At 35.5% G+C, this 236,660-nt stretch overlaps 5 protein-coding genes across 5 annotated transcripts; 2 read left to right on the top strand and 3 right to left on the bottom strand.

Moving 5' to 3' along the window:
* Positions 1 to 1,738: 1,738 nt before the first annotated feature.
* nst (phosphoglucomutase 3-like protein nst) lies at positions 1,739 to 19,002 on the bottom strand. The gene is made up of 17 exons (XM_089250159.1): positions 18,744 to 19,002; positions 15,161 to 15,231; positions 13,921 to 14,053; positions 12,361 to 12,456; positions 10,718 to 10,791; positions 10,469 to 10,599; positions 9,110 to 9,253; positions 8,970 to 9,012; positions 8,762 to 8,886; positions 8,009 to 8,122; positions 6,726 to 6,827; positions 6,385 to 6,440; positions 5,463 to 5,523; positions 5,053 to 5,175; positions 4,283 to 4,404; positions 2,954 to 3,005; positions 1,739 to 2,566 (listed from the first exon to the last, which is right to left on the bottom strand). The coding sequence occupies exons 1-17, from the start codon at positions 18,842 to 18,844 to the stop codon at positions 2,510 to 2,512; spliced, it is 1,605 nt and encodes a 534-aa protein (XP_089106285.1). The 5' UTR covers positions 18,845 to 19,002; the 3' UTR covers positions 1,739 to 2,509.
* A 2,024-nt stretch (positions 19,003 to 21,026) lies between these two features.
* Positions 21,027 to 37,044, top strand: LOC149070004 (alpha-N-acetylgalactosaminidase-like). The gene is made up of 8 exons (XM_089249636.1): positions 21,027 to 21,096; positions 21,604 to 21,779; positions 23,352 to 23,526; positions 25,388 to 25,562; positions 27,203 to 27,297; positions 29,935 to 30,096; positions 34,089 to 34,286; positions 34,715 to 37,044. The coding sequence occupies exons 2-8, from the start codon at positions 21,613 to 21,615 to the stop codon at positions 34,997 to 34,999; spliced, it is 1,257 nt and encodes a 418-aa protein (XP_089105762.1). The 5' UTR covers positions 21,027 to 21,096; positions 21,604 to 21,612; the 3' UTR covers positions 35,000 to 37,044.
* Positions 37,045 to 42,101: 5,057 nt separating this feature from the next.
* Positions 42,102 to 127,183, bottom strand: LOC149070003 (uncharacterized). Its single transcript, XM_089250202.1, has 27 exons — positions 127,097 to 127,183; positions 122,556 to 122,805; positions 116,192 to 116,299; positions 115,448 to 115,560; positions 111,637 to 113,692; positions 109,185 to 109,282; positions 107,963 to 108,038; positions 103,079 to 103,367; positions 94,721 to 94,922; positions 86,730 to 86,864; positions 85,059 to 85,203; positions 81,003 to 81,259; positions 80,068 to 80,248; positions 76,640 to 76,777; positions 68,222 to 68,397; positions 66,056 to 66,289; positions 64,374 to 64,480; positions 62,792 to 62,871; positions 60,736 to 60,874; positions 59,507 to 59,740; positions 58,579 to 58,756; positions 58,145 to 58,315; positions 57,812 to 58,001; positions 51,678 to 51,763; positions 51,097 to 51,207; positions 49,703 to 49,807; positions 42,102 to 43,146 (listed from the first exon to the last, which is right to left on the bottom strand). Exons 2-27 carry the CDS (start codon positions 122,725 to 122,727, stop codon positions 42,703 to 42,705), a joined length of 6,225 nt encoding a protein of 2,074 aa, XP_089106328.1. The 5' UTR covers positions 122,728 to 122,805; positions 127,097 to 127,183; the 3' UTR covers positions 42,102 to 42,702.
* A 25,128-nt stretch (positions 127,184 to 152,311) lies between these two features.
* On the bottom strand, positions 152,312 to 152,668 carry LOC149070002 (uncharacterized). The gene has a single exon (XM_089250084.1). The coding sequence runs from the start codon at positions 152,666 to 152,668 to the stop codon at positions 152,312 to 152,314; it is 357 nt and encodes a 118-aa protein (XP_089106210.1).
* Positions 152,669 to 187,294: 34,626 nt separating this feature from the next.
* LOC149070001 (uncharacterized) lies at positions 187,295 to 235,908 on the top strand. The gene is made up of 3 exons (XM_089249719.1): positions 187,295 to 187,550; positions 233,950 to 234,150; positions 234,250 to 235,908. The coding sequence occupies exons 1-3, from the start codon at positions 187,511 to 187,513 to the stop codon at positions 235,356 to 235,358; spliced, it is 1,350 nt and encodes a 449-aa protein (XP_089105845.1). The 5' UTR covers positions 187,295 to 187,510; the 3' UTR covers positions 235,359 to 235,908.
* Positions 235,909 to 236,660: the final 752 nt, after the last annotated feature.

Raw genomic sequence — 236,660 nt, 5'->3', positions numbered from 1 at the left:
GCTTAGGGTATAGGCATTAAATTAAAGGAAAAATTGCTTAAGTAATTTTTATCATTTCAATTGATCGAAAAAGACACAGCAATACTTCCTATAAATCTTAATAAGAAAAAATCAGATAAAAACAGAAAAAGTTTTTTTTCCACTCCGAAAGCTTCTTTTGTTTGGAATTCTTAAGTGAACTTTGTTTACATGGTCTCTCTACAGATTCCAACAGTAATGTATCATCATATGAGTATCCATCTGCCCTGGTATTGATCTTCCATTGCTTTTATGTGCTTGTGAAATCATTCACCTTGTTCTTCGCTAGTATCACTTAAATTTTTGGGAAAACAGTCTAAGTGGCTGAACAAATAACGTACCTTTATGCTCATATTACAACCAAGGTCTCTAAAGTTGTTGAGAATGCTGCTAACTAGTTCAACATAGTTTTCAGTCTTGTGGTTGCCAAGAAATGTCTTGACAACAAGGACAAATGAGATTCACACTGTCTCATTCATGGAATCTAAGAAATGAGGATCATTTATGAGCTGTCTGAGTTGAAGACCATAAAAAATTCCAGCTTTTGTCCTATGTATGCAAAGCAAGGGCTATCCCAAGGGCTATCGAGAGCCTTCATGAACTGTTCCACTAACCCTAGCTTTATACACAACGAAAGCGAGATGATTCTGTGTCATCTGGCTAAGGGTTCACAAATAACATTTCTTTCTCCAACAACCATGTTCTCTCTCATAGGCCACTCTTTTCCTATCCAGTGGTATTTTCAGGCTCTGCTATCCCATAGGCACATGAAGCAATGATATTTTGTGTAGCACCTTCGCTGACCAAGAAGAAAGTTTATCATTTTCAAGTCCACACAAATTACTCGATGTTTGTGAAACTATCTTCTCTACGACCAAAGTGATAGTATTGTATTCCTCTTTCATTTTGGTTGAGTGAGCAATGAATATTGTCTCCATTTAGACCCCTTCTCTTCTCATTAGTCCACTGTCATAGATGTTATGTACAAGTTTTACACACTGTGTGTGGAGTCCAAACTTTATCTTGGTCACCAAGTCTTACGCCAAAATACGCAAGGTAAGCTTTTTTAACAAAATCAGAAAAATGGCTTTACCGTTCTCTTTTAGGGTGTACACATCACGTCTGTAGCAAAATACATAAGGATGATCATTACAACTTCTTCAACTGGATGTCATTCTTTCTTTTATTCAGCCTTCAAAACAAAGAACTTTATAATTTATGTAGTTCGTGATTTGCAGAATAAAAATCCTGGAAAAGATTAAGACTTTATTTAGATCCGGATTGTTCCACAACCATGCGTTACGAAAGCTGGACAACACACATTTAACTTGAACACATGGAGCAGGAAGAAAGAAGCAGAGGAAAATGAATCCACATAAAAAACTTGACTACTCTACTCGATGTTGAAATATTGCATAATTGAGCTATGCTGAATCTCAAAAACTAGAGCTAATAGAGGAAAACTGTTTTCATATTTGAAGTCAGCACACCAAATAGTCAAAATCAGTTTAAAAATTCCAGGCACCAAAAAAAATTTTTTTTTTCCGAAATCAAAATTCAGTCTTAACCACATATTACGCAAAAGGAAGCCAAATAAGCTGAATATGTACCATACCAAATAAATATCATTTGTATCCCCTAAATTTCAATGTTTAGGGGTTAAATTTTATGCATCAAAACTAAGAAATGCAATGGAAGCAGTAAAATGAAAACCGAGAGCTATGTAAAAATAAATTTTTACTCATTCCTGCATAAGTATTAGCATATATATTTTATAAAATTTTCATACATAATATCACACCTTAAATGCATTTGAAGGAAAAGAGAACAAAAAAAAATTATTAAGCATTCAAGAAAATGTTTTTTAGCTTATCAGAAGCTTTTACCTTTCACTGCTAATATATTTTTGATAAAGCGGGTTAGCATTGAGATAACGGCTTTCCTTTATGCTAAGGTGTGTAACCCTATAGTTTCTTTCCTTGAGAAATATTCTTCATCAGCTAGTAAAGCATCATTCTCAGTCCTGATCTCTTATTCTGTTTCTCTAGAACAAAGATTTTTCCAGTTTCCATTGAGCTATTGACTTCATGTGAGCTAGTCTTCATTTACTGAGGAGAAATCGTGCATGCAAAGAAAAACTCACACTCATTGACAATATGTGGCAAACTGCTTCTTACTGCCACTTGAAGCAAACTGATTATTAAGATAAGAGTGGAAACTTCGACATTTTCTTAGTTTTGAGCTGGCAGCAAAATATTTTATGTGCGTGAAAGGAAATTTCACACAGCATGTTTTCCTGGGTTAAGTATCTGAATATTCTCACATTTAACAGTGAAAAGGTTAATCTTGCAGGATTTGCACCATTACCACTTTGATCCCTTGGCTCACTACATGCAACAATAAAGAAGATTATTAGTTGGCAAAGCAGGTAATCTCACCTGCGAGGTTCACAAGTGAAGTGAGCATTAACAGTTCACCAGTAATACTATAATCAGCAGAATTTCTTCACGCACCCAACAATTTCTTGTGCTAATGATTTGGCTCCTTCCTACAAAGAAACAGAAATTCAATTCAGGCATTTTTTACTTTAGAAGAAAAACCAAAATTTGAACGAAAATACATGGCATATCAAAATTGTGATAGAATCTATGACTTAATCTAGATTCTGTCAGTTAAACTTGTAACAGCGATTTCAGTAAGGTGTGAAATACCTGCATGTCTGCTAAAACAAAAGGGAGTATAACAAGGGGTTTCTGTATCCTGTACAATTATTACATACATAAATTGCACGTAAAATTCAATAATAATAATTCCTGTATCCTGTACAATTATTACATACATAAATTGCACGTAAAATGCAATAATAATTCCTCTATACTGTACAATTATTACATACATAAATTACACGTAAAATTCAATAATAATAACAACATACTTGACTAACTGCTTCTGCATACACTCGAACAATGTCTTCTGTTCCAGATGGCCTTAAAAAAGTTAATGAAGTAATGAAACATTCAAAGCACATCAAAAAATACAAAAATCTTGAATTATAGATCAATTTTAAACATAACTGTCACAGCACTGACATTTCATAAAAAGAACTCACTGAAGCTACACTAATATTCAGAATGCACGAACTTTGGTCAATCTACATTTCACACTATTTGAAAATGTTTAGTATAAAATAAACACTGCACACAAGTTTTTCAAGCGAAACGAGCATTCTTGAAAGAAATAAAAATCAGTGAAAAGGTTTTGAATCTGTGAAGACAAGTTAAAATATATGTCAGAAACATACAGGATGTCCACAATTAAATTTGGCATGTTCTGAGTTTTCTACAGTTTTAATTACCTGTCAGGAAACTGTGAAGGTACATTTGTACACGAGTTAACTATAGTCTGAGAAAGTCTTGCTGACACTAGAGTCCATTCTTTCGATTCTAGTAGTTTTATTAGTTATCAAATTTTAACGTGTCTTGATTGGTTGCATTCCTATGGTAGTTAACAAATAACGAGATTACGGCTACTCTTAACTATGTCCCCCCTCCCCTCGGATGCCATGTAATTATACCTTTGTTAATCGCGATGGCAACAGGGACAACAGGGAAATATCCAAAAAAATTGGATCTGTTCTAATGTGGGTGTTGAATTTTAATTGGGTTGCTATATTTTTGAAATATATGACATCCATATTTTTATGGGCACCTTTTTCTCAGCCACCTCGTTGGGCATTTTGCCTGTTGTGGCGTTGTATTTGTATTAATCAAATGATGAGAAAGAAATTAAGAACAAAAAAAAAAAAATCTATTTACAACTCAAGAAATTGTTTTTGATTTTTTAAACCATTAGTTTCTATTTTGACCTTTCCACTATAGAAAATACAACCATGTATAATTTACATTAAGAAATTTAGATGTTTTCAACATATAATCTGCAGATTATGCATACAAAAATATAGTACCTACTCTATTTTTGGTTTTTCAAGAATGATTGTAGCATGTTTGCAAATTAACGCATCTCAAGAGATTATTGATTACATCCATAATTTCAAAGTATACCAATTAAATACAGGGGTATAACTTTGTTGCATTAGAGAAAAAAACTGAAAACTGAAACACTTTTGAATACTATTCATTGAAAATTTTTCTAAAAATATCAAGTCTGTAATATCATTTTAGTCAATAACAATAGATAAAGTATTTTCTGACATAGTTATACAAGTTAAATTTTATTACTATAGCAAATGGAGTGAAAAAATTACCTAACAAATGCTCTAGCCTTCTCATACTTAGCAACAGCTTCATTGATACTGCTTTGAAGGCCTTCAGGCTGGATACAGGTGCATCTTGCATCTAGGAGCTTTATAGAGTTTTTGTCTGCCACCTGAAAAATTTTTTGCTACGTTTAATACATTTTTGGTCATTGAGGTAAATAGTCTTGAACAGAAACTAAATTTAACAATGAGAGACCTAGAGCTCTTGGTACAAGACTTTTTGCTCGATAAAAGAATTCATCTTAATCATTTATCTGGAAGCATAGGGAGATACAGATTAACTTTACTAAAAATTTCTATGATTGGCATATGTGGACAACTTCCCCAGTTCACTAAATATTTTCAGTCACCTACCCCTCTCATTTGAAGAGCCTGTATCTGCTTATGTCTTTTAGTCAGTAGTTCTCAAACATTTTTTTTCCATTTAACTTATCACGTCACGGTTATAAACTTTGTTCATTTGATGATTTTTTTGTTGCATCAGTCATTTTCTGCAAACAAGGGCTAATTAGACAGATTTACGATTTTTTAATCAATTACAAACAGCATTGTTTCACAAGGATTGGTTGACAACAATTATTGCTTCGATAGTTTTCTTGTGCACTATGTTAGTGTACTAATCCTTCAGTGGCTGACGATTTTTTGGGGATAAAAACTTGAAATAAACGTCCATGAATCTGATATGAGGGTATGAAAATTATTCATTTGCTAAATTTTAAACACAACTTGGTTTGTGAAAAAAAGGGAAAAGCTATTACCTGAACTTTTATTTGTTGATATGGTACATCAGTATACAATTTGTCCCAATCTGATATGCTCCAATCAAAATTCTGCAATATTGTCTCCACTAGTAAAAAACATGAAATGGCATCGCCTACTGCCTATTTGAAAAAAAAAATGTCTAGTCATTTTCAAAGAAATTAAGTGAAACAATACACAGTCATTCTATATGTTATCTGCCAAATGTAACATACAATTAATGATTATAAATATAGGCAGTAAAAAACATTAATTATCCAATTCTTATTTAATCATAGGGTATATTTACCATTTATCACTAATGCAAGGAGCATGCTACATAGATTTTTTAGTCTAATTATGATTCAGTATTGATTATAATGACATATTACAGGAAAAAAAACTGAAAGATAATAAAAAAAAAGACAACCTCATTTATGAGATCTATTGTGTTCAAGAATTTCTTTGCAGATCTTTGGCATTTATCATCTCTGAAATTAGATAGTAGAAAAGAAAATGTAATTTACAAAAACATAATTAATGTACAATATCTTTACTTATTTTTAATACCATTTTCTTAAAGAATAAAAAAAAATTATGTGGAAGGTTATCTCAAATTGATATCACAAATAATTATTAAAACTGGATACAAACTGGTAAAAAATATTTTTCCATATTTCTAATGAGCATTGTGCATGCTTTCAAAAAAAATAATCTCTGCAATCATGTTCATTTATATATGAAAACAACAAATTAGTTTTTAGAAAATTTTTGACAGTTATTGAATTTAACTAAATTTAATTCCAAATAGTTTGTAATTCCTATACATATACTGGGATCAATTTATAGAAAACTTTAATCAAATATGGATTTCATTTGTTAGGATTTCAGATATTTTTTGTGTAGTTTTTTTTAATGAAAAATATATTGATCTATGCAATACTTATTTAAAAAAATAGAGTAAATAGTTTTGGATACATTTAGCCAGAGCACTCAGTATACGAGATGTGAATGAACAACTTTTTGAAACAAACCCACACAGATTTAAGAACAAAAAAACACAATACAAGAAGTATCTAGTTACATTTGATATCATATTTTTATGGCCACCTCTTTTCAGCCACCTTGTTAGGCTTTTTGTCTGTAATGGCCTTTGTATTTACATAAAATTTAAGGTCACTGCAGCCAAATTGCCCAAGATAGTGGGAAAAAATGGAATTAAAAAAATTACCCATAATAAATATAGATGTTTAAAAACCTTAAATACAGCTATTTAAAATTAAGATAATTTGAAGAAATAAACTAAATGTACTTAGAGTAATAAAGTCTAATGAGCAATAAAAATGACATACCCTTCATCAGACGCCTTAGCTTTGATTAGAAATTTTGCATGCTCTCCAAACAAAATCTGCAGAATGAGAAAAATTCATTCAATGATGAAATCATACAAAAAAAAAATTAATAACAATCTGTTTTTTCATATCAACAATTCAATTTATAAAGGGGGAGAAAAATCACTGTAAAAAAAAAGTGGATTTGGTGATGAGATATTGAAAATTTTCAATTTGCATGTCCAAAGAACCAGTTGAAGTAACTGTGCATGTGTGACTTGATAAGATAAGTAGTTATTTTTGTGTCTTTTATAATATGTAATAAAATTCATTAAAAATTGAATTCTTATGACAAAACTTACAGTTCCATGGCCATTAGCTTCAAAATATATTCCAATGTCATACTTTGATGCTTCGTGATGCAGGTGTTTTACTCCTGTATCAACACAAATGACAGGGATTCCCTTCAGAAAAATTATCAACATTGAATGAGGTTAGAAAAACAATAAAGATTAATCTAAAAAACAAAAACTTCAGAGAAAAAATAAATAAAAAACTTGATCACATTTTCAATTATTACAAGTTCCACATGTTCATGCAATATTCAATCAATGAAATCTTGCCTATAACAGTAATCATGTGGGTGTTGTGGCGGCTTTATGGAAAAAGCCAAGGTTTGATTCCTTCATGGTCAGATAATGGTGGTCTGCTGAAATCGGTCTGGTTTTAACCTGAATCTGTTGGGCTGAATAGCTTCATAGAGGAAGGGGGTCACATTGGCCTCTATTTTACATTTTATTTCAATAGCATAGAGCTACAGGGGGAAAAAAAAACAATGGCTTTCATCTAAGAACTTAAAAGCTTATAATTCCAGAATAAATGAAAGAAATAATTCCATAATTGATGAAAATTCAGAATTACTGAAAGAAATAATTTTAGAATTAGTGAAGAAAAAAACTTGAGAGAAATAATTTCACATAATTTCTGATAGAATTTATTTCACAATCAATGAAAGAATAATTGCATAATTATTGAAGGAAATGAGTTTAAGAATTATTGAAGGAAATGATTTTAAGAATTATTGAGAAGGGAAATAATTTCAGAATTACCAAAATAAATAATAATCATTTAAAGTGATTTCAGGTTAAAATAAATCTTAGAATTTATTTATTCAGTAATTAAATCAAAAACTTTTTTAGAATTAGGGAAAAAATTATTTAAGAACTAATAAAAATTAATAATTGATAAATGACAATTTCAGAATAAATAAAAGTCTTCAATTACTTTTGTCCCTTGGGAAGTGACATTGACTCCTTCTATTAAGATGGCATTAAATTACATGAGTTGGTGGCCCGTTGGCTTCATGGGAAGTTTCAATTTTGTCAGCCATGTCTGAAAGGTTGAAGACCCCTGTGTGTTTTAAGCTCACATTTGTTATTTATCAATAATTTCTCAGACACTGGTTGAGCATTTGTGGTGCAGCTACCATCCAAGTTAAGTTTCAGAATGCCAAAATCCTAATCCACTTTCATCGCTTAAAATATGTGACTATAAAGTGTTACATACAAGAGAAAAACTAGATTGTAAAATGCTCAGTTTTTACAAACAGTATAGCACTTGATAGCGATTTGCATTTAACACTTACCAATACATTTTCAATGTAATTGCTGGAACTTCCATTCGCATAAGCGGTTTGTATAACTCTCAACTGTAAATCAAGATCACATTCTTTCACCAGGTCTTTCAAGAACTTTGCACACTAAAACAAGAAATATATAATGACGATCTACATAACAACAACAGACTTTACAAAATTTATTTTCAACACATTAATGATGCGTGTAAGCTGTATTAATAATAGCTAATATTAGCTCAGCTCTGCAATTACTGGTTTTTATCTGAATCACTTTTTAGAAGTTACAAAAGTATTTGCTAATAAATCTTCATGATGTCTGAGAAACTCTTGTGACCTGTAGAAATAATTCAGCAGAATTTGATTATACATAGGATTGTTGAGGACAGAAAGTGTGAAACTGACAATGTTACACACAGAAAAAGATTTTTAAGCACTCAACACACGAGACCCGATCCATATGACCGTGTAGAGCAGTGTCAAATCATACAAAAAGTTTTGGAGAATAGGGTCAGTAAGGGTCATAACTCAGAGGGTTCTGACTGGTTTGGTAACCCATTCAAGCCATTTTTTTTGGTTCTAAATAAAGTTACATGATCAGTATGGATTCAGATAAACATGTGTGGCCCACACAAAAGGTTAGGAAACACTTTTCAGCAAGTATTGTTATTTGCAAGAAACCACAGAAGAATGCTTGAAAAGTACATGTGCAGTTATGGTGGTAGCAGAACATTTTCACCTCAAGCATAAACAAAAGTTTCATACCAATGATGCAATCTTGTCACCATCTAACATGTGGAAAATTCCAGAGTCATCCTCATAAAAATATATGAGGCGATCAGCATCTCCATCAACAGATGAATATCTCTCATTTGGGATTATTTCAGCACCTGATCAAAGAACAAATTTTTATAGAATGATTCGGGAGGGAGCGAGTCCATTCAACTCATCCTCTATATAAATTTTTTCTCACCTGTGGGAACTGTCTGATGTATCTTTACGTGATCAGCACCACACTGAAATAAATAACAAAATTCATTCTGGTATTGAAAAGTATAAACTAAAAAAAAGCTAAATAATTGTGTTCCAATTATTTGGCAATACAAATATTACCTTATAATTCAGTTCAGATTCCCCACAGTTGAAAACATTGATTTTTAGCTTGCCATTTAAATAAGGAATCAATTCTTTCAGAGCACTAGCACCAACACCATTAGCACCATCCACATGAACAGCGGGTACATATTTCTTATTAACCTGACAAAAAAAGGTGATACATTATAACTAACTGATGCTTATTAAATTTGATTTGGACACATAGAAATTTAAAGTCTGAAGCAGAGATACTAAAGCTGGGATTTTGCAGTCAACCCAAAAGAAAAAAAATCAGCTTCAAATTTTCTGAATACCATGTGGGTGACCATGTTTCATCTAGAATAATTATGGAAATTGGGATTTTAAATACAGGGGAACATGAGAAATAGAAACAATCTATGTGTAAAGGTTATATGCGACTATAAAACATCGTCAAACACAATCACAACAAACTCTAAATGACAGAAAATTTGGTTTGCTATACCCCCATTCAGTAGTTCCAAGACTTACAACGTAAGTCATAAAAGATATAAGGTAACTGACATTGAGGTAACTATTATGACTCTTGTAGATAAAAAATTCCTATTCTAATTACACAATGTCTGAAGCCTTAAAAGTTTGTCCAAATTGCACTAAAAAACAAAAACAATTTTGAACAGGACAGCATATATATATACATGGGCTGACGTAATTCTGGGTATTAGTATATTTGATCAAATATTTTATGAGACTATATTTGCGCCCCCCCCCCCCCATGCCAGAAGCATGAATGCGCAAATTCTCACTTTTTGGGTTTATGAGCTGGTGTGTGATCCCTTATTTTGCTATCTAAGTTTTGTCAGAAATGTGAATATTTAACACCCCCCCCCCACCCCCGCATTTAAATGTATGTTAAAAAGCCTTTTAGGGAAATGACACTTCAAATGCCATTTCCCCTATTTCGGAATGGAAATTCACACATTCATGCTTCTGGCATGACGGGGGGGGGGGGGGGGATGTGAAAAAATTATTTTTCTTTCATAAACAGATGTTTTGATTAAGCCCATAGTATGGTCAAATGTAGTTATCACTCTTGCAAATAAAAGAAAAATTCTTTCACATAAAAATCAAACACAAAAGCTATATAAACAGAGGCTTACTTCAAGTACATTTATGAAACTAAAAATAAAACCCATACATTAGGTGTGTACATAATTTCAACAATTTTCCTTAGTGCATCTCTTACTCTGAGAAGTATGGTAAGAGGTATTCAAATATTTTTACAAGATGTATTGATGTTAAAATGGGCTTAAGATTTAGAGGTAATTTCTTTTTAAAAACAAAACCCATGTGATGTGGTCCACACATACATAACTATTGTACTTAAATAACACCTACATGACATAATTGAAGCTTTAAGAATGCTGAAGACAACTTTTCATAGTAGCCTTCTCTAGATGGCTTCCCATATGAGCAGTTTGTGTTATGACAGCGAACCATATAATGAAACTGGGGAGTAGTTAATACACCTACAAATCAGGAATATAAAATATTTTTCACAGTTACTAATACATGGTCACATAAGTGTGAAAACAACAGAATGAGTAGAAGAAAAGCAATTGAATCATGTAGGTGTGAGAGACACACCATAGTCATTGAGTTTTGCTTTTAGAACCTCGCAAGCTTCAGAGACAGCAGCTGATAGGGCTGGACCACTTCTCCTGGAAGGTAACAAAAATTTGAGTTGTAAAATAAAATTATAAAATTAATTCATTTACTAAATCAAATTTTTTACTTTAGAGCAGTGGCTCTTAACTGGGGTGGGGATGCAGCAAAGCATTTTTGGGGGATGCAAGATGGAAAAAAAATCATAAAATGTAGACTAATTATTCAGGAAAATTGAAACAATGAAAAAAATTATATTTTTCAGTTCTTTGAAAAATATGAATTATACCAATATTGTTTTGCTTATACTTACAGAGATGTGTCATGTGAAGTTTGCATTGCAAAAGTTTCTTTTTCAGTTAACAATCATACTTGTTTTTCATTCCCAGATTGAGGGAAACTACCATTAATACCCAAACAACTGTGGTTTGTTTGCGTTTGCACTTCACATTATTAGAATGCTAGGGCTTAGATTTGATACTATTGTATGACTCTGGAAAAACAAAAAAAAATCAATCAAGTGAACATATACAGTCGAACCCCGTTATACCACCCCCTGCTGTAGCACCAACCCCGCTTACCGCCACAAATTTTCAGTGAACAAATCTTCCATATAGGGTATAAAACATCCATAATGTAAAAAACCCGATATAGAGCAAACTGCACAAGTTTTTCAAGGTTGCCAAGAGAAGTTTTTCAACAGTGCATATTTTTGCTCACTGGTCATTATATTTTCAGTTCTATTCTCTCCCTTGATTTGCTCCATTCAAATTAATGCCAAAAAGGTGTCGTTCTTTCAATATATGAAAAATGGGAAATTTATGATTATCAAACCAATAAGGGCTAAAAAAGCAATGCCATCACCATTGTTTACCTTTGTGTATTTTGTTTTTGTACTTATAAAATGCATTTCTAAATTTATGCAGAACTAAAATAATTTCAGAGTAAGTTTAAAATATGTATCTAAATATTATATCAAGAAATATTTAGGTAACATTATACAGTTTTTAAAATTTTAAAAATTTTCTCATCTTAAAATTGAATGCATGTAAAACAGATTATTTCATTTATGGAGTAGTGTTAACAAGGCACTGAGATACAATAGTTCATAATAAACATGTGAATTTATGTAATGAAGCCTCTCTGAAACGCTATTCCAACCATGGTCTGACATAATGCCAAACTCGTTAAATTGCCAAAATTTTTTGAGATAGATGGTGGTGTTACAACAGGGTTCGACTGTACATATACTGCATTTTTTAAATTCAAAAACTAAGCTAAAAAAATAATTATTTTTTAGTGAAGTTTTCTAATTAATTTAGAAAAAAGGAAACCCCAAAAGTTATTAATCATAGCTAAAAAAAGAATCAAATAACATTTAAAAGAATTTTTAAAAATTAGTTATAATGGATAATTAAACCACAAGAAATTGAGTTTTTTAACAAATAGAAAGCACATTATCCTAGGTGGTGCAGACAGGTTAGTCATATTGCACTGGGGAGGTGTGAGAGTGAAAAAAGGTTAAAACCACTGCTTTAGAGCATAAAAATATGAATGATTAAAAAGGAAAACTTTCTGAAAGTCGTGTATGAAATAAAAATAAAATTTAATGTGAAGATAAGTACCTAGTATCCATAGCAAGAAATACTGAAGGCACAACATTTCCATCAATATTATACTTTGTGCATATTTTCTGCAAGCAATCTAGAACTTCTGGCCCTCTGTGAAAGATAGAATAATATTTATGGCAGTATTGTAAAAAGTGATTTTTTAGATGTGAGATATTATTACTGTACAGGGTTTAAGCTATGGTCGCATTTTTCGCAAAATGCAAAAGAAGAAGTAGCCACTTTCGCAAAAATACTTACAGGAGGTACGAAATGAGTAAGACATCCAACCATCAAACATAGCATTGTAGCATTTTGCTAAAGCTTTTCCCCCAATTTTCGCTTTTTTGCGAAATTTTTATTGCAAATTTTTTATCCAGCTTAAACCCTGTTACTGTAGTTATTATTATGGCCATTTTGTAGGTCAAAGCCAAACTTTAGTGAGACTAGTCATAAAAACTTGTGTAATACTATGATGCTATGGTCTATGTTTTCTTTTTATCATTGTGTCAGGTTGCCTGTGATGATCTTTGTTGTTTATTGTAAAGTTTCACCTAGGCATTTCAAGTATTAGCCATTATTTGGGGGGGGGGGGGGCCTTGACAAAATGAAAAAAATTTAGGCACCAGCCAAATTTTTTTGCAGTTACTCTTATTTTTTTTACATAAAAATGTTCAGAAATAATGGACTTTTCAAGAAGTTGGTAGATACACTGATATGAATTCCAAAAAACATTCTACAAACAGAAATGAAAAATTTTGGTGCCAATACAGATTTTTTAGTTGCTATAGTAAAAGGCATATGCAGATGTGATGGGGGGGGGGGGGGGAGTGCATCAGATTTGAACCCTTTTATACTGTTATTTAACCTTCCATATACTGTTTTAACCTAGCTAATTTTAATTGCTATTTGAAGGCTCCAAATTCACAATTTTTCTGGAAGAAATACTCCCTTTCAAACTTTTAAACCATCAGTGTGCACTTCCCCCAAAAAGTGGGTCATGCATATGCTCCTGGTGAAGTTTTAATGTATAAAAAGAGTTTATTCAGATCTAGACACGCATGCAGGACGGGGCACAGAGGGCACATGCCTTCCAGAAGCAGACCAAAAATCAGAAAAAAAAGTTGATGTTTTGGTTTAAAAAAAAAAAAGATATATCAAAAGAAAATAATTTTTAAGTGCTACTTTTACGGATTTCTGTCAATTGAAATGCCTTTTCAAGGGTGGTAACTCGAAATTTATCTGAAAGAAAATTTTTATGCCCCCTCCAAATGTTAATCTTGTATACGTCCCTGTTTAGATCAAATAAAAATAATGAAATAAATTTTTACACAAATTGAGGCTGCCACAAGAAACATCCTAAATCACTTCAATGACCTGCAGGTGGATAATGCTATACTTCATATGAAATTTTAGAGTTGGCTTTAAGAGTTACGGACAGCGTTCATAGTTACAAGTGGCTGTAGTTAGTACATAAAAAGTAAAAAAAAAAGAAGCAGGAAAGGTAAATGTCACAGAAACTCTTATATTAAACAACAATATATATTGTTTGGGGGAAATGAAAATAAAAAGACCCACTTGGCATTAGCTAGATCAGTTGCTAAAATTTCCCACTCAGGACTCAACGTTTCACCCATTGGATCACAGAGCTTCACACCATTGTCTTCTGCAGGGTTATGAGAAGCTGTAATCATCACACCGATTGCAGCACCTGAAAACCAATATTTTAAAGTTAATCGAAAGTTAATGTTTTGATAATTATACAGGAGTAATATACAGTAAAACCTCTCTCTTTTGAGGACACAGATGGGGTAAAAAAAAATTGTCCATAACAGAGAGGGTGACCATTAATCGGGGTATGAAAAGTATACTTTTATTATACATTAATTGGAAATTATTATTTTGCTGTAAAAGAGGATTGATCGCATCTCGGGGAAGGGAGGGGGGGAGAGGTGTCTATTAAGAAAAATCTACTGTATTTTAACAGTAGATATAAAGTGAGGCAAAATTTGTAATTTAAAGGTTGAAAAAACTGATAATGGGTAAGTGAACTAATAAAAATGAATAAAACAATAAAAAAAGTAAGTGAAATAAAGAAAATTTATTGTTGTTATGGAACCAATCCACCAAGGCTAAACTAGCATTTCTCAAAGTGTGTGACACAGATCCTAGGAGCATCGCGACAAGATGAAGATATTAATTTGTATGCCTATTTATGTTTTAAAGTTGTTCTCTAAAAAGTGAAAATATCTACTAAACAGGGAGCCGGAGGTGAACCATGTATTGGACAAAAGAGTCGTGGGTGACAAAAGTTTGAAAACTCCTAACCTAGGCCTTTGTAATTTCCGGCCTACAAGCCTAATCTATGAATTATACATGGGGGGAAAAAATTCATTTCTTACTGTGATTTTTACATTTCTTACTTTCATTTACTCAATCATAGACCACTGCATATTATGCACACAAATACATTTATTTCATCAACATAATTTGTGTTAATTGACCTAACATTTTTTTTACTTACAGTGGGGCTTGACAAATTTTGGATGCTACGGTGACTAAAAAATTAACTGAATGACATAAAAATTAGAATCTTAAAGTTCCTATACGATAGCTAAATTTATGGGAATTTATGTCAGCCTCAGAGCATCTATTAACATGGAGAAGGGAATCATTACGTTTCAAAAAAAAAAAAATTTAAAGAACATGCTTGGCTTTTAAGAAATTTGGCAAATGCCTAATTTTTTTTCCTGATTTGTAAAATAGTGAATTACAATAACAGAAAGAGAAAAGCTATGAAAAAAATTTCTCAACTAACCATTCAACACTTTTGATCTCAGAGCAGCCAAAAATCCCATCCGATGCATAACATGGGGCAGAACTTCAGCTCTGGAAAAAATATATATATATATATTCATACAAAAAATATATGTGTGTGGGCATATATACTGTAATTTCCTAATCCAAATAAAAAATAAATATACAGTTGATATAGTCAAGCAGTTATAATTAGGGCTCAGATTTTTATGACCTAAAGATAAAATGTTGTAGCTGATCAATTAAAACACCTGAAATTCAGTATTTTTTAACCTATCAGCAATAACGTTTCAAATTTAGATCCTACAAATCTGAGCCCTAGTTATGAATAATTGAAAGGGGAAAATTTGGTTCACTATACTTGTATCCAATCTAATACAAAATATTGTTTGACACATTATAATGAATAATGAATCAAATTCATTATAGCAGGGTTTGACTTAACTTTCAAAAGCAAATTTTTGCAGCTGCAGCTAATTCGAAGCGACAGCCTATTCTATAACTTTTTGTCTCTCTGTCTTCACTCATGTTTTTTTTTTCATTCTGAGTGAAGACAGTGGAATTCATGAGCTTTTATAAAAAAGCAAGAAGGTCAAGGAAAGAGAATTTTATCAATCAACAGATATTGCTTGATCAAAATAGAAGACTCATACATAGGCGATAGGCGTAAACTTTTGTCGGGCCTGGAATCCCCTTTTAACATTTTCCAGCATCTCTATGATGCTTAACACATAGGTCTTCAACCTTTTACAGTCGAAAGCGCTGCCTAAACTCATAATCAAAAGATCACCACCCTTATGGCAAGTTTAGCATACGAATGCATGAAATGATGATATTTCAATCCTTCAATTTCCCCTGAGGTGTTTTAATTGGAACATTGATCAAGTGCTGGTGAACAATAAATTAGACATGAGCATCAAGCACTATGTGTATTTCAAGAAGCACCATGATGCTCGCAAGCAACGGGTTGCAGATGCCTGGTTTAGGGTATGGAAATATCCCCCCACAAAATATTTGAGAACTTTTCCCCTATAGGTCCAGAGCAAGGATTCACTCAAGGCTGTTTTTTTCAGGGGAGTGGGGGCAAACATGATTCTATCACCCACTCTTTTCACCGTTAAAGTCTATAATTTTATAACCATGGGTGCCCCTTCAATTTGCCACTCTCATAGCTCTGGTGGATCTAGATTTACTATTGATAATTTTGGGATTGTATATCATATCACGACACTTTGTATCTGTGGCAGATTTGAATACCTCAGTGGATGGATGAGAGAGAATTTATATCCCTATTGTACGTTGGGCAGCAGTGTTTTTTGATGTTGTAGGTTTTCAGCTTTTATATTCACATCAACCTGATGTTTGGCTGTTGCTGGAATAGTGACTGTCCTAAGATAAAAGGATGAGAAAAAAGCCCTACACAGCCGGTTATTATAACTTCTAATTCATTAGCAAACTTTAAAGAAAACTGTTAGAAGATTTCGTTTGTGTGTTAAGAACATGCACACACATACACAGATCAGCTACAATATATACAGTTGGGCCCACATATAATGAACTTGGATATTACGAATTTTCATATATAATAAAGTTTTTCCCAAGTCACATGAATTTCGTATTTTACCTCTATGTTATTTTTATTTGAAATATGAATAAGCTGGTTTTGAAATACAAATTTCTTTGTTAGCTTATCTAAATCTTATCTGTGAATTTACCTTTTCAGACAATGAGCTTCTTTCCTTGGGAGAAAATGAGTGTTTTGAATATTATAAAAGTGGCAAAAAAAAATCCTCTTTGCTTCACTTTTTTTACACTTTTCTGTTAAATCCTTAGAGAAGGTATAGAGCCTCCTATAAAGTTGAATCCTATTTTGCTTGCAGAAAAACTTTTATGAAGAAAGGATTAAGGCAGTTTTTTTCTCAAGAATCCAACCTTCAAAACTCCTTTTGTGCACATTTGCTCACTTTTAGCTTAATTCGAAAGCTGGTTGTAGTTGAGTTTGAGAATGTCCAAGTGCAAAAAACTAACCCATTGCTTTGAAAATTGAAGATATATAGCTGGTTGATTGAAAAAAAAAAAAGGGGTGGTTCAAGAAAAGATTCAGAAAAAGAGCTCATATTAATGTGAAAGCACTTCTTTTTGAATGATTCAAAAAAGTCAGGCGAAAATATGCAACGGTAAAATACATGGTCCCCAGATCCTAGAGCAGGGCACCTACGGTGAGATCTTTCACGGGCTCTTTCATGATGAATTTATAACGTGAACAAACAAAAATTATGAGAATCAACCCAAGACTGGAGCCTGTCAGCTTGTGGGGGCTATGGCGAAACAGCCCTTGCAAAAAAAACATCATCACATTTGAATGATTATTAGACAAAAATTATTTTAGTGCAAAATAGTTATCTTACACAATCATATAAATTGAAGAAAAAAAAACGATTGACATTTTCATTGAATTATATAACATTTAAATGTTCCATTTAAATTAAATTTTAACCTTTTTTTTTCTTAAATATATTAGTTTAATCTTTATTTTAAGAACGCTTAAAATATTGAAAAATGCTTATCATGTAAGTAAATTATTGCTTAGTTCATTTTGCTTGAACGATCATTTTCAAAACTGGTATGGATAAAACAAATTAACGAATAGTTACACTGTTTTTTCTGACTTTGTTATAAGTGGGTGTGACTGTATAAGTAAAAGTATTCAAAGGGGCGTCAAAATGCGTGCTTGCCCCGGGTGACCAAGCATCTAGTTGCGGCCCTGGGCTTGAATGACCAAAACTATGAGCTGATTATAAGATAGAGTTTAACAAAAAATTTTCCTCAACATTCTTATGGGCGCGGCTCATGCATGCCTCTCCCCCTCCAGCAGATAGAAGCCCCCAGATTTTATTTGCAGAGAACTTTCAGGGGCCTCTCTCCTATAGTAGATATCAGGGCCGCAACTAGATGTTTGGTCACCCTGGGCAAGTACGCATTTTAGCGCCCCCTAGTAATGTTAAAGGAGAGGTGTGAGAATAAAATTTGCGCCCCCTCGGGTCCAGCGCCCGGGGCACAAGACACGCCTGCTCCCTCCTAGCTGTGGCCCTGGTAGATATATAATGTTTTAAAACCAAACATTGATTCATGAGGGCCACCAAGAAGGGTCACAATTAGGGTCTACTAAGCACCCACTCTGGCCATATCGCTATATTGCAATTTACTGCCATTAATGAAAAAAGGGGTGGAAATGAAGGCTCTGTCTATTGGTGGTTACCTCAAGTTCGTTAGGGAAAATATCTTATCTATATTGCACAATTAGGGTCTGGTGCTCAAGGCGCCGGACAAGAGGGAGCGCAAATTTAACCCTTCAACGTCCCCTTCAATATTTCGGGGGGGAGAACAAAATGCGTGCTTGCCCGTGTTGACCACGCATCTATAGTGGCGGTCCTGCCTCCTATTAGAGCTGGAGCCCGCGGGTCCCTTTCCTCCCTCCAGTGGGGGGGGGGCATGGGCTCAGGCATACTAGCGGCTAATTTAACAGACACTACGGGACGTCTCTCTCAATTTTGTAATAAAATAAAAAATGGAATGGGACTCACTTATCTCTGAATCCAGCAGTGCCATAATTTAGAATTTTTCCCAATGTATTTGGGTATTTACTTTCTCCCGATACAACAGCTGCTTTCAAAATGTCTTCCATGATCAATCGGAGAGTGTTTCGCAATTAAATGTCGCGTATGAGAAATATATGTCTACCGCTTTATTTGCTTAAGGCCTGATAATAATAAGGCCACGGCCCAGTGACGTTTGATTATTTTTACACGTGGAAATCCTGTTGTCAATTCGAATTCCTTTGGTATACAGTTACAGTTACAGTTGAATTAAGCAGGGCTATATTCCTTTGGTATACGCGACTCTATTGGTCTTTCTACCACGTACACATCACATCCTTTTAAAAAATAATATTTTTTTATATTTTCAGTTGATAAATCATGGTTTTCTTAATTTATAGATTTTTGGACTGTTCAGATCAAATCTCAACTAAATGGATGTGGTGATGATGACCGGGAGCTTGCGATTGAGAATAACTAAGGTTTGGATTTTTATGATCTCAAGATGATACGTCGTTGCCGATCGGTTGAAAAACTCGCAATTCAGGCTTTTTAATATATCAGCAACAACGTTTTATCTTCAGGTCATAAAAATCCGAGCCCTAATGATAACAGTGTTTGATGTTATTGCTGGTGCTGTTGTCTATTATTACACTAACAGATGACTCTTGCGGTGATTTCAGGTTCGGATCTAATTGAGCCGGGCTTAAAGCCGGGTTTTCCTAGGAATAGGTTTGTTGCGCAGCGTGAACCGAATTAGACTATTTCGCGCCGACAGAAACGTGTTACATAATCACGCTACGCATTTGTGTTTTCCTAGCGAGGCGCATCAGATCAGGGCGGCTGTATAGGCTGGCCATATTTCCTCGAGAGAAATACGGGACATTGCGTTTCCAAATACGGGACATCGCCAATTTTCGCCAAAAGCAACGCCGAAACCAAACAAAGTTGCCAAATATTGTTGAAATTATGGAAAAATCACAATGGCCGGAAATGATGCAAATTGCAGTGAATTACAATGTATTCCACGAAAGACAAACTTTCAAGGCAAATGTGGGAGATTAATATTCTCATATATAGTTGTAATTGTCGTAAAATAATTTATGAGTTGAAAAATAATGTCAATCTTTGACTTCAATAAAGAATAAAAATCCAAATTGGCTTCGTGTAAAATACGGGAAAAACCGGGACACTTTTGCGAAAAAGTCGGGACGGCCAAAAAAACAGAAAATACCGGGACTGTCCCGGGAAATACGGGACGTATGGTCACCCTATGGCTGTATAAAGTATATGGCTTTGGCATCAGCTACTCTGTCGTCTGCATGCTCCGGTTTGAAGGGAAGGAAAAGAAAACACACAAGAGTGAAGAGAATATCGGCAAAACCGCGGCGCACGGCGCATTTGGCTCCTCCAGAAGCAGTTAGCCAATCACACCCGACGTAAAGCGCTGTCGTCAGGCGTATTGGCGGAAACCTGCTCCTAGGAAAACCCGGCTTTTCCTAGGAGCTTCTTGTGCCGCGCGCAACGTGATTCGCCCAGCGCGACACGCCGTCCACTCCACCAGTAAGAAAAATAGCATGACTGTTTTCCTACAGAGCGCAATACGCTTGACGACAGCGCTTTACGTCGGGCGTGATTGGCCAACTGCTTCTGGAGGAGTCAAATGCGTCGTGCGCCGCGGTTTTGCCGATATTCTCTTCACTCTTGTGTGTTTTCTTTTCCTTCCATTCAAACCGGAGCATGCAGACGACAGAGTAGCTGATGCCAAAGCCATATACTTTATACAGCCGCCCTGATCTGATGCGCCTCGCTAGGAAAACACAAACGAGTAGCGTGATTATGTAACACGTTTCTGTCGGCGCGAAATAGTTTAATTCGGTTCACGCTGCGCAACAAACCTATTCCTAGGAAAACCCGGCTTAAAAGAAGCAGACGACAAGTTCAAAAATAAATTTTAGATTGATAATAAGTGTTTAATGTGACTGTTGGTGCTGTCATCTATTACCACACTTACAGATGACTCATGCGATGATTTTAGCTTCAAATAAAAAAAAAAAAGCTGAAATTTTCATTCACCTTTAGTTGCAGTTTATTTTATAATTTTTGTCAAATATTATTGAACAAATTTATAATCTCTGATGTAACTAGACTTATTTGAAATAAAAGAAAAAGTTTTATGCCCAATAAAAATTACATGTATGGTCAAAAAATTAAAATTATCAGGTCTAACATGATACGCACAAAGGGCATCTCGTATTGAGTAAGTCAGTTGAATAAGTTTTGTTAGTGTTGTGTAAACAGAAACCATGTGAAAAACAAGTTGGAAACAATACGTTATGACGTGAGTATTAGCAATTTTTAAATTGTTATTGAATTTTTTTTTTGCATTTCATAGTGGTTATAAAATTAATAAAAAAGATAAATTGTATTGACAAAATTGTTATGAATGTAATTTATGGCATCTTTTCTTACTGGTATTTTATATGCTTTTCTCAAATATGTGTGAAACTTGATGCTAAAGCCGGGTTTTCCTAGGAGTAAAATTTCTGCGCCGTGTGCAGCGTGAAAACGCTGATTGGTTAAAAAGCTGAAATTCAAGTTTTCTGACCAATCAGCGTTTTCGCGTTGCTCACGGCGCAGAAACTCTACTCCTAGGTAAACCAAGCAAAAGTCATGGCAATTTTTTTAAACCTTTCTCGTTGTGAATTCATTGAAACAATTTCCGTTTCGAAATAATGATAAGTTATTTCGATCTCCGATCGTTATTATAATCTCTGCAAGAGTTTCTCTAATTGATAATTACAGTTTCATAATTATTCAATTGTTTGTGGCATTTATTGTTTTTCAGAAAAGAAAAATGTTTTCAAAATTGTTCTTGGCTCTGCTATATTTTGTCACTGCAACAATAATTCTTGTTGTTGGCATGAATAATGGTCTTGCTCGTACTCCGCCAATGGGCTGGCTGGCCTGGGAGAGATTCAAGTGTCAGATTGACTGCGCCAAGTTTGAAGATGACTGCATTAGGTAAATGTTCCCAAGATATTTGTTATTGAACATGGTGACCATGATAGACCATATATTTACTCACATACAGGACCTTATTTTGTTTATTCACAGGTAATAAAATGCACATATTAAAGCAAACAACTGGATTTCTCGATGCTATAATTTTTCGTCTTCTAGGACCCTCTCTCTGAGGCTATGTTACAACTTTTCTCTTTTTCACTCTCAGTCCATGAAGAATATAGTCCGCCGATTGCATTTAACCCTTTGCAGTGCAGACAATTTTCCAAAAGCCATAGAAAACAATGCAAACAGGTGGTCTCACTATGTGGACACTGCGCCAGAAAGCGTTAAAATACCGCACTTCCTGAATGACTTTGATATCAACTCTGTATTATTCCACATTAATACTACTACTGAGCCACACATGCTCCTCATCCATATTCCTCTGTGGAACTTCTAATGAATTGGTGCACGTTGGAATGTGCGTGTATGTGTTGTGAACCTAACGTGAAGTTTGCTCTTGTGTAATGCTTGTTATAATGTTGCCATACTTTTTTTGAACTATGAGTGGAATGCAATGATTGAAGATTTGCACTGCCTGTTGCTGTCCCATGCAACGAACACCCAGGTAGCAAGCCATGAGACTTTAGCCTGTTTGATGTGGATGGTCAGGGTCACTTCACAATCTTGGCAGTAAGTCAGTCCACTGCACAATTCCTTGCAAGATCTTTAAATGGTTTGGTGATGCATACCAAGAGCTGTAATTGTGATGTTGATTATACTACCTGGAATGATCTTGTTTTCTCATAGAAGGGTGAATTCTTCATGTCATCTGTAAGATGTCCCTTGAATGCATTCATCACTAAAATCAATGCGTTAGCAATTCGCCCAGACAAAGTAGCCATGATGTTTCTAACCATTCTTTCAACCAGCCTTTCTCCTGACACCAAGTAACAAAATGTCTTGGGAAATATTCATTCTTGAGATCGGTTTCCGCTTCAATAAGGTAGCAACCTATGACTATCATCTGTGCATGCCAGCATCACTATGATTAGTTGATTTTCATTGCTTCCTGACTGTATCAATATTTGTGCTATAAGAGAGTAAATACGATATTTAACAATCATGAAGAGGATTTTTTAATCAGTATTCACCAGAGAAACTTTAGGTTAAATATTGCAGAAGGATGGGGGAGGGAAGCTTGTGGCCATAGACCTTCCTTTCAAAAGCTACTGATGTACACTTGCAAGCTGAGACAATCGTAACTCGAGACCTGACTGTACTGAGGGCCGTAACTAGATACGGTGTCAGCCGGGGCAAGCACTCATTTTGGTGCCCAGGTGTAATGTAGAAGAAATTGTTAAAGGGTGAATTTGACGGCACCCTTTAGTCACGCACCCAGGGCATTAGATACTTGCTCTTCTTTAGTTGTGACCCTGACTATACTTGTAAAAATTTCTCAAGTTCAATTTTGTAATCCCAATTCTTTAGAATATACATGCTGGTGATATATTCACAAAATGTTATGGGTTTTTTTTTAATGACCTATAATATTTATCACCATAAGTAATTTATTATTTTCTTTTGTAGCGAGAAGTTGTTTATGCAGATGGCTGATCGCCTCGTAGAAGATGGTTTTAGAGATGCTGGTTATGTGCACATTAACATAGATGATTGTTGGATGGCACCCGAACGTAATGAGACTGGATATCTCATGGCAGATCCAGTAAGGTTTAGCCATGGAATTAAATACCTAGCAGATTATGTGAGTATTATTAGTGTACATATATGTGTATTTTTATTACTACCTTTGAAGCTTGGTAATTTGTATTTATACGAATGAAAATTCAAATCAAACTTGAAATAAGTTTGACGTTGAAAGTTTTCTTGATTGCTTAAGTTTGTCATACAGTAAACCCTTGTTCTATCATGCATCTAAGAGGGATCCAAAACAAGTGATATAAAACAAGTAAATGACTTGGCAACGAAAGTGATATGCACCAATCTAGCATAATGCTAATCTTGGAGAGAAAATTCTACTCTGTTTCCCCAAAAAAGAATTATATTCTCTTTCATAAGAGGCGTTGTTGAGTCCAATCTGATTATTGGAGAACCGAGATCCGTATCTTATGAAGTACAAATGATTGTACCAAGAAGAGATAAATTCTGGAAACAAAAATACATGCCTCTGCCCTTGGAGCCTATGTGTATGCTGAACGGGACAGTTATGGATAGCCTTCTTCAGCTAATAGTTCATAACGGCAATAGTGCCCAGTTGGCGACATAGGTGCCCGAGTGGCATGGTGGTAAGATGCTCGTCTACCACCGTGAAGGTTGTTGTCAGGGTCCTGGGTTCGAACCCAAGGGAGGATATAGATAAGATATTTTCCCTAAAGAACTCGAGGCGCCCACCGATAGACAGCGCCTTCACTTCCAACCCATCTCACTAATGGCAGTAAATTGTAATATAGCGATATGGCCAGAGTTGGTGTTTGGTGAAGTAGTAGTTGGCTACATACAGACACATAGACAAAAACATTGTTGCTATTTGGTTTTTATACAAAGTAGAAATGACTGAATTTTTGGAAGAAAATTCACATGCTAAGAATCGAACCATCATTTTTCCTTCTCAGTCCGGGCGAAGATTAGCTGACTGACATGTCTGTCCCCTATGGTGTAATGATTTGCTCAGAGTGTGAGGAGAACAGCGGTTCATTTCCCCGCAGAGGCATGTGAATTTTCTTTCTGAAATTGATCTCCGCTTGGTATTCAGTCATTTGTTCTTTGTCTGAACACCGAGAGTGACAATGTTTCTATGAATGTTGTATTATTTGAAATCTTGGGGGAATGATTATTAGTTATTACAGTATTTGTGCAAGCGGTTCTGAACCTTTTATGTGCGAGCAGGGTTTAAGCTAGGTAAAAAAATCCCTTTCGCAAAAAAGAGGAGAAAAGTTTTAACATAATGCTATAAGGCTAACAATTGATGGTTGGATGTCTACTTGTTTCGTACCTCCTGTATGCACTTTTGCAAAAGTGGCTACTACTTCTTTTGAATTTTGCAAAAAATGCGACCGTAGCTTAAACCCTGGTGCCGAATAGCACATGTTTAATCTTTGTGGGTGGGGCTAGTCTTAATGCATGGGCCCACCTGGGGAGTAAAAAAACAGAAGTAGTTGAATTTTTTGGGAATTTGCGAGGTAGGGCCTTGGGGAAAAATCACTTGGAGGGGGGGGGAGGGTCCATGATGCTCTTTAGACAACCCCAGGTGGGGCATAATAAGTAATACAGATACTTGTCAGATGTTCCTGTGTGCAATATTCATCATAGGGTTGGAAATCGCTGGTTTACAACTTGTGGATAGCCTTTGGCCTGCTGTGATTTGTTATTCAGGTTTTGAAGTTAATGAAGCCATTTTCAATCAGCTGGGCTGTTTGTTAGCATCAAAAGTGTCAAAGGCTACCTAACGTTCGTTAATTTAAAATTTGTTAGCATGATACCGACATGGTGCAGTAACAATCATTCATTATAATGAACAAAATCAATATGATGGCAGATATACAATATTAAGAAATGACAGAAAATATGTAACAAAAAATCGGATCGATTGTATTTGTTTCATGTAGATGCATGCAAGAGGATTGAAGTTGGGAATTTATCAAGATTTCGGTTTGTACACGTGCATGGGATTCCCGGGCATCGTAGGACACATGAAGCAAGACGCTGAAACATTTGCATCCTGGGACATTGATATGTTGAAACTCGATGGTTGCCATTCAAAAGCTGAAGACATGGATGAAGGTTTGTAATTCAGCTTCAATATCTTCACATAAAAATTTCTCTCGGTACACACATAAATATTAAACAAATTTTTTGACGAGAATCTCTTAATTATTGATCGGATAATAACCCCTTGTAATATTTTCAAACCTTTCACACATTTATTATGAAAATCATTGAGCGATTCTCAACTTCATATTAAAACTACTACTACACACACACCTCATGAATATTCTCTGAGAAATTTCTAACGAATTGGTACGTATATGCATGGCCCTGACATATTCATGTTGTCAGGGTTGTCCTTGTTTTGTGTTATGCTAGTGCTGCCACCTGTCTTTCATATTTTCAAGTGTTAAGGACAAGTGCCTGAATTTTGTGTGAGTGTTGTGAACCTAACGTGAAGTTTGTTTACGTGTAATTAGGGTTACCAGATTCGAAAACTGAGAAAGGACGACGACTGCATATGCACCCTCAGTGATGTCACTTATTAAAATTTTCACAAATAGATGGTGCCACTATTCTGACCAATAAACTCGTCCACAACAATAATTTTTCCCATAATTAGGGTTACCAGATTCGAGAACTGAGAAAGGCGTACGCCTGTGTGCTCACCCTTAGTGATGTCACTTATTCCAATTTTTGCAATAGATGGCACCACTATTCGGACCAATAATCTGGCCATAACAATAATTTTTCCCATCTCTAAAACAGGAATTGCTAAAAAAAAAAAAAGGCAGAGACAGAAAAATTCTAGGAATATCAACGGCTATTGGTGAATGAGTGGGGGGGGGGACAAAACCACTCTCATGTCAATGAAGAAATATGTGTTTTAAAATAGGGAAAAAATTTCCCCAGAAAAAAAAAATTAAGAAACCTCAAAAGGAGGACAAAAAATTTCCACAATATAGTAAAATGCTTGAAAGGACATCAGAAAGGAGGACGGTTGATAACCCTATGCGTAATGCTTGCTATAATGCTGCCATCTAGCATGTGTTTTTTTTAACTCAATGATATTTGTATCGTTGTAGGCTAGTTGCTCTTTCTGGCGTGACTTCATACTGTGGAATAAATATTCGTAATATGATTATATTACAGATTTGTAAATATTGTAATTCAGTTTTTATTCAAATTTTATACAAATGATGTCCACACAAAGAATAAATGAATTTTGATTTCCATCTGAACTTTGTTTCTGGGGCAGTTTGGATGGTCTACACCCAATTTCATGCACAACAAATGTTTTTTTTTACTTTGTTACAAGATGTACCGTTTACAGTACAGTAGAACCTCCTATAACAGACATTTCCCACTAACGGACACTTTTTAAAATTATGTCAGTGGGTCTCAATGTTTTTTACTATTCATTAATGGACACAATTTTCTGTTCCATGAGTATCCGTTGTGGAGAGGTTCCACTGTGTTTTGATTTCACTCTTACACAATGTGATGACAAATGTATTAGACCAGGCATGCACAAGCTTTTTCAGTCTGTGGTTTAGATGTGCGAGATGGCTTGCACAAATATATTGCTCGTGGGCCATAAATTGGTGTGGCAACTGCATCGTGTGGATTAGTACTTTTATTTAGGCCATCTTAATTTAGGATTGGCTTCGATATTGAGTCTTTATGTTCATGACCATGTTTTTTCCCCCCCACAGGGTATCAGATGATGGGAAAATATCTCAACAAAACTGGTAGACCTATGATTTATTCGTGCAGTTGGCCATATTATCAGATTCAAGTAGATATGCAGGTAATATTAGTCTCCTATTTTTGGATTACAATATCATGAAATACAGTAGAACCCAGGGCCACAGGCGTGGGAGGGGACATGATATATTAATACTTACGAAAAAGGCATAATACACTAATTAAATAAAATTTAAAAATTTATCTGAAAACTGAAAATATTTTATGCTAAAGATTATTAATAATTTTCAGGCCTAAATGCTGACTCAAACGTGATGCTTTTAGAGTTTAAAAAATTGTTCTTGTGCAAAGAGAGCATGCTTTTATAAGAACATGCATTATGAGAACACCCCTCCCCCTACAAGGTTCAAGATATTTTATCAGTGATCCTTGAACCAGGGCTGTAGTGTGCCTTCTCGGGCAGGATTTTCCTTGGGGGCATCCCCTCTTGAAAGGCTTATTATTAGGTAAAACAAATGTAAACTTTTGTGGAAGCCCTGTTCGGCTCAGGCCCAGATTGTCGCAGCCTAGTTATGGCCCTGCCTTGAACACTGTTTAAATTTGAGGTCACTAAATTATGGGGCTCTGCACCAATTATTTTCGTTACGTTCTTGAACATCAATTTAACTTCTAAACATTGAGATTTTCCGTGCCATCTATCCACATACTGGGAAACATTGTCGAAAAATTAAATCAATTATGAAACAGCTGCTGCCATCTAACATTTATAAAAATAAATAAATAAAATTCGCATCTAGAGTACCATACTTAAAACCAGATGACAGTGTTATCTATTCACACTATAAAATTTTAAGTCAAAGCTGTATCTCGCTTCCTAAAGTACAGTAAGTCAAGACTGACCATATTTACTTTAGTAATGTGTATACTTAAGTACAATTATCAGAACAACCAGTAGCGCTTTTTGGAGAAGAGTTTGTTGCATCGATGGTAGTTTGTATATATCAGCAATATAGTCAAATTCTGGGTGTCTCCAACAATATCGTGAGGACATTGTATGAGGCTGGTTGCCCACTGGAAACTACTACGAGTGATAGATAAAAAGTCACGTGATGCTGAACATGAATTCTGAACACCCCTTTGCGTATGCCTGTGGACACAATGATGTCAGCTTATACATATATATATATGCAACCACATGCATAGGTCACCAGTACCTTTGTTGGTGGGGAGGGGGGCGAATTTCCCCATCAGTAGAAATTTCATCCATTGATAATGTACATTTTATTTCAATAGTTTTCGGGGGGAAAAAAGCATTAGAATTTTCAGTTCATGTTTTCATTTAGAATAACTGAATGAATGAACACCAATATTTTCCAGCGGGCATTTTGAAAGAAGAAAGGGGCTTAAAAAATGAGATCTCAAAATCTTTGAGAATTTGCCAGGTAGGGCCTCAGAAAAGTCAGCTGGCCTGGGGGCCTCTTGAGATGGCCCTGGATTTAATTCCGTTGTTTAGATCTGTTTCAGCCCAGTTTGGTGGCAGAGTCTGGAACAAGCTTCTAATAACTTAACATAATTTATTTCAAATAACTAATTTTTCAAATAGCTCAGCAGCGTTTCTGTATAGTTTTTTGCCCACCTATTGAAACATTTGAATATTCATAAATAATTATGAATTATTACTAACCAGAAAATCAGTTGTTTCTTTACTGGAACATGTGTGTGCCAGACATTTTCATTAGCTGATGATTAGAATATGAAACCTATCTTCGAGGCGCAAACGCGAGCCGATCTCCCCGTTAAAAAGTCTCGCCACAGAGAGCAACAGTCCTACAAACAGTACAAATATTCAGTCACTACACATCACTCACTTCCCTTCTGAGATATAGATGGTAGCACTGAAAAACCATACACAACACTAGATATGCACTCAGACTGTTAGGTACACTGACTTACACTTCCGGCACAACTCACTAGGTAGTAAATTGCCTATGGCAATAGACCTGAGTTGTGCTCGGTTTCAAAAAAAAAAAAAAAAAAAAAGTATCAGTCAAACCAAGCAATAAATGGTTAACTGTTTAATTTCCACCCATTTATTTCCCATTAGTCGTGTGTATGATTGGGCCTTCCACTCATGAAAAGAAATTAGCTGGGCTGTGGCCTTCCTAAGGTTCAGAACTACAGGCCTTATATAGCCTGAGGTGAGAGTGTACAAGCTCTGCCCATGAATTTTAAAGTTGCCTGTCAATTATGGAAAGTAAATGTGGATAATGTCAGCTCCTTTTCATGAAGGCCAAGCAGCCTGAAAATTCTTCATTTGATGACGCTATCGTTGACCACGAAAGCCTGCATCACAAAGCAGGATTAATAATGAGATTCGAGATTTAAACTTGTTATTTAATAATTTGATCATTTTTATCTCACCACGGTCATTTTCTGCACACGAGGGCTGATTAGACCAGTACCTACAATTTATTGCCAATTCCGAATGGCAGCCTGTTTTATACTCACCTAGAGGCTGGTGCACAAACCCCCTCAATGTGGGACTCCCTGCAGTAGCAATCTTTTTCTGTGGTCACGTCGTATAAGGATGAATTGGATATAGAACTTGCGATACCTCTAAATATCCTTTGGTACTTTAGGCAAGTATCTTATCGACCTGGGCTACCACGCCCAAAAATGGTTTCATCTGAATGATTTTTTTAAAAATTTGACCACAAGTCTTATTCATATTGTGTTTCAGCCCAACTTCAAGCTCATATCTGAAAAATGCAATTTATGGAGAGTGTACCACGATATTAAAGATTCTTGGGCCAGTATCGAGTACATCATAGATTTTTTTGGCGATAACCAAGAACTTTTGCTGAAGCATGTTGGACCTGGTGCTTGGAGTGACCCGGACATGGTACTTGAAAAACATTTCTTTGTATTTATTATTCTATGCATGCTGATCTAGATCTCTGGGGGGAGGAGAGCGAAGAATAAGCTCCCACCATTTAATGAGATTTATGCTTATATTACAGTCCAACCTGAAGTAGCCAGCCAATTGGCCTGCAAACTAGACTTCTGACGCTACACACTTTGTGAAGATGCTAGGCATGGATTATAACACCCTGAACTCATGTACCCCTCGATTCATCCCAAACATTATTTTTTCTTACGCCGGCATTACACTATACAAGTTTGATTAAAAAAAAGAACTTTTATAAAACTTGAAAAATGCAACCAATAATAAGCATATTGGTCACATTCGAGCAAATGGGGGGAATATAGAATTATTAGTTGTTTTTCAAGTTTTGTAAAAGATCTTTTATCACACTTTTATAGTATAATCCCGGCTTTGATTGGACATGTTGATAAATCTTAAAAACTTTTTGACGTAACATTCTTACAAGAAAAAAAATGTTTCCTTCACAAGAGTGACATCGGAAATATGAAAAGAAAGAATAAAGAAAATTAGCACACTCGCATCTCTTCTCCTGAGTGAAGGACATTTATCAGCAGAAAAATTTACCTCTGGTTACGTCGTTAGTCTTAGAAAAAAATATACATTAGTCTGGCATCATAGCATGAGGCAGATGCGGCCCACAGCTAGGTAAAATTACTGTGTATTAACACTTAACTGGTGTGGTCATTTTGACCCCCACGAATTCATCATCTTGCCACCCCCTTGAGAAAGAAATGCATCTGGACCATCTTATTTTCAGTACCTTTCAAGCTAGTTGTTTACACGTGTTTCACAAATTTATGAAGTTTTTCTACTTTCCCTTCCCTCTATATCGTTGATCGAAGTTTCCGTGGTGTCAAAATGACCCCACCACATGATAAGTTTCAAATTGGTCGTGAAGCATTGGATATCCGAGGTGAGCATGAGGATAGTGTTAGTGAATTGTACGCAAGATGTGTTTGATCAACATGTCATGATGGAGTTTACAAGTACTGTGTTTCCAACTGTGTTAGAATACGACTAATTAGTGCTTGTGAAAATATAGTAAATATTATTTTAATTTATAAATTGTATTTTCTGGGTATATTTCAATCATATCTATTCATTTTTTAATCATGAAAGTCGCATTAAAAAAATTTAATATATAATTTAAAAAATTTTTTCAAAAGTCACGCATTACTCCATTTCTTTTGAATGCGTGTCTTGATAAAAGAAAATTTTTGAGAAAATAATTAAAGAAGTTTGAAAATTTATTTAGTGAATTAATTTGACAGATGAATGATCTACGATCACATGGGGGGGGGGGGAAAGATGGCATAAAGGGGTTCGCGCATGCCCTCCTCCCCATGATCAAAAATTTATTTTTTTAATGCAAAAAAATATTTTTTAATTGAAATTTCGGAAGGAAATACTTTTATATGCTATTATTAAAGCCTGGATTATATGCACTTAAAAAGTGGCGAAATATATGCTCTAAAAATATGCACTTAAAAATGCCAAAACATGCATTAAAACGCAAAATATACGCTAAAAAATCATGAAAAAGTTGAAAATATGCATTTAAGAAAACACCATACAAAAAAACAGATATGCTTTTAAAATGAATATTTTCTATTTCTTAGTGCATATTTATTTTGCAAAAAAGTATCCCCACATATGGCAAAAGACTGCTACATATTTTTTATTAATGCATTTTTAATTTCTAGTTTGTTGTAGCTGTGCTCAGTAATGAAATACCAGTAACAAAATCATTTTGATATATCTCTAGAAATAGCTTTAATAATAGAACACTTGATATTTGGAAAATATGATCATGTCTATTAGTTCACTAAATTCTACCTGCGGCAGAAAAACCGTTGTTCTAAAAATACAGTGAAACCCCCTCTTAACAGACACCCTTCAGATGCGGTCACCCTTTTTTTGCAACCAAATAATATTTTCCCCTTATATAATAGAAGTATGCATTTCAAATCCCTGAAATAACGGTCACCCACCTCTCTTTTCGAACCGCAAAAGAGAGGTTTTACTGTATTATTTGCAATGATTATTTGAAAGATTATAAAAAAGTTATTATGCTTAAATGCTAAAAAAGGAAAAAATATGCAAATGCATATGCACTTGCATATAATCCGGGCTCTAGTTATTATAATCAATTTCTACGACATGAATGTCGCTCTCCACTTGTTAATACAAGATATATAGAAGACTGGATGTTGTGAAGATATTTATTATTTGAGATGTTAATTTTTTTAAGGAAGTTAAAAACTCATCTCTGCCTCTCCCGGTAGAGGCAGAGATGAGTTTTTTCCCCCCGCTGATTTAGGGCTTCAATTTAAACAAAATATCTTTATTGATAAACCAGCTACATTTTTTCAGTTGAGAAGGCTCTCTAATATCTATTTTGCCGTCTAGGGACCTCGCAAGTGAAAATTTGGCCATATGAAATTACTTCATATTTGTACCATGAACTACTGGTAAAAAATTCAAATCACTGAAATTAAATGTGTCATGCACATATAAAACTAATGTGCATTAAACTGTGTTGTAGAGAAATGCTAACTATTTCAACATTTGCTCTGATTAGTGTAAATAAAAAGAAAATATTGGTATAAATCGCAAATTTACCAGTGTATTTAACGGTATTATACAGTGAGTTGGATACTAAATGCTTAAGAAGTTCAAAAATTTGTTTTATGTCTTTCATTATCTATAAATTTTATTAATATTGTAGTTCTAATTCATATTTTGATAAATGGTGTATTATTTTAAATTTATAAACATTGAAACTGAAGACACTCTGTTTAAGTCGTCACTCCGCTTAAACAGTCATAATTTCTGGATAACTTGAGTGATGACTTATCAAGGTTTTACTGTATATGACATCCATATTTGTTATGGGTATCTTTTTATCAGCCACCTCATTGGGCATTTTGCCTGTTGTGGCATTGTTTTTTTGTATTTGAAGTAATGTGAAAAACCCAAGCAAAAATGTGTCACATTCAATTGTCGGGTTCATATTGTACCTCTCACAGGAGTTCCATACCTGGAAACAATGATTATTTGTGTTGAAACAGAGAAGCATTTTATCTCTAAATTTCAACATGGCAAGTTGGTGATATTTTACATTGAAGCAGACTGACACTTTCTAAAATTAAAACACCAATATTCTGGTTAAATAAGTATAATAAATGATAATTAAAATTTGTGTAATAAGAACACACTGAAAACCCCAATATTAAAACTCCTCTCAAAGTCTACCAGTGTGTAAATGTATTCCGTGAACTTTTATTCGACCCAGATGTGGATAACAATTGTTTTGAAATCTATTGCTGGCAATTCAAGACACTGATAATTGTTACAAACAGGGGCTGATCTATGGCAAAATGTGATAATTTATGACATTTTTGGAACTTTTATATGATAATATTGCAAGAAAACTTCGACTGAAAAACGAGTAAAACCGGGACATTTTACAAAAAAGTTGGGATGGAGGAAACAAAAATGGGACTGCCATGAAAAATATGGGGGCATATGGTCACCCAATGCTGAAACTAAGCTTTTAGCGATTTGTAAAATCCCCCCCTTAACAAGGAGCTCTAGATCTGCCCTTGGTTACATAGTAATTCGGGACAGGTGTTCAGTGACCTTCTTAATGAATATGAGAGTCTGAGGCTGAAAATTTTTTGCAGCCCCCCAGATTTTTTATACTTTGGGGGGGGGGGCGGGGGGGACACAACCCTAACTTTTAAACTTTTGGCCTCTGAGCCCAAATCAGTTTGTTTGTACAGGTTCCAACCTGATGGTCCAAACTGCTTGAAATTTTTCTCAAAAAAATTGCAAAATATTTGAAGCGTGTAACAAATGCTCTGGTATTTATGCTTTGTGAAACTTTTGACTTCGAATTATGAGTACCATGAATATATTTCAAGTTTTCGTAATTTATATTGCAGTTGACTATCGGTAACTTTGGACTGGACTACAATCAGTCTCGAATACATATGGCAGTTTGGGCTATGATACCAGCTCCTTTACTGATGTCTAACGATCTTAGAAAATTGGACCAGGGAACAAGAGACATTTTATTGAACAAAGACGTCATCGCGATAGATCAGGATCCTCTTGGCTTACCAGGAAAACGTGTCTACCAGGTTATTCTATTTTTTTATCATTTTTTCTCATGATTATTTGATATTCTTACCACTATACTATTTACTACTGAAATGTGCATGCACCTCATACACATTCCTTGTGGAATTTGTAACAAATTGGTACATGCTGGAATGTCTGTTCTGAGTGTATGTGTGGTTCTTAACATATTTATGTTGTCAGAGTTGTGCTTGTTTTGTGTTCTTGCTGCCATCTGTCTTCCATATTTTAAACTACACCACTATACTGGCATTAAACTGCTCACACAATTCTTTGAGAAATCTCAAATGAATTAGTGTATGATCTTAAGTAATTAAAGTTTCCCCTGTTCTGAACTGTAAAAAACCATATCGGCAAGCTCTGAAATTTTTGAATGAACCTATAATGGTTATTTATTTGTCAAATTAAAAATATTGTTTTTGTTCTTCAGAAAGATGGCATCGAAGTGTGGAAGCGTGTAGTTCTGCCTGCAATAGGTTCAAGACGATCAGCAGCTCTCTTATTTCTCAGCCGCCGTGCCAGAGGTCAACCAGTCGAAGTCACATTCAAGTTGGACCAGTTCAAACTGAGCAACACGTACGGTTATCATGTGAAGGAACTATTCTTTGGCAAGGATTATGACACAATATACCCACACAGATCTGTAACAATCGATCTTAATGGAATAGATTGTGCAATGCTGAAAGCAACAGTCTTGACTAGATCGTGGCTGTAAAAAAACCAAATGATCGAAATTAGTCCCACCTATTTTAATGATTCTGATCGTCATGACACATCCCACAAAATTTTTTATGAGATTTTAAATTAATGAACATGCCAAATTAAAAACCCTATTAATTAGCATTTTACGTTTCTCACCCATTTTTACATGAAAGCCGGAGTTTCAATTTACTTCACTAGGTTAACTCTAAACTCTCTTGCACACAGGGTACTTCTCAATTAAAAATGCATTACAATTTCCTGTGCATAGTCTGCCGGAGGGGAAAATACCCACCGAAATAAAAAAAGAAATTATAAATAGAGCTTGCATTTATGGGTTTTATTATTTCTTCCGCAGGGAGGTGAAGGTAGGCAGGTGAATATCTAATCAAATAAATTTAGTAACACCCAGACTTGCATCACATTGTCTCGTCCTGAAAACGGTTTATTTCAATTAGATACACTTTGAGCAATAACTACTCAAGTGATGCCGCGGATCAGTTAAGTAATCTGGGAATGGGCTGCAGGTGACTTGAGTGATGTAGAACCTCAGTGGGGGTCGTTAAGTGCTCTAAAACTTTGCCACGTGTCACTCAAGGGATCTGTAAATGTGCAGCGATTCACTTAAGTGATCTGTGAATGTGCTGCAGGCCTACCTGAGTGATCTGAAAATGTGCCAAGGGCTACTTAAATACTCTGGAATTGTGCCACAGGTCACTTAAGCAATCTGTAAATGTGGCACTTAGGTCATTTTTACAAAATTAGGTACTTTCAGGGGGCAAGCCACATCAGATAACCCCTCCCCGGGCTTACCACATATGGCTTAAAAGATGGGTCACAATGAATTTCTTGGAAAGAAATTTTGAGTTCTTCATATAGCATTGAAATGAACAGAAACTGATTATAATAACATATAAAGGTATTTTCTTCCAAAATTTTAATTTAAAAAAAAATATTTTTTGCCTTAAAAAAATAATTTTTTGATCATTGGGGGAGCCTCCCCAGCACGTCTCTGATCCCCCCCAATGTGCATTAGGAAATAAGGGGCAGAGCTGATGCCGAAATTTTGATGACGAGGGGGGTCGAAAATGGATAAAAATTTGCTGATGTAATACTTGAATGCTCCCCCAACTTAGCTCTGTTTAGTCTGTTATAATGAGATTCTACTGTACTGATGTAAGTTGGGGTCATTGCTGTGTCTACCTTCCTTCCAAATCTGTTCCTAGGGTAAGGACCAGTTAAAAATATACGCATTTTTGTGCTGAAGTTTTAAAGTTGAAATGCTCACATTGTTAGATTAACACCGTAGAGCTTAAAAAATATATCTTCCATGGTTAGCCCAACACCATCTATAGCAAAAGGCCTCCGCGTGAAGCTCGTGATGTCACTGAAGGTCATCTCACCTATAGCAAGTGACGCATGCGCCATCTTTACCCCTTTTTTGTAGTATAGCCAATGACTATAGGTGAGATGACCTTCAATAATGTCATGAGCTTCGTGCGGAGGCCTTCTGCTATAGATTATAGATGGTGTTGGTGTGTTGGTTAGCCCCCCCAAAGGTTATATACAGGAAATTATGGTACTCCATAAAATTCTATTCTTTAGGTATTGATTTTTGTTATTTCTGTTGCTCCACGTTTTTCTCGTTTCTGATTTAGCATTTCTGTGATATGGTCAACATTGCAATAAAGAGCTAGCGTGATCGTTGAATAGCAGCTCAATCCCTGAATAAAAAGCCGAGTGAATAAATTAATTTTACTGTTATTAACATTTATGAAGATGACACTTGATCAAAAGCAAATTATTCTGGAGCTGTAACTTCTTTTTTTTAATATTTGGTGTGTAACAATGTATTAACTCACTCGAAGAATACCTGAAGTATTTATCCGAATAAAACATTCCAGTATTATACGAGGCGATATATATATATATATATATATATATACACAAATGAGTCTATTGAATGTTTAGAGTTATATAGAATGTTAAATGCTATTCTAAATAATAAATTGTGAATAATATATATTGATTCGAATAAAAAAATTACCTTTCGTTTCCTATAATTTTTCAGCCCATACTAACCTCACAAATTCGTCCTATTTTCTCGATCACCTGCAACTTCAGTCTGCTGCCAATAAAGCCGTTCACTGCAATAATCTCCAAAGAGAGGCCAGTGGTGTTAGAATATTTTGTTGGAGAAAACTAATAGAAGGTGTTGCCATCTCTCTTAATCGGCAACAAGTGAATGAACTTACTGTGCAGTGAGAATTCTTTTTTTAAAGATGAGGACTTACATTCATGCTTTGAAGTTTTCAAAATCACATAAAGTAAACTTCAATTGATCTTATTGAGCAGTCATGGGGATCAAATCCTAACATATGTTCCCATGTTAGCCTTTTCGCCATAGTCCCTGCCTTATACATGGGGGGCAGAATGATATTACCCATTATGAGAAACACTTAGCTAAAGAAGGACAATTTTTTGCTCTGGGTCGAAAATATCAAGGGAAACAAAAAACACTTATCAATTAAAGTGCAGAGGGTGAGCTGTTGTGCAAGTATCATGGACTCTCATTGCAAGAACCTAGCTTCAATTTCTACTGGGGCGGCTAGTTAAAGTGGATATTCAGCTTCGAGGCAAAAATGCAAGCCAGTCTCCCCTTTGAAAGAAAATCTTGCCACTGAGTAAAGATCTTATAACACTAAAAAAAATTCATTCATTAATTCTCATTGCCAGTTTCATCTTTAGAAGATAGATAACAGCATATGTGCACGAAACTTACATAAATACACAGTTAGGTTCCACCATAATTAATATTACTATGAAACCGCTCTTCAAAGATGAAATGGTAATATATTGTCTCTATGGTGATAGACCAAGGGTTTAAATTAAAAAAAAAAATAGTAGGGAGGCAAAATTTGTCTTTCCCTGACAAAAAAAATGACTTGGTAGCATAATACGGTGAGTCACAATTTTGCACCAATTTATTCACTGAACAAATGTAGAATTGCAGAACCATCAAAACAATTGAACAGTATTAAAGAATTTTGTGCATGTCCGATCCAGAGAAATTTAGATGCCAAATCCCAAGGCACCACTGAATATTTATTTGTTTATTTTTTAAAATACACTGAAGAGCCAAAAAAACTGGTAAAACCTGCCGAATATCGTGTAGGGCCCCCGCGAGCCAGCAGAAGTGCCGCAACACGACGTGGCATGGACTCTGCTAATGTCTGAAGTAGGGCTGGAGGTAATTGACACCATGAATCTTGCAGGGCTGTCCATAAATCCGTAGGAGTAAGAGGGAGTGGAGATCTCTTCTGCACAGCACGTTGCAAGGCATCCCAGATATGTTCAATAATGTTCATGTCTGGGGATTTTGGGGGCCAGCGGAAGTGTTTAAAGTCAGAAGAGTGTTCCTGGAGCAACTTTGTAGCAATTCTGGACGCGTGGGGTGTCGCATTGTCCTGCTGAAATTGTCCAAGTATGTTGGAATGCACAATGGACATGAATGGGTGCAGGTGATCAGACAGGATGCTTACGTACCTGTCACCTGTCAGAGTCGTATCAGGGGTCCCATATCACGCCAACTGCACACGCCCCATAACATCACAGAGCCTCCACCAGCTTGAACAGTCCCCTGTTGACATGTAGGGTCCATGGATTCATGAGGTTGTCTCCATACCCGTACACGTCCATCAGTTCGAAACAATTGGAACCGAGACTCGTCAGACCAGGCAACGTGTTTGCAGTCCTCAACAGTCCAATGTCGGTGTTGTTGGGCCCAGGCAAGGCGTAAAGCTTTGTGTCGTGCAGTCATCAAGGGTACACGAGTGGGCCTTCGGCTCCGAAAGCCCATATCTATGATGTTTCGTTGAATGGTTCGCACGCTGACACTTGTTGATGGCCCAGCATTGAAATCTGCAGCAATTTGCGGAAGGGTTGCACGCCTGTCACGTTTAATGATTCTCGTCAGTCCTGTTCTTGCATGATCTTTTCCCGGCCGCAGCGATGTCGTAGATTTAATTTTTTACCGGATTCCCGATATTCACGGTAAACTCATGAAATGGTTGTACGTGAAAATCCAAATTTCATCGCTACCTCGGAGATGCTATGTCCCATCTCTCGTGCGCCGACTATAACACCACGTTCAAACTCACTTAAATCTCGATAACCTGCCATTGTAGCAGCAGTAACCGATCTAACAACTATGCCAGACACTTGTGTTATATAAGCGTTGCCGACCGCAGCGCCATACTCTGATTGGTTCCATATCTCTTTATTTGCATACGCATGCCTGTACCAGTTTTTTTGGCTCTTCAGTTTATATATATTACATTTGAAGATTGTTGCCATTTATTTTTTGCAAACTAGGGATGAATGAATTACTGTGGGGAAAAAAGTTTTGCCAACAACAAAAAAATAAATATGTGGTCAGAGGTGGCGCCGCCAAAAAAAGGTCTCATGTGAGGGTAGAGATTTTTTTCTCAGGCCACCCGTAACCCCTGCTAAAACTATATGAGTACCACAAAGGGACTATATGGCTCCCATTTTATAATTGCTCATCTAGTGCCTTTACATTTAATTTGTAACGATACAAAACATGCATGAATGAAACATGCGTGAATTTTGACAACCTGCATGTGTTTACCAAACATATTACTTGAACGGTACTAAATTACAATGCGACATAATATGCATTTATTTAAGTTATCACAATTTTTATACATTCACTTAATCACATGAAAAATTACAAATTTACTTAAAAAAAAGAAATTTACATTGATGTATATTATAGTATTTACACATTCCAATAGCGATACACACACAATAAAACAAAGATCCCACTAAGTAATAACCCCCACCCCCCTGCTTACTTCCTAACACAAAATGGTTTACGGCAAAAGCTCCAGTTCGCGAATAACACAGAAATAACTATTGCTTCCAATACACCAGGGCTTGACAAATCGGGAAAAAAACGTTTGTACGCCAGCAAAATCTTTCAAGAGCCAGGCATATATTCCTACTCACCCAGAAAAACGGCCAAAAATAAAAGTTTTCTTAGCTTTTTAGAGACTTCGCAAGGAAAAGTCCCTGGTGTGCTGCATACTTGGAATTTCGGAAATGGATGAATAAAAATCTACTGGATGTATTTATGCAAACACCCAACCTCTCCCCCCCCCCCCAATATAGAAACAAATTTTTGAACAAAAAAAATGTGACTTATACACAAGTATATATGATTATACACATTTTCACTCACAGCAAGGGCCCTAGGTTTTTTGAACAGGGTGACTCTCAAGTCGTTGACCCCTATAATAGCACGGGGTGCCACTCTGGGAAGGACAACAAATCTAAGATGAAAAGGAGAAAAAATTTTAATCACAAAAAGAAATTGGGGGAAAATTTCCCTGGAAAAAATTCCTGTCCACCCCAGGAGGAAAACAAATTCAATATTACAGCGCAAAAAAAATTATTGAACAAAAACAATTAGGGAAAATGATTTCTGTCCTCTAAGAGGGGCGTCAAATGAGGTGAAAAGGCAAAAAAAAAAAAAAAATCGTTGGGATGGGGACAAATTGTGATATGGATGCAGAAGGCACAATAAGTCCCACATGGGTAGAGATTTTGTCTTGAGCTGCCCTGGTTCCAAGGGCTACACAGAGTTAGAATAGAATGACTTAATGAACTTAATTACTTTTACCCCATCGCCAGACACACCAACATAAATCTGAAAAAAAAACACCCTATAATGCCGTCAGTCTACAATTTAATAATCACAGGCAAAACATTTTTTAGGTATAAAATTTGTTTTTGTTTTTTTCAGTTCCTATACGGCGAACTGGAATTCGTCAAGCCCTGCAATGCAACCTAATGTTCAACACCTTTCTACAAACAATCAACAATCATTTCAATCCCCCCGATAATAAACTAGAATAAAATAATGATAATATCGATATATTAAAAAGTTCTGTTACAAACTGTAACCGATGAAATTTATCCCAATATTTACAAATTCTGAAGCTTCCTCTTTCCAAACACTGAAGGATATTTCCCCATAACATATAATACACTTGCCCCCTACATAATATTATGCATATATACATTTCAAATTAAAACCTGAGAGGATGGAAGTCTTTTGCAGGTAGATTATTGTACAATCAGTACCGATGCTGTAAAGCATGATCTGAAACTTTTCTATGATATTTGGTGCAAATAGTTTATCTGACCAAATTTTTATGATAGAAAAAACTGTGAGCTCATCCTATAAACACTATTTTATATATACCATTTGGGGGACAAAAAAGCAGGTCACAGACTTTTTTTCAGGCAAATTCTTCAAAAACAGTTTTCTCCCTCCCAAAGTTTTTTCAATTGTGATCAAAATTCTGCAGATACAATTGAATCCCATTATAACAAACTCCAAAACACTAGAGAAATCACTGTTATAATGAAAGTTCGTTATGAAGGAATTCAAGGTTTTTCTATTGTTCCTATGTAAACTTATCTGGGGATTAGAAAAGTGTTAATTAAAACTATATTTTTTTTTCCGCTATAACGGTATTCGACCATATACAATTTTTTTTTTTGGGAGTCCGAAGGACTGAGTAAAAAACAGAGCGTCTCTGACAAATCTGTTAGACTTAGCAGCTGTAAAATGGTGGCATTTAATCGGATCTCAACTGTATATTCTTTACAGAAGTAAATATTTGGTTTCTAATGATTTTCTGCGCAGGTCAGGAATACTAAAGCACATTCCAGCCGAAACTGCACTTAATTTGAATTCTTAAAAAAAACCATCTATCTCCAACATTCAATACTACAAGTAAAACATGCAGCATTCCTAGCTGAATGATGAAAAACACCTGTTAGTCAATAATTCATTTAGGACAGGGTAAAAAAAAAAATTTCCTTTAAACCTGTAATTTAAGCTGAATCTGAAAAATGATAAGTAATCATCCTGTAACACAATGAAAAACAAATTTAGAAACTATCACATACGGTGTGAATATAAATACATTTAAAGCAAGAAAATGTATCTGTCAATCACAATATAATATAAATGGAAAGTGAAATCTGGAGATAAATTAAAAAGAAATTTTTGTAAAATAGGTATATTTAAAGAAATAAAGATTTTAATTTGCTTCAACCCTCCACACTGATATGATAAGACAAAAACATCATTTGCTTGAGTTGCAGCAAAGTTGAAACACTTCATAAGAAACTTAGTTTCTTTTTGTACTATATGAGAAACTGATAGTACTTCTGGTCAATACATAAAAACCACCTGCCTACGTAAGGCGTTAGAAAATATACACCTCTGCTTATTTCAGTTCAATTCACTCAACTACAATGTAACTAAAACAAGCACGATACCAAACACAACAGTTTTTATTCTCCTTCTATATAGACATGACTCGCACGTCTGAAGAAGAGTAAGAACACAAAATTTTTTCTTGGATGGTATGTAATGAAAACATTTATATACTTGATGGGAGATACGACTGTCACATTAACCTGATCACAACGGTAAAGAATGAACTCAGTTTAGTTCCACCCAACAAATCTTTGGGATTTAAAATACAAATTCCTAATAAAACAATTCTAGAAAGTCAAAGTTTCATAAAGTTTCCAATTATAAATATTCCCCCCTCACACAGAACAAGTTAAAAATAAATAATAAAGTTTTGAAAACACATTCAGCAGTTTTTTTTTGGTTTAAGATATTTCTGTTATCTTAACACTCGAAGATGATGATGACGACGACGATTGTGGTGGTGCAGTTGCAGACGAACTTGCTGGTTCCTCTTTTGCTTCGTCAGCATTTTCTTCTGCTTCCACAACAATAGGAACAGAGTTGCTAGACACAGTTTCTTTTTCATCTGTCACATCCACTATGACAGTCGATTGCATGGGTTTTGGTACATTTGGACGAGGAACGAAATTGATATTTTGGGGATTCCCAGGGGCGAAAAAATACCTCAGCCCTGACCCAAACGCTTGATGATAATTAGTATATGCGGTAGAGTAATTTCTCGGCGTGGGAAATCTTTGGAACATCTGTTGACGAGGATTCATATGGATGAAAAATTGTTGTTGCTGGTTTGTGCTGGTCCCGCCTGATGGTCCCATATTCTTTGTCCTTTGTTCTCTTTCGATATCCTGGGGTGAAAAAAAATGATTTATCAAGAGATATTTTGAAGGATATTTGGAATTGCTCTTTTCTTCAAACTGAAGATTGAATAGTCCCTATATAACACAAACGTTCATTCCATGCACTTTTTTTTTTTACAAAAACGCTCACATATTTTTGAAACAAAAAAGGCTTTCGTGGCCATCGTGTAAATTAGAATAAAATGTAAAAGTTTTCGGGTTTTTTTTGGCCTACATGAAGTACAGTTTTTGTCCTTCAATGTTTCGTTTGCACGATTGGTGAACATTTTCAAGAAAACCCAAAAACTTTAAATTCAATTCACATATTTTTGTTAACTTACTCTAAAACAAATATTTTACATAACACAATTTTTTCAAAGGAAGAAAGTGATTAGGTAAAACAAAGAGCCCATTGAATTGCAATAGTAAATGATCAATGTGAATTAAAAAACCTTTCAAAGAGCAGCAGTTTTTGACCTTCTTACTATGCTACATATATACAGCCCCTTTTCTCTCCCACACTTCAATTTCAATTCTCGCAATTCCCCAGTGGGCTTAAATCATTTTCTCTTTGAATAATAATTATATATGGTATCATAAAAAACTTTCCATCTCCCACCACTTCTAGTTAAGTACTGTCCAAGGGACTGCACCTTATAGTTCAAAAACGATGGTATCTGTGCCAAGATTTTACTGATTTTTTGCAGGAAGCCCTCCCACCCCAGAAGAAAAAAAAATGATGACGCCCTTTTCCCTGAGAATATATATATATATATATATAAATAAAACAATGCATGTTCTGACTGATTCATCATTGCTGAGCCGAAATCACTCTGAAGCTATATTTATAAAATTTGGTCTGCAGTGTTATTTCGTAAGGGGCTGTTCAAGTATTACGTAAGCAAATTTTTAGTCATTTTTAACCCCCCCTTGTCAGCAAAATTTCGTCATCAGTTCTGCCCCTCTAAATCCTAACACATATTTTCATAAAGGGTGGTTGATGACGTAAGCATTATCCAACCCCCCCTTGTCATCAAGTCAGCAAATCGGACCCCCCCCCCATCGTAATACTTGAATGACCCCTAATGTAAGAATTCATTAAGGAATTTTTTGAAATCAGCCTATTGGGGGGGGGGGGGTTTAAATGTTACATAGAGAAATCCCATCAAGCCGAAACGGCTAAAGCTATAATTATGAAATCTGGTGGTTTTATTTCATGAGTAAAAACTAAACTAAGAAGGGATTTTTTGAAATTCGACCCCCCCCCCAAAAGACTGTCTTAACGGGGGGGGGGGGGGGGTGTAAAAGGTTACATAGAGAAATCATGCTCAGCCAAAACTGCTGAAGCTATAAATATGAAATTTGGTCAGTATTACATTTTACCAAGATGTTATTAGTCAGTATATTACATTTTATTTTTACCCACTTAGAGGCTGAAAATTCAGCCCTCAAGAAGGGTCATGAAACCTTCAAATATGGTAAAGGGGGAATCATAGCGAGTAATTCTCAGATTACCAAATCCACATGAGCGGAGCCACAGGTAACAGCTAGTGCATTATAAACTTGTTTCTAATGACTTTTGACTTCAGAATTATGATTTTCAGTGGAAACAGAAATTTTAATAAAGTGAACATAGTTTAATGCATAGTTTCCCAAACTTTTTGTTCCATAGCCTCCCTTCTTCAAAGACCTTTTTTTCACATCACCCCCCAACTCAATCCAACCCATAGGATCCTACATTAAACCTGTAGCTCCTATCACTGCCCTCCCTGCACTATTCCATATTACCCACATCGGGAAACCACTGGTTTAATGCAATCATATTGGGCTTCAGGATTTTTCATAACAATAACTGATCGATATCTATCTGAAACAAACCCAGATGTAAATATGCTGGCCATACATCCTGTAATTTATGAAAAATGAGACAGCTCTAGTTTACCCCCCCCCCCCCACAACTAGTTCCAAACTGTCCAATCACGCTATTGCATTCAACTGACTCTTTTTCGGCAAATTTTTATAGATTTTTCCAATTTTAGCTAACTTTTTTTTTTTTTTTTTTAAATTCAGCCATTGCGAGGATTTAAAATAGAACTTTTAGAAACTGAAGGAGACTTGTTTTTAATTTCCACTGTACAAAGTGCATTGCAAATGTAGTGCCGTGTATATGGGGGGAAAATCATAGAGGCTACTACAGCCTGATGAGGGCAACATGAATGGATAGCAGAATTATTTGTCAACAAGGGAGAAAGGTATCATTCCATATAATCTGCAACAGGCAGATAGTGACAAATTAAAGGGGGGGGGAAATGTCAAACTAAAACAAAGCTTGAAAATGCTCAAAATAAAAAGTTTGGGAAGGTAAAAAATATATATATACCATATATACTCATGTATAAGCAGAGTTTTTTTGTAGAAAAATTTGTTCCTCAAGTGGGGGGGCCTATACTCGGGCCAGTTTTTGATGAGATAATATCGACCCCCGCAATCAGTAGTAATTTTTGTAGCAGTGTTCGAGAAACCGATATTATTGGTATGGGATACGTTCAAACCCCCACAGAACCGATAATGCCAAAGCCGAGTCAAAGAAATCTAAAACATCATTGGCTTTGATACCATGTGGGCTAACGTCGATTATACAGCCTGAAGATGTGAGCATCAATAAGCCTCTCAAAGACTATTTGAGGGATTTGTGGATCGAATGGATGAGTTTAGATGATAAAGTGGTGCTTTGAAGAAAACTGACATTGGCCTGGTGTGCCAATGGGTACATGAGGCGTGGAATTCCTGTTTCCGCCAAAATTATCATTCGATCCTTCAAAAAATGTTGCATCAGCAATGCGATGGAAGGAACTGAAGATGATATCTATCCTGTTTGAAAGTGACAATGGCGATGAGACAGCCCAGATGAGGATAAAAACGAAGATGCCGCACCTTATGATGATCTGATGGATTATGATGAGCTTGGAGACTCAGAAGAAATGGTTTAAAAAGTTCTAATTATTTTCTATTGTAAATTTCCACAAGCTATTCATTTTGCATGAAAATATACAAATTTTTTTCTCTGAAATGAATGAATTTTTTTGGGGGTCGGCTTATACATGGGTTTTCAATTTATTGCAGTTTTGGTGGTCCTGAAGTGGGGGGGGGGGGGTCGGCTTATATACGAGTATATACGGTACATAAACCAAAATCCAGATAAACCCTTAACAAAGTTTTTTCTTTGTTATGATACAGGGTTCAGCACGAATCATGGCCTAGGTGAAAAAACAGTATAAGCACCCTTCTTGGCCATGGCGCCAAGCAGTGCCAAGTCTAATGTAACCCCGAGAAAGGGAAACAAAAAAGGTTTTTTTTTTTACCGCTCACCTGTTTTTTTCCCCATCCTGAACGGCACAGCAATAATCCATTAGAAATAATCCTTGATGCACATGCACACGTGAAATTATTCTTAGGACACAAACACGCAAATAATCCAAAATGCACTGTTCTTGAAGTTAGTAAGCCTCGCCCCAACAGAAGCCATTTAACACCGTTAAGAATTAAAAAAATCGGTGCTGAAACGTGACTGCGAGCAGAACATCCTGCAACAACACGCGATGGAAGTGAAACGACACGTAGTTCAGCAATGCATTAGCGCAGAAAACGTTTCGTCCAATCGCTAACAAGTGCATGCGAATATGCAAATCAGTGGCTGCACCTGTAGGCCGAACTTTGTTGGGCCCTCGCCCCCGGCCTGTAATTATCAACTCTGTTTGCACCACAACCAGAAACATGGCAATATTATTTCATTAAGCAGGATACATGGCAAAACTATTTCACTAAGTAGGAATAAAGCCCTAGCAGACCGAGAAGACAGTATAATCCAGTTGAGGCTGAAGGTAAACAAACGTTTCCGAGGTGCCACAGTTGGCGACTATCTGAAGGGGTCTAAACTGCATCCCACCCTAAACCAGTTTTGAAATTGTTTGGGTTTTTGAGAGAAAAATTTGTATAAATATATATTTTTCTTTTTTTTACACACAACATACACCCCTGCAAAAAAAACCACATTTACTCCTTTACCCAGAAGCAGTATAATTTTGGCCCCTCCCCCCGTAATTTTTAACAGAAAAAGAGACTCTGCGGCCTTCCCCGGTAAATTTCTCATGAATCTTATAAGCACCAACGTGGAGATTTTTTTTTTGCGCCAAAGAATCACCGTTTTGTGGTGGTCAATTCAAGATGGCTGACAAAAGGCACATTAAATTACAAAAAATATATATAATTTATAATATGAATCAGCCTAATATGCAGCAATATGCGGAAATCGATAGAAATATGTATATCGGGAAATATGGAAAATTAGGATAAAATGAACACAAAAATCGATTCAATGACATACAGGGTTTATAAATGAGGTTGATACAGAGTTTATGGATGCTGTTGTCAGGGCTACCTATTTCAGCGTGAAAAAAAGTAGCCACATTAGCGCCGACTCCTCTTGTATTTTTCAATGAACAAAAACAGTGAATTCGCCCCCACCTGGGGCACCCAATTTACCATGGCCGTAACACGATATTTTTTCTGGAGGGGAAACATAATTTTACTGCCCCTTGTCACTGTAAAATTTGATAATTTTGCAAAGGAATTTATTGCCTTTTCCTAAATATATCATTCCATCAAAAATGTCGTCTGAGGCATTGCCCCCCCCCCCCGTTTTGGATCTGATCACGGTATGTAGCAACCCGGGCCGCAAGTACGAACAAAAATTTACTATCGTCCGGGGCCGGTATCCATTTTTTTAACGGAAAAAGAGTAAACTCTGTACCCTTCCTCGTTCAACACCAGTGGAACCAGATCCCCGCCCACTCCTATTGCGGTCATAACAGCGACTCGAGACAAAACGTTTTAATAACTTCTGAGGTCTAAAAAGGGGATTTTTTTTAGAAGAAAGGAATTTGGCCCTTAGGACTAAAACTTTTTAAAACAAATAAATAAAGGATCAATTTTAAAATAAGATGAAAATGAAAGAACGAGTAAGCACGTGGGGAAATCAGAAAGAATGGTAGTAGAGGAGGGGGAAAAATTCTTTATTGTAAGTACGCCTTTTATGCTAATTTTTTTTTGACGGCTTTTCCATAAAATGACGACTCTAACCAAGGAGCTTTCTTTCCAAGCACCTTGAAATCAAGTTATGCTGACGTCACACAGTATGCTCCCGGGAAGATAAGATGCCTTCATATATAGAGGTTCTACTGGAAGGGAGCTAACAATCGCAGTTCAATGAAGGGAGGGTGAAAATTAGCGACCTTAAACCGGTAAAGTTCCTCCTTAAAGAAAAGAAAAACACTGACAGCAGAAAAGCGCGCGAGACCGAGGTTTTTTTGCTAAAAAAAGTGGAAAAAGTACCCTGGGCCTGCAAATATATAATAAAAGTGACTAGTTTCTAAAAAAGTGACTTAGTGGAAAAAGTGAAACGTGCAGAGCTCTATACTTATCTCGTCTGTATTTGCAGAAGTGATAAAAATACCAAAAGGATAACATTACACAGGGTGTTGCCTTGAAGTGTTGACAAACTCAGAGGGGTGATATTAGGAATCAAGAGGAACAAAAATTGCTATAAAATGGTGTAGCAAACCATGTTTAGTCGATGATTTCAAAAATACTTATGAAGGGTGTGACGCTGAGTGGGACAAAAAGGCCAATAATAAATAGAAAAAACATTTATTTGACAGCATGATTACAACACAGCCTGTGGTGTAAAATAAAGTATAATGATAAGTACAAAAAAGTAAAATAAATAAGTACAAAAAAAGTAAAATAAATAAGTACAAAAAACCATTTGCTTGACAGCATGACTAAAATACAGCCTGTGCAACACAGTTCAATGTCAGAAAGCAGTCAGAGAAATGATTACAGGAGTTGTGCAAAATTGCAGTCCCATTGGTCATTGCACAGCACAAACCGTGATGGAGTAACAACGATTGTTGGAGATGCGCTCAAAGATATTATGATGTGAATGGCCAACCCGCCATTCACAAATATAAATAAATAAATATTAAGTGTACTGGCAAGGTCTACCACAGCGACGATGATTCATGCTACGAGATCCTTCAGTGTCTCCACAGGCATCTGATACATGAGTGATTTAAGGTGTCCCCAAAAGAAGACGTTCAAGGGATTTAGTCCAGGGAGCGTAGAGGCCAAGCAACATGTCTGGCGCATCCAATCCACTTCCAGGGATATGTAGCATGAGATGGTTACGTATCACAATGGAAAAATGTGCTGGTGCACCATCATGCATGAACCACATGTTCTGCCGCACTTTCGCCAGTACACCCTGCAGCAAATCCTTTTTGTCCCACTCGATGTCACACCCTACATAAGTATTTCTACGATTTTCACTGACTAAACATGGTTTGCAATATCTTGTTTTATGACAATTTTTGTTCCTCTCTCTTGATGCTTAATATCACCCCTCTGAGTCTGTGGCCACTTCAAAGCAACAGCCTGTATGCGATTTCAATAAGCAGCATCTTTTGTACTGGAAATAAAAGAAAGGAAAAAAAAAACAAAAACAAACCTTTTGAAACTGATCACAGTATCTACTAATTCTCTCCAAAGCTCGCTCAAGATTGTTAAGTAAGTTCTGCATTGGAATTGGAAATGGTAGAGATTTTGACACAAACTGAAAAATTCAAAATATAAGTTTTACTGATTTCAGTAACATTTTATTACGATGCTGGTAAAAATTCATTTAAAAAATAATGGGCATTTTCCACATCAATGCAAAAAATGTGTTTGCAATAGAAATTTTTATGTAAACAGTCAAACATGCATAATTTTGTAATGAAATACACAATAAAGAAATTTCATTGTATTTTGTAAAACCAGATAAGTGGATAAACTGTGCAAGTGAATATTTTACAGTCCCAACAGTAAGGTAATAGCAAGACTTGTACGATTTCAACCTTGGCATGACAAGTTGCTACCTAGTGTCTGAGACCATTGGGCATGGTCCCGCAAATGTACCCGTGCAACCGAAAATATCATCAAGAGACGTTCAGCTAATTGTTTGTGTTGAAATAATATGGCGTTGTGGTTGCTGTGTATTAGTATGATGTTAGTAGACATCCATGTCTGAACCAAGATTTGAACCCATCAGGATCTATGAGCTCTGGGGTAGCTCTCACCAACAACTTCAACTTTCTGGAACTATTCAAGGCTGGTCCAAAGAAGAAAATGAGCTGTCAACACAGGAACTGATGAGCTGACAGCGACTGCCAGAACCATACATTGTGATGAACTTATCTCAGCGGATTGCAAATAAGAACGATCAAACTATATGGGAATGAGGTGACTTATGGTGAAAATTAATTGTAATTCTAGATTTGTAAATTTTAAAGGTAAAAAATAACTTAATTGTTTTTGTGTAAATTAAAGAAATGGTTTTCAGTTTTTATTTCAAATATGTCATTTTGGGTTGTATTGTGATGCTCACTCAAACCAGGATGTGATGACCCATTCATCATAAGTGAAAAATGTTGAAGATGGAAAACTTTGCTGTTATTTTCAAAATTGAAATCCCAGGGCTTGCATGGCATCTGCTGTTTTTTACAGACTGGTTACTCTCATACCTTCAAATCCAATGTTACTGCCAGTCTTAAAAAATATGATATTTGTTTAAGACTGGATTTATTCTGCAGCTGTCTACACACTGCAGGTGAAAGCTACATTTTTGCCTCAAATGAAAAAAAAAAACCAGTTCATTTTGGAATTCACAGATATACTTTAAATCATAGGAAGGCTTTTTCCTGCTCCAAATAGCAAAATATATATCACTGCAGATTAGCCGGAAAATTTCAAAACGATACAATACAAGAAATTGTTTTAGGGTTTTAAATGTATTTCATTACAGTTATATTTTTCACAACACATACATGCAACATTAAAACACAAATATAGAAGAAAACAAACCTCCTGCTTCTGCCGAAGCGCTGTTAGATGACGACTCTGCAAATTCTTTTTCAGTTGACCGAGTTGTGTCAAAACGCTTCTTGAAAGATCAATCATGGATATATGAGGACTCTATTGAAACAAACAGAAGAAAAAAACAATTAAATGCAAATAAAATTTCCAATAGTGCAATTGCAATATTTATCTGTACATATGATGCTATGAATGAAGGATTAGTGTAAATGAGAGAGGGGTATAAACAAGCAATTAATAAACTTTATTAGAAATTTTTACACGTCACATGAGACTCGCTAGGTTATCTGGTCAAACGGATGTTAAATTCTGATACTTTGTTTATGTATGGGTATATCAATACTGCTGTATCTACCATAAATAAAATTGTCATTAATATTCAACAAGAATACCTAAAATTTTTTTCAAAAAGCTTTATGTATGTATGAGGAAATATAGTCAGAGACACGTGAGCCTACTTTAACACATCATGCATTAAAATTACAGGGAGGAGCGGGATGTATGTGACAATAACCAATTACATAATAAATTAAGGGACATGGTTGATTTTCAAAGATGATGATACATACCACTTTTCTCACATTTCTAACGAGCAATTTTACTGCCTCATCAATGTCTGGAACAAAGAAAAGAGCGCTTGGACCCATATTATCCCCTGTAATGAGAGAAAATACGTTGCTTTGTTAGAGCAAATATCTGAATATTATAAAAAGGGCACAGTATACTTGATATAACACTAAATCTCTCCACAACAAGATTTTTTTCAAATATAGTTTGAATTGAATTTTGCTCCATATAGTGATATCCTTTACTATGATATAAATCCCTCTATAATAATATTTTGGTGAAGAATTTTTGAAACCACTTCAACAATATTTTCTCATATCTTGGTTCAAAATTATCTTCAATGTACTTTCAAATGCGTCATTAGTTTTTGTTCTTTCCAGGGTGTCCAAATGACATCTCTATTTTGCACCATCTGATCTGTTTTTTTTACTGTTGATTATATTTTTTTACAATTACTATTTACTATATATATACATTAATGGATCAATTAATTGCCATTAATGAGACGGGTTGGAAATGAAGGCGCTGTCTATTGGTGGTCTCCTCAAGTTTGTTAGGGAAAATATCTTGTCTATATCTTCCCTCGGGTTCGAACCCAGGACCATGACAGCAACACTTCAGTATACAGCATTATCTGTTGGTGAGCAAACAATTGTGTTCTCAAAATGGATGTTGAATTTTGTTTTTCCACAGCTGTTTTTCATATTACCCTGGAGCAAGCTGGGCCGTGGTTAAAATAACATTTGCCCTGTTTGGAGGCAACTTGGGTTTTTGGCGGGGTTACAGAGTTATTCAAAATGATATACACAGTATTTTAAAAGACCAATAAATTCATTTTGAAACAGATATGTACCAGAACAGGTTTAAAAGGGAGGACGACTCAAATATTTTTATTTTATGACATTATAAGCGATTCGATATGACTTCGAGTCACATGGACAACATCTAGATGACAATCCATTTCTTCGCACACTCGTTTCAGCATATCTGGTGTTACTAAGTTCAGAGTATTACATATGTGTGTTTGTAGATCCTCCAAGTTGTGTGGCAGTGGTGGCATGTACACTTTGTCTTTCACAAAGCCCCACAAGAAAAAGTCACATGGGGTAATGCCTGGTGACCTGGTCCAAGGAAACATCATTTTGCCTTTCTTTCCAGCACAGCCAATCCAACGATTAGGAATCACATCGTTGAGAAATTCATGCGCTTCCAGTGTGGAGGCGCACTATCCTGTTGAAAGACAAAATAATTCAAGTCTTCCTACCATTGTGGGAATGTGTTGCCATTCACTATATTTTAAATGAAAAAGAACGGCCCATACAATTTGGTCTCTGAAATTGCACAAAACACATTCACTTTAGCCAAATCTTGTTCATGCTTCACGATACAGTAAGGTTTTTCTGTCCCCCTAGATTCGCACATTGTGCGGTTAACTTTCCCGCTAATATGGAACGTTGCCTCGTCACTGAATATGAGGCGGGAAAAAAGCAATTCTCATTTTCACATTTGTTCTGCATGTTCATGCAAAACTCCATTCGTTGGCCCTTGTCTCTAGGAAATAAAGCTTGAGTCATCTGCAATCTGTAAAAGGTTTCATTTGTAATCATATTCTCAAAACGCAACACACTGTTGTTTGTGGAAGTCAAAGTTCATAACTCGCTTCATTAGTTGATTTCTTTGGGCTGCGTAGAAACACCACTCTTATCTTTTCCACATTCTCGCTACTAACACATGGCCTTCCTGTGATTTTGCCTTTACAAAGACAGCATATTTTTTCAAATTGGTGATACCACTTTCGAATGCTTTTTTCAGTCGGACTAGCTTTTCCAAATCGTCAATGAAACGCACATTGGACCGAGATCACAGATTCCGATTGTAATTCCTTGCATACTGCAAGACGCAAAATGTATTCTCTTCCTGAGATGCCATTTTTCGTTCTAGCGATCGCAACGCCACCACACATTCCGTACTCAATACAGGTTGCAGGGAAAAAATATTTGAGTTGTCCTTCCTTTTAAACCCATTCTGGTACATAACTGTTTAAAAATGAATTTATTACAGTGTTTTAAAATACTGTACATCATTTTGAATAATCCTGTATTCTGGGAATTCTGATGGCAATCGGTCCAATTGTAAGTGGAGAAAAACAACAGATGCTTGGGATGATTGAGATTGGATATGTTTGGGAGTGAAAAAAAATTTTTCCTCAGGAAAAAAAGAAAAATAATTTCAAAAAACTGAAAAGGATGTCTGGTAGCCCTACATCAGCATAAATTTGATGGTGCATGATGACAAAATATGCTGGCTCTCAATATAATGATAATCTCACTGCTACTACCTAACTGAACATGCATTCTTCTGTGGAATTTCTGACAAATCAGTACATGCAGGAATGTGTGGCCTCTAATGTATTTATGCTGTGTTTGCTTTGTTTTTGCTGATGCTGCCATCTGTGAACATGAGTAAATGTTTGAATTTTTCATGTTAATGTAAGTATCATGTTGAAGGATTGCCTTCTCCCAGATGAGAGACCAAATGGAAGACCAGCTTACATTCGTGCCTTAAAATGGGAAAACCAACTTCAGTCGATCACCACTGTGCCATCAACTATTATTACTACTATTTAACCGTACATGAGCCTCACATACATTCCTCTGCAGAATGAATCGGCGCATGCCGGAATGCCAGTATTCAGTATTGCGTGCCTTCTGAGTGTACGTGTGGGCCTTAACATAATTTATGTAGGGTTACAATATTCAAAAACTGAGAAAGGAGGACGCCTGCACACTTAGTGATGTCACTTATTCCAATTTTCACACTAGATGGCACCACTATTATGAACAATAAAACCAGTCACAACAATAGTCTCACCCAATTCTAAAACAACTGCTAAAGAAAAGACGAAACAGAAAAAATTCTGGGTATTTCTACGGCTGTTGGTGAATGCGTGTAGGGAGAGAAAAAACCCCGCAAAAATATTCGTGCCAATGAAGAAATATGTTTCAAAGTTTGAAAAAAATTTCCCCAGACAAAGAACTAAAATAATTCCAAAAACCTGAAAAAGAAGGACAAAAGGGCAAATTTTCCAAAATGTAGGACACTTCAAATGACATCAAAAAGGAGGACATGTCCTCCTAAAGGAGAACGGTTGGTAGACATTACTTATGTTGTCAGAGTTGTGCTTATTTTGTGTTTTTGTTAGTGCTGCCATCCGGCTTCCATTTTTTAAAGAGTAAAACGGTAAATGTTAAAATTTTTATGTTATGTGAAATGAGTGAAGATTGCTTTTGATATACTGCGCCATCAACAGAGTTTAAATCTGAATCCCCATGATGAAAGTGCAGCACGATGACCACACAATGGCAATATTATCGCACAACAGCAATATTTTTTTTCTTGGTCCATAAATAACAATCAATGTATTAGGATTTTGCCGTAGAGTATTCTGTATCAAGATGAACAGGTAGATCTTTGTCAGATGGGTACAGGGTTCATATTCATAACAAAATTTCCCTGACTTTTCCATGTTTTACAGTCAAATTTCCAAAAAATTCCAGGTTCTTTTTAAATCAAAAAATTGATGTAAATTAATAAAAATTTACAAAAAATTAATTATATTATAAAATTATTTATATTAACTATAAAATTATTTATATTAATTATAAAATTAATCATTTTAATTACAATATCATAATGCATCATAATCGTAGATTTGTTTTACACGCATTTATGCTTTTCAAATATGCCTGATGGAGAAGAAAAATGGAACACAATTAAGAAATGAGATTTCCCATTTATGCAATTTCAATGCCCACAAGATTTAAGCCTTTACAGTTGTTTCCTTTGTGACATAATTAATCAAAGATGTCGTTGGTTTCACTGCATCAAAATTCTTTACAGTTGGCTTGCACTAGCACCTCCTAGAGATAGATCTATCTTGCGTTAGAACCGAGAAGTTTAGCAATCGGGGGTTCTTCACTGAACTCCTCTGATTTCACATGCTTGGCATGGTTCTGGATAACTTATCTACCGATGTTGCGAGTTTTGCCACAAAGCTGCCACCATGCTTTATACGGGTCATTTTTGACTGCTTCGATCCAATTAGCCTACTGACGATCCGCCCACACAAGTTTTCTTACAACACAATATTGTTTTCATATATAAATACCCACGTGGAAAATCAAAATATACACGTGTCATCTGCTATTATTAACTAAAGTCAACCTGCGAAATTATCGCAACTGAGCTTTGTACCCATGGCTTTCTACGATGCGTAGTTATGATGTTTCTGGAAACACTAGAAAGAGTTACAATAAAGTCGTAGCAATATGCTTTTCCTAGTGAACTTACGAAATCCTCGTTCCCCCTCGGCAGTATCTAACATTATTTGCGATCAATATTCACGATGTTATCGGAATTCCCTTTTTTATCCCGACGAAATTTTTTCCCTCTTGATCATTATTATTTTTGATAGATCTTTTTTCCCGATCAGACGACAATCATGACGATTTTCCAGGTCGTTGTCTGAAATTTCCAGGTTTTAAAACAAAAATGGGCCATTTTCCGATTTCCGACTTTTTTTACTAAAAAAAATTTTCCCTGACTTTTCCAGGTTTTCCCTGACTCACACGGACCCTGTGGGTAGGATGCAGGGAATTTTGATATTTTCTGATTTAAAATAATCTTTGTCTGGATGCATTATTTCCAACATCCTCCACACACATCTTTGTTTCATCTAACCTCAAAATCTAATAAGGATATACAGGTAAGACATTTGAAAATTCTTCTACGATAATCTAGTTTTCTTCAGATTTTCTAGCATGGACTGAGAGCATTTCAAGTTAGGAACTGGATTAAGTTCTTATAACCTGGTTTGATCTTCATGTAAGTCTGTGGTTTTAACCAGGGGTCCAGACTCCTGGAGAAGAAAAAAGTTACCTCTAATTACTTTTATATTCTTACTGGCTATAATACCCGGCGCTTGTCAGGGTTCTCTTCAATTACTGGGAGGATTGAAAAAGTGACAAACCATTATAAAGGAATGAACTATCATACATAATACTGGCAGTATTAAAGAAGTGCAAACCATTCTAAAGTTATATATATGTATGAAACGCATTGTTAGGGAACCACGGTAACCAAAGTAAACATTCTAAAAGTCATTGTTGAGGCTCAGAAACCATTGTTGCCTGACAGATTTTTTGTGCTGACAGATTTTTTGTGCATTTCGGGTATTTGCCCAGCTTCGATGAACTTCGAAGTAGCCTATCGTTCAAGTTGGGTCCTGTTAGATACACATGCAAAATTTTGCGATGATCGGTCAAATATTGTAGATTTGTATAGAGAACATACACACAAAATATCAATTTTATATACATAAATGTTATTATTATTCTGCAAAAAGGTCTGTGGCCTTCATCTTATGGGCATGGGGGTACCCAGCTTTTGACTTACTTGCACATAGGGTCCGTAGAATACAGAAGGTTAAGAACCCCTTGATTTAAGTGAATGTGTGGAAATCTATTGATGTATTAAAGGAACAAGCCAAAGTGGTTCATAAAAAGCTGGGATTGCAATATAAGTGTGAATATTCAGAGGGTAGGCTGTATTCTTTCAAGTTGTGATGTGGCTAAGAGTTTCATGTGGTGTATGTGGGAAAACACGACCAGCAAAGAGGCAAGTAGTACAGTAGTGGATTATTTTGCAAAATTCGTTATTGATGAACATTCATGTCCTGAACTGACAATCTTTTAGAAGTTACAGTACACAACTACACAATAATGATGAAACTTCTGTCGAAATTTTTTTATTTAGTTGCCATTGCGACCATTGACATCTAATTTGCTTTTAACCGTTTCATTTTTTTAAAGGACTCTACACACGCAGGTAGTTATTTTCTGTTAAATATAGGCATATATGTAACCATTGAAAATCTAGCACTTCATCAGGTCTGGGGATTGCCAGATTTTTGAATGTAAACATGTATTTTTATTTGATATTTGAGGGTGAGTTTGTGCGCCCCGTTAGCTCAGATAATAGAGGCCTTGCTCCCGGCTGTCAGCACCTTTCCAGTCCACTTAATCATCAACTAGTTTGACTTAAGAGAAAATTGACACAGAAATCAACAGGATCTCACCACCAACAAAGTTAGTCTGGGGCATATTATTGAAGATTCCTTCTTTCTCATTCTCGTATTCTGTCCATGCAGCTTGACGCTCTTCTTCTGTCAAATCAACTTCAGTAGAAGACTGCAACAGCGAATCATGCTCATGATATGTTACAATCCAATCATTGTGTTTTATTAGCAAGTCTGCCAATAAGCGATCCTAGAAACGGGAGAAAAAACATCAGGCTGTAAGTATATTTCTATTTCAAATATTCAAGAGAGAGAGAGAGAAAATCCATCTTTTCTTCTCAAGATCACTCTGAGTGATTCCCCAGTAATAGAAACAAAAGTTTCTTCACATACTTTTGGAACCATAGGAGTCGGTCTTTCTGTCTGCGAATCTGGTTCAAAGGTATACAGTTCTGCAAGCTGGGCTGCAGAAAAATGCCTGTCAATCTGTTGTTCATCCACAACTCTACACGACAAAGAAAGCTTTGTCACTTGGCGGTTGTATATCTTTTCTTCCATGGTTCCCTATAGAGAAAGCAATCATTATTCATTTTAAGTACTAAAAGAAAAGTCTTATTCGTGAGTTACTAAGGGGAAGTAAAGAAAACCATTTATTGCCTTGAATAAGTTTGATTCATTAGAACTTGGGTGTTGCCAACATGAAATTATTTAATTTTTTTTTTCTCTTTGAAAGCACTTTCTTTAAGAAGTGAAAAATTTAAGAAGTGTTCAAATGCGAAACAATAGTAACCAAAATAACTGATTGAATAAAGTATAATATAACATACCTGTGCAAGCAACCTATATATATACACAGGTTTCACCTGCCCAAAACGAAACACTCTGAATATAGCTTGTACATCATGAGATGGGTTCCAAGATGCATCAAGCATGATTACTCTATTTGCACCGACCAGATTTGTACCAAGAGATCCAGCTCGAGTTGATATCAGAAATAATCTGGCCCTTTAAAGATAAAATTCGCAAATCAATAAAAGACTGTGTAAGTCACAAAAAAAAAAATAATCTATCTTTTTTTCAAATACAGTTACAGCTAACTGTTTTAATTACTCTTGCTATACCGGCACATCTTAAACCAGGGTGTGCCAGATTATCAACATTGCTGGATCACTGGCAGTTACTTGAAAAAGCACATTTAAATAATATAAATTTCTGTATACAGAATGCAGTAACATGTTTTCCTCTTCCGTGTCCAAAGAAAACTGCCTATAAACGCTGGATTATTGGAAGGGTCAGACTAGTGCAAAAATTATTGAGCCTACTGTATTATTAGAGGATTATTGATATTACTACCCGGATTATTGAATCTACTGTAATATTACAACTGAAAGAAACATTGAGAGCATTTCATTGATATTCATAAGGGCACCAGATTTTGTATTAATGATTCTAAAATCATGTTATTGCAATTCTCGAATAGGTATTACTGAAACACTTAGATCAAAATAATAATTTTAAAAAAGTGACAAAAATGTCAAAAGAATACCTAATGTATTAAAGACGTGAATACTAAATGCTTCACTAGCAGCACGCAACAACAGAAACATAGGGTACGAAACTGACTACTTTTTCCCATTCTGATTATCAGAATGAAAAAAAAAAAAACCATCAAGAAAAAAATACACAAGAGAGATTTTTCCCACATTTGTAATCTATCTTCTTACGACCATAGAATAGCTTGTGACCAAAACAGACCTGGGGTTTTCCAAGTCATTAAACAGCTCAATCCAGTGCTTGCGAGTTTCCACGTTAGTGGAGCCATCCATTCTAAAATAATCTATGCCTTCAATCCAGGTGCCATAAACGCAATCTTGAGATTCATTTACTTCCTGCTCTCCTGACTCTTTTTCTTTCTGCTGCAGTTCTTCTTGATTACGGAGCAACATTTGTAATACGTCAAGGGCTTGAAGAGACTGAGAAAAAATCAACCTAAATGAAAATAATAATAATGATTTAAATTAATAATGAACATAATATTGAATAAAGTATTTGGAGTTAATAAATAGAGGAATTATATATACAAATCAACTTTCACTGAAAAACTATATATGTGAAAAAAATGATAGCTGACATTCGAAAAACAAATGGAAAAAAAAGCCCCTTAAGATGAATACAGTACCCATAGCTAATAGGATTACCGATTAATAAAATCAGTCATTTCATAAAACTACTGTTTCATAAAACCAACACTGCTGTTTGAAAAATCAAAACATTTTTAAATGAATTTCATCTATTAAGAAATTATACCTTGTCATTTGATCATTTTTGTCGTGCCACAGTCATTTTATGCATTCTTAAGGGCTAATTAAACTGGGACCTACAATTTATTGCAGATTCTAAATGACAGCGTTCAACATTCATTTATTTTTCTCATATATGTTGCAAAGAAAGTTGTATACTAACCTGTGGGGTGGTTGGGGGCATGGCTTCCTATGATACTATGTGTGTTCTGTGGTCATCTTATTATGATTTCTGTTGTATGTGATAAGGATAAATCATGTGTCGAACTCACAACACCTTTGGATCTTATTCCTTAAGACATTTAGATTTTCATCATTTTCAGTTACGCCACCATATCTGATCGCTTATGTTCTTTCATCTCATTGATAATATTATGAAGGTCATTGTTACTAATGCTAGAGATTGTCATTGAAGATACCATTGCGTAACTATAACAGTTTTCAAAGAAGATTTTTCATTGAAATTTTATCTATCAGTATTTTATTTCAACATTTTTTGGTAACCTTCCAATGAAGGACAGTATGTTGTGGATGGTCCTTATTAATATGTTTCACTGCATTTAATTTACACGAGGAAGAACCATCAGCGTAAGAATCTTAAATGCTTCTTCACGAACGGAGTTTTCCCACTAACTTTCTGGGACAAAAAAAAGTTTATAAAAGTAAATTTTGACAGCAACTTACACCTTGTCCCCAATTAATTCACATTCTTTCAAAATCTCGAGCACAAGAACCATTTTCCCACTGAATTCTACTTTGAACTTATCTTCTTCTGTAATTATATCTTCCCACCATTGTTTCTCTTTCACAGGCTCTGGTTCCTCTGTAAAAACAAATGAATAAATATCAAAACATATTTTCCACATTATTCTTTATTTCAACATTATACCCTTGGTGAGATTCAACAGCTTAGTCCCCATAAATGTGTAATCAATTGACTACCAGAAAGTATTAAGTAATTTTGTTAAACTTCATCTGATAAAACAATACTGTTCATAACAGCTACATAGTATTTGTAGATAGTAAATCTTTCTAAAAATTGTCTTATTAGATTGGATGAAAAAAATGACAGCATTAAAGCTGCCTAGTGTAACACATTCTTATCATGAAGGAAAGTCAGTGAACATGTTTGTTCTATGATGCAGTGCTCACCACTTACTAAAACCACTTTTATCCTCGTGATTTTGATTTTATTAAATGGTTGATTTTTATAACACACAATCAAAAACTGAAATCTCAAAAATATATATTAATTTCTAAAGAAAAATTATATTAAGTAAAAATATGTGTTCTCTACACTGATGAAGTTAGACGTGCCAATTTTTACAATAAGTCCTTTATTACTAATTAATTAATTAAACAAGTACACACACACTACAGCGTATAAATAGTTCTTACACAGATGTTCTCGATGAAAGCATGCTTTCATTTTCTTGAAGTCTAGGTTTGTTTGGCAGAGTTGGTTATTATTTTCACAAAATCATTTAAAAAGTTTCCTTCACAGTAGGAAATCAGTCATAATGGTGATTAGACCGGGATTGTGCTCAATTTAGAAGTAGGAAACCCTCACTTTTCCAAATTTCTAGTTTCTTTTGTCACTTCTTCCATTACTTAGATTGTGTTTTCAAAAACAAAACTTAATGTAGTTGTCTCATCACTATAAGCTCCTAAAGCCTAAAAAACTATATACATTTATAAAATTGTGAAAGCCACAGTGGATAGAACAAGAAATATGGTAAATAAATTTTGAAATTTTTTACATAATAATTTCATTTATGTGAATATTCTAATTGCAAACAATGTCCAGATGTTAAAAAAAGAAGAGAAAATTCACAAAGTTAAATTTCCTTTTAAGCAATACACAGTTTGGTTGTACATAAAATTCATTTTAAAAGTTTTTTGATCTTTAAACATGGCAGTGTTGATTTTATAAAAGGGAAATTTTATAATGTGAATGGTATCGATTTGATTTATTAAAGTGACAATTTTATTAACCACTGGTTTTATTAGTGGTGAGTACTGTAATTCCCCACAGGGGAATTTTACTATTATTGAACTGTGTAGATGTATCAAGGTGTAAAAAATACACTTGAATTAGGTTATACAGTCAAACAATTGATAGATTTAACTTCATGATCTTTAAAAACTACTACATATTAAAAAAAAGCCTTTCACTTAGGGCATCAATTTGATGTAATTTTTTATGTTTTTCTCAGAGAATTTTCTCTAAAACCACACGCTATGTGAAATTCTTATCAGGCAATGTAATAGGTGAATTTCAGACTTGTGCGATAATTTCTTTATGGCTAATGGAATAGACATCGGTTAACAGAGAATTCCATATAATCAAAGTTTTGCTGTATATGTGACGAAAGGATGTTTTCGATTTTTGTAACTTGTATGTCTTTTGTGACAAAAACTAACTGGAATTTGTGTCCAAGTTTACAAAACCAAAATGAAAATAATCTTAATTATCCCAAGGAAATAACTTAATACAAGTAATTCAAGTAGTCACAGTTTCTGGGGGAAAAACTTTTCAGCATGCAAAGCCACAATGTTACAATTGCACCACATCAGCAAATCAACACAATATGTTCAAGGAATAACAGTTCTTTTCCTTCCATTCAGATTATATATATTTGTCAGGTATTAAATTTGATTTAAAATAAAAACCCTTTCACAATAAACCATGTTGTATACTGTTGTATATGTATATTGTATAAATATACATATTTCATACCTTCAATTGTATCCACTTCACCATTACGTCTTCTTGATGTGCGTTTCTGAATAATTTCATCCTCACTTGATTCATCCTTCCTAAGATTGAATTTTGATAAGTAAAACATCCATTAAGATGCCCAATGTAGTAGTAGCAATTAGACATTTGAGTAGACAGAGTAAATTTATACTTATTAAATTTATTTTCTCTGTGTGCGTATGTTCTTATACAAATCTACAATTTTAGACTGATCTTCACCAAATTTTTCATATACAGTGAAACTTCACTACAACAATACTCAATATAACGCTAAATCCGTTTACAATGATAATTTTTCAAATCTTATTAGGAAATGTCTATATGCTAATGTGAAACTGCTGCTCCCTTGATATAATGATAATCTCTTTAAATCAGTTTCCTAACCTTTTTGTCCCATCGCCACGAATGTTAAACAATTATTCTCATAATAAAACAAAGTTAATAAAAAACAAGAGATGAATATTTATTCATCTGACTTATTTATAAGACTAAATGTTTATTTCATGAATCACATTTCAATCCATTACAATTTGCATTAAAGCTTGCAGTTCACACCATTAGCGATTTTTCTATGCTTTCAATGATAAATGGCAACTTTGCTTACCTTTGGAAAAGTTTTTAAAAGTAACATGTTCCTCCCCTTAGGAACCCCCTATTCCCCCATATTTCTCTCTAGTCAGCTTAGGAATATATCATGTTGCATATATTGATACATTTTTCCTGGCACAGTTTTCATGGGCCGGAGGTTGTGCATCCCTGCTCTATAGGAAATGTATAATCAAGGGTTCCACTATATCATGAAATTCTGTTGGAATGAACTTGTTTTCCTATAGAAGAGAGGGTTAAATAACAGTGCATATATACTCCATGACTTTTTTGCATGGACACTTTTAACAAATTTTTGTATCATATGTGCATAGCCACCTGAAGGATTGTTCCTTGGTAATTATGAGAATTAAATGCATCAACTGCAGAATTGTTAGCAAATTCATTGGACTGGTCCTATAAGAATCACCCTGTAGAACAGGCATCTTCAACCCATTGCTTGCAAGTACCATGGTGCTCCCTGAAGTACCCAGAGTGATTGATAGGCATGTCTTATTTCGTGCTCGCGAGCACTTGATCAACCATTCCAAATAAACACCTTGTACAAATTGCATGCAAGGATTGAAATCATCCTGATTTCATGCATTCGTATGTCAAACTTGCTGTAAGGGTGCTCTTTCCTTTATGGTGGTACAGGTAGTGCTCGTGAGTGAAAAAAGGTAGAAGACCTCTGCTGTAGAACTATGATTGTAAGTATTATTGGTTTCACTGGTGTCTAAAATGACTATGGTGAAACAAACTATTAACATTTACAATTTAGGTTCATGATTATTTCGCATAACATACACATATAATAACACAAAAGTTTACCATAATTTTTTTTGTTAGCAGAGCATACACATACATAACATATAATTTTTTTTAAGTTTATCAGTTTTTTTTGTTATTTACTTGAAAATAACCTGATAATAATCTTTTCTAATTTAGGACAGAAAAATTAAAAAAAATTATTCACTTTTTGCTTGGTCCAGCTTCATCATCATCTGAAGCATCATTAATGAAGGAATCATCAGTGTCGTATTCATTGCTATCATCAATAAAATCCTCTTCACTATCATATTTCTACAATAAAACAGGAAAAAATACTATATTCAGTATTGATAAATATGTATATTTCATTAAGTAATTAAATTTAAAAAAAACTTCAAGCAATCTGATGGTAATGCATTTGACAATGTTAAACAAAACCAGTTTTCCCAGAAAGATTAAATATCATATAGGTGAAAGTAATATCGGCAGATAGCATAACAAGATTTCTAGACATCAATAAAAGTCAAAACTGATTATGATATCACAAGATCATGTTATAACCGAACAACTACACTAATACTGAAATAAAAGATTTGCAGTATATGTTTTGAATATATGACAATTTGCTGTTTATACATTATACTGACCTTTTTTGTTCACTGTGCAAAAAATTATGGGAAAGAAGGCATGAACTCCCTCCCACCACTAGAAAAAAAAGTAAACTCCTTTTTGCCTTCTTTTTATCCTCACATGGAAATAAGAGAAAAGAAGAAATTCATGACCCCTATACAATATTTTATTTTCTGATTTTATCTCATAAACATTTGCCTAAAACAGGGTTGCCAACCCATGACACACCATAGTATGAGGTATGCAAAGGTTTTTTTGTTTTTTTTTTCTCAAAAATTAAAGAAATTCCATTTTATTTTTTAATCAAACAAATTCTCTCCAGTAATTTGGAACAATCCTTTTCTTATGAATGATAACCTTGTAGACCTCAAAATAGAATATTTTGCATTGTTCTGCAATGAGCCCTTGACTGACTGGAAATGTTCTGCAGTAGCATTGATTGTTCTGCGACGTACATCACAGACTTTGCCATATTCTGCTTTGGGGCTTGTAGGCTACCAAACTTATATTTAGTATGGTAGGTATTTTTAATTAATTATAGTAATTACTTTTTATTCAATGCGTTTTTTGTTTGGATTTTTATCTTTGAAGCCATAGTTGCTGAATGTCTCATACATACGCGATGTCTCCATTGAGGGCATACATTGCATTGTACATCCATGAATTTCTGGTGGTGGGGTCAGCCCTATTGTAAACTTTAGTGGGGGGAAGTAGCCTGAGCCCTTAGGTTCCGGTGCCCTTGCCCAAAATGGTGCAAGAAAGATGAACTTCTATCAATACACAATCAACAATCTGCACTGCGGTAATCGAATTTGTGACTCAAAAATGAAAACAGCCTTGAATTCAGAATGACAAGATGAACATTTTGAAAATAAGGATATAGTCAAACAATATTTTTGGGGTTAAGGGAAATGCTCATGTCCCATAAAACCGGACGCATGGTCTGCTTGATAAAAATCTGTATAGTGGCATGTGCATCAAAAATAATCTTAATTGTGGCATGGCTTGGAAATAGGTTGACTATCCCTGCCATAAAATGCAGTTCCTTTTCCCTTTCCTTGTTTTCCCCTTTACACTGTAGTTCTGTATTGACGTTTTTTACAGTGCTGTGGAGGTTCTTTTATGTTTTACTTTGCATCCATGAACCTGTATATTTCTTTCAATCTATTCTGCAATTTTTTTTCTATATTCTGATGTAAAAAGCAATACAACGTGAAAAGAAAATCTGGTTTAAAAAAATAAATAAATAAAAGTTACCCTTTTTTGTTCGGCACGCTCATGGGCCATGAATAGCATGTGTGGAAATGTCCATATGTTTTTCAGGGAGTTATAATCTACAAATAGTCTACCACCAGCACCTGTTGGCCCACCTTGTAAGTAAAGATCTAAGTACTTGCGATATAACTTAATTTGCACTTCAGAAAGTTTCACGCTAATAACGAACTCAAGTTTCAAAGGCAGAAACTTTGTTAAAGCAGAATAATCACAACGCTGGAAGAAAAGAAAAGAAAACACAACATGTGAAGAAAATTTGTAATACATAGGGCCTAATCAAATACATTTCAGAATGTATTACAGAAAGTTTTATAGTCACCAATTATACATTATTAGCAAAATGTTCATACATTAACGTTAAAATATGTATTCCTTGGAAAATGTAAATCTATGTAATTTTGAATCACATTACATTGTTTTTTTTTCACTAGTCAATGCAGGTAAGGAGTTAGAAATTCTTTTGCTTGCTTTTCAAAGCCAAAAAATTGTTTTCAAATAGATTTTTGATAATGTATACTACAAAAAAATAAGTGTTTCGTTATTTAACATATCTATCAGGTTAAAAAAAACTATTTGACAGCATTGACAATAAGTTTTTGACTAACTCTGATGCCATATCATGCATATTTTGAATAAGCAGCTCTATTAAGCTGCCTGGCAGTCGAGTGGTTAGGGAACTAGCTTCTCACTGTGCAGGTCTGGGTTCGAATCCCGGTTCGGGCATGGATGTTTACTAACACTAACAAATTCCCTGGACGGATCATGCTGATCCCTTGGGAATACGTGAGGATCACGTTATTATTATTATTATTCCGTTTAGCAAATTGAATATAGGTAATGAGTAGCTTAGATAAATTAACCATAAAATTATATTTCATATGTTCTAGACCCATATGTTGAAAAATTCAAAATTGCAAATTATAATTAATATTTCGTTTTAATTATTGTAATAAATGGATATTTAAAATAAAAACTTTAATTTGCAAAAAGTATGTTTTTCATATAATATATACCTATTGCGTTCAAAAACATTATTGAAAAGCATTCGTTTAGGTTTTTGACAGTTTAAACTACTTTTTTAGGCCGATTCTTTTAGCATATAAGAGGAAAAAATTTCATTTTGTCTTTCTGCAGAAGTTTATAACATTTAAATGGGCTTTTTCACCTAATTTCCAGTAACCTATCACACCAGTGTATAAAAAAAAACCATTTTTTTTAGTTTATCATCAGTTAATTTTAATCAAAAAGTCTGAAATAAAAAATTACTATTTTTTTAAAATTATAATTTTTTGATTAAAATTAACTGACTGCTTATTAATTAAAACAAACCTTGTTAATCATTGAGAATGCATATTTTCATATCGCCTACCTATTTTTTATCACTGAATCTCTCAAATTTAGTTCCACATTAATGAATAAACTACAAATAAACAATAAACAAATGAACTACAAGCAAAATATATGTACAAAAAATTAAGGGCATATGGAATTCAAGGTTTTATACAAAAACTAATTTATCTGTTTTTTTATCAGTGAAACCCTAGTGCCCTATTGTAATGTACTAAAATAAATAGTGCAGCTATATCTAACTTTAGCGCTCCCTATATTTTTCTGAATTTTTTTCCATGCACAAAATCTCTAAAGATTATAGGTTCATGTCTAGATCATATTTTACCAAATAGATATTCACAAGATCTTCTATATTTCTTTCAATCAACAACTTTACAGCTTTTCAATAACATGTCCCATACAAGGTTACTTTTACTTCAATATCATTGAAATTAATTAACACATAGGAAAAATGAAATTTAAATTTTTTGGATTTTAATCATCGATTTTAAAAAAAATTGAGTGATTTTAATTGTGACTTTAATCATTATTTAAATCAAGCTGATTTAAATTGCATACCCTGCACCACACCAATTTACTATGTGCCGGATAAGGGCGAGTCTACTGTGCATATGCACAGCTCCAACATATTCATTATGTCAGAGTTATGCTTACTTTGTGTTTGAAATGTGCTGCCATAAGTCTTTCTCATTGAAATGAAAATGGCAGGTGCTTGAAAGACTAAATAACATATGCAATTATAAAAGATGCATGCACAATTACACAATTAAGGTTTAAAGAACCATGATATTATCATACCTGAACACAACCCTCAAGGAGCTTATGTAAGATGTGAACTCTTTTTTTCATGACTTGGACATCAAGCTTACTTGAATTATCATACTGTCCATTGATGATGGGATTTACGAATCTGTTTTGAAATTCTTTGCTTGTGCCTAATAAATTAGGCTTGACAAATTGCATCATACAATGATCTACAAGGGAGAAAATGAAACAATCACATTTCAGAGTTTAGAAACAAGAAATATGAATACAGTTGAGGATATAATGGTGAGTGGGAACTAAAAAAAAAACGAAAATAAAATAATTGTCTCATATGATATTCATTAAATCATATTGAATATTACATGAAGGAGATGGTTATGGAATGGAATGTTTGAGTTCATTACTCATAGGGAAGTTTGCTTTGTTATATAAATGCTTTGGATTATCAGCAAGCACATTTACAGAATAAATTATTCTTGCAAACCAAGTTATTACTGTATATCACAAATGTCCTTTTAACTGAAATTTTCCTTGAAGAGCACATGCATCAGTAGAGAATTTAACAACAGCTAAACCACACATGCAACTGGTAAACAATTCTCTAAGGAACTTCTAATGCAGTGTTTCCCAAACTTTTTGAAGAGCAACCTCCCTTTTAACAAATTCGATTTCGGAAGCGATTCCTATATAGGGTGACCATATGCCCCATTTTCTGGGGAAGGCTTGATTTTTTTTAGTTAATATGCTCACATTTCTGTAATCAGTGATAAATGAAATAAAATTATTTTTTGATATTTAAATAGCAAAACTGTTTTACAAAACAACCCAGGTTTTTTAATAAAAATACAACGCCACAACAGGCAAAATGCCCAACGAGGTGGCTGAGAAAAAGATGCCCATAAAAATATGGATGTCATATATTTAAAAAATATAGCAACCCAATTAAAAATGCAATTAACAAAAATTATAATCAATATATACACATGATAAAATATTATACAATGCCCATAAAGAATACTTATGGTTGTCTTATTCTAAGTATGAATAGCTTCTCGATTAACCCCAACATGTTTTTAGCTGTGAATCCTGCAAACGGTGGCATCAACAGAGCCGCAAGTTAGGAATGCCTATATTGTGCATAGTAATGGTGCAGATTGGATAACCAAACTCAGTGTCACCATTACCAAATAAATGTAGGGCCCAGTGTGAGAATATTTTCGGGTTCCTTTAGTAAGAAGAATATTATTCAAATAATATAATATTTGAATATTATAATGTTTGAATATTTATAACATTTTCATGGTTGGAAAACACACACACTTACTTTATTATACAAAATTATTTTTCAACTACAGGAGTGTTTTCTATTTATAGCGAGTACCCCTGGTGTACTTCCCATATTAATTTTTACCCTCGCCCTCCTTCTTCCCAATATTTTTAATGACTTTACTTCTTCATCAACAGAGCTTCATAAATGACACACTAGCATTATTAATAGTTCATAATATAAAACGTAGAGACATTTCCCCCTATACATTCACATTCTTCTGTGTTTTAAATTTTTTAAAATATTTCAAAATTGGTTGATTCTTTCTGAATCCCCCTCATAAAAATATTATGTTTTATGATACACGTTTCATTTTCATTGTACTTTTGCCAGGTTTGTGACCATTGTTTCTTTGTCGATAATCAATTTCTTTGCCCACGTGCTCGTATAGAAGGGAACACCTGTATCTTTGTTTCCCCGCCTCTCTGATATAATTCCTCCCAGACCACACTTAGACCGGAATGAGTGTTAGTTATTGTTAATAATAACATTACTGACGGTGATTTACCCACCTCTGACTTGGATGGCTTCTCAATTGACACTAAATCACAGGGCAAATTAAAATGAGTGCTAATAAATGCCAGGAGCTTGGGTAAAAAGAAAGATCTTTTAGAAACTATGATAGCTGTGGAGCGCCTGGATCTTATAGCCATTACAGAATCTTGGGCAAATGACGGAGATGAATCTTTCTTACACATCTCAGGATACGATACTTTTTTGAGAAATAGATCAGACAGGAAAGGGGATGGAGTGTTGATATAAGTGAAATCATGTTTAAAGGCTAGAGAGTATAACTTGCAGAGAAGTGATATTGAAACTAAATGGGTTGAGCTTGAAAACAAAAGACGTCATAAACTTATTGTAGGGGTTTGTTACAATCCCAGGGGTGCAAGTGCCCCTCATCCATTTTGGAGCAGAAATTTCTAAAATGAGCAGAGCTAAAAACTAACTATACCTGCAATATAAGATGTAATTTTTCTGTGAAATGCCAAAAGTTTTGCCAAAAATGGTTGGAACAAATAATTCTAAATAAATTTCCTTCACAAATCAAAGTCTATTTAAATGTTTTCTGAAGTATCTTATCTGTCACTACTAAAACATGCATTACTGAAATGATGAATAAAAATTATTACTCTTTTCAAATTAAGCACCATGCATACTGAAAATCTAGGCAGCAAGAATTTCTGCTGCTTGAACATCAAAATCTTATTCATCCTGATATGTGCAAAAAAAAAGTGTGCAGAATATAATAAGGATTTCCATGAAAAAAAGTTAGTTTCTCACAGAATTTAAAGAAATGATTAAATATTTAAAAGCAAAAGGCAAAAAAACAAGAAAAATATAAATACCTTTTTTTCCTTAACAATTTTTCAACATAATAGCATGTTAATAGATTAAAATGTTTTTTTTTTCTATTGTTTTCTCAGCCTGAAGCCTGTTACAATATTTTCTATACGAATCACGAGTCGCTTTCAGAAGTTCAGCATCTCAATGACAATTTTTTTTTCAAATTTTCATGCCCTTGAACTTAAGACCTTGTGTGTCTTATTCCATTAAAGTATTGGATGGACAGATTTTTCACTGTTCAAACAGACTTTTGTTAACACTGAACTCTCTTTCACTATTGCCTAAGTTACTATGTGCTAAAATAAAAAAGCCTTAAACAAAACTGGAATTTTGGGCTGCTGCTTTCAAGGTTACAAAGTTTGAATATGTCTGCCCAATATCAAACTATCTATCCTCTGAACTGATTTCACTTCTTGTAATTCTTTGCATTGTAGTGCAACCCATTCATCACACATAATTGATAGTTCGGTTGGTGATGCAATGTTAAGCAACATCCCAGCAATATGTTGGGGAGTAATGTACCATCCCAGCAATGTACGAGAGGGAGCACAAAAAACAAGAGAAGGTGCAAACATTTCATTCTCTCCAACATGTGTTTTGGAAAAACAGGACACTTATATATAACTAGCTATAATACCCGGCGTTGTCCGGGTTTTCTTCAATGAGGCTTTTTTGGATCACATGATATCTCCCTCCTTTGCAAGTTTTATCATTATCATTTCATTTTCTTTATCATTATCAGATGCTATCATCATCATATGATAATTATTGGTTAGCATGGAATACATAGAAAATTTGGATTAAACATGTCCAAATTTTAAAACCTTCCATTTTTATGTATGACTAGCTATAATACCTGGCGTTGCCCGGAGTTTTCTTCAATGAAGCTTTTTGGATCACGTGCTATCTCTTTCTTTCTTTGAGGGGCATGCAAACCGTGTCTAAGTTCACCAATATGGCGACTTCCTGCGCGACTCATGGAAAAAACAAATCTAGATTTAAAGAAACGTAAAAATACATATACATTTTTTCTTTTTTTAAAGGGTGCTAGGTATTTCGATCCCCCCCCCCCCCCTGAACTTCAAGTTACCCATCTCTGCCTGCTTTTGCTTCAAAAAATGCTTAATTAAAGCTGTGGATTCCTTTCGATGCACAATCTAAACTATATGAATTTATGCAGTTGAATATTAAAAGAGAATACGGAGACATTAATTTTCATGCTGGAGAAGATATAAATAAAAAGTTTAAATCAATGTTATTACATGAATATCCAACTCAAAAAAGTAGGTCCGGCTAATTACTTCATATCTAATTTTCTGGGCTTCGTATACCTCTAAGCGAACTCAATATTTCAAAAATTGAGTATTTAATACAATTTTTAAAATTATTGATGTGACAGAAAACCCCATCAAATTTCCGCATTTCTACATTAAAATCGGCAATTTTAACACTGATTTCTATGAGGATCACCCTTTTCTTGACCTTCAAAGCGATGCTGATGATGATTATGACGTCATTCAAAAACCTCATTACTGGAAGTATTAAAAATGTGGCAAACCATTATAAAGGCATAAATATTATACATATACTGACAGCGTTGAAGAAATGACAAACCATTGTAAAGACATATACACGTCTTAACCGCATTGCTAGGGAACCCCGGTAACCAAAGTAAACCTTCGGAAAGTGATTGATGAGGCCCAAAAACCATTGTTGTCCTATGGTTTTTTGCCCATTTGGGGCATTTGTCCTGCTCTGACGAAATTTTAAAGTAGCCTATCATTTAAGTTGGGTCTCGTTCGGTATATATGCAAAATTTGGCGACAATTGACCTAAAATTATAGATTTGTATAGAGAACACACACACAGAGAAAATCAATTTTATATATATAGATAGGTATCTCACAGAAAAGTTATGCATATATAAAATGAACAGGCTCCTAGTACAAACTCCTTCCTTTGACTATTGTTAACAGCATACCACTCCCCTACCAACGCTGCTCTAGGAGGGGTGCCAAATGAAGTTGAAAGAGCGAAAAAAAGCTTTGTTGATCAAAAAATCGTGGTCAGTAGCGCCAAAAATATGTTCTGCACAGGTAGAGATTTTTTTTCCTCGAACTGGCTCTGTTCACCAAATCCGGAATTTTGCGAAGTGAAATTGTCACAATCTGCAACCGCCGACGATAATCACCATACCACACAGTGGCTAGACGACAAAACTACGGATATTTTAGCTGGATTTTTACAGATCCTGTTTTTTCCCAACGACCTTCGAAAAATTTCATTGATTTAAACGAGTTAAGCAATCCCCTTTGTGATTCTTCGCAAAAGCGCATGTGCAATCTTGTGAAAAATAAAGCGAATTTACGGCGTAGATATGCTGTCTTTGAACGCAGGTTGTTAGCCGCAGAATTTACGTTTATTTTCAGATAGAGTATATAACCCGCAGGAGAAAAAATGCTTTCAAAAATCGGAAAATTCGGTATACTCATTCAGGGACTTTGATTGCCCGCGGGTTATACCAATAACAGCAGGGCCACAACTAGATGCTTGGTCACCCAGGGCAAGTGCACATTTTTGGCACCCCCCCCCTATAATGTTGAAGGAGAGGTTTGAGAATAAAATTTGCACCCCTCTGGTCCAGCGCATGGGACTCGCCTGCGCCCCCTAGTTGCGGCCCTTAATAACAGTACAGGATTTTGTACTTCAAAGTAGGAGAACTACTTTCCAAGGTCACAAGACAACGTGATTGTGGTAGATGGTGGGAAGTGAAAAAATTGAAGTTCTCCCCCTCCCCACCGTATTTTTTCCCCTTGCCTTGGAATGAACGCGTCTTGTGAACAAAATTTTTAAGTTTCTTTTTCCTAAATTCCGGGTATTACACACTACAGTGCATTAGCGGTAACTCCTCGAACCACAAACAAGAATTGGCGCTAATGCGCAGGGATTCCGCGCCTTGGTGCACCATGTAGCAAGAGAACTGTTTTGGCGCAGCTCTTGCACCCTTGCAATCCGCCGAATAGGGATCCAAACTACACTGTCAAACTTCATAATAAAATTTTCTATATGTGCAAGCATAAGAGGTTTGTCATATTAGGAGATTTCAATTACCCAGGTATCAATTAGGAGAACTTTTTAGCTAGAGATCAATATGAATGAGACTTTCTTAAGTTGGTGCTCGATAATTTTTTGTACCAGCATTTATCAGAAGCCACGAGGGGTACTGCTATTTTGGCTTTAGTTCTTACTAGTTCCGAAGATCTTGTTGAACATGTTTCAGTGGGGGAACGGGTTTTCTTCTAGTGATCATTGTTAGTTTTTTTTGTAACTTTTCTGCCGGTAAGGTTGATAACAAAAGACCTTGTTTTCAGAGAACTAACTTTGATGTTTTGAGAGAGAGGTTAGCGGAAGTTTTCAAAGACTGGTTGGAATCAGTCAGGGTGATAAGTCAGTGGGAAGAATTTAGTGCGAAGCTGTCCTCTGTTTTGCACATCCTACCCTTTGTTCAATAAAAAGCATGTTTGTACATCACACTCCCTATGGTTTACAGATAGCGTACACAACCCTTTATCTTGAAAAGAAAATAGCATTCAGAGAGTATAAAAGTGGACGAGGTGACATGTCATTGTTTACTGATAGAAGAAAATGATAAGGGATAGTAAAGTTGAATCTAGGTTAGCAGATAACATTGGCTCTGACCCAAAATCATTTTTTAGGTACGTCAATAATAGATGCAAGAGGACATTTGGCTCCCCTCACAATAGAAGGGTCTAGGGTAGAGAACAATGTAGGCATGTGTAGTGCTTTCAATGACTTTTTCTCATGTCGGTTTTTAATATAGGAAGTGCTATTCAATGTACGGGTGTTGCGTTGGATGATAAAATCTTCAACAATATTCAAGTGGAAGACACGGAGGTCCTAAATCTTCTAAGAAATGTATGTGCAAGCAAAGCACCAGGACTAGATGATATCTATCCTAGAGTCCTCAGAAAATGTGCTAATGAATTGTTGGAGCCAGTTGCACAGATTTACAGTTGCGTTGCTAAGGGTATCGTCCCAAGAGATTGGAAGCTTGCTAATATTGTTCTGATATTTAAAAAGGGCAGTAGAGAGGCTGTGTCCAATTATTGTTGGGTGAGTTTGACGAGCTCCCTCTCGAAAATTTTGGAAATTATTATCAAAAGGCAATTGATGAAGTGGATAGATGAGAATAATGTATTGTTGAATAATCAGCATGGGTTCAGGAAGGGGAAGTCATGTGTAACTAACCTCCTTTGCTTCTATGATCACGTGATTAAAGCTTTGGGTAAGGGCAAAAATATAGATGTTGTTTACCTTGATTTCCAGAAGGCATTCAATCGGGTCCAACATGGCAAACTCTTGAGACATTTACATGAGACTAGGGCAACATGCTGAATCAAATCATGGTTAAGAGATAGGTCGCAACGAGTTATGGTGAACAGGGAATTCTCTAATTTGACAGGCATTACAAGTGGACTCCCTCAAGGAAGTGTCCTTGGCCCCCATACTTTTTCATGTTTTATTGATAAACTCAATCAGGGTATTGATGGGATTGTTAGCAAATTTCCAGATGGCGTGAAGCTAACGGGGGTAGTCGGAATCAAAGTGATAGGGAGTTGCTCCAGAACTACTTGAAAGGATTGGAACATGGGCAAATGAGTGGAGCATGAAGTTTAGCGTTGACAAGTGTATGGTCGCTCATTCTGGTTTGAACAACCTATGTTTCTCTTATAAATTGAATGGTATCTTTTGCTTTATTTTTCACTATCCCGGATGCTACCAGGGTGACAGATTTGGGAATTCTCATTGACCATCGGCTCAGGTTTTCTGAACATTGTTAAGCAGTGGTTAAAAAAACGAATAGAATGCCTGACTTTATTTTCAAAAGGTATCTTCGCGTTCTCCTAAAGTCATTCTTCTAGGCTATGGTGTGTTCGCAGGGAATTTTTTTCCAATAGGGTTGTTAATAAATGGAATAGCTTACCCCAGGAAGTAGTAAATTCTAACACAACTGACACGTTTAAAAAGAAATAGGATAAGCATGATGGGGTAAATTGATGAACTATCCATAATTAGAATAAAATACAACAATAAATATTCTTTATGGGCATTGTATAATATTTCATCCTGTATATATGTTTCTAGTTTTTGTAATTGTTTTTTATTAATTAGGGTTGCTGTAATTTTGAAATATATGACATCCATATTTGTTATGGACAAATTTTTCTCAGCCACCTCATTGGGCATTTTGTCTGTTGTGGTGTTGTATTTGTATTTGATAAGGGGCTGCTAAGCTGAGCCATTTCTTAGTTTTATCATATTTTTATTTGCATTTCAATAATAAATTTATTTTATTCAGATATTTTCATTTTTGAAATATCTCACAACCTCCTTAGTTCATGAACCCACACTTTTTGAGAATAAATGCTCTAATGAACTGATGCATGTTTGGAATGTGCTGTGTAGCTATCGTAAAGTTTGTTTCTGAAGAATGCCTATTATCTGTTCAAGAAGTAATACTAATCTATCAGTATTTAGAAGCAAACAACTCAGCAGTTTATTTTGCCTGTTTGTATTATGAGGGAATTTTAAATGTTGAAGGCCTGATTGTTCTCTGTGGAGAGACTTTTTTAAATAGGAGATAGGCTAGTATTCACTCTTTTAAGATGCAAACTAATGGGAAATCTAGAAAAAATCTAAATATTAAAGTGATTATTGAGACCATTTCCCCATTAATAATTTTGTGATATACTCACATTCTTTCAAGTTATTTTGCAAAGGTGTTCCTGTTAACACGACACGTCGTCTTGTTTTCAACTTGCTTGCAGCTTTAGATAGTGCAGAAGCTTCATTTTTCAGCATGTGACCTTCATCACATACCACAATGTCTGGCCCTTAATTTAAAGATATAAGAATTATTAAAAAATGTAATTGCCCTAAATCATTTATTTATTTGAAAAAGTTTAAGAAAATTTACTTTTGATGACAGCATAGCTGTCAAGTTTGGAGAATGGGATTTTTGTACAAATCCAAATTCCATACAAAAATTGAACACAGACAAATATAGGCAGGATTTTTTGGAAGCAAAATGGGAATTTTTAATTAATAAAAGTAAAATTATATGTATTTTTTCCCTTTGGAAAAATTAAACATTTTGCTAGCTAACAACACCAGAACAGTAGGTTAAATTATGTTATTACAACAATTACGTCAAAATTGCAGCAAAAAATAAATAAAAAATGCCATGGAGAGAAAAAATGAGACAGACTAAAAAGACCAAACATAGAGTGCAGGGCTGGACAAATGGCAAAAAAAATCTAGGCAAGAGAACAATTTTTTACACTTTAAAAAATTTTTACTTGAAGAAAAAGGTCCAAAATAATGACTCTTGACTTTTTAGAGCATAATGATTCTCTTTCATATGTTGGCATGTTGGCAGATATGCTGCCATGAATTCTAAACATTTTGTGCTGCTCTCACGCTGCAATTTAGTAACTAGACAAAGAAAATTTTAAGCGGAAATACCAATTTTTTAGTCGCCATGACAACCTGGCACTTGTCCAGCCCTGCTATAGTGTTATATAGAGGTTTTTATACAGAGCCAGTATATTTATTATTATAGCCCCCACAGGACAGAGCCAGGGCTATGTCAGGTTTTACAGTATATTTGCTGACTATAACCAAACATGTTTTACCCTAGTGGAAGAAAAAAAATTGCCCCCCCAAAAAAAAAAACACTAACCCACCCCTAATTCCTGCTTTGCCCAAGACATTCTCATGTCAAAGTTGGGTCCTGCATCCAGGACACTAGTGAACTTGCTGATTTGACTGCTACTGACACTGGCTGTAAGGAAAACTTGGAAAACTTTTTCTTTTCTCCACCAAACTTTAGCATTTCTTTGTGCAAGGGCAGCAATGCACTTTCAGCATGTGAATCCATTTTTGGAAAAAAACAAAACATGGCAACAGCCTTTTTATGGGTAACATCTTTAGGAATAATCCTCCCAAAAAAAATACAGTAGGGATTTTTTGCCAGTCAAATTTTGAGAACCTCCTAGAAAATTCAAGAGACTTGGCAGCTATGGGATAGATGTTCAAATGCAAAAATATTTAAATACACAGATGTTTAAATAAGTTTCACATTTAAATACTATCATTAGAATTGAAGAATAAGAAAATGAAGTATGATGTGTGATGAATGAAGTATGAAAAATGCTGTTCTGATATGAATATAGCACAATTTTCTGCCTATTAAATCTGTGGCAGTGTATAATCTCCATATACACTCATGTCCATAAATTGAGGATAATGCCAGCTCCGGCAAATAAAGGTTCAGAAACAAAACAAATGTTATTTATTCATAAAGCCCATTTATTAAACAAAAGATAAAGAACAAAAACGATGGTGTATGTATGATACCATTCATAGAAACTACGATTTTTGCTCCCTGGAGCAATTGTAAAAAATATCTCCTTTACAAAAACTTACTATTACATGGTTGGTATGATGGTTAATACATTGTATGTCTCCCATGCGATGAAATACAGTCCATACAACGCCTAGGCATGCTGAGTATCAAATTATCGATCTGATCTTGGGGAAGATCACTCCACTCAGCAAGCAATGCTCTCCGAAGTTCCGGTACACTTGTAGGAGGTGGTTGATGGGATGCAACTCGTTGGCCAAGCACGTCCCACACATGCTCTATCGGATTTAAGTCAGGTGAGAATGCTGGCCATTCCATACGGGTTATATCCTCAGATTCAAGGCATTTGTTTACGATGTTTGCTCGGTGAGGACGGGCGTTGTCATCCATAAACACAAATTCTGCGCCCATGGCACCCCTAAACAAACGTACATGTTGTTCCAGAATGATGTCCCAATAAATTTGGGCTTTCATGGTTCCGGTTTGAACATGCAGATCTGTTCTAGAACCCAGTATAATTCCACCCCAAACGAGCAATGCTGCACCACCGTAACGATGTCGTTCAATGATGTTGTCTTGGTGATAACGGGTACCTGGCATTCCCCCATATGAAAGTCTGACGTGAATCAGACTGCAAGCTAAACCTGGACTCGTCGGAAAACATCACACAAGCCCACTGTGACGATGTCCACATTGCATGTTCTCTACTCCAGGCTAATCGCTGCCAACAGTGAGTTGCCGTGAGCGGAACACATCTGACAGGCCTGCGAGCATATAGACCAATATCTCCCAAACGTCTGTACACTGTTTGCCTTGAAACTGTGGTACCCGTGGCTGCAGATAGCTGATGAGACAGGTTGGATGCTGTGCTCCGTCTGCTTCTTTTGGCAGTTACTGCCAAATACCGGTCTTTATTCGGCGTTGTAACTCGGGGGCGACCTGTACTGTAACGTCTACTGACATTTCCGTTATCTTGGAATCATTGCCAAAGCGTAGAGATGACACTTTGGGCAATTCCAAGTTTCTCGGATACTTCCATCTGAGTACGCCCACATTCCAAGTGGCCGATAATTCTACCATGTAAAAATTCATCCACATGCGTCCTCTGTGTCATAACTATTCGCTTATGGCACTGAGCGCCTTACAGAACTCTTGTGAACAATTTCACTTCTTTGCCACCATTTCTTATATACCCCCCTCTTACACTCTCGTCATTGTGACGTACTATCGGCATCATCTGGTGGCTTCCTGAAATTTGCATATCATTCTTGCAGATGTGTGTGGTAATTCTAAAGGTGAAATTTTTACTTTAGATTTCGATTTCCGTGTGATTCTGAATTATCCTTAATTTATGGACATGAGTGTACAAATTTCCCACACCAGTAATGAAATGTTAAGGAATGGAAGAGGTTGCTGTTCAAGTTATTTTTAGAAAGATGCTAGACACGTGACTACACAGAGCAGAGATAAGAACATTTTGTTTTTCTGAAAAGAAATTTGACTTCAAGAAACTGAGGCCAACTCAATGGATCTGAAAATAAGTATGTTTTCTAAATCTAGAAGTAAATATTCTGTTGTGTTCTAAAATTTTAATTTGCTGCAAAAATTGGAGGAACCATATAGTGAACATATCTGTATTCTATCACTTCATATTTTAATACAAATTTAGTCATACATTTCTTCCTTCACTGAAATAAATATGAACTTCATTCAAGTACATCTTATTAAAAAAACACTTGAAAAATGAACATGTATCACCTGGATCTGTAATCAATTCTATTACACGTCGCTTAAGCTTTGATGATGCTTTATTCAATTTTCCCTCAGCTAAACGACTGAACATATTGTATCCAAGAACAAGGACCCCTCCACATTCTTGCCATTCTGCAAGGTAGTCCATCCGGCTGCGATTTGTCTTCACAGGAGTGATGTCATAGAGCTGTTTGAAGGTCAGTGATTAAGAATAAATTATTGCTTCTTTCATACAAATAACAAACTTGAAACAATATGAAAAATGTAACAGCATTCCTTTATTACTATTTTCACAATTTTGTGAATCCTATTTTTCAAAATAAGTTTAATTCTTTTTTTTAATTATTAAAATGAGACGAGAAATGAAGTGAAGACTAATAGAATACATTACTGTTAGAATAGCTTAGATGGGACCATGAGATTGTTTGGTAAAAACATATTTGAAAATGGAGGTTTTTAAAAATTCTAGTTTGACCATGATTCAATTTTATTTCTTTAAAGCAAGCTTTTGCTACACTGTTGAAAGGGATGTAAAGGCAACATAAGAAATAAAGAAATGTAATAGGATGAGGCCTGTCCAGACTTTTTTTTGTGGGGATCCTGTTTTTGTGAAAATTTTTCTTATTTTTGTGAAATGGTCATTAATTTTGTGGGAAGCAAAATAATCTAGTTAATTTATCACTGGGAAATGCTAAATTTATGGTTTCATTAATATGTATTTTGTGAGATTGTTTTTCAGATCCAGCCCAGGAGAATAGACCCAAATTTTGGCTGGACAGACCCCTGAAGGAGAAAGAACAAAAAAAGAAAACTTTGAACAGTACAGGAGAAAAGATATTATGTGGATATTATCAAAAAGTTCATTTATGGAAATGAAAAATCACTAGATTTATTTTAAAAAAGCGATAGATTTATCAAAGAAAAAAATTACCCAGACTTACATTTAGAGAATGTTCACAGTCAGCAAGCCATATGTTGAATTCATTGATCCAGTTCAAAACAGTGTTATAAGGGCATATGATCATTGCTGTGCGTATTTTTTTGTTGATTCGCCGATTGCAGAACAATGTGTACAAAAATGCGATGACTTGTAATGTTTTTCCGAGACCCATGCAATGGGCTAAGATACACCCAGAACCTGGTCCAGATTCAAGTCTCTTTATAGATTCAATTGTACTTTCCCACATGAATTTTACACCTGCAAAGATTCAATTGTTAAACTATTAAAATAATATACATGTTACCGCTAAAGCTTGAAAGCCATTAATGTGCACATTACCTAGCTAATCTGCAGATTAACTGATTTGCTCCGTTAACGTGCAGAATCAAGAGTTTTCCGCATTTTACCTAGGTAATGTGCACATTAACGCCTTCTGTATCATTAAAGTTCAAAAGTTTGTTTCCCTCATTTCCTTTCCCTACTTCTCCCCCCACTTTCACACTCGTTGCCATGACAACGAAAGCATCTTATCCAATATATTGATGCATGGCCTCAGTAAGGTATGGCTGATTTTCGCCAATCTCGCTGAGAAAAATATTTTTTTACGTATAACGCAATGCTTGTAGAAAAAATTGCACAGTCAGTCAGTAACAATTAGCTCAGAGATGCCACTGGACTCTAATTTACCTGGGTCCCGGGACCCAGGTTATTTGAAAAATCTGGGTCCTTTTGAGTGAAAGTGGGTCGCTCTCAAAAAAAAATTTATCTTGAAAAAAATTATGCCCCCCCCCCCATAATTCACTGGTATCTTATGAATTTTCTGCTTATATTTCTTTGTTGAGACTGAGCGGTTGGTCATGTTCCGGGTAAGAGAAGAAGGTATCTGTGAATCAAGTACATTTCTAAAAACATGTTCTATCCAAAGGTTCATTTACTTTCATTGTCTACTAGTAGGAAAAATTTGCAAAAAGAAGATCATTAGCACTGAAAATTTAATGTATGGAATTCCACACATGTAATAAATCTAAAAAAAATATACAGTTGAACCCGCTTATAATATTTCTCCCATTTAGGATGTATGAACTTATTTTCGTGGTCCTAACAATAAATAATTCTCATTGAGATTTCCCGTTTAAAGTGTTTTCCTATTTATAATGTTTTTTATGACGGTTTTTGAAGAACGTTATAAGCAGGATCCACTTTAATTAACAGTTGAAGGCACACACTTATATATTGTTACTATTAATCAATGTATAAATTCCCTTCTGATTGATTTTACATTTCGTTAAAAATATCTTGGTATTTTCAATATCTTCTGACCAAATTTAAAGCAAATTAGATTCTCTCTCAGACACTTATCTTCTGATTCCCTATTTATACTTTGGTTTTCCTGGCAAAATGATTTTATTTTCCTTCCCTGATGGTTCATCATTCTGATCTGTCGCCATTTAACTGTCACATATTTTAACACCTGAATATGGAAACTATGTCAGATTTGGGTTGGAGAAACTTAACAGTGTGCTTATGTGTGTGCCCCCAGCATTTGGCATGTTTTGTGTTCAGTAGATGGTGCCATCTATCTAGCGCCGCAACTAGATACTTTCACAAACGGGACAAGTACACATTTTGGCACACCCATGTAATGTAGAAGCAGTTATAAAGGGGTAATTTGGTGCCCCCTATAGTCCAGAGCGCAGGACACTAGACCAGCCTGCCCCTCCCAGTTGCAGCCCTGCTCTATTCTCCAAACTGGTAATGTGTGCATTTGAAGTTCAATGTATGCATACTTGTATTGTAGGTCTGTGCGATCCCCGTGGCAACCAGAAGTTTTTTTTCAAAGGAATAGCAATAGCAAACTCAAAATTTGAAATCTTTAGAAAAACACATTTTTAGCCGATTACCATTGCGCAATCGCAAGTTCAAAACACAGATTTTTACCAAAAGCAAAATTTGGGGGAGGTTATAAGGGGCCTCTTCCCCCCCCCCCCCCAGATCAAAAATTTAAAATATTTTTGTAGAGAATTAAAATATTGGAATAATTTATTTTATACTATCTGTGAAGAATTTGATTCTGGTGCCCCTCCAAAAGCCGATTCTGCGTACATACCCGTGATTTTCGCGATGCGAAACGGTGACTACCGCATAGCAGCTAGATGACAAAACTGGATATTCAAGTTTGAGTTTTTACATATTCGGTGCCCCCCCAAAAGCCGATTCTGCGTACACACCCGTGATTTTCGCGATGCGAAATGGTGACTACCGGCATAGCAGCTAGATGACAAAACTGGATATTCAAGGTTGAGTTTTTACAGATTCGGTTTTTTTCCACGATATCGGGAAGGTTTTACAATTTGAACGGGCATTCCAATACTTTACGATTTAAAAAAAAACGAGCATTCGCAATATTGTAGGAACAAGACGAATTTACGCCATAGAGACACAGTCTTTGAATGCCGGCCGATAGTCGCGAAAGTACCGTAATATCCTGTATATAACCAGAAGGGATAAAATCTGCAGAGTAATAAAAATCTGAAATTTGAAACTTCTGTACACGGCCCCTCATTCAGGGAAGCAACTAGATATCCCTCATCTTAAGCCGGATTTTCCTAGGAATAAGTTTTTTGCACAGCATGAACCAAATTAGACGATTTCGAAACAGTTTCGGTAGAAACGTGTTACATAATTATGCTACGCGTTTGTGTTTTCCTAGCGTGGCGCATAAGATCAGGGCGGCTATATTATAGTACATGGCCATGGCATCAGCTACTCTGTCATCTGCATGCTCCGGTTTGAAGGGAAGCGAAAGAAAACACGAGAGAGAGAGAGAGAGAGAGAGAGAGAGAGAGAGAGAGAGTGAAGAGAACATCGGCATAATGCGCAGCGCACGACGCATTTGACTCCTCCAGAAGCAGTGGGCCAATCACGCCCGACCTAAAGCGCTGTCGTGAGGCATATTGCGCTGTATAGGAAAATGGTCATGCTGCTTTTCTTATCGGTGAGTGGATTCCGTGTCGCGCTAGGCGAATTACATTATGCGCAGCACAGGAAACCTGCTCCTAGGGAAACCCAGCTTTATTCTTCAACAACCCGCGTGTATATCAATACAGTACAGTGTACAAAGTAGTAAAACCAGTTTTTCAAGGTCGTGACACATAGTAAAAAGAAGAAAAAAGTTGGGGAGGTTTTTCTCTCTACTTTTTTCTTCTTAGAACCAGGAAAAAAACAAAATTTTTACGTGTCCTGTTCCGAAATTCCAGGTATTTGACGCATTACAATGCGTCAAGGGCATCTCTGTTAGCTAATGTAAAAAAAAAACATTGTTGATACTTTCAGAAATTAAAGTGAAGTTTTTGAAATCATTCTGCGTATAGAAACATTGCTGTTATTCCAGAAAAGATCTTATTTTCACTTTAATGAGTGCCTAGTAGATAATGTGCAGATTATCTAGGTAATTTGAAAAATGAAACAATTTTCTGCACATCAACAGATCACCCTAGTCAATCTGCACAATACCTAGATAATCTGTAGAATAACTGATTTCTGCACTTTAGCAGTAACATATATATAAACAAGAAGTTGTCTATAATCAAAGTTTCCCTCTGATATGAGCCCTCTGTAGCTGTAACTATTCATCAGAAAGTTACGAAACTTTAGAAATAGCTTGAAACATTGGGTAAGAAAGTGGGAGTGACAAAATCAGTGGGAGTGACAGTGTTAGCTTCAGAACTTAGAGGGCAAACCTTAGGCAAATGCCTAAGCACATACATTAATTTTTACAGTCCTGTGATCCATCTATTCGTGAAGCTTCATGGCAAGGCACCACATCTTCAGCAGAACTGTTTCTATTATTGTTTCTTCACCAATGAATATGACATTGGGTTTACAATAACATGCTTGGTCAAACTCTTTGTCTTTGAAGGGTCTTTTAAAGTCCTGCTTCCCCCCCCCCCAGGTGTTGCAAAAGTTTCATAGCATTCTGATGAATAGTTATCAATGGAGACACCCCACAGATTGAACAACCTAAAACATTAAAAAATAGATTTAAAAAAATACTTACCATTTACTTGATGAGGTTTCAATTTTTCAATAATATCTGGATGTATTTCCACTATTTCTTCTTTAGATTCAGGATCAATTTCCAAAACAAACTTCTTTGTTATTTTGTTATTTTCATCTTCCGTATTTTCAATTATTTGGTTGTACTGAAAAATTAAAATAAAATTAATTAAATTAATTAAAATTTTTGATGAGATTATTGAAACATATTTTTTACACCAAGTCAATTACAATAATTAGGCTATTAAATTTAAGGATTTTAATGAAAAAACATTTTTTTATTCACAAATATAATATAGACAGCCAAACTCGTGATTCTTATCATGATACTTCAGCTATAGCACTGTTAGTACCGGTCCTGGCCATGAAGAATGATTCTTAAGAGACCTTTGAAGAAACTCCATGACTTTGGATATAAAGAGACAGTTTTCAGCCCTTCTGAGATGATTTTAAAATAAATTCTCAGAATTTGATCTTAACAAATTAATAAAATGCTTGTCTGTCTTTTCTATTGATAGCTATGACAATTAAAACAGATATTTTTGCATGATTGTAGATCATTATTCAGTTTTAATTCCGAGTACAAAACAAAATTGGTGCTCTTAAGTTCTCAGAAAAACCATGCGTCCCATTATTTTTCTGTTTTTAGTATATCTATAGCAAACTACAAGTACCCATCCTGGGAATCAGGATCTTCCTTTTCCATTCAATCCATGCATTCATTATCAGAACTGTTTATCATTTGAAAGGATTTTTGTAATTTATCTCAGAGCAAGTTCAATAAGTTAGGGTCAAAACTCTTGTAATTTTTTTCATTAATTCAGATTTCAAAGGTATCTTTTGCTTCTCTGTCTCCACAGATTTATCAGGGAAAAACAAGAATTTCCATCTCCTGAGAGAGAGATAGATAGCAGTTTGAGTCAAGGTGCAACAGGGGTTTTGTCTATTCATACAAAATCATTGAATAAAATTTTGAGATTCGAGCATTTTTTGGTGATGGTTGAAAAATCAAATTTAATCAATACAATCCCTTTGTTTTTAAAACAAATTAGAATTTAAAAAAAAAATACACATATATGTAGTATATACTCAGTCAACTAATTTTAAGTTTTTATATATTGTTACAAAGGGTAGAAATTTGAAAAGGCTTGTTAACACATGTAAGGCACGTGTGGCATGTGATTGTTTGAATAGAAGAGCAAGATTCTTTGGACTCAGATGGAAGAATTCAAAGGAGGAATACATATGTACGAATGGTTTCTGTAGTTTAGCATGAATTCCAGTTGGTGTAAATAAAACCGCTTCTTCAGTCTCAAATCCTCCTTTTTGTGATTTTTTACGCATCTCAAGTTTATGGCAAAGAAGTACGAGAGGTAAGGGCGGAATAATATGCTCTTGCTATGAGATATAGATTTTAAAAGAAAATACTACTTTGATATAACAAAGATGAAAATGCGTTGATTTAGTATGTAAAACACAAGGATTTCTTTTTGCTTGAAGATAAAGAGCATTATAATAGAGAAGTTCTACTGTATTTCATATGTTATACTTATAACAACTTGAAGCCTAAACCTAGGTTATGGGAATGCAATTTCATTTTCCTTGAATATCATTACTTACCAAGAGTTTGAATATACTATATGACTGACCGACATGCTAAAAAGATAGTTACCATCTTTTGTTTCTCTGCAATTCGTTTTCTTCTTTCTTTTTCTTCATCTTGAGCAGCTTTAGTCTCTTCTGCAAGCTTTCTGTGTGAAATGACCTTTCTAATATTCTTCCTGCCCTTGCCAGGAGTATCTTGTTTCTGACAAAAAAATGTTTAGAAAACAAGTTATAAATAGATTCATACATTTAAGGTTTTTTTTTTTTTTTAACCGAGCACAACTCAGGTCTATCGCCATAGGCAATTTTCTACCTAGTGAGTTGTGCCGGAAGTGTAATTGTGTGTACCTAACAGTCTGAGTGCGTATCTAGTGCTGTGTATGATTTTTCAGTGCTGCCATCTATATCTCAGAAGTGAAGTGAGTGATGTGTAGTGACTGAATATTTGTACTGTTTGTAGGTCTGTTGCTCTCTGTGGCGAGACTTTTTAACGGGGAGATCGGCTCGCATTTGCGCCTCGAAGTTGGGAACCACAGAAAACCAACTTCAGCCGACCACCACTGTGGGGCTCGAACCCGGGTCCCAGCGATGCGAGTCCGTCACTATGACCTATGACCACTCGACCACCACAGCGGCCATACATTTAAGATTTTTTTTTTTTTTTTCAAACCGAGCACAACTCAGGTCTATTGCCATAGGCAATTCACTACCTAGTGAGTTGTGCCGGAAGTGTAAGTGCGTGTACCTAACAGTCTGAGTGCGTATCTAGTGTTGTGTATGATTTTTCAGTGCTGCCATCTATATCTCAGAAGTGAAGTGAGTGATGTGTAGTGACTGAATATTTGAACTGTTTGTAGGACTGTTGCTACATTTAAGATTATGCAGAATTAGTACGCTATGGCTACAATATTAAAAATATGTATACCAATTCTTTGCATAGCTTTCTATGGTCATCCACAGAATGGCTCAAATTTTTTTTTTCTTTTTGCCATTGGATGGAAGTATATGAATATTCAAAGTTATGTTGTGAATTAGTTGAAAATTACTCACAATTTCATTCCAAATAATAATAAATGAATAATTTAATGAATCACTGAATACAAGAATGAAAAATCATCACATATGCATGTAACACAAAATAGATACACATTGCACACAATCTGGAAACATAAGCTTCAAGACTATTTTGAATGTTTTAGTGACATGGCAAGCGTCTTTCCATTGCTAGGTTTTGGTGCAAAAGCAGGGGATGCTTTGAATCATTGACAAGGATTGGCACTGAAGCGTTTCACTAGACAGAGGTACAAAAAGGCTTTTTCATCTTACGACAAAGCCGAAGAGAGATACTGTGAGGAACATCATTGCAAATTTAACAAGAAAAATCATACCAATGAGTCCATATACAGTTCAATGTTTTGCCAAAAAAAAAAAACCCACCACCAACTGATGGGTGAAAGAACCTCCTTTTTTGTTTAAATGATTTTGAAATACTGAATTTCTTTACATTGGTGAAGATACTGCTAATTGGTATACTTTGAATATTTCACTTGTCATAAATCTAAGTAACATTTTCTTTGATAAACAGGTGCTGCTCAAATTTCAAAAATATAAATTTTCAGCCCTTGGAGTCTAATGGGACAAGCATAGAGATTAGTGTCTCACAAAGCGTTTTCTGTCAAGTAAGAAGAAGCACTTGAATATGCAGTAGTGGTATCAAAATTACCATGGCTTAACAAAAATTGAAACTAGGAAGCTTTCATTTAAATACACATAGAAAATTCCTGAGAAAACTATGTTAAAATAATATTTTTATTAGGAAAGACCAACGTATGTGTTGACCCAAAATTGCAAAACTTTGCTACTGATGAAGGAACTTCATATAGTTCCGAAATGTGTTTCACCATGGTTCCTTTTTGCAATTTTGAGTCGACAATACCATGGAGAGACCAACGTATATCTAACCCAAAAGGTAATTCATTTCTAATATTTCATAGTATTTATCCAGTTTTTTGTGGATTTATTTATTGTCCCATTAGTTCATCAGGGATCCCACTCAAAAAATTAGAAGTAGGAAAAAGTACAATGGGAGAGGGTACCTCACCCCCTAAAAGTTTTATTTTTATTTTTTAAATTTCAAAATTAAACTTTTATTTTTTCATAGCATTATTTCCATACCCTGCAAGATTGACTTGAGCCAAAGCAAAATGACAGAAATGACTTGGTTACAAAAACAATTATTGGCCAAAATAGGGTACTAGCAACCACATATAATTCTTTTCTGTCTCTCTTCACAATATAAACTACATTACTTTTTGGAGTCTTCCACGGTCCAGTCTGTCAACTCTCTTCAACAATACAAATCAAATTATGAAGACATGTAGTTTTTAAGAAAGATGATGCTCTTTCGAGATCACTTCTAAAAGCACAGTGTAAATTACACAGTCCGATGTAAATAAGTCAAGACGAACTAGTTGGTTTTACTGCATTGTCCATCCCCTTTTTAAAGGGATTTGTTTAAATTTTACTGTTCAATGACAGTATAATTGTTTTTGACAAATGAAGCACTTTCATTTCAAGCTCTTTGCTGAACATTGTACATATTGCTTACGCTTGTGCATGCCCTAAAAATACAGAAGACAATTGAATGCTACAAACCTACAATGAGCCTATATGTATCCAACTGCTTTGTAATGCAAACTGTTATTTCGTCTATACACAAAATGTGAACCATAATTTCAAATGTTAGTTACTGTCCAAGACTATGAAGTAGTAAATAAAAAACTATTTTTTTTAATGAAAAGTTTTTAATGACTACCGTAATTTCACACAACTATGGTCCAAACACCCCTATTAACTAAAACATTGATAATCGTAATGCTAACAACATCTAGAGGACTATTTAAATCAGGGTTATGTAAAAAATCTGGGGTTTTTTTTAAAAATACAAACCCAGCCCGGTGCGTTTTTTGGGCAAAATGGGGGGGGGGGAATTTAATTTCTTTTTTCCACAACCTCAAAATATCTAATTTAACCATGTATGTACATTCTTTATGCGTACATCTCATATATTATGTCTATATATACATTTTTGGTGCATGTTAAACTATGCATTTGATCAATAAAACTGCCATACAATAAGGGAATAATTGTTCACACAAACACACCCACTTCTGCATAATTGTATCTGAGCCTTGAGTTGTATACAGAACTGTAGCAAGAAGATCGTTTGTGGTAAAATAAATGATAGAGAAATCAGGATGGTGCCTGAATTTTTTTTTCTCCAAATTTTTCAAACCCTGCAGAAAATGTATTAAAAATTGTCCTGATCTGTCAGTGGCTTTAATAAAACCGATCTCAAGACTGGCAGCAAAAGAATTGACGACATCATTGGAACTGTTGAACATTTACCTATACCTAACGTACAAGCCGAAATTATTGACTCAGACCCTGCTAAAAACGTTAAAGCCACTTATATGGCATACTCCCGATGGTTCCTACTCCCTGATATGATATCGCCTATATTCTCTATTACTGACATTGACTCTAAAAAAACTAAATACGAAATTCAAACTTATATGCATGTATCTTTCAATGTTGAATTTTATACTAAATGGCTTGTATCTGAATACTCTTATAAACTACTGCTTTTGTGAAGAAAATAAAGATGAATATTTTAAAAGTGCAATGAACTCTGTCTTCACTCACTTAATTACAATGTAATTAACACTGTTTTCTCTTTCAGCTGAAGAAGACATAGAGACGGCTGCCCAGCAATACACCAGTGCTCTTTGGGAAGACGCCTGGCTACCGCAGGGTGAGTGAAAACTTTCCTGCATTACTCTGGGGTGTGCCCCTTAAAGTTGGCTCAAGCGTAAAGCTTCGCCCCTGAAAGTTGGCTTTAATAAGTGGCTTTAGCTATGTAACCAAAACCATAAAGCTTTTTTTTTTAATAGAACCCAAACTTTCAGGAGCTAAAGTCACATGCTTCTCTTTTTTTTTGAATTCCTCATTGTTGAAGAATATCCCTGCTTCATTAAATAAATTCTGAAATATTTTTAAAAGAGCAGTAATAATTAAAAAATGATCTGGTTAATCAGGAGATAGCAGTCATTCTGATAGTGTTTTCCACTTGTCTAAATTAGCCATTTTTGGAAACTTAAAACTACAGAATAACTTGAATTATCATTAAATACAAATGACAATAACATGGTATATTAATATCACTTTACACAAGACAACCAGTCATATATATCAACAGACCTACAGAATGCCTTCATCTGGCTGGCGATTTTAACAGGTCATTTTCGGGGTCAGGCTTATATTATGAGCAAAAATCAAGCTAAGGATTATTTTCTGGTTTGGTCTTAGTTTCGGAGAAAACCTGCACTTTTTGTTCACTTGAAGATATTGGTTACCAATGTTCAAATCAAGGATCCCACAAAGTTTTCTTTTCTTTATGAGAGAATGAACAACCTGAAAGCAACACATTTTCTTTGAAAACAAATAATTTTCCCCAAAAAAACCCAGCACGGGGAGCAAATTCAACAACCCTGATTTAAATACTAAAACAAAGAGCATAGATTATGCAATTAAAATGTAATATGTAGATGTGGTTAGAACGCTGTCTGTCCTATATTTTCCCACGAATCAGCTGTTAGTTGGGGTTATGTTTTTCACATTGCAAACTTGTCAGCTACAAACTTTCTTGGCTACAAGTTACTACAACAAGCTGTTCTGCGCTATTGATGTTCTGTATTACAGGTAATTTAGTATTTACATGTTTAATAAAAAATTTTACTGTTGTATGTGTATAGAAATAATTATAGGAAAAATAATAAAAAATTGTACTGTGCTCTCAACTACGGTCCAACCATTTTTGTGCACCACAAACTGTTACCCGCAGCTTTGCTCATGTGGATTTGGTAATCTGAAAATTACTCTCGATGATTCCCCCATGTAACATTTGAACCCCTCGTGATCCCCTTGGGGATGAACTTTCAGAAATCCTGTCTTAGTGGGCATCCTTTGATCATTTTTGTCGCACCATGGCCATTTTCTGCACACGAGGGCTAATTAGACAGGACCTACAATTTATTGCTGATTCTGAACCGCAGGCTTGTTTTTATACTCATCGAGAGGTTGATGCGTTAACCCCTAGATGGGGGGACTCCCTGTGGTAGCAATTTTTTTCTGTGGTCATGTCGCTGTTTCTGTTGTACCCCTGCATCAAGAAAGTTTTCTGACAAGGATGAACCGGGTAACGAACTCATGACACCTCTAAACCTCCTTTGGTACTTTAGGTGAGTATGTTATCTACCTGGGATACCGCGCCCAATGTTTTAGTGGGTATCTACATTATAAAATATAATATTGACTAAATTACATGTTTAGGGGCCGTTCAAGTATTACGTCAGCAAATTTTTAGCCATTTTGACCCACCCCCTCAAGCAAAATTTCATCAGCACTACCCCCACCTCCTAATGCATAATGGTGGGATCAGAGATGTATGCAGGTGGGGGGGGGGGGGGCTTGTGCGCACCCCCCAGACAGAAATTTATTTTTTTAATGTACAAACTTTTTCTTTAATTACAATTTAGAGATAAAACACCTTTATGTGTATAATCATAATCTTATATCAATTTCTGTTAATTTCAATGCTATTTGAAGGCTAAGAACTCAAAATTTTTCTTTAAGAAATTCATAGTGACCCATCCTTTAAGACATATATGGTAAACCCTTCGGTCCGCGGACCAAATGTGGTCCTGAAGGTTATCTGATGTGGCCTGTCACCTCAAACCTAATTTTGTGAAAACAAACCAAGTGACACATTTACAGACAGCTTAAATGACCCATGGCACAATTCCTGAAACATTTAAGCGGCCTGTGGCACATTTTCAGATCACTGCAGTAGGTCGGTAGCACATTCACAGATCACTGAAGTAACCCGCGATACAGTTCCAGAACACTTAAGCCATCCATGGAACATTTAGAGATCCCTTGAGCGACCTGTGACATAGTTTTAGAGCAGTTAAGCATCCCCAAGTGTAGTCCTACATCACTGAAGTTACCCCCACAGCACATTATCTAATTACTTAAGGAATTAAGTGATCCACGGCATAATTATGGATCACTTGAGTGATGTGTGGCACAGTTCCAGAGCACTTGAAGGATCTGCCAAACATTAAGAGATCACTAAAGTAGATCTGTAGGGGACTTATTATTAGGGAGAATATTAGTTCAGTTCGTTTTTGGCGCACAGAGTAAGATGCTATTAAGAATATTTCATATTTTTATAAAGATTGTTTGATGACGTAAGCATCATCTAACCCCCCTCCCCATCAAAAGTTAGCAAATCGGAAACACCCTCTCCCTATTTATGCTGACGTAATACTTGAATGACCCCTTATGGCTTCCGCGATTTCGGTTCAGTGATGATCGTTCCAAATAGCCATTGAATTTTGAAAAATCCCTTCTCAGTGAACCTCTACATTACAATACAAAAATACAGACCAAATTTCTTATTTATAGCTTCAGTGGTTTTGGCTGAGCATGATTCTCCATTCAACAGGCACCTCTCCTCATCGAACCCCCTTAGCAATCGATTTTTGAAAAACTCCTCATTAGTCAGTTTTTACGTTATGAAACAAAACTTCTGACCAAATTTTATTGTGATAGCGTCAGCGGTTTTGACTCGGCGTGATTTCTCTATGCATCCTCCTTTTTGACCCCCTTAGGGATTGAATTTAGAAAAACCCTTTCTTCATCTTCTTCTAACAAAGATAAAGATGGGTACATGATATAGTTGTAGTATATTCTCTTAACTATGGTTTGTTAGCAATTTATAATAAAATATTTGATGGATTACAATTGGAACTTCATAACACAACTGTGGTCCAAAATTTAAGTTTTAAAAAATCCATATTTGAACAACAAAAGGTATAAAAAAAAGTGTTCAATATTAATGCTTGATCTTTCTACAGGCAATATAAAAAAAAACTGAATAGCTTTCATACAGAAGTTATGATGATAAATCTAGAAAATGGTGTTATGTTGGACCATAGTTGTGTGAAATTACGGTACTCTACTTTTGTTAAACCCTCAAAACTAACCAAATTAAAAATTAATAAATCAAATGGTCCACATACACTCCCCCCCCCCCCAAATAACCTTAAAAACTATATAATTTCTGCTTTTGCAGAACCATTAATTGCAATACACAGCATTTCTATATTTGGCAATATATCTATGATTCTCTTCTCAATTAAATAGATTACACAAACTTTGTTAATAGGATTTGGTAGAAAAGTAGAACATTTTACCAAAAAATAGGAAAAACAAGACCCTGGTTCATGTATAAAATTGATCACTGAAAAAGCAACTGAAATTATTTGTTTAAAATATTTTTTATCGAAAACATAAAATGTGTAGCTTATCAATAAAACAGTTTAAATTTGTTATTCCACTTTGAAAACAACGAAAACTAAAATTTGTTCCATTAGCCCCCTTTCTTTTTTTGATTACTCAAAAATGAAGTTCCTGAATTTGTTACCTTCTTCAAACTGCAGATTCAATTTACTATGATAGATTCAACTACTATCATAGTAGTTGAATTGATCAGATGATTTAATTAAGTAGGCAATTTAATTTTATGCAGCAGTTAATGTGAGAAAAAATTGTTATTAAAAAAAAAATTAATTTTGGGAACCAGGTCATACCTTGCAAACATTCCCAGAATAAACACTAACAAATAATGGTAGATGCCAGCAACAGAAAGTTTCAAGTCAGAAGTATGTACACAGGTATCTCTCCCTTTATATGATCTCACTTTAGTGCTAATATTTTTAATTCATGAAAATAAAGGAGCACTGAGCCAAAATTGATAGAATTTTGTGTGGAGGAAGTCAAGTTTTTCGATTAGAAAAAATGCAGATGTGGTAAATAAAATTGAATAGATTGCTTTACCTCAAGATGTGTTGTTCAGAAAGAAATAATTCTAATATACAAAATATTAATTATTCATCTCATATTAACATTAATCTATCAATATGAACTTCTTACATCTTTCTCTTTTTCTTCTTTATTTCCACTTGGCTCTTCAGATGAATCAGAAATCTTAGCTCGCTTACGGCTTTTTTTAGTTCTTTTCTTCCGCTTTTCTCGTTCTGAGCTTGAATCACTTTCTGTAGTACAAGTACTATTACCACTCTTTCGACCCTCTGGATCATCGTCAGAATAAATTACTTTCCTTTTCACCGATTTCCTTGAGAAAATTTTGTGAGCTCACATTAATTGGTTTTTAAAAAATACTTTCTTAGAGACGCCTTCAAAGATATATGTAAAAAATTAACTTGAAACATTGTATATAAACTAACAGAAATATCATGTAAGAAAAGTACAACTGCTCAATATAAAAATTGAATTTTCACTTGCGCATAAGAAAATTTTAGAATGTATTAATTACAAAAAATGTCAAATTCTTAACACTATCAAGGGTCTGTCCAGCCAAAATTTGGGTCTGTAATCAGCGAATCAACAAAAATATGTACAGCAATGATCATATAACACTGTTTTAAATTGGATCAATGAATTCCACACATGGCTTGTCGACTGTGAACATTCACTGAATGTAAGTCTGGGTAATTTTTTTTCTTTGATAAATCTATCATTTTTTAAAAATAAATCTGTAATGATTTTTCCTCTCCAAGAATAAATTTTTTGATAACATTCACGTAATGTCTTTTCTCCTGCACTGCTGCAACATTTATCGTTGCATAATAGGATCCTATGTTAAATCAGTAGCTTCTATTAACCCACTGGGCCATTCCATTGCCCACTTTGGGAAAAACTGCGCTAGTATGTCGTTCATGAAGCTCTTTTGATGCAGAAATAAAGTCATCTAAAATATTGGGAGTGCTTAAAAACATTTGAAAGGAGGGTGGGGGTAAAAATTATTCTGGGGAGTACACCGGTTACTCGCTATAATAGAAAATACTCTTGTACTAGAAAAATAATTTTGTATAATAAATTGTGTTTTATAACCATGTTATGAAAATATTCAAATAATATAGCAAGTCAACTAAAACTATTCATCCTATAAAAGGAGCCAGAAAATATTCTCACACTGAGCCCTGCTAATGGTGACTCTAACTTTGGTTACCCACTCTGAACTATTACAAAGTGCAAGATAAGCATTCCGTCATAACTTGCGGCTCTGTTGATGACAACATCTGCATGATGCAAAGCAGGTGGGAAGTTTGAAATCTCTCATACCAAAACAGTTCTGCTAACTAAATATCTAAAAATAATTTGATTTCATTCATCACTAATTACGGAAATAAAAAAAAAACACATTCATTAACAAAAAATAATTTTTCGGAAAACGGGATGCATGGTCACCCTATTGGGGGGGGGGGGGGAAAGGAAAGTCAGCGATTAAAATTCTCGTCAAAAGGTCACACTTCAAAAAGTTTGGGAACCACTGCTCTAGATCAGTGCTTCTGAACCGCCTGGCCGATATCATTCATACTGGGCTGCGAGTGATTAGTTCTTCCCCTTTTCCTATTAATTTTCCTGTTAGTCGCGTGTTTGACCTAGCCTTCCACTCACACAAATAAATGAAACCAGACGGCTGGCTTCTAAAGGTTGAAAACCACTGCTCTAGAGAGGATATACACAATATATATACACTGCTCAAAACCATTAGGGGAGCACATGGTTTTAACAAAATTACGCAAAAATGTATACCGATAAGTAACATAAAATGAATCATCCATAATTTAAAGCCTAGCAGGAAACGGAAGAAGAAAACAGGGGTCAGCACGGATCATGGCCTCAAAATTAGTGAAAATAGTGACCAAAATGTTTGAAATAGTGACCAAATAGTGACCGAAATGTTTAAAAGTGACCGAAATATTTTTAGAGAGAGAGACCAAATGGACAATGAATTTTTATTACCAAATTGAATGAATTGAAATTGAATTTAGTTTTAATTTTGCATTTCAATAGAACTCATTGAAATTGCTTTTTTAACATAATAGCATGAAATAATTAAATCAAACTCAAACGCATTCTGCTAACCAGAAAAGTTTTGAACAACTTATCAAATTTATCAACAACTATGTGTGAGAGAATAACTACATTACATCCTTTTAAAGTAACAGCAGCAATGCCTTCCCCCATGTTGCTTTCCACAACCCATCTTAAAATCAATTTAAGCAGGAAAAACTTCAAAGCGGGAAAAATTTTTCCCTTTCAAAGAAGGGAAAAAAATGAAATAACACAAAATTTGATGAGAGAATTTGTCCCATCTACATTCCAGTGGATTTTTCATTCATATTATGCTATGAATGACAGTATACAAAATGTACTCAAACGTTTTTTAACTAGTACAAATTTGATTTACATACCTAGGTTTGTATAATATGTTCCAACAAATTTTAAGAAATTTACTTAATGATAACCATAAAATAATAAAATAAAACCATAATAAAATAACCATAATAAAAACCATAAAATTAAATTTTTAACATTTTAAATTATTAAATTAAAAAATTACTTAAATTACTGATTTTATAAATTATTTAAATTATTAAATTGAATAAAATATTCAAATTATTAAATTGAATAAAGTATTCAAATTATTAAATTAACTAAATTATTTTAATTATTATATGTTGAGGGAGGGGCAATCCACCCTCCCCCCAGCATCAATGGCAGAGCCTACTGATGTATACATAGACGCAACGTAAGATCTTTGGATCTCCACCCCCCCCTGAAAGGGGGAGGTCCAGGGCATCTCCGGCAAAACCAATATTTATTGATACGTCAAAGATATATATGATGTATATCAATTGTCATCGTGCCACACCCCTAAGACCTTAAAGTATCTCCACCTATGGCTGGACTGAGAAAAGTGGGCGAGTACTATTTTACAGGCGGGCACCAAAATAATACTGTCCTTGGGTGAGGGAGAAAATAAACCAGTTTTGAAATTGTTTGCTTTTCGAGAGAAAAATTTGTAAAAATATATATTTTTCCCTTTTTTTACACACAACATACACCCGTGCAAAAAAAAACACATTTACTCCTTTACCCAGGAACACAGGGGTGGGAAGTGACAAAGTCCATTTCGGAGCAGCTTTGAAGCAGCAAAATTCAGGATTCGGAGCAGCAAATTCAGGATTTGGAACAGCAAAATATAGGATTCGGATCAGTTTTGGAGCAGCAAAATATAGGATTTGGAGCAGATATTTATTGGAGCAGGGAAATTAACAAGAATATTTTCGTTAACCCTCATCCCTTTTCAAAATAAAACTGCACTGTCTTTTGTTATCAAAAATCTTTTCATCAGCTTGTTTTTTGTTTTTGGTGTTTCAGGCTTTTGACACCTTGTTTGAAAGAGAGGCTGTCATAAAATTTTTCACACCAGTCTATTTAAGATAATTTTTGCTTACTGAGGGCATTATTTGCTGTCTTGAACAGCAGCACTTCAAATGAGCAAAAAATTTTCTATAAGTTTTTTATACTCGGAAATTGTTGCAAAAGGGGGGAGAATTTCGGAAGAATCAACACGACGTTTGGCGATTAAGTACGCATTATTTGGAGAGATTAGCGATCTGACACTCGTTATTCGGCAAAGTTTCTAAATTAACATTCGTAATTCGGCGAAAACACACTTTTTACTTCCGGAATGGAAATTTTTTTCACGAAACATCTGGATTTGACGCAATGACGATCGACTACAGTAATTTCTGCTGCTTCCAGTGGCGACTTTTTTTAAACGGCAACTGACTCGCATTTGCACTTTAAAGCTGAAAGACCACTGCAAACTATCTTCAGTTGCACAATCGGGGTTTCACGATGGAAAGGCCAACAATTTAAATAAGGCGTACAGTGGAATATATATATAAAACACGCTCTTAGAAAGAATCGTTTCACGGTAAGCAGGAGCAAAAAATTTTTGGCGTCCTTTAAGAAATTCTGGACATACGAAGCAAAATTAGCTATTTGGCGCAGAAAAATACGAAAACACTATTGGAGCAGGATGGCGCAAGATGTTAATTTTGGCGCAGTGTTCCTACCCCTGGAAACAGTATAATTTTGGCCTCCCCCCGTAATTTTTAACAGAAAAAGAGACTCAGCGGCCTTCCCCGGTAAATTTCCCATGAACCTTGTAAGCACCAACGTGGCGACTTTTTTTCGCGCCAAGGAATGGCCGTTTTGCGGTAGTCAATTCAAGATGGCTGACAAAGGGCACATAAAAAATTACAAAAAAATATATAATTTATAATATGAATTAACCTAATATGCGGCAATATGCGAAAATCGATAGAAATATATCGGGAAATACGGAAAATTAGGATGAAATGAACAGAAAAATCGAATCAACAACATACGGGGTTTATGGATGCTGCTGTCAGGGCTACCTATTTTAGCGCGAAAACAAGTCGCCACGTTAGCGCTGACTCCTCCCGTAACTTTCAACGAACAAAACTAGTGAATTCGTCCCCATCCAGGACACCCGATTTACCATGGCCGTAATACAATTGTTTTTTCTGGAGGGGAAACGTAATTTTACTGCCCCTTGACTGTGAAATTCGATAATTTTGCAAAGGAATTTTTATTGCCTTTTCTTAAATATACCATTCCATCAAAAACGCCGTCCAAGGCATTGCCCCCCACCCCCCGCTTTTGGATCTGATCATGGTATGTAGCAATCCGGGTCGCAAGTACGAACGAAAATTTACTATCGCTCGGGGCCGGTATCCACTCTTTTTTAACAGAAAATGAGTAAACTCGGCACCTTTCCTCGTTCAACACCCGTGGAACCAGACCCCCGCCCTCTCCTATTGCGGTCATAACAGACTCGAGACAAAAGTTTTAATAACTTCCGAGGTCTAAAAATAAGATTTTTTTACACATCAAGAATGGCGCGCAAGATGTCGATATTTCTTGGGGGGCAGAGCGTACCGACTGAGCTGAAGAAAAACAATGATCAGAAGTTCATTTTGAACTCTTTTTCCATAAAAGTTGCAAAAACAAAAAACAAGATCATTTTCGTTCATCAAAAATACGGCCGGCAATCAAAAGAGAGAAACAAAACGAATCCCGACATACATCCATGCGGAAAAAACCGATATCTCACCTATAGAGAAAAAACCAGTCTATATATCCGTGCTCCCGTGAGGGTACGCCGCCGCCGATTTGCATACAGCGTCGGAACAACCGGTTCCCGCACGTGCATGGAGAGAAAAAAAAAGGAAAACAATCCAACAATATTAAGTCAACAATCAGTATCGTGAAGATGCTCTAAATTAAGTTACGGCCCGGGCATAAAAAAAATTAATATTAGGCCCTTTAAATTAGGAAAAAAATGTGAAGTAGGGGCCAAAGGCGCGCTCGGTGTGCCCATCGTTAAATCCGCCTTCAGTTACGGCTCGCATGCACGTTAACTGAGTTTTTATCAGCCTGATGACAAATTTTCATCTGATTTGGAAACCCTTGTGTTAAACTAAATGTTGAATTGCAGGATTCTGTGATCTTTTCATAAATAGTTCTCCTTTCGATCAAATTTGGGGGTACGGTTTCGTGCTGAGATTTAAATCCAGTTAGAAAAATAGTACGAATTTTATTTTTCGATAGATCGCGATTTTCAATCGGATGATTTTTTTTTTATTGTAAGTAAATTCAAAATACATGCGAGCTTCTTTAACCTTGGCCAGCTACAAGAGTATTCTCCAAAGCGTATTAATAATACGCTTAATACGTATTAATAATACGCGTCTTTAATACGCGCTTTGGTATTCTCCCGCTGCGCAAGTAGTTTCTGCACGGGCTCTCTAATCGTCATTTCAAATAACATTTAAAAAAATTAACAAAAGTAGCGATAGAACAAACAACAAATGTAACTTGCTCGATGCTCAGAGAAAGGAATTTGGCCCTTAGGACTAAAACTTTTTAAAACAAATAAAATAAAGGATGAATTTTAAAATAAGATGAAAATGAAAGAACGAGTGAGCACGTGGGGAAATAAGAAAGAATGGTAGTATAGGGGGAAAAAAATTCTTTGTTGTAAGTACGCCTTTTATGCTAGTTTTTTTTCCGACCGGCTTTTCCATAAAATGACGATTCTTTAACCAAGGAGCTTACTTTTTCCAAGCGCCTTGAAATCAAGTTATGCTGACGCAACACGGTATGCTCCCGGGAAGATAACATGCCTTCGATCGTAGTTCAATGAAGGGAGGGAGAAAATTAGCGATATTGAACAGGTAAAGTTCCTCCTTGAAGAAAAGAAAAACACTGACAGCAGAAAAGCGCGCGAGACCGAGGTTTTTTTGCTAAAAAAGTGGAAAAAGTGACCTGGGCCTGAAAATACGTAATAAAAGTGACCAGTTTCTAAAAAAGTGACTTTTAGTGAAAAAAGTGACCCGTGCCGAGCCCTGAAGAAAACTTCATATGCAAATCAAAGTTCATGACGTCAAAAACCAGAAAAAGGAGATAAGGGCAGAAATCAGGATGTTGCAGAAACGTCTGTTTTACTGCCGTAACTGTGAAATTCGATTGCGCAGTATTTTTTTTTTGAGGCAAGATGACTTGAGGATGTCTCAACAACGTGATTTACCGGAATCCATGGCATGGCGTGTTATAGGCAGACTGGAATCCGGGCAAACACAACGTAGTGTCGCGGACGCTGTTGGAGTCGCCAGAAGTGTTGTTGCAAGGCTGTGGAATCGATTCCAAGAAACAGGAAATGTTAGACGTCGACCAGGGCAAGGTCGGCCACGCGCCACTACAGCAACTGATGACCGGTATGTACGGTTAACAGCCCGTCGAAACAGAACAGAGAATGCTACGCAACTGCAAAGACGGTTGCTCTTGGCAAAAGGACGAAGGGTGTCCAGCCAAACAGTACGCAATCGGCTTCATGAGGGAGGGCTCTATGCACGTAGGCCAATGGTCTGCATTCCGTTGACCCCACGCCACCGTGCGGCCCGAAGAAGATGGGCTGCTGAACATCAAGATTGGGAGCAACATGATTGGAGCCAAGTGCTGTTTACAGACGAGTCCCGATTCAGTCTGGAGTGTGACACCCTAAGTGTTCTGGTATGGAGGGACAGGGGCACTCGAAATAACCCCGCATTCGTTCGTGAAAGGTCACAATACAGACGAGCTGGTTGGATGGTATGGGGTGGAATCAGCATAGGCGGATGTACAGACCTGCATATCATTCGGAATGGCACTTTGACGGCCCGAAGGTACGCAGACGAGATACTGCGACCTCATGTCATCCCTTACGCTGGAGCCATTGGAGATTCCTTTGTTTTCCAGGATGATAATGCCCGACCGCATAGAGCTCGTCTGGTGGAGAACATGCTTGAAGCTGAAACAATACAGCGTATGGAATGGCCAGCGTGCTCTCCTGACCTGAATCCTGACCTTGGACGACGCATTGCTGCGCGACCAAGGCCGCCTGTTACTGTCCGAGACTTGCAGATTGCACTTCTTGAGGAGTGGAACAGTATTCCCCCAAAGTCTGATCGATAACCTCATCGCATCCATGGCAAACAGGTGTGCAGCAGTCTTAGCTGTTCGAGGAGACTACACGCCCTATTAAAACTCATGCATCATGTCTAAACAGTACTTTTTTTTATCGTTTACATTCAACCAAATTGTTGCCCTAAATCATCTTTTCATGGTGTTTCCATATTTTCAAAGAATTAAAGCTTAATTCCAAATTTTTTTACGTCTTTTTTCTGTATTGCGCATTGATACGCTTGTACTATCCATTGTATGCCAATACGTGGCTGTCTCGCACGGTTTTCTTCACTTTTTTGCTTGTTCCCCTAATTGTTTTGAGCAGTGTATATACACACTATCCCTGATGCAACTAGGGTCACCGATTTGGGAATTCTCATTGACGAGCGGCTTAGGTTTTCTGAACATTGTTCAGAGATGGTCAAGAAATCGAATAGAATGCTTGGTCTCATTTTCAAAAAGGTCTCTTCGCGTTCTCCTAAAGTCATTCTTCCGCTTTTTCGAGGCTTAGTTCGTCCTGGACTGGAGTATGCTGTAAGGTTTTGGAGACCATACCTACAGGTTAAGTTCCACTATACATTATATTATGAATCTGATTAGAAATCATTCGAAGAATTACAGTTTCAAGTTTTTTACTATACAGAAAATGTCTCATTTTTTTGGATAAATAATGTACTAGGGCTGGACAAATGTATTGCCCAACACATGTATTTTTTTTATCACGTGCGGACGATAGCATACAAAATATAAAATATTGATTTAGGCATGCCAATTTTCGTGGATTTGTCCAGCCCTGCAATGTAGTATTTCTTTACTTTATTTTACACACAATTTTGCCATTTAACAATTAATGATCATCTGAAAAAAAATTTCCATACACACCTTTTTTTTTCGTCATTTTTACTTCTCATTCCATCAATGGAATCACTTTTGAAATCCTCATCGCTTAGTTTGAGTGAAGCTTTCAAGAGCTTCTCTGTTTTCTTCTTCTTCTTTTTTATAAACTCTATTCCAGAGGAATCATCATGATCTTCTGTCACAGTTTCTTCTTCTTTCGTGAAGGCACTTTCTGAACTGCTTTCTTTCTTAGGGGCAGTTTTGGTAGTTACCTTTTTCTTCTTAATGGTTTCGGATGGTTCCGGTTCATCTTCAGAACTTGTATCCATGGAAGCTGAAAATAGAACGCACAGATGAATTTTTTTCCCTTCATATTTCAATATTATCAGTATTTTCCATAACTGAGCAGATTAAACTTTCTGGATAACAATTTACGATGGTCAATCATGCACTGAATGCAGAGGCCTATACCGGATGGACCTTAGGTGGGAAAGCAGTACAAAGATTTTCTTCCATAGAACTTTTGAGTTTCTAAAATATCATTTAAATTAACAGAAATTGATAAAAATAGAATTTTAAGGTATTTTCTTTCAATATTTAATTTGTTTTAAAAAATGTTTAAAACTTTTTCATCATGAAAATCATTTCAAAAAAGGACCTTGAACTAGTTTCCTCTTTGAAGGTTATGTTGATCACATCACCACTTTTACCAATATAGACAGAAAAGTGTGCTTCAAATGTGCAACCAATTACTTTTTAATTCAGTAGTTACTGAATAGCAGAAATGATAATATTATGACTGGTTATTTTTGAACTTGTGAGACCCCTATTAGTTGAGACAAGATTTTTTTTTTTATATTTTTCAAACAAGAAGCCTACTTGTATTTCTCCCACAACAATGAAAACCACAGAAAATTAACCTCACAAAAAGCCTCACCTGACCAGTGTTTATTTTGGTAGGTTTCATTAGAAGAAGAAAAAAAAAATGACAAGGCAGTTAATGAACCTACATTTGACTCAATGGTCTAGATCTTAGCTGCTTGGTTGTTTGTTCGAAAATCTGAGCAAAGATATTGAAACAGTATATGGCTGACCAAGTGAAGCCATTACTTTATCTTTCTGAAATCAGTTTTGTTATGGGGGATGGGTTCAAAAACTCTTTTTGTCCCACATTATTATTTTTTATCACTTCTGTAGTCACATGATTTATCAGCTAGAACAAATGTCTTAACTGATTATTTTTGAAAAGTGATTCTTTAAATTGTTTGTCATGAGATTTAACTTTCATGCAAAGTTTTTATTATGTGACCGAGAAGTGATTGGAAGATTTCATTGCCATGAACACCAGCCCTGTAGCCAGAAATTTTGTTTCGGAGGAGGGGGGGGGGAAAGAACCAAAATGATAGAACAATGGATTTGGCCATCTATTTCGGAGCAGCAAATTTCATTTTTGGAGCAGAACTAAAAACAAACTATATCTGCAATATAAGGAGTAATTTTTCTGTGAAATGCCAAAAGATTTTCCAAAAAATGGTTGAAACAAATAATTCTAAATAAATTTCCTTCACAAATTAAAATCCATTTAAATTTTTTCTGATTTATCTTATCTGTCACTACTAAAACATGCATTACTGAAATGACTAATAAAAATTATTACTCTTTTCAAATCAAGCAACATGCAAAAAAGTGCGTGCAGAATATAATAAGGGTTTCCGTGAAAAAAAAAAAAAAAAAGCTCACAGAATTTAAAGGAATTATTAAATTTAAAAGCAAAATGTAAAAAACGCGAAAAATATAAATACCTTATTTACTTAAACAATTTCTCAACCTAATAGCATGTTAATAGATTACGAATCACGAGTCACTTTCAGAAGTTTAGCATCTTAATGACAATTTTTTTCAAATTTTTCATGCCCTTGAACATAAGATTTTGTACGTGTTATTCCATTACAGCATTGGATGGACAGATTTTTCAATGTTTGAACAAACTTTTATTTATTTGTTAACAATGAACTCTTTCACTGTCTGCGTTACCATATGCTAAAGATAAAAAAAGCCTTCACCAAAACTGGAAAAATTTTGAACTTTGGGCTGCTTTCAAGGTTACAAAGTTTGAATATGTCTGCCCAATATCTATCTATTCTCTGAACTGATTTTACTTCTTGTGATTCTTTGCATTGTAGTGCAACCCATTCATCACACATAATTAATAGTTCTGTTGGTAATACAATGTTAAGCAACATCCCAGCAATACGTTGGGGAGTAATGTACCATCCCAGCAATGCACGAGAGGGAGTGCGAAAAACAAGAAAGGGTGCAAACATTTCATTCTGTCCAACAACATGTTTTGGAAAGGTAGGACATTAATATAAAAAAGGTATCTCACAGAAGTTATGTAAAATGAGCATGCTCCTAGTACAAACTCCTTCCTTTGACTATTGTTAAGAGCATGCCCCTCCCCCACCAATGCAGTGGCGGTCCGTGCGGCCATATTGGGCACCGCTCTAGGAGGGGTGCCAAATGGAGTTGAAAGAGTGAAAAAAGCTTTGTTGACCAAAAAAAAAAGTCGTCAGTAGCGCCAAAAACAGATTCTGCATAGGTAGAAATTTTTTTCCTCGAGCCGCTCCAGTTCACCAAATACGAATTTTTGCAATGTGAAATTGTCACGATCGGCAACTGCCGACGATAACCACACGACCGCATAGTGGCTAGACTACAAAACTATGAATATTTTACCTGGAGTTTTTACATATCCCCTTTTTTTCCAATGATCTCCAAAAAATGTCGGTAATTTAAACGAGTAAACCAATCCCCTTTTCGATGTATGCCGTCTTCCAACGCAGGTTGACAGACGCAAAATTACCGTTATTTTCAGTATATAACCCGCAGGAGAAAAAACGGCCTCCGAAATCGGAAAATTCGGTATTCATTCAGGGACTTTAATAGCCCGCCGGTTAACCAATAACAGTATAGGATTTTATACTAGGTAGTAGAACTACTTTCCAAGGTCACGAGATAACGCTATTGCATAGCTGCCAACTTTTGAAAATGAAAATTCGGGAGATTTTCACGCAAACCCGTATTTTATGCTAAAACCACTCCCTAATAAATACAATAGGGATTTTTTCAAATAAAATAGGGATTTTCCAAACATAAAAGTTAAAACGTAGGGCATAAAATCCTTACTCAAAAACTGAAGTCAAATTAAAATAGGGAGTTTACACACATGGAAGTTAAATCCCTTGGGAATAAAATTCCTACGCGAAAAACAACTGAAATTGGAGGTCAAAACTTCAATGATGTAAAAATAAATATTGTGAACAAACATCCTGCGCGAATGACCCCAAAATCATCGGAAGATGAAGGAAAAACCGTCAATTTTTGAAGAACACGTGACTTTTTGTGACACTTGCTTGATTTTTTTTTTTCACTTCACGACTGATGATGGCAGTCTTTCCATGACCGATGTTTATGTCCGTAACACAACTTGTACAAAAAGGAAAAGTCGGCCCCTCTTCTGGAACGTTTGATGAAAGTAAATTCATCATAATAAGTATCTTTAAAATTGATTAAATATGTTTTTACTGATCAGTATTCATGTTTTGTTATATCGCACGTATGTAACTTCAACAAAAGAAATTTTCACCATATGCGCGTCGCTATAATCTTGAATTATTATCCAGGACTATCGGCTGCTAAGCCATTTCCCTGCACGAAAAGACAAACAACTTTCTTGTTACCATCAGAGGGTTTGTAAAACTTCCTTAAAAAGGGAATTTCCCCATTTACGACGTGTGACGTCATTTCGAAAGGGGGAAAAACGAGGCTTCATGCCCCACAAGAAATTCCTTAGGGATTGTTTTCATAAGCGGGGATTTTTTTTTAATGAAGTAGGAATTTTTTAGGGACAATTAGGGATTTTTTGTAATTTTCGTAAAAATTCGGGAGATTTAAGAACTTTTCGGGAGGTCGAGCGATGAAGCTAAAATTCGGGAGATTCCCGAAAAATTCGGGAGACTTGGCAGCTATGCTATTGTGGTAGATGGTGGGAAGTAAAAAAAAATTGAAGTTTCCCCCTCCGTATCTTTTTCTGTGTCTCGGAAAGAACGCGTCCCGTGAAAAACATTTTCATGCTTCTTATTCCTAAATTCCGGATATTTGACGCAATACAGTGCATTAGCGGTACCTCCGCGAACAACAAACAAGAATTGGCGCAAATGCGCAGGGATTCGGCGCACCATGTAGCAAGAGAACCGTTTCGGCGCAGCTTTTGCACCCCCTGCATCTTTTTCCGGTCATTTTCTCACATTTTGTGGGGGGCACACCCCCCTCCCCCACTATGGCCTTGCATGACACTGACAACAAAATCTTCCAATCACCAGTTTTATAATATTTATTTAAATAATAAATTTTAAAATAAAAATTTAATATCAATCATTTGAAATTACCCCATTATTTTATTTTCACTTCAAAACAAATTTTATTTATAACTAGCTACAATACCCGGCACTGCCCGGGTATTCTTCAATGAGGCTTTTTGGATCATGCGATATCTCCCTCTTTCTTTGAGGGACATGCAAAATGCTGTAAACAAAACCAAAATACAAATGAAATTTTTACTGTTTTACTCACTTTTATTATGCAGTGAAAATCCTTTATAATGATACTAACGGAGAGGTGAGGGGGGGGGGGGAAGATTAAATTGGATTGTTATACAATGGATTTATTGTTTTTAATGCAAAAAAAAAAAAATAATAAATACTATAGGAATTGTGTTGGGAGTAGAGAGCAATATCATTATAGAGGTTTCACTGTATTTCACTTTCACTTGATTCGTTTATTTGATTGAAATGGAATAAAAATTGTGTTAAATATTAAACCAAAAATTAGCCTACGAAGAAATTGGAAAAAAAACGTTGATATGCTTACTTGTATCATCAAAGTTATTCAGGAGTTTATTCTTAGAATTAACATTCATTGCCTTGTCAGGTGATATAACTTTTCTCTACAAGGAATAACATTGCAACACATAAATACATAAAAGTCAAGTTAAATTTAAAAAATAGCAAGCTGAAAAAATACCACATTTCTATTTTTACATCAGCTTTTTTTATAGCCAATGAGTTTGGATATCAAACAAAGCATCTGAGGCCATAACTAAGCTTTTAGATACAGTAGGAGTGATATACTCCGTTCAAACGATCAATCTTCTAAAATGTTAGGAACCTCTTTGAAATGAAAATTGTCAAGGAATTTTCCTTCATTCAGAAAAATCTTTCATTGATATAATCCACCTGGCATTATTGCATTTAATCTCAAGGATACATTTTGATCAGCGGTAGGTAACACTAAGAGCATGGTAACCATAAATTTCACTCCTAATGTTAGTGAAAAACCTTGATACTATGATATTTGGTAAAAAAAATAAATCCCTCTAAAACAATATTTTTTCAAGTCTTGTTTGGAAATGTCTGTACTCTAATGTTAAACTGCTGCCTCTCGATATAACAATAATCCCTCTACAAAGATATTTTTTCCTTGGTCTGCATAATATTGTTGTATCGAGGTTTCACTGCAAGTAGATTCTACTAATTGCTCTAGTGATCACTTTATTAGTACTAAAATGTGATAGGGAATAGCTAATGAATATGCTGCGCAGCAGCGGTTGCACTTTTTCTAATCTGTTGCAAAGTTGTAGCTGCATTGAGACCTTTCACCGTTTTCATCATTAAAATTTATAGTTCAAAACTAATTTCTGCCAGGCCGTGTCTAATTGCAGTGCTGTTCTGACTTTAATCCTAAACAATTCTCCAGGTTTTCCCTATACCTTATATAATACAATAGCAAGTCCCTTTTCAAACTCCATCATAAGGTTTAAAATGAAAATAGCTGATGCTACTTCAGAAGGCTTTAAAATTTTAAATCTTTGTAACAAAATATGACCTGGTTCCGAAAAATAAATTTTCAACGTTGTAACATGAACAATCAAACATCAAGTATGGATTCCAACAAACTCTGAAATCATTTTGAAAAGTTTTTTTAAACATAAATAAAACATGTTTATGAAAGCAAACCTTAAAATATATTCTGTGATTTAAAGATAACAATTTTCTCACATTAATTGCTGCATAAAACTAAATCGCCTACTTACCAAAGGAGCAATTATTTTTTCAAATTTTTCATCATCTGAGGATGACAAAGAAACCATATCTGAGCTGGATGTTTTGCTAGCTGGTTTTTTTTTCTCAGCTAAAAAATATGAAACAAATTATCAGTTAATGAATACACATAAAAATTTTACTAATGAAATATTTCATTTATACGACTTATTTTTGGAAGAAATTTTAATACATGAAAACTTGTATAAACTACTCTTGAACATAAATTATGATGCCACTTTTTACATGTCGTTCCATAAAAGTTTTTTTTGTGCATTCTTATTTTAAATTTTGACATTCATTACCAATATAATTTTTAAAGCTGGAATTTGAGGAAATTAACTATTCAGATTAATATGTAATAATCCTGAATCTTTTCTTTGTCCATCTCCTTAATGACAATATTTTGTTATCAGTGAAAAAATTCAGATCTAGTTATATGCCAAGTTTTAAATCTAGTTATATGCCAAGTTTTAAACCATAGTTTCGTAACCTTTCTCTTGTCCCATCGCCCCCTTCTTCAAAAATGTTTTCTCCTATCGCCCCCTCAATGCAATCTAACCCATAGGATCCTATGTTATACCCATGGATTCTACTGCCCCCCTGGAACATTCCATCACCCACCAGGGGGCACTAATGCCCACATTGGGAATCACTGTTTTAAACTGAAGGTGTGTAAATGAGCACAGGAAGTTGAAAACAGAACTCTGGATGTTTTAAAATGCAAATAAAATGAATTTTTTGTTGAAGTATGTGTTGCTTATATGAAGCTGCCGGTGTTTCTATGTAAACCTTCACCCCCTCCCCCTGGTGTGGCTTGTACATCCCAGCAGCTTATTTATTGAAATTTATGGTAAAAAGTTCCAGAAACTGAGCTGAGCCCCCCATCCCAATAAATTTTGTAAGTGGGCTGAGCTGCCCATCTAATAATACATTTCACATGCCCCTCCCTATTTTGTAGAAAAACCCTTGCATCTCTCACATACAACAATCCCGGAACCAGCTCCCAATGCTTTCTTCATATCAGCACTTCTGTTAAACCGTTACAATAATAAATTTTTTATGGGGAGCACAGACATTTCTCATACTAATTGGGTGTAGAGAAGTGATACACGGTTTCTCTCCCTTCACCAAGTTACTTTTTATTTCTATATGATGTAAAATATTTAAAATACAGTATCTTTGAGATTGAGGGGGTTAGATCTTTAGCAAGCACAGGCAGGTTTAACATTTTAATGAACAATTAACACAAGGCAAACATTCAACTAAACCATTCACACAGGATAAAGGATACACATATACTACTAGCTATAATACCTGGCGCTGCCCGGGTTTTTATCAATGAGGCTTTTGGATCACGTGATATCTCTCTCTTTCTTTGAGAGACATACAAACTGTATCCTTGTTAACTTTTATGGCGACTCATGAACTAAACAAATCTAAATTTAAAGAAACGTTGAAATGAATTTTTTTTCCCTTTTTCAAGGGGCGCATGCTAGGTATTTCGATTCCCCCCCCCTGAACTTCAAGTTATCCATCTTCCATCTGCCTGTTTCAACTTCCAAAAATGCTTAGTTAAAGCTATGGAATTTCTTCGATGTACTTTATGGGCCCATAATTAATTTTAAAACAACCTAAACTATATGAATATTAAAAGACAATATACACACATTTTCATTTTAGAGCTTGAGAAGATGTAAATAAAGTTGAAATCAATGTTATTGCCTAGGTATCCAACTCAAAAGTCGGGGTGGGGGCTAATTACTTCATATTTAATTTTTTGGGCTTTGTATCTCTAAACGAACTCAATATTTCAAAAATCTATAATTCAATACAATTTTTTAAATTATTGATGTGGTGGAAAACCCCACTAAATTTCCGCATTTCTAAAATAATATTCAGTAAAATCTGCAATTTTAACACTGATTTCTATGGGGATCCTTTGCCTGTTCCTCAAAGTGATGCTGATGATAATTCTGACATCTATTCAAAATGCTCCCATTACTGGGAGGATTGAAAAAGTGGCAAACCATTATACAGGCATAAACTGTTATACATACACTGGTAGCATTAAGGAAGTGACAAACCATTATACAGGCATAAACTATTATACATACACTGGTAGCATTAAGGAAGTGACAAACCATTGTAAAGGCATATACACATCTGAAATGCATTACTAGGGAACCCCAGTAACCAAAGTAAACGTTCCAAAAGTGATTGTTGAGGCCCAAAAACCATTGTTGCCCGACAGTTTTTTGCCCATTTGGGACATTTTCCTTGCTCTGACGAAATTTTAAAGTAGCCCATTGTTCAAGTTGGGTCCCATTGGGTATATATGTAAAATTTGGCAACGATCGATCTAAAATTGTAGATTTGTATAGAGAAAACACACACAGACAGAAAATTAATTTTATATATATAGATATATATAAAACCATTCACCTTTTTTTTTCAATGATGACGGCTTTTCGTGAGAACTATCTTTATCACTGACTTTTCTTGGTTTTGGTTTTTCATTTTTCTGTTTCAACAAACGTTCAGCTTCCTTTTCTAGATAGTCTAATTCACTCATTTCATCCTCTTCATCTTTTGTTTCACTAGTATCATTTGAAACTTCAGGATAAAGTTCGAGAGCTTCTTTTAAGATTTGTGGATCAATGTCAAGACGCTGCATTGGCACAGTGCAAGGTGCCCAAAGTTTCCAGTCATGAAGAAACAATTCTTTATTAGAGAGGTAATTGGAGCTTCGTTTTTTAGAACCTTTCTTCTTCTTTTTCTCAGACATTTTTGACTTTGGCCTGGATGTGTTTTTCTTTGAAAATGATTTATCTGAGTCGAAAGAACTGGTTTCCAAGTCGCTCCAGTCAGAAACATCTGAGCTCTTTATTTTTGTCGGACTATTTTCACCTTTATGTCTAGGTGCAACTGGCCTGTCTTTCTTTGGGGTCCGTTTCATTTTTTTCTTTTTCTTTCTTGGTTGTAAATCCTTTTCAGTTTCAGAATCATTTGGTAAGGTGGAAACGTCGCTTAAAGCATCCATGTCTTCAACATCTCCTGATTTTGTATTAATACTGTTATCTGAATGAATGATTTCATGTTTTTTGAGTGTTACAGGCGGAAACTTCGATGCGTTGGTAGAATTTTCTTCCCCATGAGATTCAGGTTTGGCATTAGTAAGTTCATCCTTCTGCATTTTGATGGTTCTATTCTGATTTTCTGATACAAATGGTGTTTTCAAGGTTTCAGAGGGAGGTTCCCCAATTTTTGTTATGTTAATTTGCTTCTCTTTCGGCAAAGATGCAGTTTTTAAGGTTACTGGAGGAAACCGTTCAACTTCTGCAACTGAATTCTGACTTTCATTTGAAGATGACACAGCTTTCAAAGTTGCAGGTGGAAAATTTTCACTTTCTGTTGTTATGGTTTCACTTTTGATCACAGATTTAGCTTCAAATAAAAGAGGGGATTTCCGTTTTGAATCTGAATTTTCATCTGCAACAGAGCTTTTATTCTTTGTCAAAGTCTTTGTCTCAGATTTAACTATTACACAATGATCGCTCTCAGTGACTTTTGACGTTTCTGTTGATTTTTTTACAATTTTTATTTCATTCAAATGGTCAGTTTTAGTCACTTCACATAAATCTGGTTTCGTCCCGTATTTTCCAGTGTTTGAATCATATTTCAATACAACTTTCTTAACAGGTTCATGACCATTAACTAGCTCATCAATGTCTGTACTGACATTCTTACTTTCCTCTTCCATCATTACAGTATTTACAGTCTCATCAAGTTTATCACTGCAGCATTCAGCTGACAGAGGTGAAGGTGCAGCTTCAGATTTTTCCTCACATTTTATAGGTTTTGCCACAGACGGACTATTTAGTAAAGGATCGACCATAACAGGCTTTTTATTTTGCACAATTTCACATATCACAATATCATTCTGATCAGCTTGGGGAATGTTATTCAAGTTTTGCACAGTCATGGAATATTTCTTGTAGTTTTCTCTTATATTTCCCATAAGCCACTTCATTTCATGACGATGCTCTGCCATTACACACTCCAATCTCTTCAATATTTGCTTTCGACTTGAAACAGTACACCTTGTTTTCAATTTGTCTACCTTTTTTTTAAATCTGTCTGCGAGAGCAATTGAGCTATCTAAAATAGTTGACATCTCTTCATCCAAATCTTCTACATTTCTAGGCGTTTCTTTTTTCTTGACCTTCATTCTGATCCTATTACTGTAATCAATCACCATTTCACAATATGCAATTTTCTCCTTCAGTTGTGATGGATCACACACATAACATTTCCATTCAGAATCTCTGACCCTGCGAACTTCACCTCGACCAAAATTTCGTCTGATACATTCGCAACAGAACACGTTGCGGCAATGGTCACAGCCAAGAACAGTGCCACCTTGGGCACACCATCTGCAGTACTTGTCACCTTCTTCATCCTCTGAGAAGTTCCCATTGCCATAAAAGTTATTACATTCCTAAAAGAATTAAATCAAAAATAAACTGCATACATGATCACAAAGTATTACACTATAGCCTAGTGAACTATTTAAGATGGTAGAATCATCTCACCACTCAGTAATTTCATTGTCTTAAAAAATGACAGTGAATAAATACACTGCCTCTAAATTATATGCTAAAAAAAAGGGAAATTGTTAATTGAATAAAGATTTTATCACCTACATCAAGCATTATTTTTTTCCTTCTGGAAGATTTGACAAAAAGAGACAATAAAAAACTCACAATTTACATGGTCAAACATTCTATTTTCATTGCTTTTCTGGATTCTTGGGCCAATGACTTGAGTAGCATAAATTTGGTTCTTTCATGTGTACCATTTGTTTCTTTTACCCACCGTTTTTCAACCTGGGATTGGTGGGATCATTTTCATTCACTTACATAGTATAACAGCAAGAGTTGTTTCTCTGAGAGATGTCTGAAGTTGGTTTTCTTTAGTTTCCCAATTTTATGACATAAATGCAAGCCTTTTAATAGATACTTGCTGCCCAGACCAACACATATTTAGTAATTTCATAAACTTCACCTTCACAAAAAAAAACTTGCATTTGGAAAACTTTGCAGAAAATACAAAATACACATCATTTCTTTAAGCACCTGAGCTGAAAATATTTAGTAATGGATGAGAGAGAAATCTCTATAAAGGAAATAAGTAGGCTTTTTTTACACATTTGTACACATAGAACTCTGCACGTGAATAAGATGGGGACTACTTGATAAAATACGTTTTACAAAACTTGAAAAAAAAAACAAAACAATAAGAGCACTGGTTACATTTGCTCCAATGTAACCAATGCACTTATTGGCTGCATTTTTCAAATTTTATAAAATAACTTTCCTAAAGCGTTTGTAGTGTAATGCCGGCTTAATAGCTTATGTCAGATGGTAAAGGATAGGGCCGGGACACTATAAACATTTTGTAAAACTTGAAAATGCAACAAATAAGCGTATCAGAGTGAATGTAATCAACAGGCTTATTGGCTGTTTTTTCAAGTTTTGTAAAAGATATTTTATCACTTTTAAAGTGTAATCCCAGCCTTTTAGAAACAATTATAATTTGAGCATGCATAAAAAGAATATATTTAACTTTTATTTATTATATCATTTTGACACAAATTTATTTATTTCAAAAAAAAAAAAAATATATATATATATATACATACATAAAAGTCAAGATTTATTATTCAACCCATTCCAAGAAATTATTTACACCCATTCTTTCTTGCCAGAACTTGTACTCAACTATTAGGAATGTCACAGTATGGCATTCATCAGTATATGTAAGTCAAGTACTATCAATATCTCTCACAAAAAGTGGCTACCATAAAGTCTCTACACATAATAAACTTCTAGGAAACAAATTATCTTACATGAAGCAATGTTTTAACTAAAATGACCACATTGAAAATCGTGATGGATCTTCATGTTTCTGAAACCTTTTTTTTTTTGGAAAAACAAAACTTCATTCTATGGAGAATCAACAATAATAAAAAATTCAGCAAACTCAACAGATTTTAAAAATACATCTAGTCTTTTTCATACAGTAACAGATGGATAGATAATATATTATTATAATATATCATTAGAATTTTTTTTTTCAGTAATGTAAGCAATATATCTTGAGCTTCCCCTTCCCCAAAGTTCTACAAACATAGATTCTTAAACAAAAATAGCAGAAGACTTGATGTGAGTCCCATAAGTACAAAGCAACTTACCTTACACATTATCACATGTAGATAAGGATGGACTTTTATACTTCGTTTATCATGATGATTTATCTGATGACCACAAGAAGTGCATTTCACAATCAAAACCCTGATGTCCTCATCTATAAATACAGTAAACAAAAGTAAAATTTCAACAAATTCAATAAAAAAAAATCAATAACCTACGGCATACTTTTTGAAGAATAAATTGGTCTCTCTACAAACTGTTTACAAATGCTTACATTGTAATTTTTGATTTGTGTATATAAAATAACCCAAAAGATCTTTTAATAGAATCAGATTAGAGCTATATTTCTCATGTGCTGCAGAACTGATCAAAAGGCGAAACAACCCTGTTCTTGTTTCTGGATTTACTTTAGAATGTTTATAAATAACGAAATTGCTATAAACTTTGAAATTCTAATTACAAATTATCAAAATAAGGTAAAAAACATTTTTCACAAGAATCTTTTTGAATACTTCATTTTAGTCTTAAAATTCAGTCACAAATCAATCTCTCTCACAGTATATTTTCATTCATTAAGAGAACACAATATTTGCCAGTAAAAGCCACTGGCAAAATAACATGTCAATTCATCCAGGGTGAATTCTTGACTGCTCAGTACACTGAGAATCAACATAAGAACAGCTGAAAAAAATTAACTTTTATGTCTAAAAAACGGAAAATGTTCTGGAAATTTACCATTCGTATAAAAAGAAAAGTGTTAATACAATGAAATAAGTTATACTAACCCGTTATAAGTGACCTTCTCACAATTCGAGACTGTGCCAACTCTATCATAACATCATCATCATTCTTATTCTGGACAACCTTTCTCTTTGTGGATTTGCTAACAAAATCTGGAAATGAAAAAATTAGCCTGATAAGAATTTTAATAGAAAGCACTGAAAACTTAAGTTCTTTGCGTGTAAGCATCTACTTTAAAGTAATTTTAAATTCTTGCAATATATCCAGCCCATTTCCATTTCAAACATTTAATTCTTTCCATGATATCATATACCTTTGTGTGGTTCCTTATCCAAGTGATTCATTTTCTGTTTCTCCTTGTGATGCATCTTTCCATGCTCCTTTGTGTTGTCTGTAGCCTTTGTATTATCTTGCTTGTGAGTGTCCGTGTTTCAGCTCCATAAGTCAGTGCTGGTAACACACTATTTAAACACTTTTTGAAAGCCTGCTTGTTTTTTTGCTTGGGCTTTGTTCAATATGGATTCAAGCCTATACGTCAGAACTTTGGTGAAGATTTTATAAATTACTGATCGGTCGATATTTCTTGAGATCCTCTTTTTCATTCTTTTTGTAAAGAAGAGCCATCACTGCATTATTCCAATCTTCAGGCACATCCGATTTTGTGAGACAATTTGTGAACAAAGCAGCTATCATACTGGCAAATTCTTCTCCTGCTTCTTTAATAATGTCTATTGAAATCCCATCTTCACCTGGGCATTTCCCTTTTTCATACATCTCATAGCTTTGTGTAGACTTCTTTCAGCACAGGTGCTACTCGTACGAATTCTGCTCCATTTTCTTTTTTTCTTGCTTTCTTTCCTCTGTTCTGATCCTGTTCTTCATGTTCGTATAGAGTATTATAAAATTAACAATACTAATAATTTCATTTCCATCTTTTGTGAATGTTCCATCTTTCTTTCATAGTACAAAAATTTCTTTTCTCCTAACACACAGTTTTCGTTTTGCTGATTTTAAGCTCCTATTACCTTCCAGTGCTTTCTTTACAATATTGCAATTTGACATCATCTTTAATTTGCTTTCGTACTGTATTACAAAGTTCTGCATATTCCATTTTTGATTTAGGGTCATTCATATTAATCTGAAATTCTCTACGGTCTCACGTTTCTTTGTTTCTTCTGTTATTTTCTTCATCGGTTTGATTTTGCTCCAGCGACATCTTTTAGGATAGTGGTTACAGTTATGTTCATTGCGGCGACATCTTGTCCATCAATAATGATGTTATATAGCAAATCAAAACATTTCTTGAGCTATAACTGGAATTTATATCGATGCTTTTGAAGCATTACCATATCGATGACAGTTTTTCTATTTTTGATAAGTTTCGCTCTTTCCATTCTAGTGTTAAGCAATTATTCTACATCTCAACAGTCGATGATTGCTTCCTGTATTGAATTTGTTGAGAACACTGCAGTCTTGGATCATATGTTTCTTATTAGATAGGATGTAGTCAATCTCGTTTATTGTTCCAGTTGGGCTTCTCCAGGTCTTTCTTTGAGGTTTTTTTTTGAAAAACAAATTCATGATGCATAACTGTCTGTTCCCTGCAAATTCAACGAGTCTATTTCCTCTCATCTCATACACCATAACCATGACTTCCAATCGAGCTTTCACCATTTCTTCTCTCTCCAATTCTAGCATTAAAGTTACTCATTACTATTTTGATATAGTTTCCTTTACTATGCATCTCATCTAATTCTTCATAAAAGTCTTCCACTTCTTTCTCAGAGTAGCTTGTTGTTGGTGCATAATCTGCATCCGATATCTGCTTGATATTTGCATAACCAACTTAGCAACTCTATCAGATGTACTATCTGACTCAACGGTGTGATTTTTCCACTTTTTATAAATGAGAAATCCTACTCCACTAGTTCTTCCATTATCTGTTCCCCTGTAGTAAAATACATGTCCACTGGAAGTTCAACTTTCCCCTCTCGTTTTCTACTTACTTCACAGATGCATAAGATGTCCCAATTTATTCTTTCTAGTTCTTCCAACTCCTGCAAATGATTTTCTTAGCACCCTCTATATTCATGTCTTGCTGGTCGCTGCCGTAATCAGGGACACTCAGACTGCTGGGGACTAAGGACCCGAGTTTATAGAGAGAGTTCATATTTCTTTTTAGAGTGTTTTTGGCCAGTGTGGGTTGGAGGAAGCCCATCCCACCTACACAAATACAGATGAAACATAAAAAAAATAACCAAGGAGCTAAGTTGCTCTTGCTAGCTATCACAACTTCAAATGAAAAGAAAAAAAAATTACAAGCAAGAGGAAAGTAAGAACAAAAAAAATTTACATCACTATTTATAAGTCAATAAAAGTATTAATGTATAATATTAGACAGTAAATCATGGTGGGAGGTAGGCCTATGTAATGAAAAAATTCCAATACTTTATGTATGTTAATGTGCAAAAGTGCCGCTGTGGTGGTCGAGTGGTTATAGTGACGGACTCGCGATGCAAGGATCCGGGTTCGAACCCCACAGTGGTGGTCGGCTGAAGTTGGTTTTCTGTGGTTCCCAACTTCAAGGCGCAAATGCGAGCCGATCTCGTTAAAAAGTCTTGCCACAGAGAGCAACAGTCCTACAACGATAAATCATTCAATCATAACACTTCACTCATAGTTAGAAAAACTAGTGGCAGATGGCAGCACTACACATAACAAGCATCACAGAGAAACAACAAAACTTCACGTCAGGTTTCACTACACGTACACACACATTCCCGCATGTACCGATTCGTTGGGGGGTTCCACGGGTGGGAGTGTGTGGGCGGGGTGCATGTGTGGTGTAGTAGTAGTAGTAGGTAGGGCCTCCAAAATATGGCTCGGGGATCCATGATGTTCTTAAGTCAGCCACCTCGTTGGGCAATTTGCCTGTTGTGGCGTTGTATTTGTATAAAAGGAGAAAGGGGGAGGCAAAGGTGTAGAAGGAAGTTATGCAAGAAATAAAAAAAAAACTTCTATGTTACTGATTGAAAACTGATATAATTTTAATTTTTTTTTAACGTTAGAAATGAAGTGATGTTGTTAAGGAGTTAAATTGGAAGAGATTTAATAGAACTTAGGTGCAAGATAGGAAAAGGAAAAGAGGGGATTAAGCAAAATTAGGAACATTTATCAATTATTGAAATTTTATATATCAATTGCAACACTGTTTCCTAAATTTCAATTTATAGTTATAATATATATAATTGATTTCAGCTACATTAATTCACTGTTCTGGAATCAGCATCACTGAAAAATTTCTTCACCACACTTAAAGCCTGATTTACAGAAATGGTTCACAATCATTGGTTATAAAACTTGTTTCCCAAATTTTCCTTATCGTTTTTATGCTATTAAAGAAATACTTTCATTAATGTGTTACAATCGGAACTTTCTGATACTTTCCATACTCTTAATGATGACAAAAAGATCCTGAATTTTGAATGCTACACCATGATGTATAAAGGTTGAAAAACATAATCAGTATCAAGTGGCACACAGTGCAGGGGTGGAAAATGGGAATTTGATTTTTATAGCAGGAAAAATGTTTTTGAAGCAGCATTTATCAGTTTTGTAGCACTTTAAAATTTTGGCATTAAATAAAATAGTTTTTATATACAGGGTGATTATAAAAAAACTATCCCGACATATGGGCCCCTAACTATCATACTATTCACAGAAACTGAATGAAATTTTGGCATAAGGTATTTTGAGAACACTGAAAAACACTAAATAGCGTTGGAATGGCACCTGTTGCATGAAAATTCCCGAAACTAGGCAACGAAAAAGTAAAAAGGACTTTGCCGTGCACCAGAGCATTAATGTTCGTTTCATTCGTCACACCGTTTCTTCGGCTGAGATCCCAGCCCGATTAGTCCTCCACAAGGTCATGTGGAAAATTTGTGAAACACAATAAAATGCTTTATTTTATGCTGCTTCTCTGTCCTTATTGGTTGTCCTCACTTTTAGCCTATCTACCGCCGGTGATTTTCATGCTACAGTTGCCGTTCGAACGCTATTTAGGGTTTTTCACAATGGAGATCACATTCCAATACAAAAAACTTGGTGTTGCCATTTGATATTTTCGAAATTTTCTCACTGTAACCATAACTGTTAGAGTGACACTGTTGTTTTCCATATCATTCTTGAGCGCATACATCAAAATACCTTATGCCAAAATTTCATTCAGTTTCTGAGAATGGTATGATAGTTAGGGGCCCATATGTCGGGATAGTTTTTTTATAATCACCCTGTACATATATGCAATATGCAGTAGCGTACACAGGATTACTTTTTATATTTTTTAAAAAACAATGTTATCTCAGTTCAGAAGGGGGTGCCCCCACCCAAGGCACAAAATTATACATAGAGGTTTCCTCTAGAAGAATTTTTTTTTATTTTTTAAATCAAAAAATTTTTGAGACTTTTTGATATTTATATTTTTACATTCTCTACAATATCAACAAATGAGAGGCTTTTGACAGACCCATTTTAACATATGGTATTTCAGATTTTAAAACTAATCTGAAAATAAGTGTTTTTAGATTTAGCTCGTAGACTTGATAATCACTAATTTAAAAAAAAAAAGAAAATCACTACAGTAGCAACTTGAATCAAGCACTTCATATTTAAAATGATAAGTGTTAATTTTTGAGTTCGTTCTTGATCATTACCTCAGTTAGATTCCACATACTTCGAGATAACTTCTTTTGCTAGGTCATTCTTAGAATATTTATTAGAAATTCTAAGAAATTTAATAGAGAGTGAGCAAAAACTAGACTTAAATTATTTTTAACTTAAACTGTATAAATAAAAACTATAGACTAATGATTAAACTATTAGAAATTTAATAGAATGATTCTATTTTCATAAAAAATTCAATCTGAGTACATCTGTTTTCACTCCCTATTTTTTTACTTATTTTGTGATCCTTTTCTAATTTCATTACTTTTCCAGGATTTTGTCACTTTTCCATGATTGTAGACACCCTGAATTTACCGACAGCTTTTGCATTGCAACTCCTGATAGCGAAGACAAATTCGTCATTGATATTTTCCCAGTGCAATAGCATGTTCTTTCATGAACTTTTCCATTCTGTTAAAGGATACATGAATGTTTCGTTAAATACAGCCAGTCAGGGAAAATTGAAGCAATTTAAAAATAATTAACATAAGGAACGCATAAATCAAAGAAGTCAAACTTTTTTTTAAATAAAAAAATAGCTAGAAAGAACGACTGAAGGTCGTTCCATTGTTCTGTGGATGAGCCAGAATTAGCATAGTTTGACCCTATTTAACACGTCTGAAGCATGAATGCCGAATCCTGGGGAGGGGGACCTCAAGCTAATTCTATGTGTGGCTCCAAGAAATCAAATTGCAGGTAGGACAAATGATATCGAAAAGTCAGCTTCTATTGTGACGCAACTTCAAAGTTACTTAAGGGAAAATTTTGTTTTTGGCACAAGATGATGCAGAATTGAAGAATTCCGGCATATTTGTAACAAAATGTAACAAACAGCCAGAAATTGTAGTAAAAATGTAGCAAACTGCATTAAATTGTACGAAAATGTAGCAAACTGCATTAAATTGTACGAAAATGTAGCACACGATCAGAAATCGTAGAAGCTTGTAGCAAATTTTCCACCCCTGTATACAGTCTCAATGCACTCCAGCTGAACAATGTTAAAATTATTTCATTAAATTATCAAAAATAAAAAAAAAAGTAGAGAAGAACTGAATTTTCAAACTTTCATGCCAAAAATTTGTTGTTAACAAATTGATCGAGAAAAGCGAAGTCTGACTCCTTGTAGAATTTTCCCAAACTACATTTGTTCATACAAGAATCATGATTTTTTCCCTCAAACTTGGAATTATCCAAAAAATGCAGAAAAAGTTCGAACCAAACAAGTCATTTCAGTATTAAATAGAAAACTCAAGAGAAGTTCATAAAAGTTTGAATACGCCAAAATTTTTGAATTTTCAAGTTCTACTGTATTTATGAACTCAAATATCATATTTAGATCTCACGGGGGAAAAAAAATTGATCATTTTTGTCGCACCACAGTCATTTTCTGCACACGAGGGTTAATTAGACCGGGACCTACGGCAGGCTTGTTTTTTATACTTGTGGAAATGTTGGTGCGCTAGCCCCTGAATGGGGGACTCCCTGCGGTAGCAATTTTTTTCTATAGTCATGTCTCCGTTTCTGTTGTACCCGTGTCAGGAAAGTTTTCTGACTGGGACGAACCGGGTATCAAACTCGCGACACCTCTAAACATCCTTTGGTACTTTAGGCGAGTATCTTATCAACCTGGACTACTGCGCCCTGGAAAAAAAAATACAGGTACAGAAGAACAAAATGCCTTACCGTCAAGGCTATTATTATCGGAGTCTTGCTTTAGGATATTCACTTTTTCATCTACTTCCATTGGTTTCTTATCATCTTTTATTTTTGTTTCCTTCAGTTTTGTGGAAGCTTTTTCATTTTTATCAACGGGAGGAGTTGGTGGAATTTCTTCTACATCCATAGAGCTGTCCATATTTGGATGACCTTCTCTACAGTTTTCTCCCGCTAATTTTTTCTTTATTCTGGAAACTATTCACATGTTTAAAAACACCTGGAAATAAAAAATTATACTTTATTTATACAGTCAATACTCGTTATAACAACTCCCGTTCAGTCAAAAACAGATGTTATACAGGATGACAGTTATATTGAAAGAAAACCGTATAGCATGTATTCATTATGTATCCTCTCTGTTCCAGGTTAACAGGTTTAAATGACTTCTAATGCTTCTTTTTTTCAAGTTAGGACCTGAGGTTACAAATACATATGGGACATACTTCACCAGACGTCGGAATGGTCTCTATATTATAGGAATAAAACAACTGTACTAATACGAATAAACGACTGTATAACTACAATTACAGTCAATAAACCAATCTCATGTAACTTTTGAAACAAGTATAATTCACTACTATAAAAAATTTCAAACACATTGCCAGGCTTGACAAATCTTGTGACAAGATGCTGGGTCGCCACAGTGACTAAAAAACCAGTATTGACACCTAATTTTTTCCATTTGTGTCGCAGGGCAACTTTTTTGTTATTGGCACATTTTTGGAATTTATATCTGTGTCTCAACTCTGGAAGAGGTCACCATCAATAGGTCCTGGAAAAGTTGAAAAATAGGATTATTTTAAAGATTTTTTTTTAATGAAAAAATTCTTTGCTCTTAAGAGATTCAGTTGGTGCAGAGTAATTTTCTTGATTCGTCAAGCCCTAATGCATTACCATCATGTCAGTGACATTTAAACACATGGGACCCGATCGGGGGGGGGGGGGGGAGCCTCGAGACCTCATGAAAGTTAAATCTAGTTTATAGTGTTTGAGAGAAAGAATGCTAAGTAGTAGAAGCAGGGGGTCTGAACATACTTTTTTTTTTTTGGTAGGGTCCCGTTTTTGTGAAAAGAGATCATTAATTTTCTAAAAAAATTAGTAATTTTGAAGGAAGCAAAATAATCTAGCTAATCCATCAAAAAAAAAAAGAAAGAAATGCTGTATTCATTTCTATGGTTTCATTAATTTTTATTTTGTGAAGAGTCTGTTTTAGCTTGTTACATAATAGATAAGTAGGATAGAGGGAGAAATAAGATGTCACTCTCTGCTGTTCATACACATACAATACACAAAAGCCTGGATACCAAGCAGAGTTGGATAAAGTTCTGAAAGAAAATTCATATGCCTCTGTGAGGAAATGAACCATCAACTTCTCACAGTTCGGACAAGTACTTTACCATCAAGCTACAGAGGACCAACAATTTCTTTTCTCAGAGCGTACATGTGCATTGAATGGGACTGCGCATGGACAGCCTCCTGACTCAGCTAGTTGCTCTTAACAGCAATATAGCCCCAGGTGAAGAGAGAAACAATGTAACTTTCCAACTATTCATACAAAGTACAAAAGACTGGATACCAAGTGGATATGGATGAAATCTGGAGAGAAAATTCATGAGCATTGTGAAAAATTGAAATGAAACACTGTGGTTCGTTTCCCCAAAACGGCGTGTGAATTTCTTTGAAAATTTCACCAATATCTTCTTATCCAGTCTTTCATACATTGTTTAGGGATGCAGAAACTAGCAAATAGCAGAGGGTGCTCGTTATAATATGCTTTTGTATTACCACGTTGTTTGAATGATTTGAAACTCTGCTGAAGCTTTTTTCATACCTTCTCTCGTAGGGTATATACCTTTACATTTTCCACAATTGAGTATGCGACCTTCGGTTTTCAGTATCATTCACTTTGGATATCATTGTCTTTCACATTGTACCTTTAATATTTCCCACAGACACATTTACGTCCAGATCGTTTTATTATTTAAAAGAGTCCAGGTTTTTGTTTTTAATACAAAGAATATATTTGTACAAGGGAAAGGGCTGTTTATTTAACCTTTTATATACAATATTGTGAAAAGTAGAAGAGAAAATTATAATAAATTTAAAAAATGTATAAATGCAATGATAATGAACAGTTATCATAAATTATTTGGTAGATAATTTTAGTTCTAATTAAAGGGGGGGGGGAAACATTTTTGAAACAATTAGTCAGTTTAAAACAAATTATCTTTCTTTCCTTAAAACCAAGCACAACTCAGGTCTATCACCACCTGTGTGTGCGTACCTAACAATCCGAATGCATATGTTATGTTTGATTTTTCAGTTCTGCCATCTACATTTCAGAAGTGAAGTGAGTGACGTGTTATGATTGAATTACATTTGTATTGTTTGTAGGTCTGTTGCTTTCTGTGGCGAGACCTTTTTTAAAGGGGAGATCGGCTCACATTCATGCTTTGAAGTTGGGACACAGAAAACCAACTTCAACAGACCACCACTGTGGGCGACAGTGGGGTCCGAACCTGGGACCTCACGACACGTCACTAAGACCACTCCACCACCAAAGCGGCAAAACAAATTACCTAACCCAGTACTTTAAAGTGCCTTCAGGATATAAAGGATTAAAAGAGTCTGTATTTTTATTTTTTTTATTACAAAGAATATTTATTTTCCATCATTCCGAAATCATGTTATTGTTGGTCATTTTATGCGTTTCTTCATTTCCAATCTGGATCTGGTATCTAGTCTAAAATGTTTTATTTTAAATCTCAATACCTTTTAATGTTGTTTTGTTTTTATCATCATTTTTTTTTTCAACTACAGTAGTATAATCGCCTTTTGACGATGTGTTGGCAATTTTTTTTTTTTTTTTGGCAAGAAGACATCCACAAGTATGACTTTGTTTCACTCTCGGCAACTTTTCATCATGCTTTTAGACGTTTTTCTTGCCAAAGAAAAAAAATCGCCAACTAGGGACTACACTATAGCTATAAATGTTCACTGGATAATTTTTATGCAATTTTAAACTAAATCACTCACAAAGTAAACTATGTAAACGGCCCTTATTGTCTGCATACAATTTAAAATTCAGTTAACTACTAAATCATTTAAGGTGTGTAAACAGGCTTTTTCAGTTAACAATATGCATTTACGTAAATATGTTTTAAAGCAGTGTTTTCCCAGGAGCAGGTTTTCTGCGCTGCGTGCAGCATGAATACCCAGCGTATTTGCCGCCTGGCAGTCGAGTGGTTAGGGAACTAGCTTCTCACTGTGGTCTGGGTTCGAATCCTGGTTCGGGCATGGATGTCTACTAACACTAACAAATTCCCTGGACGGATCATGCTGATCCCTTGGGAATACGTGAAGATCACGTTAACATGCTATACACTCACCAATAGGAAGAGCGGTACGATGGCTTCCCTACCGAGCACAACACGCTTCACACCAGCGCTTTACATCGGGCATGATTGCCAGACTGCTCCTGGAGTCAAATGTGCACTGCACGGTTCCTTTCTCACTTTTGTTGTATTTCCTTACCCTACCTTTCTGTAATCACCCAGCGCAACACAATGTCCACTCACCAATAGGAAATGTGGTTGTTTTTCCACACAACACTTTATGTAGAGCGTAATCGGCCACCTGTTTCTGGGGGAGTAAAAAAAAAGCGCATTTCCCTGATATTCTCTTAATTTTTGCGTTTTTCTTTCTCTCCAGACTGGTGCATGCAGATGACGAACCATACTAAGGAAACGCAATCGACTGTCATGATCAGGGCCACAACTAGATGCTTGGTGTGCGAGGGCGAGCACACATTTTGCCTCCACCTTCTAATGTTGAAGGAGAGGTTAGAAGGTGAAATTTCTGCCTCCCCCTCGTCTCGGATACCAGATCCATCTACTCCCCCCCCCCCCCCAACACCTGACCGTGATAAAGTTACACGTTTCTGCAAACACGAAATAGTCCAAGTGATCCATTGCTGAAATCAGTATTAATCTGTTTTTTAACTCTCTACAAAGCAGACGACTAAACAGATTATTAGCGTGAGTATCTTCTGCACCCCTAACGGCGGTATTCACCGACATGGTTTAAGCCATAGTCACAATTTTTTGATGAGATCGACTCGGATTGGTTAAATTCAAGGTTTTAACCAATCTATGTTGATCTCTTATCCAAAAATTGTAACTACAGGTTTAAACCATGTCGGTGAATACGGCCCTCAATTACTCATTTTATATGGAAATGTTTGAAACGAATTACAATATTGACATACTACGATTTTTGTTAAAAAAAAGAAACCGGGCTTTGAACATATGACCAAAGAATGAATCATATTTAGGATTACAATTCTATGTAGTAATAAAAAGAAACAAGTCGAATGTTGATTCCACGATTGACGTGCGAAATGGTGTTTCACGTTTCAATAACATTCGGTGAATCAAAAAATCGCACAAAAAGTACACATCATATAAATGACATTAGCTTTAATCATACATTAGGAATTACCTACATACCCGCGAAAAACAGAGACCAACGACATTATTTGCACTTCCATTGTTTAGGTAGGTTTTGTTATTTTACTTCTTTTACACCTCTTTCATGATTACACATAGCTTTGTGTTGCAAGGCCGGATACCTGGTTCTTATTGTACTTCGTGGAATCATCCAGAAAAAAAAAAGGAAATGCTTCTCCTTTTTTTGAAACAAAACCAGTATATTGTGTGTCTAAAAAGCAAATTTTTCTGAACAGTTCGGGTTTTTGTTATTGGGGTTAATAAAAATTCGATTTGTGACAAATGCTAGCACGGGTCACACAGCTCAAAAGACTACCCAGTTTGCACTGTATTAAACTGACCATATTTCCTCGAGGAAAATACGGAACATCGGGATTCCAAATACGGGAAAATACGCTACATTGCGAATTATTGCCAAAAACTACGCCAAAACCAAACAAAGTTGCCAAATATTGTTGAAATTACGGAAAATCACAATGGCGGGAAATGATGCATTAGTAGGGTGACCATACGTCCCGTATTTCCCGGGACAGTCCCGGTATTTTCTGTTTTTTTGGCTGTCCCGACTTTTTAGCAAAAGTGTCCCGGTTTTTCCCGTATTTTGCACGAAGCCTACTTGAATTTTTATTCCTTATTGAAGTCAAAGATTGAAATTATTTTCAACTTATAAATTATATTATGATAACTGCAACTATAAATGAGTATATGAATCTCCCACATTTGTCTCAGTGAAAATTTTTTTTCGTGGAATTCATTTTAATCCACTGCAATTAGCAGTAATGCTGCATTTCCCGTCATTGTGATTTCTCCGTTATTTCAACAATATTTGGCGACTTTTTTCGGTTTTAGCGTCATTTTTGGCGATAATTGGCAATGTTCCGTATTTTCCCGTATTTGGAATCCCAATGTCCCGTATTTCTCTCGAGGAAATATGGCCAGCCTATGCATTACTGAAAAGTGCAGTGGATTAAAATGTATTCTACGAAAAAAAACCGTTTACCAAGGCAAATGCGGGAGATTAATATCCCATATATAGTTGCAACTATCATAAAATAATTTGAGTTGAAAAATAATTTGAATCTTCGACTTCAATAAAGAATAAAAATTCAAGTAGGCTTCGTGTGAAATACGGGGAAAACCGGGACACTTTTGCCAAAAAGTCGGGACGGCCAAAAAAAGAGAAAAACCGGGACTGCCCTGGGAAATACGGGACGTATGGTCACCCTACACTGTATTGAATCTCAAGTCCTAAAATGAGAATTATTTCTTAATGAAGGTAAATATAAGAAAAACTGAACGACATTTATTATTTTAATGCCAATTGAGTGAGCCATTTTTGTCTCAGTTAAATATGGTCCGAGGAATGTCAAAATACTTCGTACACAGTACTGCCATCTATTGATTGTAAATCGAAACCAAAACGTGAAGTGAGAAAAAATTTTATATGGACAGGTGACGGACATTTTTATACTGACCCCAAGCACACAGCAGCTATATGGAACGACGTAGAGATTTCGATACCGTTCGACGCCGTTACCGATATCGTCCGACGTAGAATGGCATACATTTGCCGACGTAGTTCGACATAGAGAAAGTTGGATTATTTCAAAAGAAACTAATTATCACATACAAGATATTTTCTCCTTCGAAACGAAATGCTGTAAAAATGAGAGTAAAAATATTTTAGAGAAAAAAGAAGATATTTTGCCGTTTATTGAGTGAATACATTTTTACTATATCGTTTGATATCGGACACGTAAAAATTTCCGAACTCTCTCCAACGTTCCGACGTCGGACTGGTATGGGTACGATTTTCGTTGTGCTACTGGGAGATGCTGTAATTTCAACTTTTTTTACAGAATAAAAACACCAGATTACTGCATTTTTTATGAAAATATAACTTTTGATTTTTCGTTTCTTTCTTTAATGCATAATGGACCGTCTTCTCGGATAACTGGAAGAAATAGAAAACGCAGGAAATTCACTACGAACTTAGGCTGTTTAAATGAAAATTACTTTCGAACTTAAATTTCTCGCATTTGTGGGAGAAATTCAACTAAACACATTCTTAGGGAATAGGAAGCAAAAATGTAGAGGTGCTGAGGAGAAACTTCAAAAAATTTCAGGAGCACAGATTTTCCGGAATCTTGATCTTTGGAAAGACGAATTATCGAGACTATTATTATTGATAAAAAGTTTAGGTAGCGGCAGCGCTACGGTTTTTTTAAAAAAATATTTTCTCGAAAGTTGTAGAAGAGGCTTGCTATCTGGGTATTTTCTAGTCCAAACAAAGCTACCTTGTTTTATTAAATTTATTCAATTTAGATTACGTCTACAACTTTTAAGAAACATGTTCTTTCATACTTTGTTCATATAGGGCATAGTTTCCCAAACTTTTTGTTCCATCGCCCCCCCCCCCCCACCTCCAGATTTTTTTTTCCTCTCATCGCCCCGCGACTCAAGTGAGCCCATAGGATTCTATGTTATACTCACAGCTTCGCGAGTTGTTAATGGTTGCTCCCTGGGGTAAGATGCAAAGTTGATTATGCTGATTTTTTTTTGTGGAGAATATAAATGCTCCCTTCGGGGAACCCCGTATGGTGAACTATGTTTGCCGGGCCGGGGGTTAGTATCTCTTACACTCACAGCTTCTACCGACTCTTGGGCCATTCCATCGCCCACCAAGAGGCAATATTGTCCACTATGGGAAACACTGATATAGGGTATGACTGTGTGTGATATTCTCGAAATGTTTTGGTCTGGGATCCCCACATCACGGAGTCGGGCATCTAAGCCTCTAAGCCGGAATCTTTGATGCAACCCCCCCCCCCCCGGACTGTATTTTTTTAAGGTACTATCTATATTAATTCTCATTAAAAAAAAATTAACAAGATAGGCTCCTGTGCTTCTAGAATCCGATCAGCTTTCCCCATGGTGAAGGAGAAGGAATGGCCATGGTCAACCATATCTTTCAGCAGGGATTTCCCCCTTGATAGGATCTTTGGTGAGTTCCCGGATCAGAATTTTCAAGGGCTCTTCTTAGTGAAGTTATAGCGTGAAAAAAATCAGAATCATCTTGGGCCCCTCGGGAGCCCTGTCAGCCCTATCCTTGGGGGGGGGGGGGCTGGGCATGGTCATGGGTTTGATGTTTGGTATTTAAAGATTTTTCCACTCAGAAAAAATGATTTCACGATTATTGTCACGATTTATTGCCACGATTTCACTACATCCAAATAAAGCTTCTGTGTAATAAATTAAAGGTTCTTAGTCACTTTACACACGTTCTTAGACTTGAACAAAATTTTCTTTTCAATTGATCAATGTAATGGTAACTAACTTTACCCTGACATATTCGAATGTCATTCATCGTCTGGACTAGCAATCGCAGGTTCACTTCCAGTAACAGAAGGCGATAAAATCGTGAGTCCAGTCCACATCGCGTGCCATTTGAGATTGATTACAAGCAAATGAATACAAACAGTGTCTGACGCATAAATCATGATATTTATTAATAACGGAGGAAGTCAACACACACACATACAAACATCCCGAAATAAATACTCTAGAAGCAATAAGGTTTCTTCAGGACCTTGTAAGGAATCAACAAGACCTTGTAAGGGATCTGCAAAATTAACAGCCTAGAGACAAAACTGTTCCGTAAACAACTTCTGTCTCCAATGAGAGTTCGTAAATAGATTTGTGTGATTACTATGCAATCAAATCAAGCTGCCCAATGATTCCATTTTTCCTGAACTGATTTTTTCATCACGAAGAAAACATTGTGGGGGAGAGGAGCTAGGGTTAGCAGTTGTCCCGTATATTCGGGACATGCGTGTTTTTTATTTATTTAATTTAACGGATTTAAGAGCGTAGAGAGATACGGGGTGAATTGCATAATCGTGAATAATTGGATACCTCAGGCAATGATCAGCCCCTTTTTTTGCCCCCACATGTTTACAGCTCATTTGCTGATGATCAAGTGCCCATATGTTCTGCCAAGAATAACCAATTATCATTTCATGTTCTGCTTTTTGAAATGAGTGAGCATTTCACTTGACTTTTGAATAAATTTACTCAACGATTCGGCTTCGTTTGGAAAAAAAAAAATTCCAACTCGTCTCAATCATATTTCATTCAGAGATATTTAATGAGAGAACGCCTGTTTTTTCCTCGGAGAGAAGAGAACTTTTGAGCAACTCTTGAACACATATATTCTACGTCTACATCTGGAGTATAATGTATGCATATGTGCCATGGGGCAGAAATCTAATTCAAACTAATTTCAATAACTAGCTCATTAATTTAATTAAAAAATTTTTATTCATTGGACACCCCCAATTTTTATACATTATATATTAAAGGTATACACATTTCCAAAGTGGAACTAATGTATAATTGTATTATACCAACACCGAGTAAGTACATTAGAATAAACTTTCGAAGGCTTTTAAAATGAAAAACGCGTACATTTTCTTATTTGTCTCTATTTATGTACTTTTGATCGTGAGAAGATTCTAGAGCTGAATGATTTTGTTTTCCGAGTATGAACTTAATTATGTGGGCAAAAATGTGGAAGACAGCGGATAAAAATCTAATCCCCATCATCTTGTCTCTTTCTTTTCCCCCATCATCATGTGTTTTTAGCGCTGAAGGTCACGGTCAAGTGTATATATATATATATACATGTACATATAGTTTATGGCGTAACGCCTTTATAACATGTCTCATGTCTGGTTTTCGAGATCTCACAACGTTTTTTATTGCGACTGATGCCATATTTTTCCTACCCTGAGGCAGCAGCAGCAGAACTGGAAAATTTCCCATCTTCCATTCTGTCAGGAGATAAAAATATATAAATGTAATTTTTTTTAAGGGTAACAACTTCTTTAGTCTAAATACTCTTTTTTTTATTCGACTGGTAGAAAAAGGTTTATGTCGCCCCTAAAGTTATGAATGGAAAAAGATGAGAAATAATATATTGCACCAAGCGACCACGTGTAGCACCCACGTATAGCCGTCATTCACACTTTAAAAAAAAATTCAAAATCCTTAAAGACACAGAAAATAAAGCAAATAAAAATAAAGGAAAGACACAAAAAAAAACAAAAAAAACTTGTAGGTTGAAGCCAGTGTTAGCAACATTACGGTAGTGGCGCCATCTTTGGGCGCCGAGGAACTTGATTGCGTACATACCTCACGAACTGCCAAGTTGTTGCGCCATTGCGGGGGTATCATGAGCGCCGGATCGTCGCTGGCTTTTAAGTGATTTTTGTGTTCAAATGGTTTTTTTCCCGTCTCTGTGGTTGTTTTTCTGTTGTTTTTTTTTAAATCCGTCTTAGAGGGAGCATGTGCTTTGAAGCTGACGGTGTGACAGCTGTTAGATGCCGCTCCGTCGATTAAATTTTAAATGTCTGTGACAGTTGCATTTTCTTTATCATCGTATCTAGAGTGTATTTGAAATGGTATTACATTAAGAAAAGGGGTAGGGGGGAAACAACACTCCCAAAAGGGGGAAAAATCTATACAGAAATTGGAGAATTTCAATATTTTAAACACAGTATTTAATTGTCTACAATTTTATATTATATTTACGAACACCTGCTATATGCACGAATTTCCACATATAACTATAAAAAAATACTTGACTATTCCATTGCACCGCAATTTCCGGTAAATCTTTCATATTTTGAAGTAAAGATGGTAAATGCTTGAATTTTCATATTCTTGAAAATTTAAGCTATTCACACGCTGCAACTTTGTATATTTCCATTCAATTTTTGTTCATAAACTAACACTAAGAATGAAATAAAATTAAATGTTGTAAGACAACTTGATCTTCCAAGGTTTTCTTTGAGGATTTTATATCAATGAATTGAACACAGAGTTAGAAATTATTCTCTGGGATATAAACTTATTTTCAGATCAACTGGATTAACCTTCTCACCGGTAGTGACGCGATATCTCGCCTTCTTAAAAGCCTTTTATTTCAGCAATGATGTTTTTGCCATTTCGATATTTTTGACGTTTTGACCATTTGCAATATAATAATAATTGATTGATCACGTACAGTATTTTATATTTTGTTAAGCTGATTTCTCAATGGAACACATTTTCTTATCTCCCTTACTTTGCACCTGCTGAAAATTGGAAGAAAGTTCACTTCATAAAAAACGATTTGACATTTTACAGGAGGGTTAGTGATTTCTGCTCTGCCGATTGAAGCGTTAAAAAGAAATAAACCAAGGAAATTTTGAGAAAAAATCAATAGAATTCCTTGGAGTTAGAAAAAAATCATTGAATTTGACGTGTGGTTCTGAATCAGCCGCATGGGCTAAAAATTAATCAAAGCTATGTGAGAGCCACAGCTTTATTACGAGAAATTGCGGTAAAAAAATTGATAATTTATAGCATTATGATATAACATCAAATTTACACCGATTATCCCAAATGTTAAGAGCACTAATGACGTAAAATTTCATTGAGAAATTTAATGGCAAATCGGTACATTTTTATACACCGCATTTCAGTAATTATCGATTTAAATTTATCATAAATTTCTGACTTATTTTATTCTTACCAAATTAACATATTGTACACATTTCTCTGCTTCAGACGAATGAATTACGTAAGAGCAAAATTTCTGTCATACTTGAGTGAAATTAAGTTACACGAGAAGAAGGTTTGGTGCTTACGTTGCAGCCGAAAATCTTATTGACAACAAAGTATTAACCAATCTATGATTCACTATGGTTTCGCACGGTAGTGGATTACTCAAGAAAACAATGAAATCTGGAGTAATTGGTGGTTTTGTGGTTATTTTTTCGTTGGTTGATCACCAAAAACAGAGTTTTGGTAGAATTTTCGATGTTACCAAAGACCAAGCTAACTTTTTCTAAGCTCAAAGGCGCATCTTCCTAGAAAATTTCAAGTCCGAATGTATTTGGTGCCAACTTAATGCCATTGGATTGCATCAAATGAATTTGATAAAGCAAAAAAGAGATCTTGAAGTTATTATTATACTCTATTTCTAGTTATTATACTCCTTCTGGGAGCTCGTGAAAATGTGCCCACGGATATTGATGCTGTCCTCTATCTTTCAAATTAAAATATTAAATTGAGAGCAGAGTGTAAATTTTAGAAATTTGCAATAAACTGGGTTTTCTCAGAACCCTAGGTGCTCCTTGGAGAGGTTACAAGGGGTGAGGGCAGGGTTGCTCGAATGAGAAAACAACTTATTATTTCTACATCATCAAGTGCTGAATATTATTCTTTACAGATGTTCGTGGCGCTTTCATCTTATTGACAAGGTGGTGCCTGGTCTTCGTCCTATTGACACAAAGGGTCGGTGGAACACAAAAGATTAAGATTCTTGCGATAAACTATAGGTGGTAATAGCCACGAAAGTCTGGAAGGGGGGGGCGCATGATGATAATAATTTCAATTCACATATACGCATATACATTAGATCAGTCTTTCCCTTTGACGCGGGGGGAGAGGCCCCCCCGTGCTTTCCTCCCGTATCTCTGCCCCTGCAATGAACGATTGCCGATGGCAACTGCTGAACCTAAACAATGATTTTAAACTTTGGAAGATATCAGTTACGCTCACTACACAAATTATTTGCGTTGACGTTCCGTTGATAGAGCATTATTATTTTCGCAGAGATGTACAGATAATGAAAAAAAAAATTGATTATCAAAAATAGTAGACTGTATCATAATAAAATGCAAAACAATTTCAGCACCCCCCCCCCCCCGAATTTTCGGTGACGAGCTGTCACTGACGAAGATAACGATTTGTACAAGAAATTGGCATATTCAACTCCAGATGATGCGTAGTATTCAAAAGGTTAATGAATATTTAACTGTCGTAAAAATGAATGACTGGCGTAGGCATCTTGAGCCATCGTGATGGATAAAATTATCGACTATCTCAATTGTTTACTACGTCGTTATTTAGTTTCGATTTCGTATTGAAGTAAACTTTGTTCTTTTAATATAACTTTAGTAATAAGTGATCAGTATTAAATCAAGTTGAGAGTCACATCGCACTGAAAAGCCGCTTCTTGATCATGTGCTACCGAGACATATGATGATGACTTTGACACGTGTCATAAACCGTTGCGACATAGACCACATACAGACGCGGATAGTGAAGGGGTTAAAAACACAACAAATCATACGCATAACTGTGACAAAAAAAACAAAACTTTCCAAGTGAAGAAAGAAGAGATTATGGTATTCAAAGCCATAAAAGGTTAAGACATACATATATTAAAAAAAAGAAAAGAAAAGAAGATACCAACAAAACAAGAGCATATTTATTAATACCAAAGAAGCTTCTTTTAAAAGTTTGAGAAACCAGATAAACAAACAAACAAAAAACAAACGGAATCAAGATGAAAAACATACAAATATATGTTGAAATTCTTGTCCTACTGACCTTGAATTATTTTTATTTCCTTTTTGTTCTTTTTCTTTCTGCAAATATCTCAGGCGACAAAATGGTTCACTCTACGACAAAACAGAAACCGGGATTTTTAATTGGATCCAGATGATGTCCAGCACAAATCGAGACGCGGATCTGCGATTATTATTCGCGCCCACTTGCTGTTGAAATTCTTCTTTGCTGACGTCTTCTCGTTATGTTATAGCCTATCTGTTCATGCAGGACCAGAGCTTGTGGGGGTCGGGGTAAGCTGGGCAGTTGCCCAGGGAGGCAATTTTGAGGGGAGGAGGGGGCAACAAACTTCAAGGTTAATGAAAAATGCCGTTATAAAATGATTGGCTTTTGGAGTTTTTGAGTGGGGGGGAGGAGTTGGTAAAATTACGCCCCCCCACGCCGCGACAAAAATGAGCTTGAGTGCGTATGGGTGCTCTATGGGCGGTATTCACCGACATAATTTAAACCAGCGGTTCTCAATCGGTGCTCCCTAAGGGCTCCGTGTGCAACTCCCAGGGGCCGCGGCGACTCGAGAACAATAAAATGAATCAGTAAATTTGATAGATAAGTAAATAAGAGAGGCCTACAAGGTTCTGCCATAAAAATTATGTACAAAAAAATGGCTCCTCGAGTCAAACAGGGCTCCGCCATAGAAATTATATACTGAAAAGGGCCCCGCGAGTCAAGAAAGGTTGAGAACCGCTGGTTTAAACTATAGTTACAATTTTTTGATAAGAGATCGTCGACACGGATTGGTTAAATTCAGGTTTTTAACCAATCTGTGTTGATCTCTTATCGAAAAATTGTGACTACACCATGTCGGTGAATACGGCCCTAAATTATCTGGTTCTAGTAAAAGAAGATCGTCTACCGCCCTTGCAGGGGCAACACCAGCTATAACAGATGTGTGTTGCTATATCTGGTGTTGGCAGTGGAGACTTAGTCGAGTAACTGAGTTGTTTACAGGATCTGACGGGATCGTGAGTTGTTTCTGTAAGGACCAAAGATGGGACATTCAAGAGAAGTGTACAAAAACACTGGAGTGTACCAGTTGACAGCTAGTTGGACTCTGCTCCAATCTTATACACCATTAGGAGAGAGTCGGAAGGAATGAGACACTTTTCGCAAAATTATTTTTTTTAATTTTTTCTGTGAGATGTAAAACGTTGTAATTAATAAATCGAAAATCTTATCACTTTTGAGGTAAGAAAAAATATGACACAGGTACAGTATATTGTAAGTTTTTGAACGAATTTTAATCGCTTTCTCTCTCATTTATTATTTTTAGGAATCTGATCTCGTCTTACCTAGAGACAAACTCCTAAAGTACGACGTTATGACTCTTTTTAAAGTCATGAGTCGAATTGCACAAACTGATAGATATTGATATCAATATTTACTTCAAAACAACACTAGACATTTTGTATCATAGGCAATCTGCACTATGCATTCTATGAAGTAGTCCACCAGGCCGTAACTAGGGAAGGAAGGGTGTCTGAGAGTTCGGTCATGGGAGAAAATTACTGACGAATATGAAATCTCATATTAAATTTACTGTAATTATCACACAATTAAATTTAAAATTACCGTATCATCAATTACCCCCCCCCCCCCACTATTCCAGTAAGAGAAATAACCTTCTGGCTACGGCCTTGTGGTTCAGAACTTTATTATACTCAGAAATGATGGGCTTTGCTGTTCGACATAGCATCCCAGATGAGCGTGGTAGAATATTGAGATCGGGATATTGACAGTCACAGCAAGAAACGGATCCTCAACACAAATATGCTTTCACTGCGTACGCACTCGCTGCATACATTGCGTTACAGAAATGGTTTGTAAAACACACGAATTGTAATAGATCGTAAGAAATGGAAAAGAAATTCGGGTTGCGACGTTTCTAAGCTAAATGAATAATTATTCATAATCATCAGTTATTATGTATATTCACCAATCGTCTTGGCAAGTTTGCAAAATTTTACATCATGTATCACTTTCACCGGAAATTATGCCCTAATAAATTTTGTGTCTAATAAATTAAGAAAAATCATGAGGAAATATCACTTTAATTCAATCACTTACCATGTTTTCTGGAACTTAATAAGTTCAGTAAAGTTTTTGCCATAAAAATCAAATGAAATCAAAGAAAGGATAGAAACATAAAAGTTACTAGTAGCCTTGTAATGTTGGCTTTCTCTACATTTATCAAAATATGCAAAAATAACCAACTTTACAGATCGAATTCACCATCCTAGATTGAAATTTTAGCATAATGTCTGGTAATTTGAGTATTTTTCAGCATGGCCCAAGTCTTTGACCACCTGCTTGATATCTTCGTTTAAACTGAGTGACAGCTCATATTCCGGTTAGGAAAAGGAGGTAGGTAATTAAGTAGTTTATTCATCATATTTGCCAATACGAGCTGGGGATTATACATAATAACCGGTAGATGTAATAAATTCGCAATGCATCAAAAAGTATCGTATAATCACCTGACTTATCACATTTATCATAACAGTTATATACGATAAAATTCACTTAATAGAAATTCGTATGAGACTTTGCCATAATTACCAGATATAAGACATTATACCATACAATCTGAATTCTAAATGTTCAATTCTAATAATTTTTAGCTTCCAGATTATTAGTTGTAATTTAAAATTGATTCATCATGTAGTTTTAGATGGGTTTTTCAACGATTAAAATTTCATTTACCACGTAAACAATTGAAAATCAAATTAAAATGCTCTCAACTAATCAGTGTTACAGGAATATCATATGAAAGAAAGTAATTTTCCTGCTCCGATAGAGGGCATAGATGCTGTCTCTGTATAAGGACACATTTTCTTTGTCCTTGGAAATGGTCTAATGTTAATCTGCTGTTTTTTTTTTTTTTTTTGCTTTGTCTATGAGAGAAATGTTGGAGCTGTTTCCGCAATACTGTATTCACCATTCATTATGTTTGACGGTCTTCCTTTTAGTTTTTCCACCAATTATATCCAAATAAAGCTTTCAAAAGCCACAAGGGAGGAGAAGAAAGGAAACGATTTAATTTCAGTAAGTTTCTAAATCTCTCAAGAATTTTCTCGAACAACGTAATTGTTTCTGCCGCTCCCACATCGACCAGCATGATAATATAGTATCAACGATATCTATTAGTGATTTTTTTCTCTGCTGTTTTAGGCAGATATTATATCTTAATGATCTGGGTGGGAAATAAGACATGATTACTGCCAATGGTGTTACGAAAGGATAATAATAATGGTAACCATTACCACCACGTGTATTTTTTTTTTCTATATGGGTACATATAGTGGAAACATCTCGAAATTTAGTTGTTTTTCTTTTGCGAAACAGCCTTGAAGGATTTGCCCACTAGAAGTTTTGAAATGGATTTACAAGTCAATAATATGTATGACCTATTGTATGATCAGCATTGATGGTCTTGTGCATCGGTTCTAATTTATTTTCCTCGTCCGCTAATTTGTTGTAATGCACTCATCTTGATAGTTGAGTTCCTCATTACCTTCTATTATGGATGGATTTCAACTTACTAGGGTTGTACGTATAGAATTTCAATGAATAAATGTTGGGCAAGTTCAGTTTAATGATAGAAAAATACAAGTGAAGAGATAGACGTGTATAAGGTAAATTTTGTATACAATAGTGTTACACTTACTGTGTACTGAATTAGAATTAGATTCGAATTCATTAATGATCTTTTTCATTTTCAACTTTCCATAACGCCATTTTTTCCCCACTTGAAAGATTTGCATGCAGTTAAAAGGTAGATCACGCTTTTCAAGTGAGCTCTGGTGTGTTCCGCATTGATGTCAGATTTTCAGACCTACAAGAACAAAGTAATGAATATTTATCCCAAGATTGATTTAAACGTGCATTTATACGCTGAATGCACGTGACGTTGCGTTTATACAATGCTTCGCTAAAAAAATTCAAATTATTGCCATACAAATTTTTGTAAGAAATGATCATTTTTGGAAATTAAAAAGTCCGATGAGAGAGAGAAATAGAGAATGTCGTAGTATTTCTTGAAATTTTAACGCAAAAAAAATTAATTTTCGAAAATTAAATTTTTAAGAATTTTATCCTGATTTTCGATAGACATTTTGTCCTGACCATAAAAAGAAATAATTTTTAAAAAAACAGCCTTTTCCTTTTTTTTTTGTCGCATGATACATGAAATTTCTTTTAATTATAATTACTAATTATTTTAATTCAACAAAGTCAATTAATTTTCGTTAAATGAAAAGTTGCATCAATTAAAGAGAAAAACAATAAATTAACGGATTCTTTTAAAAAATCCTCAAATAGGCTATTCAAGTAGTCAATAATCCTATATTCTGTGCGATTTAGTCGACAATTGAAAGAGTGATCAAAAATGGGTTTTGAACCCACGAAATTTGCCTTATAATAAAAATTTTCTTTTCTTGAATGCAATTGCAACAAAGCTCCTCTTGGGGATATATAATAGGAAAAAAAAAAAAACATTAGGCAGTGGTCCATGCGAAATTTTTCGTTATTCTCTATAATTACAACATTCGTCGTACGAGCATTTATATGCATGTATTTGAATGCATAACGTCTCGAAAGTATCATTCGTGGACGGAATTATTAGATACGTAGAAAAGGAAAAGAGAGACGCGCGTGGTCGATGACTACCGTCAACTCTTAAATTACATCAATTTGTATGAGAGCTCACTCCGTAGGGAAGGAATGTTAAACGACAACCATGGTCATTACACAAATTATTCACTTTAAATGGGCAACTAGACATACACGTGCAACGATTTGCGCTCGACTAATCAGAAAGCGTGGCACTTGCATCTATTATTTTTCGTACGCAACGGAAAGGAAATATTATTACTATTATTCTTTTCACTTTGCTTTTCCCCTGTTTTTTAATTGCACAAAGGCAAATGCCGACAGAAGAGAGAAAAAGAAGTTTTTATTCGTGAAAATCATCATAATCCTAAAAAAAAAAAGCCCAAAGTTTTGCTTATAAAAGGTAAGTTAAAGCGGTGGTCAGTGTTGAAAGACCTTGTCGATGGACATAACTTATGGCCAAGGTCCTGTTTGGGAAGATACGATAACACGAATGTTGCGGGAAACAGGTTGGAAAACAGAGAAGATAATTTTTGATTGTGTCATGATTGTGTCATTATGAAGTGGCTGTGACGCATTATGACCATTCCATTCACACTGATACGACCACGTGTTGGGTAATGTGTTGTGACGCCTGTGTGGGTTGCGGTGACAAAGACTTGATGTCGATCGTGAAACGAGAATAAAAAAAAAAAGAAAGGTCAGTATGTTGACTAACAAGTGAAGAACGTTGAGAAATTTTCGTCTTCATTCTTGTGGCCTAATTATATGAATGGGAAAAATGAGTTATCAAATTGGTCCCATGGAATTTCTTTGAATAGTCAGTCTTCTATCTCTGTCTCAACATATCTTTATCTCAACATTTTTAATCATATACAGTATTATAATACCAGATATCATATAGCATCAAAGAAATCCTCGCATGAAACAAGAGATATAAGTAATGAACTTGCAGAGTATTATACAGGATGATTCATAAAGAAGTACTGTCAGAGCCGCAACTCGAAGATTGGTCATCCGGGGCCAGCACGCATTTTTGGTGTCTCCTTGCAATGCTGAAGGTGAGGTAAAAGTGTGAAATCTGCATTGGAGAAAGCATTTTGTGTTCTGTAGTCTTTTTGCAAGAGAATGTTGGCGAGGTGCATGTGTGGTTTAGTAGTGGTGGTGGTAGTCTTTCTTCAAGAGAAGTGTAATTAGCCAGGGAAGATTAGTTCTGTACATTTGAACCTTTTCTCGCCCAGTAATTCCAATTGGAATCACTAACGTTTTTGACTTTCACAGTCTTCATTGAATTCGAAAATTATATGAATCGGATATTTGTTTCCGAAATGTCAATTGTTACCAATTGAAATAGTTTCGGAATTTCACAACACAAAATGTGGTTTTTAGAAAAATGTTTGATCTTCCTTTTTTGTTGGACCTAAAGATGAACGAAATTGGTAGAAATTTTTTTTTCTCTCAATTGTTTTCAAAAAATTCACTTCAGAAAGGATTACGTCTTTGGTTGATGCCACAGTTACAATACCACAGTGGCAATTTAATTCTTCAGTTGGATTGAAAATGTTGTTGCGCAACAGTTACGGATTCCGTTTTGCTCAATTCAAAAACGTGAACTGTTTTTCAACTGCAAACGCTGCCATTTTGACTGACTAATCACGTGATACACACGCTATTGCCTATTCCTTCCCTCAGTAGCGGAACACTAACTTTATGAATACATCTTCCTAACTATATAACCGCAATTACGGTCCGTGTCTTCAACTGTTACAGTTTTCCAGCATCTGGAAACTATACTTCTTTATGAATCACCCTGCTGCAAAACAACTTTTCCCGCTAAAATTCTAAATTTCACTAACGAATCATCTATCCCAGCTATAAAGACGGTCTTGGTCTCATTTTGAAGTCCATGAATTTCACTTTCATGTAAAATATAACACAATTTAGTTTTTGTTAATTAAAGTTGTAATGAATTGTTTCCTGTTTGCGGGAGAAGAAAATTTCAATGATATTCATGGCTTTTTCATCAGTGGTTTGAATTGAGAATCTTAATGTTCCATCAATAATTTCTTTCCCAGATATTTCTTTCCTTTTGTTTATTTCAAATCGTTCTGTTTATCACCGTAATCGGGGAAGAATCTTGATGTCAAAGAAAACGTGACATCCCCCCTCTCGTCTTTAAACAACGCTCTACCTTAAAAACATTGGAGCCTTTAAAATCACGAATGATGTTTATTGACACAATGTCTCTGGACTCATTCACACATTAACAGACAAAGCGACTCGAAATCTTAAGTACCATCATTGCCAATATTTAGGTTATCTAAGATTTCCAAATGAGATAACAACACGTTGATACATATCGGGTAACCGTCTAGACAGAAAATAGTCAAATAATAGGATCCTTGATGAGGATATCTATGTATATCGGCGACTTAAACTGCCCCAGTTTCGAAGTCCATGAAGAATTATTGCCATCGAATGACTTCTGTGTGTGTGTTTTCATATAATTTATTTCTCCCCCACTTTTTCCTTGAAACATCTTTCCAAGGATTTCAAAAGATGGAAGAAGAGAAGGAAATAATCGAAGTCACACATATTAAGACTTTTTATTTTTATTAGCAATTTTGATAACATTTAACAAGTAGGCCTACAAGGGAAATATAAAGAAGACGTCAGATTGTGGCGGATGGCACGTGACTTGACACATTGGTCCATAGTGTGAGTGTGTGTGTGTTTATGATGTAAATACAGAGCATTGTAACAGGGCCATAAAAATGATGGAGGACGACGAAACCGGAACACACGAGTTCCAAGATGCGGTTGGTGTATTGGATATCTGGAATGGCTATTAAGGCCAAAAAAGCATATCGTATTTACTTCATGTGTACAATATATTATGTGGGACTGGCTAACTCGTCCATTAACAGAGTGTTCGACGGTCCACATCAGGCGGAAGTCGCACTGCAAAATGGCATCAGCCGAATTTTTTATTTTTTTTTGTCCATCTGGTCTTTTGTTTCGTTTATCGCAGTTTTTTTCCTTTTTCCATTAAATGTTTTATATTTCAGGGCAATGACCGCTTTAATGCAAACAGGCACAAGTTCCATCGCACCCGTTTGATAATAACTGGTTTTTTAGTCGTTGCATGCATGGAAGTGGATGGTTGAATGTGTCGATGATAAATTTTTAGAGTACGTTGATTATTTAACACGCTTAAATATCTGGGTTATTTATATTTATTCTTGTCCGTATAAAGAAGTTAAAAAATTGCCCCGTAAATATTGTTCAATAAATGGTATGACAACTAGAAATTGAGTAGAAACAAAACTTTTTGGATCTTTCAGCCAATTGTTTCCGAAAAGATATCTTGCAAGATCCTGCAATTTATTGCCATTCATCGTTACAAATTTGCATTGAGCTATATCATACAGACATTTATGGAATATTTTATGAAATTTTACAGACACACACACTCAGAAGCGGGCTTAAGTATTTTGCGGCCCGGTGCAAAAACAGGCTTTGTGGCACTCTATAACGGGGGTTTCCCCCCATCCTCCAGTAACCATGAATACCCTGGTGCACGCCATGTTTACATTGGCACCCGAGAATGAATATCAAACTACTATTTCATGATCATAAAAAAAACCATTCGACAATAAATTTGGACGATAGTGTCCGCTGCCCACAGACAAAAATTGCAAGCGTGCCCCAAGGCACTTAAAAGTTGGGGAGGAGCTGTCGGGGGCTAGAGAAGCGATTACCTACTCAGGGCCGACACTCAGACCTCTTTCAGCCGGTCAAGCATGCATTATGCCTTCCTCGTGTAATTTTGAATAATTTTATAAGAATTTAGCGCCACCCCTCTGGTCCAGCGTCAGGGGCACTAGATCCCCCTGCATCCTTATCTTGGCTGAGGGTTGGGGGAGGGCGGATGCTGTTAAAACCCTAGGATAGACTGAATAGATTTCAATGCCTGAATTTTGGAGGTCTTGGACAAAATTTAAAGCTATTTGCTTTGTTAAGAGAGTTAAATTCAAAATGTAATCAAAGTAGTTTTATCCCATTTTGCGGCCCCTAGAATTGAGCGGCCGATGCGACCGTGCCTACCCAAGTCCGGCCCTGCACACAATCAACAGCAATAATAAGTCTAGCAGCTATGCAAGATGTTCCACGGAGGAATATGAACGAGGTGCATGTCTGTTTTAGTAGTAGTAGTGGTAGCAATGCAAGATGGCATACATTTATGCTAGTACGTTGGGAACTATGCAAATACAAATACAACGCCACAACAGGCAAATTGCCCAACGAGGTGGCGGACTTAAGAACATCATGGATCCCCGAGCCATTTTTTGGAGGCCCTACCTACTACTGCTACACCACACATGCACCCCCTCCCCCCGCGGAACCCCCCAACGAATCGGTACATGCGGGAATGTGCATGTACGTGTAGTGAAACCCGACGTGAAGTTTTTTTTTGTTTCTCTGTAATGCTTTTTATGTGTAGTGCTGCCATCTGCCACCAGTTTTTCTAACTATGAGTGAAGTGTTATGATTGAATGATTTATCGTTGTAGGACTGTTGCTCCCTGTGGCGAGACTTTTTAACGGGGAGATCGGCTCGCATTTGCGCCTTGAAGTTGGGAACCACAGAAAACCAACTTCAGACGACCTCGGCCAACCAACTCAGCCGAACTTTATGCAGGCCTTATTAAATATATGCTGGCTATATATTTAATAAGTAGGTCGGTCACTCTAATACAAAACTCTGACGTTTCAGTGAGTGACGCTAGCATCGCAATCGTCTATTTGGTGATAGATGGTGGTGATCATCTACTACGAATCAATCATTAACTTGCTCTGATTACGAACCATCGACAGGAATCATCTGCACTGTCAGAAGGGAGATTGAAATTCATATCGCGGACATACAAATATCATACGAAGCAATTCTGGATAAAGGGATCATCAGAGCAAAAATACATTCAATGAACAATAACATACTGTGCTACTACTCAACCGTTTATGAACCTTGTAAATATTGTTCTGGCGAATTTTTGACAAATTGGGACATACAGGAATTTTATGTGTGAGTGTGTGTGGTGTGTATACGTGGCCCTATCGTATTTGTGTGGTCAAAGTTATGCGCGTTTCGTGTTATATTGTTGCTGCCATCTCTCTGCCATATTGAAAAGAGAAAATGTCTGAATTTTCATGTTTTGTAATTATCGTGTTGAATGCTGTCTATGGAGAAACTTTTTTCAAATGGGAGACATATTGTACTACAAAGTTTTAAGTTAGAGGAAAACAACTAACACACAAACGCGCATTACCAGGTTTCATAAACAAATACGTGTTGCAAATCGCCCTATCGAGATCAAGATAGTTGTAAATTGTCTCAGTTGAAATAGATCGGAGTTGTGAGCAGAGCCGTCTTAAAACGCACAGGCTCAAAAGGTCAAGACCCGAACCCCTCGAGTGTAAAGAGAGCCTCGTGATGATGAGATTAGATGCAATGATTTCTAGAGTGAGTATCCGAGTTTGTTGGCAGGTACTTCTAGCTAGATGGAGCCCCAGAACACCACTTCACTCGGAGAGGGAACCATGGTGCTGCCAGCCCTTGTCGTGAGCGAGACGCATTCTCACCAGTAGTTTTCGTCAAAGTATGTATACAGGAAAATTATAGGTCATTCTTTAAACTACATTAAAAAAACAAAAAGTCTGATAGACCGACAGAGGCCTAATTATCACGCACAACCTTATTACTCCGATGGCCTACATATTCATACGAATGAAAATGGCGTTTGTATTCAGCGAATTCCTACGATGCCATCTTCTTCTTGTTCCCTAAAACATCTGTTCTCACCTCGTGATAAACATCCCGTTTATTAAAAATGCTCATCCTTATTACTGTTTATCTTGGCTGTTCAATCAAAACGCGAAACACGAGACGAAAACGACACTCCCAAAGCAGTCACTCACTCAGTGTTGTCTCTTGACCACGTCCATCAACGGGTCGAGAAAACGTTTTTCCACGTGATGGCTTCTTGTTGATTCATCGGAGATTCCTTTCTTAGCTGAATAGGGGCCGTTCAAGTATTACGTAAGCAAATTTTTAGTCATTTTTGATCCCCCCCCCTTCAGCAAAAGTCAGCAAAACTCCTACCCCCTCCCCCCCCCCTTGTCAGCAAAATTTCGTCAGCACTGCTCCTACCTCCTAACGCATGTTGGTGGGATCAGAAACGTACGCGGGAGGGGGAGGGGCATAGGGGGGCTCGTGCGCTTCCCTCCCCAGACGAAAAAAAAAATTTTTTTTAATGCAAATTTTTTTTAATTAAAATTTCGAAAGAAAATACCTTTATATGCCATTATAATCGATTTCTGTTAATTTCAGTGCTATTTGAAGGGTAAGAGCTCAAAAATTATCTTTAAGAAATTCATTGCGACACCCTTTAAGCCATATGTAAACCCTTGACCCACAGGCCAAGTGTGACCCTGAAGGTTATCTGATGTGGCTTGCCCCCCCCCACACCTAATTTTGTAAAAATGAACTAAGCGACACATTTACAAATCCCTTGAATGACCCATGGCACAATTGCAGAGCATTTAAGTGGCCCGTGGCACATTTTCAGATCACTGAAGTAGGCCTCAAAGATCAGTTTCACAATCAAAGATCACTTAAGTAACCCGCGACACAGTTCCAGAACACTTAAACGATCCGTGGCACATTTAGATATCCTTTGAGTGACTTGTGGTACAGTTTTAGAGCACTTAAGCGGCCCCCAGTGCGGTTCTACAGCCCTCAAGTTACCCGCGGAACATTTCCAGATCACTTAATTGATTTGTGGCATAATTACGGATCACTTGAGTGATGCGCGGCACAATTCCAGAGCACTTAAGCGGCCCAAACAGATTTCCAGAGTACTTAAGCGGCCCAAACAGATTTCCAGAGCACTTGAAGGATCCGTGAAACATTTAGAGATCACTATAGTGGCTCTGTATGGGACTTATCAATAGGGAGAATGTTAGTTCAGATGCCAAATAACTATCGAAAGGTTTTTTCCGATTTTGGCGCACCGAATAAGATGCCATTAAGAATATTTCATATTTCCATGAGGCGGTTGATGACGTAAGCATCATCCAACCCCCCTCCCTTGTCACCAAAAGTCAGCAAATCGGAAACCACCCCCCCCCCCCCATCGATGCTGACGTAATACTTGAAGGACCCCCATAGCCAAATAACAATATTAATAATAAAAGGAAAAACATATAAAAATTGTAATTTTACGATAGTTTGATGGAGATTCGGGGAAAAAGTCTGAATATATGTGCATTACATTAATCATCTCATCGTGACCATACGTACTCTATAAAAATCGTATGAGTACGATAATTTATTTATTTATACAGTATTAGTCTTCTAGCGTCTTCTATCGTATTTTGACAATCGATAGTTTGCATTTTTTCAGTGACTTCACAAGGCGGCTACACACGTAACTACTTCACCACACACCAACTCCGGCCACATCACTATGCAATTTACGAGTTGGGTTGGAAATAAAGGAGTTATTTATCTGCTGTCGTCCCAAGCTTGTTAGGGAAAATATCTTATCTATATTCTTCTCTCGGTTCGTACCTGGGACTTGACGGCAACTCTTACGGTGGTAGAGACGAGCATCTTGCCACCGAGCTACATACGTAACTGCAAGCTTGACAAGCATGCATGTTCAATCTTTTGTACAAGCATGCTTGAGCGTCTGTAGGAGAGTTTTGCGCAAGCATTTCGATTATACAAGCGGCTTGAAGATTAAATGAATTTCTTGTACGCATGATTGTACGAGCCACGCTTGCGCAAGCGAAACTGAAGGTGTGTACAATGCAGATAACTTGTACAAGCCTGTACCAGGCTTCACGCTTCAATGAGCTCTGCTTGGCGTTGGTATTTAAAAAAAAATATAAACTGGTTGTTTGGCAAGCGTATTTGTATCGTGTGGTGTCGAAAGAGACATTGTCCATGCTTGTACAAAAACACTGAATATACATGCTTGTCATGTTTGCAGTTGTGTGTATAGCCACCTTCATGCAAGATTATTTATGCTTTCCTTTATCTGTTACCTTTACCTTTTACCTTACTTTTACGCAATCCATCAAAAGCCAGCATATCCAAAGCCAGCAAAATCATCACTGATATTCCGCATCCTCTGCCAATCTTGGTTTTTTTTTTTTTTTTTGTGAAATGCTTTTGTAGTGATTAACGATGATAAAATCTATTCAATTTATTTATTAAACTAAAACAAATCACAAAAATCACTACATACGCATGGAACGGACATACACATACGCGACAACATGTGACACCTCAATCAAAACACCGAGTGTCATCTCCAGACGGCTTTGACTTCTCTTCCAACCACAAGGAAAAATATATATCATATCCGGACGGCTTTAACCGATTCCCCACAGGTAGTCCCCCACCAGCGATAGCGAGAGAACTACCTGCAAGGCAACCTGAATCTGACCCGTCTACCTGAGCGGGTGGTCATGAAAGTTTGGTCCTCGTCACTGGAAGTCTGTTGATCTTTTGAAGTTATTGTTGCTTGCTGATGCTTTGAACTTGTGGTTGCTTGCTGTGAAGTTGTTGTTGCTTGCCGTGAAGTTGTTGCTTGCCGTGAAGTTGTTGCTTGCCGTGAAGTTGTTGCTTGCTGTGAAGTTGTTGTTGCTTGCTGATCGTTGGAAGGCTTGTGGGCATTGAAAGGCAGGTCATCACCGCAGATGTAAGCCGGTTTGACTCTGTCTATGCTTACAGATACTGGTCGACCTTTTATTAGTATTTGGAACACCTTTTCTGATCTTGACAGTACTTGGTAAGGTCCCTCGTACGGAGGTTCTAGGCCTTTCTTCACTCTGTCCGTGCGGAGGAAAACATATGAGCAAGACAGCAGGTCCTTGCTGACAAAAACAGAATGTTTTCCGTGGCGAACAGTCTGTCTTGGGCTTAAATTTTCCATGGTGGTCTTCAACTGATCAACGAAGCTTGATGGATCTGGGTGATGACGACTAGGTACGAAAAACTCTCCTGGCAGCCGAATAGGTGCACCATACACCATTTCCGCAGTTGTAGCTTGCAAGTCCTCCTTCCAGGCGGCTCGAAAACCCAACAGAATCGTAGGAAGTACTGTTACCCAGCGGTTAGTTGCGTGAGCCTTGATAGCAGACTTAAGGTCTCGATGGAAGCGTTCTACTTGACCATTTGCTTGTGGATGGTATGATGTGGTCCTCTGGCGATTGGTTCCCAAGAACTTGGTTAGAGCCTTGAACAAAAAGGACTCAAACTGGACACCTTGATCTGAGGTGATTCTGTTAGGTGAACCGAACCGAGCAACCCATCCAGAATAGAAAACCTTGGCCACGGTGTCAGCAGAGCTATCCGGCATAGGGAAGGCTTCAGGCCATTTAGAGAAGCGATCCACACAGGTGAGGCAATATGTGTAGCCTTCTGATGGAGGCAAAGGGCCTACAATATCAATGTGGACATGTTCAAACCTGGCATCAGGTGGTGAAAATTCCCCATGTGGGCTCTTCGTATGCCGACTCACTTTAGACTTCTGACAGTTAATGCATGTACGTGACCAAGTGGTCACGTCAGCCTTCAGTGCGGGCCACACGAAACGCTCTTGAACTAGTTTCACAGAGGCCTTCACTCCAGGATGTGACAGTCCATGCAAGGCAGTGAAGATGTCCCTACGCATCGAGGATGGAACCAGTGGTCGAATGCGTCCTGTAGAGACGTCACAGTACAGCTGAAGCTTCGATTCATCAACCGGAAGAGAGTGGATTTTCAAGGAAGTAGATAAAGGATTGGTGAGTAGTTGCTGAATAGCCTCATCTTTGAGTTGTTCCTCTGCCATTCGTTTGAAGTCGGTGGGAGATGGTGTGTCTATGGAAGATATGGATATCCGAGACAATGCATCTGCCACAACATTTTCTGCACCCTTGATGTGTCGGATGTCTGTGGTAAACTGGCCAATGAAATCCAAGTGTCGAAGCTGACGAGGTGAGCATTTGTCAGTAGTCTGTCTGAAGGCATATGTGAGAGGCTTCTGATCCGTGTACAGGACGAATGAATGGCCTTCAACCATGTGCCTGAAATATTTGATAGCAGAGTAAGCTGCCAACAACTCTCGATCATAGGCACTGTAATTCTTTTGTGCAGGAGATAACTTCTTGGAGTAGAACCCAAGTGGCTGCCAAGATCCTGACACACGTTGTTGCAAAGTTGCGCCCATGGCAATATCGGAAGCATCTACCACAATAGCCAAAGATGCTGCTGCCACTGGAAATGCCAAAGCTGTTGCATCTGCCAGATCCCGCTTAGACTTCAGGAATGCTTCATCGGCTTCTTTGGTCCAAACGATCTTCCTCTTATCGTTTCGCTTGGAACCCGCTAGAAATTTATACAGGAGCGCCTGCGTCTCTGCTGCTTTTGGAACGAAGCGACGATAAAAATTGAGGAGGGCCAAAAATCGTCGGAGCTCTTTGACTGTGTCTGGCTTTGGGTATTGAGCGATGACCGACACTTTCTCAGGAAGAGGTGCAACGCCAGTTGCAGAGATCAAATGACCCAAAAATCGAACTGATGGTTGCCCCAGAACACATTTAGCAGCATTGAGGCGAACTCCGAATTCGGCAAAACGTTTGAATACTTGTCGCAAATGTTCCGTGTGCTCTTCAGCGTTTGTAGATGCCACGAGAACATCGTCGAAATACGGTACACAAAAGGTGAAACCCTGCAACACCATATGTATGAACCTCTGGAATGTTGCAGCTGCATTCGATAGTCCGAAAGGCATGAAGAGAAATTCGAACAGCCCGAATGGTGTTGTTACGGCTGTTTTCGGAATATCCTCTTGTCTCACAGGGATTTGATGAAAAGCTTTTGCGAGATCTAGGGTGGAGAATATTTGTTTCCCCTCTAGCACCTGGAGACAGTCCTGGATGTGCGGAACGGGATATCTGTCAGGGATAGTTGCAGCATTTAGTCTCCTGTAGTCGCCGCATGGTCTCCAATCGCCGTTGCACTTGGGTACCATGTGCAGTGGGCTTGCCCAGCAACTTTGAGATGGTCGGCAAACTCCTTGGGCAACTAGATGATCGAATTCCCACTTGGCTGCACGCAGCTTGTCCGGTGGTAGCCTGCGAGGTTTTGATGCAACTGGCGGGCCTTTGGTCTCAATGCAGTGTTGGACGTCATGCTTAACAGCATTAAACGTTGCTACAGTCTCTGTCAGTCCAGGGAACTCGGTGAGAATTCGATGAAATTCACTATTGTCCCGGATGCATTTCACTGCTGGGGATGGTACGTCCGCACCAGCAATCTTGCAATGTGAACGAAGCTGAGTGAGTGGATCGATTAATTGACCGCGCCGAACATCTATAAGCAGTCCAAAATGCCGCAGAAAGTCAGATCCGATGATTGGACGTGAAACGGCAGCAACGATGAATGACCAATGAAATGCACGACGAAGTCCTAAGTCTAGTTTTAACAGTCGTTGACCGAAGGTGTGTATGGCAGTTCCGTTTGCAGCAAACAACTGAAGCTTGTCTGGCTGACGTCGGGAATCTTCTTTGCGTAGTGGAAGTACAGATACATCAGCGCCAGTGTCTATGAGGAACTGCACGGAAGATGACTGGTCAGACAGATATAGCCGGAAGCAGTCGAGTTTGCCGTCACTCTGAGTATCGAGTGACGGCCCAACTAGTTTCCCTGCTGGTTGAAACTGCAAGGCTGGACACATTTGGTTGCTTTTTCTTTGAAACGCCAGTGGTACCAGCAGTGCTGGTAATTTCTGTCACGACTGCTGGAACGCTGACGAGATCCTCGGCGATTTCTTGATTGGGATCGAGCACGCGTTTCGAGACGCTGCAAACGGGAAGAAATGTCCATTAGAATGGTCTGCATTTGCGAAGCTTCAGCTGAAACCGCATGAATTGCAGTGGAGCTTTCCGCGGCGGCAAGTATGGCATCAGCCATTTCTGCCAATTTATCCAGGCTATCATTGGATATCGCTAGTATTTGCTGAACATTTGTAGGCAGCCGCTGGAGGAAAAGAGACTTCAAAATATCATCACTCACCCGTTGCCCAGCTTTACTTCACATTTCCAGGAGAAGGCGTGATGGTTTCCGATCACCCAGTTGCAATCCAGAAATTAGGTCGCGCAACCGCTGTTCCTCCGAGTCCGCATACTGCGTGCACAAACGGTGTTTTAGCGTAGCGTAAGATGTTGCGGTGGGTGGGCTGGTGATAATGTCCCCGACAACAGACAGCTCCTCTGGTTGCAAGGCAGATACGATGTGATGATACTTGGTCACCTCGGCTGTCACTCCTGCCAGAAGAAACTGACTTTCCATCTGCCTAAACCAGATCTCCGGATTTGCTCGCCAAAACGGTGGAGCTTTTACGGAAACATGGGCGATCTCTGCCGAACCAGTTGCGTTTTCATCTGCCATTTTGTTTTGCTTAAATCCTTTGGTTGCCTGTCCTCTTCACAATATAGGTCACCAGTTGTAGTGATTAACGATGATAAAATCTATTCAATTTATTTATTAAACTAAAACAAATCACAAAAATCACTACATACGCATGGAACGGACATACACATACGCGACAACATGTGACACCTCAATCAAAACACCGAGTGTCATCTCCAGACGGCTTTGACTTCTCTTCCAACCACAAGGAAAAATATATATCATATCCGGACGGCTTTAACCGATTCCCCACACTTTCCTCATTTCGGTGGAGATCCCATCAGTAGTATACACATTCATCAAGACCATCTGGGTCTATTCTTTTCCTCAGTTACTGAGTACTACATGGCCCCATGTAGTTCCAAGTACAGTATTAAACAACATTAGGACCTCAGGCTAAACAACATATTATTTTCAATATATATAAAAGAGAAAATCCCATGCTAGATACTATTTTGAAAATTTATGAGAAAAAATCTCTAGCCGCGTATCTGTTGCCTGGATTTTCTATATTTTCCTATGAATTCTTTTTCTCATCCCCTCAAAACTTGGAAAACTTACCATTAAAATTGTGTGCAACGGGACGTGAAGATTTATCGACGGGAAAAGATTATTTTTTCATTCTTATTTTTTTTTCCTCCTCCAAGAAGATATATTTTAAACTTCAAGAATAAATTAGAAAAATCTGGAACAGGGAAGAGGGGTGTTTAACCTTGTTAAGGTTTTGCGCAAGCACTTCTAGAAGCCTCACCATCTCTTATCCAATTTTTTTTTTCTATTTCCCCTTTGCTAGAGATAGATCTACTGTACGAATCCAGATATAGAACACCAACGAGGAGTTTTCGTTAACCTTTCGAAAAAAAGAAGGTTCTTATCCAGTTTTAGACGGTTAAACGAACAAATTTAAAATTTCTACGAAATATGGAACAAGATTCGATGCTTTCGAAAATTTTTTAGAACTGAAATAGGTTTAGAAATCGTGATTTTTTGGTTCAAAACATTACATCCTAAAGGGATTCTAAAAGGTAACGTTCAAAATCACGATGCTGGACGTATCTGATATTATTTTGGTTCATAGAATACAACTACTAAACCACACATGTACCACGTCCATATTCCTCTGCGGAACTTCTAATGAATTGGTGCATGTTGGAATGTGCGTGTCGGTGTTGTGAACCTAACGGGAAGCTTGTTTCTGTGTAATGCTTGTTATAGTGCTGCATTCTACCACATATTTTTCGAACTATGAGTTAAGTGTAATGTTTGAAGATTTTACCGTTGTAGGCCTAATGCTCTCTGCGGCGGTTCATACGATACAGCAGGGTATATTAAAATACAATTTCTACTCTGGATGTTTGTGTTTGTATATATATATACCCGCTTCTGTAACTTACAAAAAGGTTTCTTTTCACGCATCATCCGTAAGTCGAAATCTCGTCAAGGGAAAAGTTGCTGATTTCAGATCAAACGGGGGCAGTTCCATTCAAATCGGAACACACTGTACTTAGGCAATCTAAAAAAAAAGTGTGAAGGGTATATACGACTTTTTTTTTTTTTTTTTGTCAGGCAGTGTACATTGTATGTATGCCCCCTCCCCCTTAAAGCCGGTGTTCTAAATTCAGCTGAAATGAAAGCCACAGCAAGAAATCATTTCAATAGATAAAAAGGGGCTTTTTATTGGATGTGGTTGCCACAGAAAACAAACGAAAGTAAAACCACATTGGAGGCCCCGCAAGATTATTCTTTACCCATATTGCTGATTTTGCAAATAACATACAAATATATGCTGAAAATCAATACATAATTTTTATTTTTGTTTTAGCAAATATTTAAATAAAAGAGAATTTTTTAAGAAAAAGTGTAGATTGAATATGTAAATAGTTTTTTTTATGATCAGTTGTGACATAATGAATAGTGAAAGTATAGTGTAAGAAGTTCAGAGTTTTTTGTCAAACTAGTATAATTTATTTATAGAAGTAAGATATTATTTTCCGTTTCTTGTGAAATTAGTACCAGTGATTATAATTTAATTTTTATTGCTGGCATAGAAATAATAAATGCGCAGGAAATCAAATGTTTGATATTAGTAAACTCCGATGGTTGTCTGCACACAAGGGGAAAAAATTCATTATTAGCATATTAGCAAGTATTGAATAAAATTCTCTTTGAGAAGAGAATGGGGGCGGGGGGAAGGAAAGACGAATATAATTTTTTTTACGATGGATGGAAACACTGGATTAATGGAATTATAAAAATCGCGGAATAAACACAAAGTTATTTTCACGACTAAACAAGGGAGGCAAGATGGACAGATGGGAAACAATAAAGGCATGATGGTGGCACTAGAGGCAAGGATAGCATACAAGCAGTTCTGGACATTGTCCGATGTCATCCCTAAGAGCACAAAAAAAAAAAAAATACGCAAAAAATTTCCCGTTAAGAGGAGTCTAAATATAAATATAAAATATTTATAATTTTTTTTTCTTCTAAAAATTTTCTCCTACATGCTCTTTTAATAATAAAAATAGCATGGGTCAAATGAGTCAATGCCTACTTGTTAAGATCTTTCTGATCCCAATGATGAAACTAATGTGCCCGACGTACTGATAAAACCGTTGACGGTGACCCAGATTGCAGCTGGCATTGTAATTGTTAAATTTCTAATTGTTATACGTTTAAATTTCACATGATGCCTACATCTACTTACATAAAGACCTGGCGTTCCCAGAGACCTTATAAGTAGTTACTCTTGCTTTTTAGATTTATATTTTGATACAGTGAATGTGATCCGCGTCTGATATAGGTTATATCTAGGTTGACAGGTATTTTTTTGCGGTGCATTTGAGTTTGTGCATACCATTCATAGCATAGGATCTGGATCAAACGAAGTGATTGAACAGTGTGCATGAAAAGTATTCAGAAAGAAAGTAGGCACTAAAAAAATCCTTAAAAGAGATTTTAAAGTCCACTGTCAGTTAAATCGGTGAATTCTATCCAAATTACAACATTTGGATAGAAATGTTGATTTCTATCAACATTTTAACTTACGCATGTTGTGACTTACAGATGATGCTCGGAAGGAAGCTATTCGTAAGTCGGGGACTGGCTGTATAAGTCAACGTACGTATACGGATTCGTATGGAGAGCACACAAATAATTCGACAACAAACTTAGACTAAAAGACCGGAGAAGTACCTTAATTACCCCATAAGAAAAACCACTAAAAATCCGTTTATTTGGATTTTCTGTTTCAGAGATGGAAACGAATACGTAATTTATCATTTAACGAGCTCTTGATGCGATGCCAGCGGGAAACTTTCAAAGTCGCGTACTCATTAAAATAGAAAAGAGAGATAGAAGTTAAAGAAGAAGGGGTATATGGCATTGGAGCATCGTATGCACCGATTTCTCATTTTTATCTGCCGACGTTTTAAAAAGACGTCCCCCCACCCCCTTTAGTCGTATGAAATGTACATAGAAGTGTGTATGAAATGCTCTCGTAGCAGCAATTTGTCATTTACCCGGTTGTGTATTTTCGAAAAGTTTTTACGAGGGCAACTGTGTACATGACCGTTTCTTCTTTGAGAAAAGCGAACGATGACACTCGCGTGTCAAAAGTTTTCAAGGCTCACCTTCACTTATCTTGATGAAGATCACGGGGAACAGACAATATGTCACCCTCTTGTTTAAATTAATGGATATCATCTCATTTCCCTCCAACCCCCAAAACAGTTTTGCCGAACATTAATTGGCAACAAGGGCATGGTCATGAGCTCATGACGCTCTCGGCAGAAATAGTTATGAGCTTTTTTCCAGAAAAAAAAAAAATCGTAAAACAGAATTAAAATTTATCAATTATGTCATATGACATTGAAAGGATGAAACTTCCATAACTGGAGCGCCTAAAACAATAGAGTAAGAATTAAGGTACTATTCTGTGTCCATACCTAAAACCCTCTCAACATTTGGGCCCAGCGGGGTCCGGCTCGGGGTGGGGTCTCATGTAATGAGATCTGGTTCCAATTTTCGAGATTAAGTGTGTAAATTGTGGTAGTCAGGTATTCCTAGCCAGGTAACAGAGACACAAAAGTCACCGTGGGGTGTGTGTGTGTGCTATGATCCTCTTAACCTTTTTAACGGTTGTTCCAAATCCCAATTTGGTTTTATTCATTAGAAAAAAATATTTTTCTTATATCACAGCACTTGATTTTTTTTCCCGAACATGTGAGATTCCATACTTAATTTACAAAACCAACGTTTCATTCATTTCCGCATTTATGCCATGGATTTAAATTTTTTTTAATCATCTATTTTCAAGGAAGAAAAAATGTAATTTTTTGTTTTCAATTTTTTAATGTTGTTCCTATGGACAGCAACACACAGGAAAATTTTTCTTCGTGGATTTTATGGTTGATATGTCTGAACTAAAAGATCAGAAGGTGGGGGGGGGGATAACATGAATGAATGAACGCCAGAACTTTGCCACTGGACTTATCCCGTTGTCGCGATCTCTTCCAGCCTAGCTTCGTGTAAGGGTCTGGAATACTTTATTTTGTGTCAAAAAAGAAAAAAAAAACATACAAAATTGTTAGGGGGGGGGGGGCGGGGCGGATAACAGTAAAATATAACGAAAATCAATTCAAATCTTATTTCGGCCGGTAAAATCCCATCACCGCACCCTCTTGTATAGTCCTTGGTCAAACAATATTGTATAAATAAATAAAAAATTAAGATGGCCCTATCTCTCTCTCTTACGTTATGCACCGACAGAAAATAGTTAATACGACACATTCAGGTGTGTTCTCTTGCAGAGTTGTCGGCCTTATTAGTATTCCGACTATCAATATTTTGCCTATGTTTTCAGGTTGTTTTCAAATGCACCCAGATGAGATTTTCTCAAAAATTTGGTCTATATCAGGGATTCCCAAGTTGTAATATGTGCGACGAACTATTGAGGTGTAAGCAGAAAAGTTTTCATTAATACATAAAGTACATAATAAAAGGTAAACAGGTTGATTTTTCATGCATGGGAACATCAGGACCCTCGAATAACAAGATTCCTCTCAAATTATTAAAGAATTCCATTCATCAAAAATTTTCAATACTTTTTTTGTTGTGAATTTTATAGTTGAATATTTGACACCAGACCATTTTATAAGAAATTTTTACTGGTTGAATAATATGAGAACTGAAAGTGCCCTTAAAATGTTTGGGTGCAGGTCCCCTGAATTCGTTAAAATTCTTTGGGACGTTCCTGTGAGGGCCGTCCCAATAAATCAATAAACACGTAATTGAATGATTAGGAACCACTGAGATCTGATTTACATCAATGGTAGGCATTCTCAGTAGAAACGAAGGGAGGCCTCAGATCCAGTCCTTGAGCAATCGAAGAGTTCACTTCGTCGCTACTAAAAATGTGTTCCGTAGATGTAGACCAGAGACCAGAGTAATAGTCCAGATAAAGTACTATATACCATTTTTTTTCCAACTTGTAATCCACGGACACCCGGAGGTCCGAGAAATAATTTTCATTTACGACTTTTACGACCATTATATAAGTGACACATTTAGTGCTGTGAAAAATTGCAATTCATTACTTCAATTTTTTATAATATGTAAATTACGAAGCAACTTATTATATTAAAAATACATTTTGGATTTTATGGAAGGAAAGGGGTGGCTCGAAATGGAATTCGTTACGGGGGTTCGCGGAGCACTGGCATTCACTACGGGGGGGGGGGGGGGGTTCACGACATCAAAAAAAGGTTGAGAGAGAGAGAGAGAAAAATGCTGTTATACATCATCCTATTTGGTTTCTCAGGAATGGGGCGATGAGAAAATTTTTCTTCCGTGAATGACGGGTTCGGTAAAAGAGAAAAATTTAGGAAATCATTATGCAGACCAGTAGTTCTGTAGTTCTCAACCGGATCATATGGCCTCTGGGATATTTGGGGGAGGGGGTGGCATGGGTGATTAAGGGAGCCACAGTCATATTAAATAGATGTGAAACATTCAAAAGTGCCTCCACGTTTAGGCTCTAGTGGATTAGGTATCCCAGGAAGCCAGGATCCCTTAAGAGCCCCCAAAAGCGGGAAGCTGACGGTTATCTTGCCCGCAGTCAGAACATACTTTTTTTCCCATGAAAAATTAGGACACTAAATTTTCTCAGGAAATAAATTGAATAAGTAGAAAGGGTCTTTCTCTCCTAGGAGGTCCTGGTAAGTATGAGGAGCCACAAGAAAAAAGTGCGGTTTAACGGAGTTCATGGACGAATTTAAAAAAAGGTTAGAAAAAAACACTGATGCGGATGAAAAAATTTCCTTTAGACCACGACTTCTATAGTCCGGAAGCTTTTACTGATGATACCTTCCGTGAATGCCTAAAAATTCCTTCGAAATAGATTCAGTTTCTCATATACAATATTTAGGACCGAGTGATTTCCACCAAACTTTTTTAGAAGCTCTCGGGTACCTCAAAAATGAAACATTGAAAATCCGAACAACTCTCCATGAAATTGATATACATCCACCTTTCACTTCTCCAAGGAGGGGGAAAAAAATCCTGAAAAGAAGCCGGAATGCCTTAAAAGCAAATATGTAGGCTACACCGGCGAACCTAACACAAAAAAAAACTTTAAAACAAAAATAAAAACAGTTTCCTGAGAAGGAACTGTATAAGAATGACAGTCTCTTGGAGCACAAGCAATATCCTTTTGTACCGCCTTTTCTAATAATCCGAAACATCTTAAGAAAATAAAGAAAAATACGCATAAAATAAGAAAGAGTATAAAAAAAATTACCTTCAAGGCAATGTGCGTATAAGACATATCACATGACTTATATGCGTGTAACCAAGTCCGTCCCAAAAGCCTCTTCCATCAATATCGCCTTTTCTTTGAAAAATTTCTTTTCATGTTTATAGAGACACCGGATAATAAAAATAAATAAATAAATAAGTATAATATACAATATTTTATGCCGAAATATTTCCATTGGGCAGTCACCATTTATTTTACTCTGAGATTTTTTTTAATATGAAATCCCTTAATGCTTATTTTTAAGAAAAAAATGTATGTACTGTATATTTCTCATTGCTCTTTGACATCAAAAGAATTTACTTCTGGCCAATATATTCAAAATTAGGTTTGTTTTTTTTTTTCTTTTCTCGTTCCGTTTAATATTCTACGATTTAAGTCATTAGATGTATAATATGAGTTGGGGAATATGTTTAGGGAGAGGGAATGGGAAACACTCCTTGAGGCAATATTGTTATTGTCTTTCTCTCACTGGAATATGTTGGAGATCCTCTTTCTTTCTCTGGAGTGTTATTTGACATATTTGCATTTATTGCAAGTCTTTTCTTCCCACATTGCCTTTTTTTTTTTTGGAAATTTCAAATGAAAAGGAAGGAAAAGGCCGGAAAAAACGGGAATGTCTTTTATTGGAGAAATAAATTTAAATCTTGACTGGAGTATACATATAAAATTTTTGTTTCTCTTTTTTTGGGATGAAAGTAGAGGAATGTTATGTAAATAAATGAAATGAGAAGAACAACGTACTATTTATATAAAAACTAGAATGGTGGTTGTGTTATAGATGAGATAATGTTGGGGTAAATCGAGAAGCTATCCATACTTAGAATAAAACAACCATAAGTATTCTTTATGCGCATTGTATAATATTTTATCATTATATATTGATTATAATTTTTGTTAATTGCATTTTTAATTGGGTTGCTGTATTTTTGAAATATATGACATCCATATTTTTATGGGCATCTTTTTTTTCAGCCACCTCGTTGGGCATTTTACCTGTTGTGGCGTTGTATTTGTATAAGTACAATGTAATGATACGCGATGATATGATGCCAGCAATGAATTCCAACTTATAATCGTTATTTTAAGAACATTTTAATTGCTAAAATATTTACTACGAATATCATAGGGTATTTATGAGGGGTAAACTGCTTAGTGCACTTTTATACTCATACATCAGAAGCAGATGAGAAAACAAATTCATTCCATAAACTCATTTCTTTTCCTCTTTACGATTCAGTGCTGAACGGCGAACAACAGCAAAACTATTACGAAAACCAAATGCCCACATCCTGCTAATTTTACCATATTTTTTTTAGCTCAATGCCAGTCAGTGGTGGTGTAATTTTGTTAGTGGTGTTAGAGCATGTCGTAGAATGAGGACGAGATCCGTAGAATTATTCAAAAATCGGAATCCCCCACAGAAAATCCAAGCTGACAACTTCTGTTTTTTTTTTCCCGAAATATCCATATTTCTCTTACAGCACTAAATCTATTTTGGTCTCAAATTTCAGACGTGTGTATTCAGGCATCCTAAAGATACAACAAAAATAAATTATTACCTCTCTAAAACTTACGTAAAATATACAGGCATCCCTCAATTTACGCGAGTTCGCTATAACGCGATTTTGAAAAGTTAATTTCAGAAATCGCTATCTGTGAAATTCGGCCTGGAGTTTGATGTTAATTTGAAAATGGGCTTGCAAATTAGAGGTATGACATAATTGAAATGACAAAATCCGTTAGATTGGTTGACGTAGATGAGACAAATATGGAAGAAGCGCTCAAATCCATCTCACTGGATCTCACTAATGAGCATCTTTTGGTAGCACATCGACAATGCAATCAGAACTTTAATCGACAAAATCGATCCTAGTGAATCTAGAACTGTCAGCTGAATCTCGAATGCTTTCGTTAATAAAGTTATCAGATGTCATCCTACCAGGCTCTGCAGGAAAGGAAAACATCCACACTCACACTAGCATCAAAATGAAGTATGGAAGACCGAGAAGTTAAAAGTATTATTTAAATTTATTCAATGGCCTAAATTGACGAAATTTATTTATAAGTTTTAATATAATACTGTTCAAAAAAATTTCATAAAGTCTTTGTAAATGCATTCAAATGAAGTTATTTACATTTCTATGACCATAAGGGAAGGGACAGAATAATACCATATCGCTATATAATTAGCTCCAGTATTTAAAATATGGGATGTGGGATAATGAAATTAATGAAATAAACAATTTTTATAGTTACCAGGTGAAATTTGCAAAAACCTTCCGCACATTTATTGGGAATTTTTTATGAAAAACTATCATTATATAAATAGACCAAAGTACATTTATTGCAATTTTAAGTTGGGCGCCTTCTTTTGGCCTGCAAAGTTTGTATTGTATCTCTGGAGCGTCTCTCTTGATTGTCAAGCAATAGTCTCCTATCATTTCCGGGCTCCATTTCCCATCATACCTTTTCTCGATGGATCACCACAAATATGCCACTAGAAGTTTGTATAATTTTTAGCATTCAGTAAAAATTTCATGTTGTCATATGATTCTTTCAAGAGAGCAGTATGCCCAATGGAGATAGAAAGAAGTTTGTTGCCCTTGTGGAGGAGAACAGCTCTCAAACTATGCTTCAAAGAATCTATGAAAAGTCTCCACTCATCAGGATCGTGATTAAAGAGGAGAGCCTCCATCACACCATTTATGATCCTTAGTTGCTGGCACAAGTGTTGCAAACAATATACGGTGCCCATAATTTATCTTGGTCTTCGATTCGACAGCCGAATTAATGGTGATATGGCGTTTCAATCAGTGGCGTGATCGCTTGTATATGGCTAGAAAGGTATTTACTTCACCATACATGTAGCAAAAGAGTTGTCCTCAGGACAGTAAACACAAGCCCGAGGCATTTTAAAACAAGAAACGAAATCACCAAGCTATAAACGAACAATAAAACAGAATTAAAATGTAAATAAAGTTAAAATATTCACTTATAGCAACGAAACAAACAAAACCTGTGTGTGTATATATATATAACCTCTTCTCTATAATACCTTTCTTCACTTATATTATTTATCTATTAGGGGTCATTCAAGTATTACGTCAGCATCGAGGGAGGAGGGGGTTTCGGATTTGCTGACTTTTGATGACGGGGGGGGGGGGGTTGAAGGTTGCTTACGTCATTAACCACCCCTTTTTGAAGATATGAAATATTCTAAGCTGCTGACGAAATTTTGCTGACGGGGGGGGGGGGAGAGGGGGGGGTCAATGTTTTGCTGACTTTTGCTGACAGTGGGGAGGGGGTCAAAATGACTGAAAATCTACTTACGTAATACTTGAATGGCCCCTTATAAGCTATTACTGGATATGAGTGCTATTGCATTACACATCAACACTTGTAAAATAAAAGCTAGAGCTAATTATTAATTTTGTCTGTCATTTCCGTTTTTAGCAGCATCGAATCTATATGAATCGGCTACTTTTGTTCAATTTGCAATTCTGTTGTCGGACAGTGTAATTAATTCATTCAAAAATTTGGTTGTTGGGTATTCTGGAAGTTGAGTATAATTTTTTTTAATCCTTCCGGAGAAAATCCCTATCTCACCATGTTAAATTTAATTCACTTACTCGTTTATTTATTCTTTTTGTGGAACCAATTAAAATTGCGTAAAGCGAGAGACACCTGTAACGGATAATCAGCTAAAAAAAGCAGACAGTTCTAATAAATGATTCAGTATGTCTCTCTCGTCTATATTTTATTATTTTTCTGTTTTATAATGGATTACCTACCAACACAAGATTTCATAACTATCTTTAAAAAAAAAGAGAGAAGAATATATTCTCCAAAAAAAGTAATCTTAAATATTTTACATACACCTCGTTTTCCAAAAAGAAAGTTTCAAGAAAAATAAATCGCCATCGAAACATCAAACAACGAATTTCTTTAGACAGCTTCATAAGAATCCCGTCAACGTAAAATTCAAAATTAATTTTTGCCGAGGCATTTCAAGACAATTCCTCTTTTTATCCGTGAATAAATAAAGAAAAGCTTTCAAGAATTTCATTACGCATCTAAAGTAAGTGACAACTACATGAAGTAAAAGCGCTTTTTCCCCCGTAATGATTATACAGGAGATGACATCATTATCGGATATTCACGGAAGTGAAGAGCTTCAATTACTATTTACGTGTCAACTCCTACAAAAAAAAAATGTTCCTTCCTTACGTTAACAATTCCAAGCTAATAATATTGTACAAAATTTCATGGTATAGAAAACTAATTTACTTTTTTCTTTACTTTTTACTTAGTCACTAACATTTTATCGGTATGAGGCATGTATTGTGTACATAAATTCTGTGGGATTTTTCTTACATTAAACAACTGTTTCAAAATTTTAATTAGACGTTTCCAGCTCTAATTTTTTCTTCTTTTTTTTTTTTTGCAAATTTACGTTTGTTTTATTTATTTATTTACTTTCAATAGACTCGATCTATGTAGCTGTCAAGGTTGCGTCCATGAGTTTGTGTAATGCGTATTATAAGGAGTTACCAGATAGAACATGAGTTTGTGTAATGCGTATTATAAGGAGTTACCAGATAGAACATGAGTTTGTGTAATGCGTATTATAAGGAGTTACCAGGTAGAACATGAGTTTGTGTAATGCGTATTATAAGGAGTTACCAGATAGTCCATGAGTTTGTGTAATGCGTATTATAAGGAGTTACCAGATAGAACATGAGTTTGTGTAATGCGTATTATAAGGAGTTACCAGGTAGAACATGAGTTTGTGTAATGCGTATTATAAGGAGTTACCAGATAGTCCATGAGTTTGTGTAATGCGTATTATAAGGAGTTACCAGATAGTCCATGAGTTTGTGTAATGCGTATTATAAGGAGTTACCAGATAGAACATGAGTTTGTGTAATGCGTATTATAAGGAGTTACCAGATAGTCCATGAGTTTGTGTAATGCGTATTATAAGGGGTTACATAGATTCCGAAACTTAAAATGAGGACGCATGCGCAAGCAATTCTGGGAACATCACTCATATACGCTTGCAACAGATGGTGCCATTATAACTACAAAGTACAACAACTGTATTCCAATCAAAACAGAGCCGCCTCTAATGAAGTGCTTTTCAATGAAGGGTATTTATCAGGTAATAAGGCATTTTTTGAATGTTGTTTCGCCTATTTTATTCATTTCTAAATAGAAGAGGTAACTGTTTCAACGCATAAATCCACCCGGGAACGATCGGAAGCATGTTAATAGGTTGTTATTTCCAGGTTATCTATTTACAGTCAAATCTCGTTAATCAGTCACTCTTGGGAGCGCAAAAATACGACTTAGCAAGCGGAGTGACTCGTTAAGCGGAGTAATACATAGCTGTGCCAATTCCTGCCTGAGGATAATTGGAACTTCCAAAAAATGACCTGGTAAGCGGAGTGACGTGTTAACCAGGTGACGCACTAACGAGGTTTGACTGTACATGGGGCTTCTGGTTAAAGTAATATTATTAATCTTGAGCCCCACGATGCTGTTGAGACAACCCTGGGTCCCTGGGTAACCCTTCCCCCGTCTCAGTGCACGGCATTAGCTGTTGTTAAGCGAACAGTGGTATTCTCAAGATGGAGATGTCGTTGGTTTTCTTCTTCCAGAACTGTTTTCGTGATTCTACAGCAATAGCGCGTAGCCAGGGGTCCTTGAAGGCATTTTAGGAACTTTTATAAGAAAAAAAATTAATACAAATATTTACATTGCGGTGAGCTGAAAATTATTTTGTAAAGGAGTTCTTGCTCTTCATTTTATTTGTGTAAACGGTCCGTTAAATACAGAGGGTAAAGAGCCCCCCTTTAGCCTGTACTATAGTATGATGAAGCACGCGAGGTCGTGGCTAGAATAGCAACTATCTTACTGGGAAGCAACTTAGTTTCCCCGTTTTCTGTGAATTTCGATGGCGGCGATTGATCAAAGCTTTGTGAACATGTTGTAGGAAAAAAAATCCAAATAAATACACACTGATGAGCATATTTTTATTTCAGAGTGCAATTTTTTTTTAACCTAAAAAGAAAATATTTCTGTGAACCTGAAAATGAAAACAAAAGAGAGAAAAATTTCAAAAACGTAAAATTACGCTCAAAACAAGGACGTCTGGTAACTATAGTGCAGTGTTTGTCAACCTTTGGAAGCTCACGGCCCGGTTGATTTCGTTTTTGTGATTGGAAGGCCCGGTCATACACATTACTAATGTGAAATACAGTAAAGCTTCTCTTTTGTAGACACCGGTGGGTCGAAAAAATTCGTAAAAGAGGGGTAACTGTTTAGGGGGGGGGGGGTTTACTATAAATAGGTAAAAATGAAGCGTTGAACACTCACGACTGGTTTGACTGATGAGAGGGGCCTGGTGGTTGAGCGTATTATTAACCTATATTTAATACAAAAAATATCAGAATTTCATTCTTTCCCAAAAAAAGAGTTGAAAAAGATTTCAATGCCCATACATTGAGGGATTATATTATTTATTTAACCTGTATCTATACTGTGAACACCAAGTCGTTTTCCACCCTAAAAGAAGTGGATTGTGAAATTGTGAGGGACATTTTCCGTGGGGAAAGACGCCAAAGTTTTTTGAGAGATGTGCGAGAACAACAAAATTCTCGGAACTAATCAATGACAAGCTTTGTTTCATTGCTTTCTCGACAAAAATAGTGAACAACAAACAGAAACAAGTGCACATTTCGGAATAGGTGCATGAGAACTTAATAAAATAATCTTAGAATATCGTATGAGTTTTACCGTCGCGACGGTGGATTACTCTCCGATACCGTCCAACTCTTTGGTAAAGAGCGCAAACCATCCCAATATGGTCTCTGGGCAATCAGCGGTCATGTCTGGCTGTCGGTGGATTAGCACGTTCAAAAACTTGAAAAGAAAAAATAGCTTTCATATTAGTTATTTTATTTTATCACAGAAAAAAAAAAAAGAAAGGCAGAGCACGTGGCAAAAACTTGGCATCTACTAATTGAAAGTATTAAAGAAAAAGTCACGCATAACATTAGCTTAATTACACCTCCGAGGGGGTGAAGATAACGCCATTATATACACACGTATAAATATAGCATAATGTCTCTGTCTCGCTGAATAATAATTATCCGGAAGTGTAGCTGATTCAAGAAAACTTGCAGCTCTGACACCTCCGGCAGGTTTTGTCGGGTTGATGGCACACAAGAAAACAACCCCGGATGCATACCATGAATAAATGCTCATCAAAAATCCCTAACACGATATCAAAGAGAAAAAAAAATGAGAATATGAATCACACCATAGAATGGGAATTAAAATGCCTTGAAGTTCAAGATGGCAGCTGATTTTTTTTTCGATAATAATCGTAGCTTGTTTTATTTATAAAAATTATAGACACGTAATGATCGTTCTAAATAAATCGACTATAACGAAATGTTTTTAATAATGCTTCCACGCTGAATTTTCACATGGGTTTTTTTTTCTTCTGAATATGAATTAGTGTCACTGAGCACGGTAAGGGAGATTGTATTTTTAGTCAGATGTGTGTGTTCTGTCTCGAAAATTTGTCACTTTAGTGATGATACCTTAGGGAGAATGGGTCGTAGCCAAATGGTTTGTAGCTGCGTTGTAAGCTAGAAGCTAATTAAAATAGACTTTTTTTTTTCTTCAAAATTTCCATCAGTTCAATAACCTTTTGGCAAATGACTTCATCGGCAGTTTCTCGAAAAGACGTAAATTCCAAAAAAAAAAAAAATTGTTTACTCCAACGGTAAAGATAAAATAACAATTTTATTGCTGTAGCTCTAAATGGAAACAATCTCAGAAGTTTTCAGATACTGTATGTTATCATCAGATGAGAAATGTTTTGGCTTTTCTTGCTCTTTCTCCTCTGAAAATTTTTCTATTTTAGAAAGCAGAAATATCATACTTGGGGGGGGGGGGGAAGAAAAACGGAAAAATATTGAATGAGGTATTCCTCTAAACCAGTGATTCCTAACGTGGGCGTTAACGCTCCCTGGGGGCGGTGGAATCTACGAGTATAACATAGGATTCTATGGGTTAGATTGCGTTGGGGCACCACCACCTATATACAGTATATACGAGGTAGTGGTTGGGGGCGATGGGACAAAAAAGGTTGAGAAACCATGCTCTAAACCAGTGATTCCCAACATGGGCGGTAACGGCCCCTTGGGAGCGATGGAATGTTCCATGGGGGCGGTAGAAGCTACGGGTATAACATAGGATCCTATGGGTTAGATAGCGTTAGAGGGCGATGGGGAGAAAAAAAATTCTGAATTCTGTGGCGGAGCCCTGTTTGACTCGTGGAGCCCTTTTTTGTACATGATTTTTATGGCAGAGCCTTGTAGTCCTCTCTTATTTACTCATCTCTATCAAATCTACTGATTAATTTTATTTTCCTCGAGTCGCCGCGGAGCACCGGTTGTGAAACGCTGCTCTAAACCATTGTTTCTCAAACCTTTTGTTCGATCACTCCTTTCTTCAGAAGTTTTTCTCTCTCATCGTCCCCTAACTCAAGCGAACCAATAGGATCCTATGTTATGCTCGTAGCTTCCATCGCCCCCTAGACCATTCCATCGCCCACCAGGGGGCGATATTGCCCACTTTGAGAAACACTGCTCTAAACAAATGTCTCAGTATGAAAAGAACATTGAATTATACTTGTACGATTAACGTAAAAACCACGTCAGCGTATGAGCTATTTAGACAAAAATTGTAAATATTCCACGTAATGTTTTTTTTTCTTAAACTTCTACTAATAAATGTTTTAGTAGAAGAACACAAGTTCAAAATCGAATTTAAATATTTGAAATAAATAATATAAAATAATAATATTCGTAAACATTTTTGGCTTCTTTTTTCTCCAGTTTGTTTGAAATTGAGATTTTTTTAGAACAAATATAATTCAGAGAAGCCGGTAATTTTTTTCCAGAAAAAAATGTGAAGAGTGATCCTACTGAAAAAAAAATGGGTGCCTGAAACTTCTAAATTTTTTTTTCTAAAAAAAAAACGTAAAGTATCATAAACCTTTAAATTAGATTTTAAAAACCATGTAAATGCCATAAGAACCTCAAAAAGTTTAGTTTTTTGAAAACATTAACTCTATTGCAAGTTTCTAAAATTATTTTTAGCCTTCTCTTTTATTATGAAAAGGCATTGAGAAAAAAAAATAGATATCAATTTATCGCTACTACTACATGCTAACAACGTATTATTGCATTACTAACCGTCCATGCAACTCGTAGACATTCTTGTATACATTGTATGTTAATTATTATAGGGTGCCCTGTAAATCCTAATGCTCCCTTTATCTCATCAACCGTTCGTCGTAAAGGCATGGCTTCATTTAAAAAATGCTCAAAATGTGTTCAGAAATCACCTGTACCAGTTTTGAGAGTGAAAATACAGTGAATCACAAAATAAGAAATCGAAATTTTTATATTAGGTTATATATCTTATTTTTATATTTTTATATTGGGTTTTTTAGACACCCTGTTCTAAAAAACACTATTAGAAAGTTTTTGCTCTGACCCTCCCAAGGCCACCATAAAAAAAATTCCACTTTTCCAAGTGTGAAATATTCGCTGAAATATTTTAATTCAAAAATCGGATGAAAGTTATGAAAGAACAGCATAAAAACTAACGCTCATTTCCCTCATTTATGCTGCTCTTTCCCAATTTTTTTCCGGTATTTAAGAATTTAAATATCTCACCGAATATACTACTTAGAAATGTAAAAATGTTTTGTTGGCCTCGGGAGAAATAGGGCAACAACTTTTCAATTAGAAGTTAAAAGACGGGGAACCATATGAAAATTTAAATTTTTATGTTGTAACACACTGTAGTTTCAGTCTTACAACTGGTACACACTTTGAGAATTTTCTAAATTGGAAACATTCCTTTACGACGAATGCTTGATGAGATAAAGGCCGCATTAGGACACCCTGTATAACAACCGAATGAATGAACGCCACAACTCAGCCGCCGGTTGTATCCCGTTGCTGAGATCAGCGTCATCGTGGCATAGTCTGGAACAATTATATATAACAACTACCATAACAGGAAAGTACTTTTAATATAACTACATAATCCAAATTATTTCAATCGGATTCATTCTCTGATCATCTCATTTTCAATGTAAATTGCTATATTTATCACAGAATAATATTCAAAACACCGTAAAGTTGTTTTAGGGAGTAAAGTAACGATAGGCGAATATGCATCAAAAATAAAATCTAAGTTTGCTTTTGGGGAATGGGATGCAAGTCTGTTGCTGATTTTTGCCGTAAAAACATCGCGTTGTTATCTTCTAGCGTTTTTGTTTGCATTTATTTTCAGGTTTTAATATTCTGCCATTTTTATTCTTGATCAGACGCATTTCAAGGTTTTTTTTTTCCCGACTGCACTCTTCGCAATTTGGCTTGTTATAAAAGTCGGCCTATAATATATTTTTTCCTGAATTAGGCTGATGTTTTTTTGTAAAATTTTTGTTTTATGGCGATGCTTTCTATATTCGTTGCACGTGCGCGAATATAAACTTCTTTTTTTTTTTAAATACAAAAAGCTCATGTGTAATGCAGTTTCTTACCTTTCCCTCTTTCTTATTCATGTCATAATCAAAATAACATTCCCCCCCCCCCCAGTGTTTTTTGCTTCAAAACTCATTATAAATTCTTTCAAATTTGGTTTCACTACCTCAGCTCTGATTTCAAAAAAATATAGCCACATTTACTGCAGTTTTTTTCCCCGTTAAACCCTTTAATTGGCAAGGGTTGGAATATTCAGAGGAGAAAACTTTTGAGGTGGTTATATATATTAAGCAGGTGAGATACCCCGAATGCTTTCGGGAAATAAATTTATTGGGGATATTTAAAAAAATATGGGATGTTGCCATTTCAGGGAACACACTGTATTTATATGATTCACATAGATTTGAATAGTATATAGTATAAACAATGTCATTTATTGTTTGCCAACTTACTTTTTCATCATTGTTGAAGAATGCGCATCAATATGTCTCTCGCTCACGTAGTATTTACCTCCGAAATGCAAGGGCCAAAAATCGTTCTTGCGTGGCTTGCTAAGAAATAGGAGATATGTACTTTTGTGTCAGGGCTGGAACTGCGGGGGGGGGGGGATGCAAATGCCCCGGGCTGCAGTTTTAGCTTGGAAAAGATTGGAAAGCTTGGAAAGATACACCGTTACAAAATTATCGAATTTTAAAGTTGTGGGGGCGGCAAAATAATGCTTGCCCCGCAGAAATCCTAGTTACGGCCATGCTTTGAGATGTTCTGTTAGTAATTATAGAAACTTTATGAACAGCTCACAATTAAAAATCTGGTGTTTAGAAATTGTGCTTAGAATCATCAATGCCGAAATGAGCTTAAAATATAAAATGCCTTTATTCGAGAAATATAAGAAACTCATGTTGTGCGCTTGAAACCAACACTGCCAAATAAAGGGTTAAAATTTTGCTAAGTACAAAATATTTCTTTTAATTAGTCATTGAAGTGCCACATCACACACACCAGTTGGAAAACATTTTCCTAAATACTAATTTAAATACTGTAATTTTATCCCCAGAATATCTCGTGGCACGGGGTTTGGGAATCGCTTCAGATATTTGCATTAACATAATATGGACATTCTTCTAAGACAGTGTTTCTCAACCTATGGTCCGTGGACCAGAGCTGGTCCGCAAGCAGACTTGGTAAAATTTATTCTAATTAAACTTAATTTCAATTAAATGAAAAAACATTCATCCTTAGTGATTGATTTTAGTAATATCCATATATGGGCTAAAATAAAAATTATACCTTCATACTTGGGTTCAACATACATCATCGTGTTAGGAATTGCGATCCTTCTGGATGCGATAAATACGGTTTGTCGCTAAATTTAGTCACAAAATGCAATTTATAGCTTTAAATGCAACTTGCTAATTACTGTTAAAATTGCAGCATGGCGTGGAAATAAAGAGGTGGCTAGAAATCGCAGTAAAAAAAAGTATTACACGAAAAAAAAGATTCAAATGATCGGATGACCATATTCCATAAAGAAAAATACGTTAAATTGGGATCTTAAATAGGGCAAAATACGGGACATCGCCAATTGTCATCAAAAATGTTGGCAGAAGTTGTCACAATCACAAATTATTAAAATTTCGGAAAAATTTCGAAAAAAAAATGATGAACCTGAAAAATATGAGATGAATATTTATTGTCATTATTATCATCATAATATAATTTATATACTATGGAAACACTGTGTATTCATGACCTATACAAATTCAATATTTATTGCATAAAACCATCTAAACAACCAAAACTGAAAGAATGTCCCGTAATACGGGACACAAGTGGTCCGTCAAATTTTGTTCAGATAATTCCATTGTCCCTTGGGTCCAGATAGGTTGAGAAACGCTGTTCCAAGATAATTTGAGTACAAATTCAAAGGGCTACGACAGCAAAACGCTCAAAGTGATGGCTGAGAGGGAAAAAAATTTTTCATAAAATATGGATACCAAAATACAGCAAAATACCCAAAAAAAAGAAATTTCGAGGAAAATAACTAAAAAATATATTAGAAAATAATAATACACTTCTCATAAAAATTACTTTTGCCTTTATCTAAGTAGGAATTTCTTCAAAAATATTTACACAGTCGAATCCCGTTATAACGAATTCCAAGAGACCGGAGAAATTACTTCGTTATAACGAAATTTCGCTATAAAGGAATTCCAGGTTTCTGCATTGTTCCTATGTAAACTTATCTGGGGGATTAAAAGAGTGTCCGTTGAGATTTCCGCTATAACGGTATTCGTTACAACGGGATTCCACTGTACATATATATATAGCAATTTATTAAAAATACTAATAGTATTTTTTTTAAATGTTAATAACATTTTTGAAATATTGATAATTTTTTTAAATATTAAGAGCAATTTCTTTTTTAATTTGATAGATAAATTCCTTTTTACACTTAAGAACATTAAAAAGAACGACTGCGAATACGTAAAAGTGTATTATATTCTTCTGAAGTGTTTATTTTCATGCGTATAAACAATTTAAACCGCCATCAATTTCGTCGACATTAACATTCCAAAAATTCAAAAAAAAAAAAAAAAAAACGCGAAACATCATAACTCAATTATGTACGTCATAAAATTTCAAATTTATGAAAATAAATTCTCAGAAAGAAGTATCGAGTTTCCATTCATTTATCAAAATAAATAGATTTAGTGCCGGAGGGAATCTACAAACTGAATAATAGATTAGGTAGTTTTGAAAAATTATTTGGGTAATCTATTTATATATATATATGGGCAATATAATTCTCTATTCATTTATATATGTATAAGGATTTAGCGGATGAAAGGATAATATTATATCGAAATAGGAGAAAATGGATTCCTCTTTCCTCTTTGGACGTATTTTTCCGTCCGCTCTTGAGAAATTGATGTTTTAGCGATCGAGCTTTTTCTTACCTCCCCCTCCCCCGCTTTCACTTATTATATAGGAAACGTCTTAGAAGAACAAACACACAATGGCAGTAATTTGAAGTGAAATATCGTGGACGTTTAACAGGCAGCGAACAGATGTTACGATCATTTATTAACCTCATTTTTTGAAGAGCATTCCGTATAGACGGCATAAAAAAAAAAAAAAGAAGACCGAACAAAGAATAGTCCTATCTCGTGTGTGTGTGAAAGAATGCAACCTCATATGGTAGAGTTTTATATTACTGACTGATATATAAATGGTAGTACGGGGTGTCCTGTAAGTCCTAATTCGGTCTTTATCTCCGCAATCGTTCGTCTTAAGAGTGGTTCCTATTTAAAAAATGCTCAAAATGTGTTCTCAGAACTCGCCATGGGCTATTTTTGAGAAGGAAAATACAGTGTGTCACAAAATAAAAATTCTAAATTTTTATACGGTCCTCTGTCCTCTAATTTCTAATGAAAAAGTTGTTGCCCTGTCTCTCCTGAGACCGAAAAAAAGCACGTTTGTAAATGCAATATTCACTGAGATATGTGAATTCTAAACGGGAGAAAAGTTGGGGAAGAACAGCATAAACTAACGCGGACAACGCACCTTTCCCTTCATTTTTAAGAGAGCTCTCCTTTACCAAATTTTCTCCGTTTTTTTGAATTCAAATATCCCAAGGAATATTTCAATTAAAAACATGAGATTTTTCTTTTGTAGCGTTCACACACAGAAGAGACAGTGCAACAACTTTCTAATTGGAAATCAGAGAGCGGGAGGGACCGTATAAAAATTTAGATTTTTTATTTTGTGACACAATGTATTTTCACTCTCGAAACTTGCACAAGATGATTTGTAAACACATTTTGAGCATTTTTCAAATTGAAGTTATACCTCTACGACGGATGATTGATGAGATAAAGATCGAGTTAGAACTTTCAGGACACCCTGTATAGACAGAGTGGATGATAATTCAGTGAGACCTCACTGTTACGATATTCGATATAAGGAAGAAGCTCTTTACAACGATGCTTTTTCAGATGTTGTTTGGAATTTCTTTTAGTCTAATGTTAACTTTCCCTCGGTACAACGGTGTCGTTTTATACAATATTAGTCTCTCTATAACAAAATTATTTTAAGAGATTTTGAAACCATTTTAGTAAAAGAACTCATTTTTCAAAAAGTTACCAAATTTAATTTTTTATACGGTACCCTCTAATCCTGTAAGTTATACTTAGACGATGTCAAACAACCGCGTCATTTCAGCGAAATTTTTAAGGGACCACATGAAAATTTGCAGTGTATCTATAACTAATATAATTTTTGGGAAATTTCATGCTCTTGATGACTAAATTATAAATTGATTAAAATTGTTTGTCTCTGATATGATTTTTTGTGTGTGATCCTTAATATTTCTCAGCAAAAATGATTCTTCAACTTTATTTAGCTCTTAAATTTTGGTGTTGGAAAAATGGATTATTTTCGTTTAACACTTCAATGCATGAAACAAGTTTTTTTTAACAGATATCAATACTTAGACCAGAGGTATCTCCAACTCCTGGCCCGTGGGTGACATGCGACCCGTGAGGTGATTTTGTGCGGCGCGCGACTAGATAAACCTACTGTGCATTAAATTGATTTTCTTATCAGTTAAGCCATCATTTCCAACAGCGGACCTCATTAACATACTATTTACATTCATTATTTCTAGTAACGATAGTAGTTAGCTATGTTCTCATCACACACACACACACTGCCATTTCGTACACACGTATTGCTTTTAAATTTTGTTATGGTTATTTTTACCCCATTCGACAAGTTGCCTTTTCGTGGCGTCTGTATTTGTAGCTGAATGCTTATTTGGTGGTCTGCTCACAGTGACGAAACTTTTTCGAAGTAGTCGAAATTACAACCAATTATAGATAGATAGATTTATTTGCACAACACAGATGAATACAAAAAAACCAGGGATTAATACCCAGCATTCATTTTATATATATATATTATATGTGTGTGTGTGTATATATATATATGGGTTTTTCTTTTTGTATTGAAAACAGAAGCACACAGTTATCTCTAAATTTCGACATAGCAAGTTGGCGGCAATCAACGTTGAAGCAGGCTAATACTTCCTCAAACCAAAATACCGATATTCGGTTCCAACAAAGTAACTCAAGTAATAATAATGAATACATGTATGGCAAATCGGTTTCCGTGTCATCTCGTGACCATACAGGAGTGCCAGATAATGGTGCGTGTGTACATCCTTTCACATTCACTGGTAGTATGCCTGGTCTATGCGAAGCTTGTCCATTTTATCTTGGTCCCATCACGGCTTTACTCATTCCGGATAGTCAATACTCCTACGCGACTGGCTTTTGGGACGTTTTCCATCCCAATTATAAAAGTCCTCTAGAAGTCTACCGGTGCGTGAATCAATTCCTTAAGCGTCTGCTCTACCCGCAAGACCCCACTGGTTGCCAAATCAGAAGTGAGGGATAAAAATAATTGTAGAAAAATGTAGAAAAAGTATTTTGTCTGTAAATTTATACTATATGGATGTAATTGAATGGACTAATTCGCAAAAGAAACACGAATTTTTGATGCAATGCATCTACTAGCTGGGAACCAGGAAAAAACAATGGATATGTATCAGCTTATGAAAAAGCAGATCCCAGGGTAAAATTTTAATGACTAAATCGCCCGTTTTCCTCCACATTACTTATGGCGGACACAAATCTGCGGTAATTTTACTGGTGCGACTTATGTACAAGAGTGTTGTCCATGGTGCGGATCGCGACGCTGCAGCCAGCTGATCTTTCTAACTTGGGATGCGGTATATAGGCTCTATGACATGCATATTTTTCTTAGGGAATTTTTTCAGTTATTTCTTTGTGTGTGTAATTTTTTTTCCTTCTATTTCTGACCAATTCCCTTGTTCTCTAGGAAACCCAATAAAACTGATGCTATCTTCTAGTCAGCAAGTAATCAAACCCATTAATGTGTTAAGCGAGACGACTCGCTCTGATAGGTATTTAATATTTGGGGCCGTTCAAGTATTACGTCATCATCGATGGGGGGGGGGGGGGGTTTGGATAATGCTTACGTCAGCAACCCCCCCTTTATGAAAATATGAGTTAGGATTCAGAGGGGCAGAGCTGATGACGAAATTTTGCTGACAAGGGGGAGGTGGTCAGCGTTTTGCTGACTTTTGCTGACAAAGGGGGGGGGGAAGGGGGTCAAAAATGGCTAAAAATTTGCTTACGTAATACTTGAACGGCCCCTTTCACAATAAGATTCTAGTTTCGTTTGTTTTTTTGTAATCTGTGTATATAATATGACAAGTGTAAGATAGCAGATGAGATGGCATGGGGCCCCCTCCAATTGCTTTTAAAATATACCTCCATCCTAATATGTGTACATATTAGGGGTTCCGTCATAACGAAACCCAGAAACTTTTCTCCAACTCCCAACCCTATCTCGTCTGTAATCACCACAAAATCTGTTAATCGCGACAGTACCCAGTTGTCCGGGGAAAATATGCTGTAAAAATCTTGTATGTTATGTTTTTTTCTTTTTCTTTTTTGACACAAAATAAAGTGTTCCGGACTCTGCCACGAAGCTGGGCTGGAAGAGATCTCGGCAACGGGATAAGTCCAGCAGCAAAGTTCTGGCTTCCATTTATGTTCTCTAGGCAAAGATGGATTTATGGTTTTACCGTCTGTGGGCTGTACAAATTTTACCACCTTTTTCCCATTCTACTAATTTTTTGCCCATTCAGTCCTAGAGTTTTTCGCCCATTCGAAATGGCTGCCCTGAGCTATAGCCCGTGCAGACCCCATGTTTATACGTCTCTGGCGTATAATCTTACCCAAGTTTTAGTTTAGGGGGGAAAAAAGGTGACACGTAGAAACATTACAATGAACGCAGTTTTGAGCTATTTTATCTAAGAATAAGTTCCATCAACTTGTTTTTCACTGTAGCACCAAAGAGGGTCCAGTACTTATGTCTTATTCCATCATTTAATTCAACCAACTCATTTAAGCTTCATTCGAAGGTTAGCATTGTGCTGTCTGAGTTTAAGCGTACGTTATAATATCTTCTGATACTGGAAATGAACGGTGTTAGTGATTCGTAAAAGATTAAGAATCTCTCATTCATAAGAAGGTACGTAATAGAATCGGAGAAGGGCGTCAACGGCACGCGGGCCACATTTGTCCCTCGGAATTTTTTTTTTCTTGGCTCACCGATCATTTTTATAAAATGACTGAAAACATTGAAAAAAATAAATAATACTAATTAGTTCTAGAAGTAATGAAAGAAATAATTTTCTAGAAGTAATGAAAGAAATAATTTTCTAGAATTAATGAAAGAAATAATTTTCTAGAATTAATGAAAGAAATAATTTTCTAGAATTAATGAAAGAAATAATTTTCTAGAATTAATGAAAGAAATAATTTCAGAATTGATGGAAATAATGACTGAAAGAAACAATTTTAGAATTTCTCAAACAAATAATTTTAGAATTAGTGAAAAAAAATCGTATAAATCAGTAAGAGAAATAATTTCACAATCAATAAGAGAACAATTGGATAACTATTGAAAGAAGTTTCTTTTCAAAATCATTTAAAGTGATTTCAGATCAAAATCTATCTGAAAACTAATTAATTTAATAAGTAATTATTCAAAAGTTTTTTCAGAATTAGTGAGAAAAATTATTTCCGAATTAATCAGAATTGATAATTCGGATTTATTTTATAAAAGTCTTCAATTGTTTTTGTCCCTGTTTATCTCGGGGGGGCCCCATTGGCCCTTCTATTAAGATACCACTAAATTACATGAGTTGGTGACCCGCGAATTTCGTGGGAATATTCATTTAGTTTTTTTTTCCAACTGACGGCATCAAAAGTGAACCACGATCATCTAAATTTTCGATCAATCTCCATCAGAAATTTCCAAATGCTTCAATAACATTGCTCCAATTTTCCACTTTTAAAAATTCCATTATTTATCAGCAAATCATTCACCATTAATAATTCATAGGCAAATATCGCGTAAAAGAATTTTTTTTTCAGATCTTCCATCTTGATGTCACTCTAATTACTTCTCACAAATAAACTAACAAACAAATGTGGACGAATTTCGCAATTGAGCTCTTTTATCCGCTGATGCGTAAGACGTGAAGTTTTTTGCGTGGGAGAAGACAACATACAGTAGTACTGGAAAACGATGGTGCAAGAGAAAAAGAATCTTCAAGTAGGAAAGCATTAAAAAAGAAAGTGAATATATAGTTACCATAATGACTTTCCTAATGATCAAAAAGCAATATTAAAAAGCTGTCGAACATAATGATGATGTCACAACCATTCTCGAGCCTCCTATTAAACGTGGCGTCTTCATCTAATTTTGATTTTTTTTTTTTTTTATTCAGCGTGGACGCATGTCTCTGGTTACTCATTTGAATATTGTGTAATTTTTTTGTGACAATATTCGCGAATCATCATTTGATTTTTGTATTTCTCGTTTCTTTTCCGACTTAGAACAAACTTAATTAACGTATCCTGTTGATGAGATATAAACAGGAATTATTCGTAGTCAACTTCCATTTTAATGTTAAAAATTATTTATTCCGTCCCTCGGATTCGGAATTGTTTCAGTATTGGTTTTTTTTAATCATTATTTATGGACGATAATTACATTTCGATCTGGCGAAACTGGCTCTTTTTTCTCTCATTTCTATGTCTAGAATTTTATAATTCATTTAATGTCAAACAGCGAAATATTACCTCATCCCGAATGTTGTGAGCGTTTTTTTGGAGCCGCATGTTTCAGCTTCCGGTATGTCTTGCTATCACGGTTGAATAGAGTCTACGGAGAGGTACAGTCTAGTTAGAACTACACGGTGACTGATAAGTGATGAATGATAGATTACACAGAGTGTGTGTGTGTGAAACCCCGATGTAAGGAATTGCATAGATCAAAAATTTAGTTCACTACATCCGATCTAATAAAAGAACATACAATTATTGAATCATTCTTGTTACAGGTATCCGGATATAACGAACGAAATTTTACGCCCCATCTCATATATCATTAACAGCGTTTGCGGGTAAATTGTTTTACCCTCTATTTCCCGCCGTTGGTGATTTTTCAGTAATTTTAGCGATGGATGGCAACTTTACTTACCTTTCATAATTTTCTTTTGCTGTAATTGGCACCTTTACTTGCTTTGACAATTTTTTCCTGGTAATTGACAACTTTAAATTGCCTTTCATAATTTTTTCGGCTGTGATTGGCAACATTATTTGCCTTTGACACTTTTTTGGCTGTAATTAGCAACTTTACTTGATTTGACAATTTTTAGCGATATTTGGTAATATCCCGTATAGATACCGATTTCTCGTATTTTTTATGAAGAAAATATGGTCAGCCTAGTCATTTACCTTGTCGTGTCCGACCTCCTATGTATAATCTTATATAGGAGTTTATATAGGAGGTCTCTCCCTCTCTCTCTCTCTCTCTCTCGTGTGCATACTGATACTTTTCTACTGGGGCAACTTTTGCTAGTCGGATGGGAACCCCTTGGCGGACCGCATTTGGCCCCACGGGCCGGAGGTTGCGCATCCCTCCTACACTTTGCCCATCGTCTTCGAAACGTTCTGTACAATATGTATGATCTCAACCAGAACCAGAATAGAAATTTTTCGGGGTCGAATTCCGTTATAACGAACACCAAGAGATCGGATGAATCACTTCGTTGAAACGAAATTTCGTTATAAAGAAATTCCAGATTGCATAGCCTTTTTTGGGGTATTAGAAAAGTGTTCTTTAAAACTAGATTTTCGCTATAATGGTATTCGTTAAAACGGGATTCGACTGTATACAGTATTTTTTCTAAACTACACCTAAATTCACGTGGGAAAAAAAAAGGAGAAATCTTCCCCCAAAAACATTGTTGTTATAAAATTAATTAAGAACTTGAAGAAAAAAAATTTAATTAATGATACTTAGTTCTTCTTTCTTCTGAATTTCAAACAAATTTTCTTGTTGCTACTGTAGTATACAAAGAGAAGAAGTCTTATCCTTTTGGTGAGATTAATTAATTAATTAATGTTTTTTGATGTCATGTACATACCCAATTATTTTTTCTTTCAAATATAAATCGATTTTCGCAACTTATAAATTAAACAATTTTTGTTTCGGCTCGTTCGACCCTGTTGTTTACTCGTTCGTTTGTTTAAATTTTTTTTTCCAATGTATTTTACTTGACTTGTTGTCAGTTTAACTTGTTAGTGTTCAATGAATAATTAATTATCTACACGATGATACATTATTATTACAATAAGCGTGTTCCTTTATTCTTTGATATAGTTTCAACCAAAGAATTAATATTAGTTTCTTTCTTGATATATTGAATTTGTTATTTTACTTAAATAAGAATCAATGAAAAAAAGAAACCTCTTGCAAATTTAATTTAAATTTCTATTATAAAAATTTTGCACAGAATAAAACATCAAATAGAATTTTCTTTGATTAATAATGATGTTTTGATGATTTATCGATCGTCATCTGGTAATATTATCCGAGTTTACCAAAGTATTAATGGCCGAATTATTTCGAAAGTCTCATCGTTGGAGAACTCGTTAAATCAATCATAGTTTGTTAAATCTTCAGGTTTCAGTAATTTCTCTCGGGAAATCCTCAGGAAATGATGGTGATGATCGTTATCGTGTTTCGATATTGACCGAATCATTATATGAGTAGATACAGTAAAACCCCCTCTTAATCGTCACTCATCAGATGCGTTCGCCCCTGTTCTACGGGCAAACATAAATATCCCAGCTAAAAGCCTATTTAAATAATGTATTTCGAACCCCTGTTTAACGGTCACCCACAGATACTGTTACGGATACCATATTCATCATTTGTTCCACATCCCGTACGGACACCAATAGTTGCAATTTTGGTTCGAATTATGCTCACTAGACGGCAGTAAAAGCGATAAACTTTTTTATATATGTTACTTTTGAATGGAATTTTTGCTCGAAGTTTGTTAATGTTGGGCACCTCTTATGTCCGTTTGAATCTAAAACCATGTATTGTTTGATTGTGTTCTTATATCATTCCCCGTTGTTAAATATGTTGAGCTCTAATATAATCGCCACTCTCTATCACTAAGGGAGAAAATTTATGTCTCAAATACAGTGAAAAACGTGAAACTGGTGTTCATGCTCTTGCAAATGAATTCAATGTATTGATTAAATGCATTTTCCTACGTACGCAATGACGGAAAATCGTTGGGATTTAGTTTTTTAGCTTAAAATACATTTTGAAGGAGTTGAAATACTCAGCAAAACCCACCGCATTGCAACTGATCAGTTTTTCCAAAAGATGTTAATTCATTAGTATGTAAACTTTGTGCAATATTTCTTTTGTAATTTTAATTTCATATCTATGCAATAATTATGTATTTTCATGACTTTAAACGCATCTCACATTGTCAGAATTTCATTCGTATTCAAATAAAGAATCATTTCAGTTGCTGTTAATACTATGTAATGCAATTAATAAAGGACTCCCCCCCCCCCCCCCTGATACGGCCACCACCTATGTTACGGACAATTTTCTTTTCGTCAAGCGAGTGTTCGCAAAAGAGTTTTACTGTACATCCGAAAAAGTTGTGAAACATTTTTATACAGGAGGGAGTTGAAGTCAAAGTGGAGTAAGTCCCATTTTTAATTCTGATTCATGTTGTTTTTCTTTTCCACAAAATTAGGATTATTAGACTTACACCACTCTGAGTTTAGCTTCCCCCCCCCCCCTTCATGTATGGGTTAGATCAGTGTTTCTCAACGTGGGAAGTTGCGGGGGGCGAGGGGTCATGGGTAAAAATCAAGTTGAATGGGAGTGTAACAGGCTGCTGGGAGCACTCACAAAGCGCTGTAAAAAAATCATTAATAAATAAATGGAGCTTCCATTGAAATATGTAGAGGAAAAAGTGTGACCGCATTCAGAATGAAGCAGAGCTGCCCAAAGAGCCGTAGCGTCTTAACACATGCGCCTATTCGGACATACATAAAATGGAGCCCTGAGTGCGTAGGAGGGCCCTACGATAATGCGATTTGATACTAGTTTTTTTTTGTGTTTTTTTTTCCCGACTAAGTATATCAATGTAAAGGATTTGCGAAGGTAAATAAATACATGAGCTGTTGCTTACAGCTAAAGTGAGGAACTCCAGAACATCTTTTTGTCCAAAAGCCCATGTTGTTGAGATAGAACTGCACAAAGACCCCACCCCTAACGAAGACTCATCACTTAATCGGTGTTTTGACATCACTCAAGCAATTTTTCTTTACTGTCAATTCGCTCAAAAAATCAATTCAACAACTCGCTCCTTGATGGGGGAAGGGGATGCTGTATAAAATGTACGTAAAACGAATAACAAACACTGGGCTAGATAGTGTTATGTGTATACAGGGTGCACAAGAAAGTCTATCCAGCCTGAATTAACTTTCCAGCGGCGCGAGATACAGCCATGACGCTCAGATAACGTACGTAAATGGACTCTACTCGATCAGACGTAATAAAAAATTAACGCGTGAAAAAAATAGGGAAACTATAAAAATGAAATTTTGTACGTGCCCCCCCCCTCCCCCCACATCTAAAAACATGAATTACTTTTTATACCGAAAGAAATTTACCCCGTAAATCTGGATGGAATTTGGCTGGGACATCAGTGATTGAAATTCTTGATTTTCGTAACTTTTCATACAAATATCTCAATACACCCTTTGAATACATGTTTTTCCTCTCATTCAAAAAGTAGCTGAAATGAAGAATTCAAACCATCGATGAAATACATCGTTGAATTTTCACAACAATGGTACACACAGGATACATATCTTTCTTTACAATAAAAAAAAGCAAATTTTGTTTATAAAATTTTTTACATCATTAAATTTTTTACATTTTTTTTACATCATTAAATTTTTCACATTTTTTACATAATTAAATTTTTCACATTTTTTACATAAAAATTCTAATCTTTATATTTTCCCTGATTATCATATTAAAACGCGCCGCTTTTTTTTTTTATATTATTGCATTAGATCAGAGGTAGTGACTATAACCGTTATCCTAGTTTTATATAGCTCTGTAGCTCTCTCGGTTAGCAAGTAATTTAAAGAATTTCCTGTGTATGATATACAAGATACACAGGTGGCATCAATGTAATTTAACTCGATCTCTGACGAATCGGTGATAAATGCGATACAAGTTTTGATAAACATGTTCTAACGTAATGCAATGTTATATAAAGGAGGGGGGGGGGTAAAAGTAGAAAAGTAAAGACCCCCCCCTCACTTACACTTTCTTTCCCCTCTTATGTATATGTATGTATATAGTAGAACCTATTTAACTTTAGAATAGAAGCTTTTTACCTCCTCATCACGGAGAAGAAAAGAACTATTTTTTTTATAGGGTTGCAACAAAGTTTCGGTGATGGGTGAGGAGGAGAGATAGAGGAAAGAAAACGGATACACTTGTTTGAGTTTATTCCACTGGCGTTTGGACGCAATATTACGGCCTTGATCGTAAAGTGGTTAATAGAAATTGATTCAAAATAAAGGAAACTGTTCAGTTCACAAACGATTTAAGATCCATTCATAAATACTTGGATTATAATAAAAAATAACATACTTTTTTTAAATGTAGAAATTCACAATTCAGTTTTAAATAATATTGAATCAATGAAATCTCAATCTTCTTCATCATTTCATAAACTTAACAGTTTTTGTTATTCAATCAATTTTTATTCAATTATATTGTTATACTATTTTATGTTAAAAATGTTTTTTTTTTTGTTTCTTTTTTTTAAATTTGCAAAAAATTAATTGTTGCAGATACGTAAAATTTTGTGTACCAAATTTTAAATTCATCAATGGTAAAATAATATTTTTGATGATATTTCCACTAGAGCACAGTTTTTCACATGTTAAAAGACCCCTTAGTAAATATTCACTTCAGTTGTGGAACCTCAAGATGGAGCAATATTTTGGGTTTAAATTCAGATAAAATTTAATCTAGCCAAATTGAAACCGTATAATGACCAGGGCAACATGAATTTCAAGAAAAGGTTTTTTTTTTTTCGCTCCACCCCTATATTTTTCAAGTATTTAAAGCAGGGGTTGTTAACCTTTTGTGTTTCATGGACCCTTGCTGCCAATAAGATCTAGTCCCCGGACCCCACTGTTTATATACAACGAATGCCATGCACCCCCTTTACAAAATTATGTTCAATATATAGCAAAGCCAAAACAATGAATCAATTTTTTTCTCATCCAAGCTCACGGAACACCTGAAATCTCTCCAAGGAACCTCCAAGGGATCTCCGGACACCTGGTTAAGAACCCCTGATTTAAAAAATGCCAGAATTGTGTCAGTTCTGTGCTTGAGATGCTGTCATCTACCTACTAAATTGGTATGAAAAACGGTAGTTATATGAATAAAAGCGTTTGTAATAATTTTTGTATTTGTGGGGCTTCCTATATTCTCTAAAGAGGCTTTCATACCAGCTCGAATTTACCTCTCGAAGTTAGAAAACTTCAGAAAACCAACTTCAGACCAGCGACGGAGATTCTGGAAACTGGCAAATACCCAAAGACTAAATCTGCGTTCATAACTTTGTATGTACGCTGGCAAGAATGCTTAGCGGCATAATGTAACTACTTCAAATGCATTGTTGAATATACCATGTACAGGGTGTTTCACAAAGATTTTCCGAAAGGAATTAAAATTCTACTAATACAAATACAATGAATGCCACAACAGGCAAATTGCCCAACGAGGTGGCTGACTTAAGAACATCATGAATCCCCGAGCCATTTTTTGGAGGCCCTACCTAGTACTACTACACCACACATGCACCCCCGCCCACATCCCCCCCCCCGGCGGAACCCCCCCCCCCCCCAACGAATCGGTACATGAGGGAATGTGCGTGTATGTGTAGTGAAACATGACGTGAAGTTTTGTTGTTTCTCTGTAATGCTTGTTATGTGTAGTGCTGCCAGATGTCACAAGTTTTTCTAACTATGAGTGAAGTGTTAGGATTGAATGATTTATCGTTGTAGGACTGTTGCTACCTGTGGCGAGACTTTTTAACGGGGAGATCGGCTCGCATTTGCGCCTTGAAGTTGGGAACCACAGAAAACCAACTTCAGCCGACCACCACTGTGGGGTTCGAATCCGGATCCTCGCATCGCGAGTCCGTCACTATAATCACTCGACCACCACAGCGGCTATACCACCACTGTTAGCACTGAAATTAAAAATTAAGAATGATCGGTAAAAAATGGAATATTCAGCTGAGATAGTGGTGCCTATACATTGAAAAATAATTAGGGGAATATAAATTATTTAAATCTTTCACACGGTCCCCCCCCCCAAAAAAATGGTATTCATTTACCCTTATAGCGGCGATCTCGAGGTATCTCGTCAAACGTGATCTGCTTTATTTCGGTCACCCGAAAATATTTCGGGTTCTTAGTATGTTTCTATTTCCAATATGGCAGTTATAATGCGGATCAAAAAAATTTTAAAAACCACTTAAAGGATTAAAATTTGATAATCTCATACCAACAGAAATTTACCCCGTCAGAAATTTGAATGAAAATTCGCTTAGATATCAGAGAACAGAATTCTTTATTTTCGGTATTTTTGGTCTCTTATTGAAATTTTTTCTGAGTAATATATCTTTTTCTCAAGCTCAATAAATTGTTAGGTTCCCCGGAGGCACTCGAGGGCCCAAGGACAATGTGCTTACATCACCGAGTGTGACAGAGCCTGGGTGTCTCTCGGTTCCTATCACTATCGCTGTCATGAGTAAAAATGCAAAATGAGCAAACACACATGAAAAATGAGCAAACACACATGAAAAATGACAAAAATCAAGAACTTTAATCGCTCAATCAAATTTTATCCAAAAGTCTCTAAAACTCTTTAGAGGCGCAAAATTCATTAACGATAATTTTGTTTTGGGTGGCTTATAGAAACTTTAATTTTTAAATTCCTGTGTTTCCTCGCACATGATGATAACTTATTATTACTTACATTAATTAATTTGATTATTTGATTGTTTATTTGATCTTTACTGGTCATTTGATATTTTGTCTGATAAAACGTACATCGTCATCATCTCATTTTTATGCGAATTAACTTTGCGAGAAGTGATGCGATGAGATTGTAACTGTTTCATTCGATGTCGAACACCTTTGCTGTTAAAATAATAAGTACAATAAGTAATAAAACATGGTGTCCCAATAAATTCGTAAATAGTTCAAAAATTTATAAAAATTTTTGCATTTGAATGCGGTTTGCGAAAAAGTTATTCTTACGAAGGAGTATTTCGTACAAAAAAAATTATTTCAGATTTTTGTCTTTAGAGGGTCTGCACGAAAAAGGCAATCACTGGAAATATGCTTATCAGAGTCCTATAAAATGCAGGGTGTTCGATTAACAGTACGTTTACGAACTTTTTCCATAATATTTTCACTCTGATTTGCATATTTCTAGTGATTTGCTTTCGTGCAGCAAAAATGTGAACTAATTTTTTCGTGAGAATAACTTTTAGCAAACTGCATTCGAATATACTAATTCCTTCAGTTTTTATGAACCTTTAAACTATTTACGAATTTATGGGACACCTTGTATTAAAAAAAATTAGCATCTGAGATGATCACTACTGATTGATAATAAATTTGATGAAGAAAAGTTTTTTTAGGGAAAAGATAAAAGATTTCTGTACTCGGAAATTCAAAGTTAAACCTAGCTGCAACGATAAATCCCTCTTTAACGATATTTTTTCTAGTTTTGTTTGGAAATGCCTACAGTCTAATCTGTAACGTAAAGCTGCTGCCTGTTGATATAACGACAATCTCTCTACAACGATATTTTTTCTCAGTCCATGGAGTGTCGCTATATCGAGATTTCCCTGTATTCTTCAGCATCGTCATGAACTCGCACAAGTTTCACTTGGCAAAATCATCTTGGTGATCCGTTGGAGATACAAGAAAGAAGTCATAATAATAATCCTTTTTCGTAAGTCTTTCCCCAGAAATCGCCAACAGATAGAGTCATTGAAATGATAATACAGAAACGTTAATAATAAAAAAAAATCGCCAAACATCTTTCGTCGCCAAATTTTACTCAAAAGGTGCCTAAATGATGAGAGAACTCATAAAAACGAACTCGAGAAGAATTTGAGATCAGAATAATCTCCAGCTGACTCTTGAAAGGATCGTGGGAAAGTTTTCCGTTTCAAGTGAAAGACCATGTTGTCAAAAAGAAAAATTCAAGACTAATTTACTTATTTAACACCGATAAAAAAAATTACACTTAAATAACATCACCGAAATTTTTTCACATGTGAAAAATTGAATTATCCATTGTGCATTGACTTTTGTTTCCCGAAAAGATACAATGACGGAAATAACGTTCTTCATTCTTCTGGTCATGACAGGTATGTTTAAAAACTTTACATTAATCACATTACTTTAATTTAAATAATATTAGTTTTCCCACGGCAATTCACAATAAATAATAATTTTTTGAAAAATTATAACTCATTTTTAGTACTGTAAAAATTATTAAATACAATTAATTATGGATGTTTTAACGGATATCGGGAAGTTTAGAGGAAATAATTTAGATATTTCATTTTTCTTTCAGCAGCAATTCACAATGCATATTAAAAATATTTTTAATACTTCGAAATTCATTAAATGCCATCAATTCCGCCCTCGGAATTTTTTGAAGTCTGGATATCGGTGAATCAAAAGGAATGGAAAGCTATTAAATAATGATATTTACTGCTACATATATGGTTTGTGATATGGAATTATGATAATTTAATTTTTATTAAAAAATGTTTTCCCCGTTAAATTCTTTGAAATTTAAAAATAAGTTAAAGTTTGAAATTTAGTGACTTGAATTTTTGATAGTGTTTTGGGAATTATTCCACGAAATATTTGATGCCTCAAAGACGCATAATATAACTGATATGGTCTCATTTTAGAATTTATTTAAACCAAACCAGTAGTTTCGTTGCTAGATTTGGACATTGACAATAACTTAATGATGTTTTTGATCTTATATGATTATAGTATATGATATTATATGCATTGAAAAAAAAACTGTCATCAAAATAAATTTTGCATTTCTGTCATTATAATGAGATCAATTCCTTGTTTTTTTGTAAAGTATAAGAGAAACTTTTTATTTCTGAAAACAATCTTTTCTCTTAATGGACGAAAATTTTTTTAGAGAAATTAGAAGAAAATTTTTAGGCATTTAAAAAAGAAGATATATTATTACATATCTTAAACTAAAAAAATGTTCGGTGCTGCTGAAGGTTACGTTGATGCAAATGCAATTATATATGGACCATGCAAATAGAAATATAAACAAATTTGCTTTGTAGATTTCATTTATTATTACGTTGTTGAATTTTTGCATTTTTTAAAAAAAAAATCTAACAAAAAATTTTAATTTTCTGTCAAAAGTGACAAAAATAGTAATAAAATAATTAAAAAAGTTTTCTGTTCTTCATAATAAATATTTAAAACTACTTGAAAAATATTGAAAAATTACTGGAAAAATATTGAAAAATTACTGGAAAAATATTGAAAAATTACTGGAAAAATATTGAAAAATTACTTGAAAAATATTGAAAAATTACTTGAAAAATATTGAAAAATTACTTGAAAATTTTTTTTTTTTAAATTAAGAAAGCTAAATATTGTAATAATGGTCATTTTTATTATGCTATTGACTTTAATAATTACACAGTATTATTCATTAAAGATTTTTTCAATTTGGGATATAAAATAAAAATTAATTTCTTTTTCAAGATATGCGTATTACGTATGATAAAAAGCATATTTCCATGCGTATTACTCATATTATTTCATACGAAAGTATATTCTGGGTATGACCCGCATATTGTACGTTAAAAAATATCTGATTTTCGAAATACGACGATATACTACTGCGTATCACCAGCAGCTTTTCCTTTTTCCTCAGAAGGCGGATTATAAATAAACATTTTGAAAAATTAATACACGCAAAATATTTCTTTTAAATTAATGCATGGCGTAGATAGATGCGAGTAGAGAAGTCGACATTTTTTTTTTCTCTCTAAAAAAATGTGGTCAACAACCCTTTCCATTCTTGGAGATTTCATCATTTCATACAATTCGCACATGTAAATTTCTGGTAGTGATCTATCTGTATCGTCAAGTATGAAATTTTAACGTATTGAAGGATTTCTGGTCATGCTTTATTGGGAAAAATTGTCTATATCATCTTTTCAAAAGAATAATCTTCACAACTTTCTCTCAGAAAAAAATTCAGATAATACGCTGCTGTCCACTGAGAAATTCAGATATTTTTTTAACGTATAGTCCTTTCATACTATGCATGCAATGCACAAATGTGAGAGATTCTTTTCTCACAGTAGAAATTTCTTTTTTAACCTCAAGGAGTTGAGTCCTGACATAAAGGATGCCATAAAGGTTTTCAGTTAGAAATGTGGTGAATATGAACTTTGGGGGGGGGGGGGGCTTTCATCAGAAGGGAGCTTGAAGTGAAACTTTCAAGGGGTTTCAAAATGGCTTCTAGAAGAAAGTGCCTCCGGGAAAAGTGATTTATTACATAAAATTTAGCAATAAAATTCTGTAACAAACTGTATGTGAAGGATGAATATATCGTGCATCATCATGGCTGAAAAAATCTGAAAGATGTGAAATATTTCTTCACAAAAAAAAAAAAAAAAAATGAAAATTTGGAAAAAAAAAAATTTACTGACATTTATGTTTTTCATGCATTTTTGAGTATCAAAAATGCAAAATCATTTTGAAAATTCCAAAAAAAATGAATACTCGGGTCTGAAAGGGGTAATCCGCGGATTATAGGCAGGAAATTATGCTGTACGCCATATATTTATAAATATACTGCAAAAAGGAATGATAAAAATGACATTTTTTTTTCTCCTCCTCTTCGAACGCTTGAAAGATATGAAGCATCCTTTAGGAATTTCTATCCTCCATCATAATGGCGACAGCTTCCTTAAGAGTGTTAAGAGAAGCGGTCGCGTCTCTCTTTTTCTTCTCCATAAAACAAGAAAACGTACAATATTTTCTTTTATCAATTATACTGTTATTTCAAAATAATTTACAGCTATTTTTCCTTTTGAATAGAATCTTAAAGATGATTAATTCACTTCCACCTGTCATTAATAATTAATCATTTTCTTTTCTTATGTTTATAACTTTTACGCACTTCAGACACGCTTTTTTTCATATCTCGCAGTATAAGAAGGTCAAGGCTTTTTTTTCTAATTTTTTTACACAGGTAATGCCATTGTCGTGATCGTGCCTCAGGGCGTAGTTGTAATACATATATTTAGTGCTATTTTGTATATTACGAGGGTTTTTACGCTACCACACGCGGTCAGCACGTTTTTCCTCCTTTCTTTGCTTTAATATTGTTATTAATTGATGTTGACCCGTGAACTCTCTTGAAATACACGAATCAACGCGTGTATAGTATATCTATCAACGTAAGACGCTTTGATATCCATTATATAATTGGCTCATGATCACGAAATTTCGAGGGAATTAAGTGATTTCCGTATTAAGAAATAACATACAACAACAAAAAATAATAATAATAAATAATAACAGTGGGAAATCCCGTTGTAACTGTTTGTATTGTGACGTATGATGACATTCATCTATGAATAAATATATAGTCAAAATTCTGTAATAACGAACGTTATTGAAGATATTTATTTTCTCGTCCGCGTCAGAGGGATGTGCTCCAATTTAGAGCATTGGTTCCTTACCGTTGGCCAACGCAAATAGTGTTATTTTGCTGAAAAAAACGTTAACCCTCCCAGGAGAAAAAGAAATTTGAAACCCTCCAAATAATTTATGCTAAAATCATCTCTTTCATTTCTTCTAGAATCTCTTTCATTAATTTTAGAATTATCTTTCTTTGATTCTGTAATTATCTTTTATTTATTATGGGTTTATTTCTTTCATTTATTATGGAATTATTTCTTTTATTAATTCTGTAACTCTCTCTTATTAATTCTGTAACTATCTTTTATTAATTCTGTAACTATCTTTTATTAATTCTGTAACTATCTTTTATTAATTCTGTAACTATCTTTTATTAATTCTGGAGTTATCAGTTATCTCTTTCATTAATTCTGGAGTTATCAGTTATCTCTTTCATTAATTCTGGAGTTATCAGTTATCTCTTTCATTAATTCTGGAGTTATCAGTTATCTCTTTCATTAATTCTGGAGTTATCAGTTATCTCTTTCATTAATTCTGGAGTTATCAGTTATCTCTTTCATTAATTTTGAAATTATCTAATCGATGCTGAAATTACTTCTTTCATTTATTGTTTTAAATACATCTAAACTCATAAGGAAAACGGAGATTGCACTGACATTAAACACGTCACGTGGTCTTCCAATGAATGATGTTTAGGACACCATTCTCGGCAATGCCGAGGCGGAAACCGCTGACGTCATACTCCCTCTAATAATATAATCTGGGGTGACCCGATGTAAGGCGACTGTATAAGAATATGTGCTATGTATATATATATTTCAATTTTCTTTAAGATAATACTTTCTTCTGTGGTATATTCTAGAGGCTATAACCCGGATGAACAGAGTAGGACATAGTCTCGCTATTCTTTCTTCCCATTGATGAACTCATGCACATAAAAGAAAGTATTCGTTATAAACATGTTCAACCTCGGAAATTTATTGAGAAAAAGATAATTATATTAATTTATATCAATCTATATCTCAATTTCTTCTTCCATCTCGTGAGATTTCCCAAAAAGTCCAAGATTTGTTGTTTTCACTGCAGTAGATTTTTGTATAGATTTTAATGCAAGAAAAAGATTACTACTCCAGGAATAACAATGAAATGACCATTAATATTTATTGGAAGAAATGAAAATTAAATTTATTAGACCAGTAATGGTTAATTGAAATTAAAGGTAACCTTTATGAAAGTTTATTAAAAGAAGCAAAAATTATTTAAAAAATGGTTTGCGGCTTAATTTTTTCAAACATTTGGAATTAATACGCTGTCGTATTCATTTCTTAATGAAGCATTATAGGCTTTCACTTTGATACCCCCTTTCATAGGCTGCAAAATATACCACAACACTGTCGATAAACGATGAAAATGATGCAACAATATCATTTTTATGACCTTCACGCGAATGCCTGATTCACAATTTTCGAAAAACAAAAATTATAGAATCTTCAAAATTTCGCACAAATTGAAAGAAAATAATACCAAAGAATTTTTCTTTGACATTGAAAAATTTCACACCAAAACAAGTGAAAATCTCATTTCGAGGTCGAATAGATCATACTGTCTAGGTCGTTTCAACGCCTGGGCCGAACCAGATATGGCCTGGAAACATCAAGTGCGTGAGTTTCTCGTACAAATGAAACCAAAACTAAAAAAACGAATGTGTTCAATTTTAACAACAACAATTAAAATTCTAAGTTATCGGTGACGGGAATTCTAGTAGGGAGAGATGCACGAACATAAAAATTGGAAGTTTGTGCCAGAAGGTTCATTGAGAACCATCTAAACCCGTGCACGTTGTGCGACGACCAAGAAGTAAGGGAGTGCATAATAGAGATTAGCGACGAAAACAATTGCGTTGTTTTGTTCTACATCGCATATACTCGAGAAGCGAGACAAAGAAGAGGGAGAGGCGCCTCAATGAACGGGAAGTTGAAAAAAAATATTAGTTTTCACCTCGATCTGCTGATTGGTCCGTTTCCCCTTTTTTTTCTTTTCCTCTTCTGCGGTGGGATTATAATCATCACGCCCTTACATTTCAGAAACCCTCCTGATCATTTTCCTCCTATCTATCCTCCTCTTTTATTATGTGCGGATATCTCTTCTTCCACCCCTATGCAATTTGTTTTTGCTAGTCGAAATTTTTGTAACTCGTACCTCTTCACTCCACTGTGAGCGCACCCTTACCCAGGTAACCCACTAACAAAATTTGACTGTATTTCTCATGTATCACAGCGTAGTTTCGATTTCAGACGGGTTATATTAGTTTAGTTATGAATCCGAGTGAATCGTCTAATTGCGACACACATAAGATTGCTCTGTTACTTATCCCGCCATTAATTCGATCATGAATGGATTCATCGATAAAATTCAAGATGAATTCAATAATCCGATAATTACCGATGAATTCGAATACACGAATAATTGCATTCAACAATATCAATTTTTCTAATAAATATTCCAAACAAAACCAAGTTTTCCAGAAAAAAGATAAAATACCGATTCTAACTTTTTCTATTCAAAATGATCAAATTTAGAGAGTAATATTATACGTACTGACGTAGATGCACACGTAGGATGTGTGATGCAGAGGGTATATATTGAATGTTTATCATCAATGGGGTAAGATTTCCCTGATGAAAGGGGAGGAAATAAATACTCTCTTCGTGACCAAAAATCTCAAAATCCATCTTGAAATGCAAATACATGTTATTCAATAAATAATAACGGAAAAGCATTAAAAACGAATGGAAAAAAATCCTTATAAAATGGCAGATTTTTCTTTCACTCCCATCCTCAAGTTTATACATATTATTTTCATTGTTTCGTGACCTATGATAACGTGCTTCTCGGAGAAATAATTCCAACAGCCAATATTTTTTTAAAGTGCAAAAATTTTTCCAAAATTCTGTATTTTTTACTGTTTTTTTTTCGCGGAAGCATGTAGTTGATTCTAGATTCTTTTCCGGTGAACGCACAGTATCGTATGAGAGCGAAGCAGTCTTGCGAAATTCTCGGATTTTTCCTTGGATTTGTTTTTTTTTTTATCCCTTGAAAAATCCCTCTTCCGTTCCTAGCCTTGTAATTGCCTTTCGTAACGAGTTTTCTTTTGTTTTTCTTTCGAAAAAAAATAAAATGGAATTCATGCTATAGCATACCAAGTTTTGCTCTTTCAATTTCAATATGCTTAAAATCCTTCGAACGGGGGAAACAAAAAAAGAATTCCAGTATCATAAGACTGTCAAAACATTTCGGATTTGCACGGAACGAAATTTATTGTTTTTGATGATAATAATAATAAAAACAATAAAATTTAAATTCCCCCCTTTTTTGAGAATAAGATTCCGAAATTTCTATTCCGATGTTTCTTTGAATTTTTTCTTACATTCTGAGAGCATGTTCCGTTTTCTGTTTACACTTTAGAAGGAGAAGAGAAAAACAGAATCTGTCAGAATCAGAAGTTTGTTGAGTGAAACCTGGAAGTGAAAGTTTTTTGTTTTTTTTGAGGTGAAAAACCCTCGTCGCAGAATAAAGCATTTTCTGGCACTTCCCACTAACAATTTATACGTATTTCTCTTGGATAGAGAAATTTTTTTTTTCAGATTTACCAGAGTTTTTCTGGTTATCTATTTTCTCTTATTTTATTCCTTTCAGTATGCGATTCAGATTTGGAGAAAATATTGAGAAAGAGGAATTTTATACTATTGTATTAGTTATTTTCTTCATATATTATAATGAATAATTATCATGGAATTTTGATTTCTAGTAATCAAAGTAAGTAAGCTTCTATGTCGAATAGGTAACGATCAAGTTTCGATTTCAAAAGGTCTCTCTCTCTCTCTCTCTCTCTGTCCAAGATAATTTCGAATTATTTGATTCGAAATTATCTAGGCTTGGTTTCGATTCCCCGTGCACAAATATCTAGAGCCTGTTCCTCACAGGTTTAGGCTCTCGGCAAACAAGAATTCATGGGCTCCTATCTAAAGTTCTTTGAAGCATAGCTACAGAGCATTATTATGCAACAACTATGCATCAAAATAAATTCTATAGTATGCGATGGCCTTCGCGTCTTCCTTAATTCAAATATGCAACAAGATAACAAGAAGGTGACAATGTTCTCCAAAGAACAAAAAAAGACAAGTTTTAAAGACCGAATTCTGGATACCCCTGACACCCCTGGGAGTTTGTGGGCTTTGGGCACATGCCCCGTTCGCTTTTGCTAAAAAAAGGCGAATCCGGCTATCCTGCGAATATCACAACATACTGTTATACTTCATGCGTATGAATTAGTAGTTTCGATTTCGTATGGGTCGTAAGTTAGCTATGATTTCAATGACGAACAAACCGTTCAGTTTTTTCGTTACCGTTATTTGAGATTCTATGCCGAATATGAATAACTTTATTCAGCAATCATCCTGCCGCCAATAAACCATCATACACTAGGTTTCTAGAGGGACAGTATCCAGGTAGAGAGACTAGTCTTCATCTACGGTAGGCATCCGCAGTTGTGATGGATAGTCTTTCCATAGAGAGTAGGCAGACCTTTAACACGATACTTACATAACATGAAAATTCAGACATTTGCCATTTTCGCTTTAAAAATATGGAAGACAGATGGCAGCACCATAAAAACATGAAACATGCATAACTCTGACAACATAAATATGTTTGGATCAAGCACGCACACGCCAGTGCGTTCTTGCATTTAACCAACTCGGAAATTCTTCAGAGGAATGTTCACAAGATGTATGTACGGGTGAGTAGTAGTAGTCTTATAATTCAGCAATTATTCGGCAGGCTTAACCTTTTAAGCGGCATTGGAGAGATATCTCGCCTCCTTAGAAGTCTCTTATTGCAGCATTCACAAGCAGCTCAGATATGTTGTAAAGTCTATTTCTTATAGCGGAACACTTTTTCCCTTTTCTTAATTCAACAATCTCAATTTTAAGAAAATAAATGTTTTGCACACACAATTCTATACAGCACACAGCAATCTTCATATCGCCGAGAAGCTGAGTTTCTTCATCATGAAGTGAGTTTTCTAAAAGAAACGTAAATCAAACTTGCAGGGAAAAAAATGGTAACTTTATGCATAGTTTATGAATATATTACATATATTATGTAATATATTATGTAATATATATATATTATGTATATATATTACATGCATAAAGTTACCATTTTTTTCCCTGCAAGTTTGATTTACGTTTCTTTTAGAAAACTCACTTCATGATGAAGAAACTCAGCTTATGTTATTATGCTTATATTATCAGCTTATCAGCTTATATTATATTATGTAACTTATTCTTTTCTGAATTGGAAAATAGAAGTCTTGAATTTGACCACTTAAGGCAGTAAACCCCTGCATAACTAAAATTTCCTGTAGTTCACGACGTTTTCTCGATGTGTGTTGTCACAAAATTTTCAAACATAACATAAAAATGAAATATTAAAATCATGCCACCGCTACCCTCTCTCCTCCCTTACAGTCCGGATCATGCGATTTTTGGCCGTCTCTGGCATTGAAGGAGAAGCGCTCCGTGGGATAATTATAAATTATTCCAGCTGCGTAGGGTTCACTGAGACAGCTTCCAGAAAAAGTCTTCTCTACTTGCTTTGAAAAGTGAATAGTGGAACGATAGAACCATTGTGTATACAGTCGAATCACGTTAAAGCGAACTCCAAGATACCGGAGAAATCACTTCTTTAAAATGAAATTTCGTTATAAAGGAATTCTAGTTATTGGCATTGTTCCTACGTAAACTTATCTGGGGGATTAGAAAAGTGTTCGTTGAAACGAGATTTTCGGTATAACGGTATTCGTTAAAACGGGATTCAACTGTATATCATCTGATGGAAGATAAAATGAAACCTCGATACAACGATACTATGCGGGCCAAAAAAAAATATCGTCGTAGAGAAATTATCGCTATATCGAGAGGTAGTGTTATCATCAGGTGCCGCCACATTTATGCTATTGTTGGCATCTCTTCTGAATTAACGTTGTTAGTACCACCATAAAATGATTTTGTGTATTTGTTCGCAGCAAAAAATTGTAATGGTTGGAATAAAAGTCAGTTATAGTTGTTTAAGCCTATAAAGTAGTTTTCCGCAGAACACGTTGTTGCACTACACTCAAAGTATCTTCACGGCAACTTTATTAACACTTTCAAAGGTTAGATGGATGCAAAATAAGGATCTACGAGACACCTTCGAGAGAACAAAGACTAGTGAGGAATTTAAAAATATATTGAAAATGATTTTGAGGAAAATATGAAAAGTATGGTTTTAGCAATTTCCAAACCTCCTCTAAAAATATGGTTATAGAGATATTTATCGTAGTAAAGGATATCGTTATATCGAGAGTTTAACATTAGACTATAAGTAATTTCAAACAAGATTTTAAAAAATATCGTTGTGGCGAGGTTTTTCACTTTACTTTGAAAAATAATAAATTATTTCTTGTTGTACCTATACAGTCGAATCCTGTTATAACGAACTTCAAGAGACATGAGAAATCACTTCGTTGTAAAGGTATTCCGGATTTTTATAAATTGCTCTTACGTAAATGTATTTGGGGGATTAGAAAAGTTTTCATTAAAACAAGATTTTCATTATAACGGTATTCATTAAAACGAGAGACGACTGTATTTCTTGATATTTTTTTTTATGATTTCACTCCGAGTTCTTATGGAATGCACCTTGTACAATACAAAATTACAGACGTTAACATGTGCAACATTCAGACATGAATGTAAGCTTTTTTCCCTCGTGTATATAAACATAAAAAGCCAAAGTTAGAAGTATAGTTTATGTTCTCCATCACAGAACAAACAATCCAGAAAAGTTAATAAACAAACAAACTTAGAAAACAAGTTCAGGGTTGATTGTAATTTTTCTTTTCCTTCTCAGTGTTGTTGTTTATTACGCCACTGCTGACACTTGACCCTTACACAAAGGAAACGCGTAGGGTAAAATGTCAACTATGGAGATTGTGTGTCCATTAAAAATGGTAAGAAAAAGAAAAATTCGATCATAACGAATGGGTATCGTTCAATGACATCAGGTTCAAAAAAACTATTAAGTTTCTTCTTCTTTTTCTATATGTCAATGTTCGTTTGACGCTTTGAAAGTTTCCGGATACTTTTATTCTTACTTTCCGATTTCTTTATCGGAAACTGAGTTAGTACTTTTTTGTGTTGTGTGTGTGTGCTTTCCTTTTTTTTTTCTATTTTTTTGAGGGTATTTTCTCCCTAAACAGAATGTAAAGATAGAAAAAAGAAGAGAATTCCTGGAATTTTTGCTCCTTCGAAGAGCGATTTTCTGTCCTTTTCTCCAAATTGTTTGAATACTTTGCGTGTTCGGGAGAGATTTTGTTTGCGTTTGCAATAAGAAAAACGTTACTGAAGAAAATTTGTGTGTTTTAAGTGAAAAAAAATCATTTTTCGCTTAAACTGTTTTTTTGGTTTTCTATCCGAGAAGAAAGATTTCTATTCCCCGTTTTACCTCCCGCTCCCCGGGATTTTTTTACAGTACTGGGCAAATACGGGGTATTTCAAAAATAATCGCAAGATTTGAAATGCGTATATTACGGAAAATATTGAACATAGACACTTAAGATTAAATTTATATTACATGTGGTTAATCATAAAGTTTTTACAAGCCAAATTAAAGGTGCTCAATATGTTCACCTTGGGATGCACGGCATATGTCTATACGGTAGTCAAATTCATCCCAAACTTTTGCGAGCATGTTTGCATCCACTTCGAGTGTATTTCTGTGGACTACGTGCGAAACTCTGTCGGATGCACTCCACATTTTCGTCTGATATGCGGGGACGGCCAGGGGATTTCCCTTTACACAGACAACCCGTGTCTCGGAATTGTTTTTACCATCGCGTAATGCTCTGAGCGGTAGGAAGCTCAACACCAGGGTATTGCCGACGAAAAGCACGATGAACAGTTGTTACGGACTCACACTAGACGAAGCTTAGAACACAAAACGGTATCTGTTGTACAGTCGCTATGTTGGCAAACACTGAAGTTGCGGCCGAAGGAAGAGCGTTATAGCGCTATCTGTCAGCAACTGCTTGAAACTCGAGATTCCCCTCTTTCTACCTATACATTATTCGATTCGATCAAAACGGATTAAAAGCTGAATAGTTATATTTTTTTTAAATCGGATGATTCTTTTTGAAACACCCTACAGCAAGCGGTTCTCAACCTTTTCTGACTCGCGGAGCCCTTTCCAGTGTATAATTTCTATGGCGGAGCCCTGTTTAACTCGAGGAGCCCTTTTTAGGATATTATTCATATGGCGGTACACACCCTTTAGGCCACTTTTTTTTGTTTCTTTATCAAATTTATTGATTTATTTTTTTATCCTCGAATGGTCGCGGAGCCCCTGGGAAGTGCACAGGAAGCGCTAAGGGCTCCGCGGAGCACCGGTTGAGAACCGCTGCCATATAGTATAAAATCATCTCTGTGGAACAGATAGGATTGTGCATTAAAAATTGTTGTTCAGTATTTAAAAATGAGTAAACGTCATAAACTTCATTAAATCATCATAAACTTCTTTAATGATGATAATAGTTTTGTGGGAAGTTGGTACCTACTTCAGATTGTCACTTTGATTCAGATTCTGATGGACAGTTTTTTTCACTCTACGTTTCCAGATAGATGCTTTAGTTTTTATTCCGATCATATTTATATTTATTATTATAATTTTATTATATTTCATTTTATTGATCTTTTTTTTTCTTATTCAGGCATTGGATTTTCCGTTTCCAAACAGACAAGTTAGTTTCCATTAATATTAAAACCATGGAAATTGTCCTTGTATCATTTGTTAATTTTTTTAAAGCAAAAATGGAAAGTTCTTTTTGAGGAGTCTCATACATTTTAACATGGTCAAAAAGCCTCAAACTATGCTGTAGTAGAAATTATCAACCATTGATTTATTTTAAATTTGGTACACATATTTTTGATTATACATGCTATTTTTTGTTGTGAATTTTTAACCATAGAGAGAGAAAAATGTACTATCAACACCTTTCTCGCATGATAACATGGCATGACATCAATGTAATTTAACATAGGCATCTTTTTCTCAGCCACCTCGTTGAGCATTTTGCCTGTTGTGGCTTTGTATTTGTAATGAAATATTAATTCAAAATAAAGGAAACTGCTCAGTTTATAAAACGACAAAATATTTGAGTATTCATAAATACTCCATTTAAAAAAACAATCATTTAACTTTGTTAATTTTTAATTTCAAATTAGATTGAGTCAATGAAATCTCAATATTTGTCCTCATTTTATGTTATGCTATTTTATCACGCGTGGAAGATGTTAACCACACTTTTTTTTTCATAATGTTTGAAAATTCTCAAAAAACTACGTGTCGGAGATATACAACGTTGCATTGGCATAGCATATACAATAAAAAATATATGTAAAAATTTGATATAAATTAATGGTTATTGATCATTTTAAACCATACACAGCAATATTTCTGATGGTATTTCTATTAGAACATAGTTTTTCGGGCTTTTCATCATGCTAAAAGGAATAAAACTCCTTAATATTTTCAGAAGATGTTAACACTGAATAATCACTCTTGTGCTATCAATAAGTAAATAAATGAAAGTACACGTCTTTATACACATCACTATGCAAAATTTATTCGTACCAAGTTGGAATCGGAGCATTAAATATGGCTAAAAAATGCCTACCAAGGGGGGAAAAACATTTTTTATTTAAAATGAGTGCTTCTTGAACGTGTGTATATACAGTTATACTTTCGAAAAGTAAATGCCGCTTTTAAGTATGAACTGTTGGAGAGTGAAAAATGATTCCGAGAAACTCTCTCCGGTGGGGAAAGTTTCGTGCATTTATGAATATTTTGAACTGGATCCATTTATTCACGTCATCGGTCATAGCTTATTCGCATATATATTTCTCTTCTTCATGTATAGTTTCTTAAAATGCAAAAAGAAAAATATTCAAATACTTCTAAAAAGTTTTGATAGAATATACGAATGCCAGAAAACCATTTAGAGTATATTCTTGCGAACGCAAGGTAATCCCCCCATACCTTATTTCTTGTGTTTTATGTGGCTGTTAAACTCGCCAAAATGAAGCGTTTGAAAAAGTTTAATGTTATAAGATTATATATATATATATATATATTTCGTGCAGTAAATATTGCAAACATTATTCCTCTTAGTATATACCTATAGGTAGCTTTTATTCCAATTTTATATCGGATGAGCAGTTTCAATGGATAATTTTGTTGAATGAATCGTAAAGTGCCGGGGTCTTCAACGCATGCCCCTTGAAGCTCTTTGCAGTGGCCCGCCGGTGAAAAGTCTTATATAGTTATAGAACTTGATAGTAATACATACTGGAAAAAAACACCTCAGGGAAAAGAAGTATTCCAAAATTGGTGAAAAAAGTAACTTCGAAATTACTTTCAGAAAACATTTCAGAACTGATGAGAAATAATTTCAGAATTATTGAAAGAAATAATTTTAGAATCAATGAAAGAAATGACTTCATAATTGGTGAAAAAAATTATTTCGCAATTCATGAAAATTTATGATCAATGAAAAATATCTCCAGAATTATTAAAAGATATATTTTCAAAATTGTTGAAAGAAATATTTAAATAATCATTAGAGGAAATATTTAAATAATCATTAGAGGAAATATTTAAATAATCATTAGAGGAAATATTTAAATAATCATTAGAGGAAATATTTAAATAATCATTAGAGGAAATATTTAAATAATCATTAGAGGAAATATTTAAATAATCATTAGAGGAAATATTATCAGAATTGTTGAAAGAAATATTTTCAGAATTTTTGAAAGAAATATTTCTAGAATTACTGAAAGAATATTTCCAGAATTATTGAAAGATATATTTCCAGAATTATTGAAAGATATATTTCCAGAATTATTCAAAAATATATTTCCAGAATTATTGAAAGATATATTTCCAGAATTATTGGAAGATATATTTCCAGAATTATTGGAAGATATATTTCCAGAGTTATTGGAAGATATATTTCCAGAATTATTGAAAGATATATTTCCAGAATTATTCAAAAATATATTTCCAGAATTATTGAAAGATATATTTCCAGAATTATTGAAAGATATATTTCCAGAATTATTGGAAGATATATTTCCAGAATTATTGGAAGATATATTTCCAGAGTTATTGGAAGATATATTTCCAGAATTATTGAAAGATATATTTCCAGAATTATTGGAAGATATATTTCCGGAATTATTGAAAAATATATTTCCAGAATTATTGAAAGATATATTTCCAGAATTATTGGAAGATATATTTCCAGAATTATTGAAAGATATATTTCCAGAATTATTGGAAGATATATTTCCAGAATTATTGAAAGATATATTTCCAGAATTATTGGAAGATATATTTCCAGAATTATTGAAAGATATATTTCCAGAATTATTGAAAGATATATTTCCAGAATTATTGGAAGATATATTTCCAGAATTATTGAAAGATATATTTCCAGAATTATTGAAAGATATATTTCTCGAATTAATGAACTTTCATATTCAATAGAAAAAAATAATTTCTCAATTAATGAAAATCCAAAAATAATGGGAAAAATTCTCAGAATTAATGAAAATCCAAAAATAATGGGAAAAATTCTCAGAATTAATGAAAATTCATATTCAATAGAAAAAATAATTTCAGAATTGTTGAAAGTTTTCATGTTCATAATTTTTCATATAATAGAACAACAATATCAGAACAAATAAACTTCTCCAAAAATATAGAGGACACCCCCTTGTTCGACTCGTAGCCCTGAACTCCGTTAAGACCCAAATATGTGAATCAAGATAACACATCTTGATTGAAAATGACGTAATGGCCCCCGGGCTCCATTGGAATTCTTTTTTTTATTTCATTTGAAATACACAATGAATTTAATTATCGAATAGAATTATTACCCAAAGAATTAAACAACGCGAATATTATTACATTCTGTAGTCATTTCAGTCTTTCCCCGAAAATATAATCCAAATAATATAATAATAAATCACAAGTTTCAGTTATGAGTCAAGTTCGTTATTGTATTAAATGATTAATTATAATCTTGGTCGTAGAATCGCAAAGATAAGCGAAAGTCTCGTCATAATTAGAATAAAATACTTTCGAGAGTATCGTCCTTATTAAGTTACTTGAACTCCATTTAGATGAGGCAGGATGCGCCGTAAACGACAAACGATTATAACTGAAAAATGATCGTCTATCGTAAACGCGCGCGAATACTGATAATTTACTCAATTAAACTAATTTTAGTACGTCTAGAATTACACTTTTATCCAATTACAAGAGATTTCGTTTGATCCCCATGAACGACGAAACATAAAGCTTTATAGCAACGAATGGAAGTTTCATCGGAAAGAATTTAATTACTTTCTTTTTCTAGTTGATCCTGGTAACTAGTCTTCTCGGAATAGATCGGATTAAAAGAGGTTTCGTTGTATTTAAAAATACACAAATGTGTGGAAATTATTCCGTTAATTATGAGCTCATTGCCCCCTCTTATAACGTAATTCTCGAATAATGCGTTTATGGTCCTTTTCTCTCTCTCTCTTCATAGCGTTAATCTCTCTCTCTCACGGAAATACTAAAAAACGTTGACGTTGTCCCAAAATGGTGTAACACATCCATTAGGTCACTCATGATACAAATAACGCACTTCACTAAATGACTCTACTCTTCCCAAGTTTTACTTCCTGTATTACGATCAACCAATGCCTTCTTATTCTATATATTTTTTTTTCATTATTTGGTTTATGTCCTCTCATCCCAATGACGCTCTTGAGATTTAACCCTTTTTTTTTTGTTGTTTTTTTGAAAACGTTATCCTCATCACCTCCGACTCGGAAGTGAGTAAATGGCTACTGACCTCATCACATCAAACAAAACAAAAGAAAGCTATTTTCGACAAAGACACATCATCGTTAAAAGATTTTTCTTTCCCGTTTAATACCCATAATTAAAAAAGAGAAGATATAAATTATTTTTTTTTTACATGAACTACGGGGAAAAAAAATGGAGGAGGAAAACTAGCTTAAGAATGTTTTTTTTTTGTCGAAAAAGACTCTCCTGAGAAGTGTTTTTCCTCAGAAATGCTAGATTATTTTCCCTCTTTTAAGAGAGAGAGTGAGTGAGTGAGCTTGTCTTAATAGCTTTTTTGTCGCCACGTTTATGTCAAGGAGTTTTGAGCCGCGCGAAAAGAAATTAATTTACTTGCGGTGTGTGTGTGTGTAAAGTGATCTCCTTAAACATGGCGGATCATTGAGTGGTTAACAAGGAGGCGTCAACGCGTTGTCTACATCGAGAATATTAGAAATCCCATTGAGAAAAAAGACGCGTAAATTGCCTTACATGAATTAAAATGTTGAGATTATTTTTTCGAAATAAATCTATTGTGTGTTACCGTTGTGGAATTCGGATATTCACGTCATGGAATAATCAAGATTCAGGCGGAAGTCATGATAGCTTTTTTTTATTTCAAAAACACAAAATACAAATATATAACAAATACAAACATAAATTACACAAAGACATAGCTACATGCATTACATGCACTATGTAACCCAAAGGGACTGTAAGGTCTTTCCAGCAGACCTATATGATTTTTATTATTGAATTTTTTTCCTTCTCTTTTTTATTTATTTAATTAATTTTACTATATATATGCAGTCGAATCCCGTTTTAACGAATACCGTTATAGCGAAAATCTCGTTTTAACGAACGCTTTTCTAATTCCCTAGAGAAGTTTACGTAGGGGCATTTTTAAATAACCTGGAATTCCTTTATAACGAAATTTCATTGTAACGAAGTGATTTCTACGGTCTCTTGGAGTTCGTTATAACGGGATTCGACTGTATATACATATATTATACTTATTATGTATTGCGCAATAATTTATTTTAAATCACTGTTTCAATAGTTGTATTTTTGATCACATAAAAGATATTGTAATCTGTATTTCTATTGAAATATTCTGCATTTCTATTTGTGTGATTATTAGAGTACATGAAGTTCATTATTTTTCGGGTGATGTAACAAAAAAATTTTTGAAATAATTTTTTGTTACTTTTTAGGCACTTGATATAAATATTTCTATATCTATTCAATGTAGAAATATTTTATTTTCAGTTTTTTTTTTAGACGTACATAATCTGTGTAAGAGACTCATTAGAATATAGTGAAACCTCGCTACAACGGCAATAGATTTTTATAATAAATTCCTCTACAACTGCACTATATATACGTTTTTCAAATCTTGTTTGGAATTGCCTATAGTCTAATGCAGTGTTCTTCAACCTCTGGTCCGTGGACCAGTGCCGGTCCGCGAAACATTTCAACCAGATCATATGGTCATTACATAATTGGATTTATTGGATGTAATACCATTTCTCTCTATCTATTGGTTTTTATTTCTGTTTTGGCAGGCCTGAGAATTATATTCATTTACTTTTTGCTGATCCGCAATTTATTTCTCTCATTTATTTATTATTTCACCCATTTACTTATTTTTTCCGGTCCTCAAATTATTTCCCCAATTTATTTATTTTTTTGCCTTTCTCAAATTATTATTATATATATTTTTTTACTATTTATTTATTTCTGGCCAGTCCACAAATTATTACCCCAAGGTGTTAATGAAGTTGCCGCGAAACTACTTTTTGAGTAGTACACAAAAGTGGGATGCTGTAAACCTTTTTACAGGGCCAAAACACGTTGCTGAATTAAAAAACTTAACTGACTAATTATATTTGTTTTGCTGCTAGTAAATACAGAAAAGTTCATTTTCTGGGGATATTATCAATGCCGACTTAGTGTTATATCGAGGTTTCACTGTATATAGTAAGAATGAATTTTTTGAAATAAGAGGAAAGTCATAACTAATTATTAAAAAATATTACTGCATCAAACATTATGAGAATTTGTTATTATTTTTTGATCATTTTATGTTTCCTTTTAATTTGTTTTATATAGTTTTAACCTTTGTAGTTTGAGAGCAAATTGAAATAGTTTAATAGACGAAAACGAAACAAACTTTTCTCTGGTATCCACGCCATATTCAGATATAGAAATTTTGATGATTAAGAACCAAACACATAAGACAAGCTCATAAATTGTAATTAAACTGCCGTCTAGATTGAGTTACTCGCAAATCATTTACTTGTATCAAAATAAAAAATCGATATGTAACAAAAAAACTCATTTCTAATCAAAAACTATATTTTGTTAAATATAAAATAATTGAAAGTTAAGTTTCAAAAAAATAAAATTTTGCTTCTAAAGAAAATTACATATTCGGACGGAATGAAAAATTTTATTTACTCATCTCGTTTTAGTGCAAGCAGTAGCAATGAAAATAATAATAAAACTAAATTAATTTAAGACTCAAGTACAATAGGTTAAACAGAGTTGAGGATTGGCTGACCATATTTATACAATAGAAATATGGGAAATTAGGATAAATATAGGTCAAAGTGTCACTTTCGTTCCTCTATCAAAAAATGAGCAGACAGAGCTAAGTTCGGACGATGTAAATGGCACAAGAATATTTTCTTGTCGTTATATTGGGTTGAAAATAACATAGTTTGAATTGGAGAACATTTTGGACTCATTAGCCGTTATAATAGGGACGCTCATGTAATGCACAGTTGTTATAACAAGCGTCGACTATACTATATTAATAACATAGAACTTCCATCTCAAGTACCAACCAAAACTGCTAACTCGAAATCTAAACTTTTCTTAAAACGTGTGAAGGTCGAGACGTATATTTTCGTGAATGAACTCTTGTTACACATAAGTAATAAGCTGAATTACTAAAAAAAAAGCAAGGAAAAAAAACAGTTCTTTTAAAAGACGTCATTTCACGCCTAAATATAGAGTCTAAATATCAGAGCACTTTATCTTTTGCGAGCGGAGGTGTATACGTACGCACATTCACAACACGATAAACGGTAGCACCGTTACTTATTTATTTTATTTACAGAACGTAAAAATAAAAATAGAGAACTTTTTTAAAGTTTCGACTATACATTAAAGCAATCCATTTGTCATCAAGATCCCGGATGAAGAGGAAAGTATATGGGAAAGTCTTACTATACTCCGGCAGGATGTCAAAAGGGAAAAGAAGATTATGAGAAGATCTTTATTACTTACAGTTGATCCTTGGCAGAAAAGCGGGATTCGAGCCAAAAGGGATGATCATCATCATCAACTGTGAATTCATGAATTCCCTCCATAAGTGAAATTATCAAGAAGCAAGAACTCGTTATAATTATCATGTCACATCTTCAGAATTTAATTTTCTCTAATAATTTAGTTGAAGTTCTTCAAGAAAAATTTCCGACGCATCTGAAAAGCATTCGAGTGTGTAATTGGATACGATTCAAAACTCTCGATGACTAGAAAAAGAATTAAATCTTAATTAAATTTTCCAACTATATTATGTTAATTGAATATGATTGAATACTTAAATAAACTTATAATTTAATATATTTGGAAACTTGTTTTATCAAATCATAATGACCAACGCTCTTCTCCATTTTTATAATTGCGGATCGGTGAAAATAGTTAAAAAATTTCGCGAATAAATAAATAAATAGCAGAAGTAATTTGACAACTTGTAAGAAAAAACATAAATAAGAGAAATAAATTGGAGATCTTGTGAACGTAAGACAAAAAATAATTTGGGAACCGCGTGGTAAGAAATACATAACCAGGAGAAATGTGATTTTCAGACCGGCAATAAATAAACAGGAATTATAATTCGTGGACCAGCAATAATAAATAAGTAAATAGGAAGAATAATTAATGGGCCCCGGCAATAAACAAATAAATAGAAGAAAAATACTAGCAATAAATTTTCGGTCAGACAAGAAAAACATAACAGAAGTAATGGTGGAAAGGCCAAAAATACATAAATAGAGCAATAATTTGCGACAGGCGAAAAAAATTCATAAAAAATAGAAATAAATTTCAGACCGGAAAAAAATACATAAACAGGAAAAATGATTACCTGACTAAAAATAAATACATACATGTAAACAAGAGGAATAATTTGCGGACAATAACTTCTGGTCAGGCAAAAAATAGATTATTATAGGAGAAATAAATTGGGGACCGGCAAAAATGTACATGGACAGCAGAAATAATTCGAAGACCGAACAGCAGGAATGGTTAACGGACCAGCAATAAATAAACGAACAGAAATTATAATTTTGCGGACCATCAATAATAAATAAATGGGAAGAATAATTAGCGGATAGCAATAATAAATAAATGGGAAGAATAATTAGCGGATAGCAATAATAAATAAATGGGAAGAATAATTAGCGGATAGCAATAATAAATAAATGGAAAGAATAATTAGCGGATAGCAATAATAAATAAATGGGAAGAATAATTAGCGGATAGCAATAATAAATAAATGGGAGGAATAATTAGCGGATAGCAATAATAAATAAATGGAAAGAATAATTAGCGGATAGCAATAAGTAAATAAATATACGCAAAATTTCGTAACAGGGAAAAAAATCAAACAGAGGATGTTATTTACGGACAGGCAAAAAATACATGAACAGTGGAAATAATTTGAGATCTGAAAAAAAAAATTCATAAATATATGAAATAATTTGTGGAGCAGAAAAAGCATAAAAAGCAGAAATAATTTACGGACCGGCAAAAACTACATTACATGAACAGAAAAAGTGATTTATGGACCTGTAATAAGTAAATAATTTGCGCATCGGCAGTAAAGGAATAAATAGAAACAATTGTTTTCAATCTGACGAGAAAAATACGTTAATTGTTGACCGGAAAAAAATACATGAACAAGAGAAGTAAATTGAACACCGCAAAAAGTACGTTAATTGGAGAAATAATTCCAATACTGTCAATAATACTTAAATGAGAGAAATAATTTGCGGAACACATAAACAGTACAAAAAAACTATTTTATTTATTAATAAATAATTTTTTAAAGAAATAACATAATAAATAACTATTTTTAATATAAAAACGTATTATTATCATTATTATCCTCAGAGTGATAAAATAAATGCTCGAAATTCGTAAGATACTTCTCCGGTTTTACCAGAGAATGTGTATTGTTTATCCCTTTTATATCTCAAGTCCTTGTGTTATGGTTAGCCGCTGTGGTGGTCGAGTGGTTATAGTGCCGGACTCGTGATGCGAGGATCCGGGTTCGAACCCCACAGTGGTGGTCGGCTGAAGTTGGTTTTCTGTGGTTCCCAACTTCAAGGCGCAAATGCGAGCCGATCTCCCCGTTAAAAAGTCTCGCCACAGAGAGCAACAGTCCTACAACGGTAAATCATTCAACCATAACACTTCACTCATAGTTAGTAAAACTGGGGGCAGATGGCAGCACTACACATAACAAGCATTACACAGAAACAAACTTTACGTCAGGTTGCACTACACGTACAAGCACATTACCGCATGTACCGATTCGTCGGTAAGGGGGGGGGGGTTCCGCGGGGGGAGGGTGCATGTGTGGTGTAGCAGTAGTAGGTAGGGGCTCGGGGATCCATGATGTTCTTAAGTCAGCCACCTCGTTGGGCAATTTGCCTGTTGTGGCGTTGTATTTGTATTTGTATTCCTTCTTCAAAGACTTATTCTAAAATAAACTAACTGTTTCTTTCTTTGTCTGGTTTCGATTTCGAACTCGCTGTAGTATTTAAAATTTCCCTTTGGAGAAAGTGGTAATAAAAAACAGAAAAGAAGTCTTCGACTTTTATATTGATTAACATAATAAAATATTTTCCCCCCTTTCTAAAGCAATATCTTAAGACGTGCTCCTCGGAAACAAAGGGAGCTCTATTTCTTGTTTTGTGGATGAATCAAATTGTTTCGATTATGCACAAGAAAATGGAGATTTTTATCACGGTCGGGTTTCGGTGCCTTCTCTTTTCTGGGAATACGTGATTCAATGCTCGATATTCTATACAATAAAAATATGTTAATATTTAATTAGTTACTAGGATCAGATTTTTTTTTTCAAAATGCTTTTATGCAATTAGTTATAATGTTTCAAATTGCCTTTTTCATATTATTTTTTATAAATGAAAGAATCTCCTGATGACACCAATCATTGGCATTGAAGAAATGCAGAAAGAGATAAATTCAAACGGCGATAGACCCTATATTACACGAAAAAAAAGGAAACAACAAGAATTTTAGACCAATATTCTTCAACTTTTTACAATGACGGATCGTTGAAAGAAACTGAACAATTATAGTAGATCGGTGGAGTGAGAGAAATAATTTGAAGACCGACTATATAAAACAAATAAAATTAAGAGGTAATTCTATGAAGCGGCAAAAAATAAACAAATGCCAAATTTATTTTAATAAGTAAATGAGAGAAGTATTCAATAAATGAAGAGCAAAAATAATTGAAGAACCGCAAAAAATAAATACCGCAAATAGGAGAAATAATTGTTCATTATTATTTTATTAATTATTCAATCATTTAATAATTATTTGTTACTATTTATTAAAATTATAATTTGCGGACTAGCAAAAAATAAATAAGTAGGAGAAATAATTTCAAAATAAATGTATAAAAATAAATCGGAGAAATATTTTAATATTTTAATAAATAAATAGGAGAAATATTTTATTAAATAAATAGGAAAAAAATTTAAATAAATGGCAATAAACAAATAAATAAAAGAAATAATTTGAAGAAAAATTTAAATAATTCGCAGAGCCACTGACGACTAAGACACAGATAAAAAATCAGTATGAAGAGGGTACAATATTTAATTGTATCCAAAAATACCTAGTGACTATATGAATTGATCAACATTTTTCACGGACCAGCGCTTTAACGGACAAACGACATCTACAAAATCTAATCATCTTATAGAAAGATTCTGAAGCGATATAGATATTCTAAAAAAATTACTTTTATTTCAACTACGCATTGATTTGAATCCCCTCTAAACAATAAATTTGTCGATTTCAAATTTTATTTCGTTTTCTATATATTTTATACAAATATTTCTAAGCTGGTTTAGTTACTCTACATTAGAGGACCAATTATCTATGTAAATAGCAACCGAATCCTATAATTAACAAAAACTATTCTAAAGATTGCATCAGAAAAGTGTTAACAAAATGTAACTGAAGTCAACAGAAAATGCTCACAATTTATTTTCTAGTGATTTTTTTTAACCAAATTTAATTTAAATTTTTGAAAGTATTGCTCCAAAGTATTGCTTATTAGTATATTTCCCACAAGCACACTCGAGTAATTATGCTATTATTATTCGGGTATCGTCTTTTTGACTGAGCAAACAAACGCAACTCTTTCAATTTCGAATCCCTCCCTCCAAACACTTATTTATCAGTTTCCATTTAAAGTTAAACGAAAAATTCGGGAGATTATTATTTTTTCTTTTTCCCAGAATTAATCCAATTTTTTTTTCTTTTTTTGGAAATTCTTCTCAATCAATTTCACATAAGCTCTCGGTATCCAAGTATCTTTCTTTGGGTAAATTAAAATTACAAAGTACACGTGGTTATGTACTAATATCGGAAAACTATAGAGGATTCGGAATCAGCGAAACTGTGAGGAAAGAAAAAAGAAAAGCATCAGAGAGAATAAAAATTTTAATTAAATTATTTTCGGATTTAAAGGAAAGAATTTCTATTAAATTTAGCTTTTCAACGGTTTATTTCTTTACTTTCTTACTCCGAATCGAAAACTTATATTAAAAAAAAGCCTTATAACTGAAATCGATTTTTCCTCTAAAAAATAAAAAACGATAGGTTTTTTTCCCCCATTTTTCAGAAAAAATTGAAGTTTTCAAAACTTTTTTTTTGTCTTATACAACGTGAGTTTGATCAGTATTTTCGAATCGAAATCGTATTTTCTTTTGTTCCACGAAGTAAGAAAATATCTTTAAATTTTCTTTTTTTCTCTTTCCAAATCCAGAAAATTTTCTTCCCTTTTCTATAATTTAAATGAAAGGAAGATTCTCCTGTTATTTTTTTATCCAAAGTTTCTGTTTCTTAAAAAATTCAAAGTCTGAAAATTTCACAATGAAGGACTTTTACAATATTATTCATTTCTTTAAATAAAATACTTGAGATTTTTCTATAGTATAGGATCAAGAATGAAAAAGGATGATTTTGACATCTGGACTAGACTGGAAGGGTTTTAATTTCTTTTAATGCATTAAAATTTGGTTTTAACTGGTTTTTCAATGCTTCATATACTCATATGCGAGCTTTCCTATACCAGGGGATTCAAATTGTTTATCCACAGGACTATCTTTTCAACTGTTGACTGAAGAAGTATACTTTCAAATGACACGGGTTTCTTAAAATATCGTGATTTTCTATAATGAAAAGAAAGTTATAATAATAACTTTCCATACAGTCAAATATCTTATTGGTAAAATGTAGAATCTGCTCCGAAAAATAATCTGCAAAAAATTTCATAGTTTTAAATGGGATATTTATCGAGACATTAAAGATGAAAAATTATAGTTTGGCGATATATCTCTGAGATGCCAAACTTCTTAGCCAGTTTCTATTGCCTTAAAAATTTTCATTTTTAGGGACTGCAAGAATGGAATGATCTCAACTGTGTTTGTTATTTTATTTAGATTATTATGTTTTTAAAAAGGTAAATGCTTTTCATCCCTTTGTGACAAAATTATAAAAAAGTAATTATTGAACCTTTCAGGACTACAAAATGGAATTGAGAAAAAAAAACCATAACTACTTATACAAAATGGTACTTCAACAAATAGAATCAAATGCAAGAAACACATTTGTGGTTCTAATTTAAACTAATGGTTGCATGAGAAACGCAAATGGTGGTTCCGTTGTGAAACATTTTGACTGAAAAGGCTATTATATTAAAATGTGAAACTATTTTATTGTTTTTTAGTCACAGTGAAACAATTAAATTTTTTACAGAATTTTTACACCTTGAATTTAATTTACGCTTTCGCAATTCGTGAACAATACCCTCAACCATTGGCAACAGATAGTGAAAACATCAAAGCCGAGTATCTCTGTAAATATTGCATTCGAAATTATGGAATTTTTGGCAAATGATTCTTCGAGAAGTAGGTTCTACATTTCACTGATGGGAAGTGTTAGCATACGGGAACTGTATAAAAACTTATTTTTTTTGTATACGACCCCTAAAAACATACGACGTTAAAAGAAACTGCATGTCATATAAACGAATTTTATGACTGAAAAGTATGTTGCGTATGAAAGTCAACGGTTGCGAAGATATTCAGTGTGCAAACAATTTGAATCAGCCTGTGCAACTGTGGGGCTTTACCATTACCATCATTTAAAGCTCGTTAAGCTAGCGAGATTCTATCTTCCCATTAACTCAATAAAATGGACATATTTTCAACTTCTGCTATTAAACTGGTAATGGTTCTTCTGATATTACACATAATGTCAGGAGAACCATTGCAACATTATCTCAACCATGTGGGTGAAGTCTTCCCCCCCCCCCCCCTGTATTTTTTTCCAGCTAACGTCATGGCGATTACATAAGAGACAACTATTCAAATTTCATGAAAAAAAAATGAAGTTGGGTGATTAATTTTGATGTAACGTATAGCCTTGGGATATTTCCTCACCCTAGGACATAGGTCCTCAAATTTTTGTCGCCCATGGCTCCCTTGCTCAATTCAGTATAAATAAGCACAAAAATCAATATCATCCCCCTCTCCCACCGTGACGCACACTTTGAGAAAACCTGCCCTAGGATGTGCTGAGTTGACCTCGAGCTTCATTTAATTTTGGAAGAAACCCTAACAAATCAAAGTCGAGAGCCAAAGGGTTTCTTAAAAAGGAAATAGTAGTGTTAAAATTGAATTTGTTTTTCCTAATCTCTCTATGGGTTTTTCTTCATTTTTACTTCGAGAAGCTTCGCTTTTTTTTTCTCTTATTATTATTATTATCCTCAGACGGATATTAAGTGCTTTCCGTAAATCGTAAAAAAAATAATCCGCCAAGATGAAACGCAAAACCATACTGTCCATTTGAAATCATATTATTTTTTTGACCTGGGAATCAAAATCCGAAATCAATCTCCTGTTCATACAAACCGGCTTATCCCAAAGGATAACGAAACGAAAACAAACTACCCAATCACTAGCTATTTACCCAGTATCCAAACTATCCATTCGGATTTGTTTCCTCTATCATCTAGAATTGGATTCTATCTAAACTCTTCGGCACTTGAAAACCGTGTTATTCAACGTGCAGCTCCATTATTTGCAGGGAAGTGGAATAGCGGGATTCTAAGGCTGTTTATCATTTTTGAGGTTTCAAGATTGGTACAGAAGCTGAATTTTCTTATTTCCCTAAAGCCAAAAGAATAATAATAAAAAAAAAATCCCCACAATTGAATGGATGTTGGAAAAAAAAAATGGCGACTCCGAGAGGAAAGACGTATATATACATATAACGTGTGTGAAATGTAGTATAAGGAAAGTTATAACCAGTGGCGGAAGCGTTGGCATCTTAACCCTGAAATGATAGATTATTTGCCTCCAGAAATAAGTTTTTCCTTTATTCTTCTTCTTCATGGCGATCATCTTTATATGTGACATCGATTCGTCTTCATCATCTCCGCACTTCACTCTTATTCTTTCAGAACTTTTTCTTCTCTGTAGAATCCATGGGTATAAGGTGTAAAAGAAAATAAATAGATGAATTTCCGTCTTCACCTCATCTTTCAATATGTCTAGAAAAAGGAAAGGGGGGGGGGGGGGTGGAGAATAAAAATATGTCTTTTTCCGTGGGAATTCCACAAAAGAATTTACTTCGTTTCTGTGAATTACACACGCATGTAAGTAGTGTATGGCAAAGGGTGAACAGATTTCAATGTAACGAAACGGGGAATCCAATTGGCTATGGATTGGCAAAAATATATCAGGTTCACCCAGGACAAATCAAAAACGGCCACGACATTGAGACAGGTTTTTCAAACCGAGATAGCTGGTCACCTTTGTAATTTCACTTGCTCTTTTTGCAACCTAGGGCCAATAGGCCCCTTTGCAGTCCTAAGATTTTCAGAGGGGGGGGGGGGCCACGGGTGAAAATTAAACGATAAGAAAGTGCATGACACGTGACTAAGATGATCACGGAGAGTCGTGAAAAATATTCCATTATGAAGAGTTTCTAAATGAAGTATTGTGGGAGAAAGTACCAGTATTTTTGGAATCCAGCAGAGCCCAGTGGGCCCACCCGGGCCTCAAAAGAAGAGGGGCTTCACAAAGATGAGATCCGGTTGAAATTTTCAAGAATTCGCCTAGTAGGGCCTCAGAAAAATCACTTGGCCCGGGGACACACACAATGCTCTTAAGATGACCCTGGCAAAACCGTTTATAAAACTAAGGCTTTAACGCATGCACCCACCCTACTACTACTTAACCTTACATGCACTTCGTACACATTCCTCTGCGGAACTTCTAACAAATCGGTACATGCCGGAATGTGTGTTCTGAGTTTAAGCTTGTTTCGTGTTATTGATGGTGAAGGACATCTATCTTCCATATTTTTAAGTGAGGATGATAAATACTTGAATTTTCATGTATCATGTTGAAAGTCTGCCTGTGGTGTGGCCTGTGGTGAAAGTCTCTGTGGAGTGACGTTTTCAAATGAGAGACCGGCTCGCGCGCATTCGCACCTAAAAGTTCGAAAAGCACCCCTCAAAAACTAAAGCACGCCAAATAAATGCCAATAAGACACCATTATGAAATCCTTTTCAGCTAAAAGTATCCTTGAGAAAATAATGTTTTCATATACAGTATACATTATTCTTCTTTATTATCTGATTTGGATCCCTGACACGACGAACCAAAACTTGCAAAGACGGCAGTAATTCTATTAAAAGTAAAGCATATCACTTCGAAGCCATCTCCAACGCGAAAATATATGTATAGAATGATTTCAACACCTGCTGCATTGTCGCCAAAATTTTCACGGCCCTTATAATAATCATAAAATTATTGTATAATTTTTTTATGGCATTTGATGGATTCATTCCAAAATTTATCCACGCATCAGAAACAAAAAAAAGTCGTTAAAAGTCCTTGACTTGAAGAAAAAGATATAAAAATGGAAACAGAGCAAAAGAAAGAAACCCGCAGTAATTTGTTCGTCAAAGTCGTTATCCAATGTCAATGTTACGTCGAAATCCAATGTAAGTATTATAATAATTTCAAATCCTTGAATATAAGGTTCGGAATATATTTGAACTATTGTTTCCATAATACGTATCATGCGTTTTTCAGTGACTTTTCGAAATCGATGTCGTAATCCAGTTTCCTCGAGAGAAAAAAAGAACAATGTCGTAGTTTATCTCGAAGGTCCAAGGATCCCACAAATCATTCCATTCCGTCTCATTTGGCCACCATGAGCGGTTACAGCAGTTTCTATATATTGCCATCTAACTTCCCTTCCACTCCCCTTCTCTACAATCCATTACGCGGCATATCTTCACTTCCTTCAACGGAACCATCAATTTTATGGTGGTGTGTTTGTTCATTTATTCTTCTTCTTCATAAATGAAGATCTTTTTGTTCTTTTGTTGGGTCGAATTCTTCTGTCGTTATATCTGTTTGAACACCCACGAGAAATAGAAACGATGAGACAAATCTTTGCTTTGGTTCTTGAAAACGTAATGATAACAATGTCCTTCTTTCTGGAAAACACTTTCTCTTTTCGATGATGGTACAAGATTTGCTTGATACGTTCCTAAAGTGGCCGCGCTCTAGAAAAATGAATAAAACGTCGACGAATGATACTACATGCATGTGACTTCGTAATTAACTGGCTAACAAAAAGAACCTGTTGTATAGAGTGCATAGGAAAGTCCCTTTCTCCTGGAATAACTTGCGAGCCGTTGATCCTAGAAGCATACTTCCACATAGAATAACTATCCAAATAACGTGCAGACCTCAGAGACGTCACTCATATTCGATTAGATATTTGAATTCGAAAATCGTTGAAAACAAAGGAAAGAACTACATGAACTGATGGACAAGTTTATTTTATGCTTCGTATGCTGCTTATTTTCATGCTGCACGCCGGTTAAAAACCACCAACCGGACCGGCAGGAAATTCCCTAGGATCGGCATTGGTCCACGGACCAGTGGTTGAAGAACACTGGTTTAGCGCAGTCTTCCGGAATGCGTGGGGATGACAAATCGGTTTCCCGCAGAGGCTTGTGAATATTCTTTCAAAGAAAAAAAAACATTCATCACCTCATTGCATCCAGTCTTCTACACTCATTTGTATCAAATAGCAGAGAGTGACGTAATTTATTTCTTTCTCTGTACTTGAACATCTCTCCTTGGATAGTTTTGAATGAAACGGGCCATACTCCCATAACACAGCATGTATACAAAAATATTGTACTTCTATATCTTGGACAACTCTATAAATTGGACAGATTCTGATGGAGCCATAAGTATCCAACTTAGACTGGTTTTACTTTACCGGTATTAGTTGGGGGGGGGGACGGTTTTGTGGATGAAGGACACCTCGCACATGGAATTCCAGAGAAAAATGGATTTAACTGCATTTAGGAAAATGTTAATGAGAATTTAATAGCACTGGCTGTTGTATAAACACATTCGGATGGATGCGGGAGATTGAATTTTTTCCATTAACAACACTGGTTACACCAGCGTTTATCAACCGCTGGGTACCTGAGAGGTTCACCGTTTCATTTTTACCCATTTATTTGCTGTTAGTCGTGTATATATGTCTTCCACTCACAAAAAAAGAAATCAACCCAACCACTGGACTACACCACCGTTTCTTCTCAACAGACCCTTTATGCTAATAGGATTAAGTCCGCCTATGCCAATAAAATAAAGGCTAAAGACTCCTTTACAAAATTGTATTCAGTATATGCATAACAATGTAAAAATAATGTGAGTTGATGGTTTTCTCATCCAATCTCACGGAGAATGTCTTAAAGATGATCACCCAAGGGTTTTTTTGCCCCCTAGTTAAGAACCTCTGAGCTGCAACGATGACTTCACATGATCCAGGAAAAAAAAAACATGAATCGGCAAAATTAAAATTAATTTTTTGGGAACTGCATTCAAATTTTAAATTTTTACGAACTTTAAAAATGTTTATGAATGCATAGGACATCAAAAAGTGTCGGAAGTATTTTTGACCTAAGCTTGAGCTTTACGAAGATTTTGGTATCTAAAAAAATTTTTTAAGGATGCTCTGGTTTGTGATACAAAATACTAGCACACCCCCACAACACTTGCGGCTTTTTTGATCAACGTGAATTCGAGTCACTTGAAACATCAAATATACTGCGTTTTAAGTGTACCAAAACAGGTTTAAGAAAGACCGCTTGTTTAGACATTCAAAGAGCGATAAAACATCGAATCAAAGCTCCAACACGAATGCTTTCACTTTACCAGTCCGAGATACAAACGGTATTGTCACACGGTTTCGCTTCCTGGTTCCCTCATAAACACACACCTGTATCAATACTGCCCCGCTATATGGATAGTTTCTCGAGATCGGAATTTTTACGATCACAATAAGAACCTTCGGTCACGATGCCATTCGAGTAATAAAACGGCTCTGAAACATTCCTCAGTTGTTGTTGTCATCATTGAGCGGCTCTCAAGAGATGTCACTACAGCATTCGGTTAAGAAGACACGACACATGCAATCGAAGCATAAAAGGTTCCGCTCTTTTTCTTCGATCTTGACCTTGATATCTATTTATTTTCGAAATTGTAATCGATGATATCATCGTTATTGATCATGGTAATTCGATACTCAAAAAAGCCACGCCAAGGTGAATGAGTGTCCAACAAACTTCGGTGTTGGATTACCCGTGAGAGAGATTGAATAATCAATACTTGATAAGAGAAAGGGTAGATTCATTAGTGTATCATAGGTTTGGAAAATAATGAGGTGGATCTACTGCGAAAGAGAGAGGTTTTGCAGACCCTTTTTCCCCCATAAGAAATCGTGGAAGTTTATCAAACAGAACTTTCCCGAGATCAAAAATGGAGGGTTTCACCCTAACAATGACGATTGTTTTTGTTTGATGATTTGTTTTCCCCCTACCACAATGACGTTTGATTAGTTCGCGCTCCTGCTGCCATCTATTGTCGTAGTATTACAATTTTAGTTATTTAAGTTCGTCGATAGATGGCAATAATATTATCGCATTAGGGTTATCACATTCGGGACCTGGACGCACGCTTGTGTCTTCCACTGAGCTATAAGTATAAGTTTACTTATAGCTCAGTGGTGTCTTCTCAGTAACCACTCACTTATCTCTGTTCACAACAGATGGCGTCACGCTTTGAAAACACAGAAACCTTCCACTTTTTCTTTTTCTTTTTTGATTCCGAAACTTGGAAATCAGGACATGTGCTGTACACTCTTGCAACGTCACTCGAATTTTTTCGAAACAGATGACACTTCTTGCCCAACAAAGAGCAACAAATGTTTTCCAACAAAAACACACGAAGAAAGCTTTTGATATATATACCTATTTTTCCTCTTTTTGGGGGGCGGGGCAGTACTTTTTAATGGAGGATAGACACCTTGGGTTTCCTCAAAGAGTGTGAATATGTGTGGAAATCAAATGAAAACACGCTGATGAGTAAATGTTTAATCCTCAATGTAATTGCAATTTTTTTGTGGGAAGAAAAAAATCTGGAACCCCCCTGAGAATGTGTGGTGTCCAAAGGAAAAATTTTTTAAGACGTATGAGGACGTTTAAAACATTATTAAAAATTAGGAGGTGTGGACACACTGCGTACCAACCAAGATTGAGTTTATCAGAGAGACTTTATAGGGTCAGTGTAAGCTTGAATGAGAAACAATATACTTTATTCATAGAAAGATAGTTTCTACATTTTAAAGAGGAACTTTTTTGGTCCTATATCAAGGTGGAATCGACATCAGGAAAAAACGGTACCTAATTGTTATAACAACCCTTTACGATCACAAGAAGGACCCTGTGAATTTGGCTTCTTCGCGGAACTCATACAAGCTATTCTACTCATCAGCTGCAAAAAAAACGCAACATCATCCATGTAGGGGTCTTCCTCATTGTATGAACTGTTCCAACTAAGTACCGAAAAACCTTTGAACAGTGAAGGATTAATGCTGAGGTGAACTATTGAAAGAAAAGTTTGTTGTCTCAACCTGGAATCGAACCCTGGTTCTCTTGCAATTAGGGCACAAGCGTACTAACCAATATACATACCAGAGACACAACTGTTTCTTTCCACAGTACAGCCGATGTTCGTTATAACGGCCCCACGTTATAACGACTATCCCATTCCAACGACTGGTAGCATAATAGTCCCATATGTTTCATGGAACGGCTATCATATATGTTTTCACTTCCGATATAACGACCCTCCCAATATAACGTCCGTTCTCGACGGGACGGAGGAGGTCGTTATATCGAGCGTCAACTGTATGACACGCACAGTAGCCTCAGAGGAGGAATAAACACCTTCTCTGAAGCCATGTTTACTTAGGAACAAGTTTTTTATACCGCTGGAACCGAATAGGATCATTTGGTGTCGACAGAAACGTGTAAATTTACTACGGTAACGTATGTGTTTTCTTAGCGTGGTTCATCAGCTGTTCTGTAATCTGCATACGTCCATTCAAGCGTTCGATAACTGTGAAAACACAACAAAAACGCAGAGAAGATCGGCATACTACGCCTTAGGGTACGAACATAGTGCAGGCTTGTTTCCGATTCTGCAAGTCGGTGCCGTTACGGATTAGTTAAAAATACGAAATTTCAGGTTTTTCAACCGATCCGTAACGGGACCGACTTGCAGAATCGGAAATCAGCGTGCACTATATGCGCGCACTTAGACTCCTTCAGTACCAATCGGCCAATCACGCCCTATGTAAAGCGCAGGCGTGAGGAGTCTTACACTGTAGGAAAACAGTCATGCTGCTGTTTCTATTGACGAGTGAATCGTGTGTCGCGCTAGGTGATTCACGTTGTACGCGGCATGCAAAAAAAAAAAAAAAAAAAAAAAAAGGGCTTAAGACAGTTGCGAGATGCGCTGGGTAGAAACATAGTAGCCTCCCTAAACTCAGTGATAGGCCCGTAGGTGGTGACAGTAAAGAGAGATGTTATTTTCTCATCCAACAATGAATTCGAGAAAGGGATTTTCTGGTTATTAGATGCGAGGTGGAATTAGGAAAGAAAAGTTTATTGTCTTCACCGGGAATCAAACCCTGGTCCTTTTGCAATAAATGTATTTTTTCTTCACTTTCTTTTTGCTGAATATTGTTCTGTTAAGGGATCCGTGAAACACAAAAAGCTAAGAACCCCCTATTCCAGGAGAACCATGCAAGACAAAAACGGCTCTTCATACACATACAACTCTCATACCAACAATGATTTTTCAAGAAAGGAAATCTGCACCTCAATTCCTTTGTCCCAATCAATGCTCCTTGTTAAATCACGTCAGACAATGCATCCGGTGATATCACAGGCGGAAGATAGCAATAATTCGTCTACCATACGTCATATGATACGTCTATGTGCTTTTCTCTCTGGATGGGGGAATCATACACATACTTTGTGTAGTAATTTGACTCCTGAAACCAGCCATCATTCCAATGGTAATAACTATCATCTTAACCTGAACGAAAATTCCAAGTCTACGAGAAACCTCGAGATGCTAACCCACACGTGTCAAGCCCCTTCAGTTTCGAAAAACTTTTCTAATTTTGTGCAATCAAAGACCCATGAAAGAACGAGTCGAAACGTATCCTCGTTGGCAAATGAGAGACGGAGTTCTTCTCCGTACCTACCAAAGAGGAATGTATCGTTGCCAACAAAGTTTATGTAATAACTGTCAAATAAATTGCCAAGCACGACAAAGCGGCTCTTCATTTTTGTGGGCCCCTCAAGTTCAGACAAGGTACTATTCCGAGATCAGCGTATGACGTCGTTCAAGTCACTACAAAAAAGTTACTTCTTTTTTTGTTCACAAAAGAAACTTTAGATGAACATCGCCATCATTCCCCCCCCCCCTCCACCCTGGGTACCTGTCTTGCGCTAAAACGCATCGATCATGTTAACAATGTGCAATTCACGTTGACAATCGCTAGTGTTGTTCATTTATTATTACACTCACATTTGGCAAATTCGTACTTTCTAAGAACGGAGGACAAAGTCAGTCACCTTAGAATCATATATCAATTAAAAACATACTTACTATCACCTACTACAGGACTATCTTAACTGGTAAGACGTGCCCCCCCCCCCCCCACCTAGGTGGAAACTCGGTCGATTGCTCTCAAAATGGAAGGGGTCTGAATTTTCAGATTTATGGAAAATTCACCGACAACAATTCACCGCCACGTAATTCACCGATAAGAAAATTCACCTCTAGCGAAACTCGCCGACGGAAAAAATTACCACTATTAAAATTCGTCGACAACAGTGAGTAATTGAGCAAGGGAGTGAATGTGTGAACGAGAGAGTGACTGAATGAGTTGGTGAATGAACTAGCAAATAAGGTAGTGAGTGACCGTATGATAAACTGAGTGAATATCTTTATGAGTGAGTCACCGTATGATAAACTGAACATTTTACAAAATGAACATTTTACTCCTTATATGAATATCGTTCAACACTTTGGCCAGTGATTCGAATAGGGCATACAGAGCGTGGTTACCTTGACCACAAATAACCCTTATCAACGGGGAGTGCTAGTGTTCCATCTTAATTAACATTTACCACATGAAAACAAGTAAAAAAAGAACCAAATCACTACAAGGTCACACATACACATAGATAATAGTTATGATAATTAAATTTTAATTACTTTTCTTCCCTAAAGATATTTTAACAATACAGCAGCATCATTTAAAATACTTCGAAATTGACATTGAGCAAATTCAAAAGTCTCTCATTGCAGAAAAAAAAAAATACTTTTCCAACGACAACATTTAACAAACCTCCACTTTAAACAGCGAAACAAACATATCAAAAATAAACACAAAATTGTGCATTGTCATAGCGATCATTAGAATTAAGACACATTAAAGAAATTCCTACTTAACTGAAAATTCAATGGGGGGAAGTTTGATCTAACCTCAAAGAAATCATGATATTAACAAAAACTTTATAAATTTCCGGATCACCGCCATGAACTCAATGAAATGGTGAATGAGAGAGAGAAACAAAGAGGAAATACCTCACATACTCACAAATTCCGAGTGACTCGATGTTCTGCCACCCAGGGGTCAGTGTTCCTGCCACAGTTCCTGGATCTCGAATCAAGTTCAAGGGGCATCGGGAAACAGGCGGCCTATCCATAGGACAAAACTCTCCGGATCCTTATCCGCTCTGCTCTGGACATGGTGACAGGCTTCAGGATTGCCTCGGCAAAAAAAATGGAGATACTACTGCGGTAGCGAAAGCAACATCTCGCGAGAATGATTTCACATTACTAACATCAAATTAACCGCGTTTTTCTCGACGAGAGAAAACACGGAAGACTGCACCAAAACTGACCAACGACTAACCAAAACTGACCAACCCACCGACGTTTCGAGGGTATAAGTAAATTGAAAAGTGGGCGTGGCTTCGAAAATGCGCACACTTTGATTCGTGGCGTAAATGTTTACGACATCAATTTTGACCAATTAAGGTGAAAGGGCAAGTCTAAAATCTGGACAAAATAACGCCCTGAACGAAACTTTCTTCCTACGGGGAGACTCTTCTGATCCCAAGGACAATGCACTAAATGTTATACAAAAAGGAAAACGCTTAATTACGTACACACATCATTAAAAAAATACAAATCAAATTTTACCATTAGATGGGAAATTAATTCCGCGTTCCAATGATAGGTCACATGACATACTTCGACGCATAATTAATGATACAGGAAGAATTTCGTCATATGACAAAGAAAATTAAAAAAATTAATTAACACATGATTTTAAATTCAAGATAACACATAGAATACACTTTCTTGAATTATCTAAATATTTTCCAATCAGAATCATTATTCAAATTCAACATTAACAAATATCAACGGCACGTGTGTAAGTTTCCATTTAAAAAAAAAGAAATTATTAATGAATTACTTAATTAACGACTCCACAAAATAGATCAGCATGTACGTCTCATCCTCCAGAAAAATTCTGATGACGTTGCAAAAAGTTTCAAACACGAAAAGCGGTAATTTTGTGTGTTTCCATCAGCAAAAATAAACAAACAAACAGAAAAAATATTCTCTCCACGTCACCTTCGCGATCCGAAACGAAAGTTCGAAAAATGGCCATCTCTTGCTTCACTATCCTGGAACAAATTTAAATTTTTACAAACTCTTAATTTTTCCAACGAAGATGCCTCAAAATCGGATCACTGTTGACATCAAGGAGCAAAATTTCCAGGGGATTAGTTTAGAAAAATCGGTTAAAATCTACGACATCGGGATCGTGTGGAAAATCAAAAATTTCGAAAACACATACCGTGTGTACAAAAAAAATATGTGTGTAACCTACTCGTTTTCCCAACTGACAACAAACTAATTTTCTTACTACACAAAACACATGACACATATCTACTATTTGACACAAAAATATGACACATAAATATGATATGAATAACTCTCGATTTCAAAAACTCTATGTCATATGTCAAAAGGGGGGAAAGTGTGACATGACTTTTCCACCTTGACATATTACCGACGGATCTGGAAAAAAATTTTTCACGCAGGGAAAATTTTTAAAGACTGAACATTCACAAAGAAAAACAGGTGTCAGGGTAAAGAGCTGAGGATATGTCACTGTTTATGCCAAAAAGAAAAATGAATGAAAGAGTGACTGAGTGAGATGTCTGGCAATACCAAGTGTGGTTTTAGTAGAAAAGAACAAGTGCAAACGCTATACCATTCCATAACTAACTTCTGAGACGAGGAAAAAGAATATTGTCCACGCAGACGAATAAAATCAAAGTGTGTCACCTGAGCAAGTCCATCAAAGTACCTCATGTTGATTCTCCTTCACAAAAAAATACAAAAATACTACTTCCAATTCACCAATGTCTTCCTGGCTAGGACTCTGCACACAAACTATGAGAACGTAGAAGAAATGAACGTACAAATACTTGAATCATCAATACGCAACAGTGATCTGGTGTTTCACAGATACGACAAATAAGATCTGGTGTTTCACAGATACCACAAATAAGATCTGGTGTTTCACAGATACGACAAATAAGATCTGGTGTTTCACAGATACCACAAATAAGATCTGGTGTTTCACAGATACCACAAATAAGATCTGGTGTTTCACAGATACAACAAATAAGATCTGGTGTTTCACAGATACAACAAATAAGATCTGGTGTTTCACAGATACAACAAATAAACAAATTTCAAATCTACAAACCGACTTCTTCTGATTGTCCACAATCATCTACATCATTACATCCATGGTTAACACTGATTTGCTATCAGAATTTTTTTCTCTTCTCGCTTTTGTTTTCCTCCTTTTTTTTTTCTGGAATACTCAAGTAACAACACATGATTAGTATTCAAAAAGTGACATTTTTCTGCACATATGGACATTTGTTATGCATAAGAAAATATATATTCTTTAGAACATGTTACATAAATGAAAAATACATCCAAGCATGTGAGATTTCCCGTCTCTCTCTCATTCTGGCGGTCTGGTAAAGGTAAACAATGCAACTTGTTACAGAGACATATGAAATAGTGAATGAAAAAAAAAAATTTTAATGTGGTCTCGAGAGGGGGGTGCTGTGACGTGGCAAAGATGTAGAAATCGATTATGGATTGAAAACCAGGATTTCGATGAGTTGCAATAGCCCGACCTCTGGCTCCCAATCCTCGCTCCACAGTCAAAGACCCTACCTTCAACTGTAGAACTAAGCGGATTAATGCCGGACAAAAACGAACAAGCCGAATTTGCCCAAGCAAACTGGCCCGAACCGGATCGCCAGGGGTTTACCTCGGGTGGTTTCCGGTAATCACAACCCTAGGGTCTAAAGAAACTTGCGAAGTTAAAAGTGAGAAAACAGGGTATAAGGGATTCCTGTTCACCATGGTCACAACACCAGCCTACGTCATAAGACAAATCTTTCAAAAAAAAATGGCGACAAACATTTTCATGACATATATACTGAATACTTGAGACATGTATCATCTTACAATATTTCTTTGTCTAGAGACACCAATTCTCATGATCTACACATGTTCAATGAACGTCTGATTTTTCCGAAAGTTTGCACTGGAGAGTGAGAAATTTGGGCTAGTTTGACAAATCCTTTCTCTTTTTGTGTATCCCTATGTAGGATTTGAATTTGCACAAACTGTGTGTGTGTGTGGTTACAGCCTAATTTTTGAAAGAAAAAAAAAATATTTGGCAGCTCAATCACCTTTCCTAAAGAAGACACAGCAGTTACATATCATCAATGTATGAAAGAAAATAAAACTTGAATATGTATGTTCACATATTTCTCCTGAGCACATTCACAATTAGTTTTGATTGTAAACACAGAAAACAAAAAAATAATGAGTAATTCTTACATCACACATTTTATAGCATGAACGTGAACAGTTCTACAAAACACCAAGCCTTTTATATGTCAAATAATTATTACACAATATACTTTTAGAAACAACAAGTATTCAAAGAAAATTATAACGTTAAAACAAATATATATACGTATACAGCTGAAATATAATAATGTAACTAGTCCCGAAACCTTGCAGGTCGAACAATACTGGGACGAAGGTTATGAAATTGGTTATGTCTTCGAACAATAGGCACATTACGTCTGGAAACAACAGGCACATTACATGACTTGAACAAAGGAATGTCACTAAATGACAACAAAGAAGGAGTATTACTCATGTACTGTGTCTCTTCGTTCGACTCTGGCTTTTGGGAATTACTGGACTGATTTTGATCTACGTTAGAGTCCAAAGAAATAGGTGGAGATTTTGTATGTGGTCTTGACAATCTGTCCACATGTACAACCTGGGTATCCTGCTTATTATCGACTTTCTGGATACGAAAACTCACTGGTGACAGCTTATCTACTACTTTGTACGGTCCTGTATTTTTCTTGAAAAATTTCTTCGAAAGGTGAGGTGGCACTTTAGGAGTGAAAAGGTATACATGGTCTCCAACCTGTATGTTTTTGTCAACTGCTTTCACTGAACGATTCGACTCCTGGATTTCTGCTGCAACACGAAGATTCTTTTTAACCACTTCAAAGGATTTTGAAAAACTTGATACATGAAATACTTGGACAAGTGGACGTTTTCTGTCAACTACCAAAAGATTAGACGACACACGAGGTTTGACAACAATGGGAATGAATATCTCTGAGTGTGGAGGAATTTTGACTTGTTTGGTTGACCTACCATATGCTATTCTGTGTGTAGTTGACCATTCTTGTTTAGAGTCTGGGAATGTCAGTATCATACCATTTGAAGAAAACGTGAAGTGAGCCTTGTGCTTAGTCAAGAAGTCAACTCCTAAGAGAGCTTCATACAACTGTGACGAACTAGCAGGAATAACAAAAAATGTCTGCTCTACTGTTTTGTCCAAAATTTGGAAAGAGAGAGTGATAGTGTCTTGAATTTTAAGTGTTTCTCCGGATACACCTTTAATGACAACAGGCGTTATATGTGTGTACTTATGAGTCAATTGATTGTTTCGACACCAAACATGAGAAATCAGAGTGAGCGAAGCACCTGAATCAACGAGACAAGGGAGTTTACGACCATCCACTGTGACATCAACAACTGGTAGTGATTTGTCCGACTCAGAACAGTCTACAGTCTCTTCATTTGTCTGCACATTGTCTTGAAAAGTGACCCTTCTTGGAGAAGAGGAGCGTGCATTGTTTCCATTTGTGGTTTTTGGTGATGTAGACCTAGTTTCATGTTGTTGTAACTGTGTATTCTCATTACGTGTGGAGTGTGAGCTTCTGACAGGACGACTCTGGTTAGGACGTGAAAACTGTGGACGATGAAATGACTGGTTACGAGAAGAGTGTCCACGTGAGTAAGTGTTAGACTGACGAGAAGACTGGTCTCTCAACCTTTTGCGGCATTCTCTAACAACATGGCCAGGATATCCACAATAAAAGCATGTAACTGGATGCTTACGAATGTCACTGTAGGGTACATTTTGTGACTGGAAGTTTTGTGGTTGAGCACTTTGAGTAGACGAATGAAAATTTGGTGAACGAGAACGAGTAGTTGGTACACTAGCCTGAGTTGAAAGTGACAATTCTTTCAATGACTTTTCAAGTGACTGTACCTTATCCATAAGTGACACTAGCATGTCTGAATCAACACTGTGTGACACTGAGGGAGTCACGTGCGACTGCACTTGTGGAAGAGATTGTTGAGGTGTAGTTTGTGAAGCTACGGCAGCCCAAGCTGTGAGATCAGTCATATTAGTCACCGACTCAATTCGGTGAGCGATCTGCACTGCAGCTTGAAATGTGGTGGGACCTTGTGTCGCCATCAACTGTCTAAGTGTGGGTTTGACACCATGAGTAAATCTAGAAAGGAGGAGTGAATTCCTCAAGGTCGTGACAGATTCATCCTCACCTTCAGTGACTGGCACTGCTTTACGAGAAAGAGCTTCCAATCTGTCTGCAAAGTCTTTCACTTTTTCATCATCCTGTTGGACTGAACTGGTGAGCTGTGCTAATGTGTGTTCAGGAGTGACATGAGCATCGAAACGCTCAATTAAGTATTCTCTCAATTGATCGTAGGTAAGCTGAGATACTCTGTACTCATTTTCTCGCAAGTGTGAGGCCACCTTGCCTGCACACTTCTGCAGTACAAGTTGTTTTTTCTGTGGGGCATTCCATCCTGCCAATGCAGCAGCACTGTCAATGCAACGAAACAGTTCACGAGCTGAGGGTTCAGCTGTGCCAGAAAATATGGGCAAATTATTATAAGCACCCATGAGAATAGGCCACAGAGCTTGTGTATCTTGTGCTTGTGCCATGGTCAATGTTGTGTGTCACTCAAAAGAAATCAATGAGATGTAGAAGAGAAAAAAAAAAGTGAAAGAGGTCACTCCTAAATGATTCTATCAACAATACCTTGTATCATGTATTTCAACTGTTACAACAAAATGACAAATGCTCCAACTCAAAAAAAAATATATGTACACATATATATTATATACTTTCAAATGAATTTTTTTTTTTGTGTGTGACTTGCCTGACACATTGACAAACTTGATGCATTTCAACAAACAAACAAAAGAGAAACCTTGTTAGCTTACAGTGTGTTGCACTGAGCACTCCAATTCGAGTGGGAACGGCACCATTATGTTATGGGGTATTTTCTATATTAGAACACGGCACCAATATATTATGGTGCAAGAGAGATATTTTAAATTTACAATAATATTTATGAGATCTATGAACATTTTACTCCTTATATGAATATCGTTCAACACTTTGGCCAGTGATTCGAATAGGGCATACAGAGCGTGGTTACCTTGACCACAAATAACCCTTATCAACGGGGAGTGCTAGTGTTCCATCTTAATTAACATTTACCACATGAAAACAAGTAAAAAAAGAACCAAATCACTACAAGGTCACACATACACATAGATAATAGTTATGATAATTAAATTTTAATTACTTTTCTTCCCTAAAGATATTTTAACAATACAGCAGCATCATTTAAAATACTTCGAAATTGACATTGAGCAAATTCAAAAGTCTCTCATTGCAGAAAAAAAAAAATACTTTTCCAACGACAACATTTAACAAACCTCCACTTTAAACAGCGAAACAAACATATCAAAAATAAACACAAAATTGTGCATTGTCATAGCGATCATTAGAATTAAGACACATTAAAGAAATTCCTACTTAACTGAAAATTCAATGGGGGGAAGTTTGATCTAACCTCAAAGAAATCATGATATTAACAAAAACTTTATAAATTTCCGGATCACCGCCATGAACTCAATGAAATGGTGAATGAGAGAGAGAAACAAAGAGGAAATACCTCACATACTCACAAATTCCGAGTGACTCGATGTTCTGCCACCCAGGGGTCAGTGTTCCTGCCACAGTTCCTGGATCTCGAATCAAGTTCAAGGGGCATCGGGAAACAGGCGGCCTATCCATAGGACAAAACTCTCCGGATCCTTATCCGCTCTGCTCTGGACATGGTGACAGGCTTCAGGATTGCCTCGGCAAAAAAAATGGAGATACTACTGCGGTAGCGAAAGCAACATCTCGCGAGAATGATTTCACATTACTAACATCAAATTAACCGCGTTTTTCTCGACGAGAGAAAACACGGAAGACTGCACCAAAACTGACCAACGACTAACCAAAACTGACCAACCCACCGACGTTTCGAGGGTATAAGTAAATTGAAAAGTGGGCGTGGCTTCGAAAATGCGCACACTTTGATTCGTGGCGTAAATGTTTACGACATCAATTTTGACCAATTAAGGTGAAAGGGCAAGTCTAAAATCTGGACAAAATAACGCCCTGAACGAAACTTTCTTCCTACGGGGAGACTCTTCTGATCCCAAGGACAATGCACTAAATGTTATACAAAAAGGAAAACGCTTAATTACGTACACACATCATTAAAAAAATACAAATCAAATTTTACCATTAGATGGGAAATTAATTCCGCGTTCCAATGATAGGTCACATGACATACTTCGACGCATAATTAATGATACAGGAAGAATTTCGTCATATGACAAAGAAAATTAAAAAAATTAATTAACACATGATTTTAAATTCAAGATAACACATAGAATACACTTTCTTGAATTATCTAAATATTTTCCAATCAGAATCATTATTCAAATTCAACATTAACAAATATCAACGGCACGTGTGTAAGTTTCCATTTAAAAAAAAAGAAATTATTAATGAATTACTTAATTAACGACTCCACAAAATAGATCAGCATGTACGTCTCATCCTCCAGAAAAATTCTGATGACGTTGCAAAAAGTTTCAAACACGAAAAGCGGTAATTTTGTGTGTTTCCATCAGCAAAAATAAACAAACAAACAGAAAAAATATTCTCTCCACGTCACCTTCGCGATCCGAAACGAAAGTTCGAAAAATGGCCATCTCTTGCTTCACTATCCTGGAACAAATTTAAATTTTTACAAACTCTTAATTTTTCCAACGAAGATGCCTCAAAATCGGATCACTGTTGACATCAAGGAGCAAAATTTCCAGGGGATTAGTTTAGAAAAATCGGTTAAAATCTACGACATCGGGATCGTGTGGAAAATCAAAAATTTCGAAAACACATACCGTGTGTACAAAAAAAATATGTGTGTAACCTACTCGTTTTCCCAACTGACAACAAACTAATTTTCTTACTACACAAAACACATGACACATATCTACTATTTGACACAAAAATATGACACATAAATATGATATGAATAACTCTCGATTTCAAAAACTCTATGTCATATGTCAAAAGGGGGGAAAGTGTGACATGACTTTTCCACCTTGACATATTTACCGAGTAAGTGAGCGAGTCTGACTATATGAGTGACCAAGTTAGTGGAGGAGTGACAGAGTAACCGTATGACTGACCAAGTGAGAGAGCGATTGAGTGGGTGACCTTATGAGTGACTCACTCACTTGATCATTTGCTCATCTACTCACTCACTTGATCATTTGCTCATCCACTCTCAAAATATGTCGATGAATTGTTTATCAGTGAATTTTCCTACGGTGAATTACCATGTTGGTGAATTGCGAGGCGAAGAATTTCCCCAGCTGTGAGTTTTCCTTGCGGTAAATTGCTTGGAGGTGAATTGTTGGCGATGAATTTTCCGCGCATGAAATTTTCTGTTTCCCCAACAGGTTAATTGCCCTCAGTCTGATTTTCGCCATAAAAGGTGATGGTGGGGGTTATGCAACTTCCCAAATATGTTATTCGAGCAACGAGTACTCATATGTAAAAATTATATTATATGCAATCTGGGTAAGAAATTATAAGAGTGATCGAAAATTTATTGATGCGCGTGACAGAAAAAGGTTTTCTTTTACAAGCGTCCTCTGCTGGTGATTCAAAACACCAATTTCTGAATTGATGCGTGTTACGACAATATAATAAAAAGCTCTTCTTTTAAAGAAATTTGTATTGCAAATTATCACTTTTATAAAATTTGTGACAGTTGAGCTTAATTATAGAGAAATTTTATGCAATTAAATTATCGGCCAGTAAATTTTTTTCTTATTTTGCTGTAGTCGAAAAATTTTGATCCGTTTCAAAACAGTTTCGGTATCGTCTGCGCGCAAATTGATTTCGTTTTTAGCGACATCTGTCATTGTCTATAGACGACACTTGATTTTACACGAAAACTTTGGTGATATCTTCATATTTTCTTCTTTTTTTTCATTCGAAAAATCGATTCCTCAATAATTTACGTAATACTTGATTAATTTGTTAAGTCACACCCGCTTATAAAATAATCTGATACAGTGCCATATCGGTTAATACGATGTTTCTTCTGCCTTCATGAGCCTTAACCATTGAAATAAAGCCCGTTGCAATATATTCCTAGTGCAGGGGTTCTCAAACTTTTTCCACCCGTTTTTTCCCTATTCAATGCTTATCCGCGGGCTCCCCAGAACTGTTTAGCAAAGGATATTTTCAAAAAACCTTTATCAGGGGCGCTGCTGAGCAGTGACCCTCTGCACCAGAGCGCCGCGGCGTACAGTTTGAGAACCCCTGCCTTAGTGATTATTAATTATGTATTGAAAGTAGTTTGTAGTAGTATTGGAGTAGTTTTTTCTTGGTGTCTTTTGTTTTTTTGCTAGTTTACATACTTACTCTCGTTAATCCTAATACCAGATCTCGTTAACATGAGGCTCCCACCAGTGCCGGCTCTACCGCCAAGTGCCACACACAGTCTCTCACACTGAAGCCAACCCAAAGTATAAAAACAAAAATGTTCGGCATGGCTTAATATTTCTTAATTAGAGGCTCAGTACTGGGTTCAAACATTTGGCGGCCCATTCATTCATAGGGGGTCAGCTGACAAAGCCAAAGCATAAAGACCTTTTCATTGTTTTAACTAGAAATTTACTAGGAAAATAATATGGCTCGCTAACTCCTCTCAACCAGAACTTAAAACGAGGGCAATCGCAGCAGCACCGTGAGCCCCCGGGCAAAAATATATTTTGCAGCCCCAACCATTTGAATTTTTATTGAGGCCTTGTTGGCCACTAAGCACATGGTACTGTGTACCTACACACATGGTACTGTGTGCCCGCGGGCCATGCGTTGAAAACACCTGCCATAATCACAGATATAGTAGAAAGCCGCAAAGTTCGGTCCTATCGGAGCGGGGGTTGATATTTGTCACAGCCGTCCTAAAGCACGGACAAGGGTTCTAAATTTCAGGGTGGGGGGTCGTGATGATTAAATTCGGTATTGTGATTACCGAGAGTAGATATGCAAATTGATAGGCACTTTTTCAGCTAAGTAGGGGCCCCAAGAACATCACTTTGCCGTCGAAGGGGCATGGTGCAGTTAAAACGGCTCTGGCATCAATGTTTGCTAATTAACGAACTCGAGGTGACCACCGATAGACAGCGCCTTCACTTCCAACCCATCTCACTAATGGCAGTAAATTGCAATATAGCGATGTGGCCAGAGTTGGTGTTTGGTGAAGTAGTAGTAGTAGTAGTGTTTGCTTATAAGACGCAGGAGTCAAATGTTTAGGGGGGAACCCAACGATGTCAACATCGCGCCCTAATCAGCCATAGTATGGAAATGGAGTGTTTGATTTGATTCTGACACCATTACGCAATTAATTACATTATTTCTTTTTTGTCCCCCTACAGGTGCCACTTTTGGTTTGTGGAACAATCTAAATTGTCCGGCGCCGCGATCACCAGAAAATGGGTTGAGCTTTATATTCCGTAACGGTGAGCTGGTACATTTCCGTTGTCATCCAGGATACATGATGATGGGCAAGGCTGTGGCGTATTGCGTCGACAACCATTGGACGGCACCCGCGCCCGAATGCATACGGATCAGAAAAGGTATGTAAAGAAGGACGGCTCTCAAAATTAATAGGATAACTGCAATGCTGTATTCGTTTTACAGTTATGTGATGATATTAATTCGTATCTTGTTTTTAGGATCCCGAAGGACGGTCATGAACCCGAGCACCGTTGCCATCCACGACGACAGCAACTACTACAGGCACGAGCAGAACGACCCGGCAGTCGACAACGGCGAGAACGTCACCACCTCGACGATGCCCAGCCGGAGCGAGATCAACAAGAACCTGTTCAACTGGGACAATAGATCAAGGAGAAAGACCGTGTACGGCGACGGACCTCGAAGAGTACCCATCATAAACGGGATATGGCCGGGCCAGGATATACAGCTGATGGCCCTGGGACCGCAGACAACACCACCGGGTCCAGTGGACCTGATAAGGGAAGAGATAAACATTGCCGAGCTACGCCACAAGCAGTACGAAGAAGTCAAGAAACAGAGACACGAGAACCCGAACCTGGACCTGCTGCCGCCGAAACGTCGCAAGAACAAGAAGGACAAGAAGCGCAGGAACTACTTCATCAGCAACGACGTCAACGACTACGGGGCGAATCGGGACACCTTGATCTCGCTGGGGACGACCCACGACGGGAGGGCGCTGTCGATAGCCCGGGTCCGACCTTCGAACGACAGCAATTTGACCGAGAACGACCTGCACAGATACCGGCACGGCGACCCTTCCTCTAAGAAGAAGAGGGGCAAGGGCAAGAAGTGGAAGAACCGCAACAAAAACCACCACCAATCGAACAACATCATCGCCAGGTCGTCGAGGGTGGACACCAGCGGCGTCGGACTTGACGACAGCATGAGCCGCCACCGATTCAAAGCCAGCAAGAGATCCAAATTCAACAGGAACGAGATCCAAGAATTCAGGAGGTTGCCGGTCTCTCACGTCACCCTAGAAGAGGCGACTGCTGCGAGGAGTAATCTCGCCAGTTACGACACGTCCTGCGTGGAATCCTTCTACGGCAGGGACGTGCCAATGATCGCGCCCCAAATCGCCAACGCTTTCGTCTACCGATACGAAACGAAGAAGAACAAGGACTACCCTTTCAACAGCTACATGCAGGTCAAATTCAAGTGCATGAACGGTTACATGTTCTCGGACAGAGCCGTTCAGGTACTCAACTGCAAGGAGGCGAGTTGGGTCGGCGAAGTGCCCAAGTGTGTACCGAAGACGGAGTGAAACTTTTATTGGAATGGGACACAATGATCCTCCGTCTGTGTGAAAGGAACAATCGGACACCAAACACCCATTTGATTACTTGATTTTTCCTGTAGAAAAAAAACTTTTTTTTGGGAGTTTGCGATCATGTCTGCCACAGTTGTAGTCTTCTCGAATTGTAAATAATATGTACGCATTTTTCATTTGAGACGTATGATCAGAGGGAGGGAATCGACCTTCTCTCCTGAAAAACCTGTGTGGACACGTGACAATGAATAATTTATTAAATACACACGCAGAGAAGTTCAGATTTCTGTGAATGCTTGTGAAAAAATTTCTCTCTTCAATAAAACAATTAATTGCCGTTTTACTCGTTGTTCGAAATACCGAGCATTACCGCCTTCATCTTCTCTATCATTGCCTCTCCAATTACAATAATACCTTGTCTTACAATAATCCCTGATTTACAGTTTTAAATTATTCAACAAATCTACTTACTATCAATTGAATAGAGTCTCTGTTCGTAAAAACATTAAAAATCAATTGAAAGAGAACAAATGGATGATTTTTTTTTTAAAAAAGCGGTTTGCACAAATATCGGAGGTTGATAGGATTAATTTTTTTGAATCCCGTGTTCCCATCATCTAGATATTGAGCGTAGTAGTCTGCTCAATCTCATTCTGTGAGGATCTGAATATTTTTTCTTTTTAACATGAAGTTCTTAAAGTTACGTATAGATGGCGTAAGCATATATATATTCTAGGTTGTTTTTTTACCCTCTAATTCTGTAGCAGGTTTGCTTGTACTATAGAAGACGGGTAATACATTGTTGAGTAGTGTGATAGAGCACCTGCCTGTTTATGGGTTCTAACCCAGATTCCGTTTGTATGATATCTTTCTCTTTTTTTCCGATTGTATTTTTTCAGTGAAACCTGTACGAAATAGAACGTCGAAAGACTGAAATAATATTCCATTTTAACCACTTTACGATCAAGGACGTAATATTGCGTCCAAACGCCAGTATAGAATAAATTCAAACAAGTCTATCTGCTTTCTTTCCTCTCTCCTCACCACCACAAAACTTTGTTGCGACCCTATAAAAAAGTAGTTCTTTTCATCTCCGTGATGAGGAGGAAAAAACTTCTATTGTAAGGTTAAATAGGTTGTACTATACGCATGTATATAAAAGGGGAAAGAAACACGTGAGGGTGAAGAGAAATATACTTCATACACATTACAGATAAGAAAAAGTATAGTAATATACTGTTTTCTTTCTCTCACTGTTCTTTTTTCCCCTTCCCTAACATGCCATTACGTTAGAAC

The sequence above is a fragment of the Pholcus phalangioides genome, unplaced genomic scaffold (genome assembly GCF_987345545.1).
Source record: "Pholcus phalangioides strain wild (caught in Gottingen) unplaced genomic scaffold, Ppha-v1.0 ptg000022l_1, whole genome shotgun sequence".
In the NCBI taxonomy this organism is placed as follows: Eukaryota; Metazoa; Arthropoda; class Arachnida; order Araneae; family Pholcidae; genus Pholcus; species Pholcus phalangioides.
This window is presented reverse-complemented; position numbering and strand designations above follow the sequence as displayed.

Bases quoted from the DNA above. Each gene is read 5' to 3' on its own strand.
- nst (XM_089250159.1), bottom strand. From the start codon at position 18,844: ATGGAAGACATTTTGAAAGCAGCTGTTGTATCGGGAGAAAGTAAATAC. The intron at 8,887-8,969 runs GTGAGAAAAAAT...TTCTTTGATCAG, and splicing joins ACATCAGACAGTTCCCACAG to GTGCTGAAATAATCCCAAAT. The intron at 5,176-5,462 runs GTTGTCTTTTTT...TTTTTCAAATAG, and splicing joins CAATAGATCTCATAAATGAG to GCAGTAGGCGATGCCATTTC.
- LOC149070004 (XM_089249636.1), top strand. From the start codon at position 21,613: ATGTTTTCAAAATTGTTCTTGGCTCTGCTATATTTTGTCACTGCAACA. The intron at 25,563-27,202 runs GTTTGTAATTCA...TCCCCCCCACAG, and splicing joins AGCTGAAGACATGGATGAAG to GGTATCAGATGATGGGAAAA. The intron at 27,298-29,934 runs GTAATATTAGTC...ATTGTGTTTCAG, and splicing joins AGATTCAAGTAGATATGCAG to CCCAACTTCAAGCTCATATC.
- LOC149070003 (XM_089250202.1), bottom strand. From the start codon at position 122,727: ATGGACAGCTCTATGGATGTAGAAGAAATTCCACCAACTCCTCCCGTT. The intron at 85,204-86,729 runs GTAACTATCTTT...TTAATTTTTCAG, and splicing joins TTGCAGAGAAACAAAAGATG to TACAACCAAATAATTGAAAA. The intron at 58,757-59,506 runs GTCTGTTTTGGT...TTATCTTTAAAG, and splicing joins AATGACTTGGAAAACCCCAG to GGCCAGATTATTTCTGATAT.
- LOC149070002 (XM_089250084.1), bottom strand. From the start codon at position 152,668: ATGGCAGATGAAAACGCAACTGGTTCGGCAGAGATCGCCCATGTTTCC.
- LOC149070001 (XM_089249719.1), top strand. From the start codon at position 187,511: ATGACGGAAATAACGTTCTTCATTCTTCTGGTCATGACAG. The intron at 187,551-233,949 runs GTATGTTTAAAA...GTCCCCCTACAG, and splicing joins CATTCTTCTGGTCATGACAG to GTGCCACTTTTGGTTTGTGG. The intron at 234,151-234,249 runs GTATGTAAAGAA...TCTTGTTTTTAG, and splicing joins ATGCATACGGATCAGAAAAG to GATCCCGAAGGACGGTCATG.